Source organism: Rhinoraja longicauda, chromosome 2, assembly GCF_053455715.1.
Source record: "Rhinoraja longicauda isolate Sanriku21f chromosome 2, sRhiLon1.1, whole genome shotgun sequence".
NCBI classification, from domain to species: domain Eukaryota; kingdom Metazoa; phylum Chordata; class Chondrichthyes; order Rajiformes; family Arhynchobatidae; genus Rhinoraja; species Rhinoraja longicauda.
The window spans coordinates 110,193,142-110,458,141 of record NC_135954.1 but is presented as its reverse complement, the minus strand read 5'-3'; the positions used below and the strand labels follow the sequence as shown (position 1 = coordinate 110,458,141).

General features: G+C 48.1%; 5 protein-coding genes across 6 annotated transcripts in view; 2 read left to right on the top strand and 3 right to left on the bottom strand.

The window, feature by feature from the left end:
- Nucleotides 1-76,250, top strand: part of LOC144608211 (uncharacterized) — a 78,808-nt gene extending 2,558 nt beyond the window's left edge. Inside the window, exons 2-20 of the mRNA XM_078425771.1 lie at nt 7,576-7,712; nt 10,107-10,300; nt 12,019-12,128; nt 14,462-14,536; nt 16,476-26,412; nt 29,205-30,944; nt 35,459-35,618; nt 39,228-39,453; nt 44,516-44,728; nt 49,572-49,775; nt 54,608-54,789; nt 56,956-57,088; nt 59,520-59,573; nt 63,019-63,138; nt 64,655-64,871; nt 65,773-65,906; nt 70,210-70,407; nt 73,478-73,631; nt 76,098-76,250. Of these exons, the coding sequence (XP_078281897.1) occupies nt 7,615-7,712; nt 10,107-10,300; nt 12,019-12,128; nt 14,462-14,536; nt 16,476-26,412; nt 29,205-30,944; nt 35,459-35,618; nt 39,228-39,453; nt 44,516-44,728; nt 49,572-49,775; nt 54,608-54,789; nt 56,956-57,088; nt 59,520-59,573; nt 63,019-63,138; nt 64,655-64,871; nt 65,773-65,906; nt 70,210-70,407; nt 73,478-73,631; nt 76,098-76,129 (14,181 nt within the window). The 5' untranslated portion in view covers nt 7,576-7,614 and the 3' untranslated portion in view covers nt 76,130-76,250. The remainder of the gene's footprint in view (nt 1-7,575; nt 7,713-10,106; nt 10,301-12,018; nt 12,129-14,461; nt 14,537-16,475; nt 26,413-29,204; nt 30,945-35,458; nt 35,619-39,227; nt 39,454-44,515; nt 44,729-49,571; nt 49,776-54,607; nt 54,790-56,955; nt 57,089-59,519; nt 59,574-63,018; nt 63,139-64,654; nt 64,872-65,772; nt 65,907-70,209; nt 70,408-73,477; nt 73,632-76,097) is intronic.
- A 2,877-nt stretch (nt 76,251-79,127) lies between these two features.
- On the top strand, nt 79,128-99,249 carry LOC144610764 (uncharacterized). The gene is made up of 10 exons (XM_078429688.1): nt 79,128-79,221; nt 79,886-80,019; nt 80,992-81,103; nt 82,392-82,618; nt 84,651-84,684; nt 86,329-86,436; nt 90,538-90,719; nt 92,154-92,374; nt 95,499-95,552; nt 97,413-99,249. Exons 1-10 carry the CDS (start codon nt 79,167-79,169, stop codon nt 97,480-97,482), a joined length of 1,197 nt encoding a protein of 398 aa, XP_078285814.1. The 5' UTR covers nt 79,128-79,166; the 3' UTR covers nt 97,483-99,249.
- A 14,253-nt stretch (nt 99,250-113,502) lies between these two features.
- On the bottom strand, nt 113,503-230,437 carry zftraf1 (zinc finger TRAF-type containing 1). Of its 2 annotated transcripts, XM_078425736.1 has the most exons (5): nt 229,861-230,437; nt 161,514-161,752; nt 130,443-130,654; nt 126,094-126,129; nt 113,503-114,100 (listed from the first exon to the last, which is right to left on the bottom strand). In XM_078425736.1, exons 1-5 carry the CDS (start codon nt 230,212-230,214, stop codon nt 113,709-113,711), a joined length of 1,233 nt encoding a protein of 410 aa, XP_078281862.1. In that variant the 5' UTR covers nt 230,215-230,437; the 3' UTR covers nt 113,503-113,708. The 2 variants fall into 2 exon arrangements, with proteins under 2 accessions (XP_078281862.1, XP_078281872.1); XM_078425746.1 differs by lacking the exon at nt 126,094-126,129.
- A 21,441-nt stretch (nt 230,438-251,878) lies between these two features.
- On the bottom strand, nt 251,879-257,993 carry LOC144608204 (transmembrane protein 276-like). Its single transcript, XM_078425758.1, has 3 exons — nt 257,817-257,993; nt 254,366-254,570; nt 251,879-252,513 (listed from the first exon to the last, which is right to left on the bottom strand). Exons 2-3 carry the CDS (start codon nt 254,468-254,470, stop codon nt 252,022-252,024), a joined length of 597 nt encoding a protein of 198 aa, XP_078281884.1. The 5' UTR covers nt 254,471-254,570; nt 257,817-257,993; the 3' UTR covers nt 251,879-252,021.
- Nucleotides 257,994-264,504: 6,511 nt separating this feature from the next.
- Nucleotides 264,505-265,000, bottom strand: part of oplah (5-oxoprolinase, ATP-hydrolysing) — a 52,699-nt gene continuing 52,203 nt past the window's right edge. The window contains 1 exon segment of the mRNA XM_078423995.1: nt 264,505-264,674. Coding sequence (XP_078280121.1) covers nt 264,505-264,674 — 170 coding nt within the window.

Genomic DNA, 265,000 nt, shown 5'->3' with positions numbered 1-265,000 from the left:
TCCTACTCCTGCCAGCTTTCACTTTCATTTCTCATGGTAATGATTCATGATCTTGGCAAACAACAACACGAGGCTGCAAACCAAAAATGGGATTGGATGGGAGGGGGGTGAGAGAGTACCTTACCCCTGGCAACTTTTTGAAAGTAAATTTACCCCCACCCTGTTTTGTTCAGTAATTTGAGTTCACACTTCTACCATAATAAAGCAACCGACAAAGGGGACATTTCAAAATACTGTTTTAAACATTATTATTTTAAGTTCAGATAACAATAATGATAGGCAAAATTTACCCCCCTGGGGAGGCAAATTTACCCCTCTGGGAACCCTTGGAGTCGAGGTTGAGGAGGCAAACTACCACTACAGTACAGGCCAGGAACAGGCCCAATAGAGAGCAGTACATCTCTTAAAATAAAACTGAAAAACTGGTAAGTAATTGACAGACTACTTGGAAATGATTTGCAGTGTTCAATAATTTTACGGGCGATCACGGTGGCGCAGCGGTAGAGTTGCTGCCTTACAGCGAATGCAGCGCCGGAGACCCGGGTTCGATTCTGACTACGGGTGCTGTCTGTGCGGAGTTTGTACGTTCTCCCCGTGACCGTGTGGGTTTTCTCTGGGATCTCCAGTTTCCTCCCACGCTCCAAAGATGTGCAGGTTTGAAGGTTAATTGGCTTGGTATAAATCAATGTAAATTGTTCCCAGTGTGTGTAGGATAATGTTAATGGGCGGGGATCGCTGGTCAGTGCGGACCTGGTGGGCCGAAGGGCCTGTTTCCGCATTGTATCTCTAAACTAAACTAAACATAGATTAGACCCTTAAAAGACATTTGGACACATTATGAGTCTGAAGATGGGTCCCGGCCTGAAATGTCACCCACCCTTTTTCTCCAGAGATGCTGCCTGACTGCTGAGTTACTCCAGCATTTTATGTCTATCTCCGATTAAAACCAGCATCTGCAGTTCTTTCCTACACATAGATAGGAAGAGTTTGGAGGGATCGGGGCCAATCGCAGGCAAATGGGACTGGCCCATTGTGGATATGATGGGCCGGAAGGCCTGTTTGCGTCCTGTTTAGCTCCACGACTCTGACCTCCCCAATGGTCTATTTTTTTGGAACAAAGTTTATTTCTGAATTTTTATTAATACAGCTTTGACAATCCAATGCATGAACACATTAGTACTGATAGATATCCCCCCCACCCACCACCCCCCACCCACAATACCATTCAACTTAAGTTATGCAAGGAAAATAAGTAAATAAATAAACATAAGCATAAAAAAAATTAAAAAAAGATAAATTGTTGGAGGTTTAAAGCAGTACACTGTATTATCTTGGGCGCTAACACGCATAAAAACAGAGAAGAGGGAAGCAGAAAAATCGGAATGTTAAGACATCAGGGACTATTCTAATACTTCAATTCCACTCTTAATTACATACACACATATCAAAGACTCCACTCAACCATAAAATTATCAGAGCCTAAAGCATCAATACAACTAAGAAAAGGTTGCCATATCAATGTAAATCTGTCAGCTGACTCCCTAACAGTGTACCTAATCTCCAATTTAACAAATTGCAACATATCCCTAATCCACTGTGAATGTTGGAGGGTTACAATCTTTCCATCTGATCAAGATTCGTCATCTGGCCACCAGCGTGGCAAAAGACAGAAGATTTAGTTTATTACTAGACCAAGTGGACCCGTTGGGCCCCTTCCTCGTAGAGGGGGGGGGGGGGCAGGGAAGGGGAGAGGGTGTGACTGAGTGAGCCCTGGACCCAAAGCCTCTCCTGTATTGGTGTAATAATAATAATAATAATAATAATAATGCATTACATTTGTATAGCGCTTTTCTAAACACTCAAAGACGCTTTACAGGGTTTACTAAAACATAGAAAAAAATAAAATAAATAAGTAATAATAAATATGTAGCACTCTCAACCACCCCACTCGATCCCCCTTATCCCCCCCTCCTCCCCCCATTGACCCACTCCATCCCCCCCTACGCACCCCCACTTGCCCCTCCCCTGGTCCCACTCCCAGCCCTGCCTCCACCCCCATTCCCTCCTCCCCACTCTCCCTGCCTGCACCCCAATCTCCCCCCACCCCAATCTTCCCTCCTCCCCACTATTCCCTCCTCCCCACCCCACCCTGCCCTCCTCCCCACCCCCACTCTTCCTCCACCCCCACTCTCTCCTCCCCCCACCCCCTCCCCTGATGGTTCTAAGGATTCATCAGTATTTTGGGAAAGCATATCGAATATTAATTGCCAAAAATTAGATAACATGGGACAATCCCAAAACATATGAATTAAAATGGCTTGGTTCTGCCTGCAGCGGTCACACATGGAGTCTATCTATATTGGGTGTGAATTGGGCTAGCTTAGCTTTGGCCCTGTGCAGTCGGTGGAAAATCTTAAACTGCATAACAGTATGCTTCATGCATATCGAAGATGTGTATATACCCCCAATCATCTGACCAGTCTGAAATTTCCGTACCCAGATCCCCTTCCCACTGCTCTTTTTGGGAGTTAAGACTTGTCATGTTTTCGCTCGTTAATAAAGAATATATGTCACCTACCTTTCCCTTTCTGGATGATGTGATGTAATTGATTGAGTCTAGGAGTGTGTCTGAGGGCTGTGAAGGGAACTGAGTGATATTAGAAGATGTGAAGCTGCGGATTTGCATATATAGCTAAAGAAGTGTGACCTAGAGATACTGAATTTCTGAACAATCTGCGCAAAAGATGCAAACAAGCCATTTATAAACACGTCTTTAAATGAACAGACCCCTTGATTGAGCCAAGCACTGAGTGAAGCATCTGTCGAAGGTGGCAGGAATGCATGGTTCCTTACAATGGGAGCAAGTATTGAAAATGTACAAATATCAAAGGATTGTCTGAATTGCTTCCATATTTTTAAAGAATTAATAACAACTGGATTAGAAGTGTATTTGGTAATAGGCTCTGGATATGGCAGACCAGAGCATAATATGGCAAATAATGAGGTATTATTACAAGAGTCTCTCTCTAGAATCAGCCAGTCAGGTACAGTGGTTAACACATTTCTTTCCATCCGATAAGAAATACTTTTAATATTTGCTGCCCAATAGTAGAACTAAAAGTTTGGCAGTCCAAGCCCTCCCTGCTGATGAGGTCTCTGTAGTATAGCTTTGCGTATACGTGGATTATTTTTATTCCAAACTACACCAAGTGTCAGGGCTGTGAAGGGAACTGAGTGATATTAGAACAGACCCCTTGGCCATTGGGCCCAAACCTCTCCTACACACCTTCACCTTTCCCCCTCCCCTCCCCCTTTCCCATAAACCCCCTCCCACTCCACTCCCCTCCCCTCCCACTCAACCACCCTTATCCTCCCTCCCGCCCTCCACCCCCCTCCCTCCCTCCATCCCTCCCTAGGAGACAGATTTAAACTTTAAATGGGAATAACTTAAAAAAATATAACACCGATTTCAATGAAACTTCTTCCATTGGCACCAAAGGGACGACGGTGAGTAAGGTGGGCCTAAAATTGTCGCGCTACCGTGTACCGTTTTGGCTGTAGTTCAGGAACAAACAAACAAACAAACAAACGAGAGTTTTAGTATATAGATAGATGAAGGAAGAAAGCTTTCTATCCAGGGAAATGAAGAACGTTTTAGTTAAGAAAACTGGTATACACTGAAACAAATAAAAGAAGCTTGGGCAATATGTTCATTTTTATAGTGTTAATCCTACCTGCCAGAGATAGAAGTAACAGATCCCAACGGTCAATATCCTCTTTAATAGAGGACGGGAGAGGGGGGAAATTTGCTGAGAAAAGGTCATTAAATTTATGTGTGACCCAGATACCAAGATATTTTATTTTGTCCATGCACACTTTAAACGGGATCGTACGTATCGTACGTATTTCGATTTATAGACCACTGGGATCTCTTCTGGGGTAGGGGTGGTGACCTGTACATAAGGGATTCTCTTGCTGCCAGATTTAAGGGCATCAATCCACTTTTTTGTGTGTTAACTTTGTAGCCAGAAATTTTGCCGAATTTACTTAAGAGATTAAGAACTGCAGGAAGAGATGAGGAAGGGTCAGACAAATAAAGTAACATATCGTCTGCATATAGCGAAACGTTATGTTCTAACCCTGCCCTTGTGATACCTTGAATATCTTTATTGCTACGTAAGGCTACAGCCAATGGCTCAATTGTAATCGCAAAAAGGAGGGGGGGCAGTGGACACCCCTGTCTTGTCCCTCGTGTCAGTGAAAAATAAGGTGATATTATTATTAGTACGTACTGCCGCCATTGGCGAGCTTTATAGAATTTTGATCCATGATTAAAAAAATTGGTCCAAATTCAAATCTCTCAAGGGTATGAAATAAATAGTCCCTCTCCACCCGAAGACCAGCATGCCATTAGTTTCTTCACTGCCTGCTGTACCTGCACGCTTACTTTCAGTGACTGATGTACAAGGACACCCTGGTCTCATTGTACGTCCCCTTTTCCTAACCGGACACCATTCAGATAATAATCTGCCTTCCCATTTTTGCCTCCAAAGTGAATAACCTCACACTTATCCACATTTTAGTGGAACTGCCATGCATCCGCCCACTCACCCAACCTGTCCAAGTTACTCTGCATCCTCATAGCATCTTCTTCATAGTTCACACTGCCACCCAGCCTTGTGTCATCTGCAAATTTGCTAATATTACTTTTAATTCCTTCATCTAAATTATTAATGCATATTGTAAATAGCTGTTGTCCCAGCACCGAGCCTTGTGGCAACCCACTTGTCACTGCCTGCCATTCTGACAGGGACCTGTTAATCCCTCCTCTTTGTTTCCTGTCTGCCAACCAATTTTCTATCCATGTCAATACCCTACCCTCAAATACCATATGCTCTAACTTTGCCCACTAATCTCCTGTGTGAGACTTTATCAAAGGCTTTCTGAAAGTACAGGTACACTACATCCACTGGCTCTCCCTGGTCCATTCTACGTGTTACATCCTCAAAAAAATCCATTAGCTACCCTCCAACCACAGGAACTGATCCAGAATCAATAGAACATTGGAAAATGATCACCAATGTGTGCACGATTTCTAGAGCCACCTCCTTGAGTACCCTGGGATGCAGACCATCAGGCCCTGGGGATTTATCAGCCTTCAGTCCCAACAGTCTACCCAACACCATTTCCTGACTAATATGAATTTCCTTCAGTTCCTCCTTCACCCTCGGTCCTCTGTCCCTTAGTACATCTGGGAGATTGTTTGTGTCTTCCTCAGTGAAGACAGAACCAAAGTACCTGTTCAACTCACCTGCCATTTCCTTGTTCCCCATAATAAATTCACCTGTTTCTGTCTTTAAGGGACCCACAATTGTCTTAACTATTTTTTTCCTCTTCACATACCTAAAGAAGCTTTTACTATCCTCCTTTATATTCTTGGCAAGCTTACCTTCGTACCTCATCTTTTCTCCCCGTATTGCCTTTTTAGCTATCTTCTGTTGCTCTTTAAAAGAGTCCTAATCCTCTGGCTTCCCGCTCAAATTTGCAATGTTATACGTCTTCTCTTTTGGTTTTATACTGTCCTTGACTTCCCTTGTCAGCCACGGTCGCCTCTTACTCCCCTTAGAATCTTTCTTCCTCTTTGGAATGAACTGATCCTGCACCTTCTGGATTATGCCCAGAAATACCTGCCATTGTTGTTCCACCGTCTTCCCTGCTAGGGTCTCTTTCCAGTCAACTCTTGCCAGCTCCTCTCTCATACCTCTATAGTCCCCTTTGTTCAACTGCAATACTGACACTTCCGATTTTACCTTCTCCCTCTCAAATTGCAGATTAAAACTTTTCATGTTATGTTATAACATGACATAACTTTTCATGTTATGAAATGACCATTTCATGTTATGTTATGGTCACTGCTTCCTAATGGTTCCTTTACCTTGAGTTCCCTTATCAAATCCGGTTCATTACACAACACTAAATCCCGAATTTCCATCTCCTTGGTAGGCTCCAGTACAAGCGGCTCAAATCCATCTCGGAGGCACTCCACAAACTCCCTTTCTTGGGGTCCATTACCAACCTGATTTTCCCAGTCTACCTGCATGTTGAAATCTCACATAACCACCGTAGCCTTACCTTTGTTACATGCTAATTTTAACTCCTGATGCAACTAGCACCCTATATCCAGGCTACTGTTTGGAGACCTGTACATAACTCCCCCCATTAGGGTCTTTTTGCCCTTACATTTTCTCAGTTCCATCCACAATGACTCTACATCTTCTGATTCTATGTCACCCTTCACAAGGGACTGAATTTCATTCCTTACCAACAGAGCGACCCCATCCCCTCTGCCCACCTGTCTGTCTTTTTGATCGGACGTTTACCCCTGAATATTCAGCTCCTAGCCCTGGTCCTCTTACAGCCATGTCTCTGTAATTCCCACAACATCATACTTACCAATCTCTAACTGAGCCTCAAGCTCATCCACTTTATTTCTTATACTTCGCACATTCATATAGGACACTTTTAATTCGGTATTCATCTACCTTATCACACCGGTTCCTATTTCACCTGACCTTACTCTCTTATCCCATCTAGAACTTTCCGTCCCATTAATTCGGGTGTCTTTCATTACTTTTCCTGTACTCTCTTCCCCTTTAACTACATCCTTTGTACTCCCAATTTGTCAACCCCTCCCCCTCCCCACTGGTTAGTTTAAACCTACACGTGTAGCACTAGCAAACCTGCCTGCCAGAATGTTGGTCCCCCTCCAGTTAATGTGTAACCCGTCCCTTATGTACAGGTCACCACCCCTACCCCAGAAGAGATCCCAGTGGTCTATAAATCGAAATCCCTGCTCCCTGCACCATCTAAACTTCAAATGCACCGGGAAAATTAAACAACGAATGGATTAGATAAATTAGCTCTGTAACTAGGGTTGCCAACTGTCCCGTATTAGCTGGGACATCCCGTATATTGGGCTAAATTGGTTTGTGCCGTACGGGACCACCCTTGTCCTGTATTAGGCCTGGGGGGGGGCGCTGTAGGCCCAGACAGTGTAGCCCCGGGGGCCGTTGTAGACCCAGACAGTGTAGGCCCGGAAGCCTAATGGAAGTTGCGTAGCAACCTGCCTCCCGGCCCGGGTGGCCACCATTGGTGGAGTGGGAGCACGTGGCCACAAGCTGGGTGAGGTCACATGGGGCCGGGGCAGTGACTTCACTTATTGTCCCTTATTTGGGAGTGAGAAAGTTGGCAACCCTATCTGTAACACCCATAACTTAAACAATTTGAATAGTTGTTAGTCGGTATATAATTGAAGCTTTGCAACTCTTACTACTTAAAGTAATTCTTTTTCTGAGCTTTGTATTGGAGAAGGCAGGAGAATGGGGTTAAAGCTAGGGAAAGATAGATCAGCCATGATTGAATGGCGCAGTAGACTTGATGGGCCGATTGGCCTAATTCGGCTCCCATCACGGATGAACTTATGAGGTGACTTGTGGATGGACTCTGATCCAACTGAATAATGGAACAATCTCAAGGTGCTGCAGTCCCTAACCTCTCCATCCTGTTTTTATCTAGCTGTAACCTGAATGTGAAGAACAGCTACCCGGCGGGACCATGGTGCATCATCGTGTGAATAGTGATGGTCTCCCTCAACATCATCTCCGGCGGATAGGACGTAGACCCTCACTGCCCAACGTGTCCAACTACATCCAGTAAGTAAAGCAGTAAGTCCAGTAAGTTCCATCGGGTGGCGCCACCAGCACTGGCTGCCTCGCCCACAGTCTGTCTGTCCTTCCTACTGCTTTTGTTATTTTAAGTATGTGTTAATGTATGTTTTAGTGTTTCTTGGTTTGTTTTATGTGTGGGGGGGGGGGGGGGAGTTGGGGGAAACTTTGTTCAATCTCTTACCTCGAGGGAGGTGACATTTTTCTCCGTATCGTATCTCCGTCCCCACTGCGGCCTAACATCGAGGCGTTGGCGGCCTTTCCTGGAGACCGGCCCGGCGCTTCAAGCCACGGACGCGGCGCAGACTTTAACATCGTGGAGCTATGACCCTTTGCCGAGGATGGACTGTGGAGAGCTCCAACCGTGGGGCCTGTGGACTTTAACACCGTGAAGCCCGCGGTCTCTGGTAAGAAGAGGCCAACTCGGGAGCTCCATGCCGCGGAGAGTTTTCAACTGTCCTGACGCGAGGGCCTCGGACATCGGCAGCGGTGACTGCGGACGGTTCAACAGCCCCGACCGCGGAAGAACAAAGAGGAAGCTGATTGAACTTTATTACCTTCCATCACAGTGAGGAATGTGGAATCCGCTGTGGTGGATGTTTATGTTAAATTTTACTTTATGTGGCCGTGTGTCTTGTTGCTTTTCACTTCGTATGGCTGTATGGTAACTCAAATTTCACTGTACCTTAATTGGTACATGTGACAATAAATTGATCTTGAAATCTTCTTGATCTAAAGCAGAGATAGATCAGAAGGGAGCAAGTATTCCTTCAGGTAATAATGAGTAAAACATTACAGCGTGAGATGAAAATTGGTATCGTTTCATTATTGCCACGTATTTTACTGGGATACAGTGTAAAGCTTTGTTTGCATGCTAGTATTGTGTCCAGTTCTGGGCACTGTTATAGGAAAGATGTTGTCAAGCTTGAAAGGGTACAGAGATGTATGTGGATGTTGCCAGGACTCGAGGGTGTGAGCCATAGGGACAGCTTGAGCAAGCTAGAACTCTGTTTCTTGGAGCACAGGAGAATGTGGGGTGATCTGATAGAGGTGTAAAAATCATGAGAGGAATAGATTGGGTAGATGCACAGAGTCTCTTGCCCAGAATAAGGGAATAGAGGACCAGAAGACATCGGTTTAAGGTGAAGGGGAAAAGATTTACAAGCAATCTGACGTGTAACATTTTTGCAGGGGGTATGGAACGAGCTGCGAGAGGAGGTAGATGAGACAGGGACTATGCCAATGTTTTAGAAACAGTTAGACGGGTACATGGATAGGACAGGTTTGGAGGGATATGGGCCAAACATGGGCAGGCGGGACTAGTGTAGCTGGGACATGTTGGTCGGTGTGGGCAAGTTGGGCTGAAGGGCCTGTTTCCACGCTGTATCACTCTATGATTGACGCGTCCACCTTTGTTCCCCGGGAGTCCCTCCCACAGCCGTCCTCGGGGGGGGGGGGGGGGGGGGCGGTAGGCCCGACCCCGGTTCCCTCTCCTACCGCCCTCTCCCCCCTCCCATTGAGGCCGTGGTCACCGGCTCCATCCTCCCGGTCTCTGGTCTAATTAGGGGCCGTCGGAGTGACCTTGAATGTAAAGGTAGACACAAAATGCTGGAGTAACTCAGCGGGTCAGGCAGCATCTCTGGAGAGAATGAATGGGTGACCTTTCGGGTCGAGACCCTTCTTCCGACGATGGGTCTCAACCCCAAACATCACCCATTCCTTCTCTCCAGAGATGCTGCCTGACCCGCTGAGTTACTCCAGCGTTTTGTGTCTACCTTCGATTTAAACCAGCATCTGCAGTTCTTTCCTACACACCTTGAATGTAAATGTTGTTGAGGTGGTAAGTTTGCAAATGACACTAAAATTGTTGGAGTTGTGCGCAGAGAGGAAGGCTGTCAGTGTATATCAGGTATGATGTAGGTATATCAGGTATGATGTATATCAGGTCTTTGATAGTAGATGATTGGTTTAGCTGGTCAGAGCACAGACGTGGAGGTTTTATAGTCAATGACGTGAGATCTTTTTTAATTTAGTTTAGAGATACATCGTGGAAACAGGGTCTGAGGCCCAACAAATCTGCGCCGACCAGCGATCCCTGCACGTTCACATTATCCTACACTAGGGACAATTTTTACATTTATACCAAGCCAATTAACCTACAAACCTCTACGTATTTGGAGTGTGGGAGGAAACCGGAGCACCCGGTGAAAACCCACGGGGAGAACGTACAAACTCTGTACAGACGGCACCCGTAGTCAGGATCAAACCCAGGGTCTCTGGCGCCGTGAGGCAGCAACTCTACCGCTGCGTCACTGTGCCACCAAAATCTGACCTAATCTTCTCTCTTCTCTCTACCTCCCCAACCCCCACCGACTCCGGAAGCTTCTACAAGCGGGTCACCCTGATTGGTCGGTACAGCGAGGTTGTGGACTACGTACTGAGTTCCGCCAACAGGTCGCTGAGGAAAAACATCTCGCGCACCCACGCCCGTGTCATCCGCTCCCCCTCAATCAACCAGCACCGCCTGGTCGACTCCAGCTGCAATGGTGTCTACATCAACGACCAGCGCCAGGACGGTGAGTTCACCACGGGTACTGGGACAGGTATCTGGCATCTAGAGAGCAGTCCTGAACTACCATCTACCTCACCAAATACAGAGCAGTCCTGAACTATCTACCTCACCAACTAGAGAGCAGTCCCGAACTATCTACTCGCCAACTACAGAGCAGTCCTGAACTATGTACCTCACCAACTAGAGAGCAGTCCTGAACTACCATCCACTCACCAACTAGAGAGCAGTCCCGAACTATCTACTCACCAACTAGAGAGTAGTCCTGAAATATCTACTCACCAACTAGAGAGTAGTCCTGAACTATCTACTCACCAACTAGAGAGTAGTCCTGAAATATCTACTCACCAACTAGAGAGTAGTCCTGAACTATCTACTCACCAACTAGAGAGTAGTCCTGAACTATCTACCTCACCAACTAGAGAGCAGTCCTGAACTATCATCTACCTCACCAACTAGAGAGCAGTCCTGAACTATCATCTACCTCACCAACTAGAGAGCAGTCCTGAACTATGTACCTCACCAACTAGAGAGCAGTCCTGAACTATCATCTACCTCACCAACTAGAGAGCAGTCCTGAACTATGTACCTCACCAACTAGAGAGCAGTCCTGAACTATCATCTACCTCACCAACTAGAGAGCAGTCCTGAACTATCATCTACCTCACCAACTAGAGAGCAGTCCTGAACTATGTACCTCACCAACTAGAGAGCAGACCTGAACTATCATCTACCTCACCAACTAGAGAGCAGTCCTGAACTATGTACCTCACCAACTAGAGAGCAGTCCTGAACTACTATCCAACTCACCAACTAGAGAGCAGTCCTGAACTACCATCTACCTCGCCAACTACAGAGCAGTCCTGAACTATGTACCTCACCAACTAGAGAGCAGTCCTGAACTACCATCCACTCACCAACTAGAGAGCAGTCCCGAACTATCTACTCACCAACTAGAGAGTAGTCCTGAACTATCATCTACCTCACCAACTAGGCAGCAGTCCTGAACTACAATCCACTCACCAACTGTAGAGCAGTCCCGAACTATCTACTCACCAACTAGAGAGCAGTCCCGAACTATCTACTCACCAACTAGGGAGCAGTCCTGAACTATCTACTCACCAACTAGGGAGCAGTCCCGAACTATCTACTCACCAACTAGGGAGCAGTCCTGACCTAGTATCTACCTCACCAACTAGTCGGGCATGGCTTTAGGGTGAGAGGGGCAAAGTTTAAAGGCGATACGTGGGGAGCAGATGGGTGGCAAGTGCATGGAACGTGCTGCCAGGGGTGGTGGTGGAGGCAGGTATGCTGGTGGCAATTAAGATGCTTTTGTGATGTTACCTGGGCTTGTGTTATAGGGATTGAGAGCAGTCCTGAACTACAATCCACTCACCAACTAGAGAGCAGTCCTGACCTACCTACTTCACCAACTAGAGAGCAGTCCTGAACTACCATCTACCTCACCAACTAGAGAGCAGTCCTGACCTACCTACTTCACCAACTAGAGAGCAGTCCTGAACTACTATCCACCTCCTCACTAACACGGCCTGAAGAAGGGTCTCAACCCGAAACGTCATCCATTCCTTCTCTCCAGGGATGCAGCCTGTCCCGCTGAGTTACTCCAGCCTTTTGTGTCTATCTTTGGTTTACACCAGCATCTGCAGTTCCTTCCTGCACAGTTTGACTTGGTTAATGTCTTCCTTTCTGTCTGTGCTATCCCAGGTGACGTTCTCCTGAGTGAAGGAGACACGGTGACATTCGGGCATCCCCAGAGCTCTCTCGTGATGCTCGGAGAGAGGGTCCGGCAGCCGAACTCAGAGTTTCACTTCATGGTAATTCAGATGCTTTTGCTTGGAATTCTATCTGCAGCCTGAAGCTGTCCAGTAAACGGGGAGCATCGCAACGTTGCTGAGAGCTCACCCTCTCGCTCATCACGGTGCACGGACAGGGTAGACGGCCAGAGCCTTCTCCCCACGATGGAACAATCATGGGCAGTCGGGCATGGCTTTAGGGGGAGAGGGGCAAAGTTTAAAGGCGATGCGTGGGGAGCAGACGGGTGGCGAGTGCCTGGATTGAGAATGATCGGGGTACTGATTGAGAATGATCAGCCATGATCACATTGAATGGCGGTGCTGGCTCGAAGGGCCGAATGGCCTCCTCCTGCACCTTTTGTCTATTGGAACGTGCTGCCAGGGGTGGTGGTGGAGGCAGGTATGCTGGCGGCAATTAAGATGCTTTTGGGATGTTACCTGGGCTTGTGTTATAAGGATCGAGTTATAGAGAGAGGTTGGGTTATAGGGAGAGGTTGGATAGGCTGGGACTGTTTTCTTTGGAGTGTAGGAGACTGAGGGGCGACCTTATTGAGGGGGGGATGATCATGGGGGGCACGGATAAAGTGCCATTCAACACTCGAGGGCCATTCTTTTGGAAAGTCACACCAAAATGCCACACACGTGACCAGACGTCATTCACATAAAGTAATGCATTAAAAATTTTTTGGAATGTTCTTGGAATCTTGGAATCTTATTCATTGCTATTCTCCTACCTACAGAACTACAATGTTCGTCTGCTAAAGATATGAACATTCTGGCTTTTAAAAATTCACAGAGTTTGTACGAGAAAACTGGGTCACGAAAAAAATGGCTTCCGTGTGAGGCCACACACGTGACCAGTCATATTTGGCCTCTGAGCCTAAACAAACATTGTCAGCGTAACATATAATAATTTCACTTGATAGACTTCGACATATATAAGTCAGTACGAAACAATATACCTGTAATGCTTTCAGAATTAGAAGAAATGCACACGTGACCAAGAATGGCCTTCAAACTGACTGGAGGGATTGATAGGCAGATAAGAGTTGGTATTCGGCACAGACACTGTGGGCCGAGCGAAGCTCCTGTTCTTGTGCTGTACCTGCTCTGCCCTCTTCCATTCTACTCTACTCTACTGCACTCTTTCATGCATGTGAATGTTCCGCGGATTTCCACGTTTTTTAAATCAATTTTCCGAGCTTTTTGCATGATTTCCGCTTTTTCCACTTTGCCGAAATCGCGTTTACCAACGGAGAAATCGAATCGGGGAAAAAAAAGGAAAGAAACGATGTACAGACTTGTAATGAACATTAGGGTTCCGCTGGAGGTCGCTAGGGGTTCCGTGAGAAATCCCTGGAAGTCTCCCCAAAAATGTGGCACCTAGGCTGGGCAAGGCAGCCAATCTCGACCTCATCGGCCGATCGGTGGATTGAATTTGCAACCTGCGGCCGGGGCTCTGGAACTCCAGCCCAGCTGGAGCCAGCACATCTATACCCATAGCCGACTTCCTTGGCCTGCTGGATAAACCAGCAAAGCTCTGGCACCAAGAGTGCCAGAAAATCAGTGGTGGAACTGTAATGAGTAAATATTAAATTTAAGTGCAAGATTATATAACTAAATTAATTAAGACGGGGTTAAAATATAAAACAGCAGAAAAGCCAATTACCACCTTTTTGGGCTGATTATCAATTAATGTGCGAATTTACTTCAAAATGTTATTAGTGTACAGTGACGTATTCACATTATTTTGTAATGTCTGTTTGTACTTTGAAATTCACTAAAAGAGGCTTGAAACTGGTAATTTTGTGTGTAAATTTTCAAAATGTCTCCAATTTTTTGACCCCCTTTGTACGCCTCGCGCAAACGCCCGGCTCTTTTTCCTCTTTTTTTAATCTCGCTCACATGCCTGGGTATTAAATTTGGAGGAATTCTACATTATGGCAATCAAGCAAGCAAAGATTCTGTTCAATAGTTTCCTGACATAGTGCATCCGATGCTGTGCTATTGGTATGGATGGACCGAAGCATTTGGTGGGCGCCATGGTGTGCAGCAGTATAGTTGCTGCCTTACAGCCCCAGAGACCCCCGGGGTTGAATCCTGACTTACGGGTGCTGTCTGTACACAGTGGATGATCTCAGCGGATGGCCCCCCAACAATATCCCCTCTACGTATCTCAGTTCGGAACGGTGGGCGCTAGTCCCACACCATTAGCACCAGCACCACTCTACGTAAAGTTTCTAGAGTTGGGATCGGAGAGCATGTGGGGAGGATGTAGAGCAGTGTTATATTTTTAAGTGCGGATGCATTTTAACCATTTTAAGAGGATGCTATTATTTTCTGTTTTCCCTCAGTTTGAGCTGTGTGATTGTGAGCTGGAACAAGGCACAGAACATGGTGGGATGCCAAGAACCTCCACCCTACCGCCGGTAAGAAGCCAGGTTCGGCAACGCTATGGTAACTTCACCTATTTCAGCCCAACCTTCCCACACCGGCCAACATGTCCCAGCTACACTAGTCCCACCATTTGGTCCACATCCCTCCAAACCTGTCCTATCCAAGTTCCTGTCTAACTGTTTCTTAAACGTTGGGATAGTCCCAACCTACTCTGGGCAAGAGACTCTGCATCTACCTGATCTATTCCTCTCATAATCTTATACACCATCCAAATGTTCAATGCTCTCAGTTCCATTTCAGACACACACACACACACACTTTATTGTCATATGTCTGAGTAATGAAATTCTTTGATAGACACTGCTGGCGTAACTCAACGGGACAGGCAGCATCTCGGAAGGGTCTTAACCCAAAAAGTCGCCTATTCCTTTCTCCAGAGATGCTGCCTGTCCCGTTCAGTTCCGCCAGCATTTTGTAGTCTATCCAGAGTGCAGAGTATAATGTTGCCGCGTTAGAGCGTTACGGTTAGAGAAAAAGGTCCAATATCCGCAAAGAAGTAGGTTGGAAGATCGGGACTGCACCCCAGCTCATGAGAGGCCCATTCAGGATTCTGGTAACAATGAGGAGGAGGAGGCTGTTCCCAAGTCTGGTGGTACGTGCTTTCACAATTTTGTATATTCTTGCTGATAGTAGCAGGGAGAAGAGGGAATGAGTGGTCCTGGATCACGTTGGCTGCTTTCCCGAGGCAGCGGGAAGTGCAGATGTATCCCTCCACCCCGGCCACTTGCTGTTTCTAGTATCCTCCAGCTCCCCTTTGATTCTTTTGCCACCTAACTGCATACACTAAGGGATAAATTACAAAGGACCATTACCTACCAAAGCATCTTGGGAAATTGCCCCTTGTGTGTAGGGAGGGGATGAGAAAGTGGGTTAACATAGAATTGGTGTGAACGGGTGATCGGTGTGGACTTGGTTCATGATTCCACGCTGTATCCCTAGACTAGACTAGACTAAAATATAATAAAATAAACTAAAGTGCTAATGACAAGCAACAAATTGACCTGCATTTTGATAGGACGGCACGGTGGCGCAGCGGTAGAGTTGCTGCCTCACAGCGCCGGAGACCCGTGTTCAATCCCGACTACGGGTGTTGTCTGTACAGAGTTTGTACGTTCTTCCCGTGACATGCGTGGGTTTTCTCCGAGATCTTTGGTTTCCTCCCACACTCCAAAGACGTGCAGGTTTGAAGGTTAATTGGCTTGGTATAAATGTAAACAATTGTCCATAGTGTGTGTAGGATAGTGTTAATGTGCGGGGATCGCTGGGCGGCGCGGACTCAGTGGGCCAAAGTGCCTTGTTTCCGCGCTGTATCTCTAAACTAAACTGAACTAAAATAAAAGAAACTAAAAATACACTAAACTAAAATTAAATTAAAAAAATTAACATAAAATAAATTGAAATAACGTTAAAATAAAATGACATAAAGTAACATTGAAATAAAAGAAATGTTAGCATTTTGATAACTTTGCTCATCCCAAACTTCACATCGGGTGAAACACATTGTGATGTGTCATCTCTGTTAGGGGGCAGGGCAGCAAGAGTATGTACAGCAAACCCTCACACACACACAAGCTGGCTGGTGCGTATAAGCTGGTACTGTCAGAGAGGTGAATGTTGGAGAGAGTGAGTACAACTATGACATTTCTGAAGGTAGACACAAAATGCTGGAGTATCTCAGCGGGTCAAGCAGCATCTCTAGAGAACATGGATAGCTCACACTTCTCTGAACAAGGGTTCCTGACCCGAAACGTTGCTTGTCCTTGTTCTCCAGGGATGCTGCCTGTCCCGCTGAGTTACTCCAGCACTTTGTGTCCTTATTTGTAAACCAGCATCTGCAGTTCCTTGTTTCTCCACTTCCCAGCAAGGTGTGGAAGTAATCCATTTCTCTTTGTTATTTCTCTGCCCCGCCAGGTGTGTGACAGGCTGACCGCGCGGGCGGGTTTCCCGGATGTTCCGGCTGCCCCGTCATTACCGGAAGCGCGGTCAGGACTGGCGGTCGCGCGGCAGTGGGCCGGGGAGGAGTCCGGAGGATCCAGCACCGACGACGACTCCGAGAACTCGGCCAGAGTCGGCGATGATCGGCAGCGGTCAGTGCGTTTGCCCGGAGCACCGTGGGTTCCCGGACCACGGCGGACGGAGCAGGCGGCTCAGGGTGCCGGTGGTGCGGAGCCCCAGGCACCGGAGATACCTTCCCGGCACTTCCCCATCGCCGCCCGCTCCACCCACGGCCCCCGTCTCGGTTGCCAGACTCCGGCCCCCGCCCTGCTCCCCCTGCCCTGCTGGGAGGGGCGTTTGCAAGAGGGGCCGGCCGCGGGGAGGAGCGGGCTCGGATCTGGAGACACAACTCGACTGCATCCTTTGAGCAATTGTGGCACGGGTCCTGTATCCGTGGGAGCAGAGCAGTTGTCCGCTTGGAACGGCGCACCTGTAGATGCCAACTTGGACAGCGACCCTCACACTGAATGCCCGGCCGCTGTGGGTGGGGACGGAGATGGAGATGACCCTCGGACTGTGGGCGGTGATCCAGACCTGCGGTCAGGCAATGAAGGGCTGTTGCCACCTGCTTCCCCTGGCAGTCCCATTGCCGTCGGACTGATGGAAACCAGCACCAGGTTGGGTGTGTGTACGGAGACATCAAATTCTTGGCCTGACCCTATTTCAAGCGTTCTCTCACAACAGAGGGGGAGAGATGGGAGTTTGATTGACGTGGACACCAGGGAAGGGTTGGGGTTGCTGATGGAGTTTCCTGTTGGGGACAAGATGGAAGCTGCATCTGTGGGACGTTCTGAGTGTTTAGAGCCAGAGGAAGGTGGGGAATCGGCTTGTGACACGGCCTGGGCCAAACGGACGAAGTTGGACGATTCTGTGCGGAAAGCTGACCCGTGGGACAAACCTGTGCCAGGGGAGATGGAGGCGGGCGTGTCAGCAGAGACGGGCGTGTCGCCAGAGACGGGCGTATCGCCAGAGACGGGCGTGTCGCCAGAGACGGGCGTGTCGCCAGAGACGGGCGTGTCGCCAGAGACGGGCGTGTCGCCAGAGACGGGCGTGTCGCCAGAGACGGGCGTGTCGCCAGAGACGGGCGTGTCGCCAGAGACGGGCGTGTCGCCAGAGACGGGCGTGTCGCCAGAGACGGGCGTGTCGCCAGAGACGGGCGTGTCGCCAGAGACGGGCGTGTCGCCAGAGATGGGCGTTTCACGGGAGACGGAGGCAGATGTAACACGCGTACCGGTGATGGACACATCAGAGGAGCTGAATACGGACATGCAGAGAGATGAGTCATGGGACACAGAGACAGACGTGTCATGGGTGATGGAGACAGACACGTCACAGGAGATGGAGATGGACATGTCACAGGAACTGGACACGTGTACGTCACGAGAGATGGACATGTTACAGGAACTGGACACGTGTACGTCACGAGAGATGGACATGTTACAGGAACTGGACACGTGTACATCATGGGAGACGGACACGTCACAGGAACTGGACACGTGTACGTCACGGGAGACGGACGACGAGTCACAGGAACTGGACACGTGTACATCACGGGAGACGGACAAGTCACGGGAATTGGACATGTATACGTCACGGGAGACGGACAAGTCACGGGAACTGGACACGAATGGGTGTCAGGAACTGGTGACAAACATGTCACAGGAGACGATCTACTCGTCACGGGAACTGGACGCGGGCACGACACGGGAGGCGATGGACGCATCACGGGAGAGGGACACGCGGGGAGATGAGCTCGGTGGTGACGGTGAATTGCTTCCCGTGGAAGGGCCGACGTGCCTGCCCGCTTCTGTGGGCCCTGGGATGGTATCGGTGGGGCAAGCGGAAGGGTTCTGTGAGGCCGGGCTGGGTATCGCCCGTGTGGACGAGGATCAGGGTAGTGGTAGTGACGGGGCAGACACAGACTCTGGTGCGGAGGAGACCTCTGTGAAGCTTGTCCCCTCTGCGAGAGGTGGTGGCGAGGAGGTTGGACATTCCCTGGACGCGAGGAAGAGTTGGGAAGTTGACCCGGTGCCTGAATGTGCCTGGTGGACAATTGAGGCGGTCAACGTGAGACCCGCAACGGCAAGGAATGTCGCTTCACCAGACGTGGAGACCAGTGCTCCACCGACCTGCTCCCAGTGTGACGCTGTCTACGAGCCCGTGTCACCGGCCACGTCTGGACCGGTCGGCGAAGATGGGGAGATACCACGGGAAGTATCTCCCCCCGATGGAGTGGAGACACGCACAGAGGTGGAGCCCCCTGACCACAAGATGCACGCGGGCACATCATGGGAACTGGACACGGGAACATCACGGGACTCCGAAACAGGTGTGTCACGGGAATTGGAGGTGGACACTTCACCGGAGACGGGTGGATCATGGGACACGGAAATAGACGTGTCACGGGAACTGGAGGTGGACACTTCACCGGAGACGGGTGGATCATGGGACACGGAAGCAGGCGTGTCACGGGTACTGGAGGTGGACGCCTCCAGGGAGACGGGTGGATCACAGGACATGGAAACAGGCGTGTCACGGGAATTGGAGGTGGGCACCTCCAGGGAGACCGATGGATCACGGGACACGGAAGCAGGCGTGTCACGGGAACTGGAGGTGGACACTTCACCGGAGACGGGTGGATCATGGGACACTGAAATAGACGTGTCACGGGAACTGGAGGTGGACACTTCACCGGAGACGGGTGGATCATGGGACACGGAAGCAGGCGTGTCACAGGAGCTGGACACGTGTACTGTTATCTATGAGCCGGTGTCGCCAGCATCGTCTGGACCGGTCAGTGAAGATTTGGAGGTACAAGGGGAGGTATCTCCCCCCGATAGAGTGGAGGCACGCCCTGAGCTGGAGCCCACTGAGGCTTTGACCCTGGCTGCGGTGATGAACGATGGCATTGAGCCTGTGTGCCGTGGAGTGGATGGGGGGCCGTGGCTGGATTGCCTTGCCTCGATGGTCACCCTCGGCACCACGCTGGAGCAAGAGGGCTCGGCGGGCGGGCAGCCCATGCCCCCTGGAAGTCGTGTGGGGGCTCCCGTGACGATGGGCATGACCTGCTGCCTTGTGTGCTGCCCCGATTCTGCGGCTGCAGGCCCGCCCTACACCCGGCCTCCCTCCCCTCCCACCGTGGTCTCCGAGACTGCTGTTGCCCTCGGCCCACCCCAGCAGACTGAGAGTCTGATGCCCAGGGCGATGGAAGAGGCCGGAGAGCGGAGATGCAGGGAGCACTTACCCAGGGAAGAGCCGGTGGTGCCCGGCGGCGTGCCGGGCTACGTGACCGTCGCCGCGGGAGGCGCTGACGGCCGACGGTGCCCAGCGCTTGGTGAGGGCGAGGGTTCAGGTGCAGCCCAGGCAGAGGTGGGTCAGAACGCGGGCAACAGGCCTAAAGCCGAGGAGAGTCTGGACCAGCCAGCGGCGGTCTCTGAGACCGTCACGAACAGGACTACATCTGGAGCCAACGCCCAGCTACCAGCGGGAGTGGAGGGCTTGGGCTGGAGCGTGGTGGGAGGCCGGGGTCAGCCTTCGGGCACCAAAGGCTTCGGCTTACCCCCTGCGCCCCTGGGTCAAACTAGGGCGCCAGAGGCTGATGGAGACCCTGGCACTGTAGTTGGCACCCCCCCATGGGGGTGTGGGGCCACACCTGGAGTCTGGCGGCGTGGGCTGTGTCATCCGGGGACCCCCAAGTGCCCAGAAAGGGTACCCACTTGTGACAACGTAGAGGGAGGAGAAGGAGAAGGAGAATCCTACAGCAATGAGGGTCCCTCTGTCTCCGACACCCCGACATTGCAGAGCTCCAGTGTCTCCATGAGGGCGTCCTGTACCCCGATATCACTGGGTTCCACTCTTTCTGAAGAGGGAGCCGACACCTCGACCCAACAGGGTGCCACTGTTTCTCAACCGGGAGCTGGCAGCCCGACATTGGAGGGTCCTGTTACCTCTGGTCGTTCCTGTACCCCCAGATTGGAGGGTCCCGATGTCTCTCAGTGGGGATCCAGCACCCACAGGTTGGAGGGTCCCACTGTCTCAGATGGACGTTTGAACAGTCTTGCTCCACAAAGTCCCACCGTCTCGGATGGAGATTTGAACAGTCTTGCTCCACAAAGTCCCACCGTCTCAGATGGAGATTTGAACAGTCTTGCTCCACAAAGTCCCACCGTCTCGGATGGAGATTTGAACAGTCTTGCTCCACAAAGTCCCACCGTCTCAGATGGAGATTTGAACAGTCTTGCTCCACAAAGTCCCACCGTCTCGGATGGAGATTTGAACAGTCTTGCTCCACAAAGTCCCACCGTCTCAGATGGAGATTTGAACAATCTTGCTCCACACGGTCCCACCGTCTCGGATGGAGGTTTGAACAAACTTGCTCTACAAAGTCCCACCGTCTCAGATGGAGATTTGAACAGTCTTGCTCCACAAAGTCCCACCGTCTCGGATGGAGATTTGAACAGTCATGGTCCACACGGTCCCACTGTCTCTGACAGTCTTGCTCCACAAAGTCCCACCGTCTCGGATGGGGGTTTGAACAGTCGTGCTCCACACGCCCCCACTATCTGTGACAGTCTTGATCCACAAGCTCGCCCCGTCTGTGAGGGGGAAGCCAACACTCCCCCATCACTGCTGTCCACTCTTCCTGAAGTGAGCGCGGATGCCACTCCCTCTCAGGTTGGCCTGGTCCCTGAGGGGGGATCTGGCAGCCTTGGCCTACGGGGCCCCACTGTATCTCGGGGGGAAGCCACTATCTCCGCGTCGCGGTCTCCCGCCGTCTGTGGCCTGCCGGACGGCCCCCTCTCATCACCGGACGCCGTTGCTCAGGGGGGAGCTGAGACCTCCGCCGTCCCTCTTGGGAGAACAGGTATCTCCCCCACGTTGCGGGCAGCCCCTGAAGAGGGGGTGGACACCCCGGCCCGGCTAGATCCCACCGTCTCCGGGAGTGCAGGCGGTGTCACCGCAACGTGGCCTCCAGCTCTCCCCGGGGCGGCTGAGGCCGAAGCAGACATCTCAACGTCGCAGGGTCCTGAGGCCAAGATGGCGGAACGTTTGGCGAGATGGAAGGAAGGTGTCGTGGCTGCTGGTGTGGCTGGTCCCGGTGGGAGGCATGTCTGGCCGGGGGGCGGCACCCTCCCGAACGGCGAAGATCCGCCGGCCGGAACGCCGACGACGGTGGAAACGAGGGCAGCGGTGGGAGGCGGGGACGCCGATCCCGAATGGAGCGATGACATGGTCCCCGACGAGTGGCTCCTGGCATCAGAGACGCAGTTGCCATCGGAGGCCGCGGGGTGGGGAGGCTCGGCGTCGAGCGAGGAGGAATGGCGGGAACCAGCCCGGAGCCCGGTGGACGGCGATGGGGACGGCCTGCTTGCCGACCGCTGGGAGCAGAGGGCGGGCGGCATTGGCCTGGCCAGGCCAGGCGGAGTGACCGAGGCCAGGCTCTCCGGGAGCTCTTCGTTCTCATCGGACTGCATGGCAATGGCAGACTTGGCAGGAGGCAGGCCCGGCGACCGCAACTCCCAGGAGGCTGCGATCCACCAGGATGCAGTGCCAGTCTCACCACCCTGTGCAGGGGAGGAGGAGGGAGAGAGGCGGGCAGAGTCCGTGGCGGGGTCTGCCGATGATGCCAACGGGCACCTGGAAGATCTCAGCATGAGATCGCAGGGCAAGGGCCACATGGCGGCACCTTCCATATCTGCGGTTGAGCAAGTGGATGCATCTGCTGGGGTGGAGCGGGAAGAAGGTGAACACGATGGAAGTGGTCACCTGTCTGATGGCTCCAGTGAGCTTGGATCCACTGGGAGTATGTTGGAGCCAGAGTTACATCGCCCCTGCCCCGGGGATCCAGATTCCCGAGAGGAGCAAGGGGCTCGTTCTCCAGACACCTCTCTTCCCACCTCGCCGACCACTGTGCAGGAGGCCGGTGGTTCGGGAAACCTCGGCAAGAGGTTGGCCGGTGCAGGAGAGAAGCCCATTCCTGGAGATCCGCTCGACGGGAGACTCGTGGGTGACGACACGAAGTGGTGGCAAGGTCCGGAGTGGAAGTCAGGAGCATCCCCTTCACAGGCACAACACCTCCAGAGAGTTTGTTGGACTACGTTGCGGGAGGAGACACCCTGGGTATCTGACATTCTGCAAGCACAGCTCGGGGCGCACCGCAAGGCCGCTCCGCCCATGCTTTTGGGAAAGTCCCGGGGTTTAGCAAGCGAGAGGAGGTACGGTTGGCACGGCGAGGGCTTGAACGAAAGGCTGGGGACGGGCACCGCAGGCCCGGGCTCGCGATGTGAGATTGGCGAGGGCTCCATCGGGAGTGACAGCCTCGCCGAGGCTTGGAACGACGTGTGGCTTCCCAGCTCCCAAGTTCCAAACGACTCGAGGAGTGACGTCACGGGAGACGGTTCGAGCCCTGTGGCCGACGGCGATGGCCCCAGCGCTGAACCCAATCAGCCCCCATCTTGCGATCAGATTGTTCCAGGAACGGCCATCTCCGGCAGTGCCGGACCAGCCAGTGGCCTGACACTGGCAGCCTTGGAACCCAACCAACAATTCCTGCTGGACAAGGACCTCCCTCAAAAAGAGCTCTCCGAAGCGGTGGAGGCCTCAGTTGAAGAGCCAGCTCAAGAGGATCAGCGGTTGGAGGACAACAGCGACTCAACCCCAGTCCCCGCCCCGCTTGAGGAGCCCCTGGGATTGAGCCAAGAGGCTGGATTGGATCCGCAGGGGATTGCCGAAGAGGACAATGGCAGCGGTGGTGGGGAGTTTGGGACGGAGGTGGAACTGGGCGGAGGTGTCACAGAGGTGTACGTGTTGAGTCAGTTTACCATCCCCAGTGTGAAGGACACCATTGGAGCTCTAATGACACCATTGTGCGGCCATCACCTTGCCCCTCACTCAAGTGATACGGACAAAGGCTTGCAACAGCAACTCACACCAGCAAATCCAATTGAGGACCCTTTGGAAAAGTGCGGGCTTCCGAATGCAAGGGGGCAGCCCAGATCCGAGATTGTGAGCATCTGTGTGCTTGAACAGGCCAAAGTCATTCAGCCCAGCTCGCCCAGTGAAGGACAGGAACCGTTGCCCCCTGGGGTACCAGCCCCTGGGATCTTTCGGGGCCAGGCCATATCCAGGTCTGGAGATGGTGAATGGCCTGGCGCAGAGTCAGGAGCAATGGAAGAGTCTTGCCAAGGTGTGGGCGGAAGCCAGGTCAAAACTGGTGAGAGCCCGCAGTCGGGCCTGGTAGCCGACTCCGCGGGCTTCAGCTTGAGCCCAGAATGTTTGAACCGTGGGCGTTCAGAGCCTGTGTCAGAGGAGCGGGAGGCTGCAGACAGCTGGAGACACAAGGGCCCGGGGCACCGAGGGTTGAAGAGACCTCGTGCAAGTGGGAAAGCAGCTTGCGGTTCCTCAGCCGCAGGGCCCAGCAAAAGAAAGTGCTCTCCTCGAGAGACGGGGGCCGGAGAGCCGAGGCCAGCGGAGGGGAGGAAATCGAGTCGGCAGCCTGTCTCCAGAGAGTCTCGGCACCACCGAGACGACTACGTCGGGAGGCTGGTTCGCCAGTTCTTCGCGGAGTACAGACTGGCCCGGGAGCAGCGGGTTCCCAAGCTCGCGGTGGCCACCAGACATGATGAGGTGGCAAGGCTGGTGAAGGAGTTCTTCGCAGCTCGGAGCACCCAGCCTGAAGCTGAGGCATTTGACCAGTCGCAGCAGACTAGAATATCCTCCATTGCTGGTCAGCGACCCGCCTGCCCGGGCTCGGAACCAGGTCAGGCGCCAAAGGAGCGCCAGGAGCCCTCCCCTCCGGATGTATCTCAGAGGATGGAAGTGCAACTTGAGAGGTCTTGCTTGTTTCATCAAGACCCGGACCTTATCCCTGTGACTAATGGCTCTCTCCTCTCGATGGCCACAGAACCCAGCCTGCCTGAGATGGGTTTGCACCATGGAGTCGGCGGTGATCCGGTAATGTTTCCTGTGCTGGAGGGTGGTAACGTCACTGATCAGTCAGAATCCAATGGCAGGGGCTCTACCTCAGCAGTGGTCAGTAGCTCCCCCCACGCCAGTCAAAACGCATCTCACATCGGCCCAGGAGACGTCCAGGTCGAAGTGCGCTCCGTCGTTGAGGGCAATGTTCCTTCCTTCCACTTTACTCAGGATGCCCGGGTTCACTCGGAGAAGGCCGAGGGTCCCAGTCCCGGTGAAAGGGGGTCTCTGCCCCTCCTTCAGTGTCCTACCACTGCTGACCCCTTCCAGAAGCCGAGGGATGGCAAAAGCCAGGGCTTGGGGCTGAAGGGGACCTCGTGTGGTGCTGGTGGGACTGAGGAGATGGCTTGTGATGGAAGGGAGTATCTGCTATTGGGACGACCTAGCACACGTCTGAAACCACGCAGCCCTGCCCTGGTCGAATGTGTCCGAGACGCCAGCACAGATCAGGAAGGTTCATCTCCTCCCGCCGGCCTGGCTGTGAATGCTCCAGTCGGGCTGCCTCATCATGGCAGATGCAGCCCAGATGCATCCGGTCATTTACCTGCCCTGAGTCTTCACCCTCCTGACCTTGCAACAGAACTGCCCCGTTCTGACCGTGATCACCTGGATCAGAGCTACGAGGGCATGCGTGGTCTCTGTGCAGCGCAACCATCAGCTCTCGGCTGCGGGAGGCCGGGTCACGGCAGCGGCACGGATGGTCTTAATGGAGCGCATCTCGTTTGGACCGACGCCGGGGGTGCACCTGTTGCCTTGGCCAATCCATCGGCCCCTCATTCCAGCTCTCCTGCTTGCACCAACAGTCAGATTGAACCTGTTACTGCCCTGGAGCCCTCTGCTCCCCAGCACAAACAGAGACGTCAGAGAGACGGCAACGTCGGCCTCGACCCAGCAGAGCCGTGGGCTCGTGAAGTCAATGATGGGAACTTTGATGAAGAGGTTCCACCTGTTAGCATTGCCAAACCTCCAGCTCTTCACCACAGCTATCCGGGTCTCAGTGAGGACGAGGATGAACCTGTCGATATTTCAGATCCATCAGCCCCTGACGACAATGGTCTGGGCCGTAGAGATGGGGAGATTCAACCTGTCGCCAAAGTGGAACCATCGTCCCTTGACCACCGTGATCAGGGTCGTGTTGACAATGAGTTTGGAGCAGAGCCCGCAGCTCTTGGCAATGTTGTAGAACGATCTCACCTGGAAGGGAATATCCCACGTCACAGCAACCCTGAGATTGAAGGAGTGGACGCAGATCTTGACTGCAGTGATGTGGATTGCAATGGTCCTGGCGTTGAAAGTGTTCATGCAGCACAACCACCAACTCTTGACCAGGGTGATGTCAGGGCTGGAGAGTCACCAGCTTTCCTTGGACACTGGATGGACCGGGAGAATTTCCCCAGCCTCCCTCCGCATGCTACACTGACGATGGCCCCCAGCGATGGTGTGGAAGTGGGGCAGAGTCTCGGGGGGAGTCGGGTTCGTGAGCTCCCGGCCTCTCCCTACGCGGAAGAGCGGGGAGACTCTGGTGGGATGGCGGGAGACGTGGGCCGCAGCCCGAGCAGCTGCAGTGGGTGGAGGGAAGGTCAGACCCGTGGAGAGCCACCTGGCAGCTGGTCATCCGGGCCGGAGGGCCGCATCTCGGCACCAAGGGCCGCATCTCGGAACGCCGACGCGCAGGGTCGCGCCCGGAGTGAGAGCCCGTCCCAGCCGGGGTGGGGGAGCGCTCTCTGTACTAGTGGGACCAGCTCGGAGGGGAAACTGCAGCTGGAGACAACCGGCGATTCCACTGCCCGCCGCATGGGGAGGCGAGAAGGCGGCAAATTCCCCCAGGGAGTCTGGGACACCGCGGGAGAAAGGCTCGCCAGTGGCGGAGTGAGTTCAGGTAAGGACGGGTCTGGGGAATGGAGGGTTGAGGGTCACGGATGCTCGAGGTATGCGGCAGTCGCCAACGTTTAGATGACTGGCAGAGGGCTGGGTATCAGCTGGTGCAGTTTTGGTCTCCAAATTTGAGGAAGGATATTCTTGCTATTGAGGGGGTGCAGCGTAGGTTTACTAGGTTAATTCCCGGAATGGCGGGACTGTCATATGTCGAAAGACTGGAGCGACTAGGCTTGCATACACTGGAATTTAGAAGGATGAGAGGGGATCTTATCGAAACGTATAAGATTATTAAGGGGTTGGACACGTTAGAGGCAGGAAACATGTTCCCAATGTTGGGGGAGTCCAGAACAAGGGGCCACAGTTTAAGAATAAGGGGTAGGCCATTTAGAACGGAGATGAGGAAAAACGTTTTCAGTCAGAGAGTTGTGAATCTGTGGAATTCTCTGCCTCAGAAGGCAGTGGAGGCCAATTCTCTGAATGCATTCAAGAGAGAACTAGATAGAGCTCTTAAGGATAGCGGAGTCAGGGGGTATGGGGAGAAGGCAGGAACGGGGTACTGATTGAGAATGATCAGCCGTGATCACATTGAATGGTGGTGCTGGCTCGAAGGGCCGAATGGCCTCCTCCTGCACCTATTGTCTATTGTTTAGATGACTGGCAGAGGGCTGGGTATCACATCCGTTAGTACCGGTGTTCCCCGCTTTACGATGCTTCGACTCGCGCGAGTTTGACTTTGCGAACGGCAGCGACCTGTGGCGAGCCACAGCTCACTTCCGGCCACTTGATCGCGCGCATTCAATGCATTTCAACTTACAATATTTTCGGTTTCCGATGGGTTTCTCGGAACATAACCCCATCGTAAACTGGGGAGCGCCTGTACTTTATATTTAGACCTTATCGAAGAACAAGTGTGTCTGGGATTGCAGCTCGGTTCTTTTTTTTTTTGTTTAGGAAAGAACTGCTGATACTGGTATTTATATATTAATGATTTGAATGTTTAGACATTAGAGATAGAGGCGGAAACGGGTCCTTCGACCCACCGAGTCCGTGCCGACCACCGGTCACCCCGCACACTTGCTTTATCCTACACATTAGGGACAATTTACACCGAAGCCAATTAATCTACATACCTGTGCGTCTTTGGAGTGTGGGAGGAAACCGGAGCACCCGGAGAAAACCCACGCAGGTCACGGGGAGAACGTACAAGCTCCACACAGGGAATGCCCGTAGTCAGGATTGAACCCGGGTCTCTGGCGCGGTGAGGCAGCAACTCTACCGCTGTGCCACGGTGCCATGGTCAGTAAGTTTGCGGATGACTCTACAATTGGTAGTATAAGAAAATAACTGCAGATGCTGGTACAAATCGAAGGTAGTTATTCACAAAATGCTGGAGTAACTCAGCAGGTCAGGCAGCATCTCAGGAGAGAAGGAATGGGCGACGTTTCAGGTCGAGACCCTTCTTCAGACTGATGTCAGGGGGGCGGGACAAAGGAAGGATATAGGTGGAGACAGGAAGATAGAGGGAGATCTGGGAAGGAGGAGGGGAAGAGAGGGACCGGAACTATCTAAAGTTGGAGAAGTCGATGTTCATACCACTGGTATATTGGACAGCGAAGACTATCTGTGATTACAGCAGGATATTGATCGATAGGTTAAAGGATGACTGATGGTTTAATTTGGCTAAATGCATAGGGTTTTGTTCCATCAAAATTCAAAGTGCACTTTGAGGGTAAACCAGGGCAGGACTTCCTCAGTAAATGACTCTGTTTTCCCTATTTTCGCATTGTATTTATATTTGAGATTTCCAGCCTCTGGAAGATTTTTGTTTGCTTTTCCCTGCCTTTCCGACTAAAAGGACATTCCTTTAGAAAGGAAACGAGGTGGAATTTCTTTGGCCAGAGCGTGGTGAATCTAGAATCTGTAAATTTCCCCGGTGTGGGACGAATAAAGGAATATATTATTATTTATTCATTTCCACAGACGGCTGTGGAAATCCAAGTCAATGGGTATTTTCAAGGCAGAGATTGATAGATTCTTGATTAGTACGGGTGTCAGAGGTTATGGGGAGAAGGCAATGGACAATAGGTGCATGAGTAGGCAATTGGGCCCTTCGAGCCAGCACCACCATTCACTGTGATTATTGCTGATCATCCACAATCAGTACCCCGTTCCTGCCTTCTCACCATACCTTTTGACTCCGCTATCATTAAGAGCTCTATCTAACTCTCTCTTGAAAGCATCCAGTGAATCGGCCTCCACTGCCTTCCGAGGCAGAGAATTCCACAGATTCACAACTCTCTGTGTGAAAAGGTTTTACCTCATTTCCGTTCTAAATTGAGATGGAAAGATAGATCAGCCATGACTGAATGGCGGAGTAGACTCAATGGGTCAAATGGCTTCATCCTGCACCTATGATATATGAAGTATTGATGGTAAACTAGATTGTAGACCCGATCTTCCAACCTACCTCATTGTGGACCTTGCACTTTTTTATCTGCACTTTCTCTGTAACTACATTTAACAATATATCACTGGAACATTGTATTCTGCAGTCTGGTATCTTTCTGTTTGCTCTACCTCTCTGAGTGAAAAAGTTCTTCCTCATCTCCATTCTAAATAGCCGACCCCTTATTCTTAAACTGAGGCAGGAGAACGGGGTTGAGAGGGGAAGAAAGATCAGCCGTCATTGAATGGCGGAGTGGATTCGATGGGTCGACTGGCCTAATTCTGCTCCTATCAAGGATGAATTTGTGAAGTTCCACTCACCCAGTTTTCACTCTTATTTGTTCACAGGGCCGTTTGCAGACGATGCAAAGGTTGGGCGAGGCAGTGGTGATGACGGGGTGGAGTTTGGCTGTCCTGCCCCTTCCCCGCCCATCCGCCCGCCAGGAGCCAGGGATTCCCCTGCGATGCAGCCCGGGCGCCTCTGTCGCATCCTCTGCGAGGATGTCCACTGCACGTCCCCCGTGTTGACCGAGCCCCGGGCTGCCGCAGGGCCACTCCCACCAGCACCGCAGGGTCCCGGGTGTGATGCTGGGGAGGTTGGCGTCCATGCCTGGCCTTCTGTACCCCACTGCCCAAACACGGCAGCCTTCCCCAGGCCTCCTCCAGCCACAGGCAGCCCAGTGTTGCCCTCCGGGAGGGGGATTGGTGAATGGGACGCTGGGGCGGGTAACGTCGGTGGTGAGACGGGTGGACCTTCACTGGCCGGTGGTGACTGGCTGAAGGCAGGGGTCATCGTGGGGGAAAGTGGGAGCCACCAGCAGGCTGGAGATGGTTTAGCCTCCAGGTGGTTTAGATCTGCCGCCTCCTCGGCAGAGGTTGGCTGCCCCACCTCCAATGCCAGTCCAGATAGCCCCTCCAATGCCAGCCCAGGTAGCCCCTCCAATGCCAGTCCAGGTAGCCCCTCCAATGCCAGTCCAGGTAGCCCCTCCAATGCCAGCCCAGGTAGCCCCTCCAATGCCAGTCCAGGTAGCCCCTCCAATGCCAGCCCAGGTAGCCCCTCCAATGCCAGCCCAGATAGCCCCTCCAATGCCAGTCCAGGGGGCTACCATGCTGAACCCGCCCCGGGCTTCGTCCATCATCCCGAGACCACCGCACTGCCCGTGGTCTCTCCGCAACGGTCCCCCACACCTGCACCACTTGCCTGTCCTCCGGTCGGTTTTCCGACTTTGAGGAATTCCGTCTCCCTTCCTGCTGAGGCCCGTCCTCCCCAGCCCACCGGCCCTGGCCCCAGCTCCTCCTCCTCCCCACCTGGGGCCAGCGCCGGGTCCCTTCCATCCGGCATGCGGGATCAGACCTCGCCCGCCCTTTCCCGGCAACCCGTCCCATCCCGGGACCCCGTCCCATCCCGGGACCCCGTCCCATCCCGGGAACCCGCCCCATACCAGGGTCCTAGCCCATCCTGGGATCCCGCCCCATCCTGGGATCCCGCCCCATCCCAAGATCCCGCCCCATCCCAAGATCCCGTCCCATCCTGGGATCCCGCCCCATCCCTGGACCCCGCCCCATCCCGGGACCCCGTCCCATCCCGGGACCCCGACCCATCCCGGGAACCCGTCCCATACCAGGGTCCCAGCCCATCCCGGGAACCCGTCCCACACCAGGGTCCCAGCCCATCCTGGGATCACGCCCCATCCCAGTATCCGCCCTCTCACGCAGGTCCCTGTGGTGTTGGGCTTCCTGAGGTGCTCCTTCCCCACTGCTTTGACCGCGGGGTGTCTCTCCCGCTGGCCGAGGCGGAATGTGTCCCGGGTTCCAATGGGAACACGGAGCAGGAGAACTCTCCGGACCAGGACTCCGAGCTCCCGTCCAGCTGGTCATGCCCTGAGAGCTCGCCGCTCCGCAGGCAGGGCCAGGGGGGAGACCAAACCCAATCCCACCCGTCCCAGAGGGAATACAATCCCTGCTCCGGCTGGGATCCTCCAAGGCAGGACACGACGGTGGGATCCGGGCGTGGCTTGGAAGGAGCCGGTGAAGATTTGCGGAGGTCGCCTTTTCCGGAGCGACAGGGCGAAAGCGAGGATGCTGCGGGTAAGAGCAATGGCCGACTCCCTGGTGGTGACTGGGTTCCGTATCCGGGTAATGTCCTACCCCAGAGCTGGGGCAGAGTTCATGTTGGCTTCATAGACCCTATTACCATCACTGCCCAGTGCATCACCGACTCTGACCTCCCCACCATCGAAGGGATTTACCGGAGTCACTGCCTCAAACTGGCAGCCAGCATCATCAGAGACCCACACCATCCTGGCCACACACTCACTGACCCACACCACCCTGGCCACACACTCACTGACCCACACCACCCTGGCCACACTCTCACTGACCCACACCACCCTGGCCACACACTCACTGACCCACACCACCCTGGCCACACACTCACTGACCCACACCACCCTGGCCACACTCTCACTGACCCACACCACCCTGGCCACACTCTCACTGACCCACACCACCCTGGCCACACTCTCACTGACTCACACCACCCTGGCCAAACACTCAACTCACCCACACCACCCTGGCCACACTCTCACTGACCCACACCACCCCGGCCACACTCTCACTGACCCACACCACCCTGGCCACACTCTCACTGACCCACACCACCCTGGCCACACTCTCACTGACCCACATCACCCTGGCCACACACTCACTGACTCACACCACCCTGGCCACACTCTCACTGACCCACACCACCCTGGCCACACACTCACTGACCCACACCACCCTGGCCACACACTCACTGACCCACACCACCCTGGCCACACACTCACTGACCCACACCACCCTGGCCACACACTCACTGACCCACACCACCCTGGCCACACACTCACTGACCCACACCACCCTGGCCACACACTCACTGACCCACACCACCCTGGCCACACACTCACTGACCCACACCATCCTGGCCACACACTCATCTCACCCCTGCCATCGGGAAGAAGGTACAGGAGCCTGAAACCTGTAACGTCCAGGTTCAGGAACAGCTTCTTCCCCACAACCATCAGGCTCTTGAACACTCCAAACACACCCACTAAACCACAAACCCTGTTCAAACTGCCTGAGTTGTACTTTGGGCATTGTTTTGTTTTTTGCACTATAGTGTTTTTTTTACTTTAGTGATACAGCGCGGAAACAGGCCCTACGGCCCACCGAGTCCACACCCACCAGCAGTCCCCGCACACCAACACTACCCTACACACACACACACACGAGGGACAATTTTACACTGATACCAAGCCAATTAACCTACAAACCTGTACTTCTTTGGAGTGTGGGAGGAAACCGAAGATCTCGGTGAAAACCCACGCACGTCTCGGGGAGAACGTGCATACTCCGTACAGACAAGCACCAGTAGTCAGGATTGAACCCGGGTCTCTGGCGCTGTAAGGCAGTAGCTCTACCGCTGCGCCACCGTGCCGCCATTACTGAACTTGTTTGAACGGAACAAGTACCTCCAGATTCAGGGACAGTTTTTTCCCAGCTATTATCAAGCAAATGAACCATCCCCTCGTTGTTGAACCTTCCACCAATGGAAGAAGTTCCCCGCCATCTACCTTATCTATGCCCCTCATGATCTTGTACACCTCGATCATGTCCCCTCTCAGCCTTCTCTGCTCCAGGGAAAATAACCACAGTCTGCTCAGTCTCTCCTCATAGCCGAGGCACTTCATCCCTGGCAGCATCCTGGTGAATCTCCTCTGCACCCTCTCCAAAGCCATCACATCCTTTCTAAAATGTGGTGACCAGAACTGTACACAATACTCCAGCTGTGGCCTCACCAGTGTTCTGTACAATTCCATCATTACCCCCCTACTTTTATATTCGATGCCCCGACTAATGACGGCCAGTAACCCATATGCCTTTTTGACCACCCTGTCCACCTGTCCTGCTGCCTTCAAGGACTTGTGTACCTGTACTCCAAGGTCCCTCTGTACCCCTGTCTTCCCTAGGGTCCTTCCATTCATGGTGTACTCCCTCTCCAAGTTATTCCTGCCAAAGTGCATCACCTCGCACTTTTCAGGATTAAATTCCATCTGCCACTGCTCTGCCCATCTGACCATCTCATCTATATCTTCCTGCAGCTTGCAGATCCCTTCCTCGCTATTCACCACCCCCCTAACTTTGTGTCATCTGCAAACTTGCTGATCATGCCCTGTACGTTGACATCCAGATCATTAATGTAGATTACAAACAGTAAGGGACCCAACACCGATCCCTGCGGCACCCCACTGGACACCGGCCTCCAGTCACAGAAGCACCTTCTACCATCACCCTCTGCCTTCTGTCACTAAGCCAGTTTTTTAATCCATTTTGCCAAGGTGCCCTGGATCCCATGGGCTCTTACCTTCTTGACTAGTCTCCTGTCTGGGACCTTGTCAAAAGCCTTACTGAAATCCATGTATACCACATCCACTGCACTACCCCCATCTACCTCCTTCAAAAAATTCAATCAAGTTAGTCAGACACGACCTTCCATTAACAAAGCCATGTTGACTATCCTTAATTAACCCTCGATCCTCCAAGTGAAGACTGATTCTGTCCCTCAGAATCTTTTCTAGCAGCTTCCCCACCACCGATGTCAGACTCACCGGCCTGTAGTTCCCAGGTTTATCCCTACTGCCCTTTTTAAATAATGGCACCACATTAGCTATCCTCCAGTCCTCCGGTACATCCCCTGTTGCAAGAGAGGCTCTGAAAATTTGTGCCAGAGCCCCCGCAATCTCCTCCCTTGCCTCCCTCAGCATCCTGGGATACATCTCGTCAGGGCCCGGAGACTTATCCACTTTTAAGCCTGCCAGAGCCTCTAGCACCACCTCCCTGTCAATAGTAATATGCTCAAGAACATCACAACCCTCCTGCTCCATTTCTAAGTCCGCATCGCCCTCCTCCTTCGTAAAAACAGATGCAAAAAAATCATTTAAAACATCTCCTACACCCTCTGGCTCCACACACAGCTTTCCACTATGGTCCCTGATGGACCCCACTCTTTCCCTCGTTATCCTCTTACCCTTGATATACTTATAGAACACTTTGGGATTTTCTTTTATTTTGCCCGCTAGTGCTATCTCATGGCCCCTTTTTGCTCTCCTAATTTCTTTTTTAAGAACCGCCCTACACCTTCTGTATTCCTCTAATGATGCCTGTGCCTTAAGTTCTTTATGCCTTCCAAAAGCCCCCCTTTTTTTCGAATCAATCCTACTATATCGTTCGACATCCAAGGTTCTTTGAACTTTTTGTCCCACCCTTAAACTTTAGGGGAACATGCTTCCTCTGTACTTTTTCAATTATTCCTTTGAATGACTCCCACTGTTCTGATGCGGTCCTCCCCACGAGAAGCTGATCCCAGTCCACCAGGGCCAACTTCTGCCTTATCAGATTAAAATCGGCCTTGCCCCAATTTAGAAATTTTCCCTCTGGTCCCTCTTTATCCTTTTCCATTACCACCTTAAATATCACTGAATTGTGATCACTGTCACCAAAGTGCTCTGCTACTGACACTTCAGCCACCTGTCCGGCCTCATTTCCCAAGATTAAGTCCAATACCGCCCCCTCCCTTGTTGGACTTTCAACATATTGGCTCAAAAAGCCCTCCTGGATGACCCTTAGGAACTCTGCACCCTCTGGGCCCTTGACACTTTGGCTATCCCAATCAATATTCGGGAAGTTGAAATCCCCTACTATTACTACCCTGTTGTTTTCACACACCCCCGAGATTTGCCTACAAATATGTTCTTCTATTTCCCTCTGACTGTTTGGGGGTCTGTAGTATACACCCAGTAAGGTGCATGCCCCTTTTCTATTTCTCAATTCCACCCAAATAGCCTAATTTGAGGAACCCGCTAATATGTCACCCCTTCTTACAGCAGAAATAGATTCTTTGATTAATACTGCAACACCCCCTCCCCTTTTTCCCTGCTCTCTGTCTCTCCTGAAGATTCTATATCCTGGAATATTGAGCTGCCAGTCCTGCCCTTCCTTCAACCATGTTTCCGTAATGGCAACAATGTCGTACTCCCATGTGTTCAGTAACACCTTCAATTCATCCCCCTTGCTTCCAATACTCCTTGCATTAAAATAAATGCCGTTCAGACTTGCCCTACCCCATTCTTGTTCTGCCTCCCAATCTGACCAGTTTTTTCCTCTATATTTTCCTTCTCCTCACCCCCTATACTAGCTCCATGCTGTATCCCAACCCCGCAGCAGTGCTGAACTACTATCTACCTCTTTGATGACCCTCGGACTATCTCGCACTAAACGTTACTCCTTTACTCTGTGAACGGCTCGACTGTAATCACATATTCTCTTTCCGCTGACTGGTTAGCACGCAACACAAAAGCTTTTCACTGTACCTCGGTACACGTGACAATAAACTAAACTGAGTATTCTAAAGAAGGGCCTCAACCCGAAACGTCACCCATTCCTTCTCCCCAGAGATGCTGCCTGTCCCGCTGAGTTACTCCAGCATTTTGTGTGTATCTTCGATCTAAACTAAACTGTGGGTCTGCGATATTTGTAACGATTATTGTTTTGCCCTTTGCCAGTGGCCAGTGCAGCTGTCATCCCAGAGTCACTGGAGCACCGCTGGGCTTCGTCCGACCAGGACGTCCAGAGTCAGCTGATGGAGTGCCGATTCCTACTGCAGGGCATCTCCGAGGCGCTGCAGGCCCAGGGTGTTGCCGAGGAGCACGTCACGGAGTGGAGGTGAGTGCCCAGAGGGGCGGCTCGCACTGGGCCAGAGACCCACAGACTCACACGGCACGGAAACAGGCTCCAAACGCCACCACCACTCATTCACACCACTGTGGTGGACTCACACAACACCTACCACCACTCACACCACTGTGGTAGACGTGCACAACGTCACCACTGCGGTAGACTCACACAACACCATTCACACCACTGCGGTAGACTCACACAACACCATTCACACCACTCTGGTCGACTCACACAACACCATTCACACCACTGCGGTAGACTCGCACAACACCATTCACACCACTCTGGTCGACTCACACAACACCATTCACACCACTCTGGTCGACTCGCACAACACCATTCACACCACTGTGGTAGACTCGCACAACACCATTCACACCACTGTTTTTTTTTTAAATCAAAAATATTTATTCAAATATTAAAATAATATATACAATACAATAAGACAAAACATAACCCACCACCAGAATACTATACAAACAAATATACCAATTGAAACTATTATACAATTATATTACAAGAACAAGAACTCACAGACTCACACACTCCATGTACACGTGGTACACAGACTCACACACTCCACGTACACGTGGTACACAGACTCACACACTCCACGTACACGTGGTACACAGACTCACACACTCCACGTACACGTGGTACACAGACTCACACACTCCATGTACACGTGGTACACAGACTCTTCCAACCCGCAAAATTGGCAGGCGGCTGGCGAGTCGCAACACCATTCACACCACTCTGGTAGACACACACGGGCAGTCACGGTGGAGCAGCGGTAGAGTTGCTGCCTTACAGCGAATGCAGCGCCGGAGACCCGGGTTCCATCCCGACTACGGGCGCCGCCTGTACGGAGTTTGTACGTTCTCCCCGTGACCTGCGTGGGTTTTCACCAAGATCTTCGGTTTCCAACCACACTCCAAAGACGTGCAGGTTTGTAGCCTGTTTCCGCGCTGTATCTCTAAAACTAAAACTCACACATCACCACCACTCATTCACACCACTGTGGTAGACTCACAGAGCACTGTGCCCATTATTAACGTAATACAACGTGGAAATAACCCCCACTACCAACCAACATAGGGTCATAAATAATAGGAGCAGGTTTAGGCCATTCGGCCCATCAAGTCTACTCCGCCATTCAATCATGGCTGATCTATCTCTCCGCTCCTAACCCCATTCTCCTGCCTTCTCCCCATAACCCTTGACATCTACACTAGTCCCACCTATGTTTGGCCCATTTCCCTCTAAAACCGTCCTGTCCATGCACCTGCCTAAATGTTTCTTGAACGTTGCGATAGTCCCTGTCTCAACTACCTCCTCCGCCAGGTCTTTCCAATAAACCCACCATCCTTTGTGTAAAAAGGTTACCCCTCAGATTCCTATTAAATCTTTTTTCACCTCACCTTAACCCTATGTCCACTGGTTCTCTGTTTCCCAACCCTGGGCAAGAGGCTATGTGCGTCTACCCGATGTATTCCTCTTTAGTTTAGAGATACAGCGCTGAAATAGGCCCTTCAGCCCACCGAGTCCGTGCCGCCCAGCAACCCTTGCACACTAACACTATCCCACACACTAGGGACAATTTACAATTATACTAAGCCAATTAGCCAACACACCTGTACAATTAGTGTCTTTGGAGTGTGGGAGGAAACTGGAGCACCCGGAGAAAACCCACACAGGTCAGGGGGAAGAATGTACAAACTCCGTACAGACAGCACCCTTAGTGAGGATCGAACCTGGGTCTCTGGCGCTGTGAGGCAGCAACTCTACCGCTGCACCACTGCCAACCATTCCTCTCATGATTTTGTACACCTCTTATACATAAGATAACCTCTTCTCTGTAGCCTTTCCAAGTTGAATCTTTTCTCCACCAGTTCCAGCTTGAATCTTCTCTGCACCCTTTCCAACTTGTGTTGGAGAGTTAATGAGCCATATGGTACGGAACCAGGCTCCCCACATCACCACAACTCATTCACAACATTGTGGTAGAGTCACAGAACACGGAAGCAGGCCCTTCAGCACAACTCGCCCACGTCAGCCAAGATGCCCCATCAGAGCTGAAGATAGACACAAAAGCCCAAGTAACTCAGCGGGTCAGACAGCATCTCTGGAGAAAATAAATAGATTCCTTCTTCAGACCCTCGAGCCGAAACGCCACCCCTTTCCTTTTCTCCAGAGATGCTGCCTGTCTCGCTGAGTTACTCCAACGTTTTGTGTCTATCTTCAGTTTAAACGGCGTCTGCAGTTCCTTTTATTCACAAAATGCTGGAGTAACTCAGCAGGTCAGGCAGCATCTCGGGAGAGAAGGAATGGGTGACATTTCGGGTCGAGACCCTTCTTCAGACTGAAGTCAGGGGGGCGGGACAAAGGAAGGATATAGGTGGAGACAGGAAGATAGAGGGAGATCTGGGAAGGAGGAGGGGAAGAGAGGGACAGAGGAACTATCTAAAGTTGGAGAAGTCGACGTTCATACCACCGGGCTGCAAACTGCCCAGGCGAAATATGAGGTGCTGTTCCTCCAAATTCCGGTGGGCCTCACTATGGCACTGGAGGAGGCCCATGACAGAAAGGTTAGTCTGGGAATGGGAGGGGGAGTTAAAGTGCTCGGCCACCGGGAGATCAGTTTTGTTAATGCGGACCGAGCGCAGGTGTTCAGCGAAGCGATCGGCGAGCCTGCGCTTGGTTTCGCCGATGTAAATAAGTTGGCATCTAGAGCAGCGGATGCAATAGATGAGGTTGGAGGAGGTGCAGATGAACCTTTGTCTCACCTGGAAAGACTGTTTGGGTCCTTGGATGGAGTTGAGGGGGGAGGTAAAGGGACAGGTGTTGCATCTCCTGCAGTTTCTTCCTGCACTACCCCATCTCAGCCAGCCCCATTTGTCAGCTCCTGGCCCATCTCCATCTAAACCTTTCCCATCCCCGCACCTGTCCAAGTGTCTGCAAAATGTTGTCATAGTACCTGCCCCAGCACCCTCCACTGGCAGCTCGATCCATGTGCCCACCAGCCTCTGTGTGGAATTCAAAAGATATTTGGACACCACTCTCGTATCTGCTCCCCACTGCAATCGCGGCACCGTGTTCCATCTGTGTAAAATAAATCTGCCCTGCACATCCCCTATAAACCTTGCCCCTCTCACCTTAAAGCTGAGCTTTTAGTTCAGCTCAGAGATACAGCCTGGTAAACCGACCCTTCGGCCCGCTGAGTCCGCGGGGACCAACGATCACCCCGTACACCAATGCTATCCTACACACGAGGGACAATTTACGGTTTCACCGAAGCCAATTAACCTACAAACCTGTACGTCTTTGGAGTGTGGGAGAAGCCCGGAGAAAACCCACGCAGGTCACGGGGAGAGCGTACAAACTCCGTACTGACAGCACCCGTAGTCGGGATCGAATCCGGGTTTCTGGTGCCACGAGGTAACAACTCTACCGCTGTGCTACGCGCTAGTCTTTCACATCTCCACACGAGGGAAAAAGATTCTGACTGTCTACCACGTCTATGCTTCTCGCACCACTCTTCCTTCCCTCGGTGACGGCCCCCCTCTCTTACTTGCTGCCGCTTCCGGTCCACAGGGAGAAGGCGGCAGAGCTGGAGAAGCAGGCGGTGCCTGTGGCCACCCACGTGGCCGTGGTAGGGGACACGGGGTCGGGGAAGAGCAGTCTGCTGAACGCCCTGCTGGACGAGGAAGGAGTGCTGCCCACCTCGGCCATGAGAGCATGCACCGCCGTGGTGGTGGAGATATCACACAACGCCAACTCTCACCACTACACCGCTGACGTCCAGTTCTTCTCTGAGGAGGTACCTTGTCCGTCGCGTGTGACCGGGCTTGGAGTGTAGGCTTCCACTCGTGGGAGAGTCTAGGACCAGAGGGCGCAGCCTCAGAACTAAAGGGCGTTCCTGTAGAAAGGAGATGAGGAGAAAGTTAGACTCCCATCTTGCTCATTGCAGACCTTTGAACTATCTTTAATCAGACTTGCAATCATGTATAGTTTTTTATTTGGCTGGATAGCACACAACAAAAGCTTTTCACTGTATCTCTGCACACGACAGCAATAAACCGACCAATACCAGATTTTATGGTGCATCAGAATCAGAGTGCATCAAAAAGGCTTTTGGCACATTGGCCACATTTGGACATTGTAGTGTTTAATAGCCGAATGGCTGTAGGGAAGAAGCTGTTCCTGAACTTGGACGTTACAGTTTTCATGCTCCGGTGCCTTCTTCCCGATGGCAGGGGTGAAATGAGTGTGTGGCCAGGGTGGTGTGGGTCTCTGTTGATGCTGGCTGCGTTTTTGAGGTAGCAACTCCGATAATACACAATAGACAATAGGTGCAGGAGGAGGCCATTCGGCCCTTCGAGCCAGCACCGCCATTCAATGTGATCATGGCTGATCATCCCTTCGATCATCCCTGATAAATCCCTTTGATGGTGGGGAGGTCAGAGCCGGTGATGGACAGGTCAGCGTTCACCACTCATTGCAGTCTTCTCCCTTTATTATTGTCAGGTATATCGAGGTACAGTGTTTGCGTGTTATGTAGTCAAATCATACTACACACGAGTATAATCGAGCCATACATGTGTACAACAGGTAGAGCAAACAGAAAGATACCAGAGTGCAGAATACAATGTGTCCAGTGATATACTGTTAAATGTAGTTACAGAGAAAGTGCAGATAAAAAAGCACAATGAGGTAGGTTGGAAGATCGGGTCTACAATCTAGTTTACCATCAATACTTCATAAATCATAGGTGCAGGATTAAGCCATTTGGCCCATTGAGTCTACTCCGCCATTCAGTCATGGCTGATCTATCTTTCCAACTCAATTTAGAACGGAGATGAGGTAAAACTTTTTCAGTCAGAGAGTTGTGAAGCAGTGGAATTCTCTGCCTCAGAAGGCAGTGGAGGCCAATTCTCTGCATGCTTTCAAGAGAGAGTTAGATAGAGCTCTTAATGATAGCGGAGTCAGGGGATTTGGGGAGAGGGCAGGAACGGGGTAACTGATTGTGGATGATCAGCCATGATCACAGTGAATGGCGGTGCTGGCTCAAAGGGCCAAATGGCCTCCTCCTGCACCTATTATCTATTGTCAATCCCATTTTCCTGCCTTCTCCCCATTACCTTTGACGCCATTACTAGTCAAGAATACGCCAATCTCCGCTTTAAAAATGCCCAATGTCTCCATCCACAGCTGTCTGTGGTAATGTGAATTCCACAGATCCACCGACCTCTGGCTAAAGAAATTCCTCTTCATCTTACTAAAGGTGCATCCTTTTATTCTGAGGCTGTGCTGTTAGGTCCCAGACTCTCCCACAGTCTGATAACAGTTGGGAAGAAACCGTCCTTGAATCTGGTACTAGATTGTAATTGGTTTAACAAATCAGTAAGTAAATGTACGTGAAGCTATCGGATTGTAATAAAACCCAGTTGGTGCTTATGGGAAGGAAATGTGGGATTGGGACTGTATGTGTTGCAGGACCTGCAACAGTGTGGCAGACAGACAAGATCCTGAAGAAGGTCTGAAGAAGAGTCTCGGCCCGAAATGTCACCCATTGCTTCTATCCAGAGATGCTGCCTGTCCCGCTGAGTTACTCCAGTGTTTTGTGTCCATTTTGTGTCTTAGTTCAAAGTGGCTTCCATCTCAGTGCACAGTGAAAGAACTATTGACCATTGGTCATTACAACTGGCACTCACCTCAGGAGCAAGTGAGAATGGGTTAAAGCAACAAGGAACTGCAGATGTTGCTTTATACAGGCATGTGAATTTTCTGCGTTTCCGCAGATTTCCGTGTTTTTTAAATCAATTTCCCGCGCTTTTTGCAGGGTTTTCCGCGTTTTTCACTTTGCCAAAATCGCGTTTACCTACGGAGAAATCGGATCGGAAAAAAAGGAGAAAATAAACGATGTGCAGACTTGTAATGAACACTAGGGTTCCGCTAGAGCTCACTAGGGGTTCCGCGAGAAATCCCCCCCGCCCTGGAAGTCTCCCCGAAAATGTGGCACCTAGGCTGGGCAAGGCTGCCAATCCAAATCCAAAATCCAAAATAGCTTTATTTATCATTCGTTCCGAACGAGATTACTTAGCCAGCAGTACAAAAAACACAAGACACACCCCAACACAAACATCCATCACAGTGACTCCAAACACCCCCTCACTGTGATGGAGGCCAAAAACTTCCCCTCTCTCTTCCCCCATGCCCCTCCCACATACAGACAACTCGACCCCTACCGAGGCGACCGACCTGCACAGCCCCCGTAAGGAGAAGGAAAGTCCACGCGGCCGAGCCGCACCGGGCGATGGAAAGTCCCACGGCCGCGCTGCGCTGGAAAGTCACGCAGCCGGGCACTGTTCAGTCCCGTGGCCGAGACGCACCGGGCGATGGAAGGCCCCGCGGCCGCACTGGGCGCTGTTCAGTCCCGTGGCCGCACCGCACCGGGCGATGGAAGGCCCCGCGGCCGAGCCGCACCGGGCACTGTTCAGTCCCACGGCCGAGCCGCACCGGGCGATGGAAGGCCCTGCGGCCGCACCGGGCACTGTTCAGTCCCGCGGCCGAGCCGCATCGGGCGATGGAAGGCCCTGCGGCCGAGCCGCACCGGGCACTGTTCAGTCCCGTGGCCGAGCCGCACCGGGCACTGTTCAGTCCCGTGGCCGAGCCGCACCGGGCACTGTTCAGTCCCGCGGCCGAGACGCACCGGGCACTGTTCAGTCCCGCGGCCGAGACGCACCGGGCACTGTTCAGTCCCGTGGCCGAGCCGCACCGGGCACTGTTCAGTCCCGTGGCCGAGCCGCACCGGGCACTGTTCAGTCCCGTGGCTGAGCCGCACCGGGCACTGTTCAGTCCCGCGGCCGAGACGCACCGGGCACTGTTCAGTCCCGCGGCCGAGACGCACCGGGCACTGTTCAGTCCCGTGGCCGAGCCGCACTGGGCACTGTTCAGTCCCGTGGCCGAGCCGCACCGGGCGATGGAAGGCCCCGCGGCCAAGCCTCGCCCCGAGGAAGAGACCTAAAAAAAGAAAGATTTCCCCCACCCCCCCACATACACCCCCCCCCCCCCCACACATACACCCCCACACATACATACACAACCAAAAACAAAACACCCCAACACACAAACAAAAAAAGGACAAAGGACAAACAGACTGCCAGCGAGCCGCAGCCGTTGGGCGCCGCCACACGTGACCTCATCGGGACTTCCACGGCCGATCGGTGGGTTGAATTTGCAACCTGCGGCCGGGGCTCTGGAACTCCAGCCCAGCTGGAGCCAGCACATCTATCCCCATTGCCGACTTCCTTGGCCTGCTGGATAAACCAGCAAAGCTCTGGAACCACGAGTGCCAGAAAATCAGTGGTGGAACTGTAATGAGTAAATATTAAATGTATGTGCACGATTATATAACTAAATTAATTAAGACGGGGTTAAAATATAAAACACAGCAGAAAAGTCAATTACCACCTTTTTGGGCTGATTATCAATTAATGTGCGAATTTACTTAAATGTTATTAGTGTACAGTGACATATTCACATTATTTTGTAATGTCCGTTTTTACTTTGAAATGCACTAAAAGAGGCTTGAAACTGGTAATTTTGTGTGTACATTTTCAAAACCTTTCCAATTTTTTGACCCCCGTTGTACGCCTCACGCTGTACGGCTCTTTTCCTCTTTTTAAAATCTCGCTCACATGCCTGTTTATACCAAACATAGACACAAAATGCTGGAGTAACTCAGCAGGTCAGGCGGCATCTCTGGAGAAAAAAGATGAGTGGTGTTTCGGGTTGGGACCCTTCTTCAGCCTTGCACATGTCCAAATCTATATACTAAAACTCTTGTTTGTTTGTTCCTGAACTACAGCCAAAATGGTACACGATAACGCGACAATTTTAGGCCCACCTTACCCACCGTCGTCCCTTTGGTGCTAATGGAAGAAGTTTCATTGAAATCGGTGTTATATCTTTAAAGTTATTCACATTTTAAAGTTTAAATCTATCTCCTAGGGAAGGAGGGAGAGGTGGAGGGAGGGAGGGGGGAGGAGGGAGGATAAGGGGGATGATGGGGACGGGTGAGAGGGGAGGAGGGAGGGAGGGGAGGGGGGGGGAGGAGAGGGTGCTGCACCAACGTAGGAGAGGTTTGGGCCCAACGGGTCCACTTGGTCTGGTCTAGTATCTCTTAAATGTTATGATAATACCTGTACCAAGAACAGCCGTTTCCCCACTGTAATCAGACTAATGAAGGTAAGCTAGGGTGAAGTCCCGATCTTCCAACCCACCCCAATGTGGACCCTGCACTTTCTCTAAAAATTACTCGAGCACTGAATTACTCCAAATACCAAAGTCTGGGTCTTTGAGAGTGGGTGATGTTGAAGGAGGGTCTTGAACGCTCACAGTCCCTTTCCCGGGGTAGATGATTCTAAAACTAGAGGGCATAGATTTAAGGTGTTGGGGAGAATTAGCAGGGACCTTAGGGACAACGTTTTCCACTCAGAGGTGGGTCCATATCTGGAATGAGCTGCCACAGGAAGCTATCAGAACAGGTATGGTTATGGTTTTCAAAAGGCATTTAGACAGATATACGAATGGGAAGGGTTTAGAGGGAAGATAGACACAAAATGCTGGAGTAACTCAGTGGGACAGGCAGCATCTCTGGAGGGAAGGAATGGGTGATGTTTAGGGTCGAGACTGAATACAAGTCTGAAGAAGGGTCTCGACCCGAAACGTCACCCATTCCTTCTCTCCAGAGATGCTGCCTGACCTGCAGAGTTACTCCAGCATTGTGTGTGTGTGTGTGTGTGTGTGTGTACCCGGTGTGCTGTCGCTGGACCTCGCCTGTTTGCGGTAGTCACACACCTCTTGCCCACTGTCCCCAGGAGTGGAACAAGGAGCTGGTGTCACTGATAAGCGACATGACTAAACGTTCCGGGCGACGGAAAAAGAGGAGGCCGGCCCCCGGCTCCGAGGCCAGAGTGGCGCACAGTCGCCTCATGGCGGTGTACGGAAAGATCCGGCCGTACCAGGAGCTCCAGGAGATGCGGGAAGTCACGCAGCACCTGGGGACAACCATCAACATCAGCGAGGAGCAGGTATGTACACCCACCCCTTCTGGCCAGAGGCTCCAGGGTCAAGTTACCAGGGTCAAGGTCATCAGCACCAGGAACAGAACAAAAACAAAGGAGATGAGGAATTTTGGGATGTGGGGAGGATGTTTTCCACTAGAGGGAGAGTCATAGCAGAGGTCATAGCCTCAGAATTAAAGGACGTTCCTTTGGGAGGGAGATGAGAAGGAATTTGTTTAATCAGAGGGTGGTGAATCTGTGGAATTCTTCGCCACAGAAGGCTGTGGAGGCCAAGTCAGTGGATATTTTTAAGGCAGGGATCGATAGGTAGATTCTTGATTAGTACGGGCGTCAGGAGTTATGGGGAGAAGGCAGGAGAATGGGGTTAGGAGGGAGAGAGAGATCAGCCATGATTGAATGGCGTAGACCAGATGGGCCGAATGGCCTGATTCTCCTATCATTTATGACCTTTAATTCTGACTTGCTGCAGCTTTACGTTGGCGCAACAACACGACAAATATAAATACAATAATCAACAATACAATAAATGCTCAATAACATTACGTAACCAGACCATAAAGGGGGCGTCGCAGCGGGTAGAGCTGCTGCCTCACAGCGCCAGAGACCCGGGTTTGATCCTGACCTAGGGCGCTGTGTGTGTGGCGTTTGCACGTTTTCCCCTGTGACCGCTGGGTTTTCCACCAGGTGCTCCGCTTTTCCTCCCACATCCCAAAGACGTGCGGGTTTTTATAGTTAATTGGGCCTCTGTAAATTGCCCCCTTGTAGTTAGGGAGTGGGAAAGTGGGACAACACAGAGCCGGTATGAACGGGTGATCGACGGTCGGTGTGGACTTGATGGGCTGAAGGGCCTGTTTCCCTGCGACGTCTTATGATCAATCAATTTTTACAAAGTCATAGAATACTGTTACTGAGGTAGGATTGCGATTTTTAGATTTTTATTTTATTTTAATGTTATTTTAATTTATTTTATGTTAATTTTTTTAATTTTATTTTAGTTTAATGTATTTTTATTTTATTTTATTTTAGTTCAGTTTAGATTTAGAGATACAGCGCGGAAACAGGCCCTTCGGCCCACCGAGCCCACGCCGCCCAGCGATCCCCGCACATTAACACTATCCTACACACACTAGGGACAATTTTTACATTTTACCCAGTCAATTAACCTACATACCTGTACGTCCTTTGGAGTGTGGGAGGAAACCGAAGATCTCTGAGAAAACCCACGCAGGTCACGGGGAGAACGTACAAACTCCGTACAGACGGCGCCCGTAGTCAGGATCGAACCTGAGTCTCCGGCGCTGCATTCGCTGTAAGGCAGCAACTCTACCGCTGCGCCACCGTGACCGCCCTAGATTAAGCCTGTGGGATCAACTTTTAATGTGTCGGAGAAAAACTGCAGATGCCGGTTTAAATCAAAGGTAGACACAAAATGCTGGAGTAACTCAGCGGGTCAGGCAGCACCTCGGGTTGCTGCTTCTCAGCATCTCGTTCCTTTTAGGAAGAAGGGTCTCGACCTGAAACGTCACGCATTCCTTCTCTCCCGAGATGCTGCCTGACCCGCTGAGTTACTCCAGCATTTTGTGTCTACCTTGGATCGACTTTTAATTTCTGCTCTACTGAAAATTTATGAATTCTCAGTATCTGACTTTTACACTTGAAGATTCCTTAGCAGCAGGTGTATTGGAGATTTGTTGACACGGGTGGGTTGAGAACCAGTCAACAACTCACTACTCCATCCCAGAGATGCCCATTCCACCAGCTTGTTACCCCTCGCCCATCCAAGTTTGTTAGCCATCCCCAACGAAAGAAAGTCCAATCATCGGCCCATGATTTAATTGGCATTATTCTTACCGTATTCCTCATTGCCATAGCATGGACCACCATTGACCAGAAGGTCATCCAGCCACGTGAATACTGTGGTCACAAGAGAATGTCAGAGGCTGGACATTCTCTTGTGATTGACTCACCTCCTGACACCATAAACTCTCCCACCATCTAAAAGAGTCAAGAGTGTCTAATTGCCATCTCCACTGACAATGGAACTATGAGATGCTTACTTGCCGTAGCTTCACAGGTAAAACAAGACCTTGTGAAAAAAATATTTTGCCCTGCGCATCTGAACGTATTAAACTATCAAAGGACTGGACAAACTAGATGCAGGAAAAATGTTCCCAATGTTGGGGGAGTCCAGAACCAGGGGCCACAGTCTTAGAATAAAGGGGTGGGCCATTTAAAACTGAGATGAGAAAGAACCTTTCATCCAGAGAGTTGTGAATTTGTGGAATTCTCTGCCACAGAGGGCAGTGGAGACCAATTCACTGGATGAATTTAAAAGAGAGTTCGATAGAGCTCTAGGGGCTGGTGGAATCAAGGGATATGGAGAGAAGGCAGGCACGGGTTACTGATTGTGGATGATCAGCCATGATCACAATGAATGGCGGGTGCTGGCTCGAAGGGCCAAATGGCCTCCTGCACCTATTTTCTCTGTTTCCTTTAATCTTTCCTGCTCTGACCTGAAAGCTGTGCCCTCTTGTCTTGATATTTCTACCCTGGGAGAAAGGTTGGGTTTGAGGTTAGTTCATTGTCACGTGTACCGAGGTGCAGTGAAAAGCTCTTGTTGCGTGCTAACCAGTCAGCGGAAAGACAATACGTGATTACAATCAAGCCACCCACTGCGTACAGATACAGGATCGAAGGATTGACAAATCCTGTGACTAGTGGTGTGCCTCAAGGTTCGGTGCTGGGCCCGTTACTGTTTGTCATCTACATCAATGATTTGGATGAGAACATACATGGTAAGGTTAGCAAGTTTGCTGGTGATATAAAAGTGGGTGGTTTTGCAGATAGTGAAGATGGTTGTGAAAGATTGCAGCAGGATCTTGATGGATTGGTCAGGTGGGCTGAGGAATGGTTGATGGAATTTAATAGAGAGAAATGTGAGGTGTTGCATTGTGGGACGTCTAACAAGGGCAGGACCTACACAGTGAATGGTAGGGCTCTGGGGAGTGATGTAGAGCAGAGGGATCTAGGAGTGCAGGTGCACGGTTCCTTGAAGGTGGAGTCGCAGGTAGATAAGGTGGTCAAAAAGGCTTTTGGCACATTGGCCTTCATCATCAGTCAGAGTGGGTAGATTATAGAAGTTGGGAGGTCATGTTGCAGTTGTGTAAGATGTTGGTGAGAACGCATTTAGAATATTGTGTTCAGTTCTGGGCACCATGTTATAGGAAAGATATTGTCAAGCTTGAAAGGGTTCAGAAAAGATTTACGAGGATGTTGCCAGGACTAGAGGGTGTGAGCTACAGGGAGAGGTTGAGTAGGCTGGGTCTCTATTCCATGGAGCACAGGAGGATGAGGGGTGATCTTATAGATGTGTATAAAATCATGAGAGGAATAGATCGGGTAGATGCACAGAGTCTCTTGCCCAGAGTAGGGGAATCGAGGACCAGAGGGCATGGGTTCAAAGTAAAGGGGAAAAGATTTAATTGGAATCCGAGGGGTAACTTTTTCACACAAAGGGTGGTGGATGTATGAAACAAGCTGCCAGAGGAGGTAGTTGAGGCAGGAACTATCCCAACGTTTAAGAAACAGTTAGACAGGTACATGGATAGGACAGGTTTGGAGGGATATGGACCAAGCGCTGGCAGGTGGGACTAGTGTAGCTGGGACATGTCGGCCGGTGAGGGCAAGTTGGGCTGAAGAGCCTTTTTCCACACCGTACCACTCTATGACTCTATGAATAATAATTTAGTGCAAGATGAAGCCAGTAAGGTCTGATCAAAGATAGTCCAAGGATCTCCAATAGGATAGATAGTAGCTCGGGACTATCTAGCCGATCTAGTTATTTTTTAACAATAGCTTTTCAGCGCCATAGCCCCAGGTTCGATCCTGACCACGGATGCTGTCTGTACGGAGTTTGTAAGTTCTCCCCGTGACCCGCGTGGGTTTTCTCAGAGATCTTTGGTTTCCTCCCACGTGCAGGTGTGTAGGTTAATTTCAAAGGTTTCAAAGGTATTTTATTGTCACGCATACCAATTAAGGTACAGTGATATTCGTATTACCATACAGCCATACTAAGACACACAACTACATAAAAGTTAACATAAACACCCATCACCGCGGATTCCACATTCCTGACTGTGATGGAAGGCAATAAAGTCTAAACTTCTTCCCTCGTTTTTCTCCCATGGTCGGGGTAGTCAAACCATCCCGGGGCGATCGAAGTCCCCGCGTCATGGCGGTCGAAGCCCCCGCATTGTGGCGATCGAAGCCCCTGCGTCGGGGCGCTCGAAGATCCCACGTTTGGAGCTCCCGAAGTCGGTCTCTAACCAGAGACCGTGAGCTCCACGATGTTAAAGTCCGCAGGTTCCTGCGGTTGGAGCTCCAAGGTCGATCCCTGGCAAAGGGATCGCGAGCTCCGCTATGTTAAGTCTCGTAGGCTCCCGCGGTTGGGGCTCCCAAAGTCGCTCTCCAGCAAAGGCCGTCAACTCCTCGATTTTAGACCGCAGTGCGGACGGAGATACAATACGGAAAAAAATCGCATCTCTGTCGATGTAAAAGATTAGAAAAAAGTTTCCCTCAAACCCCCCCTCCCCCACCCCTCACATAAAACACTAAAAACATACATTTAACACATAGTAAAGAAACAACAGAGAAGGAAGGGACAGACAGACTGTTGGCGAGGCAGGCATTGCTGGATTGGTATAAATGTAAATTGTCCCTAATGTGTAGGATAGTGTTAGTGTGCGGGGATCGCTGGTCGGCACGAGCCCGGTGGGCCAAAGGGCCTGTTTCCGCGCTGTATCTCTAAACTAAACTAAACAAAATCTACCTTGTTCTCCTGAACATTCAGGCAAATGAATTCCGCTCCAAAGTGGTGCGTTACATCGATTCCCGCAATGAGTCTACGGGCAGCAAGGGCGGTGAGTTCTGGCCGATTGTGAAGAGGGTGCGGGTCCAAGTGCCACGTTCCGCCGTGCTCCAGACCGGCGCGGTTCTGGTCGACCTGCCCGGGGCCAGGGATTCCAACGCTGCGAGGAACTCTGTGGCCAAAGAGGTGAGTGGCTGAAGCCTCCGACTGTCAACTCTACTGATGGTCAGAGTGTGTGAGTGTTGTCACGTGTACCAAGATACTGTCCACCCTTGTTATTCCCTTCGTCCCCCACCCCAGTCGTACCAGCTTCAAAGCCGTCGTGTTGAGTCTCATTGTCTGTAACTCGTTTCCACCTAGGCCACAGCTCACAATGGCCTGGTGCCTTTATCATTTTGCACATCTTTCATTCATTTCTTCTACACCGATCAGCCAAGACATTATGACCTGATGAGCCAAAACATTATGACCATCTGCCCAATATGCTGTTGGTCCTCCGTGTGCAGCCCCATAAACAGCAGGGTGCGATGCACAGTGTATTGTGACACATTCCTCCTATGACCACCATTAAAATTTTCTGTGACTTGTGCCACAGTAGACCTTCTATCGGTTCGGACCAGACGGGATAGTCTTCGTTGCCCTTGCCCTTCATTGCAGGGTCAGCCTTGTCAAGGGTAGCCATGGTGTAGGCCGCGTCTGGTCAAAGATTGACCATAACTCTGTTGCCATAGAGCTGCTTGTTGCATGGCTGTCCATTTCCTTGGAGATAAGGGTCACATACACACACACAGGTGAGATTTCTTGTTTCTACCGTGCCTCCTGTCACAGTTCTAACGGCATGAATCCGTCCTGACAGTCTTCACACACCTGTTCATCCTCTCGGTATGTGTTGCGAGCACATGAAGCTTAAGCTGCAAGTTCACACAAGTACCCTTGGTACTCAGCCTGCTCACCCTTGGTACACGTGCTTTGGACAAAGTGAATCAAATACTGGTGCCGATACTTGTTTATGCGGGTGTGCCTTGTTGCATTGCTCATGGAGTAAGACAGTGGATCGGTCCGGTATGTGCCTTGCTTTTCCAGTTTTCTTGCTCACAAGTCTCTTGCCAGGCAACTGTGCAGAGTTGACTCCGTAGAAATTTTGCACCTGTTTGATAATGCTCAGACTTCTTTTCCTTCCTTGCCTGTTCGTGGAGGCTGCAAGGAGCTTTCTGCTCACATTAAAACATCTACAAGCTTCACGCTGCAGCTGGTACTTTTTCCATCTGCGCCACATGGATGCCAAAAGTTTCCTTTTGCTCTGTTTACATTTGTTTTCTCTCAGCCCTCTCCCAACTACCTCTGTCACTGCCTCTTCCAGTGTGAGTCGCCTCTTATACATTATTTGTTTATTTTTTTGAGATACAGCTTAGAAACAGGCCCTTTCGGCCCACCAGGTCCGCGCCGACCAGCGATCCCCGCACATTAACACTATCCTACTCCCACTAGGGACAATTTTTACATTTATACCAAGCCAACTAACCTACAAACCTGCACGTCTTTGGAGTGTGAGAGGAAACCGAAGATCTTGGAGAAAACCCACGCAGGTCACGGGGAGAACGTACAAACTCCGTACAGACAGCGCCCGGAGTCGGGATGGAACCCGCCCGGTTCTCCGGCGCTGCATTTGCCGTAAGGCAGCAACATAACATAACATAACATAACATAACATAACAACACTTTATTGTCACTCGGCACAACACCGAGCGAAATTTCAGCAGTCACACAAAATACAGCAAAAAAGAAAAGAACACAGGACACCCGACCCCAACACAAACATCCATCACAGTGACTCCAAACACCCCCTCACTGTGATGGAGGCAACAAAACTTCCCCTCTCTTCCCCCCGCACCCACGGACAGGCAGCTCGACCCCTACCGAGGCAAACGACACGCACAGCCCCCGCAAGGGGATGGAAGGCCCCCCGGCCGAGCCGCCCCGGGCACCGAAACGTCCCGCGGCCACACCGGGCGATGTTAAGTCCAACGGCCGAGCCGCACCGGGCACTGAAACGTCCCGCGGCCGAACAGCGCTGACGATGTTAAGTCCAGCGGCCAAGCCGCACCGGGCACTGAAACGTCCCGCGGCCACACCGGGCGATGTTAAGTCCAGCGGCCGAGCCGCACCGGGCACTGAAACGTCCCGCGGCCGAGCCGCACCGGGCACTGAACTCTACCGCTGCGCCACCGTGACCGCCCAAAACTTCTGTATAGTAATTCCAGCCGCCTTTAATGCTTCAGCTTTCATTGGAGAAGCCTTGCACCCCCCTGACCGCACGTCAGCTCCATCAGGAGGGCAGCAGTCGTCCCATTCTCTCTTTTATATCCTCTGCTGTCACGGTCAATTCGTCTTGCTTCTTCTGCAATGCCATTTCTTTATCTCACAATCTTGCTTCTATGTCCTTTAGTCTTTTCTCTTCTTCATGAAATTTCCTTTGTTGTTCTTCAAATATTTTGTTGATTTTCTTCTCTTGCTTCTCTGCGTACAACTCACATCCCTTGCATCGCGTGCATCCCGTTCCTCGCGCCTCACCTTCGAGTAGCCTGCAGGTTGAGTTATTTTCTTGTTCCAGCTCATATTCTCTCTTCTGATCAGCCTTCTGCCTTGTTCATGGCTTTTGGGGTTTATCCTTGTTCTATTCCTCCTCCAACCTCCTTCCCTTGATACTTTATTTGTCGCAGTTTGCCCTTCTTCCTTTCCATCCACTTTTCTGCCTCCTCTCTCTCTTGTGGATTAAGATTTCTTGTCTTCATGTTTTATTCTACAGTTGCCATGTTTATTCTGTACTAGGGTTGCCAACTGTCCCGTATTAGCCGGGACATCCCTTATATTGGGCTAAATTGGTTTGACCGCCCTTGTCCCATATTAGGCCTGGGGGAGCACTGTAGGCCCGGGAGCCGCCTAACGGAAGTTGTGTAGGAACCCGCCTCCCGGCCCGGGCGGCTGCCATTGGTGGGGCGGGAGCACGTGGCCGCTGGCTGGGTGAGGTCACGTGGGACGCGGGGCAATGATGTCACCTTTTGACCCTTATTTGGGAGTGAGAAAGTTGGCAACCCTATTCTGCACAGTTGACTGTAGTGCTTTCCCATCATTGGACTTGTCTGGATTATTTGTCCCTGCATCCTTTGATTTGACTTAGGCCTATGCTTTTCTTTCTAGCTGGTGCTGAGATTTCTCATTGGTACAGTTCATCTAGTATGGTTTATCATAGCTGTGAGGTGAGAGGGGCAAAGGATAATGGCGAGGTTAACCTACTAATTACTGGGATCACTCACAATACATCTGTAAAATAATGTTTCAATTGCTCTACTCGATGCCCTGACTGATGAAGGCTTGCATGCCAAATGCCTTCTTCACTACCCAGCCTGTAATGCAAATGGCTAAACAGGCTTCGCAGCTTTGAGGGAGTTGTCCGCGAACTGGACCAGGTGTCACGCAAAAGCGTGTTCTTCTAGCCGAGCCCAAACATTTTTCCAAACGAGGAATTGTTTTTCTACGACTGCCTGCTTTTGTGTGACAGGCTGGGTAGTGAAGACGACAGCTGGCATGCAAGCCTTCATCAGTCAGGGCATCGAGTAGAGCAATTGAAACATTATTTTACAGATGTATTGTGAGTGATCCCAGTAATTAGTAGGTTAACCTATGATGAGCCTTTGACGACACTAGGCCTGCACTCGCTGCAGTTTAGAAGTATGATGGGAGGGGGGACCTCATTGAAACTTACCAAATAGTGAAAGGCTTGGATAGAGTGGATGTGGAGAGGATGTTTCCATTAGTGGGAGAGTCCAGCACCAGAGGAGGTCACAGCCTCAGAATTAAAGGGTGTTCCTTCAGGAAGGAGATGAGGAGGAATTTCTTTAGTCAGAGGGTGGTGAATCTGTGGAATTCTTTGCCACAGAAGGCTGTGGAGGCCGTCAGGGGATATATTTAAGGCAGAGATAGATAGATTATTGATTAGTACGGGTGTCAGGGGTTATGGGGAGAAGGCAGGAGAACGGGGTTAGGAGAGAGAGATAGATCAGCCATGATTGAATGGCAGAGTAGACTTGATGAGCCGAATGCTCCTGTCTCATAATCATCATCATACTTTATTAGCCAAGTATGTTTTGCAACATACGAGGAATTTACTTTGCCATACAGTCATACCAATAAAAAGCAACAGGACACACAAAATATATTTTCACATAAACATCCACCACAGTGACTCCTCCACATTCCTCACTGTGATGGAAGGTGGAGAAAAGTTAAATCTCTTCCCTTCTATGTTCTCCCGTGGTCGGGGGCCTCGAACCTTCCGTTGACGGGACGATCTTGGCTCCCGTAGCCCGCGTCGAGGGGGATCTCAGCTCCCTCGTGCCGGGCGATCGGACCCCGGGTCGGGGCAAGTCAAACCTCTTGCGCCTTTGGAGCTTCCCGACATCAGTCTCAGCCCGAGACTGCGAGCTCCCCGATGGTGAAATCCGCGGTTGGAGCGTCGATCCCAGGCAAGGGATCGCAGGCTCCGATGGTAAGTCCACTGCCCCGCGGTGGGGCTCAAAGTTAGTCTCGAGCAAGGCCGCCAGCTCCATGATGTTAGGCCGCAGAGCGACCGGAGATACGATCCGGAAAACAATCGCATCTCCGGCAAGGTAAGAGATTGAAAAAACGTTTCCCCCGCCCCCCCGCCCCCCCCCCCCCCCACATAAAACAAACCAGAGAACATTAACACATACTTTTAAAACACACTAAAAATAGCAATATGATCTTATGATCTCTGTGCTGTATCTTTAAACTAGAGTAAACTCAACGTCAAGGGAGAGTTAGATAGAACTCTTTGGGCTAAAGCGATCAAGGGATATGGGGACAAAGCATACGGGGAACTGATTGTGGATGATCAGCCATGATCATGTGGAATGGTGGTGCTGGCTTGAATGGCCTACTCCTGTCTATCGTCTATTTCACCTATTTTTCTGTGTTTCTATGTGCGTTGTGTCGGGCAGTACCTGAAGAGGTGTGATGCAGTGTGGATTGTGGCAGACGTCACACGAGCGGTGGATGACAAGACGGCCAAGGAGATGCTGGATGAAAGTCTTCGCCGCCAGCTGCTGATGGACGGTCAGGTGGGCTCCATCGCCTTCATCTGCACCAAGACCGACACGCACAACGTCACCGAGATCATGAGGTACCATCTGGGGACATCTGCTGGAGACGGTCGGTACCTAGCGGCACGGTGGGGCGGCGGAGCGCTGTCTGTACGGAGTTTGTACGTTCTCCACGTGACCTGCGTGGGTCTTCACCGAGATCTTCGGTTTCCTCCCACACTCCAAAGACGTGCAGGTTTGTAGGTTAATTGGCTTGGTAAATGTAAAAATTGTCCCTAGTGGGTGTAGGATGGTGTTAATGTGCGGGGATCGCTGGTCGGCGAGGACCTGGTGGGCTGAAGTGCCTGTTTACGTGCTGTATCTCTCAACTAAACTAAAATAAACTAGAGGCCACAGGGTTGTGTGGGCGAGTGGGTGTGGCTCTCGGGGGAAGAATGAGGAGGGAGGTTCAGTTTAGTTTAGAGATACAGCGTGGAAACAGGCCCTTCGGCCCACTGGTCGCACCGACCAGCGATCATCTGTGCTCTAGTTCAATTGTAAAGAATAGGGACCATTTACAGAAGCCAATTAACCTACAGATCTATGGGAGTAACTGGTGCACACAGAGTCTGAGCCGACCAGTGATCCCACACTATTCCACACGCTAGGACAATGTACAAGTTTAATCAAAGCCAATTAATCTACGCACTAAGGGTCATTTACAATTGACAAAGGTCAATTCATCAACAAACCCGTACGTTTTTGGAGCAGCCGGCAAAAAGCCCACACGGTCACAGGGAGAACGTGCAAACCTCATGTAGACAGCAGCCGTGGACAGGATGGAACCTGGGTCTCTGGCGCTGTAAGGCAGCAACTCTACACGCTGTGCCAACTAGAGGGAATTCCTGAGCATGGGGTGTTTGTGAATGAAGGCTCGCAAGCTGAGAGAGGTTGGCAGAGTTAGGGTTATTGGGCTAGGACATGTGGGTAGAAAGGCCTCTTATGCCCATCTGCCCGGCAAGGGCCTTGCAGTTCCCTCAGATCACTGTGGATCTGCTGTTAACGCCCTTTAGAATCATTCACCATAGATCCAGGCTCTTCGGTCCGACTTTTCCATGGCAACCCAGATGCTCCGTCTATTGGTCTGAAGAACCAATAGACCCGAAGCGTCACTTATCCATGTTCTCTAGGGATGCTGCCTGACCCGCTGAGTTACTCCAGCATTTTGCGTCTTTTCTTGGTAAACCAGCATCTGCAGTTGCTGTTTCTACATGTTCCCTCTAAGCTAGTACCATTTCCCTGCAGTTGACCCATATCGAGAACCAGAGGACATGGGTTTAAGGTGAGGGGGGGAAGATTTAATAGGGATCTGAGATGTAATATTGTCACGCAAAGGGTGATGGGTGTATGGAACGAACTACCAGAGGAGGTGGTTGAGGCAGGGACTATCCCAACGTTTATGAAACATTTACACATGCACATGGATAGGATAGGTTTGGTGGGATATGGGCCAAGTGCAGGCTGGTGGGACTAATGTAGCTGGGACATTGTTGGCCGGTGTGGGCAAGTTGGGCCAAAGGGCTTGTATACACGCTGTAACACTCTATGACTATCTCTCTGGACCTTCCCTATCCATGTACCTGTCCCAATGTCTTTTAAATGGTGTTATTGCACCTGCCTCAAACACTTCCTCCAGCAGCTCATTCCATGTACAGATCACCCTCTGTGGTCCGTAAATCTCTCCCCTCCCATCATACAACTATGCCCCTACTTTTAAAACCCTCTTAGATTTTTAGATTTAGAGATACAGCGCAGAAACAGGCCCTTCGGCCCACCGAGTCCGCGCCACCCAGCGATCCCCCAACACTAACACTATCCTACACACACTAGGGACAATTTTTACATTTTACCCAGCCAATTAACCTACATACCTGTACGTCTTTGGAGTGTGGGAGGAAACCAAAGATCTCGGAGAAAACCCACGCAGGTCACGGGCCACATCGAGTCCACATCACAAGATTAGACATTGTTCAGCCAGAGCTGAACGCACTTCTCGGTATCGGTAAACAGTTGTGTCTTGCTCTTGTGTGTGGTGGTGGAAAGATTGATGGAATCAGTGCCGTGATGTGAACGCTCTTTCCTTGACCTCACAACAGGGAGTGTGAAAGGTTTGTGGAAGTGGTGCGGCTCAGGACTGCAGGCTAAGGGGAAGCTGGTGGCTGGGACTCGAGGTCGGTGCTGGGTAACATGGGTCTCCCTTCTTCCAGGGCCCTCCCTCCGACCGATGTCTGCATCTCTCTGGAGGCTGACATTGCCCAGCTGAGGAAACAGATTGAACAGGGACAAGTGCTCCGTGAAACTTGGACATCAGAGCTGAAACGTGTAAGCTCCAGCAATCAGGTAACCATGACACGCTCACATCTAGCACAGCGTCTGGAATGTACCCTTGAATAAATATACTCTTGTGGGCAGCATGGTGGCGCAGTAGTTTTGCTGCCTCACAGCGCCAGACACCCGGGTTCGATCCTGACTACGGGTTCTTGGTTCTTGGTCCTCCAAAATATTCCAAATAGAATTTAAACTGGAGGTGGCGGAGTATGGACTTAAGCAAGAAGGGCTTCTTGGAGAAGAAGAGCTGCCTTAAATGTAGTTGCGTCTGGTTGAGTAACTATAGTAGGGTGAAAACTATTCCATGCTTTAATTGTGCGAGGGAAGAATGAATTGCTATACACATTTGTCTTGATAGCTGGTATCTCAAATTGAATCGAATGCCCTCGTCTGCTCCTGATAGGGTTGGGTTTGGTGTAGATGTGGTAATCTATGTCGAGCTGACCATTTAACATTTTGTAAAAACAGGTCAAACGGTGGGCTTTACGTCTGTCTTGGAGAGTGTTCCACCCCAATGAATGTAGAAGTTCGGTAACACTCGCTTCTCTCTCATTGGTATTTGTAACAAAACAAGCTGCCTGTCTTTGGACACGTTCGATGGAAGAAATGTTTCTATTTGTGTATGGGTCCCACGCTGCAACTGCGTAGTCCAAATGTGGTCTAACAAGGGGAAGTATAACTTCTCCTTGATAGAAGTTGAACAATGAGAAAAGTTGCGTCTCGGAAAATTTAGGACACCTGTTGCTTTCACCGTTGCATGATGAGTCTGACCATTCCAACGTAGATCGTTCTGTAATTTGATGCCAAGATACTTGGTCTATTTGGATTCTTCAAGGGTGGCACCAAGGACATTGTATGATGTTTTGCCTGGTCTCCTCCTCCTGGTGACACGCATGGTTTCACATTTGGAAGGATTGAACTGCATCCCCCATTGTTGTGACCACTCAACCATAGTATCGAGATCTTTTTGGAGAGCATCTTTATCATCAGCTGACTTACTTGGACGGTACAGCAAACAATCATCAGCGAATAATCTGGTCGTGCTTGTGACTTTTTCATGGATGTCATTAATGTAAAGCAAAAACAGATGAGGGCCCAGTACTGTGCCCTGAGGTGTACCACTTAACACTGGACGCCAAGCAGAGCTTTTTCCATTCACACACACGCGCTGAAGACGTGTTGTCAGAAAACTGGAAATCCATTATTTCGTGATTCGTGTTGTCAAGCTTCCGAAGCAGTCTCTGGTGTGGGATGACATCAAATGCTTTAGAGAAGTCTAGTACTACTAAATCCGTGACAACATTGCTGTCAAGGTTCTTGGCCAGGTCATTTGTTGTCAGGATAAGCTGAGACCCGCATGATCTATGCCTCCTACATGCATGTTGGTTGTCAGCAAGTATGCTATGTTTGCTAAGGTGTCTCATCAGATTACTGTCGATTATATGCTCCAGTAGTTTGCAGCAAGTGCTTGTTAATGAAACAGGACGATAATTAGCCGGGTTGGTGGTTGAACTCTTCTTAAAGAGAGGAGTGATGTTAGCCTTCCTCCAATCCAGCGGAACATCACCTGAGTCAAGCGACTGTTGGAAAATGAAGTGCAAAACAGGAACCAGTTCTTCGGCAGCGATCTTAAGGGCTTGATTCTGTATTTGGTCAGGTCCAATAGCTTTTGTTGTATTGATGTTGAGCAGTAACTTCTTTACACCTTCAAGCTCAATTTTAATAGCAGGCATATCAGCATATGGGCTGGGCGGTAGATCTGGGAATGATGAAGGCTCCGTGTCTTCACGGGTGAAAACGTGTTGAAATTGGTGCTGTCTGTATGGAGTTTGTACTTTCTCCCCATAACCACGTTGGCTTTCTCCAGGTGCTCCGGTTTCCTCCAAAGACGTGCAGGTCCATTGGTTAATTGACTTGGTTTTCATATAAATTGTCCATAGTAACTCAGCGGGTCAGGCAGCATCTCGGGAGAGAAGGAATGGGTGACGTTTGGGGTCGAGACCCTTCTTCAGACTGAAGAAGGAATGGGTGACGTTTCGGGTCGAGACCCTTCTTCAGTCTGAAGAAGGGTCTCGACCCCAAACGTCACCCATTCCTTCTCTCCCGAGATGCTGCCTGACCCGCTGAGTTACTCCAGCATTTTGTGTCTACCTTCCATTTTAACCAGCATCTGCAGTTTTTTTCCTATACATAAATAAATTGTCCCTAGTGTGTGTGTATGTGTAGGATAGTGTTAGTGTGCGAGGATCGCTGGTCGGTGTGGACTCAGTGGGCGGAAGGTCCTGTTTCCGAGCTGTATCTCTGAACTAAACTAAACTAAACACTTGCATGGGAGCAGGGAGACACTGACTGACTCAGACCATCACAGGAACTCATGAGGAATATTTATTTATCTGCAGGAATTCCCACAGTAATGCTTGTTTTTCTTTTGTCTCTTTTGTAGAATGGAGAAAAGACCAAGCAAATACGACTTGCTATCAAACAGCTGGACGTGGAGGTGAATGTTTCTGTCCTCGTTGTTGTCTAGTTTTCTCCTTCGGCCCACCTTAGTCCACGCCGATCACCCGTTCATACTAGTTCTATGTTATCCCACTTTCTCATCCACTCCCTGCGCACTAGGCACAATTTACAGTCGACCCTGACTAAAGGGGTGCTGGCTGTACGGAGTTTGTTCGTTCTCCCTGTGTCCGCGTGGGTTTTCTCCGGGTGCTCCGGTTTCCTACCACGCTCCAAAGATGTGCAGGTCTGTAGGTTAATTCGCTCGGAGTAAATGTAAATTGTCCCTAGGATTGTGTTAATATGCGGGGATCGCTGGTCGGTCGGTGCGCGTGGGCCGAAGGGCCTGTTGCCGCGCTGAATCTCTAAACTAAACTCAACACGTTAAAATGTTAAAATCCCATGTTAAAATTACAAAAATGTTAGTAAATTTGCAGATGACACCAAGGTTTGTGGACGGTGATCGAAGTTCACAACAAGACCTAGATCAGTTGGAAGGTAGGCCAAGAAATGGAGATTGGAATTTGCCACTGATGTGTGTGAGATGTTGCACTTTGGTGTGTCAAGCCACGTGTGTGAGATGTTGCACGTGTGTGAGATGTGGCACTTGTGTGAGATGTTGCAATTTGGTGTGTCAAACATCGTGTGTGAGATGTTGCACGTGTGTCAAACCACGTGTGTGAGATGTTGCACTTTGGTGTGTCAAAGCAGGGCAGGACAGGCACAGTAAATGGGAGAGCCCTGGAGAGTGTGTTGTAGAGTAGAGAGATCCAGGAGCACAGTTCCCCAAACGTCAGTTAGGTGGACAGTGCGGCAAAGTCATGGAGTGACACAGTGTGGAAACAGGCCCTTCATAGAGTTATGGAGTGACACAGTGTGGAAACAGGCCCTTCATAGAGTGATAGTGTGGTAACAGGCCCTTCATAGAGTCATAGAGTGATACAGTGTGGAAACAGGCCCTTCATAGAGTCATAGAGTGATACAGTGTGGAAACAGGCCCTTCATAGAGTGATACAGTGTGGAAACAGGCCCTTCAGCCCAACTTTCCCACACCGGCCATCATGTCCCAACTGCATTAGTCCCACCTGCCCGCGCTTGATCCATATCCCTCCAAACCTGTCCTATTCATGTACCTATCTAACTGTTTCTTAAATGTTGGGATAATCCTTGCCTCAACCACCTCCTCTGGCAGCTTGCTCCATACACCCACCACCCTTTGTGTGAAAAGGTTACTCCTCAGATTCCTATTAAATCTTTTCCCCTTCACCTTAAACCAAGTGGGCGGTCATGATGGTGCAGCGGTAGAGTTGCTGCCTTACAGCGAATGCAGCGCCGGAGACCCGGGTTCCATCCCGACTACGGGCGCTGTCTGTACGGAGTTTGTACGTTCTCCCCGTGACCCGTGTGGGTTTTCTCCGAGATCTTCGGTTTCCTCCCACACTCCAAAGACGTGCAGGTTTGTAGGTTAATTGGCTTGGTAAATGTAAAAATTGTCCCGAGTGGGTGTAGGATAGTGTTAATGTGCGGGGATCGCTGGGCGGCGCGGACCCGGTGGGCCGAAAGGACCTGTTTCCGCGCTGTATCTCTAAACTAAAACTAAAAGTGTTGGACATGCTGTCCTTGGTTGGGAAGGGCATTGAGAACAAGAGTCAGAACATCATGATGCAGCTGTACCAGTCATTGGTGAGACCACAATTGGAGTATTGTGTGCAATATCTGGTTGCCCAGCTGTAGATAGCACATATGCATTGGGAGGGTTTAAGAGGGCCAAATACAAACAAATTGGACTAGCCCAGTATACCAACTTGATCAATGTGGACAATGAGGCCTGTTTCCGTGCTGCATAGCTCTATGCCTTAATGACTCTGAGAAACCAAGTCCTGGAGGAATATCCTCCATGGAGGCTGCCTGACCTGCTGAGTCCCTCCAGCACTTTGTTTTCTGCCCTCCATTACTCTGGCCACTCCTCTGGTGAGCTCTGGGCCTTTTGAAAGCTGAAGATGAGATGGGGATCCCCTGAGACCGGATCACTGCATCTCAAAAAGTGCAGCAGCCCAACATTACCCCCTCGCATTCTGCACACTTCCCTCCAGCCCGAAAGTACTTGTTCACCACATTTTTACTGATCCCTGAGCCATGTGTATCCAAGTTCCCACCACCGCACGATACTCGGGTCAATAGGACATAGAAAAACACAACACAAAAACAGGCACTGTGCTGAGCACAAAGCCAGTTAAACTCCCCAGCCTGAACTTGATCCATACTCCTCCATTCCTTGCATCTCATAAGTGATAGGAGCAGAATTAGGCCATTCGGCCCATCAGGTCTACTCTGCCATTCAATCATGGCTGATCTATCTCTCCCTCCATCTCACCATAATGAAGAGGAATCTCTCTCTGCCTTAAAAATGTCCACTGACTGACAGAAGGCTCCACAGCCTTCTGCGGCAATGAATTCCACAGATTCACCGCCCTATGACTAAACAAATTCTTCCCCCCATCTCCATCTTTAAGGAACGTCCTTTAATTCTGAGGCTGTCACCTCTGGTTCTTGACTCTCCCACCGGTGGAAACATGCTCTCCACATCCAGGTGTGTCCATCTAAAATCATCCTCAAAGCCACTATCGTATCTGCCTCCACCACCTCTCCTGGCAGTGAGTTCCAGGCCCCCACCATTCTCTGTGTAAAAAAAACATGCCCCGCTCATACCCGATAAAACGTACCCCCTTTAACCTTGAAGCTATGCCCTCTCGTCTTTGACATTTCCGCCCTGGGGAAAATTGTTCTGGCCGTCTACCCAGTCTATGCCTCTCATAATTTTATGCACTTCAATCGGATCTGCCCATCGCCACCAGCACTCCAGAGAAAACAATCTACGTTCATCCAACCTCTCCTTACAGCCCCATACCCTCGAAACCAGGCAGCGTCCTGGTAAACCAGTTTAGTTTAGTTTAGTTTAGAGATACAGTGTGGAAACAGTCCCTTTCGGCCCACCGGGTCCGCGCCGACCACCGACATTAACACTATCCTACACCCACTAGGGACAGTTTTTACATTTACCAGGCCAATTAACCTACAAACCTGCACGTCTTCGGAGTGTGGGAGGAAACCGAATATCTCGGAGAAAACCCACGGGGAGAACGTACAAATTCCGTACAGACAGCACCCGTAGACGGGATGGAACCCGGGTCTCCGGCGCTGCATTCGCTGTAAGGCAGCAACTCTACCGCTGCGCCACCGTGACCACCCTCTCCAAATGCTGCCAACTTCTATAAATATTCATTCAGTCAAATACGTTCCTCTCAAAGAATGAAGTCAGTCGAGGCCCACCCATCACTGACTGATGCAGGGAGGTGGAGGGAGCTTCCTCTCGGGCACGTGGTTGGCAGGTTCATACTCAAGTTGGGAAAGGCTGTGTGTCACTTTACTCTCTCTCCCTCACTCAGTTGACTGAATTCCATCGAGAAGTGAGTGCAAAGCAGAGTGAACTCTCCCTGAATGCCATCGAGGCCCGAAATTCATTCTGTAAGCAAAAGATTCGTCTGAATTTCAAGAGGGGATTACAGGTAGGTGCCAAGGTTGAGTGTAGAACAGACTTCCCAGAATACTGTGGGGGGGGGGTGAGGGAACGCCGTACTGTGGGGAGGGGGGGTGAGGGAGCGCTGCACTGTGGGAGGGGCAGTGAGGGAGGGGCGGTAATGAGGGAGGGGCAGTGAGGGAGGGGCGGTAATGAGGGAAGGGCAGTGAGGGAGGGGCGGTAATGAGGGAGGGGCGGTAATGAGGGAGGGGCGGTAATGAGGGAGGGGCGGTAATGAGGGAGGGGCGGTACTGAGGGAGGGGCGGGTACTGAGGGAGGGGCGGTGAGGGAGCGCCGCACTGTGGGAGGGGCAGTGAGGGAGGGGCGGTAATGAGGGAGGGGCAGTGAGGGAGGGGCGGTAATGAGGGAAGGGCAGTGAGGGAGGGGCGGTACTGAGGGAGGGGCGGTACTGAGGGAGGGGCGGTGAGGGAGGGGCGGTAATGAGGGAGGGGCGGTAATGAGGGAGGGGCGGTAATGAGGGAGGGGCGGTAATGAGGGAGGGGCGGTAATGAGGGAGGGGCGGTAATGAGGGAGGGGCGGTAATGAGGGAGGGGCGGTAATGAGGGAGGGGCGGTGAGGGAGCGCCGCACTGTGGGAGGTGCAGTGAGGAAGGGGCAGTGAGGGAGGGGCGGTAATGAGGGAGGGGCGGTGAGGGAGGGGCGGTACTGAGGGAGGGGCGGTGAGGGAGCGCCGCAGTGAGGGAGGGGCGGTACTGAGGGAGGGGCGGTACTGAGGGAGGGGCAGTGAGGGAGCGGGGCGGCGAGGGAGGGGCGGTGAGGGAGGAAGCGCCGCGCTGTGGGACGGGTGGTGAGGGAGCGCCGCGCTGTGGGAGGGGGGGTGAGGGAGCGCCGCGCTGTGGGAGGAGGGGCGGTGAGGGAGCGCCGCGCTGTGGGAGGGGGGTGAGGGAGCGCTGCATTATGGGAGGGGGATGAGGGAGCGCTGCAATATGGGAGGGGCGGTGAGGGAGCGCTGCATTGTGGGAGGGGTGGTGAGGGAGCGCTGCATTGTGGGAGGGTGAGGGAGCGCTGCATTGTGGGAGGGGGATGAGGGAGCGCTGCATTGTGGGAGGGGGCGGTGAGGGAGCGCTGCATTATAGGAGGGGGGATGAGGGAGCGCCACACTGGGAGGGGCGGGGGTGAGGGAGTGCGGCACTGTGGGGGGGGTGAGGGAGCGCCGCACTGTGGGTGGGGGGTGAGGGAGCGCTGCATTGTGGGAGGGGGTGAGAGCGCTGCATTGTGGGAGGGGGGTGAGGGAGCGCAGCGCTGTGGGAAGGGCGGTGAGGGAGTGCTGTATTGTGGGAGGGAGGTGTGAGAGCGCTGCATTGTGGGAGGGGCGGTGAGGGAGCGCCACGAGGTGGGAGGGGCGGGGGTGAGGGAGAGTTGCAGAGCACAAAATCGAGTGTGTGGTTTCTGTAACACACCCCTTGGTCTGATGGCCGTCTAAATGATGCCACGCGCACGGTGCAAGAACCAGTGTCAGTGCCGGTTTGTTTTTGGTGTGTTCAGGATCTGAAGTCCCAGGTCACGGATGAAGATACGGAGAGCGATGAGGAGCCGGGGGAGAGCGATGAGGAGGATGAGGATGGTGATGTACAGGAGCCACATTCCCACATGGAATCACTGCTCCCTGTCTTCACTGTCAGCTCCACTGAGTACCTCAAGCTGAGGGACATGTTTCAACAAGATGGCCCCGCGCATGTGTTCCACAACATCGAGGACACAGGTCAGATCTCGCTGGGTCCAGTCACCCTCCCCGACACCTTCCCGCAGGGTGGGGGGGGGGGGGGGGGGCTAGGTTCAGGTTTATTATTGTCACACGTACTGAGGTACAGTGAAAAACTTTGTTTCACGCACTGTCCACTTAGATCAGGTGATACTAAACGTATGTACCAGATCTAGAGTCTGAAGGGTCCCGACTTAAAAGGTCGCCGATCCATATCCTCCAGACGGTACGGTGAAAAGCTTTTGTTGCGTGCTATCCAGTCAGCAGAAAGACCACACGTGATTACGATGAAGCCGTCCACCGTGTACAGACACGGGACAAAGGGAATAATTGGAGGTACAGCACCTCATGTTTTGCTTGGGCAGCTTACACCCCAGCGGTATGAACATTGACTTCTCTAACTTCAAATAGCCCTCGCTTTCCCTCTCTCTCCATCCCCTCCCCCTTCCCAGTTCTCCCACTAGTCTTCCTGTCTCTGACTACATCCTATCTTTGTCCCGCCCCCTCCTCTGACATCAGTCTAAAGAAGGGTCTCGACCCGAAATGTCACCCATTCCTTCTGCCTGACCCGCTGAGTTACTCCAGCATTTTGTGTCAACCTTTGATTGAAACCAGCATCTGCAGTTTTTTCATACACATGAAGGCGATAACGTTTAGTGCAAAGCTGTGCAATTAAAGATAAGTTTGAGGGTCCCCAGTGAGGTAGATGGGAGGTCAGGACCGCTGTCTAGTTGGTGATACCGTTGGGTCGTAAGCTACCCAAGCGGAAGACGAGGTGCTGTTCTGAGAGGCATTGTGACTGGGTGGCGTGTGGGGAGGGTGTGAGTTGGGCTGGGGAGTGGATGGGGAGGGTGGTAACAGGGAGACTGATGCTGGTGGGCGTTGGCTTGGTGCCCTGCAGAGATCCCGGAGGTGCAGAGGTTCGTCCATCGTACCACCCTGGCCCGGCAGGCGCTGGGCACCGAGGTAGTGATCCGGGATCTGGCCAGCTTCATCATCCACATCGTCACCTACCTGACCAACCGCAGAGCCCAGGTACGACAACCACTGATACAGTCGTGACTTTCAACAGATATATTTGCATGGATGTATGGAAGGGTTTAGAGGGAAATAGGACCAAATGAGCCCAGAATGCCAACTTGGGTTGGCATGGATAAGATGGGCCAAAGAGCCTGTTTTTGTCTGGTTTAGTTTAGTTTAGAGATATAGCGCGGAAACAGGCCCTTCGGCCCACCGAGTCCGTGCCGACCAGCGATCCCCGCGCACTAACGCTATCCTACGTACTAAGGCCAATTTACAAAAGCCAATTAACCTACGAACCTGTACGTCTTTGGGATGTGGGGTGAAACCAGGGCACCTGCAGGAAACCCTCGCGGTCACAGGAGGAGCGTACAAACTTCATGCAGACAGCGACCATACTCGGGATGGAACCCGGGACTCTAGCGCTGTGAGGCTGCAACTCTGCCGCTGCGCCACCATGCCTCCCCAGAGGGAAGGGGTAGGGGTGGGGGGGGAGGGGAGGCAGGAGGAACCTGTTGGAATGAGACCAGAGCCACTATGTGCTGTATCTGCCCAGCGCTCACCTGCTCCTACCTGTGTTTCCTCTCACTGTAAACTCTCCATCAGCTTTATAAAGCCCTAATTTAAGCCACATTTTAAAGTGTTGCGTGCAGTTCTGGTCACCCCATTAGAGAAAAAATGTGGAGGTTTTGTGGAGATTTTTGACTGTTCAGTTCTGGGCACCATGTTATAGGAAAGATATTGTCAAGCTTGAAAGGGTTCAGAAAAGATTTACAAGGATGTTGCCTGGACTAGAGGGTGTGAGCTACAGGGAGAGGTTGAGTAGGCTGGGTCTCTATTCCATGGAGCACAGGAGGATGAGGGGAGATCTTATAGAGGTGTACAAAATCATGAGAGGAATAGTTCGGGTAGATGCACAGAGACTGTTACCCAGAGCAGGGGAATCGAGGACCAGAGGACAAAGGTTCAATGTGAAGGGGAAAATATTTAATAGGAATCCGAGGGGTAACTTTTTCACACGGAGGGTGTTGGGTGTATGGAACAAGCTGCCAGAGGAGGTAGTTGAGGCTGGGACTATCCCAACGTTTAAGAAACAGTTAGACAGGTACATGGATAGGACAGGTTTGGAGGGATATGGACCAAGCGCAGGCAAGTGGGACTAGTGTAGCTGGGACATTGTTGGCCGGTGTGGGCGAGTTGGGCCGAAGGGCCTGTTTCCACACTGTATCACTCTATGACTCGATTAGCAAGGGTTACGGGGAGAAGACAGGCGGATAATCCCTGGAATGAGTGGGTTAACGTTTGTTGCTGAGCGTTTGACGGCACTGGGCCTGTACTCGCTGGAGTTTAGATGGATGAGGGGGGGGGGGGGGGGGGCCTCATTGAAATAGTGAAAGGCCTGGATGTGGAGAGGATGTTTCCACTAGTGGGAGAGTCTAGGACCAGAGGCCCTAAAAGGACGTTCTTTTGGGAGGGAGATGAGGAGGAATCTCTTTAGTCAGAGGGTAGTGAATCTGTGGAATTCAATTGTCACAGGCCAAAAGTCAATGAATATTTTTAAGACAGAAATTGACAGATTCTTGATTAGTACGGGTGTCAGAGGTTATGGGGAGAAGGCAGGAGAAAGGGGTTGAGAGGGAGAGATAGATCAGCCGTGATGGAATGGCAGAGTAGACCTGATGGGCCGATTGACCTAATCCTGCTCCTATTACTTATGAATTATGAGAGGAATAGCAGAATGCAACATGGATTGGAGGTTATTAGTTACAAGCATTGCATAATCTTGGGTTCTGATCCCTGGAGCGTCGGGGGTTGTGGGGTGATCTGATAGGAGTGTCAAATTATGAGAGGCATAGATAAGATAGACAGTCAGAACCTTTCCCCAGCGTGGAAATGCCAAAGGCTAGCAGGAAGAGTTTTAAAGGTGAAGAAGGGGAAAAAAATAAAAAAGAGATGTGTGGGACAGGTTTTTTTACAGAGTGGGAGGAGGGAGGGGAGAGAAAGGGGAAGGAGAGAAACGCGCTGTCTGAAGTACTGGTGGAGGCAGATGTGATAGGGGGCCTGTAGATGGCCATGGATATGTCCGAAGAGGGATATGGATCACGTGCGGGCAGATGAGATTAGTTTAACTTGGCATCTTGTTCGACGCTGAAGGACCTGTTCACAAGGTCAGAAGTGATAGGGGTGGAATTAGGCCATTCGGCCCATCAGGTCTACTCCGCCATTCAATCATGGCCGATCTATCTCTCCCTCCTAACCCCTTTCTCCTGCCTTCTCCCCATAACCCCTGACATCTGTACTAATCAAGAGTCTTTCTCTGCTTTAAAAATATCCATTGACTTGGCCTCCACAGCCTTCTGTGGCAAAGAATTCCACAGATTCACCAGCCTCCGACTGAAGAGTATAGTTTAATTTATTGTCACATGTGAACAGTGAAAAGCTTTTGTTTGTGTGCAATCCAGTCAAAGAAAAGACTATACACTATTACAATCAAGCCGTCCACACTACACGGGTAAGGGGCACAACATTTAGTACAAGATAAAGTCAGATTAATGATCGTTCAAAGGCCTGCAATGAGGTAGATGATAGGTCAGGACCGCTCTCTAGTTGGTGAGAGGATGGTTCAGTTCCCTGATAATAGCTGGGAAGAAACTGTCCCTGAATCTGGAGGTGTGCGTTTTTATACTTCTGTACCTCTTGCCCGATGGGAGAGGGGAGAAGAGGGAGCGAGACCGATCCTTGATTATGTTGCTGGCCTTGCTGAAGCAGCGTGAATTGTTTCATAGAGTGGATGTGGAGAGGATGTTTCCACTAGAGGGAGAGTTTAGGACTAGTGGGCACAGCCTCATAATAAAAAGGACACACCTTTAGAGTGGAGATGAGGAGGAATTTCTTCACCCAGTGGCTGGTGAATCCGTGGAATTCACTGCCACAGATGGTTGTGGAGGCCAAGTTATTGGGTATTTTTAAAGCGGAAATTGATAGGTTCTTGATTAGTAAGGGCTGGCGTCAAAGGTTACAACGAGCAGGCAGGAGAATGGGAGGATAAAATAGATCAGCCATGATCGAATGGAGCAGACTTGATGGGCCGAATGCAGCGTTAAGGGGGGCACGATAGACAATAGGTGCAGGTGGAGGCCATTCGGCCCTTCGAGCCAGCACCGCCATTCAATGTGATCACGGCTGATCATTCTCAATCAGTACCCCGTTCCTGCCTTCTCCCCATACCCCCTGACTCCGCTATCCTTAAGAGCTCTATCTAGCTCTCTCTTGAATGCATTCAGAGAATTGGCCTCCACTGCCTTCTGAGGCACGGTGGCGCAGCAGTAGAGCTGCTGCCTCACAGCGCCAGAGACCCGGGTTCCATCCTGACTAAGGGTGCTGTCTGTACGGAGTTTCTACCTTTTCCCCGTGACCGCGTGGGTTTTCTTTGAGTGCTCTGGTTTCCTCCCAAACTCCAAAATGATGTACAAGTTCATGGTTAATTGGCTTCGGTGAAATTGTAAATTGTCCCTAATATTTGTAGGGTAGTGTTAGTGTACAGTGATCGCTGGTCGGCACGGTCTCGGTGGGCCAAAGGACTTGTTTACGCTCTGTATCGCTAATGTCAAGAGAATGAATGGCCTAAATCTGTTTCTATGTTTTAGGGTCTTATGTTCCTGTGCTGTACAGTTCATTTCAGTTTAGTTTATTGTCACGTGTACCGAGGCACAATGAAAAGCTTTTGTTGCATGCGTACCAGCCAACAGAAAGACAATACATGATTGCAATCAAGCCGTAGACAGATACATGATAAGGGAATAAAGTTTAGTACAAGGTAAAGCCAGTAAAGTCTGATCAAAGATAGTCTGAGAGTTCCTGATGAGGTAGATAGTAGTTCAGCACTGCTCTCTGGTTGTGGTAGGATGGTTCAGTTGCCTGGGAAGAAACTGTCCATGAATCACCCAGAAATGTGCAAGATCAACAGAGGAATAGATCGGGTGGATGCACAGAGTCTCTTGCCCAGAGTAGGTGAATCGAGGACCAGAGGACATAGGTTTAAGGTGAAGGGGAAAAGATTTAATAGGAATCCGAGGGGTAACTTTTTCACACAAAGGGTGGTGGGTGTATGGAACAAGCTGCCAGAGGAGGTAGTCGAGGCTGGGACTATCCCACCATTTAAGAAACATTTGGACAGGTTGGGAGGGATATGGGCCAATGATGGGCAGGCAGGACTGGGGGTCGTTGGCCGGTGTGGGCGAGTCGGGGTGAGGGGCATGTTTGCCCACTGTATGGCTGTCTAATGTGGAGGTGTGTGTGTGTTGTACGTTGGGTGTAGGCTGCCTTGTGCCAGGCTCAGCTGCGAGGGGTCGTGCAGGACGGCCTGTCCCGTGTCCAGGAAATCTTCCAGCAGGTAGCCGAGGACTGCAGCCACGATGTCAACAGCTCCTTTGCCACCATCAAAGCTCAAGTCAACGTGGGGAGGAAGGTGGCGCTGAGGAGCAGTGCGGAGACAGTGCATCGCTGGGGCTTGCGGGTCAGTCAGCGCTCTCTTTATGTTCTCGTCCTGGAAGGTATGCGCAAAATGCTGGAGTAATAGATAATAGACAATAGGTGCAGGAGGAGGCCATTCGGCCCTTCGAGCCAGCACCGCCATTCAATGTGATCATGGCTGATCATTCTCAATCAGTACCCTGTTCCTGCCTTCTCCCCATACCCCCTGACTCCGCTATCCTTAAGAGCTCTATCTAGCTCTCTCTTGAATGCATTCAGAGAATTGGCCTCCACTGCCTTCTGAGGCAGAGAATTCCACAGATTCACAACTCTCTGACTGAAAAAGTTTTTCCTCATCTCCATTCTAAATGGCCTACCCCTTATTCTTAAACTGTGGCCCCTTGTTCTGGACACCCCCAACATTGGGGACGTGTTTCCTGCCTCTAACGTGTCCAACCCCTTGATAATCTTACACGTTTCGATAAGATCTCCTCTCATCCTTCTAAATTCCAGCATATACAAGCCTAGCCGCTCCAGTCTTTCAACATATGACGGTCCCGCCATTCCGGGAATTAACCTAGTAAACCTACGCTGCACACCCTCAATAGCAAGAATATCCTTCCTCAAATTTGGAGACCAAAACTGCACAGTACTCCAGGTACGGTCTCACTAGGGCCCTGTACAACTGCAGAAGGACCTCTTTGCTCCTATACACAACTCCTCTTGTTATGAAGGCCAACATTCCATTGGCTTTCTTCACTGCCTGCTGTACCTGCATGCTTCCTTTCAGTGACTAATGCACTAGGACACCCAGATCACGTTGTACACCCCCCCTTTTCCTAACTTGACACCATTCAGATAATAATCTGCCTTTCTATTCTTACCACCAAAGTGGACAACCTCACACTTATCCACATTAAACTGCATCTGCCATGCATCCGCCCACTCACACAGCCTGTCCAAGTCACCCTGCAACCTCATAGCATCTTCCTCACAGTTCACACTACCACCCAGCTTTGTATCATCTGCAAATTTGCTAATGGTACTTTTAATCCCTTCATCCAAGTCATTGATGTATATTGTAAATAGCTGGGGTCCCAGCACCGAGCCTTGCGTTACCCCACTAGTCACTGCGGTCCCAGCACCGAGCCTTGCGGTACCCTACTAGTCTCTGCCTGCCATTCTGACTCAGCATGACAGGCAACATCTCTGGAGAGAAGGAATGGGTGATGTTTCGGGTCGATGTCGTAGTGGGTCTGACTCCTCCACAGTGTCACAGAGTTATCGAGCACCGAATCTGACCCTTCGGCCCATCTTGTCCATGCCAACCATGTTGGCATTCTGGGCTAGTCCCATTTGCCTGTATCGAGACCATATCCCTCGAAACTGCACTGCAAGGGCCAGGAAGCGAGCAGGCAATATCGTCTCTGACCCCTCTCACGCTGGCCACAAACTCTTTGAAGCACTTCCCTCTGGAAGGCGACTCCGGACTGTCAAAGCAGCCACAGCCAGACATAAAAACAGCTTTTTTCCCCACGAGCAGTAGCTCTGCTCAACAGCCAAAAGTCTGTAGCCTCCTTTTGCTCTGGTATTTTATTTCATTCTTCGCATGTTTAAACTATAATGTTTTATTCTTAATGTTTTATGTCTTATTTTTAATTGTTTACTGTATGTCGTGTTGTTACTTGCGAGCAAATTCCTTGTTTGTTTGTATACATCCTTGGCCAATAAAATTTCTTCAATTCAATTCAATTCAAACCTTTCCCTTCCGCATATCTGTCCAAATGTCTTTTGAAAGTCCTCACTATATCCACATTCGTTGCTTCCTCTGGCAGCTCATTCTAGATACGGACTACACTCTCAGTGAAAATGCTTCCCCTGAGGTCCCTCTTAAATCTCCCCCTCTCACCTGTGCCCTCTAGTTTTAGAAAATGACTGTGAGCATTCACTTTACCCATGCCCCTCACGATCTTGTACATCCTCAGCCTCCTACACTCCAAAGAAAAAAGTCCCAGCGCGTCCAACCTCTCCCGATAACTCAAGCCCAGGTGCACACTTGCTGCACCCTTTTTGTGTCTACCTTCGATTTATGCCAGCATCTGCAGGTTTTTTTCCTACTGGTCTTGGCATCATGTTTGGCACATGCATCAAAGAGCTGTATTACATTTTTTTAATTTCATGCAGTGTCAGAATGTTTGGTAAGCAGGGGGTCAGGCTAATTGAGGCACAGAGCAGGGGGGGGTGCAGGTTTCTTCCACACAGTGAAGAGTCAGGATCTGCGACAACGCAGTCTGGAAGGGGCAGCCAGCTCTACAAGAAGCATCGAAGGGAATTGGACAATGGAAAGTGAAAATGCACGGTGGCACAGCGGTAGAGTTGCTGCCTCACAGTCACAGCTACTGGGAGCATTTAAAGCTGTGAGGTGGCGCAGCTGGTAGAACTGCAGCCTCCCAGCGCCAGAGACCCGGGTTCGATCCTGACCTCTTTGGCGCTGTCCGCAGGGAGTTCGCACGTTCACCCCGTGACCGCTTGGGGTTTCCTCCGGGTGCTCCGGTTTCCTCCCGCATTCCAAAGACGTGCAGGTTCGTAGGTTGATTGGCTTCTGTAAAATGCCCCTAGTGTGTGTAGGATAGAACTGGTGTGTGTAGGATAGAACTGGTGTGTGTGTAGGATAGAACTGGGTGTGTGTAGGATAGAACTGGTGTGTGTAGGATAGAACTGGTGTGTGTAGGATAGAACTGGTGTGTGTAGGATAGAACTGGTGTGTGTAGGATAGAACTGGTGTGAACGGGCGATCGATGGCCAGCACGAACTCGGTGGGCTGAAGGGCTTATTTCCGCGATGTATCTCCACACTGAGCTAAACTATTTACAGGGGAGTGGGGAAAAGGGCAAGAACTAACAGGAGACAGGTTCTCCGAGTGTTATTTCAATGGTCTCGGTGAAGAAGGGTTGAGACCCGAAACGTCACCCGTTCCTTCTCTCCAGAGATGCTGCCTGACCCGCTGAGTTACCCCAGCTTTCTGCGTCTCCCTTGGGCTGAGAGACCTCCCTGTGTGAGGTGTTATCTCCAGGGTATTTGAGGGCTCTGACACCGTACCTTTCTCCGAGCAGCCCCCCTGCGGGTTATACCGTACGCCACCTACAAGGCGACCTGCACCCGCAATGGCATCTACTCATCTACCGCCTGTGGCACCATCGACTTCAACGAAGAACTCAGCCGTCCCTTGCTCACACAGCTGCAGATGGTCTGGATCGATGAGTTCAGGTAAGTGATGGCATTCAGGAGAGGGGGGGGGGGGGGGGGGGGTTGCGGGAGAGGTCGGGAACTGGGAATGGCAGGACGTGTTGGTTTAGTATTGTCACGTCTACCGATAGACAGTGAAAACGTTTGCCTGCTCTCCACCCAGTCAACCCACACTGTATGTGCAGGAAGGAACTGCAGGCGCTGGTTTACACCGAAGACGGACACAAAATGCTGGAGTGACTCAGCAGGACAGGCAGCATCTCTGGAGGGAAGGAATGTGTTGTTTTGGGTCGAGACTGATGAAGGGTGTCGACCCGAAACGTCACCCGTTCCTTCTCTCCAGAGACACTGCCTGACCCGCTGAGTTGCTCCAGCATTTTGCGCCTAGCTTCAAATCACACTATACAAGCAAGTCACACACGTACAACAGGTAGTGCAAAGAGAGAAACACCAGAGCGCACAGTATGGTGTAACAGCGTTACAGTCACAGAGAGAGTGCAGAGAAAAATGGTTGGCGTTTATCATTGTCACACATGGAGTTGGTGCAGATAAATAAGAGATAACAGGGGCGTTGCGGTGGCGCAGCGGTAGAGTTGCTGCCTCACAGCGCCGGAGACCTGGGTTCAATCCTGACCACGGGTGCTGTCTGTACGGAGTTTGTACGCTCTCCCCGTGACCACATGGGACTGCGTGGGTTTTCTCCGGGTGCTCGGGTGTCCTCCCACACTCCAAAGACGTGCAGGTTTGTAGGTTAATTGGCTTGGTGTAAGTGTAAATTGTCCCTAGTGTGTCGGGTAATGTTAGTGTGCTGGGATCGCTGGTCGGCGCGGACTCACTCGGTGGGCAGAAGGGGCCTGTTTCTGCGCTGTATCTCTAAACTAAACTAAGGTGGTCTTGGCATTGCGTTTGGCACAGACGTTGTGTTGTACCACTCTATGTTCTATATACTAAAGTACAGTGTAAGGTTTGTCTTGCATGCCATCTAATCAGAGCAGATGTATAATACATACATACAATCAAGTCAAACCCAGTACAATAGGTGGGTCAAAGGGGGAGGTACAGAGTGCAGAATATACAGTGCCCTCCATAATGTTTGGGACAAAGACCCATCATTTATTTATTTATTTATTTGCCTCTGTACTCCACAATTTGAGATCTGTAATAGAAATTGTCAGATTTTAATAAAGGGTATTGCAGGCAAAGGATATGCAACAAAATAGTAAACGTGACTACTTTCATTTACATGACATTGCTGTGTCCCAAACATTATGGTGCCCTGAAATGGGGGGGAACTATGTATAAACACAGCTGTAATTTCTACATGGTGAAACCAAAATGTATAAAAATGGCCTTTATTAAAATCTGACAATGTGCACTTTAACCACACGTGATTTTTGTCTATTACAAATCTCAAATTGTGGAGTACAGAGGCAAATAAATAAATGATGGGTGTAGGTCCCAAACATTATAGGGGGCACTGTAGTTCTCAGCATTGTAGCGCATCAGTTCCACAGACAAAGACCAATGTCCACGATGGGGTGGAGGTGAATCGGACAGTAGCCTCGCTCATGGAAGGGACCGTTCAGAAGCCTGATAACAATGGCACTGGGGTGAAGGGAAAGTGGTGTGGGAGGGGGGGGGAAGAGGTGTGGGAGGAGATGGGGAGAGCAGAGGAGGGGTGAAGGATGGTGGGAGGTGCATGCAAGGGGAGGGGGAGGGGGGGGGAGTAGAGGGAGTGGGGTGCGAGAGTGGGGGAGGATGGGAGTGCTTGGTTAGGAGTGACTGCGAGAGTGGGCTGGTGGGGACGAATAGAGGAGTGTGGGGGTGGACGAAAGAGGGATGGTGCAAACAGTTCCAATAAATGGTTTCCCAATCCGACCGCCCCTCCCCCCTCACCTCCGACCACTCCTCCCCCGCTCTCTCCCCCCTCCCCCCTCTTCCCTCCCCGCTCTCCCTCCTTCCCCCTCTCTCTATCCCCCCTCCCTCTCTCCCCCCTCCCTCTCTCCCCCTCCCTCTCTCCCCCCTCCCCTCTCTCCCCCTCCCTCTCTCCCCCTCCCCTCTCTCCCCCTCCCTCTCTCCCCCTCCCTCTCTCCCCCTCCCTCTCTCCCCTCCCTCTCTCCCCTCCCTCTCTCCCCCCTCCCTCTCTCCCCCTCCCCTCTCTCCCCCTCCCTCTCTCCCCCTCCCTCTCTCCCCCTCCCTCTCTCCCCCCTCCCTCTCTCCCCCTCCCTCTCTCCCCCTCCCTCTCTCCCCCTCCCTCTCTCCCCCCTCCCTCTCTCCCCCTCCCTCTCTCCCCCTCCCTCTCTCCCCCTCCCTCCCCCTCCCTCCCTCCCCCTCCCTCCCTCCCCCTCCCTCCCTCCCCCTCCCTCTCTCCCCCTCCCTCTCTCCCCCTCCCTCTCTCCCCCACACCTCTCTCCCCCCTCCCTCTCCCCCTCACCCTCTCTCCCCCTCCCTCACCCTCTCCCCCCTCTCGCTCCCCCCCTTGTGCAGTGAGTCTGTGCCGCAGGCCTGGAGAGGTTTAAGGTTGCCGTTGTGGAGAAATTGAAGAGCTTCGTCACCGACCTGCTCCGGAGACTGCAGCAGATAAAGAGTGATGGCCGTGCGGTTGAATACATCCTACAGCACCACCTCACCTCTGTGCATGCCAAGGTCAGTGACCAGAGCAGGCCACAGGAGCTCAGTGATCACCCACCGCCTTTACATTTTAGAGATACTCTGAGCATACACCATGCATCACGCCACTTTCTCAGGCTGCTCCATGGCCCATAGACGAACAGGCCTGGAGGTCATTGGCTTCTGTAAAATTGGTACTAGTGCGTAGGGTAGACAATAGACAATAGGTGCAGGAGGAGGCCATTCGGCCCTTCGAGCCAACACCACCATTCAACGTGATCACAGCTGATCATTCTCAATCAGTACCCCGTTCCTGCCTTCTCCCCATACCCCCTGACTCCGCTATCCTTAAGAGCTCTATCTAGCTCTCTCTTGAATGCATTCAGAGAATTGGCCTCCACTGCCCTTCTGAGGCAGAGAATTCCACAGATTCACAACTCACTGACTGAAAAAGTTTTTCCTCATCTCAGTTCTAAATGGCCTACCCCTTATTCTTAAACTGTGGCCCCTGGTTCTAGACTCCCCCAACATTGGGAACATGTTTCCTGCCTCTAACGTGTCCAACCCCCTAATAATCTTATACGTTTCGATAAGATCTAATAATCTTATACGTTTCGATATTGTTAGTGTTAGTGTGCGGTGATCGCTGGTCGGCGTGGACCCGGTGGCTGAAGGGTCAGTTTCCGCGCTGTATCTCTAAAGTCTAAAATAAGGAATAGGAGCCATTCGGCCCATCAAGTCTACACCACCATTCAATCATGGCTAATTTATTTCTCCTCCTAACACCATTCTCCTGCCTTCTCCCATAACCTATCTAACGTCTACATATTAAAGTCGGGATGGAACAAACAAATGACTTTAGTTACATGAAAGGTTAATCCATGAGCACTATTTATTGTCTAATCGCCCAGCTGTGTCCTTAAGATTATTTTTTTTAGATTTAGAGATACAGCGCGGAAACAGGCCTTTCAGCCCACCGAGTCCGCGCCGCCCAGCGATCCCCACACACTAACACTATCCAACACACACTAGGGACAATTTTTACATTTACCCAGTCAATTAACCTACATACCTGTACGTCTTTGGAGTGTGGGAGGAAACCGAAGATCTCGGAGAAACCCCACGCAGGTCACGGGGAGAACGTACAGACTCCGTACGGACGGCGCCCGTAGTCAGGATCGAACCTGAGTCTCCGGCGCTGCATTCGCTGTAAGCTGGAAAGGATGTTCATAAGTCCAGAACTAATAGGAGCAGAATTAGGCCATTCGGCCCATCAAGCCTATTCTGTCATTCAGTCATGGCTGATCTATCTCTCCCCCTCAACCCCATTCTCCAGCCTTTTGCCCATAATCCCTGACACCCGTACTAATCAAGAATCTGCCTTAAAAATATCAATTGACTTGTCTCCACAGCCTTCTGTGGCAAAGAATTCCACAGATTCACCACCCTCTGACTAAAGAAATTCCTCCTAATCTCCTTCCAAAAGAACGTCCTTTAATTCTGAGGCTGTGACCTCTGGTCTTGGACTCTCCCACTAGTGGAAACATCCTCTCCACATCCACTCTACCCAAGCTTTCACTTTTCGGTAAGTTTCAATGAGGGTCTCCCCTCGTCCTTCTAAACTCCAGCGAGTACAGGCCCAGTGCCGACAAACACTCATCACATGTTAACCCACTCACTCCTGGGATCATTCTTGTAAACCTCCTCTGGACCCTCTCCAGAGCCGGCACATCCTTCCTCAGATATGGGGCCCAGAATTGCTCACAATACTCCAAATGCAGCCTGACCAGCGATACCTTACGTGACCTGCACAGCCTTCTGTGGCAATGTAATTCCACAGACTCACCGTCGTCTGGTTAAAGAAATTCCTCCTCATCTCCTTTCTAAAGGTGCGTCCTTTAATTCTGAGGCTGTGCCCTCTGCTCCTGGCCTCTCCCACCAGTGGAGACCGTCCTCTCCACATCCACTCTATCCAGTGTTATTGGCAAGGGAGGGGATGAGGTATTGGGGACCGGCTGGATAGGCTGGCACTTTCTCACCATTATTTCAGGTTTATAAAATCACGAGGGCCATAGAAAAGGCGCACACTCTTTTCCGCTAGGTAGGGGAGTCTCAAATCTTGAGATCCTGTTTTATTCTCCCCACGTTCCTGTCAACGAATTTCACCGCGCAACAAACCTTTCAACTCGTACGTTTGGGACGTGCGCGGAAATGAGCGCGGGGAAACGTGAAAACTCCACGTAGATAGTACCAGAGAAAGACGCAAAGTGCTGGAGTAACTCAGCGGGACAGGCAGCATCTCTGGAGAACAAGAACAGGTGACGTTTTGGTCTGAGGCTCATCTTCAAACTGAGTCTGAAGAAGGGCCCCCGACATCCACCGGGTGGCGCCACAGCACTGGCTGTCACACCAACAATCTGTCTGTCCTTTCTACTGTTGTTTTATTATTTTAAGTATTGGTGGATGTTTATGTTAAATTGTATTTTATGTGGCTGTGTGTCTTGTTGCTTTTTACTTAGTATGGCTGTATGGCAACTCAAATTTCACTGTACCTTAATTGGTACATGTGACAATAAATTGAATCTTGACCCGAAATGTCCTCCAGAGATGCTGCCTGACCCGCTGAGTTACTCCAGCACTTTGTGTCTATGTTCTCCAGATGCAGGTTTAAATCGAAAGTATTTATTCACAAAATGCTGGAGTAACTCAGCGGGTCAGGCAGCATCTCGGGAGAGAAGGAATGTTGACGTGTTGACTCTCGAAGAAGAGGTCTGGACCCGAAACGTCACCCATTCCTTCTCTCCCAATAAAAGTAGGGGGGTTGGTTTGTGCGATGGTCCGGGCTGTGTCCACAATTCTCAGCCCTCTCTCTCCCTGACTCTCGTGTACAGCTGGAGAACTTTTACCCTGAGTTTACTGGAGGGCATCTCAGGCCGGCAGCGAAGTATGTCCAGGATCCTGACTCCGGCAGTCCAGGATGGGATGGTGCCTGCCTACGTGGGTAAGTGCCGGCTCACCACCCTCCTAAACATTACACGAGCTAAACACAGCGTACACCAGTTTTATCCCACACACCAGTGACAATTCACCGAAGCCAATTCACCTGCAATCACCTACACAGGGAGAACTCTGTGTGCAAACTCCACACACACAGACAGCACCCGAGGTGTAGATTCAACCCGGGTCTCTGGAGCTGTGAAGCAACGGTTCTACCTGATGCATCATGGTAGCACGGTGGTGCAGCGGTAGAGTTGCTGCCTCACGGCGCCAGTGACCTGGGTTCGATCCCGACTACGGATGCTGTCTGTGTGTGGAGTTTGTACGTTCACCACGTGACCTGCGTGGGTTTTCTCCGGGCGCTCCGGTTTCCTCCCACACTCCCAAGATGTACAAGTTTGTAGGTTAATTGACTTGGTTTAATTAAAAATTGTCCCTAATGTGTAGGATAGTGTTAATGTGCGGGGATCGCTGGTTGGCAAGGACTCGGTGGGCCGAAGGGCCTGTTTCCGCGCTAAACTAAACCACATGAAGAAGGGTCTCGGGCCGATTCGTCACCCATTCCTTCTCTCCAGAGATGCTGCCTGTCCCGCTGAGTTACCCCAGCACCTTGCGTCCGTCTAATGTAAACCACTTGGCCGATCCGTGACTCTCCCAACTTCCTCCAGCGTGCTCGGTCCAGTCCGGAGCGGGCTGTTTTGATCGGATGAAGTACTGCATGGAGGATCACATGCACTTCCAGAGAGAGCCGCTCTTCAACAATGCTTGCCACAAGCTGGTAGACCAACTCGACCATCTGAAGGTGAGGGGGGGGGGGGGGGGGAGAAGGAGTGGGAGGAGAGGAGAGGGGGGGGAGTTGGAGGGAAGAGATCAAGATTTCAAGATCAATTTATTGTCACATGTACCAATTAAGGTACAGTGAAATTTGAGTTACCGTACAGCCATACGAAGTGAAAAGCAACAAGACGCACGGCCACATCAAGTAAAATTTACCATAAACATCCACCACATTCCTCACTGTGATGGAAGGTAATAAAGTTCAATCAGCTTCCTGGGTAGATGGGAGAGAGAGGTGGAGTGGAGGGATGTGGGAGGTGGAGGGCAGGGGGCAGGGAGAGGGGAGGTTGTGAGGTAAAGGGATGAGGGGGAGGAGGAGGGAGTTAGAAGGGAGGGAGGTTGAATGGAGGGGAGGGAGGGAGGGAGGGAGGGGGAGGAGTGCATTGTGCTCAGTTGGTACCTGTGCCTCCTTCAGTATAACAGTACAACAGATGCATTGAGTTAGTCAGGTCACAAATTGATGAAAGAGTGATGGTGAACGCTGCCACTGTGTGGTAGTAAGAGGTAGTACACGCCCTGAATTAACATTCATCTCTCTCTCTCTCCCTCTCTCCCTTCCTCTCCCTCCCTCTCTCTCACTCCCCCTCTCCATCTCTCCCTCCCTCTCCCCCCTCTCTCTCCTCCCTCTCCCCCACTCTCTCCTTCTCCCCCCCTCCCTCCCTCTCTCTCCCTCCTTCCCTCTCTCTCCCTCCTTCCCTCTCCCTCCCTCCCTCTCTCTCCCTTCCTCCCTCTCCCCCCCTCTCCCACCACTCTCCCTCGTCCCCCTCCCTCCCTCTTTCCCTCTCTCTCCCTCTCTCCTCCCCCTCCCTCCCCCCCTCGCTCCCTCTCTCTGACACATGCCTCGCACACTGCCTCTCTCTGTGTCCTTTCCCCTGTCTCTGTCTCACCCCTGCTCTGTCTCTCATCCGATTATTATTACTCTCTCGTTACTCTTTAGGAAGATATCCACTGCCGCCTGAAGGCGTTTTTGGATGAAATCTGCAGTGAGCTGTTGGTGCTGTTCGAGCCGCTGCTGAAACCAATGAAGATAATCGATGAGATAATCCCCAGTAAGTCAAAGAATACGTTTGTCAGGGAGCAAGTGGGACGTGGGATGTGGGAAGGAAGGCCGGCACTGGGTGGGCCGGCCTTAGATTTTAGATTTAGAGATACAGCGCGGAAACAGGCCCTTCGGCCCACCGGGTCCGCGCCGCCCAGCGATCCCCGCACATTAACACTATCCTACACACACTAAGGACAATTTTTACATTTGCCCAGCCAATTAACCTACAAACCTGAAGATAGATATTGTGTCCATCTGACCTACAAACCTGTACGTCTTTGGAGTGTGGGAGGAAACCGAAGATCTCGGAGAAAACCCACGCAGGTCACGGGGAGAACGTACAAACTCCGTACAGACGGCGCCCGTAGTCAGGATTGAACCTGAGTCTGCGGCGTTGCATTCGCTGTAAGGCAGCAACTCTACCGCTGCGCCACCGTGCCGCCACCACTGCGGCACAGAGGCACAGAGGCACGGCTTCCATCCTGGCCTCGGGTGCTGTCTGCGTGGAGTTTGCACGTTCTCCCTGTGACCCTGTGGGTTTCCTCTGGGTGCTCCGGTTTCACAAGTTACAGGAGTAGAATTAGGCCATTCGGCCCATCGAGTCCACTCCGCCACTCAATCACGGCTGATCTCTGCCTCCTAATCCCATTTTCCTGCCTTCTCCCCACAACCCCTGACACCCGATCTAAAGACCTGCGACGTTGTAGGATAATTGGCTTCTGTAAATTGTCCCTGGTGTGTCGGATAGTGCCAGTGTACGGGGTGATCGCTGGCCGGTGTGGACTCGCTGGGCCGAAGGGCCTGTTTCCGTGCTGTGTGGCTGGATGACATACAGCGCACCACGTGTTGTGGGCAGAGCTGCTGATAAATCGAGATGTGCAACTGCTGGAAGGGCCAATTGGTTTGCACCTGCTCCAATGTTCCTGTAGGTCGACACAGAGTGCTGGAGTAACTCAGCGGGTCAGGCAGCATCTCTGGAGAAAAGGAATGGGTGACGTTTCGGGTGGAGACCCCTCCTCAGACGCAACCAGCATCTGCATTTCCATCCTACAGGTCTTGGAGAAGGGTCTCTTCCCAAAACGTCACCCATTCCTTCTCTCCAGAGAAGCTGCCTGTCCCGCTGAGTTACTCCAGCACTTTGTGTCTACCTTTGGTGTAAACCAGCACCTGCAGTTCCTTCCCACCAATTTCCCTGTGTTCCTCTGGGCATTGGTCCACCCCGACTGGTGCTGGCGTGTGCGGGAGTGGCCTTATCACGGGCGCTGGGTGATTGCTTCTCTCTTTGCCCCGGGTAGAGCTGGCGGCCATCTGCAGGAGGATGAAGGCCGTGTGCCACCGATCCCAGATCGACTTCACTTTCCCCGAGATTGAGGAGACGGACGAGGAGCTGGAAGCCCCCGCCACGCTGAGGGAACCGGTGGAATCGGGAACCCCACCGCTCCAGGAGACCGGGAGATTCCTGGCCAAAGTCAAGACAATGCAGATCAAGCAGATGCTCGTCCCCCTGCCCCACTCTGTTGAGGTTCCTGCACTCGTTTTTCCCCATCGTCCTTAGCCTGATCACAAACCATCTACTTCGAGAGGACTAGAATACACAAACACAGATGTAATGCTGAGGCTCTATAAGGCACTGGTACAGACTGCATTCTAGAGTATTGTGAGCGGATTTATTGATCCCAAATCAATAATTATTTGGGATAAATAAATCCGCTCTTCTGCTTTGCTCCCTCCTTGTGCAGCGGGGTGATATTTGCAGTTTTCCAATCTTCAGGAACCACTCCTACTAACTCCAGTGATTCTCAAAATATCATAACAAATAGACAATAGGTACAGGAGGAGGCCATTCGGCCCTTCGAGCCAGCACCACCATTCAATGTGATCATGGCTGATCAGTACCCCCGTTCCTGCTTTCTCCCCACACCCCCTGACTCCACTATCCTTAAGAGCTCTATCTAGCTCTCTCTTGAATGCACTCAGAATTGGCCTCCACTGCCTTCTGAGGCAGAGAATTCCACAGATTTACAGCACTCTGACTGAAAAAGCTTTTCCTCATCTCCGTTCTAAATGGCCTACCCCTTATTCTTAAACTGTGGCCCCTGGTTCTGGACTCCCCCAACATTGGGAACATGTTTCCTGCCTCTAACGTGTCCAACCCCTTAATAATCTTATACGTTTCGATAAGATCCCCTCTCATCCTCCACAATCTCTGAGGCCACCTCCTTCAGAACCTTGGGGTGCAGTCCATCCGGTCCTTTCAATTTTTCCAGCACCTTCTCCCTAGTAATAGCCACTCCACTAACTTCCACCGCCTGACTCTCTTGAACTTCAGGCACGTTGCTGGTGTCTTCCACTGTGAAGACTGATGCAAAAAAAGGTTATTCAACTCCTCTGCCATTTCTTTATTCCCCATTATCACGTCTCCAGCATCATTCTCCAGCGGCCCAACATCCACACTTGCCACTTTTTTACTCTTTATATATCCAAAGAAACTCTTGCTATCCTCTTATATTATTGGCTTACTTACATTCGTACTTCATCTTTTCTCTCCGTATTGTCCTTTTAGTTACCTTTGGTTGTTCTTTAAAAACATCCCAATGCACTGGTTTCCCACTAATATTTGCCATGTTATTTGCCTTCTCTTTTGCTTTTATGTTGTCTTTGACCCCACCCTTGTCAGACACGGTCATCTTAGTCTCCCCCTGGAATCTTTCTTCCCCTTTGGGATGAAATGATCCTGCACCTTCCGAATTATCCGCTGAAATTCCTGCCATTGCTGCTCTACCATCATCTATATACTAAAAACTCTCGTTTGTTTGTTCCTGAACTACAGCCAAAACGGTACACGATAGCGCGACAATGTTAGGCCCACCTTACTCACCATCTTGGTGCTAATGGAAGAAGTTTCATTGAAATCGGTCTTATATTTTTAGTTATTCACATTTTAAAATCTATCTCCTAGGGAGGGAGGGAGGGAGGGATGGAGGATAAGGGGGGGTTGAGGGGATGGAGTGGGGTCGGATGTTATGACCTGTGGTTGGGGTCGGGCATTGATCTTGTGACCTGTGGTTGGGGTCAGAAGTTGACCTTGTGACCTGTGGGTGGGGTCGGATGTTGACCTTGCAACCTGTGGGTGGGGTCGGGCATTGACCTTGTGACCTGTGGTTGGGGTCGGGCATTGACCTTGTGACCTGTGGTTGGGGTCAGAAGTTGACCTTGTGACCTGTGGTTGGGGTCTGGCGTTGACCTTGTGACCTGTGGATGGGGTCGGGCATTGACCTTGTAACCTGTGGGTGGGGTCGGGCATTGACTTTGTGACCTGTGGGTGGGGTCGGGCATTGACCTTGTGACCTGTGGTTGGGGTCGGGCATTGACCTTGTAACCTGTGGTTGGGGTCGGGTGTTGACCTTGTGACCTGTGGTTGGGGTCAGATGTTGACCTGTGGGTGGGGTCGGATGTTGACCTTGTGACCTGTGGGTGGCGTTGGCTCGGACAGTGTTTCCCACCTTCTAAATATTTGCCTTTTGGTCATTTTGTGCTTTTCCTCTTCTCTTTAGATTTCATTTGATGAAGTGGTTCTGAAATACGAAGGTGAGTCTTAGACTTTATATAACGGACATTGGTTTATCATTGCCACATGTGCTGTGCTATGGAGGTAGAACATCGCCCTGCAAGGCAAGAGTGCATCAGGTGGTGCAAAAGGGAAAATAAACAATGCGCAGAATGTGACCTTACACCACAGAGAAAGTGCAGTTTAAAAAGCGCAAGAGCCGCAACAAGGTAGATTGGAGGATCACGAAATTCACCCCTCGCAGATCAGAGGTCCTTGCAAGGGTTTAGATAACGACGGGGAAGAGAATGTAGCGACACGTGCTTTCAAACTTTTGTATCTTTTGCCGTAGACGAGAGGGAATGACCGGGCCGTGAGTGCCCCTTGATTATGTTGGCTGCCTTCCCGAGGCAGCGTGAAGTGTAGACGGAGTGGATGGTGGGGAGTCTGGTCTGTGGTGGTGGACTGGGCTACATCCACAACTCTGCAATGTCTTGCGGCCTTGGGCAGAGCTGATCCCAAACCGAGCTGTGATGCACCCTGATAGGACATTCTAAGGTGCACCTGTAGACGTTGGTCCTAGTTGTTGGAGATGTGCTTACTGAAGACTTTGCAGCGTTGATGCAGCTTCTCGGCTGTTGCGATGAGGTGGTTGGACCAGCACAAAATTGTCAGTGGGTTTTATAAGAAGGGTCTCGACCCGAAGCGTCACCCATTCCTTCTCTCCAGAGATGCTGCCTGTCCCGCTGAGTTACTCCAGCATTTTGTGCCTGTCTTCGGTGGGTTTTATAAAGTGGGCTTGCAGAATCTGGTTACTCTGTGAGGGCTGAGGTGAGTTGGGAGGATACTTTCCCTGGAGAGGCACCAGGCACCATTGCCTGGGATTAGGATGAGATGGGGCTGTCCTGCCTGAGACCATTGGGGTGATACAAAGGGATACAAATGAGAGTGGCGACTCAACAGGGCAATGGTAGAAAAAAAGAGAGAAACAAGGAACTGTGGATTCTGTTTTACCAAAAAAGACACAAAGTGCTGGAGTAACTCAGCAGGTCAGGCAGCATCTCTAGAGAACATGGATAGATGATGTTTAGTTTATAGTCACGTGTAACGAGGTACGGTGAAAAGCTTTTGTTGCGTGCTAACCAGTCAGCAGAAAGACATCACATGATTACAATCGATCCATTTACAGTGTATGGGAATAAGGGAATAACGTTTAGTGCAAGGTAAAGCCAGCAAAATCCGATCAAGGATAGTCTGAGGGTCACCAATGAGGTAGATAGTAGTTCAGCACTGCCCTCTGGTTGTGGTAGGATGGTTCAGTTGCCTAATAACAGCTGGGAAGAAACTCTCCCTGAATCTGGAGCTGTGCGTTTTCACACTTCTGTACCTTTTGCCCGATGGGAGAGGGGAGAAGAGGGAGTGGCCGGGGTGTGACTGGTCCTTGACTATGCTGCTGGCCTTGCCGAGGCAGCGTGAGGTGTAGATGGAGTCAATGGAAGGGAGGTTGGTTTGTGTTTCGGGTAGGGACCCTGTTTTTAGACTCACTGTGGAGGGGTGATGTTTTCGGTCGGGACCCTTCTTCAGATGGTAATAAGAGGCCTGGTTCTGGTGTGTGTGTGTGGGGGGGGGGGGGGGGGTGAGGTTTAAAGTTTCCTTGCTCTGACTCCACTCTCCTCCAATCCCAGAGTCCAACAATCTACAGGAGAAGCGAATCCCGTTCCCTCTTCTCTCCGTCTGTGAGTTCTGCACCAGTCTACCCTGCCTCATTCTGACCCACAGGAGAAAACACATGGGTGAGTTGTCTACTTGAATGTTATCGCTACAGGGAGAGAGAGGTTGAGTAGGCTGGGTCTCTATTCCCTGGAGCGCAGGAGGATGAGGGGTGATCTTATAGAGGTGTATAAAATCATGAGTGGAATAGATCGGGTAGATGCACAGAGTCTCTTACCCAGAGGGCTTGTATACACTGGAATTTAGAAGGATGAGGGGGGATCTTATTGAAACATATAAGATAATTAGGGGATTGGACACATTAGAGGCAGATAACATGTTCCCAATGTTGGGGGAGTCCAGAACAAGGGGCCACAGTTTGAGAATAAGGGGTAGGCCATTTAGAACGGAGATGAGGAAGAACTTTTTCAGTCAGAGGGTGGTGAAGGTGTGGAATTCTCTGCCTCAGAAGGCAGTGGAGGCCAGTTCGTTGGATGCTTTCAAGAGAGAGCTGGATAGAGCTCTTAAGGATAGCGGAGTGAGGGGGTATGGGGAGAAGGCAGGAACGGGGTACTGATTGATAGTGATCAGCCATGATCGCATTGAATGGCGGTGCTGGCTCGAAGGGCTGAATGGCCTACTCCTGCACCTATTGTCTATTGTCTATTGTCTATTGTCTATTGTCAGAGTAGGGGAATCGAGATCCATAGGTTTAAGGTGAAAGATTTAATAGGAATCTGAGGGGTAACTTTTAGAGGGATACTAGACCAAGTGGACCCGATGGGCCCAAACCTCTCCTGCATTGGTGCAGCACCCTGTCCTCCCCCCCTCCCCTCTCTCCTCAACTCCCCTCTCCCTTCTCCCCCACTCCCCCCTCCCTCCTCCCCTCCCCCTCCCCCGCTTTTAAACTTAAAAATGTGAATAACTTTAAAAATATAACACCGATCTTGTACGTTCTCCCCGTGACCTGCGTGGGTTTTCTCCGAGATCTTCTGTTTCCTCCCACACTCCAAAGACGTGCAGGTATGCAGGTTAATTGGCTGGGCAAATGTAAAAATTGTCCCTAGCATGTGTAGGACAGTGTTAATGTACGGGGATTGCAGGTAAGGGGAAGTGCAGCGAGACCTGGGTGTCCTTGTGCACCAGTCACTGAAAGTTGGCGTGCAGGTACAGCAGGCAGTGAAGAAAGCTAATGGCATGTTGGCCTTCATAACAAGAGGATTTCAGTATAGGAGTAAAGAGGTTCTTCTGCAGTTGTATAGGGCCCTGGTGAGACCACATCTGGAGTATTGTGTGCCGTTTTGGTCTCTAAATTTGAGGAAGGACATCCTTGCTATTGAGGCAGTGCAGCGTAGGTTCACGAGGTTAATCCCCGGGATGGTGGGACTGTCATATGAGGAAAGATTGAAAAGACTAGGCTTGTATTCACTGGAGTTTAGAAGGATGAGATGGGATCTTATAGAGACGTATAAAATTATAAAAGGACTGGATAAGCTAGATGCAGGAAAAATGTTCCCAATGTTGGGGGAGTCCAGAACCAGGAGCCACAGTCTAAGAATAAAGGGGAGGCCATTTAAAACTGAGGTGAGAAGGAACTTTTTCACTCAGAGTGTTGTGAATTTGTGGAATTCTCTGCCACAGAGGGCAGTGGAAGCCAAATCACTGGATGAATTTAAGAGAGAGTTAGATAGAGCTCTAGGGCCTGATGGAATTAGGGGAAAGGTTGGGCACAGGTTACTGATTGTGGATGATCAGCCATGATCACAATGAATGGCGATGCTGGCTCGAAGGGCCGAATGGCCTCCCCCTGCACCTATTTTCTATGGGGAGGAATTTTTTTTAGTCAGAGGGTGGTGAATCTGTGGAATTCATTGCCACAGGTGGTAGTGGAGGCCAAGTCAGTGGGAAATGTTAACGCGGAGATTGGGAGATCCTTGAATAGTACGGGTGTCAGGGGATTACGGGGAGAAGGCAGGAGAATGGGGTTGAGGGGGAGAGATAGATCAGCCGTGATTGAATGGCGGAGTAGACTCAGTAGGCAATAGACAATAGGTGCAGGAGGAGGCCATTCGGCCCTTCGAGCCAGCACCGCCATTCAATGTGATCATGGCTGATCATTCTCAATTAGTACCCCGTTCCTGCCTTCTCCCCATACCCCCTGACTCCGCTATCCTTAAGTCAAGTCAAGTCAATTTTATTTGTATAGCACATTTAAAAACAACCCACGTTGACCAAAGTGCTGTACATCTGATTAGGTACTAAGGAAAAAAAATGAAACATACAGTAGCACGCAAACAGTTCACAGCGCCTCCTCAATGAGCCTCAAACGCTAGGGAGTAGAAATAGGTTTTGAGCCTGGACTTAAAGGAGTCGATGGAGGGGGCAGTTCTGATGGGGAGAGGGATGCTGTTCCACAGTCTAGGAGCTGCAACCGCAAAACCACGGTCACCCCTGAGCTTAAGCCTAGACCGCGGGATACTGAGTAGCCCCAAGTCGGCCGACCTGAGGGACCTGGAGTTAGAGAGGGGGGTTAGAAGATTTTTGATGTGGGGGGGGGAATGTCCATTTAGGGCTTTATACGTGAATAGGAGGAGCTTGAAGTTGATTCTGTACCGTACAGGGAGCCAGTGGAGAGAGGCCAGAATCGGGGTGATGTGGTCCCTTTTACGGGTACCCGTCAGGAGTCTCGCTGCGGCGTTTTGGACCAGTTGCAGGCGGGACAGGGAAGATTGGCTGATCCCAGTGTATAGGGAGTTGCAATAGTCTAGGCGGGAGGAAATGAAAGCGTGAATGATTTTTTCTGTGTCGTCGAATTGGAGGAAAGGTTTGATTTTAGCTATGGTTCGAAGTTGGAAGAAGCTGGCTTTTACCACAGCGTTGACTTGCTTATCAAATTTTAATGCAGAGTCAAATATCATGCCGAGGTTTTTGACATGCGGTTTGACTAGGCAGGATAGACTTCCAAGACTGCCTGTTATCGATTTGATGGAGTCGGGGGGGCCGAATAGGATGACCTCAGACTTGCTCTCATTTAATTGGAGGAAGTTCTGTGCCATCCAACATTTTATGTCCTCAAGGCAGTGTAAGAGGCTGTTTAAATTTGACTGGTTGTTGGGTTTCAGGGGGAGGTAAAGCTGAGTGTCATCGGCATAGCAGTGGAAAGAAATGCCGTGCCTTTGAATGATTTGGCCAAGGGGGAGCATGTATAGAGAGAATAGAATGGGGCCTAGGATGGAGCCTTGTGGAACTCCGCAGGAGAGGCTAGCTGGAGCAGAGGAATAACTGCCTATGTTGATGGCGAAACTCCTATCTTTGAGGTACGAAGCGAACCAGCTCAGGGCAGTGCCATCAATGCCAACCGCGTACCGGAGACGGTCAATAAGGATGGTGTGGTCCAATGTATCGAACGCTGCGCTGAGGTCGAGAAGGAGCAGGATTGCACAGTCGCCGGTGTCGATGGCGAGAAGCAGGTCGTTGTGTACCTTCAACAAGGCAGACTCTGTGCTGTGGTGGGCTCTGAAACCTGACTGGAAACTTTCCAGGATGGTGTATTGGTGTAGGTAGGGCACTAATTGGTTTAGAATTGCCTTTTCAAGGACTTTTGACAGGAATGGCAGTTTGGAAATGGGTCTGTAGTTGCTAGGCAAGGTGGGGTCTAGGTTAGGTTTTTTTCAGTAGGGGCTGGACCACCGCGTGCTTGAAACTGGTTGGAACAGTGCCAGTGGCCAGAGAACTGTTGATAATAGAGAGGATGCTGGGACCGGCTATTGCAATGACATCCTTCAGAAGGGCAGTGGGGGCAGGATCAAGGGGGCAGGTTGCAGCTCTATCTAGCTCTCTCTTGAATGCATTCAGAGAATTGGCCTTCACTGCCTTCTGAGGCAGAGAATTCCACAGATTCACAACTCTCTGACTGAAAAAGTTTTTCCTCATCTCAGTTCTAAATGGCCTACCCCTTATTCTTAAACTGTGGCCCCTGGTTCTGGACTCCCCCAACATTGGGAACACTCTCCTCTGCTCCTACGCCTGATGCATGGTTAATGAGGAGTGAGGGGGATAGGTGCAGAGGGATGGCCAGGTTAGCCGGGCTGCATCGTGCCAGTGGATGGCTGGGTGTGTGTGTGTGGGGGGGGGTTTGTGGGTGGCAGTTGCCTCACTGATGCCCCCTTTGCCCGGCCCCTCAGGCAGGGAGCAGGTGGACGTGGTGGTGCTGGAGGAAGAGCGGGGCCGCTGCGGGCTGGGCCGGTGGATGGAGGCGTTGGCTGATCGCTGGCGGGACCAGCTGGAGATCAGGCCGCTGGAGACGGAGCAGGGATTGCGGAGACTGAGCTCGCTCCGGGTCATCTGCCAGAGCACGGAGACAAAGGTGAGGAACCGCGGGGCGCCATAGACGGGAGCCGGCGACACCCCGGCCGCTGAGCCCACACACCCCTGGGCAATCCCGCTGCTGGCCATAGGGGGCAGGGTGTGGTGGAGACGCCCCTCAAAATAAGGCCAGTGTTCCACACCATGAGTGGCAATGGTGTTTAATTGGGGTATTGAATGTATGTAGAGCCTCCGAGATTGTCGGCTGGAGTTTTGTGAGGAGCATGTTTTGTATATATTTATTTCTCGAATAAAGTATGCACTGAAATAATACAGCACATCCCTGGGTCTCGGGCCAAGTGCAGCCGCGTCACTACCTCGGTACATATTTACAAAATGCTGGAGTAACTCAGCGGGTCAGGCAGCATCTCAGGAGAGAAGGAATGGGTGAAGTTTCAGGTCGACACCCTTCTTCAGACGTCTCGACCCGAAACGTCGCCCATTCCTTCTCTCCTGAGATGCTGCCTGACCCGCTGAGTTACTCCAGCATTTTGTGAATAAATACCTTCGATTTGTACCAGCATCTGCAGTTATTTTCTTACACAACCTCAGTCCAAATCTGTGCCCTAGAAAGCATGTCATCGGGATACATCACAGCACGGTTTGGAACAGATCCATCCAAGACTGCAAGAAATTGCAGAGAGTTGTGAACGCAAACCAACCTCCCTCCCATTGACTCCATCTTGCCTCGGCAAGGCCAGCAGCATAATCAAGGACCAGTCTCACCCCCGGTCACTCCCTCTTCTCCCCTCTCCCATCGGGCAAATGGTACAGAAGTGTGAAAACGCACACCTCCAGATTCAGGGACAGTTTCTTCCCCAGCTGTTATCAGGTTGTTATCAAACCATCCTACCTACAACTAGAGAGCAGTCCTGAACTACTACCTACCTCATTGGAGACCTTTGGACTATCTTTGTACTTTACTGGCTTTATGGAGGGCGGTCACGGTGGCGCAGCGGTAGAGTTGCTGCCTTACAGCGAATGCAGCGCCGGAGACCCGGGTTCCATCCCGACTACGGGCGCCGTCTGTACGGAGTTTGTACGTTATCCCCGTGTTCCGCGCGGGTTTTCTCCGAGATCTTCGGTTTCCTCCCACACTCCAAAGACGTGCAGGTTTGTATGTTAATTGGCTGGGTAAATGTAAACATTGTCCCTAGTGGGTGTAGGGTGGTGTTAGTGTGCGGGGATCGTTGGTCGGCGCGGACCCGGTGGGCCGGAGGGCCTGTTACCGCGCTGTATCTCTAAACTAAACTAAATCCAGTCCCTTAGAGATCTTTGTCCCAGAGCTTCCAGACATTGGCGTAAGACTCTCCGGCCTGCAGTCGTTGCCTTACCTCTGCTGTCCTGGTGACCGAACCCCAGCATCTGGTTCAGCATCCCCTCCTGTGGTGAGCCTGGGGTGTGTGAATTAATCTCTGGCCTTCTCTTCCCTCAGGTGCCGACAGAAGAGGAGACGCCGTTTTTTGCCTGGCTGAGACCGTGTGAGGACCCCTCCCCCTCCCCCTCAACCTCATCCTGTGCCTCAGCCACCGCTCCCTCATGGAGCAGAAAGAGGGAGTGGGGCGAGAGGGAGCAGCCCACGGCCGTCTCCTGGGCTCACAGGAGGCACAGCTCACAACTCAGCGGAGAGGCACACGTGCAGCCTCCCGCATTAAAGTAAGCACCTTGCATTAAAGTATGCACCTCCGCAGTAAAGTATGCACCTCCGCATTAAAGTATACACCTTGCATTAAAGTAATTGTGACCTGGATGACAATCTGTGCAGCAGAACGTCATTCTTCCTCATCGAGCTCTCCCTCTCCCCGTCCCCCCCTCTCCCCGTCCCCCCTCTCCCCGTCCCCCCTCTCCCCGTCCCCCCCTCTCCCCGTCCCCCCTCTCCCCGTCCCCCCTCTCCCCGTCCCCCCTCTCCCCATCCCCCCCTCTCCCCGTCCCCCTCTCCCCGTCCCCCCCTCTCCCCGTCCCCCCTCTCCCCGTCCCCCCTCTCCCCGTCCCCCCTCTCCCCGTCCCCCCCTCTCCCCGTCCCCCCCTCTCCCCGTCCCCCTCTCCTTTTCCTGACACTGACCCACACAGATTTTTCTTCACCACAATCCTTCCCCCCCTCTCCCCGTCCCCCCCTCTCCCCGTCCCCCCCTCTCCCCGTCCCCCCCTCTCCCCGTCCCCCCCTCTCCCCGTCCCCCCCTCTCCCCGTCCCCCCTCTCTCCCCGTCCCCCCTCTCCTTTTCCTGACACTGACCCACACAGATTTTTCTCCACCACAATCCTTCCCCCTCCCCTCTCTCCCCCAGCCCCCAAAAATTACCCCGCAAACTCTCCTATCCTCACTCTCCCCCCTGAACACTTCCACCTTCCTGCTCTTGCTCCCCCACCAAATCCCCTCCAAACTCTTTTGGTATCTGGAACTCTGCCCCCCCCCCGAGCCTCCCCTCTGCTCCTCGAACCACCCCCCCTGCCCCCGAGCCTCCCCTCTGCCCCCCAACCCCCTCTCTGCTCCCCGATCCCCCCTGCCCTGAACCCCTCCTCTCCCCCCCGAACCCCCCTTCTGCCCCCCGAATCCCCCCCTGCCCCGACCCCCCTCTCTCCCCTTGAACCTTTCCACCTCTCTCACTCCCCAAAGCACACCCTCGTCCTCCCGTGTGCCCTCCTTCTCTGGAGCTCTCCCCTCTGCTGCAAAAGTTAAAATAAACAGAGTGCGGAATACCTGTTACGGCTACAGAGAAAGTGCGATTTTTAAAAAAATGTGAGGGCTGCAACAAGGTAGATTGGAAGATCAAGTCAATTTTATTTGTATAGCACATTTAAAAACAACCCACGTTGACCAAAGTGCTGTACATCAGTGCAGGTACTAAGAACGAACATACAGTAGCACACAAACATAACAGCACATACATAAACAGTTCACAGCGCCCCCTCAGAGAGCCTCAAACGCTAGGGAGTAGAAATAGGTTTTGAGCCTGGACTTAAAGGAGTCAATGGAGGGGGCAGTTCTGATGGGGAGAGGGATGCTGTTCCTCAGTCTAGGAGCTGCAACCGCAAAAGCGCGGTCACCCCTGAGCTTAAGCCTAGACCGCGGGGTAGTCAGTAGCCCCAAGTCGGCCGACCTGAGGGACCTGGAGATAGAGTGGTGGGTTAGAAGATTTTTGATATGTGGGGGGGGGAGGGGGCAGGCCCGTTTAGGGCTTTGTATGTGAATAGGAGGAGCTTGAAGTTGATTCTGTAGTGTACTGGGAGCCAGTGGAGAGAGGCCAGAATCGGGGTGATGTGGTCTCTTTTACGGGTACCCGTTAGGAGTCTCGCTGCGGCGTTTTGGACCAATTGCAGGCGGGACAGGGATGATTGGCTGATCCCAGTGTATAGGGAGTTGCAGTAGTCTAGGCGGGAGGAAATGAATGCGTGGATGATTTTTTCAATGTCGTCAAATTGGAGGAATGGTTTGATTTTAGCTATGGTACGAAGCTGGAAGAAGCTGGCTTTTACCACAGCGTTGACTTGCTTGTCAAACTTTAATGTGGAGTCAAATATCACGCCAAGGTTTTTGACATGCGGTTTGACTAGGCAGGATAGGCTTCCAAGGCTGCCTGTTATCAATTTGATGGAGTCGGGGGGGGGAATAGGATGACCTCAGACTTGCTCTCGTTTAGTTGAAGCAGGTTCTGTGCCATCCAACATTTTATGTCCTCAAGGCAGTGCATGAGGCTGATTAAATTTGACCGGTTGTTGGGTTTTAGGGGGAGATAAATATCAGGATTTCATCGCCAGCATCTGAGAGGACCGTTCAAGATTCTGATCACAATAAGTAGCAGGGTGACCAAAACTGAGCACAATACTCCAACTGCAGTCTCTTCAACTCCTTGTTCAACTGCAACATAACGTCCCAATCTCTGTACTTAATGTGTGGGAAGGAACTGCAGATGCTGGTTTAAACCAAAGATAAACACAAAAAGCTGGAGTAACTCAGCGGATCAGACAGCATCTCTGGAGAGAAGGCATGGATGATGTTTCGGGTCGAGACCCTTCTTTAGACTGAGCCGCCTCAGTCATAGAAACGTAGAAAATAGGTGCAGGAGTAGGCCATTCGGCCCTTCGAGCCAGTACCATCATTCAACATGATCATGGCTGATCATCTAAAATCAGTACCCCGTTCCTGCGTTCTCCCCATATTCCTTGATTCCATTAGCCCCAAGAGCTCTATCTAACTCTCTCTTGCAAACATCCAGTGAATTGGCCTCCACTGCCTTCTGTGGCAGAGGATTCCACAGATTCACAACTCTGGGTGAAAATGTTTTTCCTCATTTCAGTCCTAAATGGCCTACCCCTTATTCATAAACTGTGACCCCTGGTTCTGGACTCCCCCAACATCGGGAACATGTTTCCTGCAGACCTGAAACATCACCTTTTCCTTTTCTCCAGAGATGTTGTCTGACTAGATAGAGCTCTTAAGGATAGCGGAGTCAGGGGGTATGGGGAGAAGGCAGGAACGGGGTACTGATTAAGAATGATCAGCCATGATCACATTGAACGGCGGTGCTGGCTCGAAGGGCCGAATGGCCTCCTCCTGCACCTATTGTCTATTGATCCGCTGAGTTACTCCAGCTTTTTGTGTCTTTACCTCTGTACTTAATGCCCTGACTGATGAATGCCAGTGGACAAACGCCTTCTTCACCACCCTGTCCACCTGCGACTCCACATTCAGGGAACTAAAACTGGGGGGCTTGCGGTCGGGCTGGGGGATTGCTGCCTGACACACTGCCCCGGATTCACTCTGCTATCTTCTTGCCCCTCAGGAAGGAGAAGAGAGACTGCCAAGAATCCAGCCCGTCTCCGGAGTGGTTGTACAGGTAGGAGTTAACGTACCAAGCCAGCAGGGTCTCTCTGGGTGAAACTGTGTTGCTCCCCATACACAACTCTCTCGATCTACCACCACAAATTCCCCCATCCCCATCCTGTGTTAATGCACAGACTTCAGTGGAACAGTACAGCAGGCCCTTCATCCCACACTGCCTGTGCTGAACATGATGCCTGTACATCAACCAAATTACTCCCTTTTCTTCCATAGCCATTTAATTCCATCATCCAAATCATTAATATATATTGTAAATCGTTGCGGCCCCATCACCGAGCCTTGCAGCACTCCACTCGCCACTGCCTGCCATTCTGAAAAGGACCCGTTTACTCCTACTCTATGTTTCCTATCTGCCAACCAATTCTCTATCCATGTCAATACCCTACCCCCAATACCACGTGCTTTAATTTTGCCCATTAATCTCCTGTGTGGGACCTTATCAAAGGCTTTCTGAAAGTCTACGGGTGCTGCACTGTAAGGAGTTTGTACGTTCTCCCCGTGACCTGCGTGGGTTTACTCCGAGATCTTCGGTTTCCTCCCACACTCCAAAGACGTACAGGTATGTAGGTTAATTGGCTGGGTAAATGTAAAAATTGTCCCTAGTGGGTGTAGGATAGTGTTAATGTACGGGGATCACTGGGCGGCACGGACTTGGAGGGCCGAAAAGGCCTGTTTCCGGCTGTATGTATATGATATGATATGATGATATGATACATCCACTGGCTCCCCTTCATCCATTTTACTTGACACATCCTCAAAACATTCCAGAAGATTAGTTAAGCAGGATTTCCCCTTCATAAATCCATGCTGACTTGGACCAATCCTTTTACAGCTATCCAAATGCGCCGTTATTACTTCTTTAATAATTGACTCCAGCATCTTCCCCACCACCGATGTCAGACTAACTGGTCTATAGTTACCCGTTTTCTCTCTCCCTCCTTTCTTAAAACGTGGGATAACATTGGCTACCCTCCAATCCACAGGAACTGATCCTGAATCTATAGAACATTGGAAAATGATCTCCAATGCGTCCACGATTTATTGAGCCACCTCCGTTAGTACCCTGGGATGCAGACCATCAGGCTCTGGGGATTTATCAGCCTTCAGTTCCATCAGTCTACCCAAAACTATTTCTCGCTTAATGCAAATTTCTTTCAGTTCCTCTGTCTCCCTAGATCCTCTTTCCTCTAGTACATCTGGGAGATTGTTTGTGTCTTCCTTAGTGAAGACAGAACCAAAGTACCTGTTGAACTCTTCTGCCATTTCCTTGTTCCATAATAAATTCACCTGTTTCTCCCTTCAAGGGACCCACATTTTCTAATCTTTTTCTCGTAACATACCTAAAGAGGCTTTTGCTGTCCTTCTTTATATTCTTGGCCAGCTTCCCCTGGTACTTCATCTTTTCTCCCCGTATTGCCCTTAGTTGATGTTGCAGGGGTCAAGCCCCTTCAGTAATCCTGAATGCTGAAATATTAACTTCAACCAAGTTATCTATTCACAAAATGCTGGAGTAACTCAGCAGGTCAGGCAGCATCTCGGGAGAGAAGGAATGGGTGACGTTTTGGGTCAAGACCCTTCTTCAGACTGATGTCAGGGGGGTGGGACAAAGTAAGGATATAGGTGGAGACAGGAAGATAGAGGGAGATCTGGGAAGGGGGAGGGGAAGAGAGGGACAGAGGAACTATCCAACCAAGGTCCACCTTATTCTCTGCCAACAAGCTCAGTGGAAGCCGTGACTAAAGACTCAGTTTAGTTTATTGTCACGTGTACCGAGGTACATTGGGAATGAGCCGGTTTTTGTGTGAGTGTGAACATCTGAGGTGGGATTTGTTCCCGACTGTTCCCGTCTCTGCAGGTCCATGCCCCCTGTGTTGAAGGAGGAGCCCCACCAACATCCTGCAGAGGAGGACTTTGACACACCCTGATGTGCACGCTGGACTCCATACCCACTCTCTGGATCACCGGCTGCCCTTCACCCTTCTCACGCTCAGCGAGTCAACGTGTGCCGGACTGTTGTGCTCTCTGCCTGGACTCCGCTGCCTCTTCCCTGTCTCGTTCGGGTGGGTGCGTACGAGTGGTCCCTCTCCTGTCGCGCTGCTGCTGCTGCTGCTGCTGCTGCTGCCGCCTGGGGCTTCAGCCTGCCTCTCGTGGACCTCCCACTAGCTCCTGAATCTCACACCATAGGGTACACACAGGTGTGTAGATACAAAGACCTGCAGATGCTGCTGCACTCCAAAGATAGACCCACCGTGCTGGAGTACGCGGTGGCTCAGGCAGCATCTCTGGAGGGAAGGGATGGGTGACGTTTCAGGTGACCCTTCTTCAGACGGAGAGTTGGGGGGAGGGGGTGAAGAGCTGGAGGCAAAGAAAGACCAGGACCAATTAGAGTTGGGAGCAGATGACATCAGGCAGGGTGGTGACCTGCTGGCACCCATTGCCCAGGGTGGTGACCTGGTGGGCCCATTGTATCTCCTCTGGAGATCATACCTTCCCCAGCCAACTGCTTGAGGTCATTTTGTGGCTGGCCCTTATTGGTCCTGGTCTTTTCTCGCCTCCATAATCTTCACCCTCCGTCCCGACCCCCTGCTTTCAGTCTGAAGAAGGGTCACCCATCCTTTCTCCCCAGAGATGCTGCCTGAGCCGCTGTGTTCCTGCAGCGCTGTGTGCCTGCGATGGGCGGAGGTTTGTGTTGCTCTGATCTACAGTATCTGCTGTAAATGAGGTTGCAGCCCTCGGTGAAGAGCGGCGATTGTGGACTTGTGCCGGTTTATACCCAGGGCATGAGCACATGGGACAGTACGGTGCATGAACAGGCCCTTCGGCCCACTATGACTGTGCCGTACATGGCACCAAGTTAATCTCCTCTGCCTGCACGTGATCCATCCCCCTCCATTCCCTGCATATCCACTTGCCTATCCTCTTAAATGCCGAATGGCCATGCCATTTAATGCCCATCTCTGTCTCCCTGAAGCACAGTCAACAACACACCTGCTGGCTGTGGCTGGGAGGCTGTGTGGTGGAGACCCTGCGTTTAAAGTTGCTGATTGTGTGGGGCGGGCACGGTGGCGCAGCGGTAGAGTTGCTGCCTCACAGCGCCAGGGACCCGGGTTCCATCCTGGCTGCGGGTGCTGACTGTACGGAGTTTGCACGTTCCCCCCGTGGGTTTTCTCCGGGTGCTCCGGTTTCCTCCCACACTCCAAAAGGCACACAGGTTTTGTAGGTTAATTGGCTTCTGTAAATGGTCCCCAGTGTGTGTCGGGTGATGGCTGGTGAACAGGGTGATGGCTGGTCGGTCAGTGAGGACTCTCTGTGTGGAAGCAGCCTGTTTCCACGCTGTATCTCCAAAGTCTACAACGTTTGCTGAACTCTGGGCGTGGGAATTGTGCTTGTGTGGTTGCAGCCTAGGATGGGCGAGTTGGGCCGAAGGGCCTAATGTCCGTGCTGGGTGACTCTGTGCCTTGCTCTGCCTTTACGGGAATGTTCCTGACTGCGGTGGTGATGGACATGTACCCTCTATTGTTCGTGAAGGGGTCAGGTTATATCAAGATGCACTGTGTTGATCCCTGTTCATGGCCATTTTACTGGCAACATGTTTATGGACAATATTACAATAATTGCTGCTTAGTTTCTCTGCCAGAACTTATTGAACCAAAATATGTTTGCTGTTTTTACGTTATAAATCATATTTTTTGCTTGACTCCATATTTCACATCTGGTTTCTGGTCGGTTCGACCTGTACCGTGGTTCCACTCGCCCACTTTTGGTGGGACCCAGAGGGGCCTCAGGGGCAACTTTTCCACCCAGAGGGGTAGTCCGTATCTGGACCGAGCTGCCAGTGGACGCTGTAGAAGCGGATATAATTGCCATTTTCAAAAGGCAGATATATGGATAAGGAAACGGTTTAGAGGGACATGGGCCAAATGCACGCAAATGGGACTAGCCCAGAATGCCAGCTTGGTCAGCATGAGCCAGATGGGCCGAAGGGCCTGTTTCCGCACTGGATAGCTCTGTGAGCCCAGGAACGGGACCCATCGGCCCAACTGTTCCATGCCCATCAGGGAGAACGCCATTTTCCTGCATTGGACCTGTATTTTCCATCTGCATTTTCCAATCTAGAGGCCTACCTGAATGCCCTTTGGAAGTTGTCATTGTGTTGACCTCTACCATCTCCTCTGGCAGCTCGTTCCAAATAGCTGCCAACTGTTCACCTCAACCAACAATGGCCCTACTCCACAAGCCCAGCTCTTGGATTTTTAGTTGCAAGAAACAATCCCAGGTATTCACTGGAGTTTAGAAGGATGAGAGGGGATCTTATAGAGACGTGTAAAATTATAAAAGGACTGGACAAGCTGGATGCAGGAAAAATGTTCCCAATGTTGGGCGAGTCCAGAACCAGGGGCCACAGTCTTAGAATAAAGGGGAGGCCATTTAAAACTGAGGTGAGAAGAAACTTTTTCACCCAGAGAGTTGTGAATTTGTGGAATTCTCTGCCACAGAGGGCAGTGGAGGTCAATTCACTGGATGAATTTAAAAGAGAATTAGATAGAGCTCCAGGGACTAGCGGAATCAAGGGATATGGGGAGAAGGCAGGCACGGGTTATTGATTGTGGATGATCAGCCATGATCACAATGAATGGCGGCGCTGGCTCGAAGGGCCACATGGCCTCCTCCTGCACCTATTTTCTATGTTTTCCAAAGCTTCACGGCAGTATCTATGTGGTGGACTCCCAAACCCCCCTCTTGCCCTTCCCCCAGTCCCACCCATCCCAGGGGAGGGGGGAGAATGGCCATTGCAGAGAGCCTGTCAGGTTATTGTATTGATTAGGTTAGATGTGGAGAAGATGAGTGAGGTAGGTGGAGGTGGAGGCTGCTGGGAGAGGGTGGTCAATCGCAGTCCTCTTGAATGGACCTCGGTGGAAGGAGGACAAATGACGACGTTAAAAAGACCCTGGATCAGTGCGGATGAGTTGTGCCAAGGGGCATGTTTCCCTGCTGAATGACCATAACAGGCCTGTCAATGCCCTCCACGGATGCTGCTCGACCCGCCGAGTTCCTCCAGCATTGTGCATGTTACATTTATCAGCCAGTGATTCTGGAACTCACTGCCTCAGAGTTCTGGAGTCTGGGATATCCTAAATAATGCAAAACATACTCGGCTAATGAAGTATGATTGTGATTGAAAGCAGCAGAGGACTGGACGGCACGGTGGCGCAGCGGTAGAGTTGCTGCCTCACAGCGCTAGAGACCCGGGTTGCATCCTGACCACGGCTGCTGACTACGGAGTTTGCACGTTCCCCCTGTTACCTGCGTGGGTTTTCTCTAGGTGCTCCAGTTTTCCCCCACACTCTAAAGACATCCAGGTTTGTAGGTGAATTGTCCTCTTGTAAATTGTCACTAGTGGGTGTGCGGGTGGTCACTGATTGCACAGACTCGGTGGGCCGAAGGGCCTTTATCTACGCTGTGCCTCTAAACTCTCTAAAGTGTGCATGAATCACTTCAAGTTAGCAGGCCGGTCCACCGAGGGGTGAACAAGACAGCAAGCAGGTTGGTCTTTATTGTGAAAGTGTTGGGAGTTTAAGACTAGGGAGGTTTTAGTTTAGAGATACAGCGCGGAAACAGGCCCTTTCGGCCCACCGGGTCCGCGCCGCCCAGCGATCCCCGCACATCAACACTATCCTACACACACCAGGGATGATTTTTACATTTACCAAGCCAATTAACCTGCAAACCTGCACGTCTTTGGAGTGTGGGGGGAATCCGAAGATCTCGGAGAAAACCCACGCAGGTCACGGGGAGAAATGTACAAACTCCTCACAGACAGCACCCGTAGTGGGGATTGAACCCGGGTCTCCAGCGCTGTGAGGCAGCAGCTCTGCCCGCCAAGTGTTTCCAAGAAGGTTTCTTGGATCAGTATGTGGACAATCCAAGTGGAGGAGCGACCTTGTGTTAGGGAAAACCGCCTGGCCCAGGAGACCGGTGTTTCAGTGGTAACAGCGATCGCATCTCTTTAATATATAATGTGGACACAAGGAACTGCAGATGCTGGCTCCTGAGACACTACCTGGCCCGCCGAGTTACTCCAACACTTTGTGTTAGTTTATGATATAGTTATGAATAAGGGTAAGTGTGGACCTTATCCAAGATGGTGCTTATCCAAGATGGCGCCCAGACCAGGCGACTCTTTGTGTGCTGGTCACAGAAGTGGATCTGCAATCACGCATCACATAAACTCCACTCTTCTGGTTGTTGTTAAACACTTTAATTCTCCTCCCCACTCCCACACGGACCTTCCTGTCCTGGGCCTCCTCCATTGTCAGAGTGAGGCCAAATGCAAATTGGAGGAACAGCACCTCATATTTCGCTTGGGCAGCTTACAGCCCAGCGGTATGAACACTGATTTCTCTAACTACAAGTAATCCTTGCATCCCCTCTCTCCATCCCTCCCCCACCCAAGTCGTACCAGCTTCAAAGTCGTCTTGTTAAGTCTCATTGTCTGTAACTCGTTTTCACCTATCCCACAGCTAACAATGGCCTGTTTCATTGATCGTCGTTACTTTTTTGTATATATGTTTCATTCATTTGTTCTATATCTCTCTACATCACCGTCTATATTTCACGTTTCCCTCTCCCCTGACTCTCAGTCTGAAGAAGGGTCTCGACCCGAAACGACACCCATTCCTTCTCTCCAGAGATGGTGTCTGACCTGCTGAGTTACTCCAGCACTGTGTGCCGCTCTTTTAAACCTCTACACTGTGATCGGCTCGATTGTAATCATGTATTGGCTTTCCACTGACTGGTTAGCACGCAACAAAAGCTTCTCACCGTACCTCGGTACACGTGACAGTGAACTAAACTCAAATGAAATTGGGGGAGGGCAGATGGCAGCGTAATTAGGCAGCAGGTCTGGGGAGGGGGGGGGGGGGGGGTAAATTGGGAGCAGCTGTCATTAATTAAGTCCACCTCTGACACCTGGGGCATGTTTAAAGACCAGCTGCTCAGCGATGAGCAGAATGTTCCGGTAAGGAGGGACAAGGTAAGAGAACCAGGCAGTTGGAAATTGTGTTTTTTTAAAAAAAATACATGTGAGATTTAGAGGATGGCATGAGTTGGGGTCTTTCAGTGGTCTCACAAAGGCAGGGAACAACTCTAGCTGGGAATAAGAAGAGCTAGAAGGGGCCATGAAACCAGAGTAAAGAGGTTTGCACTGAAGGTCGACACAAATGCTGGAGTAACTCCAGCGGGGCAGGCAGCATCTCTGGGTGACGTTCCGGGTCGAGACCCTTCAGACTTTTCATTGGCACGCTACCTCCTTCTGGCAGCTTGTTCCATACACCCACCACCCTTTGTGTGAAAAAGTTACCCCTCAGATTTCTATTAAAGTTATCCCTAAGATTCCCCTTCACTTTAACCTTATGTCCTCTGATCCTGGATTCCCTTACTCTGGGCAAGAGACTGGAGGGGAGGGGGGGGGTGGGGACAAGAGGGTAACTAGAGGGGGGAGGGCCACTGAAGGATAAAGGGCATTTATGCTTCGCCAGAGGATGTAGGTGAGGTGCCAGATGAGAACTTTGCATCAGATTTAACCAAGGACACGGAGGTTAGTGTGATCAGTGTGGGGAATGCGAACATGGTAGGGCATTCTGAGATTAGGAAGCCTCTGGAACCATTCCTGACTCTAGTGGAAGATCACTACAAAAACCTCCCTAATCCCTACAGCCACCTCTTTCGGAACCCTGAGGTGCAGTCCATCTGGTCTAGGTGACTTGTCCACCTTTAGCTCATCCAGCTTCCCAAGCACCTTCTTAGTAATAAGCATTGCCCTCACCCCCACCCCCCAGAGTCTCTTGCCCAGAGTACGGGAATCCAGGACCAGAGGACATATGTTTAAGGTGACTGAAGGGGAAAAGATTTAATAGAAATCTAAGGGGTAACTTTTTCACACAAAGGGTGGTGGGTGCGTGGAACAAGCTGCCAGAGGAGGTAGTTGAGGCTGGAACTTGCCTCAACATTTAAGAAACAGTTAGACAGGTACATGGATCAGGACAGGTTTGGAGGGATATGGACCAAGTGCGGGCAGGTGGGACTAGTGTAGCTGGGACATTGTTGGCCGGTGTGGGCAAGTTGGGACGAAGGGCCTGTTTTCACACTATCACTCTATGACTCTTAACACCTGCCGTTGCTGTTCCTCCATCATTCCTGCTGGGGTCCCCTTCCAGTCAACTTTAGCCAGCTCCTCCTCCTTCATGCCTCCTTAGTATCATTTACTCAACAGTAATACCCATACCTCCGATTTCACCTTCTCCCCCTCAAATTGCAGGTTGGATTCTACCATGTTACGGTCCTTGGGAATCCTTCACCTTTAGCTCCCTCATCAAGACTGGTTCATTGCATACATCTAAACCAGAATTGCCTTTTCCTTAGTAAGCTGCTCTAAGAAGCCATCTCATGCGCACTCTCCAAATTCCTCCTCCTGGGGACCAATACCGACCTGATTTTCCCAGTCTACCTGCCTATTGGAATCCCCCACGCCCACTGCAACTTTGTCTTTTCTATTCCCTGATGTAATTTGTGCCCTACTTCCTGACTCTTTGCATCCCTCTGGTTCAAGTGCAGTCAACAGGTTTGTTTTCAAGGGGACATTGTACCTATCTCTGGAAGAATTTGCATTAAGTCAGGTTCCCCTAACTCAAGCTTTCTGTAACGAGAGGAGCCCTGAACTTTTAAACCCAAGTACCTGATCTTCAGAGGCCTGTATAGACCTCCCATCAAGGTCTTTTTAACCCTTGCTGTTTCTTAACTCTACCCACGAGCATTCTAAATCCCGGGTGCTGTCAGCGTGTGTGGAGTTTGCACACTACCCCGTGACCGCGTGGGTTTTCTCCGGGTGCTGCGGTTTCCTCTGGCATCTCAATGACGTGATGGTTTGTAGGGTAATGGCCCTCTGTAAAATTGCCCTTTGTAAAATAGAGTGTGCGGGGAGTGGATGAGAAAGTGGGATAGCATAAACCTAGTGTGAACAGGTCGGTGTGGGCCGATGGGCCTGTTTCCATGCTGTAATGCTAAATTCAACTACACTTATTCGACAAATCCAAAGTAATTTTTTGAACTTGTTACTGACAGAATAGATTGTGGTAAATTTGAACAATCCGAGGCCATATGATAGCGAAAATCCTGGGAATTATAATCCCCAGGGTTGTAGGGAGGGGAGGGAGGATAAAAAGCATAATTTTCAGGTTGCAAATAGTTTGGTGCTGAGGCTCCAGCTGTGCAACATCTGTGTCATTGATTCAGATGAGAGCATCAAGTATAACATATCCTTGCTGATGATTTCTTGATTAGTACGGGTGTCAGAGGTTATGGGGAGAAGGCAGGAGAATGGGGTTAGGAGGGAGAGATAGATCAGCCATGATTGAATGGTGGAGTGGACTTGATGGGCCGAATGGCCTAATTCTACTCCTATTCCTTATGAAATGATACAAAGCTAATGGGCTGTCAGAAAAGAGGCAGTTGGGTTTGGTGAAGGCGTAGAGAGGTGAAGACCAAGAAGGTGGCAGATGGAATACAAACTGGAAAAAGCACAATAATTGAAGATCAGGTACTTGGGTTTAAAAGTCCAGGGGCCGCTCGTTACAGAAAACTTGAGTTAGGGGAATCTGACTTCATGCAAACTCTCCCAGAGAATGGGGTACAATGACCCCTTGAAAATAAACTGTTGACTGCACTTGATCCAGGGGGATGCAAAGAGGCAGAAAGATTCTAAGGGGAGTAAGAGGCAACCATGGCTGACAAGGGAAGTTTGGAATTGAATAAAACTAAAAGAAAAGGTGTATAACATAGCAAAGAGTAGTGGGAAGCCAGAGGATTGGGAAACTTTCAAAGGACAACAGAAGGTAACAAAAAGAGCAATATGGGCTAAAAAGATGAGGTACGAAGTGAAGCTGGCCAAGAATATAAAGAAGGACAGTAAAATCTTCTTAAGGTATGTTAAGAGAAAAAGATTTGTTAAGACAAATGTGGGTCCCTTGAAGACAGAAACAGGTGAATTTATTATAGGGAACAAGGAAATGGCAGACGGGTTGAAAAGGTTCTGTTATTTGGTTCCGGCTTCACTACGGAAGACACAATCTCCCAGATTGGGACTGAAGGCTGATAAATCCCCAGGGCCTGATGGTCTGCATCCCAGGGTACTCAAGGAGGAGGCTCTAGAAATCATGGACGCATAATTTCTATAGATTCAGGATCAGTTCCTGTGGATTGGAGGGTAGCTAATGTTAGCCCACTTTTCAAGAAAGGAACGAGAGAGAAAACGGGGAATTATAGACCAGTTAGTCTGACATCAGTGGTGGGGAAGATGCTGGAGTCAATTATTAAAGAGGTAATAACGGCACATTTGGATAGCAGTAAAAGGATTGGTCCAAGTCAGCATGGATTTATGAAGGGGAAATCCTGCTTGACTAATCTTCTGGATTTTTTTGAGGATGTGACAATTAAATGGATTAAGGAGGGCCAGTGGATGTAGTGTATCTGGACTTTCAGAAAGCCTTTGATAAAGTCCCACACAGGAGATTAGTGGGCAAAATTAGAGCACATGGTATTGGGGGTAGGGTGTTGACATGGATAGAGAATTGGTTGGCAGACAGGAAGGAAAGAGTAAACGAGTCCTTTTCAGAATGGCAGGCAGTGGAGAGTGGAGTGCCGCAAGGCTCGGTGCTGGGGCCGCAACTATTTACAATATATATTAATGATTTAGATGATGGAATTAGAAGTAACACTAGCAAATTTGCAGATGACACAAAGCTGGGTGGCAGTGTAAACTGCGAAGAGGATGCTAGGAGGTTACAGGGTAACTTGGACAGGTTGTGTGAGTGGGCAGATGCATGGCAGATGCAGTATAATGTAGATAAATGTGAGGTTATCCACTTTGGCGGCAAGAACAAGGAGGCAGATTATTATCTCAATGGTGTCAGATTAGCAAAAAAGGAAGTGTTACGAGACCTGGGTGTCCTTGTACATCAGTCACTGAAAGTAAACTTGCAGGTACAGCAGGCAGTGAAGAAAGCTAATGGCATGTTGGCCTTCATAACGAGAGGATTTGAGTATAGGAGTAAAGAGGTCCTTCTGCAGTTGTGCAGGGCCCTGGTGAGACCTCACCTGGAATATTGTGTGCAGTTTTGGTCTCCTAATTTGAAGGATATCCTTGTTATTTGAGGCAGTGCAGCCTAGGTTCACGAGGTTAATCCCCGGGATGGCGGGACTGTCACATGTGGAAAGATTGGAAAGACTAGGCTTGTATTCACTGGAGTTTAGAAGGATGAGAGGGGATCTTATAGAAACGTATAAAATTATAAAAGGACTGGACACGCTAGAAGCAGGAAAAATGTTCCCAATGTTGGGGGGAGTCCAGAACCAGGGGCCACAGTCTAAGAATAGTGGAGGCTAACTCAGAGAGTTAGATAGAGCTCTAGCGCTAGTGGAATCAAGGGATATGGGGAGAAGGCAGGTACGGGTTACTATGGATGATCAGCCATGATCACAATGAATGGCGGTGCTGGCTCGAAGGGCCAAATGGCCTTCTCCTGAACCTATTTTCTATGTTTCTATCCTGGACGAGTGTCTTTAGAGTTCAAAATAACATGAAATTATTTATGCCAGATGTGTCTGAGTGAGAAAATGCCTAAAGGTTTAAACTGTGGTTTGATTAAAATGGATGGTCTTGTTGGGATTTTGTTGCCTCTACTGACAACTCCAGCTCCCACGGATAAATTGGTTTACAATCACTTCTCCGGAGTGAAATCCTGATGTAACTCGGTGGTTGTCGATATTTTAATGTTTGAGTGTTGGTGTTCACCGGAATCTTAGTGTTCTTCTTCAGTCTGAAGAAGGGTCTCGACCCGAAACGTCACCCATTCCTTCTCTCCAGAGATGTTACCTATCCTGCTGAGTTACTCCAGCATTTTGTGTCTAAAGTGTCCTTACAGATGGACTCTAGAAGTTAATTTGCAGGTAGACAGCTAATTGGAACATTGGAGACACAAGGAACTGCAGATGCTGGAATCTGGAGCAAATCACAAAGTGCTGGAGGAACATCATAGATACCGACTGACACGTTGAGGGAATGGGACAGATGACGTTTCCGATTGAGACCCTTCTTGAGACTGGTGGAAAGCTGGCTTTGTTGCGAGAGGGCTCGATGTATTCCTGTAATGACATGGGGTGCTGCTGTGAGACTGCAGGAGTATTGCGTACGACCCCGATCTCTCTACCAAAACGGTGAGAAGGAGAGCATGGTGAAAGGTCACAGATTGATTCCTGGCAATGCCGGTTGCCTTAAGGTGCAGTGAAGTAGGCTGGGTCCTCATATCTTGCTTGGGCAGCTTACAACCCAACAGTATGAATATCGACTTCTCTAACTTCAAGTAACCTTTGCTTTCCCTCTTTCTCTCTCTCTCCATCCCTCCCCCATCCTGGTTCTCTGACCAGTCTGTCTTCCTGATTAAATGTTATCTTTGTATGTTTCATTGTCACCTTCCCCTACCAAACGACGATCATTCCACACATTCCTTGATCACGTCCCCTTTGATGTCTCATTTTCACTCTTTACCCTTCCTTATCTCTGTGTGTCCCTCTCCACTGCATCTCAGTCTGAAGGGTCTCTCCCCGAAACGTCACCCATTCCTTCTCTCCAGAGATGCTGCCTGACCTGCTGAGTTACTCCAGCATTTTGTGTCTATATTTTTACTTCCTTGAGTTGAGAAGCAGGGTGGTGCACAAACTGTAACGTAGCTGGGCATGGTGAATGAAGGATATTTTTCCTGGCTAGGTAGATTAGCACATTATCAAAGGTATTAATGGAACTGTAAGATTAATTTTTAGTTCAGAGATACAGCGTGGAAATAGGCTCTTCAGGCCACCGAGTCCATGCTGACCATCGATCAGTCGTTCACAATAGTTCTATGTTATACCACTTTCTCATCCACACCCTGCACACGAGGTGCAATTTCACAGATGCCAAAAGTGGGCTCTTTAGAGAGAGAGAGAGAGAGAGAGAGAGAGAGAGAGAAGGGAGTTTTTGTTTTCATTTCTGGTAAGATGGTGCAGTTGTTTAAGCCTGATCTGTGCAGGGAAGCTGTCGGAGAGACATGACAGACACAGTGTTTACAGTAATTAGAAACTGGACACCTGGGACCACAATCTATTTAAATAGGGGAAGAGGAATCAAAGGAAATTGCGTCACTGACCCTGAACTTGAACTTTGTGGGGATTAAAAGCAGATCATGGGAGGAATAGATTGGGTAAATGCAGTCTTTGGCCCAGACTAGGGGAATCAAGAACCAGAGGGCGTACGTTTGATGTGAGGGGGGTAAAGATTTAATAGGAACCTGAGTGGTAATTGTTTTTTAATCAAAGGATGGTGGGTGTATGGAACAAGTTGCCGGAAGAGGTAGTTAAGGCAGGTGCTATCATACCTTTGAAGAAACATTTGGACAGGTACATGGAAAGGATCGATTTAGAGGGATATGGGCCAAGCGTGGGCAGGTGAGACTAGTGTAGATGGGGCATGTTGGTCGCGCGTGGGCAAGTTGGGCTGAAGGGTCTGTTTCTATGCTGTATGGTTCCATAATGTGTTTGGATTAATGGGTGCAGACAGCTTGATGGGGGCACTGGTGTCGCGCACACATCACAAACAGACACACTCACGCACTCTGCATCTTTATTATCACCATTGACACGATTATTATCTGAATGGTGTCAGATTAGGTAATGGGGAAATGCAACAAGACCTGGGTGTGCTTGTACATCAGTCACTGAAAGTAAGCATGCAGGTACAGCAGGCAGTGAAGAAAGCTGATGGCATGTCAGTCTTCATAGTGAGAGGATTTGAGTATAGATGCAAGGAGGTCCGACTGCAGTTGTACAGGGCCCTGGTGAGACCACACCTGGAGTACTGTGTGCAGTTTTGGTCTCCTAATTTGAGGAAGGACATTCTTGCTATTGAGGGAGTGCAGTGTAGGTTCACCAGGTAATTCCTGGGATAGTGAGACTGACATATGATGAAAGAATGGATCGACTGGGCTTGTATTCACTGGAATTTAGAAGGATGAGAGGGAATCTTATAGAAACATATATAATTCTTAAGGGATTAGACAGGCTGGATGCAGGAAAAATGTTCCCCATGTTGGGGGAGTCCAGAACCAGGGGTCGCAGTTTAAGAATAAGGGATTGGCCATTTAGGACTGAGATGAGGAAATACTTTTTCACCCAGAGTTGTGAATCTGTGGAATTCTCTGCCACAGAAGGCAGTGGAGGCCAATTCACTGGATGTTTTCAAGATTTAGAATTAGTTCTTTGGGCTGACTGAATCAGGGGATATGGGGGAAAAGCAGGAACATAGTCCTGATTTTGGATGACCAGCTTTGATCGTATAGAATGGCGGTGCTGGCTCGAAGGGCTGAATGGCCTACTCCTACACCTATTTTCTATGTTTCGCATGGTCCAGGACAGGCCTCTATGGGGAGGGGCGATCCTGCAGCAGCGGGGCGGGGGCTGAGAGATCCCAGCCCGAGGCCAATGTGGAGCCAGTGATGTCCTTCCTAAAATTAGGAGACCAAAACTGCACACAATACTCCAAGGGGAGGCTTCCCCCAGCCATAAGCCTTGCTTCCACGAGCCAGAGCTGTGTGCTGAGCACGTCTGCTTCAACTTGGGTGGACAACCCCTGAAGATAATGAAGTGCTTTATAAACAGATACTTACAGTATCTTAAGTAATGCTGCAAAGCCATTCTTCAATGCTTGGGCTATCCTTCTGTTGAAACTAGCAGTGATGGTCAGACAACATGAAAACAGGCCCTACGGCCTAACTCGGCCATACTAACCGTGATGTCTACCTGAGCGAGTTCCATTTGCCTGTGTTTGGTACAGATCCCTCTAAATGTGAGCCATCCTATAGATGTTGATAGCAATCATTTCCTGACACCCTCACGGCTCCCTAAAGATGTGGAGTGACTATCAGACGGGAACAGGAGCTGGGGCTCTTATCCTGCCCTCCCACAGTCCACACTGGTTCATCAGCCAATCTCCCCACTGCGGGATACTGTGGCAGGGCTTCAGAAGGGGGACCTGGAGACCATTCTGGCAGCAGACAGTTCATAAAAAATCCTTCCCCCTCCCCCCGAAGATAAATAATTGGCAGTGCCCACCCCAGCTCAACCTCTGAGTGTGAAATGTTAAGTTCAGTTTAGTTTATTGTCACGTGTACCGAGATACAGTGAAAAACTTTTGTTGTCCCCAGCGTTTGACCCCCAGAAACAAGCCTCCCTCGGTGTTTTCTGTTGCTTTCTGTTTGCGTTGGGGGTGTAGAGGCTTGGTGAGATGTAGCTTCCAGATGTTGAGTACAGAGACAAAGGTTGGGTTATGTAGACCCCATAAATAAGGCACAAAGCCGTGACCAAATATCCAGCGACTCAGATGCACAGACTACAGTTTTCATGGTGATCGGATGTAGGCTGAGTGATTTATACACTGGTGCGAATTATAATCTAGATTTTATGGTATTTGAACTATACAATACAAGTGGGTACAGAAAATAAATGGTAAGAACCAACAATATTGTTTTGGTACCAGACAAGACCCCAAAGCCTCAGTCACGTTTGCTTCATAACCGTTCAGAGTTTCAGTTCAATCAGCAGGACAAGGGTTAAAGGGGCCAGTTAAAACCATCCGTTGTGCAACTGTACACAGTTGTAGTCTGGCCAGCAGGACGTGGGAGGGTTAAAGTGCTAGTCACAACAGTAGTTGCGATAATAGTGTGGAGGGACCGTCCATTCAGTGGGGTGACGGATCCTTACAGAGCCAGTAGGCGTTCAGTCCCCTGTGCAACTGTGCGCATTACCCAGGGTCACTCCCTGTGTAAGTGCACAGTCACTGCTTCACTCAGGGCACCGACACCCAGCTGTGTAATTACTGAGCCATTGTTTAGTCAGGGTAAGGACATCTTCCCATGTAACTGTCCGCAATCACTACTGACGCAGTGACAATGAGGAATCGGTACGTGTTCAGTTTACAGTCACTCCAAGTATTGCTCTGTGGAACTGGAGGTGGCGTTAAAGGGTTTTGTGATTGAGAAGTATCGGCTGTCAGGAGTAGCCGAACAGATTAGATCTCTTTCCTCTGGAAAAGAGAGAGTTAAAAGGTAATCTTATCGCGGCCATCGAGATTACGACGGGGTTTTGCCAGGCGTACCGAGGGAATATGTCCATCAGTTGGGGGGGGGGGGGGGGGGAACAGGAGGACATAAATATCAGACATCCACTGATGAATCTACGTGGGGAAATTGGAGAGGGGTGGGAATGTGGAGCTCCTTCCCAAAGGGAGAGTGGAGGAGAGTAGGGCAGGTGGGTTTACTGGGGAGATTGGTTATGTGCGAAAGGGAAGAAAACTCTGCCGAAGGGTGGGACGAAGAGGGGTGGGCTGGGCTGGGCCTGGGTGGAGGGGGAACGATGGTGAGCCTCGGCAGCATGCTTGTGCGCTGTAGGTTGGATGAAATCCAGCGTCGGGGACGGTGTGACGGGTCAGGGTGCTGTGTGTCCAGGGTGCGGGTCATTCGCTGCGGAGTTAGTTTCTGCTCATTGACAAGGAGTTGGTTGATTGTAGTTTATGTCCACACAAGCCGCCCTGTCCCCAGCCTCTGTGTGCTGGGCAGTGTGTGTCCTGTCCCCAGCTTCTGTGTGCTGGGCAGTGTGTGTCTTGGCCCCAGCCTCTGTGTGCTGGGCAGTGTGTGTCCTGTCCCCAGCTTCTGTGTGCTGGGCAGTGTGTGTCTTGGCCCCAGCCTCTGTGTGCTGGGCAGTGTGTGTCCTGTCCCCAGCCTCTGTGTGCTGGGCAGTGTGTGTCCTGTCCCCAGCCTCTGTGTGCTGGGCAGTGTGTGTCCTGTCCCCAGCCTCTGTGTGCTGGGCAGTGTGTGTCTTGGCCCCAGCCTCCGTGTGCTGGGCAGTGTGTGGCCTGGTGCTGTGTGTTTGGGCTGTCCTGTCCCCAGCCTCTGTGTGCTGGGAGTGTGTGGCCTGGCCCCACCCAGTGTGTTTGGGCTGCCGGACACTGCAGTGGAACTGGGGCAGTGGTTCCCACTGATGACTGGGAGCAATCTATCCGTCTGTATCTTCACCGCCAGGCTGGGCCATTCAATACCACCAAGGAAAGTTCTGAGTGACCGAGACAGGGTGAACAGGAAGGATTTATTTCCCAAAACCAAGGAGGGTGGTGGGGGGGGGGGCAGAGATTTCCAGTAATATATATGGATTAAATGGAAGATGAGGAACAACTTGCCTCACCCAGAGGATGAGGAGATTTGAAGCTGTGCCATAAAGAGTGGTAGCATGGAGATCCTTGTTGTATTTAGAGTCCCTGGACTGACTGTTGCCAGGTTTGGAGAGCTGGGGGTGGGATAAATCTGTTTGGTTATTGACTGCCAGCACGGTCAGGAGGGGCCAAATGGCCTATATCTGTGCTGTGTTCCCTGGGATTCCAATGTGTGTTGAGTGATCCCCCCCACCCTGAGCCTGCACCCTTGGGTGTAGTGTGCTGCCATTCCCTCCCGGAACACCACACCCCAAAGGGTCTGGCACATGGTCTTTTTGGTTCAGTTTGCCCTTGGGGAAGTGAATGGAGGAGGCTCTGGTGTGGAGATCCCCAGACCACAGGCACTGGGGACAGGGAGCTGAGGGGAAAGGTGATGTAAAGGGGCCAGGCAGTGACAGCCCCCCACAGAGGGACAACCGGGCACGAGGGGGTGACGGGGGGGTGTGTAGGATACACAGTTTGCCACTGAACTGCAGGCTCAGTACTGACTACTGCTCAGATGGCTCACACTGCTGGACTCCATGCAGACACTCCACGTTTCCTCTCCCTACCGTTACACCTGTTGTATGTGAGGCCTCTGAACAACAGTAACTCAGTCCCAGGTAGTTACCACCACATGCAGTGAGTAGATATTTGTTTCTTGGGGGTTGTTTGTTTTTTTTTTTGTCCCTTTCTGCGAAGGATTCTTCTTGTGTTTAAACTACTGACTGGTGTTGGCTGGCTTTCTCGAGGTACTATGGTTCGATGGTGCCCACTCTGTTCTTGCTGCCTCCCCCACCCCTCCCCAAGTCCCCACCGCCCTTACTTCTGTATCTGAAATATAAAGAGCCTCAGGTTAATGTTTTTGGCCGCGAGCAGTTTGTTGCATTCGACTGAGTCTATGATAGGCAGCGGCAAGTAGTCTGTTTCGTTGCTCTCGTTGGTGAAAGCGAAGTGGTAGATGACGGGGTTGATTTTGACATCGTCGTAGGGGCCTTTCAGGAGGAGGAAGGAGCACTCCATGGGCGAGTTGACCTTGCTCTTGAGGATGAGCTGGAATGAAAGGGTGCGCTTGCAGGAGAGGTTGGGGTTGCGTTCGGAGTCGTTGACACGTGCCTTCAGCACCCACGTCTGGTTGAGCACTGTGAAGCGGGGCGTCTCGTAGTACAGCCTGGTGATGAAGTCATCCGTTCGGTAAGGCCGGAACTGGACTTCTGCACAAGAAGCAAACGACAGTACGTAAAGCACGCAGTCCCTGCCCCTCCAAATCACTCACAAAACAACTGGACAACGCACTCACACATTCTGTGGGCCATGCACTTGACTGGGGGATCGGCAAACCGAGGCTTGGGAACCATCTGCACCACAGATATCGAACGGGTTTAAGATGGTGGGAGGGATAGACAATAGACAATAGGTGCAGGAGGAGGCCATTCAGCCCTTCGAGCCAATGTGATCATGGCTGATCATTCTCAATCAGTACCCCGTTCCTGCCTTCTCCCCATACCCCCTGACTCCGCTATCCTTAAGAGCTCTATCCAGCTCTCTCTTGAATGCATTCAGAGAATTGGCCTCCACTGCCTTCTGAGGACATCTTTTTTATATTTCTCCTCATTGCCTATCACTCTTCTCTACTCTCAGTGATATCACACATGCTGGAGCACTTAGTCAGGAGCCCCTCTTAAGTACATAAGTTATCGGAGCAGAATTAGGCCATTTGGCCCTCTTGTGCCCTACCTGGCAAGGTTAAGCACCAAGCCAAAAACACAACTGATGGAGGAACTCAGCGGCTTCTGTGCATAGATGCCGTTTCGGGTTGGGACCTTCTTGAGGCTCATGACTTCTTTAGACTTGGATCAAGACTGCGTTCTACTGAGGGGTGGTAGCAAAAGACAGAAGATGTGAAAGATGATAGGTGGGGTGGTGACCCAGTGACAGGGAAGGGCACCAGTGGATCGTGAGGATGCCAGTGTGGTTTATAGTCGCACCTCAGTCTGGGGAGAGTGACCGGGGTGGGGAGGAGAGGAGACCAGTGTTCACCTGGTACAATTACACAGGACGGTTTGTGGGATGTTACGTTCGATCCTCAACCACTGAACCAAGATCTCGCAGTGTGGAGGATGCTGGTGGAGAAGCTGGTGGGTGGTTGGGCAGAATGTGGCCTGGTCCCTGGTCAACAGTCTCTACAATCATGCTCCTACCCGGACCGTGACAGGTCAACAAAGAGCACATGGAAACCATGGATCACCTTCCCTAGTTGGGGCGGCACAGTGACGCATCTGTCCTTTGCTTCCCACTGTTTTTGAATAAGGGCATCACAGTTTTCCGATCATGCAGTGCTTCTCCGGATTGGAAGGATTTTGGAAGAATGTAGCCGATACATCCATTGTCTCTGTAGCCACTTAGATTCATACAGCATCGTAACAGGCCATTTTGCCAAACCTTGGACGCTGGCCAATAGACCCAATCTAAGCTAATCCCATTTGCCCATGTTTGGCCCATATCCCTCACCTAACCATGAACCTGTCCTAATGTCCTTTAAACATTATTATTATACTTGGCTCAACTACCTCCTCCTGCAGCTCATTCCGTATACCCACCACCCACTGTGTGAAAATGTTGCTTCTCGGGTACCCATTAAGTTATTCCCCTCTCACCTTAAACCCATCTTGATTCCTGTACCCTGAGAGGGGGGGGCGGGGAACTCTGTACATTTACCCTATATATCTCCCTCATGATTTTATACATCTCAATATCGTAGGATTCAAGACGATGGGCCAGGTCTCCGTCCCATTAGTCTGATCCATTAGCGATGATGTTATTGAGCATTATTCAATATTAATGGATTATTTGCTGTATTTTCACATAGACTGTTGCAATACATCTGTTTAAACCCTGTGCCACATCCTTGCTCCCCATAAACAGTATCCCCAGCCTCTCGCCTCTCTCTTCCCGTTTATAAGTTCATGTTCATAAGTTCTAGGAGCAGAATTAGGCCATTTGGCCCATCAAGTCTGCCATTCAAGCATGGCTGATCTATGTTTCCCTCTCAACCCCACTCTCCTGCTTACTCCCCATAACCGCTGACATCTTACTAATCAAGAATCTGTCAATCTGCGCCTTAAAAGTATCTACTGACAGCCTCCTGTGGTGATAAATTCCACAGATTCACCACACTCGACTAAAGAAATTCCACCTCATCTCCTTTCTAGAGGAACGTCCTTTTATTCTGAAGCTCTGGCCTCTGGTCCACTAGTTGAAACATCCTCTCCACTTTCACTCTATCCAAGCCTTTCACTATTTTTTAATGAGGTCCCCCCTCATCCTTCTAAACTCCAGCGAGTACAGGCCCAGTGCTGTCAAACGCTCATCATATGTTAACCCACTCATCCCTGGGATCATTCTCATACTCCTCCTCTAGACCCTCTGCAGTGCCAGCCTCGGCTTTCATTGTTTGTTTTTATATTTCTCATTGGTACAGTTCATCTAGTACGGTTTATCATAGCATTAAAGTGAGAGGGGCAAAGCATAATGGCGATGTGTGGGGGAAGTTTTTTTTACACAGAGTGGTGGGGGTCTGGAATGTGCTGCCAGGGGTGGTGGTGGAAGAGCAGACGTGGTGGGCCAAAGGGCCTGTTTCCATGCTATATCTCTAAGCTTATCTCCTAAAATGCCAGCAACGTGGGCCTATTGTCTAGATAATAAATGTTGTCTCTGGCCTCGACTCCAACCTATCTGGTCTCTCCTTGTAACTGAAGTGTAGTGTTCCAAACATCCTGGTGGATTTGCTCTGCCCCCCTGTGCAATGCAACCTGACACCTACACAGTACTCCAGCTCAGGTTCACACACTGGCGTGTAACATGGGGACAGGGTAACAGAGGGGAAGGGTATCATTCTGGCTGGAGGTCTGTGACCAGTGGTGTTCTGGAGGAATCTGTCCCATCCTTTCAAACCCTCCAGTCCCCAGTAACTCATTGTGAATCTTTTCTGCATCTTTCTAGCTTAATGACATCCTTCCTGTAGCTGTGCAGGAAGGAACTGCAGATGCTGGTTTAAATCAAGGTAGACACAAAATGCTGGAGTAACTCAGCAGGACAGGCAGCATCTCTGGAGAGAAGGAATGGGTGATGCTTCGGGTCGAGACTGAAGAAAGGGTCTGGACCTTGAAACGTCACCCATTCCTTCTCTCCAGAGATGCTGCCTGACCCGCTGAGTTTCTCCAGTATTTTGTGTCTACCTCCTTCCTGTAGCTGGGTGACCAGAACTGCACAAGCTACTTCCTGTACAGTTTCACCTATGTCTTGCACAGCTTTAACACGATGTCCCAACTCTCGTACTCGATGGCCAGACTGATGAAGGCCAGTGTGATAAATGCTTCCTTCACCACCCTGGTCACCTCTGTTGCCACCTTCTTGGATCTGTGCACCATGCCCCTGGGGCTCTCTGTTCTGCAACACTCCCCTGGCCCCCTACCATTCACTGTCTTAGTCCTCCCTTAGTTTATCTTGCCAAAATGCAACACCTCACACTTGCCGGAGTTAAACTCCATCTACCATTTCCTGGCCCACTTCTCCAAGTCTTCTAGATCCTGTTGTAATCATAGACAATCATCATCACTGACCTTCACACTGCCAACGTTGGTGTCATCTACAAACTTACTAACCACGTTTAACAAGGCTCTCGTCCGAAAGGTTAATATAGCAACCCAAATAACAGTGGGCCCAGCACCAATGTCTGTAGCACAAGCCTCCAATCTGAATTATAACCCTCCACTGCACCATCCACTGAGCTCATTTTGCTCTGCTCATCTCACCACCTGATCAATTGCATTTTTTTCAGCCTGAGATTTACCTCCTCACTGTCAACACCACCATTAATTGTCGTGACACTGGGTCACACTGAGGAGAGGGAGCAAAAGGTGGAAGATGTGAAAAATAACAGGGGGAACTGTGACACAATGGCAGGAAAAGGAATCGGTGTAGGGATGGATGGGCCGTGAATCCATGGGATGCCAGTAGTTCACAATTACTCCGGTCTTCCAAGCTAGGCCTCTCTATACTTGGCAGGATTTGATTTCATCTGCCATCTCTGCCCCATCCAACCAACAATCAACACCATCCTGTAGCCCAACTACCTTCCTCACTATCAACATCACTGCTAATGACTGCAAATTAACCACGAATACTTCCCACATTTACACACGTGTGTAGTTACAGTAAGTAACACACAGTAAGGGGGTGTGTGCCAATCCTTGTGATTGCAATAAACATGCTTCACCATCACCCTCTGTCCCTATTACCAAGCCAGATTTGGATTTGGAGACGGGAGACTGCTGATGCTGCAATCTGGATCTCAGCAGGTTGAGCAGTATCTGTGTGGTACAGGAACCGTTGACGTTTCGGGTCAAGACTCTGCATGTGGAAACTGTTTTGGGTGGAAACATCAACAATTCTTGGGCAGCATAGATGAAGTGTATCGAAGGAGCTGAGGTGTGACACTTTCACTCAATCTTTTAACCCCGCAGATGCTGCTTGACCCACCGAGTTCCTTCAGCAGTTTGGTTTTTGTTGCTCGATTTGACTCCAATTTTCCAACTTGCCCTGGTCCCTGTAGATTCTAAGCTTTTGTACCAGCCTTAGATGTGGGACCTTGTCAAATACCTTGCTGTGGTCGGGTGGTCGGTGTAGACCACGCCAACTGCACTGACCTCATCAGAACCCCTTCTCACTTTTATGAATAAGTTGGCTAAACAGGATCGTCCTGTGTCAAAGCTGTGTGATTAGCTTTGATTAATCTGTCGTTCCAGGTGCAAATGAATGCTGTCCTCAGTGTTTTCCTAGCATTGGCAGTGATCTCTCGGGTTTAGAGAAGGCAGTATGGAGAGAAAAAGAAGTGAATGGAAGGATTAAAACATATTCCAAACCTCCCTGTTCACGGATCACAATAGACTGAGCCGTTCTGCCCACTGCAACAATGAGTAGAAATCTCCACCTTCTCATGCAGTCACACAGCACAGAAAAGAGACCCTTCTGCCCAGGGTGGAAATGTCAAAAACTACAGGGCATAGCTTTCAGGTCAGAGTTTAAAGGAGATGTGCGTGGCAAATGTTATAAGAGTTGTGAATCTGTGGAATTCTCTGCCTCAGAAGGCAGTGGAGGCCAATTCTCTGAATGCATTCAAGAGAGAGCTGGATAGAGCTCTTAAGGATAGCGGAGTCAGGGGGTATGGGGAGAAGGCAGGAACGGGGTACTGATTGAGAATGATCAGCCATGATCACATTGAATGGTGGTGCTGGCTCGAAGGGCCGAATGGCCTACTCCTGCACCTATTGTTTATTGTCTATACACCATGGTGAGTGCCAGAGGTGGTGATGTGGGCAGATCTGATAGTGGTGTTTAAGAGGCTTTTAAATAGTTGCAGGGAATGGAGGGATATGAATCTCCTGCAGGTGGAGATTAGTTTAACCTGGCCTCATGTTTGGCACAGACATTGTGGGCCAAAGGGCCTGTTCTGCTGCTGTACTATTCTGAGTTCTTTGCCCAACAAGATACCCCATCCAAGTTTGTCCCATTTGCCCATACTTGGCCCATATCCGTTTTAACCTTTCCTGTCCATAAACTGTACAACTCCTCAGGTCAAAAGTGATAGGGGTAGAATTAGGCCATTCGGCCCACCAAGTCTACTACCACCCTTCAATCGTGGTTGACGATTATCTCCCTCCAAACCCCGTTCTCCTGTCTTCTCCCCATAACCCCTGTCCTAATCAAGAATCTATCTATCTCTGCCTTAAAAATATCCATTGATGGCCTCCACGTTCTTCTGTGGCAACGAATTCCACAGATTCACCACCCTCTGACTAAACAAATTCCTCCGCATCTCCCTCCTAAAGGAACGTCCTTTAATTCTGAGGCTACGATCTCCGGACCTAGACTCTCCCACTAGTGGAAACATCCTCCCCACATCCACTCTATCCAAGCCTTTCACTTTTTGGTAAGTTTCAATGAGGTCCCCCCTCATCCTTCTAAACTCCAGTGAGTACAGGCCAAGTGCCATCAAACGCTCCTGGTATAACAGAGAGTTGGTCATAAACAGACGGTAGAGGCTTGAGTCGATGCCTGTGTAAAGGTGTGTTGCCAGTGCTGCTGTACTGGTGACACAGTCAGGGGGTGGATTAGCGAAGGAGCAAGGAGCCTAACATGGACAGGCTGAAAATGGGACGGGTGGGAACAGGCACAGGGAAAGGCTTGAGCCTGCTTTCCTGTTCAGTCAATCCCTTGGCACCTCCCCTGAGCAAATATCTACTCATCTCCACCTTGACCCTCTGCACCTATTGCTGATTGTTGAGGAGACTTTACGGACACATTTACTGATATCGGCCACATCAAATCCTCAAATGGGCAAACTTGTGCTTTTGGGTTACGAGTCTGATAAAGTAACCACTAAATCCGAGTACTCTAACATCATTTCAAATCTCGCTCTGAATTAAGGCAGGTATTGATTTGGACAATGGGTAAGCTGGCAACTGCTGGAGTCTATAGGCTTTGAGCTGGCCAGCTCTGTCATATTAGCCAAGCTAGTAAAAGATCAGACACCTCTTTGTAATGTCCCTGTGTGTGATAGATCAGCAGAGAAAGTTAACATTTAGCCAGCATCATGTATTGTCTTTCTGCTGACTGGTGAGCATGCAACAAAAGATTTTCACTGTTCCTCAGTAAACTAAACTAAACTTATGTTCCCTCGTCTTCTCATGCTTCAATGAGTCAAAAATCGGAAAGGGTGCAGAAGGGATGCACCAGGATATTGCCTGGACCTGTGGGCTTGAGTTCCAGGGAGAGGTTGGAGAAGCTGGGACTTTTTTCTTTGGAGTGTAGGAGGCTGAATGGGTGATCTTATTGAGATGTACAAGATCATGAGGGGGATAGAGTGAACACTCGGTCTTTTTCCCACGGTTAGGATTCTAAAATTAGAGGACATAGGCTTAAGGTGAGAGTAGAGACATTTAAGAGGGATCTCAGGGACAACTTTATCATTCAGAAGGTTGACTGTAACTGGAACAAGCTGCCAGATACAATGATGACTTTTACAAGATATTCGGAATGCGTTTCTATGTTTTTTACACTGAGTATCAGATCTGAAAGAGAATTTTAAGCTGCTTTGCTAACCTCTCAAATAAAAACCAGACAAAAAGCTGTAAGTACTCAGCTGGTCAGGCAGCGTCGAGAGACCACTGACCTGAGATTTAAACCACTTCTGTCCTGACCTAGTGAGTATTTCCAGCATTCTTTATTTAATTCCAGAGTTGCAGCATCTGCTGTTTGCCCACGTTGATGAAGGTCACTGTTTTACATGATGGACACACCCAGGAAACGGGAAGAGGGAGAAGATGCATGTTCTTGTCCAATGAGGTGTGGAAACAGTTGTCAGGCAACTGCAAATGGAGTGCAGAAAATGGGGTCCCAGAGCTTAAACAGTGTGTGAGGCCCCAGTGAGTTTAATGGGAGTGTGGGGATGTGGGGCCATGGAGAGTTTAACGGGAGTGTGGGGATACGGGGCCATGGTGAGTTTAATGGGAGTGTGGGGATACGGGGCCATGGTGAGTTTAATGGGAGTGTGGGGAACATCACCATGGTGAGTTTAATGGGAGTGTGAGGATACAGGGCCATGGTGAGTTTAATGGGAGTGTGGGGATGTGGGGCCATGGAGAGTTTAATGGGAGTGTGGGGAACATCACCATGGTGAGTTTAATGGGAGTGTGGGGATACAGGGCCATGGTGAGTTTAATGGGAGTGTGGGGAACATCACCATGGTGAGTTTAATGGGAGTGTGGGGATGTGGGGCCATGGAGAGTTTAATGGGAGTGTGGGGAACATCACCATGGTGAGTTTAATGAGAGTGTGGGGATACAGGGCCATGGTGAGTTTAATGGGAGTGTGGGGATGTGGGGCCATGGAGAGTTTAATGGGAGTGTGGGGAACATCACCATGGTGAGTTTAATGGGAGTGTGGGGAACATCACCATGGTGAGTTTAATGGGAGTGTGGGGAACATCACCATGGTGAATTTAATGGGAGTGTGGGGATACAGGGCCATGGTGAGCTACATGCTAAACCAGCGGTATTTGTAAATAATGAGAGAGCAGATTATCGGAGTTGCAAGTGGACATTTACTGTCAATGGATTGTCCAGGGGATGGTATTTCCTTGTGGGTGTTTGATATCAGAGAAATAAATCTCAGTCCTGTAGAGATGAGTGCCACCTTTGTTCCTTCAAGCTGTCGTGTACCCTATCCTAGTTTCAGAGAGGATCTCACCGCACTGGAGCCTGTTTGGAAATGCCCGCTCTGTTGAAATGTTCTCAAATCCACCCCACTGCCCTCTCCTTTCACTGTGGCTCTGTAAATTGAGAGTTATAATTATTTATTACATTTCTTTCTTTGCTGCTAGGTATGCTTGCATCATCATTTTGGGCAGTGAATCGCAGACTGCAACTGCTTGCAGTGTCCAAAATGTCATCGTACTCTGATTCTTTTGCTAGTCACCTTTAGTCTGTATTCTCTGGTCACTGCCTAACCACCACAAGAAACAATCTCATTATTAAAAAGGCATCACGATTCCAGACACATATAATATCTCTCCTTAATCTGCGGTAAGGAAAACAATCATCCCTTCCCCAGTCTCCATCTGAATTAAGTCCCCTGTGCTGGGATAATTCCACGTAATCGCCTCTGGACCCTCGCCAAGCCATTACTGTTCTTCGTAAAATATAAGGCTCAGGACTGAGCGCACCATCACCAGTTAGATCCCAAACCACAGAGTTGCACAGCATAGGAACAGGCTGTTCAGCCCAGCACATCCTAGCCAGCCATCATGTCTAGCTACACTAATCCCACTTGCCCGCATTAACTCCATGTCCCTCTATCCCTGCTCATTCTAGTACCTGTCCAGATGCCCCTTAAAAGCTGTTCCTGTCCCTGCCTCCGCCTCCTCTGGCAGTTCATTCTAGATACCTAGGACTCTTGGTGTGAAACATTTTGCCTGTGGATCCCCTTTAAATAACCTCCCCTCTCGAACTCTAGTTTTAGACATCCCTAACTCTGCCTATCTACCCTGTATGTGACTCGTATATTTAAATACCTCTTTCATCTCATCTCTCAATCTCCTTGTTGCAGGGAAATCAACCCAATCTCTCTTTAGAACTCAAGCCCTCCAAACCAGGTAACATCCTTGGGAACCTTCCTCTAACTCAATCTCATCGTAACTGTAGTGTGGTGATCAGAACACAGTCTCTTGGGGAGTTGATTCCATGCTGATGCTGGGAATGTGCCCCCCTAATGCCCACTCTCGCTCGCTCGCTCCCCGGGAGAGACTGACTTCAACAAAACAATACTTCAAGTGTGGCCTAATCAACATTTTGTAGAACTGTGACATAATTCGTACCTACTTGTAGGCAGCGCCTCCATTGATGAAAGCAAGCATACCATACGCCTTCCCCACCACCCTGTCTACTAGTGTTGCCCCTTTCATGATCTGTGTGTTAATTTTACTACTGCAGTATCCATTCAGACAGAAACCATCACATTAACTGGAAGTCCGACACGAAGGTTGGGCCATCACGAAGCAGCTTCACATTTGTTTGGTGAGACCACACGGGGGCGACCTTTACACTCCGGGTAGCCCGGATCTGGGATGAACTACCAGAAGAAGCTACAGAAACAGATGCAATTATGTCCTTTAAACAACATTTGCACAGATCCATCATTTATTTATTTGCCTCTGTACTCCACAATTTGAGAATTGTAATAGAAAAAAATCACGTGGTTAAAGTGCACATTGTCAGATTTCATTAAAGGTCATTTTTATACATTTTGGTTTCACCATGTAGAAATTACAGCAGTGTTTATACATAGTCCCTTCATTTCAGGGCACCATAATGTTTGGGACACATGGCTTCACAGGTGTTTGTAATTGCTGAGGTGTGTTTAATTGCTTCCTTAATGCAAGTATAAGAGAGCCCTCAGCACCTAGTCTTTCTTCCAGTCTTTCCATCACCTTTGGAAACTTTTATTGCTGTTTATCAACATGAGGACCAAAGTTGTGCCAATGAAAGTCAAAGAAGCCATTATGAGACTGAGAAATAGGAATAAATCAGATAAATAAAACAGATCAGAAACACTTCAGGAGTGGATTTGTCAATGACCACTGACCACAGAAGACTTCATGAACAGAAATACAGAGGCTACACTGCAAGATGCAAACCACTGGTTAGCCGCAAAAATAGGATGGCTGGGTTGCAGTTTGCCAAGAAGTACTTAAAAGAGCAACCACAGTTCTGGAAAAAGGTCTTGTGGACAGATGAGACAAAGATTAACTTATATCAGAGTGATGGCAAGAGCAAAGTATGGAGGAGAGAAGGAACTGCCCAAGATCCAAAGCATACCCACCTCATCTGTGAAACACGGTGGTGGGGGTGTTATGGCCTGGGCATGTATGCATGTATGGCTGCTGAAGGTACTGGCACACTTATCTTCATTGATGACACAACTGCTGATGATAGTAGTATAATGAATTCTGAAGTGTATAGACACATCCTATCTGCTCAAGTTCAAACAAAGGCCTCAAAACTCATTGGCCGGCAGTTCATTCTACAGCAAGATAATAATCCCAAACATACTGCTAAAGCAACAAAAGAGTGTTTCAAAGCTAAAAAATGGTCAATTCTTGAGTGGCCAATCACCCGATCTGAACCCAATTGAGCATGCCTTTTATTTGCTGAAGAGAAAACTAGCCCCCTAAACAAGCATAAGCTAAAGATGGCTGCAATACAGGCCTGGCAGAGCATCACCACAGAAGACACCCAGCAACTGGTGATGTCCATGAATCGCAGACTTCAAGCAGTCATTGCATGCAAAGGACATGCAACAAAATACTAAACATAACTACTTTCATTTACATGACATTGCTGTGTCCCAAACATTATGGTGCGCTGAAATGGGGGGAACTATGTATAAACACTGCTGTAATTTCTACATAGTGAAACCAAAATGTACAAAAATGGCCTTTATTAAAATCTGACAATGTGCACTTTAACCACATGTGATTTTTTTTCGACCACGAATCTCAAATTGTGGAGTACAGAGGCAAATAAATAAATGATGGGTCTTTGTCCCAAACATTATGGAGGGCACTGTACATGGATAGAAAGGGTTTAAAGGCAGATGGATCAAATTCTGGTAAATGGGAGTGTCTCAGAATGCCAACTGGTCGGCATGTCAAAGTGGACCAAAGGGCCTGTTTCCATGCAGTACAGCTCTATGACTGGATAAGTGTTGAAAAGAGATGTGGAAAGACCAAGCAAAGAGAGTTAGGCTTGCAAAGCACAAGCAAAGGTTTGGCTAGCACCAGGCACCATCTATGCAGACACAAGGCACTGCAGATGCTGGAAGTCTTCAACAAAACACAAAGTGCTGGAGGAACTCAGCAGTCAGGCAGCATCTGATTGGGGGGAATGGACAGATAACATTGAGACACTTGAACTAGACTGACCCAATCAAGGGTCTGTCCGGATGAAGAATCCCAAACCGCAACGTCGCCTGTCCATCCCCTCCATGGATGCTGCCTGAACCGCTGAGTTCCTCCACCATTTTGTGTTTTGCTTCAGATTCTGTGTAACCTGTTCATTTTTCACAAGTCATCTCACCATCGTACTACAGCATCCTTCCTCCATCTAACCCGTCACTGAAAGAACTAAACGTTCTTACTCTTCAGCTGAGATTAGTTGATTTAAATTCCCTGTCACACAAACTCACAGTTCCTGTCAAGAGCTGTTGTGAAAATTATTCTTTTCAAACACTGCTCCTTCCTGACCGAAACCAAGAAACTTCCTTAACCTTTCTGTTTGACTTGTATTCTCAAAACCATGATATGCTTGCTGCCGAATGGACTCCATACTGGAGAATTCACAAGGTGGGAGGGGGTGTTGGTGTGAGAGAGGAAAGTGAGAGAGAGAGGAGTGAGTGAGTGAAAGAGATGGAAACAGAGCTAGAGATGACAGTCTCTGGGGGAGTTGATTCCATGCTGATGCTGGGAATGTGCCCCCCTAATGCCCACTCTCGCTCGCTCGCTCCCCGGGAGAGACTGACACCTCTGGGTTCTGCTGTAAGCAGGGCTACAGTTGTCTATGCCGCCAGGAATCGGGTATAGCTGTCCTACCTTTTTTGTGACATGTCTGACTGCAGAAATCGGTTCCTGTGTGAGTAAAGATCAACCAGTTACATTTTGAGCGCAAACAATGCATTAAATTTGATGATACTGCCGATTTTAACTGTAAATAAGCTCTCCGAATATACCCATCAGCTGTGTGAGGAGAGGGGAGTGTGGGATCCTCAGTCCTGGCCTGTGCTTTTAATAATGGGTTTACTGTGTAAGCAATCCTGCCGCCCTGTCCAATTCCCAGCTACAGTGGCAGTGGTGATGGGGATGCTTGCTTGAAGGGTGCTGGATGGGCTCAGTCTGCTGAATGGAACGACAGTGGGGAGAGTGCAGTGGCTCCTGGCCTTGTTGCTCTGGGAGTCCATGAATCACACACACCAGGAGCCACCTGCTCTGCTCCCAAGTCCATCCCTCATCTTTCTTCACAATCTACCCCTTCAGTCCTCTGCTTCACAGATCACCCAACTCCTCTGCCACTCTCTCTGTACATGTTCAGTGATGCCTCTCTCTCTCTCTCACTCACTCTCTCTCTCACTCTCTCACGCTCTCTCTCACTCTCTCTCGCTCTCTCTACGATCCATCACCATTGCTCGCCCACTCACTAATACTCCTTCCCATTTTAATCTGTGAGTTTACCGTGTGAGAATTGTTCTAACCATGTCTGACGGTTTTAACCTCCTCCCAAGGCAGAGAGATGCTGGGCGCTCAAAACCAGCCCCAAAACTGATTGAAAATTTGCCATTACTCTTAATGTGTGTCAATTGTTTTTGTCAAATCCACATTCTCCAGAGATGCTGCCTGACCCGCTGAGTTACTCCAGCACTTTGTGTCTATCTTTGGTGTAAACCAACATCTGCAGTTCCTTGTTCCTTAATCTGGGTTCCCTAGTCGTTCAGGAGAGGGATTGCTGTGTTTTGGGAGAATATTTGTCTGTATATTCCCGTGTACCAGCGAGTGTGAAAGAAACAAAGCCACAAGCAAGGCAGAGGACAGGGCAAGAAAATCTCCACTTGGTACATGCTTTCAAAGAGGTCCCTCTCTCTGATACTGGTGTTTAAGCCATCGTGTGTGTGTGTGTGTGGAATGTCACCGCCTCTGTACGAACGGACAGACAGATGCCCAGAGAGGTAACCTGTGGTGTGGTGATAGTTCAATGAAAACTGGCTGACAGATCCTGAGGAACAGTCTTTGACCCAACCCGCATGGCTCGGTGCCCTTTCAGCATGGTCGTGTTCCCCATTTTCCATACACCTCCTCTCCCCATTATCCAACGTTCATTCACTCCACTTCCCCGGCCCTAGTTTCCACTTACTTTCACTTGCTGTGGCCACATGCCCCATTTGCTACCGCACCACATGGTGCCTACTCTCACCCCCCCTTCCCATTCCTTATTCACTCCCACCCCCCATTCCATGTCCAGTTCACTCCCACTCCCACAGTTCCTCATGCCCTCTCACTTGTGCTCCCTGTGGCCTTATTTCCCACATACTCCTCATGGCCCCAGTCTCCATTCACTCCTGCTCTCCCACTTTCCAATTGTTCATCGAATCCCATTCCACAAGCTGGCCCCTCATCCCCATTCACTCATGCAACCTGTAGCCCTATTCCTCATTTTTATCCACTTCTTGTGGCCATATTCCTCATTCACTTCCATTTGCCATCCCATCCCCTGTTCTCTCCCACCCCACCCCCAATCCCATTCCTTGAGGATACATCCATTGCTTATTCACAGAAAAGATCGTCCACAATGCAGATTATGTCCAGAGAATATGGGAAGCTGTCTGACAATGCATAGGAAATATCCTCATGAATCAAGGGGAGAGAGAGGGGAGAAGAGAAACAGAGGGAGAAACAGAGCAAGAGAGAGAGAAACAGAGCGAGAGAAAGAGAGAGATATCTGTGGAGATGGTGGAATCAGATACAATCACTGCGTTCAAGAGGCATTTCAGCAGAAACAAATAGGCAAGGCATAGAAGCAAACGGTCCTAATGTGGGATTACTGTAGATGGACATGGTGGGCTGAAGGACCTGTTTCTGCGCTATACGACTCTGACTCCACCACAACAAAAAGAAAGTTGTAAGAACAGTCTTCAAGGAAGGCCAAGAGGTGTCACTGTTTATAAATGAAGATTACATAGGATAGTGCAACACAGGGACAAGGCCCTTCAGCCCACCATGTCTGCGCTGACCATGATGCCAATCTTAACTAATGCCACCTGCCTACACATGATCCATATCCCTCCATTCCCTGCATATCCATGTTCCTATCCTACAAGCCTCTTAAACACTACTATGGTATCTGCCTCCACCACCACCCCTGACAGTGTGTTTACCCTCCTGTGTAAAACAAAAACTTGCCTGCACATCTCCTTTAAACTTTTCACCTCTCACCTTAAATATATGCCTTCTCGTCTTTTGACAATTCCACCCTGGGAAAGATTGTTCTACACTATTTAAGCCTCTCATAATTTGATAAACCTAACAGCCTCTGACGCTCCAGGGAAAACAATTCAAGTTCGAGCAACCTCTCCCTGCAGCTGATACCCTTTAATCCGGGCAACATCCTAGTGAGCCTCTCTGAAGTCTCCACATCCTTCCTGCAATGGGACACCAAAAACTGTACACAATAGTCCAAGCACTGCCTAGCCAAATTTACAGCATTCCACATGCGACATCCTGATCAATCAAGAGCAAGTGTGTGATGTGCCTTTTTTACCGCCATATCCAATTGTGTTGTCACTTTCGGGGAGCTATAGACCTGCACCCCAGGATCTCTCTGTAAATCAGTGCTCCTCAGGTCCTGCCATCTACTATGTCCTTCCCTTTTGCACTTGACATCCCAAAATGTGGCACCGCACACTAGTCCAGACTTGACCATCTGCCATTCCTCTGCCCCAGTTTGCCATTGATCTGGACTCTGCTCCCTCCCTATCCAACTTCCAACTCTACGGGGTGTTTTACCATGTACAGGTGCTAAATGAAGGTGCACTGGTATTGACATTTGCTCCTGCTGCCAGTGCAAATATTTTGTGGGCCTTGCTTTAAAGAAGCTGTGTCTTTGAAACGAATCCCATGCATTTATAATGACTGAAAGGTCCAATACCAACAGCAGTCTCCAAACCCTTGGAGTGAGTTACAACCAGTGATATAACAGATCACTGATGGATGGATTTGCTGCCCGCTCCTGCCTGCTCCCTACAGACGCTGTCATGTAACAGGAGACCTCAGTGCAACATTAAAGGCTGGGTAATGTCAGAGACACCCTCGTGAGAGGAGCCAACTTTAACCACCTGTTATTGTACGAGAGAATAACTTTGGCAGATATCGAAATCAGCGAGAGCAGGGAATCACATTCAGCAACACAATATTCTTGTACAAAGTACATGAAAAGATGGAGCCGGGTCTTTGATTGCTCTTCCCAGAGAGGATCTACTATCCTCCAAAACTGTTGCTCTACTCCAGGGATCTCTTCTACATGTAAGCATCGCACCATTTCTCAATGTTCTCATTATATTTGACCCCATTGCAGACACCGGACTTTGTCTATGGAACTGATGCGCTACAATGCTGAGAACTATATTCTGCACTCTGTATCTCCCCTTTGTCCTACCTATTGTATTCGAGTTTGACTTGCTTGTATCTATGTGTAGTATTATCTGATCTGATTGGATGGCATGTATCACAAAGCTTTTCACTGTACCTCGTACACGTAACAATAATAGTCATACAGCGTGATACAGGCTCTTCAGCCCAACTTATCCACGCCAACCAACATGCCCTATCTACACTAGGATCACCTGCCTGCATTTGACCCATATCCCACTAAACCTATCTCACCCAAGTACTTGTCTAAATGTTTCTTAAACGTTGTGATAGTAACTGTCTCAACTACCTCCTCCGGCAGCTTGTTCCATACGCTCACCAACCCTTTGTGTGAAATAATATTGGTGAACCTAAGCTAGGCGGGCACGTGGGTTTGACACGGGGTCCTGGCATGCTCTCCCAGTGGGTGTGGCTCACGGGTCAACTGCGTTTTTGTCCCACCTTCCTTGCTTTAAGCCGGACATCTATCCCCACCACCAGCAACCCCGGACACTTGCCCTTTTGTTGCCATTTGATATACAGCAGACTGCTCAGTGAGGGCACTGAAGAGCAGCCTGATCTCCTGTGCTTTGCCTCAGTGACCAGCGGACGAGGCATGCCCGGAGTGATTCCACCCAACCTGCTCCTGTTCCACTCCCATTCCTCTCACCCTCACCCCGGGACAGGGGTGGATCCTGTGAGCTTCACCTCTCTTCGTGGAGCCCTAGGGCCTCAGACTAGGCGGCGGAAGAACAGGCTCACCTTACCTGTGTATCCTATCTTTTCAAAGCTGAGGAGGTTGAAGATGCTATTATAGAGCTGCATCTCCTTCTTGTGGTTTTGGTCCATCTCGTCCAGGATCTCCATCAGCTCGTTGCCGGTCTTGGTGGGGTGGCCACACTCCCCCTCGTGAGCCGTCAGCTCATGGAAGGGTCCCTGCCACGGGCAGCCGATCCGCTTGTACTTGCACTGCATCACCCTGCACACAGCGGAAAGAGCACCGTTAAACAGCAGCAAGCCCTCCGCTCCCCCAGCCTCATCAACCCACATGCACTTCACCAACAATCAAAGAGTGGGCACCGACTGGCGTAATGAAACAAACACTGCTGACAATTTGCAGTCGTGGAGATTCCCACAAGCAGCAATCACACAATGAGATAATATTTATCTCTTTGGGCAATGCACGAGGGAGAAATTTTGGCTGAATCGTAGAATGTAGAACAGTACAGCACAGCAACAGGCCCTTCAGCCCACAATATCTGTGCCTAACATGATGTCAAGCTAAACTAAGTTCTTCCCGCACGTGATCCCTATCCCTCCATATCCATGTGCCGATCCAAAAGTCTCCTTAAATGCCACCATCGTATCTGCCCCCACCATCACCCCTGGCAGTGTGTTTCAGGCACTCACCACCCCCCCGAGTGAAAAAACCTGCCCCGAACATCTCCTTTAATGTCAAATTAACACAGTAGGATGTTGAGTTCAAGATGAGCGGATAATTGCTCACTTGCACGCCAAAGCAGAAGCTTTGTTCACAACAAGCAATTCAGGGAAGAGCTCTTTCTGGGAATGGGTGTTGTTCAAAGACCAGTGTCCATTGGTGTGGGTGGGCTGCTCACACACTGATGCTATTAGTCCCACCGTGCGGCACGGTGGCGCAGCGGTACACTTGCTGCCTTACAGCGAATGCAGCGCCCGGAGACTCAGGTTCGATCCTGACTATGGGCGCCGTCTGTATGGAGTTTGTACGTTCTCCCCGTGACCTGCGTGGGTTTTCTCCGAGATCTTCGGTTTCCTCCCACACTCCAAAGACGTACAGGTATGTAGGTTAATTGACTGGGTAAATGTAAAAATTGTTCCTAGTGTGTGTAGGATAGTGTTAATGTGCGGGGATCGCTGGGCGGCGCGGACTCGGTGGGCCGAAGGGCCTGTTTCCGCGCTGTATCTCTAAATCAAATCAAATCACCAATTACTTGTTGACTAGTTCAGGCAGTTCCATTTCTCTGCCTTTCCCAATGGCCCTGTACATTATTTTCCCACAAACTGCCTATCCAATTTCCTTTTGAAATTATTTTAAATGGCAGCAGAGCTATTTTTAAGCAATGTCTAATGCAAGAGAGTTGCTGAGTGGTGGGGGGAGGGGGGTTGAGAGTAAATCACACAGCACATTACGAGGAAAAGCCACTACAAAATAAATGCTGCTTGCATTATTAACAAGTATTTCAGCGTTGCATGACATCCTAAATCTTTCACCTGATGAAGCAGTTTTTATTTGCAGTGCGGTCGGTCACTGCTGTAATGTAGCACCGACAGTTCATCTGTGCACAGCAGGAGGTGGCAGCAGCAATGCGGGTAAATGGTCGTTTCCACCTCACCCTTTAATGTAGCAATGGGGCAGCTGGCACAGCTGCTGCCTCACAGCACCAGAGACCCGGGTTCGATCCCGACCTCAGGTGCTGTCTGGGTGGAGTTTGCTACTTCTCCCTGTGTCTCCAAGCTGTACCTTTCAATCCTATTATCATCAGCTATACCGAGATACAGTGAAAAACTTTGTTTTGCGCACCATCCAGGCAGATCAGACCACACCAGAGTACAATTAAATCATACACAAGTACAACAGGTGGTGCAAAGAAAATGGAAACAGTGCAGAATAATGTGCTACAGCTACAAAAAGTGCACATTTTTAAAAGTACAAGGTCCACGATGAGGTAGGTTGGAAGATAGGGAAGATAGGTTGGAAGAAGCTACACCCTAGCTTGTGGCAGGACTGCTTAGTAGCCTGATCACAGCGGGGAAAATACTGCTGCTCAATCTAGTGGTATGGGCTTTCTAGCTTTTGTATCTTCTGCTTGATGCAGAAAAGAAAAGTGGGAATGACCAGGGTGTGAGTGGTCCTTGATTATGTTGGCTGCTTTCCCGAGGCAGCGCAGTGTAGATGGAGAGATGAGATGAGGTGGGTGGGTGGGTGGAAGAGGGAATGATTTGTGTGATGGACTGGGCTGTGTCCACAACTCTTTTTGATTTCAATACTGGCATTCAGTATTGGCAATCTGCCCCAGAGAGACAGCGCTTCTAACAAACCAGTGTGACATTTATGTTTTTAATTTCAATTAACATTAAAACTGTTGATTTGTAAAAGATTCTTTCATTTTCAGGATCTGGGCATTATTGGTAAGGCAAATATTTACTGACCATCCATGGCTACCCTTGAGATGGGTGGGGGTGAGCTGCCTTCTTGAACATCTGCAGTCTCTCTGGTGAAGGTGTTCCACATTAGTTGAGCAGGGAATTCCAGAGCCTCAGCAAGGGTGTATTAGACGATGTGACTAGAGGGTATTGGTACTGGTTTATTATTGTCACCCGTACCGAGATACAGTGAAAAGCTGTGAAACCGGAAGGCGGTGGTGTTCTCATGCTCTTGTTTCCCTTGTGGACTCAGCCCAGACCATCACACAAACCCTTCCATTGACACCATTTACACTCATGCTGCCTTGGCGAACATAATCAAAGATGAGTGTCACCATAGCCACTCCCTCTTCTCCCCTCCCCCTAAGGTACAGAAGTGTGAAAACGCACAGCTCCAGATTCAGGGACAGTTTCTTTCCAGCTGTTCTCGGGCAACTGAACCATCTTACCAACATCTAGAGAGTAGTCCTGACCTACGATCTATCTCATTGGAGACCCTCGGACTATCTGTAATCGGACTTTATCGTGCACTAAACGTGATTCACGTTTAGCCCTCTATCATGTATCTGTACACTACAGAGGGCTCGATTGTAATCATGTATAGTCCTTCTGCTAACTGGTTAGCATGCAACAAAAGCTTTTCACTGTACTTCCATACACGTGACAATAAACTAAACTTAAACTCTTTCCTGGTGACAGAGGTTGTGGGCCCAGCCTGTGTGTAACGGCCCCGCAAATTGTAGGAGGAAATAAATGTTTATTGTGATTTATGGGTGCCTGCCAGTCACTCAGACTACTTGAAACTTGCTGCTCCTGCGTTCACCCAGGTAAGTGGAGAGTATTCCATCATACGCTTGGCTTGTGCCTTGTAGGTGGTGGAAAGACCTTGGTGTGTCAGGGAATACCTGGCCTCTGATCTGGTCTTGTTGCCACGGAACCTATGTGGCTGGCCCAGCTGCATTTCTGATCAATAGTGGGAGATTTAGTTTATACTATTGGTTTTGGGTTAATCCTCATGTGTATAGAGAAACAGTGAGAAGATTTTGTTTGCGTGCTATCCAGTCAAATCAAGTCATGCCGTACATGATCAAGTCATACACAAGTACAACAGGTAGTGCACAGAAAATATAGAATACAAAGTGCAGAATATAGTATTACAGTTACCGAGAAAGTGTAATTTTATTTTTAAAAAGGACAAATCTGCAATGAAATAAGTTGGAAGGTCGGGACTACACCCTAGTTTATGGGAGGACCATTCAGTAATTTGATAATATTGCAGGGCGGCACAGTGCCTCGGTGGTAGAGTTGCTACCTTACAGCGCCAGAGATCCGGGTTCCATCCTAATTGCGGGTGCTGTCTTTACGAAGTACGTACATTCTCCCTGTGACTGTGTGGGTTTTCGCCAGTCTGAAGAAGGGTACCGACCCAAAACGTCACCCATTCTTTCTCTCCAGAGATGCTGCCTGACCCGCTGAGTTACTCCAGTATTTTGTGTCTACCTTCGATTTAAACCAGCATCTGCAGTTCTTTCCTACTAGGTTTGATGGGTAATTGGCTTCAGTGAAATTGTAAATTGTCTCTAGTTTGTAGGACAGTGCTAGTGCGAGTGATCAATAGTTGGTGTGGACTCAAAGAGCCTGTTTTTGCGCTTTATCTCTAAAGTTTAAAGTCACTGAACGGCAAGGATATGCAGTTACACTCTCTTTTGTCAGAGGTTATTCATGCCTGGCACTGTTGTGCATGAATGTTACTCAGCCCTCATCCGCCCATGCCTGACTACTGCCTCAGTCTTGCTGTAGGCAGGCCCAGTCACATCGAGTTTATTGCCAAATGCACGAATACAGTGAGGTGCACGTACAAGGCAAGGGCTGCTTCACTTGCTGAAGGGTTGCCAATGGCATTGAACAATCACAGAACATCCCCACTCCTGACCTGCTGATGGAAGCAGCTGGAGATGGTTGGCCCAGGACTGTGTCGGAGCAACTCCTCGGGCTGGGATAATTGACCTCCAACAACCACAAGTATTGCACAAAGCTAAATAGACATTGCTGTGTAATTGTAAGTTGCACGATTTTAAATCTCTTTGTGCAGGCGGGCAGAATTATTTACGTGGTTACGCAGCTAATTATACACTGCATTTTACGATATGATTTAGGGTTTCCTGTTGGAATATACTTTTAGCTTATGGGCTGGGCATGGCGCACTATCCACCATTTATGTCCATCAATTGCTGACCTGGAAAGACAGGCTTGGACCATCTCTCTGCACTGTTCTGCTCTGCAGAGATGGGTGTTTCTTCACCGGATGGTGTACTCACTACAGGAGTCAGAGCAATACAGCACAGAAACAGGCCCACCCTATCCATGCCAACCCGTTGGTATACCGAGTTACTCCCATTTGCTGGATTTGGCCCTCTAAACCCTTCCTATCCATATATTTGTCCAAATATCTTAATGCCAAGGACAACCACTCAGAGAGAAACAGCTAAAGCTTCCGCTTGAAGATCCTTCATCAGAGCAGGGTCTTTGACATGAAATGTTAACTGCTTCTCTTTCCACAGATGCTGCCGGACCTGCTCAGTGTTTCCGTTGTTTTCTGTTTTTATTTCAGATTCCCAGCAGTTAGTTTTTTAAAATTTTTAAACAGGCCTAATAAGCTGCTGGGGTATAAAATTAAAATTCCATTTAACCTGATCTGGCCAATCTGAACTTGATTGACAAATTCATTCGTCTCATGCAATCAAGTCATTAAATACTTGGGTGATGTAACTGGACTCTGGATAGAATCAAGGAATAATTATGGTGGTCATTTTAAGAAACATTTAGACAGGTACATGGATAGGACAGGTTTAGAGATGTATTCATCCTGTCTAAACCTGTCATATTCCAAACGCAGGCAGGTGGAACTGGTGCAAATGGGGCATGTTGATCAGTGTGGATAAGTTGGTCCGAAGGGTCTCTTTCCCTACTTGGGTAATTCCATCTGCCTCATTTTCCACATAACCCTGACTACTTTTCTTCCTCAAGAACACGCAGTTTCCGTTTAAAGGTTCAGAGTGATAATGCTTCTATACAGGCATGGAATTCCAAATCAGTCACGCACTGCATAAAAAAGTTGTTTCACAAATCCCATGCCCAAAATTTTACATGTGAGCCATTAGTCCTAGAATCGTCCACTAATCATCCAGTTTTGCCGCACACCACCCCACAGTCTGAAGAAAGGTCTCGACCCGAAACGTCACCTATTCCTTTTCTCCAGAGATGTTGTCCGACCTGCTGAGTTACTTCAGCTTTTTGTGTCTGACCCCACAGTATTAACATTGAATTCTCCAATTACATATACATTTATCCCACCATCTCATAGAAAATAGGTGCAGGAGGAGGCCATTCGGCTCTTCGAGCCAGCACCGCCATTCATTGTGATCATGGCTGATCGTCCCCAATCAATAACCCGTGCATGCCTTCTCCCCATATCCCTTGATTCGACTAGCCCCTAGAGCTCTATCTAACTCTCTCTTAAATCCATCCAGTGATTTGGCTTCCACTGGCTGTGGCAGAGAATTCCACAAATTCACAACTCTCTGGGTGAAAACGTTTTTTCTCACCTCAGTTTTAAATGGCCTCCCCTTTATTCTAAGACTGTGGCCCCTGGTTCTGGACTCGCCCAACATTGGGAACATTTTTCCTGCATCTAGCTTGTCCAGTCCTTTTATAATTGTATATGTTTCTATAAGATCCCCTCTCATCCTTCTAAACTCCAGTGAATACAAGCCTAGTCTTTTAAATCTTTCCTCATATGACAGTCCCGCCATCCCGGGGATCAATCTCGTTACCCTACGCTGCACTGCCTCAATTACAAGGATGTCCTTCCTCAAATTAGGAGACCAAAACTGTACCGTCACCCTGTCCCTTCCACTCCTCCTTATGCTTATCTCCCCTTTTATCTCGTTTGTCTCCTTCCACCCACACCACTCCCTCCAGCTTTACATTTCACTCTTATCATATCATATCATATATATACAGCCGGAAACAGGCCTTCTCGGCCCACCAAGTCCGTGCCGCCCAGCTATCCCCGCACATTAACACTATCCTACACCCACTAGGGACAATTTTTACCTTTACCCAGCCAATTAACCTACATACCTGTACGTCTTTGGATGTATGTCTTCTTTCCTGATGACACCATTCTTGTCTTCCTTTTCACCTCAAGCCTTTGTCACTTATTCTATCCATCAGACAATCAACCCTGACCCCCTCCCCCTTATCTGTATCCACCTATCACTTCTCGGACTTTTTCTTTTCCCCCCTCCTCCATCAGTATGAATCTTGATCTTCCACAGATGCTGCCTGAGATGAGTTGCTCCAGTGCTTTGTGTTTTCATGATTCATCCTGTCTAAACCCGTCATATGTTTCGCTCAGACAACGAGAGCAGAAGAAATCCCTTCGGCCCAGGGTTCCATACTGGCCATCTATACTAATCCATTTTCCAGTATTCTTTTACGTTGTGAGCGTTAACACGATGAAGCTGCAACGCCCAATAGCAAGAGCAGCACGCAACAGGCAGAGCCAAGTAAAAGGAGCTCCAGTGCCTTTCCACAAGGCTCTGTGAATGGTGGTGGACAAGTCTACAGTTCCCGGTAGGGGACGACTCCAACACTCCCATTCCCAACAATCATGTCATGCCATGTGAATGTCAGAGAACGCCATCTGCCTTCAACCAAAAGCTCAGAGTGGATGATTCATCTTGGCTTCCTCCCGAGATCGCTCCCCTAACACAGGATCCTGGGTTCGGCTCATTCATTCAAGGTCCTGGTGCCACTAAGAGGGGTGGGTGCCAGGGGAAGCCTGCCTATGCTGTCCCAATCATTCTAGCTCCAAAGCCGGTTTGGAATGTACGATACTTTTCAGTATTGAAGCGAAAATAGTAACCCGAGGAGCAGTATTTTTCACTCAGAATGTGGTGCTTATATGGAATGATCTGCTAGTGGAGGTAGCTGAGGCACGCACAATAACAATCTTTAAATGACACTTGCTCAGGTACATGGATAGGTTTTGCTAAAGGGATCAGGGGGTATGGAGAGAAGGCAGGTACAGGCTACTGAGCTGGATGATCAGCCATGATCATATTGAATGGCGGTGCAGGCTCAAAGGGCCGAATGGCCTACTCCTGCACCTATCTTCTATGTTTCTATGTTTAGAGGGATATGGGCCAAATGGGATTAGCATAAGTGGGGCAGCTTGGTCAATAAGGATGAGTTGAACCTGTTTCCGTGTTACCTGACTCTATTACACCAAAACAGGCCCATAACTAAATAGAATATTCACTTTTAGATTCCAAAGCAGGTGTTTCTGCTCTAAGAGGCTGGATCATCTGGGAAAATAAGCACACAGAGGTTATTACCTTCCCCAACTTTGATCATCCATCATGTGCCTCTAGAACCAAAATGACCATTATGCAATGTGTAGGAAGGAACAGCAAATGCTGGGTTAAACTGAAGATACACAAAAATCTGGAGTAACTCAGTGGGACAGGCAGCATCTCTAGAGAGAAGGAATGGGTGACTTATCAGGTCGAGCCCCTTCTTCAGACTGAAAGTCACCGGAAAGGGAAACAACAAACCTCACTTCCCGACCATTATACAATACTTTATGTAGAAAGCCTGCCAAAGTTTAACGTTTGTAAATTGTCCTGGAGAACCTAAGACATTTTTAAATGCAAAGTTGCAGAAAATTAAATGTCCATTTTTTTTTTTTAAAAGGGTCAATTTCATGTCACCTTGACAACAATGTGCAGCATCTGAACAATGGAAAAACTTGCCAGCCGTTTTCGGGGAGCATTAACAAAATCAAAGGCCTTGACCCGCCTCAGATGTGGCTGCCACTGGTGCAGTCATTAAGTTTCTGATGAATAATTCTGGGGGCAATGTACTCATTCTCTGGATGTTTTCAAGAGAGAGTTAGATAGAGTTCTTAATGATAGTGGAGTCAGGGGGTATGGGGAGAAGGCAGGAGCGGGGTACTGATTGTGGATGATCAGCCATGATCACATTGAATGGCGGTGCTGGCTCAAAGGGTCGAATGGCCTCCTCCTGCACCTATTGTCTATTGATAGATGGCCAGGAGGTACAGGAGTCTGAAAACTCACTTCCAAATTCAGGAAGAGGTTTTTTTGACAATCATCAGGCTCTTGAATGTTACAGGTACCAACTAAACTGCACGCCATCTGAAGAAGGGCCTCAACCGGAAACGTCACCGAGCCATGTTCTCCAGAGTTGCTGGATGATCTACCGAGTTACTCCAGCACTTTGTGTCCTTTTACGCACTACCTTGATTGCACTAGTGACTTCGGGCTTTTGTTTTGCATTAATATTGTATTTTTAAATTTATTCGTGTCATCACACAACTGTTTGCCAATAGCGAGCAAATTTTAGTGCCACGTCGTTGGCCTCTGCAAGATCCTTTACAGTGCGTGTGTCATGCAGCATGTCACAGCTCAGGAGATGTCCCATAGTCTGGAGGCCCCGTCCACACTCACAGTCTGCCGCATCTTCAGTACATCCCCACTTCAGCATGTTCGATTTTGCTCCTCCCTATATTGTGGTTTTTAAACATTTGTTAAACTTCTGTTTTGGGTTATCTCCGAGTACTGTGTTTACAGCCTTGCTATGCCGCTGCAAGTAAGAATTTCAACGTTTCATTTCTGTGCCCACAAGCATCTTTTGGAGAATTGTGTGCAGTTCTGGTCACCTGTTGGAGGAAGGATGTGGAGGCTTTGGAGAGGGTGCAGAGGAGGTTTACCAGGCTGCATGGATTCGAGGGGATTAGCTACAGGGAGAGGTTGGACAAGCTTGGATTGCTTTCTCTGGGATGTCTGAAGTTGAGGGGAGACCTGATGGAAGTATATAAAATTACAAGAGGCTTAGATAGGAAAGACAGAGTATTTTCCCCAGGGCAGCAATGTCAAAGACCTGAGGGCATAGCTTAAAGGTGAGAGGGGCAAAGTTTCTAGTTGTGTGCAAGGCACGTTTTTGTATGTACACTAAAGTGGTTGGTGCCTGGAATGCGCTGCCAAGGGTGGCTTTTAAGGCAGATACAACAGCAGCATTTAGGTGGTTCTAGATAGGCACATGGATGTGCAAGGAATGGAGGGATATGGATCATATGCAGGCAGAGGAGATGAGTTGAACGGCATCATGTTCAGTGCAGACAATGTTGGCCAAAGAGCCTGTTCCTCGCGGTTCAGACTCGCCAGCCGCCAGCCGCTTTTGCGGGGTGGAAGAGTCTGTGTACCACCTGTACATGGAGTGTGTGAGTCTGTGTTCCACGTGTACATGGAGTGTGTGAGTCTGTGTTCCACGTGTACATGGAGTGTGTGAGTATGTGTTCCACGTGTACATGGAGTGTGTGAGTCTGTGTTCCACGTGTACATGGTGTGTCTGTGTACCACGTGTACATGGAGTGTGTGTCTGTGTTCCACGTGTACATGGACTGTGTCAGTCTGTGTACCACGTGTACATGGAGTGTGTGAGTCTGTGTACCACGTGTACATGGAGTGTGTGAGTCTGTGTACCACGTGTACATGGAGTGTGTGAGGTTGCAGCCCCTGTTCCAATATCTAAAGGGGCTGCTCCTTGCCTTCTGGCTGCACTTCACACCCACCACCCTCATCTTTGGACACCCTGTGCGTAGGGGAGAGGGTAGAGCTGAGGATGTCCTGGTTGGGTTGCTCCTGGGCCTGGCCAAGCTGGCCATCCGTGAGTCACGGCGCCAGGGGGAAGAGGGCTCTGCCCGAGCCGGCTGCCTGCCCCTTTTCCAGGGTTACGTCCGCGCCCGGGTGGTGTTGGAGAGGGACCACGCGCTGTCCACAGGCACCCTGGGGGATTTCCGGGACCGCTGGGCACCGCGTTCAATGCATGCTGGATAGGGATTGCAATATAGTTATGTAATAGTTTCATTTGGTATATTTGTTTGTATTGTATTCTGGTAGTGGGTTCTGTTTTGTTTTATTGCATTGTAAATATTATTTTTAAATAATTTAATAATTTTTTTGATATACAAAAAAAAGAGCCTGTTCCTGCACTGTTCAACGTCCAATGCTAAGATAGTGGGAACTGAAGGCTGCTCTAAGGGCAATTGTGGGGCTAAGTCCAGTTACACTGATCAAAACCAAGTAAAGACCACAAGGTTTATACTTTGGTGAAACTGATGGGGTTTTGCAGCAGTCCACCAGCTCTTTGGTCACTGTTAGTAATACCAATTTAATATATAATGCAAGCTTAATACACAAAACCAATTTTCAAATAAAAAATAAGAGCTTCATATATTTTAACTGAATTAAAATTCCCCAACTGGCATGGGGTGTGAAGTGAGCTCAGAGCCTCTGGATTATTCCAAGGCACAATTGTTGGTCATCAATTTACAAGTGACAGGAGAAGAATTAGGCCACTCGGCCCATCAAGTTACTCCCCCATTCAATCATGGCTGATCTATGTGTGGGAAGGAACTGCAGATGCTGGTTTAAATCGAAGGTAGACACAAAATGTTGGAGTAACTCAGGGGGACAGGCAGCATCTTTGGAGAGAAGGGATGGATGACGTTTCAGGTTGAGACCCTTCTTCAGGGGAAAGAAGAACGAGAGATATAGACGGTGATGTGCAGACATACAAAGAGTAGTGTCGGAGAGCAGGAGGAATCACAGAGGGGGAAGCAGTGAGAGAGCTGATCTATCTTTCCCTCTCAACCCCATTCTCCTGCCTTCTCCGCATAACAGTCCTACAACAGGAACTCTGTAGACAGTAGAACTCTCGGTCATTCTGTAGAAAGAAACATGCACTTTATACCGTTCACACAAACCATGGTTCCACACCTCCTTCCACCCTCTCAGGATGTTGCAAAATAGGTTTCAATTACGTATTTTCAAGAAGTCGTTATTGCTGTGGGAAATGCTGGAGTTGATCTACCATCAAGCACCCACAAAAGGCAATGTACTTTGCTGTTGCCAGATGCGAGTTAATTATAGGCCCGAGTATCAGCTCAATGTATCTGGTAAACAAGTCTGAAGGGCAGTGCTCGTTGAGTGCTGTATTGGAGTACCAACCAACATGCGCACAAGTTGGAACCCAACACCACGCCATCCCAATTCATAGGGAAACAAGCTAAAGCTGAGACACCGCCAGCATCTTGAGCGTTTTAACAGCTGACACATTTACTACAGGCGTGAACATTTGGTATGACAAAATACAATTTCATATCCTGAAATCTGTATATTTTCAGTACATTGATACAACAGCCAAGGCAGTACACCAACTCCTCCACTTCCCAAGGAGACGGAAGACATTCAGCATGTCTCAAACGACTCTTACAAACTTCGACCGATGCAGCATTGAAAGCATCCTGGTAGACACAAAATACTGGAGTCACTCAGCGGGTCAGGCAGCATTTCGGGAGAGAAGGAATGGGTAACGTTTCGGGTCGAGACCCTTCTTCAGACTGATGTCAGGGGAGGGGGTGGGACCCGCCCCCTCCTCTGACGGTCTCGACCCGAAACGTCACCCATTCCTTCTCTCCCAAGATGCTGCCTGACCCGCTGAGTGACTCCGGCATTTTGTGTCTTCCTTCGATTTTAACCAGCATCTGCGGTTTTCTTCCTACACATAGAAAGCATGTTGTCGGGTTGCATCACAGTTTGGTTTGGGAAACAGTTCGCAAAAAGAGCGCGCAAATCCCTGTACACAAATCTATCAATACACCCTCTGATTCAGGGATTACAATACCATTATCAAGACAAACACTTTCAGCATTTTTCCCTCAATCGGATCCTCTCTAGTTTGATGAGCGATTGTCCTGTTTTCAAGTCTGTAGTAAAAAAAGTGATTGTTTGACAAGACTGGGAAGTCACACCTGAAATCACATCCATGGACTGGAAAAAATATATAAATGTAGTATACTTCAATGGACTGAACACATTACAGCTGGACATGTGTAGGAAGGAACTGCAGATGCTGGTTTAAACCGTCAAAAAGCTGGAGTAACTCAGTGGGTCAGACAGCATCCTAGGAGAACTTGGATAGGCGACCCTATTTTGTGTTGGGACCCTTCTTCAGGGATGGTGCCTGACCTGCTGAGTTACTCCAGTACTCCTTTTTGTTAAAGTTCTTTGTTTCTAATCCATTTTTCTGCTGTTGGCCAAGTGATCAACAGTGGCCAGGATTCATTCTTCAAAAGTAGCATCTATGGGATTTTTTTCTACCCCACCCGAACCAGCAGATCCATTTACTCGGCTTCAGGTATGGGTGACGCTGACCTGACCAGCATTCTTACCCATCCCAATCACCCAGCAAAGATGCTGGTGCCACCGCCATGAGGTGTTGTGGACTTTTGGGTGAAGGTGCACTGACAATGCGGAGATTTAATCCAGCCATGAAGAAGGGACAGTAATATATATTCATATCAGACAGGGCTTTGGATTAACAGCTCGTGCAAACATCGCATAGCACTCCAAGGGCGAAATTAAAGTACTGGAGACACAAGGCACTGCAGGTGCTGCAATCTGGATCAAAACACAAAATGCTGGAGGAACTCAGCATGTCAGGCAGCATCTGCGGAGGGAGATAGACAGAAGGCGTATCAGGTCGGGACCCTTCTTCAGACTGAAGCAGTGTCCCATCCTGAAATGTTGTCTGTACTTCCCCTCCACAGATGCTTCCTGGCCCGCTGAGTTCCTCCATCTGTTTATTTCACCCTCTTCTGTGCCAACTCCATCCTCAGTACAACAAGATAAAGACACAACATTTTGGAATAACTCAGCGGCTCAGGCAGTATCTCTGGAGAAAATGTTCATTTTTTCCCCCCAGAGATGCTTCCTGACCCGCTGAGTTTCTCCACAGATGCTGCGTAACCCACTGAGTTACTCCAGCAGTTTGTATCTATCTTTGATATAAACCAGCATCTGCAATTCGTTTTTATTCCATCCTCAGTCGAGCCAACTTAAAGCAAAAAGCTGGAGGTACTGCATATCTGAGGTGAAAACGGCCAATCGAAATGTTCAGCTTGTCATGCACCATCTGTGAAGAAAGAAACAGGCTTCTTTCATTAGACATCAGAGATACAGTGTGGAAACAGGCCCTTCAGCCGACTGAGTCCGTGCCGACCAGCGATCACACGGGTACACTAGCACTATCCCACACACTAGGGACAATTTACATTTTACAGAAGCCAATTAATCTACAAACCTATACATCTTTGGAGTGTGGGAAGAAACCGGAGCACCCTGAGAAAACCCATGTAGTCACAGGGGGAACCTACAAACTCTGTACAGACAACACCTATGGTCATGTTCAAACCTGGGTCTCTGGCGCTGTAAGGAAGCAACTCTACCGATGGGCCACTGTGCCACCCTTTTCAGATCAGTAGACAGCTCTGATGAGCTATGAACCTAGTTCTCCCTCGACTAACACTGGCTGACCTGTTGATTTCCCCTGAACAGAATATACCCAATAGAAATATATTAAATTATGAGAGTCATAGATAAGGTAAAGAGTCAGAATCTTTATCACAGAGTAAAAATGTCATAGACTAGAAGTCACAGCTTTAATGTCAGAGGGGGAAAAGTTTTAAGACTATGTGTGGGGCAAGTTTTGTTTTGAGTGGTGGGTGCTGGGAACGTGCTGCCAGGCATGGTGGTGATATCAGAAAAGAGTGCTGGATTCAGGACAAGGGGTCATCAGTTGGCAGCGAGGACTCCTTAGTCTGAAGGGTCACATCCCAAAATGTCACCAATCCAGCCAGAAATGTTGTGTGACCCGCTGACATACTGACATTCCCGCACTTTGTGTCAGCCCAGGGTGGTGTTGGAAGCAGATATGATAATGGCATTTAAGAAGCTTTTAGATGGTCACATTGCTATTCAGGGAATGAGGTCTATGGATCACTTGGAGGCAGAGGATATTAGTTTAACCTGGCATCATGTTCAGTATAGACATTGTGGGCCTCTTCCTGTGCTGTACTATTCTTAGTTTTGAAAAGGACTTGCTCGAGGCAAAAATTAGGACAAGGAAAAGAAAATGGACCGCTCCACCAGTGTGGGATGCTGTCTGGCATACTCAATGCCTCATCCCATGGAGGCATGCATATCAAGTGCATTCTCCACTACCCCCTCCTCCTGTATCACCATACTCACTGACCTATGGAAGCACCCAGAGGATCTTCAGTAGGTCAATGCTTCCTATCCCCCTGCCATTTGCCCCATACATGTCCTCCAGAATCTGACATCCCAAAGTGCATGGCCTCACCCTTGCCCAAATTCAATTGTATTCTGCAACTGCCCCTCCAAACCTTCCAGCTGATCAATATCTCACTGGGGGCTTAAGGAAACATTTGTCACTACACTCTGCAAGTCCTCAGCAAACCTAATCAGACTACCTACATTCTCACGTCATCTACAGTGCCCTCCATAATGTTTGGGACAAAGACCCATCATTTATTTATTTGCCTCTGTAATAGAAAAAAAAAATCACGTGTGGTTAAAGTGCACAATGTCAGATTTTATTAAAGGCCATTTTTATACATTTTGGTTTCACCATGCAGAAATTACAGCTGTGTTGATACATCGTCCCCCCATTTCAGGGCAGCATAATGTTTGGGACACATGGCTTCACAGGTGTTTGTAATTGCTCAGGTGTGTTTTTTAAATGCCTCCTTAATGCAGGTATAAGAGAGCCCTCAGCGCCTAGTCTTTCCTCCAGTCTTTCCTCATGTTGACAAACAGCAATAAAGGTTTCCAAAGGTGATGACCTTTGGAAACTTTTATTGCTGTTTATCAACATGAGGACCAAAGTTGTGCCAATGAAAGTCAAAGAAGCCATTATGAGACAGAGAAACAGAATAAAACTGTTAGAGACATCAGCCGAACCTTAGGCTTACCAAAATCAACCGTTTGGAACATCATTAAGAAGAAAGAGAGCACTGGTGAGCTTACTAATCACAAAGGGACTGGCAGGCCAAGACAGACCTCCACAGCTGATGACAGAAGAATTCTCTCTATAATAAAGAAAAATCCCCAAACACCTGTCCGACAGATCAGAAATACTCTTCATGAATCAGGTGTGGATTTGTCAATGACCACTGTCCGCAGAAGACTTCATGAACAGAAATACAGAGGCTACAGTGCAAGATGCAAACCACCGGTTTGCTGCAAAAATAGGATGGGCAGGTTGCAGTTTGCCAAGAAGTACTTAAAAGAGCAACCACAGTTCTGGAAAAGGGTCTTGTGGAGAGATGAGACGAAGATTAACTTATATCAGAGTGATGGCAAGAGCAAAGTAAGCAGGAGAGAAGGAACTGCCCAAGATCCAAAGCATACCACCACATCTGTGAAACACGGTGGTGGGGGTGTTATGGCCTGGGCATGTATGGCTGCTGAAGGTACTGGCTCACTTATCTTTATTGATGATACAACTGCTGATGGTAGTAGCATAATGAATTCTGAAGTGTATAGACACATCCTAACTGCTCAAGTTCAAACAAATGCCTCAAAACTCATTGGCTGGCGGTTCATTCTACAGCAAGACAATGATCCTTAACATATTGCTAAAGCAACAAAGGAGATTTTCAAAGCTAAAAAATGGTCAATTCTTGAGTGGCCAAGTCAATCACCCAATTGAGCATGACTTTAAATGCTGAAGAGAAAACTGAAGGGTTCTAGCCCCGAAAACAAGCATAAGCTAAAGATGGCTGCAATACAGGCCTGACAGAGCATCACCACAGAAGACACCCAGCAACTGGTGATGTCCATGAATCGCATGCAAAGGATATGCAACAAAATACTAAACATGACTACTTTCATTTATGCTGTGTCCCAAACATTATGGTGCCCTGAAATGGGGGTCTATGTATAAACACTGCTGTAATTTCTACATGGTGAAACCAAAATGTATAAAAATGGCCTTTATTAAAATCTGACAATGTGCACTTTAACCACGTGTGATTTTTTCTATTACAAATCTCAAATTGTGGAGTACAGAGGCAAATAAATAAATGATGGGTCTTTATCCCAAACATTATGGGGGGCATTGTATATATTCCCAAGTTCCCAGCCCCGATGCCAATGATATACCACTTGTGCAGACTTCCAGTCAAAAGGGCGGCATGATGGTGTAGCGGTAGAGCTACTGCCTTACAGCGCCAGAGACACGTGTTCCAACCTGACTACAGGTGCTTGTTGTACGTTCTCCCCATGACCTGCGTGGGTTTTCTCCGAGATCTTCGGTTTCCTCCCACTCTCCAAAGACGTACAGGTTTGTTGGTTAATTGGCTTGGTGTAAATGTAAAATTGTGCCTAGTGTGTGTAGCGTAGTGTTAAATGTGCGGGGATCGCTGGTCGGTGCGGACTCGGTGGGCAGAAGGGCCTGTTTCCGCGCTGAATCTCTTAACTAAAGAAAAAAGCCCTCTGGCTCCCATCACCAAGCCAATTATGGGTCCAGTTTGCCAACCTACCTCATGCCTAATCTTCTGGACCAGCCTAGCACAGGGAACCTCAGTACAAGCATTACAGAAGTCCATGTAAAGCGCGTCTACCACAACAACCTGATCAATTTTCTTATCTCTTAAAAAAACCTCAGATTTGAGAGAGACGAACCCGTGTAGTTTCCAGGCTTATTCCCACTGTCCATTTTTAATCAAAGGGACAACATTAGCTATCCCCCAGTCCTCACCTGTAGCTAATAAAGCTGCAATTTTCTCCGTCAGGCAGCCAGCAATCTCCTCCCTTACTTCCCTTAGCATCATCGGACAGGTCCCATCTGACCCTTGGGATTTATCCACCCCAAAGTGCTCCAATATTTCCAACGCTCCCTCCTTGCTGAAACAGATGTGCTCCACAATATCAGCGGACACATCCCTTGCCTCTCCAGCCCCCACGCCCTCCTCCCTCTGTTCCCCGGAGTCTGGTGCAGCCTCCTTCCTGGTAGCTGCTGCCAGACTTACACGTTGCTGGCTGTGAATTTGGGGAGTTCTTGGGGATTCATTTTGCAGAATGAAAGATTCACCTCAAAACATGTCACTGGTGGACGACTTCAAACCCATCCCAACCATCCGAAAATTTTATTTAAAAAGTTTAGTTTAGTTGACAGGTACGGCGCGGAAATGGGCCCTTCAACCCACCAAGCCAATTTGCCTACAAACCTGTACGTCCTTGGAATGGGCGTTGGAATGGAATTTCTAGGCTAAATGAGCCCATCAACCTGCAAAGGAATGAAGACAGGAAACTGCAAACATTGGAACCTTGAGCAAAGCAAAGCGTGAGAGGAACTCAATGGAGCAGGCAGCAACTGTGGAGGCTATGGACAGGAGACGTGTCAGGTCGAGATCCTCCTTCAGAATGACTGGAGCAGAGGGAGGAGAATGCTAGAAAGGAGTGGAAGAAACCTGGAAAAGAGGTGGGGATGGAATAGATGTGCGGGGATCGCTGTGACAGGTGGATGCTGGGGGGAAGGGGGGGCGGGGGGAGGAGGAGGGAGAATATTGACAGATGGGTGGAGTAAGTAATAAAGCCGAGAGGTGAAAAGGAGACTAAAAAGGGTGTCCGTCGTGGAAAAAGGAGTGAAATGTAAAGTGAGAAGGAAGAAGTGTGGAAGGGCACAGGGAGGAACAGAAATGGGGAACTCGGGATTGGGAGATGTATACGATGGAGGGGAATTGAGCAGGGTGATTATTAGAGAAAATTATTGTGCATGGGAGTGGGGGCACAGGAATGAATTGGGGTATTACTTGAAATTGGAGAATTCAACATTCATACTGTACGGTTGTAACCTACCCAAGCCATTACAAGGTGCTGTTCCTCCAGTTTGCGCGTGGCAATGGAGGCAGCCCAGGACAGGAAGAAATGGGAGGGGGAGGTAAAACGGTTAGCAACCGGGAGATCCCACAGGCCTTGGTGATCGAGTGCAAGTATTGGGCGAAACAGTCGCCTAGTCTACGGCTGGTTTCGCCGATGTAAAAGCAGGCCACATCGTGAGCACCAAATGTAATAAACAAAGTTTAAAGAGGTGCATTTGAACCTGGCGAAAGGAATTATGAAGACAGGCTGTTCAAGTTACCTGTGAGTGGTTGAGGGAAATATTTAAAGTAGGCAGAACTTACCACCAAAATCTCCTGAGCATCAGTCTACACTGCACACTTTGAAGTCAGTGGGATATTTTTCCAAGCACAGTTGCCATTGTCATAACTAGCTGAAATGCACGTAACAAAACGCCCAATGCCAATGTGATAATGATCAGATAAATGGATTTAGTGATGTTGTTTGATGGATGATATTGATCACGATAGTGGAGACTGTCAAGGTCCTCCGAATAGTGCCATGGGACCTGTAATCACTGACCTGAGATTGGCTGCATTCTCCGCTTGAAAGTCTGCTGACGGAGAGCACGCCCTCAGTGCGGCAATGGCAGTCTGTATTGAGCGCCCAAGTCTCTAGAACGAAACCTTCACCATCAGACATCAAACAGAAGCCTCATTGATCAGGAGTGGCAAGGTGGATTATGTAGCACAATTGTGTTAAGATTTCAGTAATGAATGAGTACTAGTGTAAAGAATGAAGTGTAGACATTTGAGGTATAAACAACAATCAGACACCACTGCACAGCAAATCATTTCATCCTTCCCAACCCGACCCAAAAATCAAATGAGCTGCACAACCATGGTGTGTTTTGTGTAAATAACATTCCTTTGCATGGCTACAAATGCCTCAGACTTGGGAGTTGATTGTGCGTTCCCAAGGTCACAGTTAATCAGATGTGAGACAAATGAAGAACAGGAGTCTTTTTTCCCCCATAAAGTTTTAATTGTTAAATCTGGAATACATGGTGCAAAGTTTTGTATAGTGCCTTCCTGGCGACTCATTGTAAACAGTTTTAATTTCAACCAGAGTAGCTTGCAACATGTATGAAGATGGTACAAAGTTAGTTCATTAAGGTAGACACTGGATACACCAGCATGCTTTTCTGTTGCTAATGTCATGATAACCAAGCGAGCCAAGTGGAGGCAGTTTTGTGTGGAACATATTGTTACCCAGAGAAGATTCCAGCTTTTTCACATTGACAGGTGATAATCAAAATCCATGGACTTGCCAACAATCTATAAATTTGTTTCTAATTCTGTTGAGGTTAGAGACTCCGAGCAATAAAACATAGCTGGTATTTGACCCCCTCAGTGTGGAGTCAAAAACTCCACCCTCCGAGGATAATTCCAGAAGGTGGTCAGACTAAAGGCACCCGTGACAAGATCAGGAACTAATCACGCTCCCGCTTTGCTTGCTCACACCAAAGGCATAATTACTTACACGCTTATAATCTAACGAGAATGACGAGCAACATTTGGCAGCACATACCCTGTGGTCAATTCACTGAGGACAGAAGAAGGGTCTCGACTCGAAACGTCACCCATTCCTTGATGTTGCCTGTCCCGCTGAGTTACTCCAGCATTTTGTGTCTACCTCCACTGAGGACAGACTTCCCTTCACTCAATAATGACCGGAGTCAACAATTCTGTGCTGGTTTCCTCTATCTGTCACACAAACAGTAGAGAATCACACCAGCTTCTGCGCACTTCCAACTGTAATGACTTGTCAAAATTGCCTTATGGCAGCAGTCACTGTGAATTACATATTATTCACATTGCTTAACTAATTCAGTCATGAACGAGTACTTGTACAAAGAATGAAGCAGAGTACCAATTGAAAATGAAGCATTTTTATCACTCCCATCTCACCTTCATCACCATGACCAAGTCACTTGGGGAAATCAGTAGTCAGTTCTATACAACAGCACACATTTTGATCAAAGGTACAATTCTTCTTGATCAGATGAAACCAGAGAGATCGGCTCAGTGCGAATGTAACTCAGTCCGACTAATACAACTTCTTCAAAGTCGGCATAACTTGGAGATTTCACAGACAAAACGTGTAGGGAGGAACTGCAGATGCAGGTTTAAACCCAAGATAGACGAAAAACTGGAGTAACTCAGTGGGTCAGGCAGCATCTCTGGAGAAAAGGAATGTTTGATGTTTCAGATCTCGACCCAAAACGTCACCTCTTCCTTTTCTCCAGAGATGCTGCCTGACCCATTGAGTTACTCCAGCTTTTTATGTCTATCTCTGACCAATACAGACAGCTACTCTTGGAAATGGCTCATCAAAGAAAGGAGCAATTAATGACAGACGATAAATGCTGCCCTTACCACAGATGAGAAAAACAATTCAAGATATGGTAGTATGGTTTTGTTACCTGAACAAACCTGGAGCAAACTCCAAAAATCTACAGTTTAAATCCTGTCATCGCAGAAATTAGATACAAGCAATGTTTTTTGTGTGACAGCACCTCAAGAAAGTTAACTACTGTAGATTGATGTAGAGCAGTAAATAGCACCGTGTGAACTGTTGTACCAGCGCAGCAACTTGACAGTGTGTACCACCAGACTCGGGAACAGCTACTTTCCCTCTGAATGGTCCTTCCATAAGCTAGGTTACTGCCCAATTCACCTCTATGCTGTTGTGGACGTTGGACTTTGTCTATGGAACTGATGCGCTGCAATGCTGGGAACTACATCCAGCACTCTGTATCTTCTTTCTTGCTCCACCTATTGTACTTGAGTTTGACTTGATTGTATTTATGTATGGTATATCTGATCTGTTTGGATAGCATGCAAAACAATGCTTTTCACCAAAGACTGAAGTGTAGTATACGCAAAGGAGTGTAATGTCCGCCATTTTAGTAGGCAAAACCTGCCGTTCGCTATGCCTCTCGTAGTGTAATCAGTGTTTTGGGGGAACAGTATGTGTGATGATACCATAAAAATGCAGAATATATCTCATCTATCAATTCACAGATTTTTATTATTTGTCTTTTTAAATGATTCTGCAAATTTCTGCCTACTAAAATGGCGCCATGACATACTATGGCTTTTAGGGTCAAGTGGTCTATCTTGCTCTGCTCTATTATCTTTGCTTTTCACTGTACCCTGGTAACAGACAGCCCTGCTTGCGACTGCGGATATCCAGACCAGACCATCCCACACATCGTGAACAACTGCTCACTGAGGCTTTTCCCGGTGGCATCAAGGCCATCCACCCAGCAACTGATGCTGCCCTGGATGTCTACCCTTGACCCACAACTTTAGGCTCTGCACGTCATACGCAAGAAGACGACTGTACCCTGTTAAACCTAGAGTACCTGTACTTTTTTTGTCTACGAAATAAAAGGGCTGGATACGAGACTGGAGTCAGCACAAGTGACTGCAAAACTGTTGGACGACATTAACATACATTCCTTCAATGTCCCTTAGGAACAGAAACTTGCACCTTTAACCGGTTTGGTTGGTGCACAAATCTAGATCAATGTGGCTGACTGTTAACTGCCCAGTGAAATACAATTTAATGCCAACTACTTCCCTGTAGTTCACATAATCGGCAGCAGGGAACAGCTAATGTAAGAATTAATATAAAAAGTACTCAGCAGTAGGTTTAAAAAAAATCCCACCCCATGGAAAGAAATTGAACAACTTGTGGGAGAATTAAAGTGAGGCAGTTCTGAATTAAAGGAAAAATGGCGCGTGAGGTTTGGGGGTGGAAAAGCTCAAGTTAAATTAGAAAAATTGATTTCCTTAGTTGTACAGCTCTCTACATCCTGAGATTCTTAACCTTAATACCAGACATTATCATCTACGGTACAAAGAGTGGTAAAAGACCAGTTAATTTATTTTAGTGAGGTTGAACAGGAAAGAGCACTGGCCAGAACCTGAAAGAATTATCCTAAATTTTAGATGAAAATAGCACCGAGCTTATTTTTGCTCAACTGACAAACAGCCAGGATCCAATCTTATGCAGTGTGCCAGTATTCTCAATACCACGTGGCAGTGTCAGTGCACACTTGCATTTGAGCCAGTGGGGGTGGATTTTGAACGCACAACTGAGACACAGATCACTGGTGAATCAACAGGTAAACGCAGGCTGTTGGGACTTCAGCACTGGAACCACAGAAGTGCGGGGGGCTCTGGAAGGGAATGTGGACATAGACCAAGCAGCGAGAAACAGGCCACAACAATTTAATATCCAAAGCACTGAATGGACAGGGTAATGAATGCCGAAATTGGAATTCAACCCTCTGCCAGGGGGTTTACATGGTGTGGGAATGTTCCACGCTGACATAGGATGCTGACCATGCTACTTCCCAGCACTCTCAGCTCTTGTGTACTTGTCAGCTCCCACTCGCAAGGCCTGGAGATCACATTTCATCTCAGAAACATGAACGCGCTGAAGGCTGACACCGCCTGCATGGTTTTAGTTTTCACTTTAGTGATACAGCTGGAAGCAGGTCCTTCGGCCCAGAGTCCGCGCCGACCTGTACACTAGTTCTATGCTAACACTAGGGATATTTTACAAAGGCTAATTAACCTACAAGCCTGTGCTTCGTCTTTGGGATGGGAGGAAAGCAGAGCATCCAAAGAAAACCCATGCGGTTACAGGGAGAACGTGCAAACTCCATGCAGATAGCACCCAGTCAGGATCGAATCAGAGTCTCTGGCGCTGTGAGGCAGCGGCTCTACCAGCCATGCCACTGTGCAGCCCGACATGCCCACTGCGCTGCCCGCACGCTGGATATCAAATGGAAAGCAAAGTTTCTTCTAACTACCCTTCCTCCAGTTCTTTAAAGTTACATACTCTAGATAAAGGGAAAACAGTGGATATTATGCCTAGTCTCCTAAAGAATTTGAAATGTGGAATCAAAGATTTTTGTAGAAAATAAAAAAGGTCAAGGTGTAGATATTGGAAAGAATGGAAAATTGGTTGGCTAACAGCCATTTATAGGCATAAATGGGTCTCTTCTTGGCAAGTTGCAATGAGTTGTGTCACGTGGGACAGGACCAGAGCTTCAACTGTTGTTTTAAGACACGTCATATTAATGATCTGGATGAAGACACCAAAAGCATTACTGCAACATGTTCACATGACATAAAGGTAGGTTATAAAGTCCTAAGTGATGGGAACAGAATTAGGTCATTCGGCCCATCAAGTCCACTCCGCCATTCAATCATGGCTGATCTATCGCTCCCTCCTAACCCCAATCTCTTGCCTTTCCCCCCTTAACCTGTGACAGGTAGCAAAGAAGCTGATCCTTTTTCACAATCCCTTCTAGTTTCTAGCATCAAACTTGGAAAAAATGACATTTGGTAAAGATTGTGAACAGTTACCAATCCCTGTGGTAACTCAACTGATTACAGCATCCCAGTCTGAGAATCATTTATTCCCAACTGTTGCTTTCTATACACAGAACAGAACAGTACAGGAACAATGCCCATGTCAAACATGATGCCAGGTCAAACTAATCCCCTCTGCCTGCACGTGATCTGTCCGCACCCCTTTCTCTGCGTATCCATGTTACTATCTGAAAGTCCCTTAAATGTCATTATTGCATCAGCCTCCAACCCCCCCCCCCCCCCCCACCCCACCACCGGCAGCATATTGCTGGCACCCACCACTGTGTAAAACAGACTTGCCCCACACATCTCATTTAAACTTCGCCCCTCTCACCGTGACGTTATACCCTCTAGCTCTTGATATCTCCTCTCTGGCGAAAAAAAGGCTCTGACTGTCCTAACCTTTCTATGTTTCCTCCAGTGGGAGAGTCGAGGACTGCAGTCATAGTCTCAGAATCAAAGGACATTCCTTTAGGAAGGAGACAAGGAGGAATTTCTTTAGTCAGGGAGTGGAGAATCTATGGAATTCATTGCCACAGAAGGCCGTGGAGGTCAAGTGAACGGATATTTTTAAGGCGGAGATAGATTCTTGATTAGTCCGGGTTTCAGGGGTTATGGGGAGAAGGCAGGAGAATGGGGTTAGGAGGCAGTGTTAGATCAGCCGTGGTTGAATGGCGGAGTAGACGCTGGGCTGAATGGCCTAATTCTGCTCCGATCACTTATGACCTTATGCCTCTCATCATTGCATGTACTTCTTTCAGGTCGCCCCTGAACTGAACTGAACTCGACATCTGACATTCCAGAGAAAACCAGTGTCTTTGAATATCTTTGAGAGGTGGAGAATGAATGTTGACAAGCAAGAAGATGACCGGTTACTGCAGGTGGATGGCAATGAGTTAAGGCTACAATCAGATCAACCCTTCACTATGGCAGAGCAGGTTCGGGGGCAGAGAGGCTAACTTCTGCTAATACATACGTTCCAACCGGGATGACTATTTGTCGGTGGTATTTAGTGCAAACCCAGTGAATGCCATGTAGTTAACGCTTTCATTTATGCATCTGTATTTGCATTTGTCACTGCACTGTTTCTGTCAGAGTCGTGGGTTCAGTTTCTGTAGGAAAATCAACAACCAACTCTACCTTCCCAAAATGCCAAGACACAATAGACGTACTTCTTCAGGCTTGCTGTCTAGACTATAAAACCATAAGATAAAAGAGCAGAAGTGAGCCATTTGGTCTACCCCACCATTCGCTCAACTTATCCATTTTCCCCTTTAACCCCATTTTCCTGCCTTCTTCCTGTAACCTTTGATGCCCCACTAAACCTGCTGCTCAAGTTGTGGATAACCAACTAGTTTCCCCAACCAAACCCCCAACCAAACCCCCAAATCCTCACTGTAAATCACAACTGCTGATCCCTTCATCCAAGCACAGACAGAATAAGGCCAAATGAAGCAAACAAGCCTGAATCAGTTTAATACTCTCCTTGAACAGTTTTACCTAATAAAATTGTACCACTCTCAGTTGTAAGCAGCCAGTTGCCCCAGCTTCCAACACCTTTGTGAAGAAATGCGTCCTGATATCATTGGAAAATATAATAGCCACATTGAAGCTACAGCCAAGAAAGCACACCGGTGCCTCTACTCCCTCAGAAAACTGCTGAGGAAATTGAGCACTTCAGCAATTCTTACTTCATTGTACTTCTACCGATGCACCCGTGGAAAGCATCATATCGGGATGCATCACAGCTTGTTTCGGCAACAGCTCTGCCCAAGGTCGCAAGAAATTGCAGAGTTGTGGATGTAGCCCAGTCCATTACACAGACCAGACCTCCCCATCATCCACTCCATCTACACTTCACGCTGCCTCGGGAAAGCAGCCAACATAATCAAGGGGCACTCACACCCCGGTCATTCCCTCTTGTCCTATCAGACACGATATATGAAAGCTTGAAAGTACATGCCACCAGATTCAGGAACAGCTTCTTCCCCACTGCTACCAGACTACCGAATGGTCCTCCCGTAAGCTAGGGTGCAGTCCCGATCTTCCAACCTACCTCATTGCAGACCTTGGACTTTTTCCTCTCTGTGTAATGCTACAACTGTAACACTATATTCTGCACTCTGGTATTTTTCTCTCTGCACTACCTGTTGTACTTGTGTACGACTTCATTGTACTCATGCATAGTATGATGTGACTGGATAGCATGCAAAAAAAGCTTTGCACAGCATCTCGGTACACATGACAAAAATAAACCAAAACCAATAAAAGGCTGAGCACTAATTTTGCTCAGACTTCCCCAGAAGAAAATATCTCTATTTATCCCTTAACCTTCAGGAACCCTGCAGGCCTGCTGAGCTTAACATATCTATCACCAGAATTTCACTGAGTGCCCATGCATTCCCTCACAGCAACTACAAAAATACACATCAGCTTGTCAGCTCCAAATATTCTCTCTCCAACATCCTCCCACCCCAGAACTGTTTGTTTACTGAACATAGACTGATGTGCCTGCCCCTTCGAGCCAGCACCACCCACCATTCAATATGATCATGGCTGATCATATAAAATCAGTACCCCGTTCCTGCCTTTTCCCCATATCCCTTGATTCCTTTGGCCTGAAGAGCCAAATCTAACTCTCTCTTGAAAACATCCAGTGAATTGGCCTCCACTGTCTTCTGTGGCAGAAAATTCTACAGATTCACAACTCTCTGGGTGAAGTTTTCCTCATCTCAGTTCTAAATGGCCTACTCCTTATTCTTAAACTGTGACCCCTGGTTCTGGATTCCCCCAACATTGGAAACATGTTTCCTGCATATAGCCTGTCCAATCCTTTAAGAATTTTATATGTTTCTATAAGATCCCCTCTCATCCTTCTAAATTCCAGGGAATATACAAGCCCAGTCGACCCATTCTTTCTTCATATATCAGTCCCACCATTCCGGGAATTAACCTGGTGAACCTACGATGCACTTCCCCAATAGCAATAATGTCCTTCTTCAAATTAGGAGACCAAAATTGCACACAATACTCCAGGTGCAGTCTCACCAGGGCCCTGTACAACTGCAGTAGGACCACCTTGCTCCTAAACTCAAATCCTCTCGCAATGAAGGCCAACATGCCATTAGCTTTCTTCACTGCCAGCTGTACCTGCATGCTTACTTTCAGTGGCTGATGTATAAGGACACCCAGGTCTCGTTGCATCTTCCCTTTTCCTAATCTGACACCATTCAGATAATAATCTGCCTTCTTGTTCTCGCCGCCAAAATAGATAACCCCACATTTATGCACATTATGATGCATCTGCCACGCATCTGCCCACTCACCCAATCTATCCAAATCATCCTACAGTCTCATAGCATCCTCCACGTAGCTCACACTGCCACCCAGCTTTGTGTCATCCGCAAACTTGGATACGTCACATTTAATTCCCTCGTCTAAATCGTTAATATACATTGTAAATAACCTTGCGGCACCCCACCTACTGTACTTGAGTTTGGGTTCATTGTATTTTTATATAGTACTACATGATCTGTTGGATAGCATGCAAAACAAAGCTTTTCACTGTATCTTGGTTCACGTGGCAATAATAAAGCTAAACCAACCAGTGGGGGACAAGAAAGCAAATGGGGACGACTTCAGAACCATCAGCACCCAGCAAAGTTTGTAAGACTGAATATTCGAGTGGTTGAAAAAGATGAAGAAATGCTGCACAGGACTTGGACTGTTGGCAGCAGAGATCCAGCATTTCAGTTTTGTAGGGGTGGATTGTAGATTTTTCCTGATATAATTAACCAAATGGTTCTCTCAGCCTTTGTTTTTGCAGGATTTTGGCAATAACATGACGCATAGCAAACCTTGCGTAACCTGCATAATCTAGCGGGGCACCAATATGCTGCCTTGCTCAAGGAGTCTAACCACATTTTCCTGTCAGTTTGGTAGCCTACTGCAGAGACAATGGTCGTACAGATAGACCACGTGGGTTAAAGCTTGTGATGCTTTCAAACAGATTTCTTCTTGAGAATCAGAATAGATGTGTGACAATGAGTAGGAAGAAACCGCAGATGCTGTTTAAACCGAAGATAAGACACACAAAGCAGGAGTGACTCAGCGGGACAGGCAGCATCTCTGGAGAGAAGGAATGGGCTGACGTCTCAGGTCGAAACCCTTCTTCAGACCATGAGATTTGGCTTTAGACTATAAGCAGCAAATTAAATATCCAGAAGGGAATAGTGGCCAGCACAGCACAAAGCACAAGTAATGGAACGATGGCCAGTTGCCAATGATGGCATACAAAATTAGAAACATCAGGACCTGGGATCTCAGCTGTGGTACAGCATTACTGAGAGGTTCCCAAAACCTACCACTTGCGTTTTCCACATGGGTTTGCTGCAGACATCGGTACAAGTTGGTCATGACATTAGCAACTCCATCATTGTTTCAACACCCTCTTACTGGGAAGGAGCATTGTGGCATTGAAGAAACCACACATCTTCGGGTTTTTTTCAGTGTAGAAGCAACGATGTCAAACTAGGGGCAAAGCCAGAACCTATGGTTAGATCAATGGTGGATGAGCTGGAGAGCTGAGCCACACTGTGGAGAACAGGATAGGCAAATGTTGAGGTTTAGAAGGGACAAGTTTCATTTCATCAATGTTCTCACCCAACGAAGACATCAAAGGAGGAATTATTCATTGGGCAAGAGCCAAAAGAAGTAGGCACTGGAGTACAGATGAATTCAAGACTGATTAGGTCCTCAGAGAATGTTGATAAGTGCACAATTTGTCAGTCAAGGACTTTCATTGATCAAGGAATGTGATCAGGGATGATCATAACACATCCCTGAAACAAGGAACTGCAGATGCTGGTTTATTAAAAAAAAGACAGTGCTGGAGTAACTTTGCGGGTCAGGCAGCATCTCTGGAGAACACGGATATGTGACGTTTCAGGCCAGGACTCTCTTAACACATTTCAGCTTCTTTCTCCTCTTCCATCTCTAACATTCAACGGGAATATGAAGGCACTTCACTATCTGTGCAGCTTGGTTACGTACTTTAAAGCAATTAACACTCAGATACTGAAAAAGGTGGTATTTGTTCATCTTCATCCAAGTAAGGAAGTTAATGCAGAATATAGACAAGATGCTGGAGTAACTCAACGGGACAGGCTGCATTTCTGAATGGAAGGAATGGGTGACGTTTCGGGTCGAGATCCTTCTTCAGACAGAGTCAGGGGTGAGGGAGATCCAGAGATAAGGACGGGGTAAGGTGTGAAAACGAGACATCAAAGGGGACGAGGTACAAGAAAAATGTAGAATAGATCATTGTAAGCTAGGGGAAGGTGACAACGAAGCATACAGAGATAAAATGTAATCAGGAGGACAGTCAGACTGATCGGAGAATAGGATGGGGAGGGATAGAGAGAGGGAAAGCAAGGGTTACTTGAAGTTAGAGAAGTCAATATTCATTCTGCTGGGTTGTAAGCTACCCAAGCAAAATATGCTGAATGCCCTTTTACAGCCTGGAGGGATACCCATTCCTATGTTATGCTAATTTCATACTTGATGAACAGCTAGAAGATTGTCTTCTTAAAAGAACTGGCAACAACATGAGGCGAAGACGACTATGCTGGACATTGTCAATTAGCATTCCTTCAGACAAAAGTACAAAAGCAAAATAGGTTACAGCGATGTTAAAGGAAGAACATTAGTCAGAACTGAGAACCTCCTGCACTTCAAATCTGACACAGAATCACGTGAATTCATCAAGAATGAAGCCACTGACAATGACTTCAAAAGAAATTTTTAAACAGACATGTCAGCTGTATGTATTGAGGGGACAAAACCAATCTCAAATTTGTGCCCCAGCATAAAACGGGTAAAATCATACAACGGCTCTGAAGGAAGTCTCATTAATCGTAAGGTCTACGGAATTTCAAAATCATAAAACTCCCACAAACAGCAGGTGGAGAAAAGAGTTTTCTCCAAATCCATTCTTAAGGCGTGGAAAGAGAAGTAGAGTGAACACTGGCAGGTGTTTTACCTCAAACAGAGATGCTGGCGGAAGTGGGAATTAAAGATATCCGTCAGGATTGGATTCGCTAAACGTCTTTGCATCCAGTTAAAATGAATCCTGTAGTGTGCAATTTTATTGAGCTAGGTCATCACACAATGTAAAATTAGAAAATAATAAGGAAACTGAGAATCCTTGTTTGTTCCTGTTACATCCCTTCTCTTGTCTGTCAAGCCTGCAGTTCCAATGCTATTACTACAGTTGGGCACGAAGGTGCCGGCTGCAAACTAATGTGGATTAGAAATCCAAAGCATCAGTAATTTGACTGGGGAAGAGTTCAAGAGAGGTAGTTTATACAACCACTTCACCCTGTCAAGAAACAGCAAGATTCAAGTCTGCCAAAGCAAGGAGCTTGCTCAGGGCGGCTCACAAAGGGAGAAGTCGCGCAAGGATGCCAACATGCATATTTAATGTTGTTACAAATCAGCACTGGAAGTGGCCAGAGGAAAAAGTGCACTATACTTTCAAATCTATTCTTGAACCATTTAATTCCCAGTCCTTGTCCCTGGGGTAATTGCTTTATTTACAAATGCAGCCACTGACAAACTGGAGGAATTGTTATGCTCTACAGAACGCAGGATTTCTACAAGCGAGTTCTTTGTTTCGAACGTAGGACCGAAGGGATGGGATTTACAGGGGGAGGTAATGCCCAATCACTGCATCTAATAATGCTGGGGGTCTGAAAAATATTTTTAAAACACAGGCAACCCTCCAAACGTTGGTGGGTGCACAAGATGGCAAGAACAGGAAGGGAAATTATCCTTGCAAAAGAAAAGAATAAAACTTTACTTGGAAGTAATAAAGTAATAAATGTGAATCGACAACTCATGTTTTACATCAATTGATCCTTGCGATGTTGGTATTGAATGGATTGCAATCCTTGTTGTCATCCTAACCTTGCAGCACTTTAAGCGAGCCTTATTTGATGCCCTTCCCTGCCCCCAGCTCTGTCAGCTTGAAAAGGCATTGGATTTCCGAGCATGCTTGCGAGTTTTAATCTCTAAAAATCACTGGAAGAAAAAAAATCAATAACCTATTTGGAAGAGGCCAGAGCTATATAAAAAATAGTAACACAAGGGTAGCAGAAACAGATGCTGCTTTAAGAGGTTTCAACATTCGCGGTGGTGTGTGACTCACGGCCTCCCATGGGCTAGGACTCATCTGGTCATTGTACAAACAAACCAGGGATAGAGCCAGGCGACTTTTATACTTGTTTATTAACGGTCCCCAAGCCCGCTTGTGCATGGCCATGTTTCTGCCACCCTGTGCACTGAATAAAAACCAGGTTGACCAGGGGGGCCACGAGCTGCCTGGTTCTGACTTTAAGTGCATTACCTGTCCTGGCAGTCCTCCTTCTGGTGCCTCTCGAGAACGGAGCGTGGGAACTGCTTCAGGCAGAAGCCGCACTCGCTTGGAAGCTCGCTCACCGCCTTTTCCACGGCCAGGTTCCTGCAGCACAGGCTCTTGCTGATCTCGCAGCGGCAGTTCGGGCAGGTGGCTTGCTCCTCCTTCAGCCTGGCATCAGCCAGCAGGTGAATGAAGCAGCCTGCACACATCAAGTGACCATTCGTGCACTGCCGGGCGGAAAGAAAACTTACATTTATACCAAGTTGGACACTGCAGCAAGTCTTTTGTTTTTGTTTGAACAGGAGGGAGGACAGTGCTGGGGAATAGAACATTCATTATTTTGATTCGCATCCAATCAACAGCATGATGAGATCTCATGGTCTGGTGTGGCACTGATTAGCTACAATGCACAGCACACACCAGCCTCCTCAGTGCCCTCGTGCACCCAAATCTAAACTCTCCCTTTCCACCAAACTCTCGTCACCAGACCCCCTGTCCTGATCTCAGGGCTAGACTACAGAGAACATTGCCACATCGTGAAGTTAAGGAATGAAATAATCATTTGGAGAATTTTATGAAGACCATTTGATACCCTTGCCGAGGCCTTTCACAGCCCAGTGAAATGGAAGAAGTCTTCACTCCCGCCTTTCTGCAGCCACATGCAGAGATGGAGGTAGCATTCGACCCTAGTTTATTCAGTGTTCCTGCCAACACTGTCGAGAATCCCTGGGTGCAGGGGTGAGGGAGAAAAGAAAAAGCAGGTTTACTTGAATGACCAAACTCACTTGCTGCATATTCAGATCAGAGCAGCTGAGGACAGTTGTTTGCAGCACAGAGCTTCACGTTTTCATGGAGAGTTTGTGAAGGCCCTGTCAAAAACTGATGCTTCCGTGTGCCATCTCAGCATCAACACTCTGGCTAACTCAAAGCTCGGCTAAAATTATACCAAAAATAAATTCTGCATTTCCTTCCGAAACAAAGTAGTTTTCTCTTGCCATGATCCACATCATATCCTTTCCTTCAGAACAAAAAAACCCCACTTTATTTGCCTCTTGGAAAGACAGGGTGGTGGGTGGAAAGATGTGGGCAGGAACATAAAGCAGCAAAGTGGGTTTCTGAAACCTCAGGAAACTTTGTACGCTGGCATTGCAAGACAATCAGTGAAGGAGGATGCTGGAACACTTTTTACGTTACTTCTGATCAAAACTAAAAGGACACTACCCGGGTATTGGTTGGGAGCACTCTTGACTTTCCACTGCATCCTTCTCTGGGTAAGCATATCCTTGCTCTTCCTCTACCGCTGGACCCGCTGATTGTGAAGCCCACAGCAAATGTGCATTGGGAGAGGGGCTTGACACCTTCCACGGTGAAATCTGGGCCACTTACTAAAACCTTTTGCTTAGCAAGATTGCAAATAATCTCCAACAAATTTAAAACTTGCCCATCAGTTTTTTTTGTAAATATTAGTTTTGATCAACAAGGGGCTCCAGATATCATTTGTCTGGATCTCAAATGTATGTTTAACATTCCAAAACTTGCTACACATTGAAAGACTGATTATGATGCCAAAAAGGCACAGAAAGGCTCACCTTTCCAACAGGAAGAGTATTTGGTATCAGACTGGCTCAGTTGGTAGTTGGACAAACAAGGGAAAGACAATATGGGCGTAATGCATATTAATACCAATTTATAGGAGCTTGCAAGGAAAGCTGGTTAAAGCAAGATTACCTACCTTCTCTCTCTCAGCTTTTTTTATCCTCCACATACCTCAAGGCAAGCCCATCTAACCTCACTGAAGTCTCATGGGATCTTTGCCCACTCATAGGCTTTATAAAGACCATGGCAGCTCATCGGTCTGTGGTTCTTTTATCGATGCACACAGCCTGCGGGGTAGGTTATGCTTACACAGCAAAATAAAACAATTTTGCGAAAATTTAATAAACTTTCAAAACATTCCAAATGGGAATTAGAAAATGGGATAAGAGGGTGTGCATGAGATATGTGGAGGATAACACATTCAAAAAATAGATAAAACCACAATGAAAGACAGTTCTTACTTTCTTCCTCATTCATTTACCCATCATCTTGCTTCAGGAGTGTGCTTCAGGACTGTTAGAAATGTGGTGGTGGACAGAACTAGCTCATCGGTCAAAAATCACGCCATAGCTTCAGACACTCTGCGAACTGTGAATGTACATACTGCGACTATTCCAAGGAGTCTTGTATTTCCGTCCGAAAAACAAAGGTGCAATCAAAGTTTTGTTGTGAGCTAATCGAAGTAAAAGCAGGATCAGCTTCTTGAGAAAGATTGGAACTCTAAGCTCAATGTTTTCGCCAAACTTTTTTTCTGAGGAGCCTACGTGAACTCAAAATCAATAATAGGGATGTTCTGAGAAGTAGGCACAAAAAGCTGGAGTAACTCAGCGGGTCAGGCAGCATCTCTGGAGAAAAGGAATAGGTGATGTTTCAGGTCGAGACCCTTCTTCAGACTGGTAGTTGTACTAAGTAGTTGTTTAATTAAATCACTGTGTTTGTTATGCCAAGTGGTGGAGGCCTGGAATGTGATGCCAAGGGAGATGGAGGCAGCCATAAGAGTCGTGTTTAAAAGGCTTTTAGATAGGCAAATACAAGGAACTGCAGGTGCTGTCTTACAACAACAAAAAAGAACAAAGTGCTGTAACTCAGCAAGTCAGGCAGCTTCTCTAGATAGGTACATGGATACACAGGAAATGGAGGAATATGCATCAAGTATAGGTGAGATTAGTTTAACTTGGTATCATGTTCGACACTGACACTGCAGGCCGAAGGGCCTGGTCCTCTGCTGTACCAAATTCTATGACCAAAAGATGACACAAGGTCAATCAACACCAGATGATCAGGGTCTCCTTTATAATATCAGACAGCCTTTCCATCCGTCTACTCTGCAAGGAATCTGCCTGCTGTCAAGAAGCAGAGCAACTGTTCAACCATTAAGGTCTTCCAGTTCAACCTTCAAGCTGTTCATGATTCAAGCACAAACAACATACACTTCAAAGGCAGCAACTGTGTCGCCAAGGGGCAAGATATTGAGTTTCAATAGATCGAGGAATGCAAAGTTGCTGTCACGCAAGGAGAAGAATTATTTCGATGAACGCAAGATCAGGTTTATAATTGGCTTGCTTCATGCACGATACGATGATTAGAGGTGGGATGGATTTTATCTTGCACGTTGACTTCTTTCAGGAATTTATTGAACTCACATTTAGTCATCCAGCCGAAGAGAGTCACGAAGACGCTCAAAACCGAACAATGCCTTTGGAATTTCATCTCTTTGTCTCAAAAAATGTAGCGGCTCCATAATGCAGTGAATAAATAAATTCTAAAGACAAACACTAAAATCAATTTTCTTTATCCTGGGGTTTAAGAAGTTACCACCAACTTCTTGAAGTCTCCTCTTCCTGACATTTAGGTTAACTTTGTTAGCATTACCTTTCTTATTCTGAGATTCAGTCTAGTCATCCAAACGGTCCATGGTTACTCATTTGAAGGCAAACTTTCAATTGGAAGCAGTTTTGGGTCGTGTTGACATTTCTCAAAGCATTCTGCCCTCTGCAGCCTCAATCAGGAGCAAAGGTTCCCCAGAACCACAGCCAACAAGAAAGCTCTTCGTGGTAAAGAGACGCCTGGAAAAATAAATCTTATCTTCGCCTGCCGATGGTCTGAAAGATCAACTTGCTCATTGCGACTGGCGTTGCCACAGAGAATATAAATGAAATGGAATAATCTTCAAAGAGGTTTTAGGACAGGAAGAGCCAGGGATTATAGACACAAAAAGCTGGAGTAACTCAGCGGGTCAGACAGCATCTCTGGAGAAAAGGAATAAGTGATGTTTTGGGTCAAGACTCTTCTCCCAGGGATTGATGTACACAAACTCGTGAAGATTGCAGGACCAAGCTAAGCACGCCATTGAAAGATACCAGAAGTCTGCCCTTGCAAGCAGAATATAAAGCTTTATAAATCATAGGTCAGACCCCAGCAGCTAAGCCCCTTGCTAAAGCCAAATAACAGTTATCGTGAAACTGAGGTTGCAGGATGTCACGTACGTATAAACTGGAGATTCTGAACTTGTTTGCTTCACAGCAACTGTGAAGGGTTTGAGAAAATTCAACTCTTATATTCAAGGACCATGAATTATTGACAGAACAACCAGGATCCTTTTCCAGTGGCCAAAAGACACTAGCTAAAAAGTTGCTGCAATCCGGAATGATGGAAACAGATCCAATTGTGAAGGTTTCTAAAGGGCACTGAACAAATAGTTGAAACAAAAAAGTTGAAACAAAAAAGTTGAAGAAATTGCAGGTTTGTAAAAAATAAGTGAAATTTGACAAATTAGGAATTCTTCATGTGTGCATATGCACAGTGAGACAAACAGCATTCTTCTCTGTGGTATCAAGCAATGAAAGCAAGGGCTCCATAAAGATAAATGGAGGGAACTAAGCCACATTAATAGAATGCCGGATTATCACAACAGCAGGATCAGAGACTTCACAAGTATATCCACTGATAAATAGTGGATTAAATTAATAAAAGCATGATTGCCACAGCAAAACTAAAATGTTTGTCAGCCAAGACAGATTGGATCCAAGTTCCAGTTAGTTCAATGATAGCAGAAGGTTATGAAATCTCTTCTACCAGCAGTCTTCTTATCACTGAATAGCAGTCAGAACAACTGTAGATGTGTGTCTGATTCCCTGTGGATATGGGATCTTCAGAGCCTGATTACTGTACAAAACATGCAGAGAGAGATGGGTTTTGGAAGAAGAGAAAGAGGCAAATAATGTCTGCTTGCAATCTAATCTTCACCTATGTTTGCCTCCGAGGTCAGTCTGAAGATCAAGAAACAGTTTTTGCAACTTCATAAAAAAAACAGAGCAAAAGTCATCTTGTCTTCAAGGATCAGTTCAGATCAATTCTTCACAAGGAGACTCCCCACTGATGGTTGCCTTTCAACAGCAGACATTTGAAGATTGCTAACAAAAAAAAAAATATTGACTTGCAAGATAAGCTTGATGTGGACATTTCTTTCATTGTTTCCATTAAAATTATACATTTCAACACACATTTTGACGCCAATCAAAAGCAATGCAAAACCATCCCAAATCTGAAATGTTGGCATGAAATGTACTCACAACCACCAACAAGCTAAATATTACATACTGGACAAAAAATGGACAACTGATCTTTTATTGGTGCAGAACAACATTGCAGCATTGGAGGTGGGGAATCAAGGCTTTTGTTTTGAGATTAAAAATTTTGAAGTGGAGGGAAAATTCTGAGAATTTAAATCACCTGGGACTAGCCTGAAGTTTACTGCGAATAGGTGAATGAGGAAGAAGGTAGTTCACTGTGCTTTGGTCCCTATAAAAAAACCTGACAAAATGGTTAGAAAGTGCTCAAGACTGTAGTTAGGACAATTATGTTCCATCAACGATTCTGTTCCAGTTCAAAAAACATCAAAGCATTTTGTAACCCAGTGAGACTTTGGGAATGAAATTGATGGAATTTAATATTAGCAAAATAAAAAATTGTCATCAATCGTGAACAGACAGAAGCACTACGCAGATCACTTCACAGTAACCAGAAACGGGTGCTTTCCCAGCTCAAAGGGCTGACAAACTAGCTTAAGCTTCACTCACTGTGCAAACCAAAGGCCCTTTGCATTAAGTACCATGTCTCGAGGACAACTGCTTAGCTCAAGCATTACATTTAACTGTTCAACTTCATGCACACAGTAAACAGGCTTCCAACTGTAAAAGTATATTTATTGTGTACATGCGTACATTGTAGGATGTAGCATTTATGCTGTGCATCGATTAATCACTCCCATGGTGTCCTAATGTCAACTGCAGTACCAGCTTTGACAGGCTAAGCGACCTACCATTGGCCTTGAAATCAAATGCAGGCCTGTGTGAAAATATTTGTACATCAATTTACTGAAAAGAATTGCGGTCAGTTGTGTTTACTATGCTGTAAAAAAAAAAGCAAGATACTTGTTAAGAATATTTAGACCTATTTACATTGTGCATCATCAACAGTAATCCAAGTAGTGAGAAGATTGGTCCAAGAACCTGAATGCAAAAGCCACCTTAAAAAAAAAAAACCAGGGCAATTAAACAACCAATGACCTCAAGAGGTGAGACGAGAAATTAGTACACATATTTTAGTTGATGCTATCTCTGCAAAGGTTTCCATCCAGTTCTTGAATTTCAACTCCTGAACAGCTCAGGAACAGCATATTTAGACATGGATCATTTGATCACTAAGTGCCTGAAGAATAAACAATTTACATTACCTTACAGGGGAGATGGAGGACCAAGGCAAAGAATTAGGAGGTCAGTGCAGAGCAAGCTTGCAAAATCCACATGCAGAATTTGCAATCTGTGATAGACTATGGCTTACAAACAAAAATAACTTTGCTGTGATCCTCATACCAAATTTACTCAAAACAAGATTGGAATCATTCAGAAGTTACTTAAAAGGATAAGTTCATTGGTCTGAGTGTGTAAGAAAGATTGTCCCTTTAAATGACACCATTTAAAGTCTTCACAACCTGGTCGTTTACATCATCACGTCTTGAGTAGCAGAATTGATGTTATGTGATAAGCTACGAGACTTATCCAAACTTTTTATTTTGTTGGTCTAAAATATTGCAGCCAACCTACCAATTTTACTCCATGTCAAAGATGTTAGGAGACTTCCTGACCTTTAAAGAAAATATGCACTTGTTACTCCTCTTCATACTTCAAAGCCAGCTTGTCCATCTTCACAGGCCTTGCAGCCTTAGAGATCAGAGATAAAGTTGGAGGCGTACCTCAACTATATTTCCAAGTCCACTCGAGCTACCAAAATGATTGCGGTAGCAAATTCCTTTTCCAAATTCAAAACTGCTGTTTCATCATGGCGAAAAGAACATCCCAGCTATTTTGGGGATTATTAAACAGAATCTCGAGTCTTTCTTCCCCTCTTATCAGGCTTCTGAACAGTACTTCCATAAGCTACGGTCTGATTCACCTCTACCCCATTGCAGACATTGGGCCAACCATATTGATGGCGGCACACCAAAGCCTCCATGATGAGACTGAAAATTCAGCATGTCTGCAATGCACCATAAAAAGCATATTGTTGGGTTGCATCACAAGTTGGTTTGGGAACAACTCTGCCCACGACTGCAAGAAATTACAGAGTTATTGTTGATGTAGTCCAGTCCATCACACAGACCAAACTCTCCACCATTGGGGGATGTAGATGCTGGGACTTTGCACTTCACACTGCCTCAGAAAAAGCAGCCAACGTAATCAAAGACTTGTCTCGGCAGCTTGCCATTCCTTCCCCCTGCTTCCGTCCAGCAGAATACAGAATCTTGAATGTGCACGCCACCAGGACCAGCTTCCCCTCTGTTATCAGGCTTCTGAACAGCCCTTCCATAAGCCAGAGCACTGTCCGATTCACCTCCGCCCCATTGTGGACATTGGACTGCCTATGGAATTGGTGCGCTACAATGCTGAGAACTATACTCTGCATTATGCATCTTCCCCTCTGCTCCATCTACTGTACTCGAGTTTGAATTGATTAGTATACAGTATGGCATTATTTGATATTTGCATGGAAAATAAAACTTTTCACTATCTCAGAATAGATGACAAAATAATAATAATAAACCTAAACCTCTCGTCTGGAACTGGTGTGCTACAAGGCTGAGAACTATATTCTGCACCTTCGCTCTACCCATTATACTTGAGTTTGGCTTGATTGCATTATCTGATCTGATTGGATCGCATGCAAAACAAAGCTGTTCACTGTACCTCTAAACATGACAATAATAAAACTAAACCTAAACATGATGAGCAGTGTTCCAAAGATTTATTTCCCTGGGATAATTGGGAAACTCAAAAATGTTAGACTCGCATAAAGAACACTTTTTTCTTTTATTGTAACACATAGACCACTGTAATAAACTTTAGCAATACACCTATTCAAATTCACTCAAAAAACATTTATATGGGCTAATTAATGAACCCAACCTAACAAATGGGAGATTATGACATCTAACCCATACAAGAAAAATTTAAACACAGCCTGGTTAAAGATGTAGGAAGGAACTGCAGGTGTTGGTTTAAACCAAAGATAGACTAAAAGCTGGACGAACTCAGGGGGACGGACAGCATTTCTGGAAAAAACGGATAGGTGACATTTTGGGTCGAGTCCCTTCTTCAGACAGACCAGCAGGTTAGGCAGCATCTGACAAGAAAGAAAGTCAACAGGTCAGGTCGATCTCCTTTCATCAGAATCAAGTAAATAGTCAAACTTTTAAGTTCAGGATATTAGGAACACTCAAACTAGATTGTGCACAAAAGCAAGCAGAAAGAGAGAAAAGGTGTTACAGGGAAACTAGACATAAGTTGCAATTAGATTGGCCCAAGATGAGATGTTTTAGCTTAAGTCGGAGTGCACAAGAGAGTGCCTTTCTCAGGCAATATGTCCCTTTCTCCCACCCACAGGTGATATCTTTCTTTCACAGATTTGTCCTTTGGTACTGCAATTTTTGGCTGCCAAACAATTACTCAAGGTCCTCAGCAGTATTTGAGTGGTCAACCAAGAGATGACTAGTTCTTTGCTGGTATCGGACAAAACAGATGAGTGCAGAGGGAATCCTGCTGGTTGCAAACAACAACTTCCTCGGCAAAGCAAGATTTCAGCTCAGAAGATCCATCTAGATCGGAGATGTGGATCAAGACACCTTCCAAAGATGAGCCGTCTGGCCAAGTCCTTGTATTGAATTTGGCTGAGCTCTTACATGACAAGACCCCATTAAAAGGTGGGAAATGGTTTAGGGCAACTGAGATAAGTGAAAACCCTGAAAGGGAAGCAATTACTCAAAGCTCAGGGTGAACCAACTAGGAAGACAGGTATTATTTTAAAGAGCGTAGCCAGACCTGACTTGACAAATACACACGTATCAGTTATGGCGCTAATGTGCTCGCTGATTTTAAACACATCAAAATCCACTCAATTCTAGTGAAAGGGCTACCATGTTAGCAGCACATAGCTTCTGACAAAGTGATTAAATGGAAACGGAGGCCATATCAGCCACAACACAAGACTGTCAACATCTTTTATAATATTGGTACGAAATTTCAAGACACAAAGCATGGGCCCACCTAGGTGAAATATCTCCATCTGGTTTACACGACTCATTATCATTCAGCCTCAGATTGTTTTGATGTCAACCTGAATAATTGATTCCAGAAGGTTTTTCAACTGGAATCCCAGTTCTCAGAACTGAAAGACTTGTTTAAAAATAACCAAATATTTTGCACCAACTTAATCCATGTGTACACTTATAATAGAGACATACAGGTCCTTTTGGCCCAACTCATCCACGTGAGCTCCATTTGCTAGGGTTTGCCCCATATCCCTCTAAATCTTTCCTATCCATATACCTGCCCAAATGTCTTAATTGTCATTGTACCTACCACATCTATCCCCTCTGGCAGCTTGTTCCATATACCCACTACCATCTGCGTGGAAAAGTTACCCCTGGGTTTCTATTAAATCTATTCCTTCTCACCTTAAACCAAAGCCCTCTAGTTCTTGATTCCCCAAGCCGTGTGCATTCACTCTATCTATTCCCCTCATGATTTTAAACACTTCTATGAAGTCACCCCTCGGCCTCCTGCACTCCAAGAAATAAAGTTCTAGCTTGCCCAATCTCAGGACCTCGAAACCTCTTAAATCCTCTCTGCACCCTTTAACCTATTGACATGTTGGTTAGTAAGTTTGCAGATAACACCAAGATTGCTGGACTGTGAGGAAGGCTGTCAAACTATGCAGCAGGATATAGATTTGCTAAGGAAATGACAGGTGGAGTTAATCCGAGCAAGTGTGAGGTGTTGCACTTTGGGAGGTCAAATATAAGGGGAAAAATATACCATTAATGGCAAAATCCTTAAGTGTTTATATACAGAGAGATCTTAGGGTCCAAGTCCATAACTCCCTGAAAGTGGCAACATAAGAAACAGAGTAGTAAAGAAGGCCATATGGTAGGCTTTTAATTGTAAGTCAGGGTATTTGAGTATGTCAGAAAGTCATGATGCAGCTATATAGGACTTTGCTCAGGTCACATTCAGAGTATTGCGTACAATTCTAGTTGGCCCATGACAGGGAAGATGTGGAGCCTTTGGAAAGGGTGCAGAGGTAGTTTAGCAGAAATGTCTGGATTAGGGGGTATTAGCCGAGGGAGACGTTGGACAGACTTGGATTGTTTTCTCTGGAAGGTCGAAGGATACGGGGAGACCTGATAGAAGTATGTGAAATTGAGGCATAGTTAGGGTAGATGATCAGAAACCTTTTCCCCTGGATGGAAAAAAGCAAATACTAGAGGGCATAGCTTAAAGGTGAGAGGGGCAAATTTGAAGATTTGCGAGGCAATTTTTTTCTATACACAGAGGATGATGAATGCCTGGAACACACTGCTGGGATTGTTGGTTGATGCAGGTACAATAGCGGCATTTAAGACACTTTTGGGAGGCATATGGATTTGCAGAGAATGGAGGGATGTAGATCATGTGCAGATAGCTCCGGCATCATGTTTGGCATAGACCTTGTGGGCCGAAGGGCCCGTTCTTGTGCTCTACTGTTCAATGCTCTGTAACCTCACGGCTTATTTTGCTTTAAGACTGGATTTGTTAGCAAACAACACATGGGATGTGACCTTTCTGTTGCAATGTTATCCGAGCCCTTAGACTGAATTACCTTCATAGATTCACTATGGAACTAGCTGGTATTATTTCAAAGAAACAATGTGATGTTTTCACGTAAGCAGAAGTCACTAATATTCGTGCAAAGCAAATGGATGGCTTTCAACAGGCAACCCCATCACAAAGCTGAGGCAACAGTTTGCGCAATGTTAAGTGTATGTTGAAAGAAAACAAGATTTTATCCCCTGCATAAATTCTATGAGTGTGAATTTTTGGGTAGTAGTTTGTGAATTCTGTCAATGCAGATTTGAGTAGCCCCATGGGCATTACACAGGGAATGCCTGTATTCAATTCAGTCTAAACTCAAGGGCACATTTCTTATTCAAGTTAATAAACTTCTGAGTGGCTTCCAAATATTTTTTCTCCCAATAAATGTTTTGACATGATAAAAGCTCATATCTATGAGCCTCGGGGTTTGTGCATGATTATGCCAGTATTCACTATTGAATACTGTGTTAATTGACAATACAGTTGTAAATAATGCCATTAGGCGTTTCTGTAACAAGTGCACCTCCCAGCTCAGTCAACAGCATTTCTGGCTGGGACTCTTCTTCAGACAAAGTTATGTATCCAGTCATTGGAATGATTAAAATTTGACAAATGATTTCAAATAAAACTTAATGTATAATCTCAGCCACTTGCATGGCAGGGCATGTTCTTGGAAATCGGAAACCCAGTATTATATAACAGAAAACACAAGTTAAGCTTGCTCCAAGAACGTAGAAACATGTGGAACCAAATGATAATTGTGGCCCATTCAACCAGAGAAAATGTTAAATTGTAAGTGAAATTATTCTTGTGTGGGAGAATGTGCAACTCAGTGCAAAAATACACTATTCTAATTGGTCTTTAGGAAAACTTTGCATTGTCAGACAAGAAAGCACGTCTTACAATGGATGTTTCCATTTTGATCCTTTGATCTTCAGCCAGAGGTTCTGACCTCTCTTGGTTTAGGTTTAGGTTTATTATCGTCATGTGTACTGAGGTACAGTGAAAAGCTTTGTTTTGCGTGTTATCCATTCAAATCAGATTACACTATACGTGGATACAATCAAGCCAAACTCAAGTGACAAAGTAATGTGATAAATGGGATATAGCAGCTCTCAAAACTGCCACCATGTGCCAATCTCTTTTGGGGGAGAAAGGAGGGGTGGGGGCTAGAGAAAAGCCCTTTATTCCCAGGTCAAGATCCAACTGAATGAGGCACTACAACCATATGAGGTTGTAAGAACATGGGGGGGTGAGTGCAGAGTGCGTACAGCTACTTCTGCATTTTCCTCAGAAATCTATGGCAAAACACCTTATAAATCAAAGGGAAGCCCTTCTGGAGAGGCTAAATGTTCATATGTCAGTAGTAAAGTGGCAGAGAATCAATGATCTTAAAATATTTCAAAGTCGTTTACAAGGGCAACCACCACTACCAAAAAAGTTATATTGGCCAAAGCAGATTCCATCCCCACTGTGGACTGAAAAACAATAAAACCTGCAGATGCTGGAAATCTGAAAGGTAACTTGGTCAGAATGGGTAAGTTGGGCTGAAGGGCCTGTTTCCATACAGTATAACTTGAGACTCTAAACGCAGAAAATGCTGGAAATATTCAGGTAGCAACTCTGGAAAGGAAAACAGACTGTCAGAACTGGGAAAAAAAGATTAAAAATAGTCAGTTTAAGTTGAAGAGGTGGCAGGGAAGATGGACAGTGGGCCATTCTAATGAATTAAAAACAAAATGGCAAATGTAAAAGATTAAACTAATAATGTGAACATAAGGGAATATGACAAAATAGCTGCGTGCTAGTTCCCATGTTACAACTTAACATTAACTGCTATACCATACAGCTCACAGGAGGCAATTATAACTGTACATTTTAAGACCCATATGGGACTCAAAATGTAGTTATAATTGGGACTCTGGACCCATACATGTAATATCATCCAGCAGTATAGCTTTCCCTACTGTAGTGGCACCTTCTCAATTTATTCAGCGCAGTAGGCTATTTGATCCTGCTGCCTGCACCAGTTTTCATGGAACTATCCCAACAATTTCCATGCGTCCAATCCCTCTCCGTTCTCCCGCTCTGAAAGTGACATCCTAATGTATTTGCTCCCATCTCCCATTCTGGCAGCCCACTTTGGATCACAACAACTTGCTCTGAAAGGAAAATGTCCCCATGTTGCCTCTGGTGAAACAAAGACCCACACCTCACTGCTACCATTTGGACAGTGATGCAGGAGCTTGAAAACTGTGACCACCAGGTTCAAGAACAACTTCTTCCCAATAACCAGGCTCTTGAACACTAGAACACTAGTGCTACAACAACCTCTACAACAGTACACGCTAACCTCAGCAGCTATGATCTCTGGGCTTCAATGGGCTTTATTGCAGACAGTGGTACCTAGTATTTTGCTTATTCATTATTGTATTATTGATTACATATTCACCTGTGTGTTATTGCAATTATGGGCTTGTTACGTTGCAGCAAACAAGAACTTCATTGTTCTATTGCCAGTACAGGTGTTCCTCAACTTACGATGGGATTATGTTCTGAGAAACCCACCGGAAACCGAAAATATCGTAAGTTAAAATGCATTTAATACACGCGATCACGTGGCTGGAAGCAAGCTGCGGCTCGCTACAGGTCGTTGCCGTTTGCACCATCGCAAAGTCGAAATATCGTAAGTCAAGTCAAGGCAAGTCAATTTTATTTGTATAGCACATTTAAGAGTGCTGTACATCAGTTCAGGTACTAAAAACGAACATATAATGACACACAAACATAACAGCACATACATAAACAGTTCACAGCGCCCCCTCAGAGAGCCTCAAACGCTAGGGAGTAGAAATAGGTTTTGAGCCTGGACTTAAAGGAGTCAATGGAGGGGGCAGTTCTGATGGGGAGAGGGATGCTGTTCCACAGTCTAGGAGCTGCAACCGCAAAAGCGCGAGTCGAAGCATCGTAAGCTGGGGAGCACCTGAAACCCATGCCCTCTGAGTTTTAGGCGAAAGCTAATGGCAGGAATGTTAGAAACCAAAGTGCTGAAATAACTTTTAGGCGACATTTGGGGTTGGGACTCTTCTTCAGACTCAAAAGTATGAAACCATGACTTCCTTCAGGACCAAAATGTCACCTATCCATGTCCTCCAGAGATGCTGCCTGACCTGCTGAGTTACTCCAACATTGTGAAACGTCACCTATCCATGTCCTCCAGAGATGCTGCCTGACCCACCAAGTTACTCCAGCAATCTGTGAAACGTCACCTATCCATGTCCTCCAGAGATGCTGCCTGTCCCGCTGAGTTACTCCAGCATTGCAGACACTCATCCACTCAATATGCATCTGTAGTTTCTTGTCTCCATTAACTTTCACCTTACCTTTATCAAATCCTTCAAGATTTTAAACACTTAAATTTTTCACTGATCTATTCTCCGTTATAAAAAATCCAATATCCTCATAGAACCCAGGTCCCTCCTTAATCATGCCAAATACCACTGTAGTAAATTTCCTTTGCACGATTCCCATAGCCACGACATCCTTCCCAAAGAGCAATTCTCAGAACACCACTGCAGCTGGTTAATCCATAAATACTCAGTAGAGCCGTCGCAGCTGCGGCTTGCCTGCAGTCCGTCTGTCTTTTGTGTTTTTTGTTGTTTTTGTATGAATTGTAGTTTTAATATGGTGTAGTGTTTGTATGTTATGTTTGGGGGGGTGGGAGGGAACGGGAACTGTAAAATTCTCTCTCCCGAACGGAGACGCGACCTTTGTCGTGTCTCCGTTCCCGCTGCGGCCTACCACCGGCCATGCACCTGGGACCACCTGGGGCTCTGGTTCGCAGAGCCCGCGGCCCGGACTCACCACCTGCGGCGCTGGCTGCCTGCGGATGCTACGGGAGCGGCTGCGACTCGTCTCCGGAGGCTCCGGCGCGGGCCGCGTGGACGTCGGAAGCCCGCAGGCCCCTGGATGGGGGCCGACATCGGGAGCTCCGGCAGCGGCAGAGGCAGCGTGTTCGCCCGCCCCGAATCGCGGGGCTTGGGTCGGCCCGCCACGGACCTTTCACCCTCCGGCGCGGCCTGAAATAGGCCGTTGACCTTTCACCGCCCAGCGGCGGCTTCAATATCGGGAGCCCCGACCGCCCCGACGTGGCAAATCCAACAGCCTGACCGCGGGAGAAGACGGCAGGGAAGAGAAAAAGACATTTTTGGCCTTCCATCACAGTGAGGAGGGACTGGAGGAGACTCACTGTGATGGATGTTTCTTTTTGTTTGGTGTTAGTTGTGATTGTATGTGTTATTGCATTTTTATTGATTATTCTTATTGGTCTTATTGTTTAACTGCGGGTAATGTTTCATTTCACTACACATTTATGTGTATGTGACAAATAAACGACTATTGACTATTGACTATTGACTTGTGTACACATTGCCTCCACTAATTGTGTTTAGCTTAGAGATACAACATGGAAACAGGCCCATACCAACCATCGATCACCGTTTCACATTAGTTTTATGTTATCCCACTTTCTCATCCACTGCCTACACACCAAGGGCAATTAAGTTACAAACCCACATGTCTTTGGGATGTGGGAGGAAGCAGAGTACCAGGAGAAAACCCACGCAGTCACAGGGAGAACGCGCAAACTCCACACAGACAGCACCCGAGGTCAGGATCGAATCTGGGTCTCTGGCGCTATGAGGCAGAGCTTTACCAGCTGCGCCACTGTCCAAATCTAGGCTTGTTCTGGCAGGTTTAAAGATATGTACTTGTGCTCCAAGTGGATAAGCTCCTACACTACCATATGGAGAAAGATTTCAACTGGAGGCCAAGCAACCAAGAGCAACAGCAATGGCAAGAACAGAAGTCAAAGGTGAGGTTGTCCACCCTCCCTTCATCCTAGAATCTGGTTCATAATAACCTAGGAATAATCAGGTTCCTAAGAAGCCAAGCTCAAAGTTACTGTTGACACATTCATTGAATAAAGTTGTAGAAAGGGCCTTACACTAAACTTCTGGAACACCAGCATCCTCTACCAACCTGCCCCCATTGCACAACAACTCCTTATACCTGCAAGATTTGTCTCCAAATCATTCACTAAACGCTTTCTGTAACAGGTGTAGGAAAGAAAACTGCAGATGCTGGTTTAAATCGAAGGTAGACACAAAAAGCTGGAGTAACTCAGCAGGTCAGGCAGCATCTCTGGAGAGAAGGAATCTGTTTCAGACTGAAGACGGGTCTCGACCCAAAACGTCACCCATTCCTTCTCTCCAGAGATGCTGCCTGACCCGCTGAGTTACTCCAGCTTTTTGTGTCTATCTTCTGTAACTCAGGAGTCACTTTCCAGCAAACGCAGACATTGATGGTGAAAGTATGCTGACGTCTCAGGAAAAGTGCGCTAATGTGACACACAGCTCAGTTACCCAGCCAATGATCCCACCCCTCCAACACACATCGGAGACAAGAATTACTGAGTGCAGCTTCAAAGCTCTTTTGAAGCTCTACTAATACTGTTGCTGCAAAATCCTTCAAATCCATTAGCACAGTAAAGCAAATCAAAGTCAGTGACCTCTCCCTCATGTCAAGGCATAATAAAACTGCCATCTTATTGCACCAGCAAGCCAGGTTTGACTCTGACCTCTGGTATGTGTAGTCTGCATGTTCACCGTGTGCTTCTGTTTGGTGCTCCGTTTCCTCCCACATCCCAAAGACGTGCAGGTTTGAGGGTTAACTGGCCATTGTAAATTGCCCCTCGTGTGTAGGTGAGCGGTAGAATCTGGGAGGAGATTATCCAGGAGGGAACATGCAGAGAATACAATGGGATTTGTGCAAATGGGAGTCTGATCGTTAACACAAAATGCTGGAGTAACTCAGCGGGTCAGGCAGCATCTCGGGGGAGAAGGAATGGGTGACGTTTCGGGTCGAGACCATTCTTCAGACTGAACTCCAGTCTGATGGTTAGTTAAGCCAAAGGGCCAGTGTCTGCCAGCTCCAATGGATGGGCCACATCATTTCCATGGTTGACACCAGATTCCTGAAATAGGCAACCTAATTCAAGATCTACCATCGCAAGGCATTACAAGGACAAAAAATATTTTAAGAATATTTGCCTCTGTGGGAGAAAAAAACATTCTCACCAACAAGTGGAAATTGCAGGTCTTTAACCAAATAAACTCGAGCAGCAGCATCCAGGAAAGCACTGGCTTTAAGGCACTGCCTGCATACTTGTATATGGCTTGACTGTACTCATGTGCAGTATAATTGCTAGACTGCATGCAAAGAAAGCTTTTCACTGTATTTTGGTATGGGTGGCTATAATAAAGCAGCATACTACTATCCAATTATGCCCCAAACACAAAACATAAAAAAAATAGGTGCAGGAGTAGGCCATTCGGCCCTTCGATCCTGCACCGCCATTCAATATAATCATGGCTGATCAAAACAATGCGGAGTAACCCAGCAGGCTGGGCAGCATTTCTGGAGGGAAGAGACAGACAATAGACAATAGACAATAGGTGCAGGAGTAGGCCATTCAGCCCTTCGAGCCAGCACCGCCATTCAATGCGATCATGGCTGATCACTCTCAATCAGTACCCCGTTCCTGCCTTCTCCCCATACCCCCTCACTCCGCTATCCTTAAGAGCTCTATCCAGCTCTCTCTTGAAAGCATCCAACGAACTGGCCTCCACTGCCTTCTGAGGCAGAGAATTCCACACCTTCACCACCCTCTGACTGAAAAAGTTCTTCCTCATCTCCGTTCTAAATGGCCTACCCCTTATTCTTAAACTGTGGCCCCTTGTTCTGGACTCCCCCAACATTGGGAACATGTTATCTGCCTCTAATGTGTCCAATCCCCTAATTATCTTATATGTTTCAATAAGATCCCCCCTCATCCTTCTAAATTCCAGTGTATACAAGCCCAATCGCTCCAGCCTTTCAACATACGACAGTCCCGCCATTCCGGGAATTAACCTAGTGAACCTACGCTGCACGCCCTCCATAGCAAGAATATCCTTCCTCAAATTTGGAGACCAAAACTGCACACAGTACTCCAGGTGCGGTCTCACCAGGGCCCGGTACAACTGTAGAAGGACCTCTTTGCTCCTATACTCAACTCCTCTTGTTACGAAGGCCAACATTCCATTGGCTTTCTTCACTGCCTGCTGTACCTGCATGCTTCCTTTCATTGACTGATGCACTAGGACACCCAGATCTCGTTGAACTCCCCCTCCTCCTAACTTGACACCATTCAGATAATAATCTGACTTTCTATTCTTGCTTCCAAAGTGAATAACCTCACACTTATCTACATTAAACTGCATCTGCCATGTATCCGCCCACTCACACAACCTGTCCAAGTCACCCTGCAGCCTTATTGCATCTTCCTCACAATTCACACTACCCCCCAACTTAGTATCATCTGCAAATTTGCTAATGGTACTTTTAATCCCTTCGTCTAAGTCATTAATGTATATCGTAAATAGCTGGGGTCCCAGCACCGAACCTTGCGGTACCCCACTGGTCACTGCCTGCCATTCCGAAAGGGACCCATTTATCCCCACTCTTTGCTTTCTGTCTGTCAACCAATTTTCTATCCATGTCAGTACCCTACCCCCAATACCATGTGCCCTAATTTTGCCCACTAATCTCCTATGTGGGACCTTGTCGAAGGCTTTCTGAAAGTCGAGGTACACCACATCCACTGACTCTCCCTTGTCAATTTTCCTAGTTACATCCTCAAAAAATTCCAGTAGATTTGTCAAGCATGATTTCCCCTTCGTAATGATCCCGTTACTGCTATCCAAATGCTCAGCAATTTCGTCTTTTATAATTGACTCCAGCATCTTCCCCACCACTGATGTCAGACTAACTGGTCTATAATTACCCGTTTTCTCTCTCCCTCCTTTCTTAAAAAGTGGGATAACATTTGCTATCCTCCAATCCACAGGAACTGATCCTGAATCTATAGAACATTGAAAAATGATCTCCAATGCTTCCACTATTTCTAGAGCCACCTCCTTAAGTACTCTGGGATGCAGACCATCAGGCCCTGGGGATTTATCAGCCTTCAGTCCCATCAGTCTACCCAAAACCATTTCCTGCCTAATGTGGATTTCCTTCAGTTCCTCCATCACCCTAGGTTCTCCGGCCCCTAGAACATTTGGGAGATTGTGTGTATCTTCCTCAGTGAAGACAGATCCAAAGTAACGGTTTAACTCGTCTGCCATTTCTTTGTTCCCCATAATAAATTCCCCTGCTTCTGTCTTCAAGGGACCCACATTTGCCTTGACTATTTTTTTCCTCTTCACGACAGGCCATGTTTTGGGTCAGAATCCTTCTTCAAACTACTACCAAAGATAGAGTCACAGATTCAGAGTCTTCCAGCGTGGAAACAGGCCCTTCAGCTCAACTTGCCTACACTGGCTAACATGGTCTGTCTACATTACAGATGCTCCCAGACTAACCATACTATCATCGACTTATGATATTTCGACTTTACAATGGTGCAACCGCTGGGCAACGGCAGCGACCCGCAGCTCGCTTCCGGCCACATGATCAGGTGTACTAAATGCAGTTCAACGTGCTATAGTTTGGGTTTACGGTGGGTTTATCGGAACGTAACCCCATTGGAAGTTGAGGAGCTCCTGTAGTCCCACCTGCCTGTGTTTGGCCCATATCGCTCTATCCATGTATCCGTCTAAATGTTTCTTAAACGTTGGGATAGTACTGGCTGAACTAACAGCTCTGGCAGCTTGTTCCATACACCTATCACCCTTTGTGTAAAAAAGTTATCCATCAGATTTCTATTAAATCTGTCTCCCCACCTCCCCTTAACCCTACGTCCTCTTATGCTGAGTTACTCCCACTGTGCGTTTCATTCAAGATTCCACCATCTGCAGTTCCTTGTCTCCAATCTGCCCCATCCACAGGAGTGTCTGGATATCCCAAGCTACCCCTGTTCTCAGAGTAATGCCCATAAGACGGGGCATGTTTGAGAGTTACAGGAGAAGCCATTCCCACCCACGGAAATGCACCTCTCGACACATATCTATGCAGCAGCCACCTATTTGGCCCTTTAATTACATCAATCAATCCAGAAATACTTAGCAGAGAAGCTGAACAGAAAGCAAAATATCCTGGAAGGTTCCCTGCATATTCTGAGACACCAAGGCTGATTAATGGATTCTTTCACATACAGCAGCAACATGAATCACCTGACCACAAGGACCAAGAGCTTGTTCAACACGAGTAGATGAATCCAAAATGTTTCTTCTTCCCCTCCATTTGTCACTCATGCCCCAGAAGACTGCTTCATTTGACAGGAAAATTCCAGTTAGGAGTAGGAGAATAAAATGAAAATAAAAATATTCTTGAAGTGTTCAGCTGGTCAGACAGCATCTGTGGAGAGAGAAATGGACCTGTTTATATTCCAGCTACCCTCAAGCTCTTTATGTCTGAATGCAAACCAGTTGTTTGTTCAATAAAAGGCATAAAAGATGTATGCCCTCACATTTTTCTGTAAGGATTTAGAAAGCCAGGCGTCATATGTAATCTCTTCATTCCAAGAACAGCAAACAGAATCATCTGCTTCCACGATGAGACTGTACAAACAGTATTAGGATTTAAGGTGTGATCATTCTGGCATAATATGAATGCTACGTATAGAAGAGCACAGTGCATTTCCTGGAAGCTGTCCAACTCTTTCCAAACCGTTACCATTTCTAATGGAACTTCTCAGACACAGCAATATATAGGACCTGTATACTATCAATACAGGAGCCGAGTCTTCTTAATAGCAAGGAACTATTTGTATACTCGATTCCCCCCTGCCCTTAATCTAATGACGTCTGGGGAATAATTGAACCCTTTCGGATGATAAATGAGAAGAAAAAATCGTCAGGATAAATAACTGAAGGAAACACACACACAGAAGCAATGAAATAGTGATAAAATAATATTTTATTTTCATATCTTAAAAAATAAATGTAACAATGGAACCTGGAAAAGAAAAGATACAGTGCAATGAGACATGGAAGACACATTTAAATTCATTCAAAACCATCACAGTGAAGGGTACAATTTTCCTGGAAGTAAACAGAAATGAACAGTCGTGCCATCGATCCAAGTTCTCTCCCTTTCTCCTATCCATATTATACAACATAGCAAGTACACAAAAAAGTAACTTGCCAGCTCACTTGCCCATTGCACCATTCCACCCATGTGCAGATACCTAGAGTTTCTGCCATATCCAATCCCTGCAGTTTATCATTGTTTCAAGTGCAGAATTCAATACCACTGAAGTGACCGCACACCGATGGTCAGTGTCCCAACACTCATTCAACCACCCAAGCAGACAAATGTTTCTGCACCTGTCATTGGGATGTATTTTGCAGTCTTAATAGAACCCCACGTCAGTGCAAAAGGCAGCAGCTGCTCTGAAAACTCAAGGAAAGCGGGTCCAGGTTAAGTTTCAATGATTGTCACAGACAGGCACCTCAACGATCACCCAACTGATAATTAATGAGGGTGCACAGCAAGGGGGACGGACAAGCCATTGAATATCAATATCAGCAACAATAACGTGATAGAATCCAGCAACTTAAAAAACAAACTTTTGATTACTTCAGGAAAATCCAGGAGAGTTTATATACATTAATAGGATGCAGTACAAAAAGAGCCAGTTTAGTCAACCATGCCCACTCATAGAACACAGATCAGCGCAGCACAGGAACAGGCCCATCAGCCCACAATGTCTGTGCCGAACATAATGCCAAGTTAAACAAATCTCCTCTGACTGCACCCACTCCATTTCCTTCGTTCCTTGCATGTCCATGTACATATCCATCTTTTAAATGCTGCTATTGTTTCTGCCACCACCACCACCTCTAGCAGCGTGTTCAGGCAACAACCACTATAGGAATATAGTTCCTGTACAGTTCTATGTTCTACGTTCCAATGCAGGACAATTGCTTCGAACTATCTGGATTCAAAATAAGCACATATCTAAACAGTAAATACTCAATGAAGGGCAGTGCCATTATCTATATCCTTCCTATTTGCCAAGGACACATGTAACCTCAGCTGTTTCATTCCAACTGTGCCACGGATTATAACAACTTGGATTCGCACGGCTTGTAAAATGGCACCCAAGATACTGTTTGTATCTTGCTGGAAACAAAATGGAACAAGGACAGTAAGTCACATTCATCAGCTAGATTCCCGCAAGCTCTCTCCCAAAAACCAGCTCCCCGCACCCGCCTCTTTACTGTGTTTGCACTAGGGTCTCTCAAGTCACCCACTGTCTCACTAACACTCTCTGTCCCTCTACTCTGTGCCAGGGAATTCCACATTCAGAGCCATTCACATTTTACAGCAGTGTACAAATTCACAACAGATTAAATACAGGTCAGTCATCACAGGCACATGACGTTGCCCTGCAGAAAAATTAGCTAGGTAGACACAAAATGCTGGAGTAACTCAGCAGGACAGGCAGCATCTCTGGAGAGAAGGACGTACAGGTATGTAGGTTAATTGGCTGGGTAAAATGTTTAAAAAAAATTGTCCCTAGTGAGTGTAGGATAGTGTTAATGTACGGGGATCGCTGGGCGGCACGGACTTGGTGGGCCGAAAAGGCCTGTTTCCGGCTGTATATATATGATATGATATGATAAGGAATGGGTGACGTTTCGGGTCGAGACCCTTCTTCAGACTGATGTCAGGGGAGTGGGCAGGACAGAGTTAGGATGTAGTCGGAGATAGTAAGACTGGTGGGAGAACTGGGAAGGAGAGGGGATAGAGAGAGAGGGGAAGCAAGGGCTATTTGAAGTTAGAGAAGTCAATGTTCATACCGCTGGGGTGTACACTACCCAAGCAAAATATGAGGTGCTGTTCCTCCAATTTGCGCTGGGCCTCACTGACAATGGAGGGGGCCCAGAACAGAAAGGTGAGATTGGGAATGGGAGGGGGAGATGAGGTGCTGAGCAACTGGGAGAACAGGTAGGTTAAGACGTACTGAGCGGAGATGTTCAGCGAAACGATTGCCGAACCTGCGCTTGGTCTCGCCAATGGACAGAAGTTGACACCTGGAACAGCGGATATAGTAGATGAGGTTGGAGGAGGTGCAGGTGAACCTCTGCCTCACATGTAAAGACTGTTTGGGTCCTTGGATGGAGTCGAGAGGGGAGGTAAAGGGACAGGTGTTGCATCTCCTGCGGTTACAGGGGAAAAATTAGTTAGCATCTATGTCTATTAGTTAGAAACTCTGACTAATTTAGATGTTAAGCACCAAATTGACAATGCTCAGTCAGCTCACCTAGGACAAGCAGTTGTCACAAACTTGAAGCACTGGCTTCATTCTTCTCTCCACAAGAACTTCCTGGTCAGAGTACTTCTCGCTTTTTCTGTTTTTTACAGTGGCTGGAGTTGCCCATGTAAAAACCAACCAGATTTTCTTCCCGTCCATTGCCAACAAACCAAAAAAATTGTCTGAAACGAATTTACCGGTATGTTCATATATATAACTCAATTTCCTACACCAACAGTATTTAAACAGCACTTTGTAAAGTACGCATGCATTTTCCGAAGGCCTTAAAAACACCATAAATGCAGGTTTCTCTTTCAGGATTGCACATCAGGAGGCTCATTGTGGAGATGTTATTTACAGTTAGAACAAAACCTTGGTACGGCTGCACTTGGAATACTGTGTTCAGTATAGAAAAGCTGCCATTAAGCTGGAAATAGAGAGATTAACTTGGATGTTGCCAGGACTCGAGAGAGAGAGAGACTGAGCAGTAGGGAAAGGTTGGGCAGGCTGGAACTTTATTCCTTAGAGCGCAGGAGGCTGAAGGGTAATCTTTTATGAGATGTATAAAATTATGAGGGGAACAGAGGTGAAAGCACACTCTTTCCTCAGGGTAGGGGAACCAAGAACCAGAGGAGATAGGTTTAAGGTGAGAGGGGAAAGATTTAACTGGAATCTGAGGGACACATAGGGTGGTGGATATAGAACGAGCTCCTAGAGAATGTTGAGGTAGGTACCATAACATTGAAAATACATTTGGAAAGGTACATGGATAGGAAAGGTTTAGAGGGATATGGATCAGACTTGGATATGGATCAGAAAGTGGGTAGCTTAGATGGGGTATTTTGGTCAACATGGATGATTTGGGCTGAAAGGCCGTTTCAAAGCTGTATGACTATGACATCCCTAGAACCGTGAAGAATTTGTTCACAAAACTTTCAATTCTGTTCCAAATACATTGAAAGAACATTTACACCACCATTCCAAAACATCCCACTTCATCTGTGAAGTTCAGAGCAGCAGGCCCTCTGACACGTGACCTAGGCGACTATTCCTTCTGTATGTGTTCCCTTAAATTGATATCACACCCAGTCTGAAGAGCTCCCACCCAAAACATCACCTATCCATGTTCTCCAGAGATGCTGCCTGCCCCTTCGTGTTACTTTGTGACCTTTTGTGCAAACCAGCATCTGCAGTTCCTTGTTTCCACAAGATATCACACCCAAGTCCACACTTGCCCTGATCAGCTACGACTTCATAACAAACACTCTAAACTCTCCCAGTTGACTGTGCCTGAACCCCTCTGTCAGTGGATCACCAACTTCCTGACAGACAGGAAGCAGCATGTGTGGCTGGGAAAGAACATCTCGGACCCGCAGACCCTCAGCATAGGAGCACCGCAAGGCTGCATACATACTCTCTCTACACCAACGACTGCACCTCCACAGACTCCTCTGTCAAGCTTCTCACGTTTGCGGATGACACAACCCTGATTGGACTGATCCAGGAAGGGGAGGAATCTCCTTACAGACAGGAAGTAACACAGCTGGCGTCCTGGTGCCATCGCAACAACCTGGAGCTCAATGCTCTTAAGACGGTGGAATTGATTGTGGACTTTAGGAGAGCTCCCCCTCCCCTCCCCCCACTCACCATCAACAACACCACAGTCACATCTCTGGAGTCATTTAAGTTCCTTGGAACCATCATCTCCAGGTACCTTAAATGGGGGGTCACCATCAACTCCACAATCAAAAAGGCCCAGAGGATGTACTTCCTGCGGCTGCTGAGAAAACACAATCTGCCACAGGCAATGATGGTCCAGTTTTATACTACCATCATAGAGTCTGTCCTCACCTCCATCTAAATTCCAAAGAAAATAGATCTAATTTCTTTAAGCATTGTCCATATTCCATAAGTCTGCTTTGACTTGTGTTCTTCCATTGCTCCTTGTATAAGTCAATCGAGGAGAAGTGACCTTGTGCTCTCGGCCGAGTCTATTTTCAACACTTGCCAAGGAGGCCCGTGTTGATGCTGGCAGAGGTATCTAAATAGTAATTATCTGTGTGAATTGCAGAAATGTTGGAATTGCTTAAGGTGTTGGTTGGTGTCATGTTTAGTTTAGTTGCAAAACAGGCCTGGCAGAGCATCACCAGAGAAGAATTTGGAAACTTTTATTGCTGTTTATCAACATGAGGACCAAAGTTGTGCCAATGAAAGTCCTCCACTATCACCCTGGGTACCAGCACACCACAGGGCTGTGTTTTGAGCCCCATGCTCTACTCCCTATTCACACACGACTGTGTCCCTGCATTCGACACCAACACCATTGTCAAGTTTGCAGACGACACAACGGTGATCAGGCTGATCACCAACGGTGATGAAACACAGTACAGAGCGGAGGTGCAGAACCTGGCAGACTGGTGCTCTGATAACAACCTGTCCCTAAACACCTCCAAGACCAAGGAGCCATAGGTCACACAAAGGGGAATACGGTCTGATCTTTATCAATGGGGACAGTGTGGAGAGAGTGTCCAGCTTTAGGTTTCTGGGCACTCACATTTCGGAGGACCTCACATGGTCCACTAACACTGCTGCGCTGGTCAAGAAGGCGCAGCAACAACTGTTCTACGTGAGAACACTAAAAAAGTCTGGTCTGCCCCAACAGCTGCTGACGACCTTCTACCGCTACATCATAGAGAGCATCCTAACGCATGGCATTTCTGTGTGGTATCTCAGCTGCACGGAGGCAGAGAGGAGAGCTCTTCAGCAGGTAGTCTACAGAGCTCAGAAGATTATCGGGACAAAGCTACCAGCCTTGGAGGGCATCTACAATACACGATGCCTCAGGAAAGCCACCAGCATTCATAAAGACTCCTCACACCCCTGCAATAGTCTGTTCGAACTTCTACCATCTGGCAGACGTTACAAGGCCTTCTACGCCCGCACCTCCAGACTCAGGAACAGCTTCATCCCCAGGGCCATAGCTGCTATGAACCGGTCCTGCTGAGCCGGATGGACACGTCGCACATCGACCTGGCACAGACCTATTTGCACTTTATTCTGTTTTAACTGTTTCTAATTTTTTTTCTCTGGGTTGTCTAAATTTCCGTTGATTAGCTAATTTATTGCATCGTATGGAATTCGCATTAACAATCTCGTTGTACCCCTGTACAATGACAACAAAGATATATTGTATTGTATTGTATGTCGCTTGCATTTCAGTTCAGAAACATTCTGCAGAACCTTTCACAACGTCAGCATGTTCTAAAGCTTTCCTCAATGAAGTAGCAATCAGTCTAACCACCACCACAATATAAAACGCAGGTTCCTGCAACTTGGATTCTTAAATTTAATTCCTGCCCCATAAAAAGCAATAACATCAGTATAATTGCAGAGCAAAATTAGCACGTTCATATTCTTAGATATGCCATCAAGGTTTGAAAGCAAGGCATGTCATCATGGCCAGCTATTTTTGAACAAACATGCACAACATAGAATTGGTACGGTAAGGATTCACAACTATGATTTATCGACAATAGACAATAGGTGCAGGAGTAGGCCATTCGGCCCTTCGAGCCAGCACCGCCATTCAATGTGATCATGGCTGATCATTCACAATCAGTACCCCGTTCCTGCCTTCTCCCCATACCCCCTGACTCCGCTATCTTTAAGAGCTCTATCTAGTTCTCTCTTGAAAGTATCCAGAGAATTGGTCTCCATTGCCAGTCAATGAAAGGAAGCATGCAGGTACAGCAGGCAGTGAAGAAAGCCAATGGAATGTTGGCCTTCGTAACAAGAGGAGTTGAGTATAGGAGCAAAGAGGTCCTTCTACAGTTGTACCGGGCCCTGGTGAGACCGCACCTGGAGTACTGTGTGCAGTTTTGGTCTCCAAATTTGAGGAAGGATATTCTTGCTATGGAGGGCGTGCAGCGTAGGTTCACTAGGTTAATTCCCGGAATGGCGGGACTGTCGTATGTTGAAAGGCTGGAGCGATTGGGCTTGTATACACTGGAATTTAGAAGGATGAGGGGGGATCTTATTGAAACATATAAGATAATTAGGGGATTGGACACATTAGAGGCAGATAACATGTTCCCAATGTTGGGGGAGTCCAGAACAAGGGGCCACAGTTTAAGAATAAGGGGTAGGCCATTTAGAACGGAGATGAGGAAGAACTTTTTCAGTCAGAGGGTGGTGAAGGTGTGGAATTCTCTGCCTCAGAAGGCAGTGGAGGCCAGTTCGTTGGATGCTTTCAAGAGAGAGCTGGATAGAGCTCTCAAGGATAGCGGAGTGAGGGGGTATGGGGAGAAGGCAGGAACGGGGTACTGATTGAGAGTGATCAGCCATGATCGCATTGAATGGCGGTGCTGGCTCGAAGGGCTGAATGGCCTACTCCTGCACCTATTGTCTATTGTCTATTGTCTATTGCCTTCTGAGGCAGAGAATTCCAGATTTACAACTCTGACTGAAAAAGTTTTTCCTCATCTCCGTTCCAAATGGCCTACCCCTTATTTTTAAACTGTGGCCCCTGGTTCTGGACTCCCCCAACATTGGGAACATGTTTCCTGCCTCTAATGTGTCCAATCCCTTAATAAGGGATTGGACACGTTAATAAGGGATTTCCCAAAGGGATTTCCCAAACAACTATCCTTAAACTCAGCTGTGCTGTCTGCGTGAGCTTCAGATGTGGCTTTCAGTTTATGCAATTACTTCTCGTTTAAAATATATTTAGAATCGGTCATGCTGACAAAGATGCCCCATCTAAGCTAGTCCCATTTGCCTGCGTTTCACCCATATCGTTCTGAACCTTTCCTTTCCGTGCACTTGTTCAAATATCTTTAAAATATTATTGTACCTGCCTCAACCATTTTCTCTGGCAGCTCGTTCAATCTACCCACCATCTCTGTTAGAAAAAGTTGGCCCTCAAGTTCCTATGAAATCTTTCACCTTTCACCTCTAGTTCTCTATTCCCCTATCCTGGGAAAAAAAGACTATGCACATTGTGTTGCGAGTAAATGGTTCACATCACAAATAGATCACATAAAATTTACAAAGTGCCTTTGGAAGAGGCATTACATGACAAAAGTAAATGCTGAACCAAACGTATTTTAAGGAAAGCTGACAAATAAGACACCACTATTTAAGGAGGTTGTTAATCAAGTGGAGATCCAGGGAGAAACCAACCAGATGCGCACTGAACTATAAATGTGGAGGTGAAAAACAGATCACAGTAGATAAACTGAGGTGGGTTAGAGCCAGATACAGTTCTGATGGGAGGAAGTGGTCATGGGATGAGAATCTTAACTCTGCATTTAACAAAGAACAGCTGGAGATGTGAGTAGAATGAGAAGCAACAATACAAATTGATAGGGGCTGAAGGTGGAGACAAGTACTGGAGGAACTCAGCGGGCCAGGCAACATCTGTGCAGAATGGACAGATGACGCCTCGTGTCAGGTGGCAGTTTTCTTGTACTCGACAATCAAATTGTGGCTCACTGGCTGTCAGACATTCCACCAGCACATATACAGCAGAGAGGGAGAGGCAGGCCTGCTGCCAAACACAGACAAGTTTTTGATTTTGCCGTCAATGCACAGCAGGTAGATGAGGAAGAGGGATGAGCCAATGATGGATTAATCGCTCCATTTGGAGGTACAGCGCGGAAACAGACCCTGCAGCCCACTAAGTCCGCACCGACCAGTGATCACCCCGTACTCTAACACTAGCCGGCACACTAGGAACAATTTACAGATGCCAATTAACCTATAAACCTGCACGTCTTTGGAGTGTGGGAGGAAACGGGAGCACCCAGAGAAAACCCACGGTCACAGGAAGTATCTACAAACTCCGTACAGACAAACATTCCTAATCAGGATCAAACCCAGGTCTCTGGCACTGTAAGGCAGCAACTCTACTGCTGTGCCTCCTCAGAATAATATGGTGGGAGGGAGAGGTCATGGCTACAGATACAGGACTGCAACCCAACTCAGGAGGGACGTTTTAATTGGTACTGGTGTTAAAAAGTTGCAGTATCTCAATGCTAACATGCACTAATCTCTGCATCAGGGAAGCAGCCAAGAACATCATGCAACATTGTACTTTTTATACTCAATTTTCAAAAACTCTACACAGCCTATCAAAATCAAACTTGGCTCGGCTCAATAGCAGATTTGTTCACAACCAAATTCTTTTGGGGACAAATGGAAAACTCAGTCACATTTGATCATAAATCACTGGGACTAAAGTAACTGTAACCCTGGAGAGTTTGTTGAATCTCTGTGCCAAGTTCAAGATTCAAGATAGCTTTATTGTCATCCAAATTGGACGAAATTCAGTCACCCACAGTCCAACAACAAAAGCATCAAAATAGGCATTAAAATTACACAACCCCCAAAACACACAAAAGAAACATCCATCAAGAAAACATCCATCACAGTGAGTCTCCTCCAGTCCTCTCCTCACTGTGATGGAAGGCCACAATGTATTTTCCCTTCTCCTGCTGTCCTCTCCCGCGGTCAGGTTGTTGTGGTTGCAGGCCGCTCACTCTCAATTGCATTCTGTTTTCAGTAAACACAAAAATGGCCCTGTTGTAACGTCACCGTGAGATTGACAATGGCAACAATATATACAGAATGAATCAGAGGCAGCATCAAAACCAGACCAAAACATAAGTGTGCTGCCAAATGATGTTTTAATTAAATCTTAATTCACATTTTAAAGATCCATCAGATTTATATAGTGTGGTAGAGCCAGAGAAAGTGAAGGCAGATATAAATTTGTTAGCAGGGAAAGTGTCAGGGTAAACAGCTTATTTTCAAGTTCAAAGTTAACTAATAAGCCATTTTGGGAACTGCACCATTACACACCTTCGGAGACCCTCGGACCATCTGTGATCGGACATTACTGGCTTTATCTTGCACTAAACATTATTCCCTTTAACATGCATCTGTACACTGTGAATGGCTCGATTGTAATCATGTATTGTCATTCCACTGACTGATTAGCACACAAAGGCTTCTCACCTCGGTACACCTGACAATAAATAAATAAACTAAACTAAACATGACACCAACACCTTAAGCAATTCCAACATTTCTACAATGCACACAGATAATTACTATTTAGATACCTCTGCCAGCATCAACACAGGCCTGCTTGGCAAGTGTTGAAAATAGACTCGGCCGAAAGCACAAGGTCACTTCTCCTCGATTGGCTTATACAAGGAGCAACGGAAGAACACAAGTCAAAGCAGACTTATGGAATATGGACAATGCTTAAAGAAATTAGATCTATTTTCTTTGGAGTTTAGAAGATTGAGGGGTAAGGTGTCAAGATGTTTCCAATCATTGGAGAATTTCAAACAAGGGGATAGTTACATGATTAGGTCGTCTTTTAGAAATGATACAAGTTAAACATTATTTTTGCAGGGGGTGGTGAATCTTTGGAATTCCCCATGCCAGAAGGTTGGGGATATTTTAAGAGGATGCAGAAAGATCGGAGAATTGAGGGCAATGGAGAAAGCCTGGGGCAGATCAGCCAGACTGTGATGCCGCTGCAAGAAATTCATTGTACTCTTACCACACCGTGCTTGTGCATGTGACATATTTGGTGAGGTGGCCTTGAGTGGCCTCATCCTACCCCTCTTGTTCTTACGCAATGGCTTATTAGATACACCTTTCCTTCCCTTTTCAGCATTCCAAAGAGACTGTTCCCTGCTCAACTCCCCGTTATCACTCTCCCCACCAATATCTACTCCCCCTTTTTAAAGAACCTTCTCATGCAGAAGATGCAACAACTTTGAGGTCGGCACAAAATGCTGGAGTAACTCAGCGGGACAAGCAGCATCTCTGAAGAGAAGGAATGGGTGACGTTTCGGGTCGAGACCATTCTTCAGACTCTAACTTCTTTAACTTTAACGTCTTCCCTTTCCACCATCCAAATACCTAAAATTCCAAGCGAGTAATTCATGTGCAATTTTCGCAATATAGTAGTGCACTGCGGCACTTAGGCAGACTGGGTAACTGCTTCACAAAGCAGTTCCACTCTGCAGTTGATCACAAGCTTCCAGTATCACTTTAATTAACCGTCCTACACAAATTTGCCTTGGGTTTCTTATACCACCATACACATCCGCCTTCAACAAATTCTGACGTTGGCTTGAGGACGCTAGTTTTATCTCCACCCCGTTGAGGACATTGGACTTAGTCTAAGGAACTGATGGGCTCAATGCTGAGAACTATATTCTGCTTTCCGTATCTTTCTTATTTACTGGAGTTTGAACTAATTGTATCCATATACGGTATATCTGATCTGTTTGGTTACCATTGGAAAGCTTTTCACTGTACCTCACTACATTCAACAATAATAAACCTAAATCTGGCGTCTCAGCTTCTGACAATGTAAGTTATAGCCTTCATTGAATTCAACTATTTCAGATAACCAGCCTTTCCAGTTTGTGCCAGAACTAGCCTCTTCTGAAAAGCCAGCCACCTGTATTAACAATTCAGTTTATCCCTCTCCACAGATACTGCTTCACCCAGATATTTTTGGCATTCTTTTATTTCATGTTTCCACCATTTACAGTGTTCCTAACATGATCCAGTTCTGATGAAAGGTCAACTGTTTCTCTCCAAAAATGCTCCTTAACCTGCTGAGTACATCAAGTGTTTTCAATTGCCTCACATGCAATACAATGCTTAAAAATACAGTGGCAAATTGAGAGGCAATGTTGCAACTCAGAATCATTAATCGAAGATAGATAAAAAAAGCTTTAGTAATACAGCGGGTCAGACCGAATCTCTGGAGAAAAGGAATAGGTGACCTTTCGGGTCGAGACCTTTCTTCAGGCAGAGAGTCAAGGGAAAGGGAAACGAGAGATATAGACAGTGATATCTAGGAGTGCAGGTGCATGGTTCCTTGAAGATCAAGTCGCAGGTAGATAAGGTGGTCCAAAAGGCTTTTGGCTCATTGGCCTTCATCAATCAGAGTATTGAGTATAGAAGTTGGGAAGTCATGTTGCAGTTGTATAAGACGTTGGTGAGACCACATTTAGAATATTGTGTTCAGTTCTGGGCACCATGTTATAGGAAAGATATTGTCAAGTTTGAAAGGGTTCAGAGAAGATTTATGAGGATGTTGCCAGGACTAGAGGGTCTGAGCTGTAGGGAGAGGCTGAGTAGGCTGGGTCTCTATTCCTTGGAGCACAGGAGGATGAGGGGCGATCTTATAGAGGTGTATAAGATCACGAGAGGAATAAATCGGGTAGTTGCACAGAATCTCCTGCCCAGAGTAGGTGAATCGAGGACCAGAGGACATAGGTTCAAGGTGAAGGGGAAAAGTTTTAATAGACATCTGAGGGGTAACCTTTTCACACAAAGGGTGGTGGGTACATGGAACAAGCTGCCAGAGAAGATAGTTGAGGCCGGGACTATCCCAACGTTTAAGAAACAGTTAGACAGGTACATGGACAGGTTTGGAGGGATATGGACCAAATGTAGGCAGGCAGGACTAGTGTAGCTGGGACATGTTGGCCGGTGTGGGCAAGTTGGGCCGAAGGACCTATTTCCACACTGTAACGCTATGACTCTAAATAGAGAGATGCAGAACAAATGAAAGATATGCAAAGAAGTAACAATGATAAAGGAAACAGGCCATCGTTAGCTGTGGGCTAGGTGAAAGAGAGTACAGACAATGAGACTCAACAAGACGACTTTGTAGCTAGAACAACAACTTGGGTGGGAGAGGGATGGAGAGAGAGGAGATGCAAGAGCTACTTGGTTAGAGAAATCAATATTCCTACGCTGGGTTGCAAACTACCCAAGCGAAATACGAGGTGCTGTTCCTCCAATTTGCATTTGGCCTCACTCTGAAGATGGAGACAGCCCATGATGGAGAAGATGGGTCTTCTCCTTCCCCCTCTTTTAACCAGGTTAACCCGACCGCACCCCACCCATACAATAGTCCTCGCGCACCCCTCCTCTCTGAACACCCACCATCTCCCCCCACCAGATCCCGCCTCGGACTTTGTCCACTCCACAGCCCTCCTCTGACCCCAAGCCCCAACTTTGTCATGTCTTCACCATCGCCCCCTTTCCGATAAGAAATGGTCCGTCCTCAACAGAGGCCTCACCTTCGTTCCGCCACGACGTAGAGCTTTTCTTCCGTCACCTCCGTGCCTTTTTCTATGGGAAGGAGTCCTCACCACCCAGTGATGACCCCTTCTCCCATCTCACCAGTCCCCCTCCTCTTGGACTCCCCAGAATGGCTTTCTATCCTCTCTAGTCCTCTATTTCTAACTGCCGGCATGACATCAACCATCTCAACTTTTACACTCCGCTTACCTACTCTAACCTCACCCCCTCTGAACGTACAGCCCTCCACTCACTCTGCAGCAACCCCAACATTATAATCAAACCCACTGACATGGGAGGTGCCGTGGTAGTCTGGCATGATGTGGGCTGAGGCCAGGCGACAACTCTCAGCCACCTCCTCCTACTTATTCTTGGACCATGATCCCACAGACGAGCACCAGACGTTAATCTCACACACCATTTCTGATTTCATCACTCCTAGCTGTCTGCCTTCCAGCCTCCAACCTTATTGTTTCCCAGCCCCGCATAGCCCAGTTTTACCTTCTCCCCAAAATCCACAAACACAACTGCCCTGGCAGACCCATTGTTTCTGCCTGCTCCTATCCAGCGGAAATTATTTCCACGTACTTCGACTCCATCCTATCCCCCCAGGTCCAATATCTCCCGACCTATGTCCAAGATACCTCGCATGCCCTTCGTCTCTTTAATGACCTCCGCTTTCCCAGCCCCCACTCCCTCATCTTTACAATGGACGTTCAGTCACTCTACACCTCCACAGAGTGAGGCGAAACACAAATTGGAGGAACAGCATCTCATATTTCGCTTGGGCAGCTTACAGCCCAGTGGTATGAATTTGATTTATCTCACTTCAGGTAGCCCCGGCATTCCCTCTCTCTCAATCCCCCCCCCCCCCCCCCCAAGTCACACTAGCTTCTCATTTTCACCCTGCAAACAGCTAACAATGGCCTGTTTCCTTTATCGTCGTTACTTTTTCACATATCTTTCATTCATTGATCTTTATCTCTCCACATCAGTCTATATCTCTCATTTCCCTTATCCCTAACCAGTCTGAAGAAGGGTCTCGACCCAAAACGTCACCCATTCCTTCTCTCCAGAGATGCTACCTATCCCACTTACTCCAGCTTTGTGTGTCTATCTTCGGTAAGTAATTAACCTTTGTGAGGTAGTTAAAGATAAAATGCTGGGCAGGCCACAAGGTCCCCCTCTTCAAAAAGCATTGAGCTCTTTATAGTTACCCTCTGCTGAAAAATAGCCAAAAAAGCTTCCTCCAATAATGTTGCATGCTCTCAAAAAGATACATTTAGTCTGAACTTTCCCCAGGGTGGAAATGTCAAAGATTAGAGGGCATAGCTTTCAGGTGAGAGGGGCAAATTTTAAAGATGATGTTCAGGGCAATTTTCTATTAAAACACAGAGTGGCAGCTGCCAGAGGTGATGGTGGAAGCAGATATAGTAGCAGTATTTAATTACCTTTTAGATAAACATGTGGAATGGAGGGACGTGGACCACATGCAGGTAGAGGAGATTAATTTAACTATGTTTGGTACAGACATTGTGGACCGAAGGGTCTGTTCCTGTGATGTACTGTTCTATGTTCAACGCTTGCAATGACTCTTGAATGGAAACCTTTTTGCATGAAGCCAACTTGAATCTTTGAGAAAAGAAATGAGGCATGCTAATTTTATACAGTTCATTTGCTCACAACACAAAGGAAGCCTATTGTTCCTAAATTTTGGAAAGGAATTAACTAGAAAATCAAAGACCATCTGCAGCAATTGTTTGACAACATAAAAATTTGAGTTAGTAGATGAAAACTAAATGAAAACATCCTAAACAACATTCCAAAAGTATGCACCCGTTACTTTAGAAAGGCTGGATAAAACTTCAAAGTGGGTGAAAGGAAATAGTTAGGAAAACAATGCCAAACTAGTCTATTAAAGATTCTGTGCTAGAGCCTTTAGTTTTAGATGCACATCCCCAGTTAATGATCTTAGTAAATGATCTTTGCAAAATTCTTACTTCACAAAATGCTGGAGCAACTCAGCAGGTCAGGCAGCATCTCAGGAGAGAAGGAATGGGTGACGTTTCGGGTCGAGACCCTTCTTCAGACTGATGTCAGGGGGCGGGACAAAGGAAGGATATAGGTGGAGACAGGAAGATAGAGGGAGATCTGGGAAGGGGGAGGGGAAGAGAGGGACAGAGGAACTATCCAACCAAGGTCCACCTTATTCTCTGCCAACAAGCTCAGTGGAAGCCGTGACTAAAGACTCAGTTTAGTTTATTGTCACGTGTACCGAGGTACATTGGGAATGAGCCGGTTTTTGTGTGAGTGTGAACATCTGAGGTGGGATTTATAGGTGGAGACAGGAAGATAGAGGGTCTTGACCCGAAACGTCACCCATTCCTTCTCCCCTGAGATGCTGCCTGACCTGCTGAGTTACTCCAGCATTGTGAAATAAATACCTTCGATTTGTACCAGCATCTGCAGTTATTTTCTTACACTTTGCAAAATTCTTAGATCATTCAAAATGGTGTTATGGTATAAAAATAAAACATAAACAGGGCGATTAAAAATATGGCAGAAAAAATTCAACTTCTGCAGAGTGATGCAGCTGGTTGAGTTACTGCCTCTCGGTGCCATGGATCCAGGTTTGATCCGGACCTCAGGTGCTGCCTGTGTGGAGTCTGCACGTTATCCATGTGACCGAAGGGCCAACCTCCATACTGTATCTTTCAAAGCAATTCAAAGTTGGGAAGTACAGGTTTGCAGTTTTGGAATATTAAATAAAAACACAGTAATGATTTAAACAAATGTCAAAGCGAATGGATACAGAACTGAGATGAACTAGTGTAGTATAATGAGCTCTTATAATCCGCAGATATTCCAGTCACCCTTGATCACTGCAGACATTTTGATTGTAATCATGAATAGTCTTTCTGCTGACTGGATAGCACGCAACAAAAAAAGGTTTCTCTGTACCTCGGTACATGTGACAATAAACTAAACTACTCAGGTTCAGATCACTGAGTCACAGAAATGTAAATACAAGCAGCAGATCCAGTCATTATTGCGTTTATCTAGTGACTAATGGCAAGACGTGATTTGACATCAAGGAACAAAATATCAGGACAAGTGGTCAAAGCAGCAAACTTTTAAAATGGCTTTAATGGGACCGAGAGGGGGAATAGAAGATTTATTTTTAAAAATTGCACTCGAGAAAGCAAGGCCAAGGCACTTAAAGGTCACAGGGAGAAAGTAAACTGGGGATGTGCAAGAGGACATGAAAGGGTGAACAGAATTTGGTCAAGTAAGGATATTTATACCAGGATTACATAGAAAACAGAAAAGCGTATGAGCATGCCTTTCAGTCATAATGTCTGTGCCTAATATGATGCAGAGTTAATATCCTCTGCCTGTACGTGATCCATATCCCCCCATTCACTGCATATCCATGTGCCTAACTAAAAGCCAGTTAAATGCCATTATCGTATCTGTTTCCACCATCACTTCTGGCAGCACATTCCAGGTGCCCATCACTCCACTCTGTATGATGCAAAAAAATCAAGGGAAGGGAATAAGGTGATATAGTTTGACAGAAAACAATAAGGTGTCTAAAGGGGATGCAAGGCAAGAGACACTGGGTCGTTGTTTACAAGAGCTAGCAGGAGGTATTTAATGAAAAATATGAATTACTGACTTTACAAACGGTTACACAATATTAAAGCTAGGAAGTTAAGCTAAACCTATAGAAAAGTACTTTAGTCCTTGCAAGAATGCTGCATCAAATTTGGGCACACACTACAGTTGTGAAGGCTGTGGGAAAGATTTCTATCCCATTTATGAGCCTGGTCCGAGGGATGAGAATTACAGTTATATGGATGGGACACCTCTCCGTTGAGCAAAAGGGGCATAGGAGAGATTGGACAAAAGTCTCGACCCAAACCCTCGAACGTCCAGATAGTGCTAAACCCGCTGAGTTCCTTCACTAGTTTTCCGCATGGCATCTTTCTTATTGTTTATGCCATACAGCATCACCTCACGCTCTTCTCTATTGACTTTTTATATCCATAATTAAAGTGACCAAAGCATTGATAACCAAATGATCAGCAAGACAAAGGAGACAATGGAGATAGTGATCTACTTCAGGAAGTGAAGCAGTACACATACCCTAGTTTGCATTGATGGTGTAGAAGTAGGGATGGCTGAAAACTTCAAATAATTCCAAGGAGTCAATATCACCAACACTTCTCCTAGACCACCCATATTGAAGCAACGAACAAGAAATCACATCAACGCCTCTATTTCCTTTGAAGGCTTAGGATGTTTGGCATGTCCTCTGTAACTCTCATCAACTTCTACAGATGCACCATAGAACGCATTTTATCAGGATACATCACAGCTTGGTTTGGGAACAATTCTATCCAAGACCGCAAGAAATCGCAGTGAACTGTGAACGCAGCCCAGACCATCACACGAACCAACCTCCCTTCTATTGACTCAATTTATACCTCACGCTGCCTCAGCAAGGCCAACAGTATAATCAAGGACAAGTCACACCCTGGCCACTCCCTCTTCTCCTCTCCCCTCTCCCATCAGGCAAATTGTATAGAAGTGTGAAAACACACTACCAGATTCGGGGACAGTTTCTTCCCAGCTGATATCACGCAACTGAATAATCCTACCACAACCAGAGAGCAGTGCTGAACTACTATCTCCCTTTTTGATGACCCTCAGACTATCCTTGATTGGACTTTGCTGGCTTTATCTTGCACTAAACACTATTCCCTTATGTAGCTATACACTGTAAATGGCTCGATTATCATCATGTAGTGTCTTTGTGCTGACTGGTTAACATGCAATAAAAAGATTTTCACTACCACGTGACAATAAACTAAAATGAACTGAACTGAATTTGGTGAAAGAATGGATGAAAAACATTTTTCCTGAACTTAAGGACATGGAATGTGCTGCCTGATAACCCACATTCAATAACCTTTCAAAACAAAAAGATGAAAATAAGGTTGTAAAGGTGGAGGAGGGGGTGTTAATAAGAAATTTTGTAGCAGGGAGGGTTGGAAGTATGGAACGGCTGTCAAAGGGCTGACTCAAACCAAGGACCAAATGGTCCTTATGCCTTGTCCTACTCTATCAACAGTGGGAAATAAACAACTCTGGGGAGGCTTCAACCTTGAAAGGAAACAAATGGAAAAATATTTGAGCTGCTAGTGATACCAGGATACTCCAAACGACCTTGTCAAGACTTTTAGTAGTTACAAAACTTGTATCCACATTATAGATTACCCAGACATTTCCTGCCACACAAGGCAGAATAAATCCAATCAATTAATTGCCATCCAATCATGTTGCTGCCAGAGAGTAAAATACCGAGATGGGTCATTAAGTAGATTTATTCATCAGTCACGATTTATTCACCAGGCATTATTGTAGCTTGGAACTAAATATGGACTGAATTCAAAGCTGACAAACACTCATTATGTCAAGACAACACTAGACTAAGTGCGGAGCCCTGGTAAAACTGGTCTGCACACCTTCCCCTTCACCTCAATTCCAGGGACCCCAGCAGCCCTTCCCAGTTCACATGCACCTTTTCTAACCTCGTCTATTGTATTTGATGCTCCTGTGTGCCTGGACTGGTGCGTGCCTGGACAGCTCCTGGACTGTGGAACAGCATCCCTCTCCCCATCAGAACTGCCCCCTCCATCGACTCCTTTAAATCCAGGCTCAAAACCTATTTCTACTCCCTAGCGTTTGAGGCCCTCTGAAGGGGCGCTGTGAACTGTTTAAGTAGGTGCTGTTATGTTTGTGTGCCATTGTATGTTAGTTTCTTAGTACCTGAACTGATGCACAGCACTTTGGTCAACGTGGGTTGTTTTTAAATGTGCTATACAAATAAAATTGACTTGACTTGACATTGGCGAAACGACAGTCACGGCAACCGTTTCACTGAACATTTGGGGAACCAAGCCAGGTTTGCTGAATCACCCGGTTGTGAACCATTTCAAGTTCACTTCCTATACTGACCTTTGTCCTTGGCCTCCTCCACTGCCAGAGTGAGGCCACATATAAACTGGAGGAACAACACCTCGTAGTCCACTTGAGTAGCTTACAACCTAACAGTATGAACACTGAATTCTCCAAGTTTAGGTAAAGCGCCCTCCCCCTTTTATTTCTCCTTTCTTTCCTGTGCTCACCACCCACCTCAGTGCACACTTTTCTTCCACTATCTCACCTGCGTCCCCACCCACCCCACTGTCTCTTTCCACCTCCATCCCTCCCTGTGGCTCTACATTTCACTCCACTTCTCTCTTTATCTACACGTCTCCTTTTGTCAAAACTGCAGGTGCTGGTTTACAAAACAAACCACAAGTGCAGGAGTAACTCAGCTGGTAAGGCAGCATTCGTGGAGAACATGGATAGGTGATGTTTTGAGTCGGGACCCTTCCTGAAATGTCACCTATCCATATTCTCCAGAGATGTGGCCTAACCTGCTGAGTTACTCCAGCATTTGGAGTTTCCTCTGGTTGTTTTTTTTGTCTCCTTTTCATCTCCATCCTTTGTCCACCTATCTCTCAGTCAAATGCCCCCTCACCTGTCTCCACCAATCACTTGCCAGCCCCCCCCCCCCGCCAATATGTCTGGAGGGTCCCGATTCACAACACTACCTGTTCATGTTCTCCAGAGATGTTGCCTGACCCACTGACGTGGTCCCATATTGTGTTCTGGGCAGGTTTCCAGCATCTGCAGTTCCTTGCGTCTCAGGCACCCACAAAGATAGTACTTTAACATCTTAAGTTACATCTCAAACAATGCAATGTGGCACTTTTCGCGAATTGTAGGGCAATATTTAATTCCAATGGAAACTCCTCAGAAGCTGAAGGAGTCTTGCCTGCATGCATGACCAAGATGAGTGTAGCTCCAATAGAAGGAAATCAGAAGTTTATCGCCGCCCTGCACTACAAAACTTACACACTATCCATCATCCCATACCATTATGCCAAAACCCACATGTACCATGGAGGACAAGGCACGCAAATGTACAAGGGCTTCAACTGCCGGTTCTCCTCCAAGTGTCATATCATTATAATATGAAGGTCAATTGCCGCTCCTTCATTTACGGAGTCAAAATCCTGTAACGAGTCAGCAACAGTGGGAGAACTTTCATCACAATAACTGTAGCAGTTCAAAATGGCTCGCTGCCACTTCCTTGAAGGGAACAAAAGAGTCACTAGCAACACCAACACTCCAGAATAATAAAATAACAGCCACTTTACTCAAAGGGTAATCCGTAATAAACTGCCAGAGAAGCTATAGAAACAGATACAATTACGACTTTCAAAAGTCATTTGGACAGGTACGCGGATCGGAAGAGTTTTAGAGGTCTACTAGACCAAGTGGACCCATTGGGTCCAAACCTCTCCTGCATTGGTGCAGAACCCTCGCCTCTCCCCCTCCCCCTCACCACCCGCCCACTCCATCCCCCTCAACCCCCCCTCCTTCCATCCTCCCTCCCCCCTTAGGAGATAGATTTAAACTTTAAAATGTGAATAACTTCAAAAATATAAACACCGATTTCAATGAAACTTCTTCCATTAGCACCAAAGGGACGACGGTGAGTAAGGTCGGCATAAAATTGTCACGCTATCATGTATCACTTTGGCTGTAGTTCAGGAACAAACAAACAAACGAGAGTTTTAGTATATAGATAGATGGCCAAATGCAGTCAAAAATGGGGGCTAGCCCAAATATAGACACAAAATGCTGGTGTAACTCAGTGGGCCAGGCAACATTTTTGGATAGAAAGGTGACGTTTCGGGACGAGCCCCTTCTTCAGACTCATTCCATTAGAAACCAACTTGTTCAATATAGACAAGGTGGGCTGAAGGGTCTGTTCCATACTCTATGATCCCAAATGGAATACAAGCATAATTTGAAATAGTATTTAAGATTAAGTCACCGCAGATTAATGATTGATTGATACAGCATGGAAAAACACTGCAGCTTAGAGTCCATATCGACCATTGATCGCCCGTTCGCATTGGTTCGAAGTTATTCAACTTGCACATCCACTCCCTACACACTAGAGACAATTTACCAAGGCCAATTAACAAACCAGCACGTCTTTGGGATGTGGGAGAAAACCCATGTGGTCACAGCTGGAATGTATAAACATCCACAGACAGTACCGGAAGTTAAAGATTATTCCTAGTAAATTCCAAAATTAAAGGCAAATGATCTGAAAATGATTCCTGCTCTTCAATTTGGATGGATCATAGAAACAAAAAAAACCCCAAAACTTGTAATACAGGAGACATTCGATCAAAGGGAGATGAGATGTTGGCATAACTCAGCGGGTCAGGCTGCATTTCTGGAGAAAATGGATTGATGATGTTTCGAGTCGGGACCCTTCTTCAGACAGTGTCATAGGGGGAGCAGGAAAAAAAGCTTTACATTGTTTTATTATCTGCACTCTCTCTGTAGCTGTATCACTATATTCTGCAGTATTTTCTCTTTGCACAACATGTTGGACCCATATATGGTATGATTTGCTATGGTATGATAGCATGCAAAATTAAGATTTTCATGGCATAGCAGCAACATGACAATAATACATCTATACCAATCTTCCCGTTTCTTTAAGCTTTTCTCACCATCAACCACATGACCAATTATTGCATGTGTAGGAAAGAACTGCAGATGCTGGTTTAAATCGAAGGTAGACACAAAATGCTGGAGTAACTCAGGAGAGAAGGAATGGGTGACGTTTCGGGTTGAGACCCTTCTCTCCAGAGATGCTGCCTGACCCGCTGAGTTACTCCAGCATTTTGTGTCTACCAATTACTGCATCGTACAGACTTCATTTACACTCCCCGCGTATTTATGTCCAAATCATTACTGGAACCTGCTGGAAGCAAAGGCCAGGCATTGACAGCTGTGGAACCTCACTGGTACAGCCCTCCAATCATATAGACACCAATTATTTATCTTTTTGTTTCTTGCCAAAGTAAATTTCGGATCAAATAAGCCAGTTTCCCTGGATCAAATGGGCTTTGGCTTTTGATCAACCTACCAGGTGGGACTTGATCAATAGTTCTACTAAAAATCCATACGGACTACATCAAACACACAGCCCTTATTCAACCCACTTAATTACCTCAGAGCATGATCAGGGAACGAACCCAGGCCCCTTGGCACAAGTTGCCCATGCCGACCATGATGCCCCATCCACACTAGTCCCATCTACCCACGTTTGGCCCATACCCCTCTAAACCTTTCCTGTCCATGTTACCGTCCAAATATCTTTTGAATGTTGCTGTAGTACCTGCCTCAATTACCTCCTCTGGCAGTTTGTTTGATATATCCACTACCCGCCAAGTGAAAAAGCTACTGCTCAGGTTCCTATTAAATCTTTCCCTCTCACCTTAAAACCTATGTTCTCCGGTTCCTGATTCCCCTTCCCAGGGTAAAAGATTGCATCTACCCTATTTAATCCCCTCATGATCTTATACACTTTTACAAGATCACCTCCTATCCTCCTGCGCTCTAAGGAATAATGTCCTAAGCCCATCCTCTCGCTACAGCTCAGATCCAAGTCCTGACATCACTCTCTTCTAGAAATTCAAATTAGTGAGATAACTTTCCTTTAAATCCATGCCCACATGTCACCTCTCAAGCCACACATTCATCTGTACCACAAAACTAAATGATTGACCTTGAAGTAATAAAGGAGAGAATGCTGTGGACATAAATAATCCTTCACTGCCTCCATGTCATCACATTTTTCTCCGCTGTGATTAAATCAAAAACATTTTTCAGCTTTCGGGAATAGTAAGGCTGCCACCTTTGACAAAATTTCCTTGCCCCGAGTGAACCTGATGAGCTGATGCTCATTTCCAGATGGCCCTGTCAGTGAGTCATTATGACCTTCCCACTTGCACATTTAGAAATATCTTTAAAAAAATGTAAAAATAAATAAATTGATTGATTGCACTCTTGTTCTACTTCCCTCCTTCCCACACCCCCAAAGTAGCTTGGATTTATTAATGAGGAACAGTTTTAACTGGAAGCTATACAGAGATGGCCAATAAAAATAAGATCCACCATTGCTGATAAAACACACCCACTCTAAACTCATATTACATATTTTCAATCTATAACCTCCTTCAAAGATAGGAGTTTCGCCATCAACATAGGCAGTTATTCCTCTGCTCCAGCTAGCCTCTCCTGCGGAGTTCCACAAGGCTCCATCCTAGGCCCCATTCTCTTCTCTCTATACATGCTCCCCCTTGGCCAAATCATTCAAAGGCACGGCATTTCTTTCCACTGCTATGCCGATGACACTCAGCTTTACCTCCCCCTGAAACCCAACAACCAGTCAAATTTAAACAGCCTCTTACACTGCCTTGAGGACATAAAATGTTGGATGGCACAGAACTTCCTCCAATTAAATGAGAGCAAGTCTGAGGTCATCCTATTCGGCCCCCCCGACTCCATCAAATCGATAACAGGCAGTCTTGGAAGTCTATCCTGCCTAGTCAAACCGCATGTCAAAAACCTCGGCATGATATTTGACTCTGCATTAAAATTTGATAAGCAAGTCAACGCTGTGGTAAAAGCCAGCTTCTTCCAACTTCGAACCATAGCTAAAATCAAACCTTTCCTCCAATTCGACGACACAGAAAAAATCATTCACGCTTTCATTTCCTCCCGCCTAGACTACTGCAACTCCCTATACACTGGGATCAGCCAATCTTCCCTGTCCCGCCTGCAACTGGTCCAAAACGCCGCAGCGAGACTCCTGACGGGTACCCGTAAAAGGGACCACATCACCCCGATTCTGGCCTCTCTCCACTGGCTCCCTGTACGGTACAGAATCAACTTCAAGCTCCTCCTATTCACGTATAAAGCCCTAAATGGACATCCCCCCCCCCCCCCCCGTACATCAAAAATCTTCTAACCCCCCTCTCTAACTCCAGGTCCCTCAGGTCGGCTGACTTGGGGCTACTCACTATCCCGCGGTCTAGGCTTAAGCTCAGGGGTGACCGCGCTTTTGCGGTTGCAGCTCCTAGACTGTGGAACAGCATCCCTCTCCCCATCAGAACTGCCCCCTCCATCGACTCCTTTAAGTCCAGGCTCAAAACCTATTTCTACTCCCTAGCGTTTGAGGCTCATTGAGGAGGCGCTGTGAACTGTTTGCGTGCCACTGTACGTTTCATTTTTTTCCTTAGTACCTAATCAGATGTACAGCACTTTGGTCAATGTGGGTTGTTTTTAAATATGCTATACAAATAAAATTGACTTGACTTGACTTGACTTCAGGATCCTGTCTCACCCAGTTCTGTCACCCACGCAATCACTACATTCCTAAACAATCAATCTGGTTTGTCTTTTGATGACCGAGTTTACAGTTACGATTCACCTAAAGCTGCCTCGGCAAGGCCAGCAACATAATCAAGGACAAGTTGCACCCTGGCCACTCCCTCTTCTCCCCTCTCCCATTTGACAAAAGGTATAGAAGTGTGAAAACGCACACCTCCAGATTCAGGGACAGTGTCGCCCCAGCTGTTATCAGGTAACTGAACCATCCTATCGCAACTAGAAAGCAGACCTGAACTACTATCTACCTCATTATATCCAAGTGGATAAAAAAATTAGGGTCTACGATTCTAAAACGCCATGCACAACAATCCCATTTTTCAGTTCTTGGTCTGTAGCAAATTATGCTCATTCAAGTCCTTTCCAAATGTAATTGTTTTTACCTCAACCACTCTTCCATGCAGTAAGCAAACAGATTGCTATTTCTTCGACTCTCCTCTAATTCTACCAATTTAAATCTGTGCAGTTTACAAAAAAAAACTACTAACGGAATAGACACAAAACCCAAATTACTTAAATAACTCAATTTTTATTTACCAGATTCGATCTACTCCAAACTGTTTATATCAAAAGCAGCCCAAGCAATGTTGACTGGCCAAGGACAGAGGCAGATGGGTTGGCTTCCTAATGAAGACTCGGGCATGGTGGTCCTGGCAAGGTCCTGCTCCCCAGATCTAGAATACCCAACAGTGAAGTGTCGTGCGTACAACCAGCTGCAGGAACTCACTATGGCCATCTTAACTGCAGTTTGCATCCGGCCCAAGGCAGACGTGAAGCTTACACTGAAATATACATCAGCACCAATAGCTTGGAAATAAAGTACCCCAATGCCTTGTTCAGGGACTTCAGCCACAAACGTATCTACCAAATCACTATCAACCCATCTTCTGTCCCAGACGTCCAAAGGCCTTTGATCGCTGCTCTACAACCAAGACACCTCCTGCTCTACTCCCACCCACATTTTAGAAGATCCTACAAGACTACGTTGAATCCGTGGAATAGCCCACATTCAAGGACTCTGCGGTTAATCTAAACTAGCGTGTCACAGACTTCATCACTAAGTGCGTACAGCACAGTGCTCCCCAGCTGGAACAATGGATAAACCACTCCAGAGTTGTCCAAATCTGAGGCAGGTAAGTGAGCCTGATCTCAACCTGTACAAGAAATATGGGCACGACATTTGCAAAGGCACCAGGACGTCAAGAGACAATTCCAGACTAAGCTGGAGTCGCAGACTAACCACTCAGTAACAAGGCTTGCACTCTATTACGGGCTACAAAGTGAAGTCCAGCAGACGCAAGCAACAATGCATCCCTCCTGAAAAGCTCAATGCCATTTATGCCATCTTTGAACAGAACGTACAGAGAACTTGGCACATGGTGTCAAGACAACATCTTCTACCTCAATGTCAGCAAATGGAAGGAGCCAGTCATTGACTCCCAGACTGTATCAATGGAGATGGTTGAGAGCTTCATGTGCTTAAGTGTAAATATCACCAATTTGTCCTAGTCAAACCACATTGACACAGAGTAAGAAAGCACAACAACATTTCTAGTTCCTCAGAGGAGAAAGGAAATTCAGCAAATATCAATTGATTCTTACCAATTTGTACAGATGCACCATAAAAAGCATCCTATCGATTGGGATGGGAATTGCACTGCCGAAAACCGCGAGAAATTGCTAACATTTGACAATGCAGCACAGTTAATCAAGTAAAACAGCTTGCAGATTACTAAACGCTCTCTCACAAGCTAAGGGTGCAATATCTCAATCTATCACATTGCAGCCCTTGCACTTTAAAAAAAGCCCTGCACTTTGCATGTAGCTGTAACACTATACTCTGCACTCTGGTATTTTTCTCTTTGCAGTACCTGTTGGACTTGTGTATGGTGGAGGAACTGCAGATGCTGATTGGCACCGAAGATAGATTACAAAATGCTGGAGTAACTCAGGCAGCATCTCTGGAGAGAAGCAATGGGTGACGTTTTAGGCCAAGACCTTTCTTCAGACCGTGTTCTCCTGTAAATAATAATTTTACCAGGTAGCACCCAACTGTGGTTTGGAAGTGGCGGCGCTGCGCAGCAGCTGCGGCTCGCCTGCAGTCCGTTTGTCTTTTGTGTTTTTTGTTGGCTTTTTTGTCTTAATTGTAGTGTTTGGATGGGATTGTAGTGTTTTTTGTGGTTGTGTGCTATGTGTGGGGGGGGATCTATTAAAAATTGTCTCTTCTGTACGGAGACGTGACCTTTGTTTTGGGTCATGTCTCCGTTCCTGCTGCGGCCTACCATCGGCCAAACACCTGGAGCTGGCGGACTCCAGCTGGGACCACCTGGGGCTCTGGTTTGCAGAGCCCACGGACTGGATTTGCATCTGCGGAGCTGGCTGCCTTCAGGAGGCTGTGGTAGCGCTGCGAGTGCGGCTGCGACTCTCCTTCGGAGGCTCCGGAGGCTTTGGCCGCAAGCCGCGGGGACGTCGGAAGCCCGAAGGTCCCTGGGTGGGGGCCGACCTCGGGAGCTCCGGCAACGTCATCGTCCACCCCGAATCGCGGGGCTTGGGTCGGCCCGCTGCAGACCTTTCACCGTCCGGCGTTGCCTGGAATAGGCCGCTGGATTTTCTCCACCCGGCGGGGGCTTCAATGTCGGGAGCCCCGACGTGGCAACTTCAACAGCCTGACCGCGGGAGAAGACGGCAGGGAAGAGAAAGACATTCTGGCCTTCCACCACAGTGAGGAGGTGACTAGAGGAGACTCACTGTGATGGATGTTTCTTTTGTTTTATGTTGGTTTTGTGATTGTGTGTTATTACTTTATTTTTATTGTTGGACTGTGGGTAACGGGATTTCGTCCAAAAACATGTTTTTGGATGACAATAAAGGCTATTCTGATTCTGAACTAGATTTTTCACTGTATCTCGATGCACATGACAATAAAAACACAATAAACTAATATCAAATACTTTTCCCTTCACTTAGGTTAGCCTAACTTCCTTCCACCCTTTTCGTTTGGGGATTCTATTCCATCCTCCTAGTTCCTCCAACTCTGCTGCATCTCTTCTGGTGGCACAGATTAAACACAAAACGGTGCATCTAATGTGCCCTCTCTTTGCCTCAAATGCCAGCTGTCGTTCCCTCTCTACCGCTAACAGGTCACCCAACCACGGCTAAACTATTTCTCACACTTCTCTTTTTATTGCTTTTCCACCACCCACAGCAAGGACCACCCCGTCCTTATCTTCCACCACAGAAGACTCCATATTCAACAGATTAATCGCAGCAATTTCTGAAAGCTTCAGCATAATGTCATGAGCAGACTCACCTTCCCCGGGCCAAGCTCAATGCTCTGGTCCACTCTTCCATCTTGCCAATCGATACTCCCAATTTCATGGTATACAGTCACGGGAGTTTCAACACTTTCCTTTAACAATTATCAACTAAAGGGCCAAATGCTCCTTTCAGAAGTACTGGCAATTTAACTCCAATACCTCTGTATAGAAGGAATGGGTGACGCTTCTGGTCGAGACACTTCTTCAGACTGAAGGGTCTCGACCCCAAATGTCACCATTCCTATCCAGAGCTGCTGCTGTCCCGCCGAATTGCTGAGTTACTCCAGCATTTCGTGTCTATCTTCGGTGTAAACCAGTATCTGTAGTTCCTTCCTACATAATCCTACGCCTCCAAAGACGTACAGGTATGTAGGTTAATTGGCTGGGTAAATGTAAAAAAATTGTCCCTAGTGGGTGTAGGATAGTGTTAATGTACGGGGATCACTGGGCGGCACGGACTTGGAGGGCCGAAAAGGCCTGTTTCCGGCTGTATATATATGATATGATAATTCCAATACCTTATATGTTGCAATCTACACTCATGATATGGTCCCCACTACATTATGGAAGGGTACCCAGAAATGCTTTACACTGCGGACAGCCATTCACACAAACCCTATTACCTCCTCACCCCCCTCCACCCATCCCTTGACTTACCCACACCTCCCAAGCACATGGCCTCTACAGTCAAGGATAAGAGTAATAAGTATGAAAATATGGAAACAAGGAACTGCATGTGCTAGTTTCCAAAAGACAAGTATTGGACTAACTAAGGTAATATCTCTGGAGAACATAAATAGGAGACGTTTCCAGTCGGGACCCTACTTCAGCATGAAAATATGATCACCTGCAGGTTTCCCTCACCGATGGTCGGTATTGAGATGGTCCGAAAAGTTTCAGTCATTTTAAGGCACCATGAAGTAGAACATTTGACGGGAAAACATTTACTATCCTTCATCATTGCCAAATCTAAATCAAGAAAGTTCCCGTCCAAAATTACCCCCAGCACACCAGCCTGTGCAGTAGGGGGTCGTGCATTTATGCAGAGATGAGGTTATCGCTCTTCTGAAGGTTGAGTGTATTTAAAACTTTCTGCTTCAAAGGGTTGTGGAAGCAGAGGCTGAATATGTTTTAAAAACGTCAAAGGTAGATGGGATTCTCGATAAACAAAGCAGTGATGGAGGGCTGTTTTTGTGAATGGAAGCCTAAGACCAGTGTGTTCTACAGGGCTTGGTGCTGGGACTTTTGCTCACATTAACAATTCTTATTTAGTCAAATCAACATGAAGCACAGAAACATTCCCTTTAATCCAGCAAATAGGCACCAACCATGCACCCCTCTGCCTCAATACGTTCTATTAAGAACATAGAGCACGGGATAGTGCGGGGATCACTGGGCAGCGCGGACTCGGTGGGCCGAAGGGCCTGTTTCCGCGCTGTATCTCTAAATCTAAAATCTAAGCAGAACAGTACAGCACGGGAACATGCCATTTGGTCCACATTGTCTGCGTCAAACATGATGCCAAGTTAAACTAATGTGATCTACGTCCCTCCATTCCCTGCATGAAGAACCTATCTAAACGCTCCTCATATGTTTTAGGTTGGGTTTGTTTTCCTTGGAGCAGAGGGAGGGGGGGGGGGGGGGGGGGTGAGGAGAGACTTGACAGAAGTATACAAAATTATGAGGGGCATAAACACAGTCAGAAAATTTCCCCATAAACAGAGCTGCTTAAAACTAGAAGATATTAGTTTAAGGTAAGGGGCAGGAACTTTTTTACCACATTTAGAGAGGCTGGCATTAGAGGGGATAGTAGAAGCAGAGGCTTTCACAACAATAATATAACTAGCTGAGCACTTGAAACGCCAAGACATCTGACGGCCAAGTGCTAGTAAATGTGATTTGTATCGATGGTCGGTATTGAGATGGTCCGAAAAATTTCAGTGATTTTAGGGCACCATGAAGTCAACAATTTTAGATAACCAGCCTTTCCTGTTTGCTTCAGAACAGGTCCGGTCTGCTGCAAGGTCAAATTTGTAACTGTAACTCAGTTTTTAATCTCTGCACAGATCTGCTGGGTATTTCCAACATTTCCTTTTGTTATGTTCTGCACCTCTCAGTTGCACCATGTCTTTTTGTTTTTTCCTCTCGAGCTACCCTCATTCATGTATTAACTAGATGGCATCAGAAATAGCCATCGGGATAACCTTGGGCTTGGCCTCCATCCCTTAGTTGTTCTTGCCACCTCTTCCATCTCCCTGCAACTTAAAATATATTTGTCTTCTCATTTTTGCATCTCCTAAAACATCTCCTTTTTTTCCCCTTTCGTTCCATAAATTCAAAATGACTACAGTTGCGGAAAGTCTGAATTAAATACAGAAGACCCGCATGTATGTTTGTTTTTTATTTCTCTGCGCAATGCTGCCTGATGTGCTTTGTACTTTCAGTACTTGGCTTTTATTTAGGATTTCCAGAATATAAAGCTGTTTTCTGTGAGAGTACCTTCAACAAAAGTACTGTGGTTCAAGGCAGCACCTTCTGAAAAGGATTAACAGCAGACAAACCATTGACACCCAGATCCCCAAATAGCAAAACCTCTCCCAAATATCTGCCATATGTAACACTGTAAATTTCCCCGGTGAGGGACAAATAAAGGAATATATTATTATTATTATTATGAGAGGTATAGATAGGGTAGACGGTTAGATCCTGTTTCTCCAGGGTAAAAAATGGCATACAAGAGGGCATAGCTCAAAAATGAGAGGGGCAAAGTTTAAAGATGATGTGCAAGGCAGGTGTTTTATTTTAAACACAGAGTGGTGGCTTCCTTTAATGCACTGCCAGGGGTGGTGGTGGAGGCAGATATGATAGTGGCATTTAAGAGACTTTTAGAGAGGCACATGGATAAGCAGAGAATGGAGGGATATGGATCATGTAGAGGCAGAAGGGATTAGTTTAACTTGGCATCATGTTTGACAGAGTCAAGGGTCTGTTCCTGTACTATGCTCTTTAAGAATCTGGATTGAAGACAATAGACTGCAGAAGCTGGAACAGGAACAAAAAACAAGAACTGCGGAAGAATATGACAGGTGAAGAAGCAGCATTTGTAGAGGCAAAAAGGTGTAAGTCCATACTACTTCAGGTCAACACCTTGTTTCAGGACTGAAGAATCTAGATTACTACACTGAAAAAACAATGCAACTTGTTCGATTTTCACAGTACAGAATAACAAGTGTGCTATCTTGGTCAGTGAGACCTGTATCAAATTAACAGCAGTAATTTTATAGCACTGCAGTGCTGACATTTTACTACGAAGCTAACAGATACACATGCCGGAGAGCTTTGATGGTTTTGGCATTCTGCCAGCAACTTCCATCACCAGACTACAGGTCACGAGATTTTTGCTGCTGTCATTCACAATCTAAAGCTTGTAACCTAGAACGCCCAGTGCATTCCAAGCACTCTGTAAATAGACACTACCAAAAATTACACTTGGCCAGTAGCCAAAATAACACTCAGCATGCACGGTCAAAGCCAGCAGCAGTGAAAGTCACGACAGACCCTATACTAATGATCTTCCTATTAGTAAGTGGGCCTCAAATAAAACATGTGTCATCAGATGCTGTGGTTCATCTTACAGAAGGCTAGTTTCCCTTGTGAACCGGCTTGCTGGGCACAGTGCCAAGTTCTGGGAATTGTTTAATTAGAGTCATACAGCACAGAAACAGGCCTTTCAGCCGACTAAGATGCCCCATCTGAGCTAGCCCTATTTGCCTCCACTTAAGCTAGCCCATAAGCCTCTAAACCTTTCCTATCCATGAACCTGTCTAAATGTCTTTTAAATGTTATTGTACCTGCCTCAACTATTTCCTCTGGCAGCTCGTTCCATTTACCCACCACCTTATGGGTGCAAACGTTGCCCTCAGGTTCCTGGTGAATCTTTCCCCTCTCATCTTAAACCTGTCCTCCCCTACCTGGGAAAAGATGCTGTGCACTTAAATTAGCAATTTCCCTCCAGATTTTATACACCTAGGCATATATGATATTTTAATTACCACATCATCACATCTAGGAATATGGACAGGGGAGAGCCGGTGGATGTAGTATACCTTGACTTTCAGAAAGCCTTCGACAAGGTCCCACATAGGAGATTAGTGGGCAAAATTAAAGCACATGGTATTGGGGGTAGGGTACTGACATGGATAGAAAATTGGTTGGTAGACAGAAAGCAAAGAGTGGGGATAAATGGGTCCCTTTCAGAATGGCAGGCAGTGACCAGTGGGGTACCGCAAGGCTCGGTGCTGGGACCGCAGCTATTTACAATATACATTAATGACTTGGATGAAGGGATTAAAAGTAACATTAGCAAATTTGCAGATGACACAAAGCTGGGTGACAGTGTGAACTGCGAGGACGATGCTATGAGGTTGCAGGGTGACTTGGACAGGTGTGTGAGTGGGCAGATGCAGTTTAATGTGGATAAGTGTGAGGTTATCCACTTTAGTGGTAAAAATAGGAAGGCAGATTATTATCTGAATAGTGTCAAGTTAGGAAAAGGGGGCATACAACGAGATCTGGGTGTCCTAGTGCATCAGTCACTGAAAGGAAGCATGCGGGTACAGCAGGCAGTGAAGAAAGCCAATGGAATGTTGGCCTTCATAACAAGAGGAGTTGAGTATAGGAGCAAGGAGGTCTTTCTGCAGTTGTACAGGGCCCTAGTGAGACCGCACCTGGAGTACTGTGTTGTTTTGGTCTCCAAATTTGAGGAAGGATATTCTTGCTATTGAGGGCGTGCAGCGTAGGTTCACTAGGTTAATTCCCGGAATGGCGAGACTGTCGTATGTTGAAAGACTGGAGCGACTAGGCTTGTATACATTGGAACTTAGAAGGATGAGAGTGGATCTTATTGAAACATACAAGATTATTAAGGGGCTGGACACGTTAGAGGCAGGAAACATGTTCCCAATGTTGGGGGAGTCCAGAACCAGGGGTCAGTTTAAGAATAAGGGGTGGGCCATTTAGAACGGAGATGATGAAAAACATTTTCAGTCAGAGAGTTGTAAATTTGTGGAATCCTTTGCCACAGAAGGCAGTGGAGGCCAATTCTCTGAATGCATTCATGAGAGAGCTAGATAGAGCTCTTAAGGATAGCGGAGTCAGGGGGTATGGGGAGAAGGCAGGAACAGGGTACTGATTGAGAATGATCAGCCATGATCACATTGAATGGTGGTGCTTGCTCGAAGGGCCGAATGGCTATTGTCTATTATCTTAAAAAGCAAATTTCAGCTGTTTTTTCTATCTGCAAAGACCACAACCGATTCATGTCAAAAATAACTTTCAACATAAAAATTCTGTTAAGAGCAATAGCAAAGGGATTCCACAGAGATGTGTGTCTCTTTCTCTCTCACACACACTCCAATTAGAAGAGTTTCAGTATATATTGCCTCCCCAAGGGACACAGCTGCCAAACCGGACACCACAAGGACACCATATCTACAGTCACCCTCCCACTTGAAATCTGAGCACATTTCCCAAGCCAGATTAAATGCGCTCAACTAAAATTACTCTCCAGAGAATTTAGACCAAGAAATAAATACCCAACAGTGACCATGTATAAATGAAAGGCTTCCACGTTTGACGCTCCATGCAGAGTCGCTCAACAATTGGGAGGAGGCTCATGATGAGGGCAAGATACAGGAGGGAAGTGAGAAAATAACTTTGTTCATTGCAACCCAGCTGAGAAACATTCAGATGTAAACATAGGACTTCTCTCTGCTACAATGGCAAAAACCCTGTTATCACCACTGTTATATCAATGCAATGAGATGATTTTCTGTTGAACGGAAGGAACTGAAAATGTCACAATTGATCTCAGATTTAGTTTGGTGATACAGCATGGAAACAGGCCCTTCAGCCCACGCTGACCACTGATCACCCATTTTACTATTTCTAGGTTATCCCATTTTTGAATCCTACACACTAAAGGCAATTTACAGAAGCCAATTAACCTACAAACCTGCACGTCTTTGGAATGTGGGAGGAAACCAGAGCATCTGAGAAAACCCACGCGGTCACAAGGAGAACGTGCAAACTGCAGGCACACATCACCCATTGTCAGAATCGCACCTGGATCTCTGGTGCTGTGAGGCAGCAGCTCTACTGCAGCGTCACTGTGTCGCCAATACAGGTAATAACAGTTTTCGTGATGCTACTGGATAGGCATCGACTGGTCAGGACACCACCCAACAGTTCACCTGATTTTCTTGAAATTAACATTTTGGGATTTTGTGCATCAACTTTAAAAACCAGACATGGCCGCAGTATCATTACCGATGCAGGGATACAAAGTGAAAAATCGACCATTTCATTGCCTCGACAGATGCTGCTTGAGCTGCTGAGTTCCTCCTGCAGCTTGTTTCCTGCTCCAGATTCCAGCATTTGCAGTCTCGTTTCTCGATGGTGTCAGTACGCATACCTCAGCCAAAGGACAGCATAACCTTTGTCCTGGGGCGGCACAGCGGGAGAGTTGCTGCCTTATAGCGCCTCCAGCACCAGAGACCCAGGTTCGATCCCGACTGCGGGTGCTGTCTGTACAGAGTTTGCACGTTCTCCCCATGACCGTATGGGTTTTCTCCAAGATCTTCGGTTTCCTCCCACACTCCAAAGATGTACAGGTTTGTAGGTTAATTGCCTTGGTATAAATGTTTTTTAAATTGTCCCATGTGTGTAAGGTAGTGTTAATGTGCAGGGGATCGCTGGTCGGCGCAGACTCAGTCAGCCGAAGAGCATGTTTCAGCACTGTGTCGGTATCTCGAAACTAAACCCTCCCACTATGCTCCGTGCCGTCAGCCTGGATTTTGCAGTCAGCTTTTCAATGAGAATTGAACTAATCCTTTATTCCCGAGATGACAATTCTTTAATCCCGAGATGTGGATATTTTTTGTTACGGGTGAAATAACAGTTTAAAATGGTGTGCAATAAAGGAGGTGAATTACAATTCTGATATGATGCACAAGAGGGTAACATTCTGGTAGAGCTGCTGCCTCACAGCGCTAGAGACCTGGGCTTGATCCCTACCTCGGGTGCTGTCTGTGTGGAATTTGTATGTACTCCTCGTGACCGCGTGGGTTTTCTCCTGGCGCTCCGGTTTCCTCCCACACCCCAAAGGTGTGCGGGTTTGTTGGTTAATTGGCCTCTGTAAATTTCCCTTGATGAGTGGATGAAAAAGTGGGATAATATAGAACGAGTGCGAACAGATGATCAATGGTCGGTGTGGACTCGGCCTGTTTCCATGCTGTATCGTTCAATCAATTCAATTTGATAAATGTAATGCCTCCTCCTACACCAATGCTTAAAACACAGGGAATATGAAAAGGACATAACCCCACCCATAACTTAACCAATATTATTTTGTTTTAAATATATTCAAAGGATGTAGCATCACAATCAATCACTCATTCCTAATTGAGCACAATATGATGGTAGCTAGTTAACTTCTAAAACTGTTGCAAGTGGTGAAAGTATTCCCAGATTACGCAGCTGATGCAACACAGTGCTTGATTGATAATTTAAGACAACCACAGGACAGCACGGTGGGTTTACTCCAAGATCTTTGGTTTCCTCCCACACTCCAAAGACTTACAGGTTTGTAGGTTAATTGGCTTGAGATAAATGTAAATTATCCCTAGTATGTGTAGGATAGTGTTGGTACACAGAGATCGCTGGTCGGTGTGGACTCAGTGGGCCAAAGGGCCTGTTTGCACATTGTATCTCTAAACTAAACACAGAGCTGAGTTCAAAGACACAAAATGCTAGAGAAACTCAGTGGGACAGGCAACATCTCTGGAGAGAAGCAGTGGGTGACGTTTCAGGTCGAGACCCTTCTTCCGACTGATGTCAGGGGAGGGGGCGGGACAGAGATAGAATGTAGTCGAAGACAGGAAGACTAGTGGGAGAACTGGGAAGGGGGAGGGGATGGAGAGAGGGAAAGCAAGGGCTATTTGAAGTTAGCAAAGTCAATGTTCTTACCGCTGGGGTGTAAGCTACCCATGCGAAATATGAGGTGCTGTTCCACCAATTTGCGCTGGGCCTCACTCTGTCAATGGAGGTGGCCCAGGACAGAAAGGTCAGATTGGAAATGGGAGGAGGAGTTAAAGTTCTGAGCAACCGGGAGATCAGGTTGGTTAAGGCGGACTGAGATGAGGTGTTCAGCGAAACGATCACCGAGCCTGTGCTTGGTCGCACCGATATACAGGAGTTGACACCTGGAACAGTGGATACAGTAGATGAGGTTGGAGGAGATGCAAGTGAGCCTCTTCCTCATCTGAAAAGACTGTCAGGGTCTTTGGATGGAGTCGAGGGGGGACGTAAAGGGGCAGGTGTTGCAACTCCTGTGGTTGCAGGGGAAAATACCTGGGGAGGGGGTGGTTTGGGTAGGAAGGGATGAGTTGACCAGAGAGTTGTGGAGGGAACAGTCTCTGCGGAAAGCAGAAAGGGATAGAGATGGGAAGATGTGGCCAGTAGTGGGATCCCGTTGGAGGTGGTGAAAATGTTGGAGGATAATATGCTGTATGCGACGGCTGATGGAATGGAAGGTGGGGACAAGGGGGACTCTGTCCTTGTTACGAATGGGAGGAGAGGGAGCAAGAGCGGAGCTGCGGGATATCGAGACCCTAGTGAGAGCCTCATCTACAATGAAAGAGGGGAACCCTCGTTCCCTAAATGTCACCTATTCCTTTTCTCCAGAGATGCTGCCAGATCCACTGAGTTGCTCCAGCATTTTGTATCTACTGGAAGAACTAGCTGGTGGAGCGGCATCTGTGGATGGGGAGGAATGGCTGAAGTTTTGCACGGAAACCCTGATCAGGACTGAGAGGTTGATTCTATGGAGACTCTCTCCAAGCACCAACAATGTTCACCTATCTGAAATTCTGGCAGGATGTAGCTGCCAGATCAGATGGGAAGATTGTGGGTTGCACTCTCTTTACACAAACAGGCGAATATTCAGACTGCAATATCAGCACTCGAGTTGTGCAACACTCGGGGCACAAGGCCTCGGCTCAAGAACAGCAGTATTCAGCTAAGTGCCTATTATTCACGCCAGGGCCTCGACAACATAAACTAGTTCTTCAATACAACACAGCGGGCTCTCGTCTGCGGCTCATGGCTTCCAGCTGAGACCTTGGGGTGAAAAAATAAGAATGTTGGCCAATATCCAGTTGTACCATCCCAACGACACCTTGGTGACCTAGGAGAATCTGGTCTCTAATTTCTCTAACAATCACAATTCTCAAAATAATATTCAGAAATGAAACAATACTGTGGAATGTCAAACTTTATTTATTAAACATTACAGACTTGAAGGCTGAAACATCCCTCGACACTAAATGTCCCTGGACAGTAAGTGCATTTTAACATTCACTACAAAAAAAAACAATGCACTTCAAACACAATTTTATTTCCAGCCATGACTGAACTTTGCCTCCTAACAAATGCTTATGCTTAAAAAGCAGCATTAAATATTTATGGAACCCAGCAAAATATTTTGGTCTCTTTCAGACACGAGGGATGAAACCAGTACAGTTACGCAGCAAGACCATCTGCCGTGTAATACTATGCAAAGAGCACGTTAACTGCAGCCAACCATGTTATCAAGTAGAAGACTGTTGCCTTGGTTACTACAGATTGCACAGCACCAAAGGAAAAAATGTGTAGGAAGGAACTGCAGATGCTGGTTTAAACCGAAGATAGACATAGAACCGGAGGGGCAGATGCAGACATAAAAAGCAGAATCAATAAGGCTAGGGTGGTGTTTAACATGCTCAGGAAGATCTGGAGCTCAAAATACATCTCAATCAACACCAAAATACGCATCTTTAATTCAAATGTGAAGCAGGTAATGCTGTATGGATCAAAGACATGGAAAAAAACAAAACACACAACAAACAGGCTGCAAACATTCATTAACACCTGCCTCAGGAGAATACTAAACATCCGGATGAGAGACAAAGTAAGCAATGTGGACCTGTGGAAAAGAACAAGCCAGGATCCCATTGACTTACAAATTGACTTACAAAGGAGAAAATTGAGTTGGATTGGACACACCCTCAGAAAACCTGCCACAAACATCACCCGGCAAGCTCTGAAATGGAACCCACAAGGAAAAAGGAAAAGAGGTCGTGCCAGGAACAGCTGGAGAAGAGGAGTCCAGGCAGAAATGGCTGGGAGTGGGCTCAACTGGGGAGATCTCGAAAGAACTGCCAACAACCGAGTGGGGTGGAGGACATTTGTCAATGGCCTATGCTCCCTAGAGGAACAAAGGGCTTAAGAAGAAGAAGACACAGAATGTTTGAGTAACTTAGCGGGACAGGCAGCGTCTCTGGATAGAAGAATTGGGTGACTGAAGGGTCTCAACCCAAAACGTCATCCATTCCTTCTATCCAGAGATGCTGTCTGTCCCGCTGAGTTACTCCAGCAGTTTGTGTCTACCCCAGGGAAAAAGGTCAGTTAACAAATTCACGCTGCTACCCAGCCTGGTCTTTACTCTGGAAGACCCCAGGAGCTGGATCAAGCAAGATGTCCAGACCTATTACAGTGGATATTTATGCTGCAGTTCACTGATACCAATGCAAATAGAATATCTATAGATATAATGCTGACTTATCACTGCCTTATCCCTGCACTGTAACCATGCGCAACCCAACGCTGTTCACCAATCTGAAACCTGTCAACCTCCTCTGAATTGAAAGGTTATTAAAAATATATCTTTGGGGCACCGACTCAGATATTGATTGCTGACATTAATTTGAAAGGTCAGGGGTCAGTATCAAATCAATAGGCAAGTTACTGCAATCAGTCTGAGCCACCCTGTTCTGGAGAAGGAATAATACTGAAAGGAAGAGTGCATACGATAGACACAAAGTGCTGGAGTAACTCAGCGGGCCAGAGATTACTGTGTTATTCCAGCACAGTGTGTTAATCTGGTGTAAACCAGCTTCTGCCGTTCCGTGTTTCTACTTTCTTCTTCTATAAGTGTGCATGTATTCAATTCATGCAAGATGGATTTATTTAATAAAAGGAACATGGAGATAATGTTCAGTCCGATGTTTGAGGTGGAGAACGAAGCAATGGGATGAGTTTTGTATTATTTTATTGATCATTCTCACAAATCTATTGGGGTTTTTTTTAAGTGTAACCAAGAGGATTGATGAGGGCAGGACGCTGGACATTGCCTACATGGACTTCAGCAAGGCCTTTGACACCATCCTGCGTAGGCGACTGCTCTGGAAGATTAGATCGCATGGGATCTACGGAGAGCTAGCTAATTGAATGCAGAATTGGCTTTGTGGAAGAAAGCAGAGGTGATGATGGAAGGGTGTTGTTTGAACTGGAGGCCAATGACTAGTGGTGTGCTACAGGGATCTGTGCTGTGTCCATTGTTGTTTGTCATTTATTTAAATAATCTGGATGAGAATGTGCAAACCATGGTTAGTAAAATTGCAGATGATACTAAAATAGATGTCGTAGACAGCGAAGGTGTTGAAAAATACAGTGGGATCTTAATCAGGTGAGCAATGGCATATGGTGTTTATTTCAGATAAGTGAGAGCTGGTGTATTTTGGGAAGTCAAACCCAGGTAGGACCTTCACTGTGAACAGTAGTGTCCGGAGGAGTGTTGTGGAACAGGGGGACCTGGCAATGTCTGAATGTATCACAGGTAAACAGGATGGAGAAGGCAGGCTTGACCTTAAGCTAAAATGAGTGCAGAGGATTGAGGAAGTTGCCAGGTCTTGAGAGCACGAGCTACACGGAGAGGATGAGCAGGATGGGACTTCATTCCTTGGAGTGCAAGAGCGTGATCTTGTAGATGTGTATTGAACCACGAGGGAACTAGATAGGGTGAATATCCTCACTATCCTCACTATCCTTGAACAGCTTATCAAATCATTGTAAGGCTTGAAAGAAGAGTGGCCAATTAGGAAGGACCAGAATGCAAGCAGCCTTCCCATCTCAAGCCTAACTGTAAGACTGAAAGGCCTCATATGCAGATCTACCCAATGTACAAACCTCGTACAGACAGCACCCGTAGTCAGGATCAAACCAGCGTTTCTGGTGTTGTAAGGCAGCATCTCTACCGCGGTGCCACTGTGCTGCCCATTCTTAAGATGAAGTACTGTTTTTCATCACATTCAATTCTCTAACCATGACCACACTGTAATATACTTCGCTGACTGTACATCACCAGGAACCCAGCAGCTGTGAATGGCAATATGTAAATGCAAGCCTCTGATCTTTCCTGAAGGCAATAGAACAACCAAAAAAAGATACCTGCAGTGGACAGTCAGTTCTCAGTGGAGCCAGGGCTGGGTGGGCAGGAGAAGGAAAAGGAACATCTCTTATCCACACGAGAGCTCCCTACATAAAACGCTGGACAAAGGGAACCAAGATCAGAGCACAAAGAGCTCTGGACCTAACATTTAGTGCAACCAGTGAATAAAATTTCAATTATTATTTAATTTGAAAAAACAGAGAAGTGAATGAACAGCTTTAAGGATGGTAGTTGAAAGATAATAATTTCCTCCCATAATCACAAAGACTTGCAGATTTGTAGGTTAATTGGCCTCTGCAAAATGCCCCAAGTATGTGGGGAGTTGATGAGAAAGAACGAATGTGAGTGGTGGAATCCATAAATTATTCACAAAATCAAAAAATTAAAATAGGGTTAATCCATGAGTAAACGGATGGTATTGATGGGCACTTACTTGGTGGAGTAAAGAAACCGTTTTGGCACTGACTGAATTATTTGCTCACAATCTATTTTTTTTCGCTTTAATGCAGGTATTTTAATGAATTGTCCACAACTAATATTGCTCCACAACTTCTTTGCTTTGAGGAAGACAACCCAGCTTCTTCAGTTTGAACCCTGTAGCTGAGATCATTCTTTCAAGAGCAGTTATGACTCCCCAATTTCTCTTGGTAAGATTTTTTTATTTATTTTTTATTTAAAAAAATAAATCGGACACCGCGAATAGTTTGTGACCATGTGGATATGCCAGGAATGAAGGGATAGGGAAGACAGACACAAAATGCTGGAGTAACTCAGCAGGACAGGCAGATCGCTGGAATGAAGGAATGGGTGACGTTTTGGGTTGAGACCCTTTTTCTTGACCCGAAACTTCACCCATTCTTTCTCTCCAGAGATGCTGCCTGTCCCGCTGAGTTACTCCAGCTTTGTGTCTTTCTTCGGTTTAAACCAGCATCTGCAGTTCCTTCCTACACATGAAGGGATAGGGGTTATGTGGAGGTTGATATGTGATGGTCTCGCCATCATGTTCAGCACAGACACTGTGGGCCAAAGAGCCTGTTCTTGTGCTATACTGTTTTTTGTTCTATGAAATGCAAATGTAGTTCTACCTGTTAGTACACACTAGTCTGACAGACTCTATGCTCTCCTTCAGAGGTTAATTTCAGAGCTCAACAATAACCTTTCATCACTTGCAAAAAAAAGCTAATTCAATTGCACTTTAAAAGGATTAGTTCCAATATGATTTTTATAAAATATTAACACATTTTACTCCAAACTAAAGAACATTTAAAAAGACACAAACTGGAGTAATTTAGCGGGTCAGGCAACATCTCTGGAGAACATGGACAGGTAACATTTCGGGGTCGGGAGCTTTCGGATCTGGACCCCTTCTGGCAAACTAGCATCTGCAGTTCCTCACATCTACACTCAAGAACACGAACAATGGCTCAATAGTGGCAATCTCCCAATTCTAACATTACTATACAGATGCTCTTCAACGTACAATGCTTTGACTTACGATATTTCAATTTTATGAAGGTGCAAACGCTGGGCAACGGCAGCGAGCTTCCGGTCACGTGATCGGGTGTATTTAAATGCATTTTTGACTTCCGATATTTTCAGTTTACGATGGGTTTATCGGAACATAACCCCATCGTAAGTTGAGGAGCAACTGTACTATTCACCAAATACAGGCACATCAGCATGCAGTCTGATTGGCCATTTTCTCTTGGCCAATAATTCCTCAAGATAATTAACCAAAGCCTGACATTATTTCTACACTCTCCCTCATAATGCGAGCTAATCAGGATAAAACTGGTATTGGTTTATTATAGTCACGTGCACCGAGATACAGTGAATATTTTGTTTGCATGCCATGAAATGTAAAATGCTCCAGTTAGACTTCAAATTTACACTGGTGCTATACAATTTCAAAGTGCAAAGAAAGAGTATAAATGCTTGGCCTTTAAGAAATTGCTCCAAAGATGATAACCAATTAATTTGAATTACCTTACAAGTGCCAGGCACATAAATTCTAATAAAAAACAGTAAAAGCAGACGGCGCCACTTCACAGTGACAGAGTCGGTGGGCATGCTACATTGGGAGGGACTGAATACTTTATAGTCTGTACAGATGATCCAAACAACCTCCTTTGCTTGTATTTATCATTTTGCCAGTTACCCCATCCCACCAGGATCTACAGATTTTCTCAGCACCCTATGATAGAAGCACTGACCAAAGTTTTGTCTATTAACTGCTATTCAATAATCCTTGCTGGAAAATGCAAGTTTTTTTGGGTGGAAATATTTGGCTTTAACTACAATGCCATCTACATCCAAAAAGACCATCAAATGCGGAGACTCTTTCAGTGCCAAGCCCATGACACATTTTCCCAGTCTAGTCCAGGCCTACAGAGGCCCCTGAAGTGTCTGCACTTGATCGGTTGAATAATAATTGGGCCAGGCTCAACACTGAGGTTACTGCGGTTCTCCCTGGCGCAAGACAGAAAGAGACAGTAGCAAAAATTGTAGGAAACACCACAGACTCATAAGGACAATATAGGAAAGAACTCCCACAATCTTGCGAGAACAAAACATAGAAACTCTCTTAAAAGGCTGGGCTTTGTTCTCCAACCTGACAAAAGTCTTAAAATTAAGGTTTGATCAGCTGCACAGATAGAACAAGAGGCCATACGTGGAGACAAGCGAGTGGAGATGCTGGAATTTGAAGCAACAAACAATGTGCCAGGGGAACTCAGCGAGTGAAGCAGCATCGGTTGGGGAGAGGGGAAAGCAGTTGCCAGTGTTTCAGATTGAAACTGAATCAGGACCGATGTAGGCTTTCAACCCAAAATGGCAACGATTCCTCCCCACGGATCTGCTCGACCTGCTGAGTTCCCCTAGTAGATTGGTGGACAATCAAAACATGTAGGATTATTTAAAGTGTGAGAATTCCTACATCATAGGAATGGTTGAAACAGAAATTATTGATGTACTTAAGAACAGGCTGGACACATACATGAGAAGCCGAAGTGAGGAGTAAAGTGCAGCCTGTGTGGAGGAGACTCAAAAAGCATAAATACCAGCATGGACCAGTTAGAAGACCCATCTCCTGCTGTAAATCTGATGAAAATATAGATCGACTTTAAATGAAACCAACATATACAATCCAAAGAACTAAATGCAAGTCTGTTCTGCAATTCAATAACGTCACTTCAGATCTGAAGATAGATACAAAATGCTGGAGTAACTCAGTGGGAGGGGCAGCATCTCTGGATAGAAGAAATGGGTAATGTTTTGGGTTGAGACCTGAAGAAGAGTCTCGACCCGAAACACTACCCATTCCTTCTCTGCAGAGATGCTGCTTGTCCCGCTGAGTGACTCCAGCCTTTTGTGTCTACCTTCGGTGTAAACCAGCATCTGAAGTTCCTTCCTACGCACTTCAGATCTGATCTTGGCCGTTGCTCCATTTTCCTTCCCTCATAACCCTCAACTCCACTGTAGACCTATAATCATAGCCTTGAAAACCTTCATGACTTAGTCTCCACAGTTCTCTGGGATAGAAATTCCATAGAATCACAAGCCCCAGAAAAATAATCTCCTGGCAACCCCTAACTCTGAGGCTACAAAGCCAAATTTGGGATTGGTCCACAAGGGAAACTTGCCTGTCAAGCCCCTTCAAGACCACACATTCAATAGATCAGTCATTTTTCCAAACTCCAACGAGCAAAGACCGAACCTGTCCAAATGTTTCTCAAAAGACAACCCTTCATCTCACAGACCAATCTCGTGAACCGTCTCCAAAGCAAGTGCATCCATCCTTGAACGACAACCATACACCAAATGCCATATCTTACAAACGACCCTTACACCTGTAGCTGTGCTTCAACTTTCATACTCCAATCACTCTTCAATACCTATCAACATTCCATCTGCCATCCCAATTATTTGTTCTACGGGAGCACCAGTGGCACAGCAGTAGAGTTGCTGCCTTACAGCGCCAGAGACCCCGGTTCCATCGTGACCGAGGGTGCTTGTCTGTACGGAGATCTTCAGTTTCCTCACACACTCCAAAGACGTACAGGCTTGCAGGTTAATTGGCTTGGTATAATTGTAAATTGTCCATATCGTATGCAGGATAGAGCTAATCTGCGGGGATCGCTGGTCGGTGTGGACTCAGTGGGCCGAAGGGCCTGTTTTTCGCACTATCTCTTAACTAAACTAAACACCTTTGTTTCGGGTAAGCTGACCCGCTGATCCCTGTGCGCCAAACCATTTTGAAATATCAAACAAGAGACTGCAGATGTTGCAATCTGCAGCAAAAACACAAAGTGCTGCAGGATTATCAGCAGGTCAGCAGCATCTGTGAAGGGAATGGACAGGCAATATGTTGGGGTTGAGATCTTGCATCTGATTACATTCTGTAATCTCTCTCCGCTTAAATATTCTGCTTCTGTTCTTTCTATCCCAGTGGAACACCACACATCATACTACATTACAGTACAAGAAAATAACTGCAGATGCTGGTACAAATCGATTTATTCACAAAATGCTGGAGTAACTCAGCAGGTCAGGCAGCATCTCGGGAGAGAATGAATGGGTGACGTTTGGGTCTCGACCCGAAACGTCACCCATTCCTTCTCTCCCGAGATGCTGCCTGACCTGCTGAGTTACTCCAGCATTTTGTGAATAATACTACATTACAGTACACCCGCCAAATTTCCTGCCCACTCACTTAACCTATGTCCTCACGCAGCCTCTGTATCCTCCTCACAGCTCGTTGCCTCGCCCATCTTTCTATTATTCATACAAGATAGTTGGTCTCTTTATCAAGGTTATTTATTCAAAATTATAAATAGTTGAGGCTGCGGCACACACACTTCTGAATGTTTCACCATTTCCCACCTGAACATACGGTTCAGTACGCGAGAGCTATTGTTATATTACAATGAACGAGCCTGCTCTGCCAGCTAGAACTGTGTCACCTCCGACAGCAGAAAACCCCTCCCAAGAGATTGCATCCCTTTCCACTGTTGACGGTGGAAAACGGCCGTTTGCTGAAAACAAAAGACTGGCTCTCAAGTCGGCCTGGAACAAGCTAGTTCGAGCACACACCACTTCTGGGCTGTCTTACCCATCCTCTCTCACTGCAGTGCAAGGCCCACATACGGCAGTGGTCATAGGGCTTGACATTTACATCCACTTGGTGCTCTGAATAAGGACATGCATTACAAGCACAAATGACAGTCACGAGGAAAATTCTAGAGGCTTTAGTGCATGGAACATGGCTGAAGGTAACAAGAATAGTACAGAAAGGTTAAAAAGGAACACGATTTACTCTGACAAGAACCCACAATCAGTGCTCAGTCAGTATATCAAATAACACAAAGGACATGCATCAAAAAATAAATATCCTTCCAATGTTCAGAATTACTCTTCTTATAATCCACCCACTACATTTTTGAGGAAGGTAGCAAACAAATCAAGCTCACAACCATTTCAGACCAGCATTACCAATACAATATGCTGCTCTCCACTTGAAATGGAGGGTCACACTAGTATTAGATGCTGCAAGATTTTAAATCATGAGACATTTAAAATATTTGAATGTGTACAAAGTGTGAATGATAATGGAGCAAAGGGTCTACAGCGATGGCTGTGGGAAAGTGAAATTGCACTTGGCAGGCATGCTCACTCTACCTGCACTCAGTGGCCCAGAGGTCCAGCAATGCGTCGGTCCGACAGTGCAGGGTAACCATTGAGACAGGAATTCAGATTGCATGAAATGCAATTTTCTGTATTGCCGTCTCATATCAAAAACTATTGTAACTGCACTTGTCAATTCCAGCAACTGCACTAAATGCTTGGCTGATCAAACATGAATTATCACCCTTGAAAGTTTGGGGCAGTGCAGTTACTATAGTGTGGCGTTTTGTTGTGTTATTTTAAGGCATTTCACACCTGCACACAAAATGTCAAACTCTTGCCAATATCAAAAATGAAAGAACACCACTGACCGAGCTTTACAGTAATGCAAAATAAACAAACATGGAATGTACAAGATTTTTATAATGAGTACCGAGTTTCAAATTCTTCTACAATAAGAGGAGTTGAAAGACAAGCGCAATGGGTAGGTAGTGGTCAGTGTCATAGAAGATCCCTCACCGCATAGCATCTTACAATTATGGCAGCCAAGTGCCAAGAAATGCCTTGTCCTAATCTCCAGTTCTAACATTATTGTTACTACTGCTCAGCAGATAGAATATAATTTCATAAACAGGCTCATGCAAACTTTAGAAAGCAATCAATCCACCAGGTTTTGCAGGATCCTATATAGATTGTTTCACCTCAATCTCTGAAATGCCTTGTATAATTGCAGAACAGTATCCATGTTTACAGTGGGCTACTGAGATTGGTTTCTAATACAGTAATGGCTCCTTTCCTTTTCCCCTCCAGATCTGGATGACTGGACAGCCCTGGCACCAATTCCACAATTAGTTTAACCTTTTAAATACTGGGATTGTCAGCTCCCTTATATAGATAGTTACTGCAAATCGTAAGGACAGAATTTATTTCACAAAAAAAAGTAGCCAGTTCAAATTGGTAAACTGATTTTTTTAATTATCCACGCAATTTCATTTTTTTAAACTGAAGAACCCTGAGAACAATGATTGTAACCTTGTTGAGATGGAACTTTGTTGCAACAGCATCATGGCAGATACTGATACGGGTTAATAATACGGCATCGAATTAACTGCTTGGAATGTCTGATGAGGTCCTGCTAGTCTGCTCTGGAAATGCTGCAGATAGGAACCAAGCTATTCACCACTGGTTCATCCTCGGCAAAGAAACAAGAGCTCCTGCAATTTATATTTCCCCCATTTTAATTTAGTGGTCGGGGGTGGGGAGGGGATGTTTGAGATTAGAAGATCAAAAATTAGTGGCACTCGAAATTAATTTCAAACACATAAAATTCAAATGTTTTGTGCTTGTGACACCATCTTCAGAGGATCACCAGAAGCCACCCCACAAATTAGCCTAACACAGAGTTGCTGTTCAGAGACAAGCAGAGAAACTGAATCCGTGCTTAATGTAGGATTATGCAGACGTCACATTACAATGACTGCACTCTAACCCCAACATGTTTTATTTATACAGACTGATCTCCTAGCACAGAGAGAAAAAGCGAGAGACATATTGAATATTTGAGGACTGCTGGTGAGAGACAGAACACAAGATTAAAAATGACAGGTGAGGTTTTAAACCTGGAGGTATCCGTTTTTGACTGAAACATCTTTCAGTCATTTCACCTCCAAAGAGATGATTAAATAAAACTTGCATCCATCACTTTAAAGGATCAAGCCCACAAATTCGACCATTACTACGCTAGGATCTGGTCAAAGTGTCATGAGCATCAGTAATCTGCACGTAAAACATGATGCCACACCTTGCGTGCCAAGAAACAGACTGCAAGAAAAATTAAACCGTCAACCTCACTGCATTGCGTGTCGAGAATACGAGAGACATGATTAGGCTTTTTCTGACATTTCCTGCACTCCAATGCATTTACACAATACACATTCTGTCTCATTGGTTAAAAAAAAAAACAGTTACAAGGACTGAAAATCACTGTCAATACGGCACATTTGAGATAAATGTTAATTAACATCCCTGCCTTCCCCACCCTCTGTATCCGCAAACAATACTATTCACCAGGATTCAAATACTGTACCAACACTGCATCTACATAATTATACATCTTCAAACACATTCATTTTTACGCACAGTCGATTTGTTGTGTGACTACATTTTAGTATGTGATTACTGCAATCACATTTATAAAACATAATATCACAATTGAGACAGTTTCTCACATACTGATCTTTTATAGTGCTCTGTGAAGTGTTGCATTCCCATGATGACAATATTTTATATCTAATATGTATTAAATCACACACACGAAGAAGGTTGGGTACCTGCTGAGCGCACCGCAGACAGACGGCACTGCTTGTCCTTGTACATGGTCATGGGTGTAGCGGGATTAGGGTGGTGCATGGAGAGGAGGTGTGAGTGTGGCTGGGGCGCCGGCTCGGGGGGGGGGGGGGAGAGAGACGGGGAGACAGTGTACCTGATAGACGGAAGCCTTGGGCAGGTCCAGACACACGGTGCAACACAGTACCGAGTACAGCCTCTCCTCCAGCTTGTTCTCGCCCGTTGCCTTGGCGCCGCCCGCCGCCGAGCCCGAGCCCGAACCCGCCGCCGAGCCGGACGCCGAGCCCGGCTCGGGCTCCAGCCGGGCCCGTTTCTTCGAGCTCGGCCCTTCCTCCAGCTCCGGCCCGTTCGACTCTTGCAATGAGTTGGACGCGCCGACGTGATGGAGGGAGTCGGAGGGCCCTGAGGCCGCTGCCGCCGCCATCATCATAGCCCCGCCGGTCTCCGAGGACGCCGCGGGTGCCGGTTCCCTCTCCTCCACCGCCGACATTCTCCCACCCGCTTTCCCTCCCGAATCTGTTTTATTTTTTTAACCGGGTTCGCGCCGCTTTGATTGAACAATGTGTTTTCTGAGGTAAGTTGTCCGCCGTCTGTTCTCCCCACCGCTGGCGAGCTGTCGAGCGAAGGAAGCTCAGCCTCAGCCTCGGGCCGCCATCTTTGTTTTTCCGCTTCTCCTCGCCGCCTCCTTCTGTGACGCAACCGCACGGGCCCCGCCAATCGCGCCCCGCCTTGCTCCGCTCCGCCAATCGCAGCCCGCCGTCTTGCCCCAAGGGAGGGGAGAGGCCGGGAAGAACCCACACCCGCCGCTGCTGCCCCCTCATTGGCTACGTCTCTCCCACAGCTGTGATTGGCGAGGAGGGCGGGGCTTGGCGCGGATGACGTCACTGATACCCTTACCCCTTGCTCCCAAGATGATTTCATTCATTAATAATTGCTGCTTTTACCAATATTTCTCTTCTCCTTGAAAAAAAAGGGATTGTTGTGAGGCAAATGAAAATTCCAATTTACTTAAACTGTATTTAAGTAACTTATTTCTGTAATACACATCTTCAAAGCGTATGGAAATGATCGCTGATTCTGCAGGCCTCGCCCGCCCGAGAGTCCCGCACATGCACGCACTTCATTCTCCCCCCCTATTTATATGTTGAGACGGTCAGGAGGTTTAGTATGTCTTGATGACCGTCGCAGCACTGGAGCGTCCGGACCATTTAGAAGGATGAGAGGAGATCTTATCGAAACGTATAAGATTATTAAGGGGTTGGACACGTTAGAGGCAGGAAACATGTTCCCAATGTTGGGGGAGTCCAGAACAAGGGGTAGGCCATTTAGAACTGAGATGAGGAAAAACAGAAGGCAGTGGAGGCCAATTCTCTGAATGCATTCAAGAGAGAGCTAGATAGAGCTCTTAAGGATAGTGGAGTCAGGGGTTATGGGGAGAAGGCAGGAATGGGGTACTGATTGAGAATGATCAGCCATGATCACATTGAATGGCGGTGCTGGCTCGAAGGGCCGAATGGCCTCCTCCTGCACCTATTGTCTATTGTCTATAACACCTTTGACCACAAGTCCATCGGGTAGTAGTCAGCACGGAACGTCCTGCAGGCACTGCAGGCGAATGACTCCATGGATCCTGTGACGTGATTCCCAGAGCAGACTGCCCAGCTTGTCTGGCAAAATACCTCATCACCAGAACTCACCAACAAGCACCAAGACCTGGCTTGGCTGGCGGTGAGGGGAGCCCTCCCAGTCAGATCCTTCCTGCACCGCCGGAACCTCACTACCAGCACACGCAGCCCTCGGGACGGCTGCTATGGAGAGGAGACGGTTGCCCACCTCTTCACAGAGTGTGGATTTGCCAAGAGAGTCTGGAGAGGTTTGCAGGGGTCCCTGTCACGATTTATTCCGAGCAGCTCCGTCACAGAGGACTCTGTGATCTACGGACTGTTCCCAGGGACGCATTCAGAGACTGACATCGAGTGCTGCTGGAAGGTCATCAGCTCGGTGAAAGACGCTCTTTGGTCTGCCCGAGCTTTGTTGACCTCCCAGCGGAGCGAGCTGTCCGTCGGGGAATGTTGCCGACTGGCCCGCTGCAGACTGCAGGAGTACATGCTGAGGGACGCACTGAAGCTTGGTGCAGCCAACGCCAAGGCTCTATGGGGGAGGACCGCAGTCTGGGGTCCTTCCGCTGCTGGACATGAGGGGCAGGGTGTGGTGGAGATGTCCCTCCACATAAGGGATTCTGTGTAAATTTCTGTGTAAATTTGGAAATGAATACCTGTAATGAACGTGTAACCTCCGGAAATGTCGGATGGGGTTATTGAAAAGGAGATGTTTTGTAAATATTTATTACTTGAATAAAGTATTTTTTGATATTAAAAAAAATAATCAGGAGATTATGGTGTTTCAATAGCTGGTGGTACATATATTGCTTGGTCATCAACTTCACTCATACTGTTATTTACATTTTCAATTTTAGAATTACTTATAGAAGTTTTCATAGGGGATGATGGGAGTGTTGAAGGAGTTCTCGATTAATATTATCAAGGAGTGATGGAGCTGATGGAGAAGATGGACATGGTGCAAGGTCACGAAGTGAGACAGTTGACTAACGTCCATCCTGATACTTGATAGTTGCATAAGAAGGGTTGACATCAGTCAGTTCAACTCCATCAACAAAGGGCTCATTCTTATCTGATCGGACATACCGACGAAGCAACACAGGCCCAGGGCTAGTCAACCATGATGGCAGAGAAGTACCACTAGAAGAACGTCGTTTGAAGTTAAAGAACCGCTCATGTGGAGTAGTATTGGTAGCGGTTGACAGTAGAGATCTGATGGAGTGTAATGCATCTGGTAGAACACATTCCCACTGCTGATCTGGTATGTCATTTGACTTCAAAGCCAGTTTCACTGCTTTCCAAACGATTCCGTTATACCTCTCAACCTGACCATTTCCAATAGGATGATATGGTGTTGTTTTACTTGTTGCAATTCCTCTTAGCAAGGTAGTCCTTTAAATCTTTTGACATGAATGAGGTGTCCCTATCAGAATGTATGTAACTTGGAAATCCACAGAATGAAAACAGTTGATCTAAACATTTGATAACCGTAGCAGCTGACATATTTGGACAGGGAAAGGCAAATGGAAACCTCGAATATTCATCAACTATGGTAAGTATATAAACATTTTGAGAGGAGGATGGTAAAGGCCCTTTGAAGTCAATACTCAAACGTTCCATAGGTTGAGTAGCTTTGATCAATCTTTCTTCTTCAGGTCGGAAAAACCTTGGTTTTAATTCAGCACAGATTCTACATGAAGCACACGCCATCTTCGCATCTTCTGTAGAGAAAGGTAAGTTTTTGGAACGAACATAGTGAAACATACGAGTGATTCCAGGATGACACAGCCCATTGTGAAGATCAGTGAGTGCAGAAGAATGAACAGAGGCACAAAATGCTCGAGTAAATGTATCCGGAGCAACATTATCCTTACCAGGGCAGTACTCAATTGAATAACTACATGCAGATAATTCAATCCTCCATTCATGAATTTTACTGTTTTTAATCTTCGTTTGCTTCCGATTATCTAGCCTAAAAGCTACTGAACGCTGATCTGTTATCAAAGTGAAGTGCTGCCGAGCAAGGAAATGACTCCATTTTCTCACTGCTTCAATAATTGCTGTAGCTTCCTTTTTGACGGGTGGGTAATACAATTCACTACCTTGGAGAGTACGAGACATGAAAGCCACTGGTCGTTCTCCTTGATTTAATGTTGCTGATACTGCTAAATCAGAGGCATCACATTCAACAACAAAGGGGAGATCCTCATCGATGACGTGTAATGTCGCAGATTCTAATTGTTTCTTTAAAGAAGTAAAGGCACCAATTGCTGTAGAGTCAAGGGGAAATATTTTGCTCTAATCAAAGGTTGAATTTTGTCCGAGAAATTTGGTATCCATTTAGCATAATATGCAAACATGCCAAGAACCCTTCGTAGAGAGTTTAATGTAGCTGGAACAGGTATCTCTTGGAGTGGGCGGAGTCTTTCTGGATCAGGCTTGATCATATCATTTCCAACCCAATAACCAAGAATATTAATTGATGACACTGATATTATTGACTTAGCCTCATTTAATGTTAGATTTTTAGAATGTATAACTTCTAAAAACCGTTGTACATTTTTGTCATGTTCAGCTTGGTCTTTTCCTGCAATAGTCATATTATCAAGATAAGGGAAAGTATCTTTAAGGTTTTCCTGGTCAACAAGTTTGTCCATCTCTCTCTGAAAAACTGCCACACCATTAGTTACACCAAAAGGAACTCTGCAGTAGTGGTATAATTTTCCATTTGCTTCAAACACAGTGTATTTCTTTTCTGATCCTTTCAAAGGAATTTGGTAGTAAGCACTTTTTAGGTCAAAAGTAGAGAATACCTTATACTTAGCTAATGTATTGATAATATCTTCTATACGAGGTAATGGATATGCATTAAGCTCTGTGAACTGGTTTATAGTTTGAGACCAATCAATGCAGAGTCTCTTTCTATGTCTCTCCAAGGGGTCCTTAACCAAGACAACTTATGCCCTCCAAGGGGAAGAGCTGGGCTCTATGATAACTTCTTGTAAAAGATTAGTTACTTCTGTGTTGATAAAGTTTTTGTCATCCTTACTAAAATGTCTTGATTTTGTAGCAATTGGCTTGCACTTAGAGGATAAATTAGTGAATAATGAAGGACATTCAACAGATGCAACAGAAAAAACACACAATACTGGTGGCTTTGACAATACAAGATCAAGCATAGTTCCTTCATACATTATTTGAAGCGATCTGTACTGTTTCTGAAAATCCTGACCTAGAATTATATTGCTGCACAAATTTTCCAAAATACCAAGACATACAGATTTATAACTAGTTTTGTTCAGAATAAAGTCTACAATACAAGATCCAATAATTTGAATATTGAGAGATGTCAGCGCCATCGAGATTTCTCTATTTGAAGGAATTATAGTTAGATTTAGTCGAGACACAACTTGTTCACTTATAAAACTTTCTGAACTGCCAGAATCGAGTAGTACATTAAGTGTATGGCCATTGATGGATACCGTTGTAGCGGCATGAGACAAGCTCTGAGGAAATGCAGCTGTAATTGCACATAAAGAAGGCACAAACATGGCAGCAGTCACACTTTTAGTAGTTGCTTAGGACTTGCATACTCTAGAATAATGTCCCTTCTTGCCACAACTATTACAGGTTGCCTCTCGAGAAGGACATATCTCTATTATGAATATTACCCCCACAAAAGTAGCACTTCCTTTTTGGATAAGTATATGCTGCAGCAAGGGCACATTTATCAGTAGAAATTGTTTCAGCTTGCTCCATGTTAGTACTTGGGTGAGATTCTTTTGTAGTAGTTGCAGCAGAATACACATTAGATGAGCCATAAGCATCTGAATTTCTCTGAGCCAAGTCTAATGAGTAAGCTTGATTGTAAGCTGACTGTAAATCCAAGGTTTTGTTTTCTAACAGTCTCTGTCGTATTAAAGGCGATGCCAAACCATTGATAAACGAGTCTCGAATAAGTTCCTGTCGATATTGATCAGCTGTAACTGCTTTGAAGGCAGAGTCTTTACTAAGTCTTTGAAGTTCTTGTAAAAACTCATCAAATGACTCACCGGGTTTTTGTTTACGAGTAGCAAGGAGGCGTCGAGCAAATATTACATTGGGTGTCTTAACGAAGAGTCTGCTTAGTACATCAATAGCAGAATCATAACTTGTACATTCCTCTATGTAATCATATACATCATAAGAGACAGAGCTTATTAATGTCCTGTATTTGTCTGGTGCATTGTCGCCACACTCATCAAAGAAGTTATTTAGTCTACGAAGCCAGTGCTTCCATTCCTTTGCTGCAGTAGGTGAGTTGGGATCCAGATCCAAGCGTTGTGGTTTCAATAGTTTCTCCATCTCGATGTCACACTGCTTAACGTCTGAGATTGAGTTGCTTAAATTGTTGTGAGGCAAATGAAAATTCCAATTTACTTAAACTTTATTTAAGCTTTAAGCGACTCATTTCTGTAATGCATATCTTCAAAGCGACTGGAAATTATCAGTGATTCCGCAGGCCTCGCCCGCCCGAGAGTCCCGCACATGTGCGCACTTCAAGGATGCATTATACCACCCTTCTCACTGGAACAATCAAGGACGGCACAAGATGTAATTACAATTACTTTATGGCGAGTCTGGAGGCTTGTTCTTTGTTAAAGAAGTTTATTGCGGCAGCAATATTCGATTACAAAGTATAACAAACAAAATTACAGACAACCATTAAATCAAACTGTTCGCTTCGAAGTTCTCTTCCCACTGACTGGTTTTGGGCGCCAAAACCACCACCTGACCTAGCTGGCCAATCCGAGGGTTCCACTCTCAGGACCAATCCCTATGGTCGCTACATGATCCCCCCCCAGAACCCGAGGTACGGAATCTAGCAGGGAGCCGGACTTCGCGACCAGAACGAGTAAGGAGAGGGGCTGCAGGAACCACAGGAGCAGGGGGTCCCGGGTCAGGTGGAATTGCAGGAGGGCGGCCCCGCCGAGGCGGCTGACCGACCAGGACAGGGCGGTCCTGATCCAAGTGTGCAGGTTTGAGCCTGAACACAGAGACGAGCTCACTCCTGCCCCCAACATCTAAGGTGTAGGTGACCGTCACTTTACGCAACACGCGGAACGGTCCTTCATAGACCCTCTGCAACGGGGAACGATGGGCATCTCTACGCAGAAACACAAATTCACAGTCCTTCAAGGCAGGCGGTTCATGCACCATGGGACACCCGTGACATGAAGTAGGGACCGGAGCCAGGGAACCCACTCACGCCTGGAGGGATGCTAAAACCGACGGAACCGAGGGCTGCTGACCAGAGGACTCCGGAAGGAAATCCCCGGGCACTCTGAGTGGCGAGCCATATACCAGTTCCGCGGACAAAGTTCCGAGATCCTGCTTAGGAGCAGTCCGGATGCCCAGAAGGACCCAGGGGAGCTGGTCTACCCAGTCAGGGCCGACCAGCCGCGCACTGAGGGCCGCCTTAAGTTGCCGGTGAAACCTCTCCACAAGCCCATTAGCCTGTGGGTGGTACGCCGTGGTCTGCTGCAACCGGGAACCGTACAGCTCCGCTAGCGTAGCCCAAAGGGTAGAGGTGAACTGGGGCCCCCGGTCGGTGGTAATAATGGACGGAACGCCGAAGCGGGCCACCCAATGGAGGGCCAGGACCCGGGCACAAGCGGCGGCGGAGGTGTCGGACAACGGGAAAGCCTCCGGCCAACGGGTAAATCGGTCAACCACCGTGAGTAGGTGAGTGTAGCCCCTGGTGGAAGGCAAGGGTCCAACTAAATCAACGTGAATATGGAAAAAACGGACCGCAGGGACCGCAAACTCCTGCACCGGAGGTTGGACATGCCGGTGAACTTTAGCGGTCTGGCAGGGAACACAGGAACGGGCCCAAGCGGCTACTTGCTACGGGCCGTGCCACACAAACCTAGCGGCTACTAAGGCAGAGGTGGAGCGAATGGACGGGTGCGCCAGCCCATGAATGGCATCAAACACCCGGCGCTGAAGGGCGGCCGGCACCACCGGCCTAGGGTGGGGAAGGGGAACATCACACCAGACTTTTGTACCCGCAGGCCCACAAGCCACTTGGGCCAACTTCAACCCCGAAGTGGTGAACTGGTATGCTGAGGCAGTGTCTGCCAGGCGCTGTGCCTCCGCAAGCTCCTGGAAATCCACCTCGCATTCCACCGCTGAAATTGGGGAAATGGCTGGCCTGGACAGGGCATCAGCAACGGCATTCAGCTTACCCGCGACGTGGCGAACATCGGTAGTAAACTCTGAGATGGCAGTCAGGTGCCGCTGCTGGCGGGCCGACCATGGGTCGGACACTTTCGAAAAAGCAAAAGTCAACAGTTTGTGGTCCGTAAAGGCCACAAATGGGCGGCCTTCTAAAAAATACCGAAAGTGGCGGACAGCTAAATAGAGAGCCAGAAGCTCTCGGTCAAAGGCGCTATACTTCACCTCAGCCGTGTTAAGCTGTCGGCTGAAAAACGCCAAGGGCTGCCAACTGCCATCTACATGCTGTTCCAAAACCCTTCCCACCGCCACGTCCGACGCATCGACCGTCAGGGCCGTGGGGGCGGAGGCGCTTGGGTGGACAAGCATGGTGGCGTCTGCCAGAGCCACTTTAGCTGCCTCAAAGGCCGTCTCAGCGGCCGCGGACCACTCCAACTCTACAGGTTTGCCTGCGAGACACTGGAAGAGTGGACACATGACCCGTGCCGCTGCCGGCACAAACCTGTGATAGAAATTCACCATGCCCACGAACTCCTGCAACCCCTTTACTGTGGTGGGTCGCGGGAAGGCATGAACCGCCTCCACTTTGTCAGGCAAAGGAGTGGTGCCGGCTGAGGTGATCCGGTGTCCTAAGAAATCAATAGAGGGGAGGCCAAATTGACACTTGGAGGGGTGTATGATGAGCCCGTGGTCTTGAAGCCGCTTGAACACCGTCCGCAAATGGACCAGGTGTTCTCGCACCGAGCGACTGGCGACCAGGATATCATCCAAATAAATGAAAACAAAAGACAATCCCCGACCCACACGGTCCATCAGCCGCTGGAAAGCCTGTGCCGCGTTTTTCAAACCGAAAGGCATACGCAACCATTCGAACAACCCGAACGGATTGATCGTGGCAGTCTTTGGTATGTCTCCCGGATGCACAGGAATCTGGTGGTAGCCCCGCACCAAATCAATTTTGGAGAACACTACGGCACCTTCCAGCCCGGACGAGAAATCCTGGATGTGCGGTATGGGATAGCGGTCCGCCTTGGTGACGGCGTTAAGGCACCGGTAATCTCCACATGGTCTCCACCCCCCAGATGCTTTGGAGACCATATGCAACGGAAAGGCCCACGGGCTGTCGGACCTACGGACAATGCCCATTTGTTCCATCTTCTGAAATTCTTCACGTGCTACCTTGAGTTTGTCCGGCGGCAACCTCCGGGCCCGAGCGAAAACGGGGGGCCCCTCGGTGGGAATGTGATGGACAACGCCATGCCTTGCAGAAGGGGCATCGAAACGCTGAACGAGCAGCTCCGGAAACTCAGCCAGGACCGCAGCATATGGGTCGGAGGCCGCGACAACGGCCTGGACAGTCGGGCTGGGCGTGGTGGCCGGCGGTGGAGCAGCGGGCTCATCGCTGCTAGCGGAGGGTCGAAGGCCTTTACCTCGGACATCGGGAACTAGCGAAAAGGCCCAGAGGAAATCTGCGCCTAGGATCACTTGACCGACTTCCGTGACGATAAACGACCATTCGTACGTGCAGGTGCCTAAAGACAGACATTGCCCGCGTACCATACGTGCGGATGGGGCTACCGTTAACCGCGATGAGGGTAGGCCCTCTCTTACCCGATCGGGCTTCGAGGTCGGTCGGCGGTACGATGCTTACTATGGCTCCCGTGTCAACCAAGAATTCTGTGTCCGTGAATCGATCTCGGACGTAGAGGCGTCGGTTCTGGCCAATCGCAACCGCCTCTATGTACGATCGGCCGAGGCATTTCCCGAGAAGGTGCAAGGTGAGCGGCAGTTGCGGGCTTCTCTCCCCCATCTCAGATGATAATAACACCAGCCGCGCTTGTGCGGATCTTTTTGGCGGGGTTTTGGAGAAATGGCGGGAGTCGCAGTGCCATCTTGGTGCCGTTGCGGGCTGCCCGATGGAGCCGAGACCCTGTTGATCGAACTATGTTTTTTCGATTTGGACGCCATGAGCGCATCGGCTTTCTCCGCGTATGCGACTCTCAGAACAATCCGTGAAATGCCTGCTCGAACATGAGGCAATCCTTGTGCTCACCTGCCAGCGCCAACATTTCAGCCATGAGGGCGGACGGCAGCTCCGAGATCCGGCAGGTGCATAAGCCTCTCAGCTCAATCATGCCTACTGAATCCGAAGGTTCGAAGCGTGAGTACCTTCAGCGCCTCGTACTTGCCGTCTGCAGGAGGGGAGGTGATGAACTGCATCACCCGCGCGGACGTCTCGGGCGGTAGGGCGCTGACCAGGTAATAATACTTTGTCTCGTCCACCGAGATGTTTCTTAGGTGGAACTGAGCTTCCGCATGGGCAAACCAAAGGTGGGGTTGATGCGCCCAAAACAGAGGAAGATGAACGCTGACCGCGTTTAGCTGCGGTACGCCGGGCGTTGGAACCGCAGGAGGGGCGTCTTGTTCCTCCATGGTAGATGATCGGCTAGATCACGTCGGGGTCACCAATATGGCGAGTCTGGAGGCTTGTTCTTTGTTAAAGAAGTTTATTGCGGCAGCAATATTCGATTACAAAGTATAACAAACGAAATTACAGACAACCATTAAACCAAACTGTTCGCTTCAAAGTTCTCTTCCCACTGACTGGTTTTGGGCGCCAAAACCACCACCTGTCACCACCTGTCTGAAGAAGGGTCTCGACCCGAAACGTCACCCATTCCTTCTCTCCCGAGATGCTGCCTGACCTGCTGAGTTACTCCAGCATTTTGTGAATAAATCGATTTGTACCAGCATCTGCAGTTATTTTCTTATACCACCACCTGACCTAGCTGGCCAATCCGAGGTTCGACTCTCAGGACCAATCCCTATGGTCACTACAACTTTATAAATGATCAGTTTTCTTAAAACTTAAGAGTCAAGTCTTTTATTGTCATATGTACCGAAATGGAACACATGAAATTCTTACTTGCAGCAACACAACAGGTTTGTAAACTCAGTACCCAATGGTTAATATATTGATTATTTTGTAGATTATTTTGAAGAGGCTGAAGAAGGGTCTCGACCCATAAACGTCACCCATTCCTTCTCTCCTGAGATGCTGCCTGTCCTGCTGAGTCACTCCAGCATTTTGTGTCTATCTTTGATTGTTTTGTGCTCTGTGCAGCTGTATGTGAACCCTGGGATCCTTTCCCTGACTTTCAGTCTGAAGAAGGGTCTCGACCCGAAACATCACCTATTCCTTTTCTCAAGAGTCAAGAGTGTTTTATTATCATATGTCCCATAAAGAACAATGAAATTCTTACTTGCTGCAGCACAACAGAATATGTAAACATAGTACGCTGTAAAAAATATATTAAACGAGAGAGAAAAATAAGGTTTAGCGTGTGTTCATATGCACATACACACAAATACACATTTATATATAGACCAAATTTCAGTAATCTTTTCAGGAAGCAGAGGCATTGATGTGCTTTATTTATAATTGCATCAGTGTGCTGGGTCTAGGAAAGATCTTTGGAAATATGTACGCCCAGGAATTTGAAGTTGGTGATGAGTGTGGGTCCACATCCTTCCTCTTCCAAAGTCCACAATCAGTTCATTGGTTTACCTGATATTGAGAGCCAGGTTGTTGTGCTGGCACCATTTGGTCAATCGGTCGATCTCATTTCTATACTCTGACTCATCACCGTCTGTAATTCGTCCAACAACGTGGTGTCATCGGCGAACTTGACTGCACTGCAGTTCGCCGACCGCCACAACAGGTTCACGGATGATGCCATCGCCCTGGCCCTACTCATCCCCGGAACACCTGGGACAAACCATCCTCCACGATAATCCTCAACACTGGGTGCTCCGCAAGGATTCCTTCTCACCACCCTTCTTTATTCCTTGTAAATCAACGACGATGCAGCCGTGTACAAATCTAATTCAAATTCGCAGACAGCAGCACCATTGTGGGCCGGATATCAACTATTGACAAGATGGAGTACGAAGGAGATCGAGTCCTGGTGTCGAGACAACAACCTTTCTCTCAATGTCAGCAAGACAAAGGAGATAGTGATGGACTCCAGGAAGCAATGAGGTACACGTACCCCAGTTTGCATTGATGGTGCCAGAGTAGAGATGGTTGAAAACTTCAAATTCCTAGGAGTCAATATCATCAACAACTTCTACCCATATTGAAGCACCAAACAAGAAAGCACACCAACGCCTCTACTTCCTTAAAAGGCTTAGGAAGTTCGGCATGTCCCCAACAACTCTCACCAACTTCTACAGATGCACCATCGAAAGCATTGTGTATCAGGATGCATCACAGATTGGTTTGGGAACAACTCCATCCAAAACCGCAAGAAATTGCAGACTATTGTAGACGCAGCCCAGACCATCTCACAAACCAACCTCCCTTCCATTGACTCCATCTACACTTCACGCTGTCTCGGCAAGGCCAGCAGCATAATCAAGGATGAATCGCACCCTCGCCACTCCCTCTTCTCCCCTCTCCCATGTGAAAATGCACACCTCCAGATTCAGAGACAATTTTGTTCCCAGCTGTTATCAGGTAACTGAATCATCCTACCACACCCAGAGAGCAGTGCTAGACTACTATCTACCTCATCGGTGACCCTCGGATTATCCTTGATTGGACTCTGCTGGCTTTAACTTGCACTAAACATTATTCCCGTATCATGTATCCGTACTCTGTAAATGGCTCGATTGTAATCATGTTTTGTCTTTCCGCTGACTGGATAGCGCGCAACAAAACCTTTTCATTCTGACAATAAACTAAACTAAAACTACATTCCTCATTGCCACATTTCTTTTATAATCAAATACCCATCGTTGCTCAATGTAAATCCTAGAACCTTGAGGTCCTATCTTCATGCGGACAACAGTGGTTCAATGTGTAGGAAGGAACTGCAGATGCTGGATTAAACCAAAGATAGACACAAAATGCTAGAGTAACTCAGCGGGTCAGGCAGCATCTCTGGAGAGAAGGAATGGGTGACGTTTCGGGTTGAGACCCTTCTTCTGATGAAGGGTCTCGACACGAAACGTCACCCATTCTTTCTCTCCAGAGATGCTGCCTGACCCGCTGAGTTACTCCAGCATTTTGTGTCTACCTTCGATTTAAACCAGCATCTGCAGTTTTCTTTCCCACAGCAAATGTATAGAAGCTTAAAGGTGGAACTACAACAGTTTAATCTACTGTTGTAAGGCTCAGAGCCTTGTAGTCTCCAGGCTTATCCATACTGCTTTGTTGAATGAAGAGGCAACATTTGCTATCCACCAGTCTTTCAGTACCTCACCTGTGGCTCATGCAGAGGCAAAATTCAGTCTGAGCCCCAGTCATCTCCTCCCTTGTTTCCCTTAGCAGCCTGTGATAGATCCTATCAGGCCCTGGTGGATTATCTATTCTAATGGGCTGAAAGCATCGTACCCCCCCTCTTTAACTCACCAGCCGCCATGTCCTCCTCCCTGGTGAATTCTGATTGAAGGTATCCTTTCCGGATCTTGCTCATATGCCCCTGGCTCCAGACATTGATTAGTCTTTTAGTTCCGAAAGGGAGCTGTTCCTTTCTTCGCTTCTGTGGAGTTGTACATTCTCCCTGTGACACATGGGGTTTCCTCCAGGTGTTCTGTTTCCCTCCCACATGCCATGGTTGTGTGGGTTGGTCAGTTATTTGGCCCCTGTAAATTATCCCCAGTGGGTGGGTGAGTGGTAAAATCTGGTGGGAACTCCAGTTTGGAAAGCATTGCAAAACAAAGTGTTTCACTGTACCTCAGCACACGTGCCAATAATAAACCTAAACCTAGTGATGGGTGGGTGGGTGGGAGAATAAAACATATTGGAACAAATGGTTGGATTTGGTCTGTTTCTCTTCTTTATGACTAAAGAATTGTTAATGTTTACACCACGCAGAGAGTCCTTGTATTTATCATTACTCTAAAAACACTGCTTACTTTGTGAGCTTCCTGTGAACAAGGAATTTTAGTGCACCCTGGTGCATGTGACAATAAATTGATCTAATCAATTTCATTCAAAGAACAGCAAGAAAAATCATTCCACCATTTGTTGGCAAGTTTTATTATGTACAAATATTTCCCAGGAAATTGAACGTGCGTATTTTGTAATTTGATTAATAGGTTCACCCTGACACTGCAGCTGGTGGCTTGCTTAAGACCTTTGACCGCATGTTGACATTAAGATGGATTATATACATTTTAAACTTAAAATAGCACCATTGGACCACAATTTTAAACCCATAAATTATATCCTGTTTGCATTCTTACTGCTTCAATTCCCCAACCAAAAGACAAAAGTGCTGCAGGAACTCAGCGGATCAGGCAGCATCTGTGGAGGGAATAGACAGGAAAGAAAACTGCAGCTGCTGGTTTAAATCGAAGGTAGACACAAAATGCTGGAGTAACTCAGCGGGTCAGGCAGCATCTCTGGAGGGAAGAAATGGGTGACGTTTCGGGTCGAGACCCTTCTTTAGTCTGAAGAAGGGTCTCGATCCGAAACGTCACCCATTCCTTCTCTCCGGAGGTGCTGCTTGACCCACTGAGTTACTCCAGCATTTTGTGTCTACCTTCGAGGGAATAGACAGACGTTTCAGGTTGAGACCTTTCAGGTTGAGACCTTTCTTCAGACTGGAAATGGGCCCCAACCCAAAATGTCACCTGTCCATTCCCCCCACTGATACTGCCTCCTCCAGCACCTGGTGTTTTGCTCAAGATTCCACCGTCAGCAGTTTCTTGTGTCTCCAACTTGTTTACCATTTTAAATCAACAGATTTCCGCTGTACATTCCTGAAGGCATTGTTTTTAGGTTGAAGTCCCACACCCAACACTGCAGCCTGTAATCAATCTACTGCAATATTGGAAGAACGCTACACAGTGGGAGGTGCCTTGAATCGGATCAGATCTTACAATACACAAAACTCCAGAACTCTGCAGATTCTAAGCAAAGGCAGGAAATGCTGAAGACACACAGCAGGGTAGGCAGCACCTGTGGAAGGAGAAACAAGTAATGTTTCAGGTTCCCAGTTCTGACAAGGGGTTTGGCCTGAAACATTAAATTTCTTTAAATTTATTTAAACTCAGCGGATCAGGCAGCATCTGTGGAGGGAATAGACAGGAAAGAAAACTGCACCTGCTGGTTTAAATCGAAGGTAGACACAAAATGCTGGAGTAACTCAGCGGGTCAGGCAGCTTCTCTGGAGGGAAGAAATGGGTGACGTTTCGGGTCGAGACCCTTCTTTAGTCTGAAGAAGGGTCTCGATCCGATCCGAAATTAAATTTCTGCTATCTGCCTTGCTGAGTTTTCCCAGCATGTTCTGCTTTTGATTACAAGACTGTCAGCTTACTCACTGGTGGCTGTAAAAAAATCCCAAAGCTTTAGTTTGAGCATTTTGTCCAAGGACAATGGCAATATTAAAAATCAACGTCTATAAAAACAAGATTAGAAAGATCCTGGTTGAGAGGCGAGGACTCCTTAACGGAGAAATACTGAAGATCTGAAGGAGGGTCCCAACCCAAAGCATCACCTGACCATTTCTCCACGGATGTTGCCTGACCCGCGGAGTTCCTCCAGCACCTTGTGTTTTGCTCCAGATTAAAATGATCATATTATTCTTTGTGAAAAGCCTGCTGTGTGCAGTCAATGCTGCCAGATTTCCTGCCATTACACTTCAAGTACTTTATTGATGATGGTCTGCTGATGCTGGCCTGTTGGCCACTCAACGCTGCAGCAATAAAAAAATTGGTAAAGCAGCCTTTTTCAACTAGGCCCCCAAGCTGTGGAATACCCTACCCAGGGCTATGAGAGACGCCCACTCAGTTGACATTTTTAAACGGCAGTTAAAACATATCTTTTTAATCAAGCTTTTAACTGATTTTACTTCGTTTGTCTTTTTACACTCTCAATTTTACATTTTATATAAATCTGTGCTTTGTATGCTATTAACAGCCTATGTCTTTACAGTTTTAATTGTATTTTTGTTTAGACATGTGTTTGTTTTTGTGGAAAGCACTTTGGGCTACACTCAATTGCATGAAAAGTGCTATATAAATAAAGTTATTATTATTATTATTGCCAGTGGAGAACTTTGGAGCACTGTAATGGCTCTTTCTTGTATCACATGGGGCAGAGATACAATGGGCAGCGATAGCCTGTCTGCCTCATTATTTGATTGCTTCAAGAGTCAAGGGTCTTTCAGTGCTATATGAACTGGGACCATTGAAATTCTTACTTCCTGCAGCTTTACAGGCTCATTGATGCATAAAACACACCAATGTATAATACATTATCAGTTATACTTGGTAAACCAGACCACAACAGTGCAAGCATGGTAGTGTCAAGTCCATAGTAGTCTGGGGTTGTGCAGGGTGGCTCAAGAGTCTGTTCTTGAACCTAAAGCTCACGGTTTCAGGCTCCTGTGCCTTCTTTCAGGTAGTAGCAGCAAGATGAAAATGTTGTCAGGGTGGTGTGGGTATTTGAAGATGCTGTCTGCCTTTTTGAGGCAGCGCTGCCTGTAGACCCCTGTGATGGTGGGGAGTTCAGTACTGGTGACGGACCTGACCTGGACCACTTTCTGCGGCCTCCTACATTTTTGAGCGTTTGAATTACTGAAGCAGGCCAGGATGCAAGTCTGAGGTATGGATGGTACAGATTCAGTGAGCTTTCTCCTGACTGGGGCACCCTCCAGTGTTCAACTTACAATACAAATGTTCAAAAACGGAATGCACAAGTGAACATTGAAAACAGAGAACAGAGAGATATCTTCATGATTTAGTCAGGGTGGGTGTTGAGGAGCTTTAGGATGTTAGGGTGTTGTGGTGCTTGCGGTTAGACTCTGATAAAGGAACTCAAGGCAAAGGAACCGCTTGGAGGTAGTGACCATAATATGATTAGCTTTAATCTGCAATTTGAGAGGGAGAAGGTCAAACGAGGAATGTCAGTGTTGCAGTTGAACAAAGGGGACTATGAAGGCACGGTAGCGCAGCGGTAGAGTTGCTGCTTTACAGCGAATGCAGCGCCGGAGACTCAGGTTCGATCCTGACTACGGGTGCTGCACTGTAAGGAGTTTGTACGTTCTCCCCGTGACCTGCGTGGGTTTACTCCGAGATCTTCGGTTTCCTCCCACACTCCAAAGACCTACAGGTATGTAGGTTAATTGGCTGGGTAAATGTAAAAATTTGTCCCTAGTGGGTGTAGGATAGTGTTAATGTACGGGGATCACTGGGCGGCACGGACTTGGAGGGCCGAAAAGGCCTGTTTCCGGCTGTATGTATATGATAAGGCATGAGAGAGGAGCTGGCCAAGGTCGAATGGAAAGGGATCCAAGCAGGAATGACGGTGGAACAGCAATGACAGGAATTTCTGGGCTTAATCCAGAAGATGCAGGATAATTTCATTCCAAAGAGGAAGAAAGATTCTAAGGAGAGTAAGAGGCGACCGTGGCTGACAAGGGAAGTTAGAGATGGAATAAAACTAAAAGAAAAGCTGTATAAGATAGCAAAGAGTAGCGGGAAGCCAGAGGAGTGGGCAACTTTCAAAGGATAACAGAAGGTGGCCAAAAGGACAATACGGGCTGAAAAGATGAGGTTCGAAGCAAAGCTGGCTAAGAATATAAAGAAGGACAGTAAAAGCTTCTTTAGGTATGTTAAGAGAAAAAGATTAGTAAAGACAAATGTGGGTCCCTTGAAGGCAGAAACGGGTGAAATTATGGGTAACCCAAGGATATGGCAGAAGAGTTGATCAGGTACATCGGATCTGTCTTCACTAAGGAAGACACAAACAATCTCCCAGATGTACTAGTGGACAGAGGATCAAGGGAGACATAGGAACTGAAAGAAATTTGGATTAGGTGAGAAATAGTATTGGGTAGACTGATGGGACTGAAGGTTGATAAATCCCCAGGGCCTGATGGTCTGCATCCCAAGGTACTCAAGGAGGTAGCTCAAGAAATCGTGGACGCATTGGTGATCATTTTCCAATGTTCAATAGATTCAGGATCAGTTCCTGTGGATTGGAGGGTAGCTAATGTTATCCCACTTTTCAGAAAGGACCGAGAGAGAAAACGGGGAATTATAGCCTGACATCGGTGGTGGGGAAGATGCTGGAGTCAATTATTAAAGAGTTAATAACGGCACATTTGGATAGCAATAAAAGGTTTGGTCCAAGTCAGCATGGATTTATGAAGGGGAAATCCAGCTTGACTAATCTTCTGGAATTTTTTGAGGATGTGACAAGTAAAATGGATGAAGGGGAGCCAGTGGATGTAGTGTATCTGGACTTTCAGAAAGCCTTTGATAAGGTCCCACGCAGGATGTTGGTGAGCAAAATTAGAGCACATGGCATTGTGGGTAGGGTATTGACATGGATAAATAGGGGAGGGAGGGCATTGGTGGTAGGCACCTACGATGTTCTTCCCACACCCAAGAACCTAAACCAGTGGCTTGGAGAAGATCCATCATGTTCTCTCTGCCAAACCCCAGCAACATTAAGGCACATCCTCACTGGCTGTATAACCAGTCTTTCACAAGGCCGCTACACCTGGAGGCGCAATCAGATCCTGCGACAACTGGCGATTACCTTGGAAGTACCACCAATGCCCTCCCTGCCCCAATGCCTGGTTTCTTGAACACCACCCCTTTTGTAAAAGCAGGACAACTTCCAGAGAAGCCATTTGCAAGAAAGGAACCGACCCTCCTGGACACTGCCCGGGACTGGAAAATGCAGGCTGATCTAGACCAGAAGCTCATGTTTCCACCAGAGATCATCACAACTAATCTCAGGCCGGACCTGATCTTGTGGTCAACCTCACAGAAGCCCCTGTACATCGTGGAGTTAACTGTGCCTTGGGAGGCTGCAGTTGGTGAAGCGCATGAACGCATATGTCTGAGGTATTCAGACTTAGCAGCCGAGGCAAAACAACGCGGCTGGCGTGCCCAGGTGCTCCCTGTAGAGGTTGGTTGTAGACGGTTTGTAGCCATGTCAGCAACCAGACTCCTGAAGGGAATGGGAGTTTGAGGACAGGCCTTCTGGCAAGCCGTCAGGTCGCTGTCAGAGGCTGCCGAGCGAAGCAGCAACTGGCTGTGGTTGAAGAGGAAGGACTCCAACTGGGCTGCAAAATGACCAGCAAGTGGGGTAAAAACAGAGGGGAGCGCACCTGGGACGCCAGGTGTCGCTGTTGAGCCCTCTGGAGGTGTGGTGGGCCTATCAACGAAACACCAAGGAAGGAGGGTGCCCACCTGATGACCCCAATGAAGTCTTTACCCCTACCCCCACTCGAGAGATTAAGAAGGTGCCGATTATAGTAGGGATTGTAATATCAAGTCCTATAAGCTCAACCTGGGATGGAGGGACTGTCATATGAGGAAAGATTGGAAAGACTGGGCTTGTATTCACTGGAGTTTAGAAGGATGAGAGGGGATCTTATAGAGACGTATAAAATTATAAAAGGACTAGACAAGCTAGATGCAGGAAAAATGTTCCCAATGTTGGGGGAGTCCAGAACCAGGGGCCACAGTCTAAGACTAAAGGGGAGGCCACTTAAAACTGAGGTGAGAAGAAACTTTTTCACCCAGAGTTGTGAATTTGTGGAGTTCTCTGCCACAGAAGGCAGTGGAGGCCAATTCACTGGATGAATTTAAAAGAGAGTTAGATAGAGCTCTCAGGGTAGTGGAATCAAGGGATATGGGGAGAAGGCAGGCACGGGTTACTGATTGTGGATGATCAGCCATGATCAAATTGAATGGCGGTGCTGACTCGAAGGGCCGAATGGCCTCTTCCTGCACCTATTTTCTATGTTTCTATGAAGTGAAGCAGAACAGTTGTTAGATGTTTTATTGACTGGAGAGCTGCAGGGAATCCCAGTCACAAATAATCTGATCATTTTTGAAATTGACCGAGTGAGATGTGAAACATAGAAATTAGGTGCATAGAAAACATAGAAAATAGGTGCAGGAGTAGGCCATTCGGCCCTTCAAGCCTGCACCGCCATTCAATATGATCATGGCTGATCATCCAACTCAGTATCCCGTACCTGCCTTCTCTCCATACCCCCTGATCCCTTTAGCCACAAGGGCCACATCTAACTCCCTCTTAAATATAGCCAATGAACTGGCCTCAACTACCTTCTGTGACAGAGAATTCCACAGATTCACCACTCTGTGTGGAAAAAAAAATTCTCATCTCGGTCCTAAAAGACTTCCCCCTTATCCTTAAACTGTGACCCCTTGTTCTGGACTTCCCCAACATCGGGAACAATCTTCCTGCATCTAGCCTGTCCAACCCCTTAAGAATTTTGTAAGTTTCTATAAGATCCCCCCTCAATCTTCTAAATTCCAGCGAGTACAAGCCGAGTCTATCCAGTCTTTCTTCATATGACAGTCCTGCCATCCCAGGAATCAATCTGGTGAACCTTCTCTGTACTCCCTCTATGGCAAGAATGTCTTTCCTCAGATTAGGAGACCAAAACTGTACGCAATACTCCAGGTGTGGTCTCACCAATGCCCTGTACAACTGCAGCAGAACCTCCCTGCTCCTATACTCAAATCCCCTCGCTATGAATGCCAACATACCATTCGCTTTCTTCACTGCCTGCTGCACCTGCATGCCTACTTTCAATGACTGGTGTACCACGACACCCAGGTCTCGTTGCATCTCCCCTTCTCCTAATCGGCCACCATTCAGATAATAGTCTGCTTTCCTGTTCTTGCCACCAAAGTGGATAACCTCACATTTATCCACATTATACTGCATCTGCTATGCATTTGCCCACTCACCTAACCTATCCAAGTCACGTTGCAGCCTCCTAGCATCCTCCTCACAGCTAACACTGGCCCCCAGCTTCGTGTCATCCGCAAACTTGGAGATGTTGCATTCAATTCCCTCGTCCAAATCATTAATATATATTGTAAATAGCTGGGGTCCCAGCACTGAGCCTTACTGCCTGCCATTCTGAAAAGGACCTGTTTATTCCTACTCTTTGTTTCCTGTCTGCCAGCCAGTTCTCTATCCACATCAATACTGAACCCACAATACCGCAGGAGGCCATTTGGCCCTTCGAGCCAGCACCGCCATTCATTGTGGGCATACATGGGCGGGGTTTAATGCAGAATAATGGCCCCACCACACTTGCATTAAACATATCCAGGGCAGGGTGAGAGCAGGGCACACAGTGTCTGCAAAAACAAACTGGTGGAGGTTCTCAGCGGGTCAGGCAGCGTCTGTGGAGGCAAAGGGATGGTCGGCGATTCAGTCCGGGACCCTGCATCAAGGCACAAAAGGTATTGTGGACAGCGGCGCATTTGAAAAAGCGAGACCCTGAGTTACAGCGACGATCCTCACATCTTGTGCACTGATCCTGGAGAACGAGTAACAACAGACAGTGAAATAGTCCTGCTGTCCACTGCAGCTCATACCAGCTGGGAACTGCAGGAAGATGATACTTTCTACAGACGCAACACAGAGAGCATCCAATCAGGATGTATCACAGTTTGGTTTTCCCAAGTTAACGAGAAATTGCAGAGTTGTGGATGTAGCCCAGTCCACCACACAGACCAGACTCCCCAGCATCCACTCCATCTACACTTCACGCTGTCTCAGGAAAGCAGCCAACATAATCAAGGAGCACTCACACCCCGGTCATTCCCTCTTCTCCTCTCTCCCGTCGGGCAGAAGGTACAAGAGCTTGTAAGCACATGCCACCATTCAGAAACAGCTTCTTCCTCGCTGTTATCAGGCCGCTGTGTGATCCTCCCATATGCTAGGGATAAATTCCTGATCTCCCAACCTACCCATTGCAAACCCTGCATTTTTTAAATCTGCGATTTTATTGTGGCCCGAACACTATATTTCACACTGAGTTAATGTGCTCTTTTTTCAATACCAGATGTACTCATTTCTGCAATAGAAACATAGAAAATAGGTGCAGGAGTAGCCATTCGGCCCTTCGAGCCTGCACCGCCATTCAATATGATCATGGCTGATCATCCAACTCAGTATCCCGTACCTGCCTTCTCTCCATACCCCCTGATCCCTTTAGCCACAAGGACCACATCTAACTCCCTCTTAAATATAGCCAATGAACTGGCCTCCAATGATCTGGAGACACAAGAGACCGCAGATGCTGCAAACTTGTGCGGAAAACAATGCTGGAGGAACTCAGCGGGCATCTTTGGAGGGAAATGAGCAGATGGCATCTTGGGATGGTACCCTTCTGTAGATGGTATGATCTGCCTGGATAGCTCTGTATCTCAGTACTCGTGACGATAATAAACCAGTACCAGGAACAGATAATTAAAAGGGGAATGAAACACCATTGTTATACAAAAATAACTTTATTGAGGATAGAAACATTTGATGGTTGTGAGAGAAGCACAGTTGATCAATCTGCGGCAGTGTGAGGTTAGGGGGAGTCTGCGTCGGGGGTACTTGATCGGCAGCTGATGCCAGTGAGTCTCTGTTGATGTAGCAGCACCAGGACCCGCGGTTACTGCCATGTGTGCCATGTCGGGGTCACGGTTCGTGCCGCCTGGCGCCGTGCATCCAGTGCCCGCTGCAGTGCGGCGACTCCGGCGGCCGTCAGCAGTGTGTGGGCGTAGGGAGGGCGCAGGGCAGCGGCGAGCAGGAGCGCCAGGCTGCCGGCGCAGGCCCAGCCGTCAGCGGTGAGGAGTGCGGTGGCCAGCATGGAGAGCGGGGCGGCGGCGGCCACTGCCGAGGCAGCCGGGCCAGCCGGGCCCGAGAGAGCGGCCGCCACTACCCCTCCAGACAGCAGCGCGTTGGCAGCCGCCCGCTCGCCGCTGCTCCAGTGGTAGCCGAAGGAGAGGAGGGGCAGCCCCAGGACCGAGCAGGCCCAGCGTGTCTGCCGATGCCAGCCGGCGCCCCAGCCCCTGCTGCTGCCGCCCAGACCCAGGCCCAGGATGGCCCCCAGCGCCCCCGCAAACCCCTGCAACAGGAAGCCCGCCGCCAAACCCATGTTCACCTGCAGGGCGACACACAGACGGTGAGGGGACAACATGTCCACCTCCCACAAACCCCATCCTCCCTCCCACACTGACCGAGCCTCCATCCTTCCTTCTTCTCTCTCTCTCCCCTTCATCTCTCCCCCCCATCTCCCCCTCTCCATCTCCATCTCCCCCTACCCTCTCTCCATCTCCCCATCTCCCCCCTCTCTCTCTCCCTCCCTCCCTCCCTCCCTCTCCCCATCTCCCTCCCTCCCCCCCTCCATCGCTCCCTCCCCATCATCTCCCCCTTCGCTCTCTCCATCTCTCTCCCCCTCCATCTCCCCCTCCCCATCTCTATCAGCCCTTTCGCTCTCTCCATCTTCCCTTTCATTCTCTCCATCTCCCCTTCCCACTCTCCATCTCTCCCTATCTCCATCCCCCTCTCTCCCTCCCCCCTCTCTCCCTCCCCCACTCCTTCCCTCCCCCTCATCCTCCCTCCCTCCCGCACCACTCCGTCCTCCGTCCCTCAGCCTCTGTCCGCTGACCAACAGTAGCCCAGGGGTGGTGGGGAACATGGGGACAGGAGGCCACTCAGCCCCTCAAATCTGCTCTGCCCATGACCACCCTTTGAAGAGTGATCTTTTGGAGGTGTATAAGAACATGAGGTGAATAGATAAGGTGAATGCACAGAGTCTGTTACCCAGGGTGGGGGAATCAACAACCAAAGGATAGAGGTTTAGAGGGGAAAGATTCAATAGGAACCTGAGGGGCAGGCTTTTCACTCAGAGGGTGGTGGGTATATGGAACACTGATGCTGCCTCATAGCACCAGTAACCCAGGTTTGATCCTGAACTCGGATGCTATCTGAGTGTAGTTTGCATTTTCTCCCTGAGACCATGTTTAGTTTATAGATACAGCATGGAAACAGGCCCTTCGGCCCACCGAGTTCACACTGGCCAAAGACCACCCTTTCACACTAGTTCTTTGTAATCCCACTTTCTCATCCAGGGGCAGTTTACAGAGGCCAATTAACCTACAAACCCCCAAAAAAGACAAAAAGTGCTGGAGTAACTCAGCGGGTCAGGCAGCATCTTTGAAGGAAATGGATAGGTGTCAATTTGGGTCAAGACCCTTCTTCAGACCTTCAGAGATGCTGTCTGACCCAATGAGTTACTCCAGCACTTTGTATTTTATTTTTTGTAATCCAGCATCTACAGTTCCTTGTGTCTACACCCTACAAATCCACACATCTTTGTCATGTGGGAGGAAACTGGAGCACCCAGAGAAAACCCACACGGTTACGGGGAGAATGTGCAAAATCCGTGCAGACAGCACCTGAGGCCAGGTTCGAACCCTGTTTTCTGACGCTATGAGGCAGCAGCTCTACCAGCTGCGTCACTGCGCCATCCAATTTCCGCCCACACGTGCAGGTTGGTGGGTTAATTGCCCACTGTAAATTGCCCTTGGTGTGTGCGAGTGGTAGAAACTAGGTGAAGTTGATGGGACAGGAGATATATTTTTTAATGGATTTGGTGGCACTTTGGAGGCTTTTAGACAGACACATGGATATGCAGGGAATGGAGGGATATGGATCACGTGCAGGCAGAGATTAGTTTAACTAGGCATCAGGTTCAACGTGGACATTGTGGGCCTGTTCCTGTGCTGTTCCATGGTGTCGATGAATGGTTGATGGCGGAGGCAGACTTGATGGGCTGAAGGGCCTGTTCCTGTTCTATGTTCTAGATGGGGGGACTGATGGTCGAGGCGGACTCAGTGGGCCGAATGGAGCTGTATGACTCTATATATGCGCCCCATTCTCAGAGGCCAGGCTGACAGCTGAAGAGTGCGTCCCCGCCCAGTGACGTGCCGGACCGCGCTATATCGACTCACCTTCCGAGTACGGCGAAAGGCCAGCAGAGACACGGTGAACAGCAGGAAGCTGGCGGCCGCGAAGCTCCACTCCCGCTCTCTGCCCACCGGCCTCTGGGACCCCATCCCTGAGCAATCACCAAACGAGTGTCAGCGTAGAAACGGGAAGGGATGAAAAATCTCAGCAGTATCCGCCCAGGATCAGCACTTCTGATCATCGACTAACCTGCAGACAAAACTCAGCCTCAGTAAGTGTCCGGGCAACTTCACTTCTCCAGTTCAGCAGCCTCCTTAAGGACAATACTCCTGGTGTGTCTCACCAATGACCAGTATGGTTACTACAGACCAAGGCTGCAATGACCACGATTTATCACTTGTGAGCCACTTTCTGGTAATGATTCTTTATCACTTTCTATTTAAAGCACACTAATTTCTGTCTTGAATGAATTCAGCAGTCGAGTCTCCTCAGCCCTCTTGAGTGGAGAATCCCCACAGTACAGTCCATCGCATTGCATTGATTATGGAACATGGAACTGCACAGGAAGAGGCCCTTCGGCCCACAATGTCTGTGAGGAACATGATGCCAAATCAAAACTAATCTCCTCTGCCTGCACGTGACCCATATCCCTCCATTCCCCGCATATCCATGTGCATTTCTAAAAGCCTCTTGAATGCCATTATTCTATCTGCCTCCACCACCACCCCTGGCAGCGTGTTCCAGTCACCCACTAATCTCTGTGTAAAAAAAAACCTGCCCAACACATCTCATTTAAACGTTCCCCCTCTGACTTTAAAGCTATGCCCTCTCGTCTTTGCTGTTTCCACCCTGGGGAAAGAGTTCTGACTAACTGAGGAAAGATACAAAGTGCTGGAGTAATTCAGCTGGTCAGGCAGCATCTCTGGCGTTTCGGGCAGGACCCTGCCTCACAATCCATGTTCTCCAGAGACGTTGTAAAAAAAAAACTGACCCCATGAGTTACTCAAGTCAAGTTTATTTGTCACATACACATACAAGATGTGCAGTGAAATGAAAGATCACCCACAGTCCAGCAATAAAGAGCAATAAAAATAAACAATTTCACACACAATCACAACCAACACAAAAAAAAAGGAAAGAAACATCCATCACAGTGAGTCTCCTCCAGTCCCCTCCTCACTGTGATGGAAGGCCAGAATGTATTTTCTCTTCCCCGCGGTCAGGCTGTTGGAGTTGCCATGTTCCAGGCCCCGCCGGACGGTGAAAGGTCCGCAGCAGGCCGACCCAAGCCCCGCGATCCGGGGCGGGCGACTCCAGCACTTTGTGTCTTTCCTTGATAAACCTGCATCTGCAGTTCCATGTTTCTACATTCTGACCGTCCACTCTATCTATGCCTCTCATACTTCAACTACAGGGAAATCTCCTTCTTATTCAGTCAACGCTTACATGGAAATCCATTCCCACTCAAATGTGGTTGAGCCTTGACCGCCCTCTCTCACATGATATAACTCGATCACAAGCAAAGCTTACCGCTGTATCGTGGTGCACATGGCAGTAATAAACCAATACCAAATGGCTGAGCAAGGCCCTCAGACTCCAGCACCTACCCCTACCCACACCCTGACCAACACCATCCTCCAGCTCCCACCACACCCCACAGTTCACACCTCACCCAACATCACTCTACTCCTCACCCTTTTTCCACTCCTCATCACACCACCCACCCTATATTTCACTCTCCTTGCCCACACCCTATAACTACCCCTCACCCACACCCCACCTTCTCCTTCCCCTCACCTGCTCCCTCTCCTTCCCCTCAACCACCGCAGCCCTCACCCTCTCCTTTCCCTCACCCACACCCCACTTCTCTCCTTCCCCACACCTATACCCCTCCACCTCTCCCCCAAATCCTATAACTACCCCTCACCCACACCCCACCTTCTCCTTCCCCTCACCCGCTCCCTCTCCTTCCCCTCAACCACCCCGCCCCTCACCCTCTCCTTCCCCTCACCCACACCCCACCCCTCACCTTCCCCACAGCCTGTAACCAATCCGCATCCACACCCCCCTTCCCCTCACCCTATAACAACCCTCACCCACACACCACCTTACCCCTCTCTTTCCCCACACCATATACCCCACACTCACACCCTACCCCACCCCTCCCCACACCCTATAACTACCCCTCACCCACACCCCGCAGTATCGTGGTACACATGGCAATAATAAACCAGTATTAAATGGCTGAGCAAGGCCTTCAGACTCCAGCACCTACCCCTACCCACACCCTGACCAACACCATCCTCCAACTCCCACCACACCCCCACGGTTCACACCTCACCCAACATCACTCTACTCCTCACCCTTCACCTCCTTCCCCACACCCTATAACTACCCCTCACCTACACCCCTCTCCCTCCCCACACCCTATACCTAACCCTCACCCCACCCTCTACGTCCCCACACTCTCCTTCCCCACACTCAACAACTACCCGTCACTCACACCCTACTTCTCCTTCCCCTCATCACACCTCACCTCTCTTTCCCCTCACCCACCCCCGCCTCTCACGCTTTGTAACCCCCTCGCCCGGTGTCCAGTTGGGGCGGGTCCCCCGGCCCGGTGTCTGGTTGGGGAGGGCCCCCCGGCCCGGTGTCTGGTTGGGGAGGGCCCCCCGGCCCGGTGTCCGGTTGGGGAGGGCCCCCCGGCCCGGTGTCTGGTTGGGGCGGGTCCCCCGGCCCGGTGTCTGGTTGGGGAGGGCCCCCCGGCCCGGTGTCCGGTTGGGGAGGGTCCCCCGGCCCGGTGTCTGGTTGGGGAGGGTCCCCCGGCCCGGTGTCCAGTTGGGGAGGGCCCCCCGGCCCGGTATCCGGTTGGGGAGGGCCCCCCGGCCCGGTGTCCGGTTGGGGAGGGCCCCCCGGCCCGCTGTCTGGTTGGGGAGGGTCCCCCGGCCCGGTGTCTGGTTGGGGCGGGCCCCCCGGCCCGGTGTCTGGTTGGGGAGGGCCCCCCGGCCCGGTGTCTGGTTGGGGCGGGTCCCCCGGCCCGGTGTCCGGTTGGGGAGGGTCCCCCGGCCCGGTGTCTGGTTGGGGAGGGCCCCCCGGCCCGGTGTCTGGTTGGGGAGGCCCCCCCGGCCCGGTGTCCGGCTGGGGAGGGTCCCCCGGCCCGGTGTCCGGTTGGGGAGGGTCCCCCGGCCCGCTGTCTGGTTGGGGAGGGCCCCCCGGCCCGGTGTCTGGTTGGGGCGGGCCCCCCGGCCCGGTGTCTGGTTGGGGAGGGCCCCCCGGCCCGGTGTCCGGTTGGGGAGGGCCCCCCGGCCCGGTGTCCGGTTGGGGAGGGCCCCCCGGCCCGGTATCCGGTTGGGGAGGGCCCCCCGGCCCGGTGTCTGGTTGGGGCGGGTCCCCCATGCCTTGGTGTACCCGGGTTGACCGGGAGGACCTTTGTCCTCTGCAGGGCGGGGTCGTTGCCATGGAGACCGCAGGCCGCCCGCCGCGCCCGCGTTTTACCTGCAGCGGCCGCCCGGACTCCCGCTTCTTCCCGAGCTCGGGGCCGGGCCTGGACTGGCCGCCGGGATCCCCGCTGCCCGAAGCTGGGGCCGGGGCTGGGGCTCCTCCCCGGGACCGCAGACCAGACCAGCGCAACCCCCCTCCCCGGGCTTCGGCTCGGCTCGGCTCCGCTCTCCCTTCAATGGCGGCGGGAGGATGCGCGGCGCGGCGCGGCGCAGCCTGATGGCGGTGATAGCGCCACGCGTCGGCGGGAGGTCGCCAGCAGAGCCTGCAGGAGTGGATGTGTGGATTGAGGCTGCTCTCCATCTCCGCGGTGCTGATCTCCCGGGACAATAGACAATAGACAATAGGTGCAGGAGTAGGCCATTCAGCCCTTCGAGCCAGCACCGCCATTCAATGCGATCATGGCTGATCACTCTCAATCAGTACCCCGTTCCTGCCTTCTCCCCATACCCCCTCACTCCGCTATCCTTAAGAGCTCTATCCAGCTCTCTCTTGAAAGCATCCAACGAACTGGCCTCCACTGCCTTCTGAGGCAGAGAATTCCACACCTTCACCACTCTCTGACTGAAAAAGTTCTTCCTCATCTCCGTTCTAAATGGCCTACCCCTTATTCTTAAACGGTGGCCCCTTGTTCTGGACTCCCCCAACATTGGGAACATGTTATCTGCCTCTAATGTGTCCAATCCCCTAATTATCTTATATGTTTCAATAAGATCCCCCCTCATCCTTCTAAATTCCAGTGTATACAAGCCCAATCGCTCCAGCCTTTCAACATATGACAGTCCCGCCATTCCGGGAATTAACCTAGTGAACCTACGCTGCACGCCCTCCATAGCAAGAATATCCTTCCTCAAATTTGGAGACCAAAACTGCACACAGTACTCGAGGTGCGGTCTCACCAGGGCCCGGTACAACTGTAGAAGGACCTCTTTGCTCCTATACTCAACTCCTCTTGTTACGAAGGCCAACATTCCATTGGCTTTCTTCACTGCCTGCTGTACCTGCATGCTTCCTTTCATTGACTGATGCACTAGGACACCCAGATCTCGTTGAACTCCCCCTCCTCCTAACTTGACACCATTCAGATAATAATCTGCCTTTCTATTCTTACTTCCAAAGTGAATAACCTCACACTTATCTACATTAAACTGCATCTGCCATGTATCCGCCCACTCACACAACCTGTCCAAGTCACCCTGCAGCCTTATTGCATCTTCCTCACAATTCACACTACCCCCCAACTTAGTATCATCTGCAAATTTGCTAATGGTACTTTTAATCCCTTCGTCTAATTCATTAATGTATATCGTAAATAGCTGGGGTCCCAGCACCGAACCTTGCGGTACCCCACTGGTCACTGCCTGCCATTCCGAAAGGGACCCATTTATCCCCACTCTTTGCTTTCTGTCTGTCAACCAATTTTCTATCCATGTCAGTACCCTACCCCCAATACCATGTGCCCTAATTTTGCCCACTAATCTCCTATGTGGGACCTTGTTGAAGGCTTTCTGAAAGTCGAGGTACACCACATCCACTGACTCTCCCTTGTCAATTTTCCTAGTTACATCCTCAAAAAATTCCAGTAGATTTGTCAAGCATGATTTCCCCTTCGTAAATCCATGCTGACTCGGAATGATCCCGTTACTGCTATCCAAATGCTCAGCAATTTCGTCTTTTATAATTGACTCCAGCATCTTCCCCACCACTGATGTCAGACTAATTGGTCTATAATTACCCGTTTTCTCTCTCCCTCCTTTCTTAAAAAGTGGGATAACATTTGCTATCCTCCAATCCACAGGAACTGATCCTGAATCTATAGAACATTGAAAAATGATCTCCAATGCTTCCACTATTTCTAGAGCTACCTCCTTAAGTACTCTGGGATGCAGACCATCAGGCCCTGGGGATTTATCAGCCTTCAGTCCCATCAGTCTACCCAAAACCACTTCCTGCCTAATGTGGATTTCCTTCAGTTCCTCCATCACCCTAGGTTCTCCGGCCCCTAGAACATTTGGGAGATTGTGTGTATCTTCCTCAGTGAAGACAGATCCAAAGTAACGGTTTATCTCGTCTGCCATTATTTTGTTCCCCATAATAAATTTCCCTGCTTCTGTCTTCAAGGGACCCACATTTGCTTTGACTATTTTTTTCCTCTTCACGTACCTAAAAAAACTTTTGCTATCCTCCTTTATATTATTGGCTAGTTTACCCTCGTACCTCATCTTTTCTCCCCGTATTGCCTTTTTAGTTAACTTTTGTTGCTCTTTAAAAGAGTCCCAATCCTCTGTCTTCCCACTCTTCTTTGCTATGTTATACTTCCTCTCCTTAATTTTTATGCTGTCCCTGACTTCCCTCGTAAGCCACGGGTGTCTCTTACTCCCCTTAGAGTCTTTCCACCTCTTTGGAATAAATTGATCCTGCAACCTCTGCATTATTCCCAGGACCGGGGCAATGATCTGACCGAGGGGACCAAACGTTCACTCGATCAACATCGGGAACCTAATGTGCGGAGAGGGGGGCCGAGCGGAGTATTTTTGCAGTAAAGTATTTTGCAAAGTCTTTCAAGTTAGGAACTGTGTCAAGTTAGGAAATGGGGAAGTACAAAGTGATCTGGGTGTCCTTGTTCATCAGTCACTTAAAGTTAGGATGCAGGTGCAGCAGGCAGTGAAGAAAGCTAATGGCACGTTGGCCTTTATGACAATAGGAGTTGAGTATAGGAGCAAAGAGGTCCTTCTGCAGTTGTACAGGGCCCTAGTGAGACCGCACCTGGAGTACTGTGTGCATGTTTGGTCTCCAAGTTTGAGGAAGGATATTCTTGCTATTGAGGGCGTGCAGCGTAGGTTTACTAGGTTAATTCCCGGAAAGGCAGGACTGTCATATGTTTAAAGACTGGAGCGACTAGGCTTGTATACGCTGGAATTTAGAAGGATGAGAGGGGATCTTATTGAAACATATAAGATTATTAAGGGATTGGACATGCTAGAGGCAGGAAACATGTTCCCAATGTTGGGGGAGTCCAGAACCAAGGACCACAGTTTAAGAATAAGGGGTAGGCCATTTAGAACGGAGATGAGGAAAAACCTTTTCAGTCAGAGAGTTGTAAATCTGTGGAATTCTCTGCCTCAGAAGGCAGTGGAGGCCAATTCTCTGGATGCTTTCAAGAGAGAGCTAGATAGAGCTCTTAAAGATAGCGGAGTCAGGGCGTATGGGGAGAAGGCAGGAACGAGGTACTGATTGAGAATGATCAGCCATGATCACATTGAATGGCGGTGCTGGCACGAAGGGCCAAATGGCCTACTCCTGCACTTATTGCCTATTGTCTTTTCGCCATCTGTAGAATTTATGTATAATAAGTATAATGTATGCTTTAAGTGTTGTAAGTTGATGTGCCTGTGAGGTTGCTACAAATGCAAGCAAGATTTGCATTGCACTTGTACTCGCACCACGCATTCCAATCCTTACCGTACTCGTTCACAATAAACACATCTACACCATAAAAGATTAAGATTTCAAGATCCATTTATTGTCACATGTACCAATTAAGGTACAGTGAAATTTGAGTTACCAAACAGCCATACTAAGTGAAAAGCAACATAAGCCACATAAAGTAAAATTTAACATAAACACCCACCACAGCGGATTCCACGTTCCTCGCTGTGATGGAAGGTGATAAAGTTCAATCAGCTTCCCCTTTGTTCACCCGCGGTCGGGGCTGTTGAACCATCCGCAGTCGCCTTTGCCGACGGTGCCTCGTGTCGGGATGATCCAAACTCCCCACATCGGAACGGTTGCAAAACCCTCCGCGGCATGGAGCTCCCGAATCGGCCTCTTCTTAGCAAAGACCGCGGGCTTCACGATGATAAAGTCCGCGCAGTGCCTGCGGCATGAAGCGCCGGGCCGGTCTCCAGGAAAGGCCACCAACTCCTCGATGTTAGGCCACAGTGGGGACGGAGAAACAATACGGAGAAAAATCGCATCTTCGTCGAGGTACGAGATTGGAAAAAAGTTTCCCCTAATTCCCTCCCTCCCCTCCCGACCCCCCCCCCCCCCACACATAAAACAAACCAAGAAACACTTTTAACACATACTTAAAATAACAAAAACAGTAGAAAGGACAGACAGACTGTGGGCGAGACAGCCAGTGCTGGTGGCATAAACAGTACAGTACGAGAACAGGCTCTTTGGCCCATCCAGGCTGCCTAACAATCAACCATTCACCTACACCATAGAACAATATAGCACAGGAACAGCCCTTTGGCCCACATTGTCCATGCTGAGCATGATGCCAAGTTAAATTAATCTCCTCTGCCTGCACATGATCCATATCCCTCCATCCCCTGCCTATCCACGTGTCTGTGTAAAAGTTTCTTAAGCTCTACTATTCTGCCTTCGTCCTTTGGAAGCTGAGGTATTGTTATGCTTTTTGAGCCACACTGTTGATGTAGTTTGGCCAGGTCAAATAGTCTATATTTACCATCAGATGATGCATTCATCATTCACCCGCATTGGGAGATTACAGATTTCTCCCTCCCCCCCCCCCCCCCCCCCCACCCCCACATTCCATCAGTCTGAAGAAGGGTCACAACCAGCAACATTGTCCGTCCATTCCCTCCACAGATGCAGCCTGATCTGCTACACATTGTGTTTTGCACAAGATTACAGCATCTTTAGACATTGGACTTCATAGAGATGCAGCATGGAACCAGGCCCTTCGGTGCACGTCGACCAACAATCCCCCCGTGCGCTATCACTATCTTACACACTAAGGACAATTTACAATTTTTACCAAAGCGAACTAACCTATAAACCTCTATGCCCTTGGAGTGTGGGAGGAAACCGGAGCAGGCAGAGAAAGTCCATGCGGTCTCAGGGAGAACGTACAAACAGCACCCGTAGTCAGGATCGAACCCGGGTCTCTCGCGCTGTAAGGCAGCAGCTCTACCGCTGCACCACCGTGCAGCCCCTACAGAGTCGTGTCCAAATTCAGATACATTTCTTCTGCACCTTGTCCAATGTGTTCACATCCTAGAGTGCGACTAGAAGTAGACAGTTGCAACTCTTATATTCCGTTAATGACTTATGAAGGCAAGTGTGCCACATGTCGACACAAAGGTTTCCTCCCACACTCCAAAGATGTACAGGTTTGTAGTGTAATTGACTTTGGTAAAATTGTAAATTGTCCCCAGTGTGTAGAGAAAAAGACATTCTGGCCTTCCATCACAGTGAGGAGGGACTGGAGGAGACTCACTGTGATGGATGTTTCTTTTGTTTGGTGTTGGTTATGATTGTATGTGTTATTGCATTTTTATTGATTATTCTTATTGGTCTTATTGTTGAACTGCGGGTAATTTTTCATTTCACTGCACATTTATGTATATGTGACAAATAAATGACTATTGATTGATTGAGGATAGTGCTAGCGTATAAAGTGATCGCTGGTCTGCGTGGACTTGGTGGGCCAAAGGGCCCCTTTCCACGCTGTATTTCTAAAAAAAAGAACTCAGCACGTCTGGCAGCATCTCTAGAGAACATGGATAGGTGATGTTTCGAGTCAGGACCCTTCTTTGTAGAGGGAAGGGATCAAAGCCTGGCATAGGTGGATACAGGTCAGGGGGGTGGTTGATTGCCAGATAGCTGGACAAAGGCCAGAGATGAAAAGGCAAAAGGTGTGAGATAAGGATAGAAGCGTGAATTTTGAGGCCCGTCGATGGAAGGGGAAAGCACGCCATCTGCCTTCTTCACCACTCACTCCACGTGCAGTGAACTATGGACATGAATCTCAAGGTCTCCCTGTTCATTAACACCCCTCAGTGCCCGAACATGTCCTAAGCCTATTTGATTTCCCAAAATACATCACCTCACACCTGTCTGGATTAAATTGGCAGGATTTTATTACATTTTCTTCGGAACAGGAAAGACAAAGAGGATCATTCATGAAGTGGATAGAATAATTACAATAATTATTATTATTAAAAAGAGCTGCTGCACCCGAGTAATAATCATAATAAAGTAATAACCCCTGTTAATCCCCAAGCATGTGTGAACAGGAGTTATCCATTTCCCTTGGCAGAGAGGATAAATACCAAGAGGAGACAGTTACAAATTGATAGGATGAGAGGGGGGCTGAGTGAATAATTTTTCACACTACAAGTGGTTGGGGAGTGGAACAGGCTGGAGACACACGTCGTCATGATAGTAATAAAATACCTGGATTATTATCGGGCCATGATTGGCCTACTAAACTGCAGGACCCTACTAAACTGCGCGGGCCGCGTGGACGTCGGAAGACCGCAGGCCCCTGGGTGAGGGCCGACATTGGGAGCTCCGGCAGCAGCAGCAGCAGCGTCTTCGCCCGCCCCTAATCGAGGGCTTGGGTCGGCCCGCTGCGACCTTTCACCATCCGGCGCGGCCTGATTTTCTCCGCCAGGCGGGGGCTTCAATGTCGGGAGCCCCGACCGCCCCGACGTGGCAACTCCAACAGCCTGACTGCGGGAGGAAGACGGCAGGGGAAGAGAAAAATACATCTGGCCTTCCATCACAGTGAGGAGGGGACTGTAGGAGACTTTTGTTTGGTGTTAGTTTATGATTGTATGTGTTATTGCATTTTTATTGATTATTCTATTGGTCTTATTGTTGAACTGCGGGTATTTTTCATTTCACTGCACATTTATGCGGCTGAGGTTGGTCACACAGACTCCTGCAGTTGTCTGTACTCAAACACACTGCCGCGCTCCACAAAGCCGGCTGTGGTCTGCGGCTCTCCGGGCACGCACCCCGACGGCACCTTGCGCTGCCCCATCTCGTCTCCAGGGGGACCCCAGCCTCCGCCCCAGGGGTCTGCAGCTGGAAGGTGTCCTGGGAGAGACCAAGAGAGGAGCGTGAGTTACTGTGCAGGGAGAGAGGGGTGGAAAGAGAAGAGGGGGTGGGAAGAGCTGGGGAGCGAGGGGAGGAGAGAATGTGGGGAGAGAGTGAGAGGGGAGAAGGAGAGAGAAGGGGAGATAAGGGGAAAGAAAGACAGGGAGAGGGGGGAGGGGAGAGAGGGGTGAGGGGATGGAGGGGGGAGGGGTGAGAGGGGTGAGGGGAGAGAGGGGGAGGGGAGAGAGGGGGAGGGGGAGAGAGGGAGAGAGAGGGAGAGGGGGAGGAGAGAGGGGGAGGGGGAGAGATGGGGGGGGAGGGAGAGA

Bases quoted from the DNA above. Each gene is read 5' to 3' on its own strand.
- LOC144610764 (XM_078429688.1), top strand. From the start codon at position 79,167: ATGTCCAGGATCCTGACTCCGGCAGTCCAGGATGGGATGGTGCCTGCC. The intron at 81,104-82,391 runs GTAAGTCAAAGA...TGCCCCGGGTAG, and splicing joins AATCGATGAGATAATCCCCA to AGCTGGCGGCCATCTGCAGG. The intron at 84,685-86,328 runs GTGAGTCTTAGA...CTCCAATCCCAG, and splicing joins AGTGGTTCTGAAATACGAAG to AGTCCAACAATCTACAGGAG.
- zftraf1 (XM_078425736.1), bottom strand. From the start codon at position 230,214: ATGTCGGCGGTGGAGGAGAGGGAACCGGCACCCGCGGCGTCCTCGGAG. The intron at 161,753-229,860 runs GTACACTGTCTC...TCCGCCCGGCAG, and splicing joins CCAAGGCTTCCGTCTATCAG to TGCACGAATGGTCACTTGAT. The intron at 114,101-126,093 runs GTAGGACAGCTA...CTTCTTGTGCAG, and splicing joins TCAGACATGTCACAAAAAAG to AAGTCCAGTTCCGGCCTTAC.
- LOC144608204 (XM_078425758.1), bottom strand. From the start codon at position 254,470: ATGGGGTCCCAGAGGCCGGTGGGCAGAGAGCGGGAGTGGAGCTTCGCG. The intron at 252,514-254,365 runs GTGAGTCGATAT...GTCGCCCTGCAG, and splicing joins CCTTTCGCCGTACTCGGAAG to GTGAACATGGGTTTGGCGGC.